Source organism: Prionailurus viverrinus, chromosome A1, assembly GCF_022837055.1.
Source record: "Prionailurus viverrinus isolate Anna chromosome A1, UM_Priviv_1.0, whole genome shotgun sequence".
Taxonomy (NCBI): domain Eukaryota; kingdom Metazoa; phylum Chordata; class Mammalia; order Carnivora; family Felidae; genus Prionailurus; species Prionailurus viverrinus.
The window spans coordinates 100589169-100832927 of NC_062561.1; the positions used below are offsets into that span (position 1 = coordinate 100589169).

At 37.1% G+C, this 243759-nt stretch overlaps 2 protein-coding genes and 1 long non-coding RNA gene across 5 annotated transcripts; 1 reads left to right on the forward strand and 2 right to left on the reverse strand.

Annotated features, from left to right (window-relative positions):
- Window positions 1–43332: 43332 nt before the first annotated feature.
- LOC125168180 (uncharacterized) lies at window positions 43333–115050 on the reverse strand. The gene is made up of 3 exons (XR_007153038.1): window positions 114896–115050; window positions 114249–114372; window positions 43333–43427 (listed from the first exon to the last, which is right to left on the reverse strand). It is a non-coding gene; the product is annotated as an uncharacterized LOC125168180 (long non-coding RNA).
- Window positions 115051–115200: 150 nt separating this feature from the next.
- Window positions 115201–182822, forward strand: SRFBP1 (serum response factor binding protein 1). 2 transcript variants are annotated; one of them, XM_047863901.1, is made up of 8 exons: window positions 115201–115329; window positions 125617–125705; window positions 126741–126813; window positions 164259–164330; window positions 174777–174858; window positions 175974–176679; window positions 178383–178411; window positions 182262–182822. In XM_047863901.1, the coding sequence occupies exons 1-8, from the start codon at window positions 115294–115296 to the stop codon at window positions 182444–182446; spliced, it is 1272 nt and encodes a 423-aa protein (XP_047719857.1). In that variant the 5' UTR covers window positions 115201–115293; the 3' UTR covers window positions 182447–182822. The 2 variants fall into 2 exon arrangements, with proteins under 2 accessions (XP_047719857.1, XP_047719865.1); XM_047863909.1 differs by lacking the exon at window positions 115201–115329 and adding an exon at window positions 118602–118619.
- A 24871-nt stretch (window positions 182823–207693) lies between these two features.
- LOX (lysyl oxidase) lies at window positions 207694–221212 on the reverse strand. Of its 2 annotated transcripts, XM_047863922.1 has the most exons (7): window positions 220452–221212; window positions 219977–220085; window positions 218223–218360; window positions 216337–216493; window positions 213399–213494; window positions 212369–212484; window positions 207694–208304 (listed from the first exon to the last, which is right to left on the reverse strand). In XM_047863922.1, exons 1-7 carry the CDS (start codon window positions 221074–221076, stop codon window positions 208298–208300), a joined length of 1248 nt encoding a protein of 415 aa, XP_047719878.1. In that variant the 5' UTR covers window positions 221077–221212; the 3' UTR covers window positions 207694–208297. The 2 variants fall into 2 exon arrangements, with proteins under 2 accessions (XP_047719878.1, XP_047719887.1); XM_047863931.1 differs by lacking the exon at window positions 207694–208304 and having other exon boundaries at window positions 212365–212484.
- Window positions 221213–243759: the final 22547 nt, after the last annotated feature.

Below are 243759 nucleotides of genomic sequence, written 5' to 3' on the forward strand. Positions count from 1 at the left end.
AAGATCTTTAGGACACAGTGAAAGAAAACTCTCAGAGGGAATACATACCAATACAGATCTAGTTCAGGAAATAAGGAAAAGCTCAAATAAACAATCTTATCTTATACCTAAAGGAACTAGGGGGGGAAAAGAAGCCCAAGGTGAGTGGAAGAAATAAAATAATAATGATCAGAACAAAAATAAATGTCATGGATATTAAAACAATTGAAAAAGTCAATGAAACCAAGAGCTGGCTTTTTGAAAAGATAAACAAAATTGACAAATCCTTAGCCAGACTCATTAAGAAAAAAGATAAAGGACCCAAATAAATAAAATCAGAAATGAAATAGGAAAATCAACAACTGACATCACAAAAATACAAAGGATTATAAGAGAATACTATGAAAAATAATATGCCAACAAATTGGACAATCTAGAAGAAATGGATAAATTCCCCGAAGCACACAATATTGCAAAACTGAACCAGGAAGATATGGAAAATCTGAACAGACTTATTAAAAGTAACGAAGCTGAATCTGTTAATTAAAAAAAACTACCAAAAATAAAAGTCAAGGGCCAGATGGATTCAAGAGTGATTCTACCAGACATTTAAAGAAGAGTTAATACCTATTTCTTCAAACTATTCCAAAAAATTGAAGAGGAAGGAAAGCTTCTAAATGCATTCTAGGATATTTTACCAAACACTACCTGATACCAACAACAGACAAAGACACCACAAAACAAACAAACAAACAAACAACAAACTACAAGCCAACATCCCTGATGAACATAGATGGAAAAGTCTTCAATAAAATATTAGCAAATCAGATACAACAGTACATTAAAAATATCATTCACCACAATAAGGTGGAATTTATTCCCAAGATGCAAGGATGGTTCAATATTTGCAAATCCATCAGCATCATACACCACATCAACAAAACAAAAGATAAAAATCATATATCATCTCAATAGATGCAGAAAAAGCATTTAACAAAATTCAGCATCAGTCATTTTAAAAACTCTCAACAAAGTGTGGTTAGAGGGAATATACCTCAACATAATAAAGATCACATATGACAAACCCACAGCTAACAGCATACTCAATGGTGAGAAACTGACAGCCTTCCCTCTAAGATCAGGAACAAGATAAGGATGTCCATTCTACTGGAAGCCCTAGCCACAGCAATCAGACAAGAAGAAATAAGAGGCATTCATATCATTAAAGAAGAAGTTAAACTGACAGTATGTGCAGATGGCATGATACTATACAGAGAAAATCCTAAAGACTCCACCAAAAAACTACTAGATACAGGGGAGAGTCTGGATGACTCAGTTGGTTAAGTGTCCAACTCTTGATTTTGGCTCAGGTCATGATCTTACCCTGCATTGGGCTCTGCACTGCTGGCATGGGGCCTGCTTGGGTTTCTCTCTCTCCTTCTCTCTCTGTCTCTCCCCGACTTGTGCTTTCTCTCTCTCTCAAAACAAATAAATAAACAGTTTTAAAAAGCTCCTAGAAATAATCAGTGGATTCAGTAAAGTAATAGGATACCAAATTATTACCCAGAATTTGTAGCATTCCTATACACCAATAATGAAGTAGCACAAAGAGAAATGTTAAAAACATCACCATTTATGATTGCATCAAAAAGAATAAAATACCTATGAATAAAGTTAACCAAAAAGGTGAAAGACCTGTACTGCAAAAACTATAAAAAACTGATGAAACAAATTGAAGATGACACAAACAAATGTAAAGATATTCCATTCTCCTAGATTGAGAGAAGCAGTATTGTTAAAATGTCCATACTGCCCAAAGCAATCTAAAGATTCAACCAACATACCAACAGCATTGTTCACAAAAGTAGAACAAATAATACTAAAATTTTTATGGAACCACAGAAGACCCAGATAGCTAAAGCAATCCTGAAAAAAAAGAACAAAGCTGGAGGTATCTTGAATCCCAGGTTTCAAGATATACAGCAAAGCTGTAGTAATCAAAACAGTTTGGTATTGGCACTGACACAGGACATATAGATCAAAAGAACAGATGAGAGACTCCAAAAACAAACCCACATTTGTATGGCCAATTAATCTATGACAAAAGAGGCAAGAATATACAATGGAAAAAAGGCAGTCTCTGTAATAAATGGTGCTGGGGAAACTGGACAGCTACACATAAAAAAAAATGGAGCACTTTCTTATACCATACACAAAAATAACCTCAAAATAGAATAAAGACCTAAATATGAAACCTGAAATAATAAAAATACTAGAAGAGAGCATAGGCAGTAATTGTCTCTGACATGAGCCATAGCAACATTTTTCTGGATATGTTTAATTTTTAATTAATTAAAATGAATTAATTCATATTTAATTAATTAATTAATATTCAATTATTTTGGGTGTTCAGTTACACATATATATGTATGCATACATATATGTATGTGAAATACATATATACATATAAAATACATATATATATGTAACTCAACACCCCAAAAAATTAACAGATTACAAAATGGGCAGAACACCTGAATAGACATTTTACCAAAGAAGGCCTATAGACGGCCAGCAGACACATGAAAAGATGTTCCACATCACTAATCATCAAGGAAACGTAAATCAAAACCACAATGAGATATCACCTTATGACAGTTAGAACGGCTAAAATCAAAATGACAAGAAATAACAAGTGTCACTGAGGAAGTGAAGAAAAAAGAACTCTCATGCACTGTTGCCGGGAATGCAAACTGGTGCAGCCACTGTGGAAAACAGTATGAAGATTCCTGAAAAATTAAAAATAGAAATAGCATATGATCCAATAATTGCACTATTGGGTATTTAGCCAAAGAAAATGAAAATACTAGTTCAAAAATATATATGCAATTCTATGTTTACTGTGACATTATTTACAATAGTGAAGATATAGAAGCAACCTAAATATCCATCAATAGATGAATAGATAAGGAAAATGTGGTATACATGTAAATAAATATATATATATACACATATATATATACACAAATGTATGTATATACATATAAATGTATATATGTATGTATGAATATTAATGAATATTATGCAGCCATAAGAAAGGATAAGATTGTACTGCTTGAGACAATCTGGATGGACCTAGAGGATATTATGCTAAGTGATATAAATTAGATCAAGAAAGACAAATACCATATGATTCCACTCATAAGTGGAATCTAAAGGCAAAACAAAAATAAATGAATAAACAAATTAAAAGAGGAATCAGACCTATAAATACAGAGAACAAACTGATGTTTTCCAGAGGGGAAGGGGTGGGAGGATGGGCAAAATGGGTGAAGTGGAGAGGTAGATAAATGCTTCCAGTTATGGTATGAGTAAGTCAGGAGAACAAAAGACACAGCATAAGAAATACAGTCAGTGATACTGTAATAGCGATGTGATGGGACAGGAGGTAGCTACATCAGTGGTGAAAGTAGCATAATGTATAAACCTGTCAAATCACTAAGTTTTACACCTGAAACTATTGTAACACTGTGTGTCTACTATATTCAAAATCATATATTTTGGATATATATATGTATCAATATTTAATCGATATTTCTTTTCAGATGTTTAACAGACATTTCATATTGACCATGTTCAAAAGCATATGCCTGATTTCACCACGCTCCACGACCTGTTCAACCCATTCTTTTGGGGTTTTTTTGGTTTTTGGTTTTTGGTTTTTTTCATAATAAATGGAAGGTCCAGTCTACCAATTTCTAAACCCAGTCATTCCTGACTACACTCTTACACTCATACCTTACACCAGAACCTTCAGCAAATCTTTTCTGGTCTTCCTTCAAAATAGATCCTTACTACTTGTAACAACTTTCATCATTGCCACCTTGGCATAAGCTTCCATCTTCTTTCCTGCATTACTACACTTTTATTTTTAATTTTTTTTTAATTTCTATTTATTTTTGAGACAGAGAGAGAGCATGAACAGGGGAAGGTCAGAGAGAGAGGGAGACACAGAATCCGTAGCAGGCTCCAGGCTCCGGGCTGTCAGTACAGAGCCGGATACAGGGCTCGAATTCATGGACCATAAGATCATGACCTAAGCCGAAGTCGGACGCTTAACCAACTGAGCCACCCAGGCGCCCCTGCATTACTATACTTTACTCTTGACTGGTCTACCTGCTTCCCCCCTTGGGCACACAGAATCATTTTCTCCACAAAGCAGGCAAGTATTTCTTTGTAAGTGTAAGTCAGATCTTGTTACTTCTCAGCTCAAGACCCTTCAGTGGCCTCTGCTCTCATCTGGAGTCAAAATCAGGGTCCCTACCATGTCCCACAATACAATTTGAGCCTCTGATAACATCTCTAGGTATATTATATATACATTAGTAGATAGATAGATACAGAGATAGAGATAGATATATGAGACATGTGTGAATGTGTGTTTAAGAGTGTAAGAAATGGTAAGATTATAAAATTTTACATAGATATAAATATATAAATAATGACATCAAAGAACTCTCTCTTTCTCTCTCTCTCCATAACAGATATCTCTATGCACATTATCAGAGAGTAGAAATAAAGATACACACACACACACACACACACACACACACACACACACAGAGGACATTTTTCCTCACTATATTCCAGTCACGTTGCCTCTTTGTACACTTTGCCCCTAGATATGAATATGGTTCACACACTCATTTCCTTCAGATTTCTGTTCAAGGGGCATTTTACAAAGACCTTCCTGATTATTCGATCTAAATTAGTCACAACATTTCCCATCATTTTCACTCCTCTGATCTGATTTGTTTTCCTCTGTGGCACTTACCACCACCTGACACATTGTTTATTTGCTTGGGTCACTAGGATGTGAGCTCTGTGGGGCAGGGACTTTGTCTTGTTGACTTCTGTCTCCACACTCTAGAGCAGTTCTTATCTTTCAGTCGCTTCTCTGTGAGCTTGAATGAGTGCGTGAAGATATCCAGAAGCCAGTTGGAAGTGCTGATCTGTAGCTTTCAAAAAATTAGTACCAGAAAAGTAAACTGGGAAGTTGTCCTTATGAACATGGTGAACGACAAATGTGAAAAGGCTGAAGCGACAAAGAAGAGAGGAGAGAAAAGAGAGATACAGGAGAGGGGTCCAAATATAGCAATGTGGGAAATTGGAGGAGCTCTATAATTAGGGGAGATTATATAAGGAACCCTTGATAGGCTACAGAAAAGGAACATAAAAATAGCAAGACAGAAAAAAAACCACTTATCTAGGAAGCCATGAGATAAGAGAGTTTCCATCAAATACTGCAGAGCCTAATGAGGTTATGGGTTGAAAGGCCATCAGAGTGGGCAATCAGTAAGTGAGTGGTTATTTTGGAAAAATGGCTTTAGCAGAGGTGGAGATAGAAACCAGGTTCAAGGGAAACGAGGTGGAGAATACAGAAGGCTCTTTTGAAAACTTTTTCTTTTTTAAGTAATGGAAGGTACAAGAGGGTAGAGGGTGCCCATGAGTGTGTTAAAATGAGGAAAGGAGCTAGAAACAAAGGAAAGACTTGAGAAGCAAGTGATAGAATGAGGTTCCAGGAGAGAACAGGGAACAAGAAGAAGAGCCTAAGTATATACAGCCTGGTAGGATATGTCCTCCCAAACCAGAATCAGACAGGAGGGAAGAAATGACATAGACTTTGAAGAAAGAAGAGGGCAAAGCGAGGAAGTTTATATTGGCTGAGCTCAAACTAGTTAAATAAAGTAGCAAATGATGTCATCAACTGAGACATAGCTGCCTCTATGTCAAAATATTTTAATTAACCTTATTTCTCAGATATGATTGCAAAAATAATAAATATGTTACTTTACAGATGGGATATAATCTTTACTCTTTGTCTAATATTTAAAACAAGACTGGAGCTTTCCCAAATCAAAAAGCAAGTTCCTGGAATTGAGCCAAGTGGGGGTCAGATTTCTAAACAAAAATGTAGTATACAGAAAGATATGGCTCCAAACCCCTAAATGTCTTGATGGATTGTATTACTCCTGAACACAAACACCCAGTGATGCCAAGATCCCAGGTCCTCAGACCTGCAGGAAAAGACAACATATATCCCCTAACAGTAGCAGCTCTTGAAAATGATCATCTTTCATGTCCAACTGTTAATCAGATTTTGTATGGTTCATTCGAAAGGGTAAAGCTTCCTTAGAGAAGACTTAGCCTCCATGCCAAGATATCTCAGGACAGAGGGTCTGTGTGTGTGTGTGTGTACGTGTGTGCATGTGCATGTACATCTTTTACTGAAATTTTGACCCAAAGTTCCTGAAGACAAGAAAGTTCGCTTGACTTTTTAAAACTGTGAACTTCACCTTCAAACTTTCCACTCTCGGATAAAAGGCAACAAAGAAAGCATTCAGCACCTCTAAGGTAAGAGAGGAAGGTAAGATGCATGTGTAGTGGAGAGAAGGGAGAACACAGATTCCTGCATGAGACACTCTACTTCCTCCAAGAGGGCACCAAGACGTACATTCAAGAATCAGATGACTAGAAAACATGCATGATTGCTAAGCAGAACTGACAACAGCGGTGTCTCTGCTTACTGTCAAATAGCACTCACTTTATTAAATCAGAAAGGCGCACAGGCTGTTGCTCTTATGTCGTTACCTTTTCTAAGCTTTATATTTCTATTATGTGAGATTAAGACTCTTGATAGATATAATTGTTTTTAAGTGAATAAGTGAACAAATATGGTATGTGCACGCACATGCACAAAGTCACACACACACACACACACACACTTGCTGAGTGTCAGACGGAATTCCAATGCCCACCAAGGACTGAGGCTGGCTGGCAGTCCAGGAGAACGGATCGTAGACATGCATTCAGGTTTGGGCTCCTTCCAAGTAACCTGGCCAATTTCCCAGTACAGATGGTGGCCAAACAATCTCCTGAGATAGATAGAGCTAATGCTTTTGGAAATACTTTAGTTTCTCTCAACCCCCCCTGAGTACCATATTATCGTAGGCTGAATTAGCACAAAGAATTTCTAGGACCATAAAAGGACTGTTAGACTACTAAAATCCTATTACATGACCTACACATGGAGCCTAAGAGCCTGCACTTGAGAATTCAGAATATCTGGGTGAGAATAGCTGCTTCACCACACAGCAGCTGCATGATTTGGGGTTAGAAGTTAAACTCTCAGGGTCAGAATTTCCTTTGCAGTAATGACAGCCTGCCTCAAAGGTTATTGGGGGATTAAATAAGACAATGCATATAAAGTTCAGCACATTGTCTGGGATACAGCAAATGCTCAATAAATATTAGTTGCTTAGAACTGGTGTTTTAAAGGGGAAAAAATTATTTGTATTTGTGAACATGTTTGCTTACACATGCAGAGACTATTTCTGGAAGGGTAATGTCAATTGCACTCAATCAAAAGAAACTGGAAGCTGGGATAGGGGCTCTAGTAAGATCTTTCCATATATCTTGAAATTTTAACCACTTGAAAATACCACCTTTGTAAAAAACCTAAAATTTAAATATAGTGAATAAATAGGAGCTGTTATTAATTTTCCTCACTTCTAAGCACTGCACATATGCTACATTTCTCTATAATGTGTTCTCTCATTAAATTAAGAAATAATCCAAATACAAGTTGGAGGAGGACTAATACTTCTCTTTTATCTAGCCTCAGGCATTTCCCAAAATCATTTGTTTGTTTTGCTCTCTCCTTAGCCATTGATCAAATATTCAGGCAGCTCTGGCATCACATTGTCCCAATATGCATGAATTTCAGTCACTATGGTTAGTTAAATAACAACAGTCCCCCAGCAACATGGTTCAAATTTCTGTTACCATGGTATATTTACTCTGAATAAACTGCATCAAGAACACACTTCACTTCTAACTCCTTCGCCCACAAATCACTATATAAAGAGCAGATGCCCATCAAGATCAGTTACCAATAGTGTCACTTCTTTCCAAGTCCATTGGCAATCGGTCACTGTGCATCTGTTTTCCAATTTACATTCAGATGGTAAAGCTTAAAGTTGTGTTGCCTCCCCACCAGTCTCTCAGTGACAAACCCAGGTAACATGTGATAACATTGGATAATCCAAAGAGAGAAGGGGGCAGAGATGAAAGTGTAACAAGAACATAAAAACACAATATTGCTAGAAGCGAAATTGGATGTTCTTAAATTTATGGATCTCCATGGGTGGTTATGATGAAATGAATGAAGATATGGCAGAGAAGTGGCACCAGGAAAAAAAAAAAAGACTTCCATTAAAAGAACTCTTGGAGATATTTCACAACATGGAAAGTGCAAAACATGAAATTTTGGAAATGAATCCAAATTTTGAGAGAAGAATTGCAATTTATCAAGACGTTAAAAAAAAAAGATGGTGGCTCCATATGCTAAGTTATATTAGAAGAAAAGGCAAACATTAATAAAACCACATGTGATATTTTCTTCAAAGAAATAAAACACTTTACTTCTCAGCATTTCTAATGTTTTAAATTACAGTGTACTAAATACTGGTCTTAGTATTTTTTTAATTTCCCTTTATATTTACAACCAACAGTAAGACAGTGTTTATTGTTTTGACAACACAATGTTAAAGGTCACACAATAATCATAATTTTCCCACTGATTATTAAGACCACTTTGCATGGCCTTGGGGTCAGTTTTATAGCCTTGTCCAACCACGCAAAACAAGAATTATCTGTATATTCAATAAAATAGAAAACTGATTTCTCTGTTAAGAATATCATTCTAGGGGCGCCTGTGTGGCTCAGTCACCTAAAGCTCAGGTCATGATCTCATAGTTCATGATTTCAAGTCCCACATTGGGCTCTGTGCTGACAGCTTGGAGCCTGGAGCCTGCTTCAGATTCTATGTCTCCCTCTCTCTCTGTGCCTCCCCTGCTCACATTCTGCCTCTGTCACTCAAAAATAAATAAAAACATTTTAAAAATTAAAGACTATTATTCTAAATGCTTTTTTTCTATTTGTCAGGCATTTCGTCAATCCAATTAAACATCTCTCAATGATTCCATGTAGTAATATAGGAATCAATTTATTGTGCAGGCAAGGAAACTAGAATTAGAGTCAATGTTCCTGTTTAAAATTCAATAACAAGTAATATTATCATCTTGGCATACAATTTACAAAATATCTTTACAAACATTAACTGATTTATTTCTCACAACAACTCTACACTCTAGGTGCTTTTTCCATCTCACTTACGAAGAAACTGAGACTTGTAAGTCACACTGTTAGCCTGTGGTTAGGCCGGACTCAGATTCTGAAGTTTCAATTTCAGGTTATTGGCCTTTCCACTCTATCATTTTGCCTTCTTCCTAGGAAAGGATGCAAAACCCCCATCTGAAGTGTTAAATAGAACATGCTTCTTTTCTACCAGAAAATGTGCACTTAATGCTTAATTTTCAAGAATTAATGATTTATTAATCTAACTATAGTCATTTATAGAATGTAATGATGTCACATCCTTAATTATTAGATGCATTTTCAGTCATGTTAATTGGCAGTGAAAATGTCACAAATGTCAGTAGTATCTGAGCTCAATTTCTTGGTTGTTAAGATTCCTCCGTCATTATTGATACACACACAAACACACACGCATGCATACACACTCTCTCTTGGGTTCATATAGTCATATGGGAAAGATAATTTTCCTTAAATTGAACAGGATCCACACAAAATAACTGAAGCTCCTTTATTTTATTCTTTACTGACATGAGTTCAGGAGAGTCTCCCCAGTGTTGAAACAGGAAAATGTTTGATAGACTTGTTTCAAACGTTTTCTTTTTAGACAAATACAAAATATGTTTGAGGAATAACTTAACAGTTTTAAGATGAACCATGTTATTTCTGTGTACTCTGTGTTTTGAAATGCCTACACACTCTATATTAGTAATCTTGAAAGGACAAAAGATGTGTCTTTGATAGCCAGGGGGTATTTATGAAGAAGATAACAAAAGCAAGATGGAAATACATGGGAACTATAAGTGGGTAATTTCAAGGTCACAAACTTGAAGGAGTTTTAATGACATCAAGCTTCTAGTTGGTAGCATGCTACTTCCACCCATTATAATTCTCACACGGGGCACATCCAGAGGAGGAAGTCAGGAACAAGTGAAATGCTTTGTGAAGGAACTAAGAGGAGGAAACTCATGGGTGAAAATCTGTGAACCATAATGATTTAGCAAGTAAGAAAGAGAGAGCAGCTCATCATGTAACACAGGGAAAGTAGTCAAGCATACATGAAGAAATGATCATTAAAATGAAAACTTGAGTGAAGAGCTAGTGGGAATACAAAGAAGAATAAGGACTACCAGGAAAAGAAAAGGGAATTTTTTTTCACCAAGTGTTTGCGATCTGTCATGTTTAACAATTCCTTTTATCTCGGCCTCCGTGTCTAAACCATCACCCAGGTCCTAAGTATTTCTTGACTGTGTTCACCCTCTGCCTCCCACCAGTGGCACCCAAGTGTAGGCTACCATGATGGCTCACCCAGACCACTGTTACCATCTTCCAAGCTGTCTTCCTACCCTGACCCAGTCTTCTCTCGATAAGACAGTGATTTCCATAAAACAAAATCACATGATGCTATGCATGATCAGACTCTTCTACGGTATTGCAATGTTCTTGGGAGTAAAGACAAAACTATTTAATTTGGCATGAATGCCCCTGTATGGTCTCTTTCATGGCACCTCTATAACATCACGTCTCATCTCTTTTCCCTCTCCATGCTCACTGCATGGGCATTATTTTAGTTTCTAGATTCACACTTCTGCCACAGAATCTTGGCCACCCTGCTCTGATTGCATGGAAATCACTTCCTTCCCTTGCGCATCTACTCACCTCCTCCTTATTCTTCAATTCTGCAACTGCCACCCACACAGGGAAGAGTTCTGTTTGCCCCACCAGAACCACTCTCTGCTCTTCTTGTCTTTCTCCATTCAAACAGACAAGGACCCATCAATGGGCTAGTCTGACATGCGGTCCCATCAAGGCTTCTGTTTACCAACTGACTACTTTCAATGTCACCATCGTTTGCTGCATCCCTCCTCAGAAACCAGGACTCCTGTGAGGAAAGCAGCTCCCTCCACTCAGTCCCTCTGTCCTCAAGTTCTAACAACCCCTCTAACTCTTGCTGCATTAGACCTGAGGTGGCAATGGCCAACCCTAGCGCCATTCCCCCACCACACCTTTGTAAATTAGTTGCTTTATTATAGTCTCTTCAAATTATCCTACTTGATTGTGCGCTGTACTGCCTGCCAGGACTCCATGATCTTGTCCTTGCTTCTTTCTCCAGCATGATCTCCTGATACTCTTGACTTCATCCCAAAACATGTGCCTTACAGTCTCCACCACAACATTTTGGACTATAATTACAGCAACCTGAATGTACCCTGATTGCACTCAGATCTTCTTCTTTATTACTCACCTGCCCCAATATCAACCCCACCATGCAGAAACTTTCTGTTCCGGGAAGCCCTGGAATGATCAACCTGCAACCTTCTGGTTTGTCCCTGGAGTTCCCACAGCACTCTGTCTATACCATAACCTTTGTCATCCTGTGACTGTTCCTTGTTTCAACTGTCTCTCCTGCAAGGCTCTGAATCACTGTTTACTTTCCAGTCCCCAGGGCCTCATAACCTACCCAGCATATGATAGCTATTCAGTAAGTGAGTCAGATTACAAAGCTGTATGTATTGTCCAGCTAAAGTGGTTCAGAGCCTTACGATAATACAGTACAGTATATTATCAACATGTTTGTCTGTTTACTTGAGACAAAGGTTTTCTCCAAATACAGCACCTTAGTAAGAATGTCGCTACCGGGGCGCCTGGGTGGCGCAGTCGGTTAAGCGTCCGACTTCAGCCAGGTCACGATCTCACGGTTCGCGAGTTCGAGCCCCGCGTCGGGCTCTGGGCTGATGGCTCAGAGCCTGGAGCCTGTTTCCGATCCTGTGTCTCCCTCTCTCTCTGCCCCTTCCCCGTTCATGCTCTTTCTCTCTCTGTCCCAAAAATAAATAAACGTTGAAAAAAAAAAAAAAAATTTTAAGAATGTCGCTACCACAGCCAAAATACTGCAATAGGTGTGTACAGAATGATGTAACTTCCTTCATCAGCCATTTGCTCCTTCTAAAAATAAAATATTTAAGCTTGCTTCTCAATTCGCCTTTTACTGAGCTTTTATCCTTTCAATGTTGTCAAAGAAAATACGGTGCATTGAAAAGTTAGGATGACCCAGAAAATTGGGTCAAGAAAGGTTTTAGAAGGTTCTTCCAGGTAAAACATCATGAATTTTTCATAGCATTGCGACTACTACAGCACTTGCAATATTGATGCACATTTACCACTTGTTTAAATGCTTTTATTAAAATTATTTTTCTCTTTTCTTGTATGCTACCTCTTCCTCTCTCCTCCCCCATTTCAACCATGTTATTCGTCATCCAGTTCTTTAGAGGATGTTATGGTGTGCCAACTAGATTTCCTTACCTCTTCAAGACTAAAGCAGTGGGAATGTTGACAGTTGATGGCTCACAGCTGAATCCTCCCCTCTGAGGATTAAGCCTCAGTTAATGAGAACTACAGCCACAGGATCACACGTCCTTACTGGGGGCAGTCCATACCCAATGACTAGTCAGAAAAGAGGGCAGAAAGGGAGAATACAGACAGAGAAGGTAGGGCAAATAGACCCCTGACTCCAGTTTGCAATGACCATGATGGAACATCCCAGCTCCAGAGATCCCTGGGATCCTCTGAGATGTTGCTGTGATTGTATCACGGTCCACCACCCCACCTTCCCTCCCTCCAGCCTAACTGGCTTTCCTTCATTTCACTTCCATGGAGGATCAGAGAAGCACTTCTACATAGACTTCCTGCATGCCAATCTCTATCTCAGAGTGTGCTCTCCAGGGAACCTGACTATAAGAACCTTCAAGAAGGATCCCATATAAATAAACTAACATGAGGGGCACCTGGGTGGCTCAGTCGGTTAAGTGGCTGACTTCGGCTCAGGTCATGATCTCGCAGTCCATGAGTTCGAGCCCCGTGTCGGGCTCTGTGCTGACAGCTCAGAGCCTGGAGCCTGTTTCAGATTCTGTGTCACCCTCTCCCTGACCATCCTCCGTTCATGCTTTGTCTCTCTCTGTCTCAAAAATAAACGTTAAAATAAATAAATAAATAAATAACCTAACATGAATGCTTCCATGCTTTCTTCCATGTCTAATTAATCATGTACAAACATGTATTCACACACACACACACACACACACATACACATATATATATATATATACACACACACATTTGTATTGTAAATATATAATATTTTTTAATTAAAAATGTAAATTGAGGCATAGTGGATATACAGTATTATAGTAGTTTCAGGTGTACCACATAATGATTTGACATTTATATACATTACAAAATATTCACCGTGATAAGTGTAGTTAATGTCATCACACAAAGTTATTACTATATTATTGACTACATTCCCTATCTGCAAATGATAAAGCTAATCAGAAGTTAATATTCAAAATACAGAAAGAACTCATACAACTCAACACCAAAACACACAAAGAACCTGAAAAATGGACAGAGGACCTAAAAAGACACCTTTCCAAAGAAGACATCCAGATGCCAACAGTCACATGAAAAGATGCTCAACATTACTCATCATCAGAGAAATGCAAATCAAAACTACAATAAAATATCACCTTACACCTGTCAGAATGTCTAGTTTCTGTTATTTTTTTTTAATGGGATCTTATTATAAATCCCTTAATTTTCTCATTCATCAATATATAGTATAAATTCCTCTAGCCAATTTGTATAGCTTTGTAGCAATAGTTCATTCTTTTAGGAGATGAATAATATTTCACCATATATATCACCAATATAGACATATTATAATGTATTCAATCATACATTTTTTGATAGGCCTCTACCTTGTTACAGAATTATTTTGTTTTTATTTTTGGCTTCCAGGAACAAGGCTAAAGTAAAGATTATTGTATACTGTATATAACCTTACAGACTGGCACTTTCATTTCCATAGAATAGGTTTTAAAAAATTTTTTTAACGTTTATTTATTTTTGAGACAGAGAGAGACAGAGCATGAACAGGGGAGGGGCAAAGAGAGAGAGAGACACAGAATCGGAAGCAGGCTCCAGGCTCTGAGCCTTCAGCCCAGAGCCCGATGCGGGGCTCAAACTCACGGACCATGAGATCGTGACCTGAGCTGAAGTTGGACGCCCAACCAACTGAGCCACCCAGGCGCCCCAAGAATAGGTTTTAAAGACAGCACTAGGTTCAAGAGTGCATATATATATTTTTTTCTTATTTAAAATTATTTAATGTTTATTTTTGAGAGAGAGAGTGTGTGTGTGTGAGCAGGGGAGGGGCAGAGAGAAAGGGAGACACAGAATCTGAAGTAGGCTCCTGGCTCTGAGCTGTCAGCACAGAGCCCCGTACAGGGCTGGAACTCACAAACCATGAGATCATGACCTGAGCCAAAGTCAAACGCTTAACCAACTGAATCACCCAGGCGCCCTTATGTTTTTTCTTATACTGTCAGATTTATTTCCGAAATTTCTATAAAATGCACGTGTACCATTCATGGAGAGAATATCTTATGAAGTAATTCCAATATATATCATTGTGATACATTTCTTTCTTGCCCTCTGACATAGCCAAGTTATTTTATATGAACTTTCTTTTTCAGGATGAAAATATAGAATGGTCCCAAAACACTCTTTTTAACAACTCATGGCTGTGTAAATGTAAAGATAACACAAAAATGGAAAACATCTTTTCAAAGCAAAAGTTCCATTTTCGGGACACCTGGGTAGCTAAGTTAGTTAAGCATCAGCCTTCAGCTCAGGTCATGATCTCGTGGTCCGTGAGTTCAAGCCCCAAGTCGGGCTCTGTGCTGACAGCTCAGGGCCTGGAGCCTGCTTCAAATTCTGTGTCTCCCTCTCCCTCTGCCCCTCCCCGGCTCATGCTCTGTTTCAAAAATAAAATAAAAACATTAAAAAAAATCCACTTTCAACTGCAGGAAAAATCTAGCTTTCTTTCAAGCTAGGGTAAAAAATGGAGTTTTAGTGTACTTAGTTTTATCTGAAACAATTTCTTCTTTTATTCAGACTCTCTTAAAAGCAATAGAATGCATCCAACCTCTTTTCCCGCAGGATTTGACATTAGAAAGTCTCTTACATGTGTTCAGAAGTCTGTGATAACCAGTAAGAATTATTAGGACCAGAGATTTCTCAGGATCCTTGGAATAAATCTTGGTTTTTGAAAGCATATAAATTCGATTCAAAAATCTAAAACTTACCATATTCAAATTTGAAAAAGTCAGTTTCAAGATAAACTGATGTTACCACCTCTGATTTCAAAAACAAACCTTTATGGAAATAAAATATAAGATAAAAAATCTTGAATTCTTATGTGTATTTCTCATGACATACATTGTACACCACACAAAGTTCAACTATTGTGCTACTTGAAAACTTGTTGTGATTTGCAAGGAAAACAGTTTTCCTCTCTGTTTTGGCTAAATTAGAAGTTAATGAACTAGGTATTCCAGTGTGGCATTAATGTAAATAAATACAAATCTACAACAAAGAGAGTTAATCAAATTGAGTTTCACAATACATTTTCCCAAGTACATTTTGCACAAGAGTACAGACTAAGGAGTAATTATTTTTATGCATGGGCACTTGGCATTTTCAACTTGAGAAACATTTTTGCCAAGTGAAGTCAATTCTATTTATAAGCAAAACCCATTGGTTGCTAATGTTAGGACACCATCTTGTGGCTAAGACATCTAGTTTGAAAACCTTTTTTTTTTAAATTACTTACATAGCAAAAGATAAAATTTGTTTTAAGTATAACAGAAACTAATCAATAGCTTCACTTTTATTTTCTTATCAAGTAGACATAAGGTTAAGTTTAAGAAAAGAATACTGAATAATTTTTATCAAAAGAACCTTTTTCTCACTGTACATATATCAGCTACAAATCAAATGCTATGTTCAAAAATTCCTATCTGTTTTAAAAGTACTTTAATGAAATTTTTCTAAAAAGAAATTAATTAAATCTTACTAGTAAAGGTAACCTTTCATTTAACATGATAGTATAGTGCCAAACACTTTAAATAAGATGTAGATTGACTGGCTATCTATTTTTCCTGTGTTTCACTTGGACAATATTCATAAAAATATCTGAAGGATATGAGAACTTCAAATATCAAAAAGTATTAGTATTTAAAAAGTATTTAAAAAGTATTAATATCTCCAGTAGCCTGCCTACATAGCTAAAATTAAAAAAAAAGGCCTTAACACTTATAGGAACACTGCTATAATTAGACATTTTATTTTATTATTTTTAATACTTATTTATTTAATAATATAACACTTAAAATAAATAAATAAAATAATTTCAGGCTTATTTATTTTAAAGCATGAGCAGTGGAGGGGCTGAGAGAGGGGGAAAGAAGATCCCAAGCAGGCTCTATGCTGACAGCAGCGAGCCCAATACGGGGCTTGAACTCATGAACCACAAGATTATGATCTGAAAGGAAGTTGGACGCTCAACTGACTGAGCCACTCAGGTGCCCCTGCAATTAGACATTTTAAAACACAAGTACATTAGCAGAGCATGGTACAAGAGGCTGAATGGGTGGTGTCTAATTCTACCTCTGTGACCAATCAGCCACCCATCGTGGACAAATCAATTCACTTATTATGTACTAATTATCATGGCTGTCAAAAGAAATAATAGCAGCTTATCCAGAGAATTTTTGCAAACATAAAAAAATGGTATGCATAAAATTTCTGGGTTGACTGTAATACAGGAAATTAAGGAGAAATGGATATTATCTTTTTCCAGATCCTGGTTCCAATCCATGACCTCTGAAACGACTGTGATTTCTTTAGCAGTTTTGATAGATCATCCCTATACCCTTCCAAAACATTTTTTTCTTCTTTTTTTTTTTCTTTTAGTAAGCTATTTTAAGTCAGATTCTGTCACTTGTAATAAACCAGTTTGGTTAACACACCAATGACTTTGGGAAAGCAATCACCCCCACTTAATGGAGGAGGGATTAAAAATGCAGGGGTTGATCACAGGTATAGGTTTGAATTCTGACTTCTTCACTTGCCAGTTGTGTTACTTTTGGTGAGTTATTGAGCTTTCTCTGCCTTGATTTTCTCATTTTCCTTGCAGAATTATGTAGAGTGCTAAATTAAAGTTTGTAAGGCATTTATCACAGTGAATGGCTATGTTGAATGAAATGTGGCAAAAAATGGTAATTATCATAATTATTATAAGTTGATATTATTTTATTTGATGTCCTCTCAAACTTGAAAATAACCCATTGTGTGAAATATTCATCAGTCATAATACTTGTAAAGAAATAATGCTGTTCTGGGGTGCCTGGGTATCTCAGCCGGTTAAACATACAACTTAAGCTCAGGTCATGATCTTGTGGTTTGTGGGTTTGAGCTCCTGATCGGGCTCTGTGCTGACAGCTCAGATCTTGGAGCCTGAGAGGTATTCTGTGTCTCTCTCCCTCTCTGCTCCATCCCTGCTCATGCTCTGTCTCTCTCCATCTCACAAAATTAAATAAATATTTTTAAAAAATTCTTCATTGATGCCCACAAAACATCCGGTCAGGGGATGCCTTAAATGATATTTTGATAGAGACAGAATTGATTTCCTCTAAATGGCCGAAGCTTTAAAACAACTGGTAATTTCCCACAAAACACAGAAAACAATACACGCAACTCTTTGAAAGATTTTGATCTTCACAAATCATTAGTCTAAAATGAAAATAATTTATGAAAATATTTGACTTATAGAATTGACTTAACTTCCCTATAATAAATTTGAGGCTGCTTTAGTTAACGTGATGAGTCAAGATTCAGCAGACTATTCAAATAGCCTCATCACGAAATGATCAGGTATCTTGGAAAAATATAAGATAGCCCTTAGTCTCTTTTATCATTTGACTCATTCAAAAGTAAAAAATGCCAATTGGGAGGTAATGGCGAACTAGGAGGATCCTAAGCTCACCTTGTCCCATGGATACACATAAGTAACAGCCGTATCGATGTAACTAACTCAGAAAAAAAACCAAAAGGCTGGAAGAACAGAATTTCCACAGTTAATCATAGAAAGAAGACCACATCAAAAATGGCAGGATGGGCAGGGACCCAGTAGAGGACAAAACTAATCTGTGAGACTAACCACACATGGGAGGGACACCACAAGCATGGAGAAGGAAGAGGAATAGACTCCATACCAGGCACCGCAGACATAAGGGACATGCACTGATAAGATGAGTCCTCATAACATTTGGATTTGGAAATTACAGGGGCATAATTTCATGAGTTTTTACAATCAAAGGGGCTTAACACCAGGAACTTTAAAAATCAGTGGCTTCAGCTCTAGGAGAGCTCGCAGAAGATAGCAAACTGAGTCCTCACCCTTAAAGGACAAACATAACAAATAACCCAACTGAAACACAGCAAAGAGGAGCAGTTTGAAAAACTTATACATGAAGAAGACTTATTAATCTCAGAATATGCCCTAGAGGGACAAGGATCTTTAGAAGACTTCTCCAAGAACAAAAGTGCTGGGGGAAGATGGCAATGTAGGAGTACACTGGGCTCACCACGTCCTGCGGACCACTTAGATTCCACACACACCTGCCTAAATAACCCAGAAAACTACCAGAAGACTAGCAGAATGGATTCTCTGGAGCCAAGCGTGGACAAGAGGCCCACAGAAGAGGGTAGGAAGGGCAGAGAGGCGGTGCGTGCTACACGGACTGGCGGGAGGGAGCCGGGGCAGAGGGGCAGCCCACCGGCAAAGCAGAGCCCCCAAGTCCGGCTTGCAAAAGCGGAGGGGCTGGACGGACTGTGTTCTGACAGCAAGCGGGACTTAACATCTGGAAGGTTATAAGTTAACAGCTTTGCTCGGAGAGCGGGAGGGCTGGATGACAACGGGAGGGAGAGTTGTTGAGCCCCAGATGACGCAGCACGGCTTGGTGGGGAACAAAGGCGCTCGCCAGCACCATCTCCCTCGCCCATCTGCCAGCCAAAATCCCAAAGGGAACCAGTTCCTGTCAGGGAACTTGCTTGCACCCGCAAACACCCAGTGCTGTGCTTCTGCAGATCCATCCCTCCGGTGGGTCTAACTCCATCCTGCTGCGGCAGGGCCCCTCCCAAAGCTGATCTCCGAAGGAAAAGTGAGCTGAGCCTGCCCCTCCCGCCCCTGTGCACCTTGCGGATCCACCCCAGCTAATACACCAGATCCCCAGCACCACAAGCCTGACAGTGTGCAAGTAGCCCAGACGGGCCACGCCACCCCAAGTGAATCCCGCCCCTAGGAGAGGGGAAGAGAAGGCAAACACCAGTCTGACTGTGGCCCCAGCAGTGGGATGGGGGCAGATTTCAGGTCTGACTGCAGCTTCACCCACCAACGCAAGTCATTCAAGACAGCACAGGGGAAGTGCCCTGCAGTTCCGCACCACTCCAGGGACTATCCAAAATGGCAAAACAGAAGAAGTCCCCTCAAAAAAACCCTCCAGGAAATAACGACAGCTAACAAACTGATCAAAAATGATTTAAACAATATAACAGAAAGTGAATTTAGAATAATAGTCATAAAATTAATCGCTGGGATTGAAAACAGTATAAAGGACAGCAGAGAATCTATTGCTATAGAGATCAAGGGACTGACTAAGGAATACCCAGGAGGAGCTACAAAATGCTATTAATGAGCTGCAAAATAAAATGGAGATGACCATTGATTGGTCGGATTGAAGAGGCAGAGGAAAGAATAGGTGAACTAGAAGATAACATTATGGAAAAAGAAGAAGCTGAGAAAAAGAGAGATAAAAAAATCCAGGAGTATGAGGGGAAAATTAGAGAACTAAGTGATGCACTAAAGAGAAATAACTACGCATAATTGGTATTCCAGAAGAGGAAGAGAGAGGGAAAGTCCTAAAGGTGTACTTGAGGAAATAATAGCGGAGAACTTCCCTGATCTGGAGAAGGAAAAAGGCATTGAAATCCAAGAGGCACAGAGAACTCCCTTCAGACATAACTTGAATCGATCTTTGGCACGAGATCAGAGTGGCTAAAATGAACAAATCAGGAGACTATAGATGCTGGAGAGGATGTGGAGAAACGGGAACCCTCTTGCACTGTTGGTGGGAATGCAAACTGGTGCAGCCGCTCTGGAAAACAGTGTGGAGCTTCTTCAAAAAAATTAAAAATAGATGTACCCTATGACCCAGCAATAGCACTGCTAGGAATTTACCCAAGGGATACAGGAGTACTGATGCATAGGGGCACTTGTACCCCAATGCTTATAGCAGTACTCTCAACAATAGCCAAATGATGGAAAGAGCCTAAATGTCCATCAACTGATGAATGGATAAAGAAATTGTAGTTTATATACACAATGGAGTAGTACGTGGCAATGAGAAAGAATGAAATATGGCCCTTTGTAGCAACGTGGATGGAACTGGAGAGTGTTATGCTAAGTGAAATAAGCCATACAGAGAAAGACAGATACCATATGTTTTCACTCTTATGTGGAATCTGAGAAACTTAACAGAAGACCATGAAAGAGGGAAAGGAAAAAAAAAGGTTAGAGAGGGAGGGAGCCAAAACATAAGAGACCCTGAAAAACTGAGAACAAACTGAGGGTTGATGGGGGAGTGGGAGGGAGGGAAGGGTGGGTGATAGGTATTGAGGAAGGCACCTGTTGGAATGAGCACTGGATGTTGTATGAAAACCAATTTGACAATAAATTTCATATTTAAAAATAAAAAATAATAATAAAAAATAAAAAAATATTTAAAAAAAGAACCGGAGTTAAAGAACTCAATAAATGAAATAAAAAATGTACCCAAAAGAATAAACAGACTAGAGGAATAAAAAGAACAGATCAGTTACCTGAAGGACAGGGGTACTGGAAAGCAACCAATCTGAACAGAAAAAGAATTTTAAAAATTAGAATAGGTTAAGGGAACTCAGCAACATCATCAAGCATAAAAACATTTGTATTATAGGAATCCAAGAAGGAGAAGAAAGAGAAAAAGGACAGAGAATTTATCTGAAGAAATGACAGCTGAAAACTTCCCTAATTAGGAAAACAAACCAACAAACATCCAGTCTTGCAATCACGACTACTCTACCCAGCAAGGTTATCATTCAGAATAGGAGATAGGAAAGATAAAGAATTTTCCAGACAACCAAAAGTTAAAGGAATTCATTACCATTAGAGCAGCCTTACAAGAAACATTAAAGGGAATTCTCTGAATGGAAACAAAAGCCTATAATCAGAAGTAAGAAAATTAGAAAAGAAAAAAAAATTCACAGATACATACAAACATAATAAATGTGTTGATTAATCGTGTATAAAACCAGTACAGAGATTAAAGCACAAAAGCAGTAAAATCAATTTTATCTATAAAAATCAGTCAAGGGATTCACAAAATAAAAGGATGTAAGGTATGACATCATATACATAAAATATGGTGGGAGAGGAAGTAAAAATTTAGTGCTTTTAGAATGGGTTCAGACTTAAGCGATCATCATCCTGAAGTAGGCTGCTATATGCATAGGATGTTACATATAAACGTCAAGGTAACCGTAAATCAAAAACTTGTAATATATATGCAAAAAATAAAGATACAGGAACATGCTGATTAAAAGTGAAGGAATGGAAAACATTTATTATGCAAATGAAAGCAAAAAGAAAGCTAGGTACCAATACTTACATTGGACGAAACAGACTTTGAACAAACACTGTAACAAGACACAAAGGATACTACAAAATCATAAAAGTGACAATTCAACAATAAGTTATAATAATTGTAAATATGCACCGAACGTGAAAGCATCCAAATACATAAAACAAGTATTAATAGACATTACCAAGGAAGAAATTGATAGCAAAACAATAATGGTAGGGAACATTAACATCCCACTAGATCAATGGATATTTCATCCACACATAAAATCAATAAAGAAATAGTGGGTTTGAATGACACATTGGACCAGATAGACCTAACAGACATACTCAGAACATTCCATCCCAAAACAACAGAATATATATTATTTTCAAGTGCACATGGAACATTCTCCAGAATAGACCACATGTTAGGCCACAAAACATGTCCAACAAATCCAAAAAGGTTGCAATCATATCGTGCATCTTTTCTGACCACAATGGTATGGAAACTAAAAATCAAACACAAGAAAAAAGTCTGGAAAGAATGCAAAGACAAGGAGGTGAAATAACATGCCACTAAATAATAAATGGGCCAACCAAGAAATCAAAGAATAAATAATAAAATACATGAGACAAATGAAAATGAAAACACATGATCCAAAATATTTGGATGCAGCAAAAACTGTTCTAAGAGGGAAGATTATAGGGGCACCTGGATGGCTCAGGCAGTTAAGCATCCGACTTCAGCTCAGATCATGATCTCATGGTTTGTGAGTTCAAGCACCACATTGGGCTCTGAGCTCACAGCTCACAGCTCACAGCTCAGAGCCTAGAGCCTGCTTTGGATTCTGTGTCTCCTTCTCTCTCTGCCCCTCCCCTGCTTGTTCTCTCTCTCTCTCTCTCTCTCTCTCTCTCTCTCTCTCTCTCTCTCAAAAATAAACTATAAAAAAAGATGGAAGATTATAGTAATACAGGCCTACTTTAAGAAGCAGGAAAGGGGCACCTTGTTGGCTCAATTGGTTGAATGTCTGACTTTGTGAGTTTGAGCCCTTTATCCAGTGGGCTCACTGCTGTTTGAGCACAGAACCCACTTGGGATTCTCTGTCCCCTTCAATCTCTGCCCCTCCCATGCTCTCACTCTCTCTCTCAAAAATAAATACAACATTTTTAAAAAGCAGGAAAAATCTCAAACAGCTTAAACTTATGCCAAAAGGAACTAGAAAAAGAATAAACAAAGCCCAAAACCAGTAGAAGGAAGAAAATAATAAAGATTAAAATAGAAACAAATTAAATAGAAACAAACAAACAATGAAAAAAAAAGCCCAATAGATATCAATAAAACCAAGGGCAGCTTTCTTGAGTAGACCAACAAAATTGATAAACTTTTAGCCAGATTCATAAAAGTTAAAAAAAAAAGTACTCAAACAAAATCGGAAATGAAAGAGATGGGGCGCCTGGGTGGCTCAGTGAGTTAAGCATCTAACTCTTGATTTTGGCTCAGATAATGATCTCACGGTTCACGAGACTGAGTCCCACATTGGGCTCTGTACTGACAGTATAGAGACTCCTTGGGATTCTCTCTCTCTCTGCCCCTCCTCTACTCCAGCATGCATGCTCTCTCTCAAAATAAATAAATAAACTTAAAAAAAAAGAAATAAAAGAGGAGAAATAATAATCACCACCACAGAAATACAAAAGGTTATAAGAGAATATTATAAAAATTATATGTCAACAAATTGGACAACCTAGGAAAAATGGATAAATTCCTAGAAATACATAACCTTGCAAAAATGAATCAGGAAGAAATATAAAATTGAAATAGACTAATGAAATTGAGTGTTTAATCAAAAAATTGCCAACAGACAGAAGTCCTAGACCAGATGGCTTCACAGTTGAATTCTACCAAACATTTAAAGAAGTTAATAAATATTGTTTTCACACTGCTCCAAAAAATAGAAGAGGAAGGAAAACTTCCAAATTTATTCTATGACAACAGAATGACCCTGATATCAAAACCAGATACAAAAAAAGGAGAACTATAGACCAATATTTCTGAGGAACACAGATACAAAAATCCTGAACAAAATATTAACAAACTAAATCCAACAATATATTTTTAAAAAAATCATTCACCATGATCAAGTGGGATTTATTCCAGGGATGCAAAGGTGATTCAATATTTGCAAATCAATCAACGTGATACATCACATCAATAAGATAAATGATAAAAATCACACGACCATTTCAATAGATACAGGAAAAGCTTTTTACAAAATACCATATCCATTCATGATTAAAAAAAAAACACTTCAACAAAGTAGGTTTAGAGAGAACATACTTCAACATAATAAAAGCCTTATATGAAAAACCCACAGCTAATATCAGATTGAATGGTGAAAAACTGAGAACTGTTCCTCTAAGATCAGGAAGACAAGGATGTCCACTCTCACTACTTTTATTCAACATAGTACTGGAAGTCCTAATCACAGCAATCAGACAAAAAAAAGAAATAAAAAGCAGTTGGTAAGGAAGAAGCAAAACTTTCACTACTTGCAGATCATATAATATATATATATATATATATATATATATATATATATATATACATATATATATATATAACCCTAAAGACTCCACCCAAAAACTATTAAAATTGGCAAATTAATTCAGTAAAGTTACAGGATACAAAATTAATATACAGAAATCTATTGCATTTTTATACACTAAGAATGAAGTAGCGGAAAGAGCAATTAAAAAAAAAAGTCCCATTTACAATTGTAACAAAAAGAATAAAAAACCTAGGAATAAATTTAATCAATAGGGTGAAAGATCTATGCTCTGAAAACTATAAAACACTGATGAAAGAAACTGAAGATGACACAAACAAATGGAGAGATATTCTATGCCCATGGATTGGGAGAACAGATATTGTTAAAATGTCTATACTACCCAAAGCAATCCATAGATTTAATGCAATCCCTATCAAAATACCAACTGCATTTTTCACAGAAGTAGAACTAATAATTTTAAAATTTGTATGGAAACACATAAGACCCCAAATAGCCAAAGTAATTATGAGAAAGAAGAACAAAGCTGGAGGTATCACAATCCCAGATTTCAAGATATACAACAAAGCTGTAGTCATCAAAACAGCATGATACTGACAAGAGCACTAAAAGAAACACATAGATCAATATAACAGAATAGAGACCTTGGGGCGCCTGGGTGGCTCAGTCGGTTAAACATCCGACTTCAGCTCAGGTCACGATCTCACGGTCCGTGAGTTCGAGCCCCGCATCAGGCTCTGGGATGATGGCTCAGAGCCTGGAGCCTGCTTCCCATTCTGTGTCTCCCTCTCTCTCTGCCCCGCCCCCGTTCATGCTCTGTCTCTGTCTCAAAAATAAATAAAACGTTAAAAAAAAAGTTAAAAAAAAACAGGATAGAGACCCCAGAAATAAACAATTATATAGTCAATTAATCTTCAACAAAGCAGGAAATAATATCCAATGAGAAAAAGACAGTCACAAACGGTGTTGGGAAAACTGGACACCAACATCCAAAAACAAAAACAAACCAAAAAAAAAAAAAAAACACCCGAAAATATAAAAACCGGACCACTTTTTTACACCATACACAAAAATAAATTCAAAATGGATTAAATACCTAAATATGAGATCTGAAACCATAAAGTTCCTAGAAGAAAACACAGGCAATAATCTCTTTGACATCAGCAGTACTAACATTTTTCTAGGTATGTCCCTTTTGGGAAGTTAAACAAAAGTAAAATTAAACCATTGGGATGGCATCAAAATAAAAGGCTTCTGAACAGTGAAGGAAACCATCAGCAAAAGAAAAAGACCACCTACTGAATGGAAAAGATACTTGCAAGTGATACATCTGGTAAGTGGTTCATATCCAAAATATATGAAGAACTTGTACAACTCAACACCAAACCCATAAATAATCCAATTAAGAAATGAGTAAAGCACATGAATTAGATATTTTTCCAAAGAAGACATACAAATGGCCAGCATACACTTGAAAGATGCTCGACATCACTCATCATCAGGATAACACAAATCAACCACAATGAGATGTCACCATATGTCTTTCAGAATGGCTAAAAACATAACAACAAATGTTGGTGAGAATTTGGATAAAAAGGCACCACCGTTCACTGTTGGTGGGAACGCAACATGGTGCAGCCACTGTGAAAAACAGTATAGAGGTTTCTCAAGAAACTAAAAATCGAATTACCATATGATCCAGTAATTCCACCACTGGTTATTTAACCAAAGAAAATGAAAATATTAATTCAAAAAGATGTATACACCCCTGTGTTTATAGTAACAGTATCTCTAATAGCCAAGATATGGAAGCAACCCAAGTGTCCCTCCATAGATGAATGGGTAAAGAAGTGGTATATGTATACAATGGAATACTATTTTCAGCCTTAAAAAATAATGAGCTCTTGCCATTTGCAAAAACATGAATGGAGCTAGAGAGTATAATGCTAAGAAAAGAGTCAGAGAAAGACAAAGACCTTATTATTTCACTCAGATGTGAAACTTAAGAAACAAAACAAATAACCCCAGGGAAAAAAGAGAGATGGGGCACCTGAGTGGCTCAGTTGGTTAAGCATACAACTCTTGGTTTTGGCTCAGGTCATGGTCTCATGGCCAGTGAGACTGACCCCAGTGTTGGGCTCTATGCTGACAGCACACGGAGCTGCTTGGGATTCTCTCTCTCCTTTCCTCTCTGCCCCTCCCCCACTTGCTCTCTTCTCTCGCTCTCTCTTTCAAAATAAATAAAATAAACTTTAAAAAAGAGAGATAGAGAGAACCCAAGAACCAGACCCTTAACTATAGAGAACAAACTGATGGTTACCAGAGGGGAGGTGGGTGGGGGGAAATGGTTAAACAGATGATGGGGATTAAGGAGTACATTTGTCATGATGAGCATCTGGTGTTGCATGCAAGTATTGAATCACTACAATGCACACCTGAAACTAATATAACACTGTATGCTAATTAACTGTAATTAAAATAGAAATTAAAAATAAATAAAAAATAAAACAAAGGAACAAAAAAAAGGGAAAACAAAAATAAACTTTTAAATATAGAGAACGAACTTGTTGCTATAGGGGAGGTGGGCAGGGACATGGGTGAAACAGATAAAGGAGATTAAGAGTACACTCATCTTCATGAGCACTGAGTATTGTATAGAATTGTTGAATCAATATGTTTATATCTGAAATTAATATAACACTGTATGTTAATTATACTTGAATAAAAAGAATTCCAACTGGCTGTGTGGGAAATTTGATAGTACATTATTTTCAGCCACCCATGTGACTATAGATAGACTGAGGTCAAAACCCAGTTAACTAAAACAAAAGCTCTGTGGACAAAAAAGTTCTCAGAAAATATGTCAACATACTCCCCCATCACCGTTTTTTTCTTTTCTAATTCAGTTCCTGAATTCTCTAAGGGTCAGCTCAATTTTCAACACTTTCCTGAATTCTTCCTTATCCATCAAAATTAGTAATGATTATACTAGGCTATCTTATACTTGATTTTATTAAACATCTATATGTTGAGGGCAAATCAAGACACTCCAAGGTAACTAAAACCCTCAAATTTATTCAAATTAATAGCCTTTAAATATGAATTTAGGATTTACCTTGGAGGGAGGAATCCTGATTTTTTTTAATGTTCATAAATGTAAAAAACTCTTCTTTCATTTTCAGAGTAGAGGATTTATTACATGTATAATATATGAGCTCATTTGGATTATATTTCATTCTACATTTTTCTCATCAATCACAACGGACTCACATTCCTCACAATCAAAAAAATTGAAAGTAATGTACAGAAATACAGTGCCAACTTCTTTTACAAAATATGTGGGGTTTTTTTTCTGTCTTTAGTGTTAGCAAAACATTTCCAAACTGTTTATGGTTTTTGCTAGAGTTTTCCTATGCAGTATCTTGAATGAGAAATCTTTGGGAAGCATATTAAAGAGTTAAACTTTTTTTGTATTCTTTTTTTGTATCCTTGCATTTATCATTCATTTTATAGAACTTCAGCTTCCATGACTGCTGATATCAGGTGACTGTCAACTGATTGGCGCAGAGTTGGTAGCATGGCCTGCAGTTGCCCTCTGAACCTTGAATATCACTTGTTCAGATGGGTAATGTTTAAGGGCAGTGTTTATTTTGAAGTGTTTAGTTGTAGAGGCTGAATGTGTCATGAGGAAGGGTTGCATAAGGAGTCATATGGGGAACTCCAAAGTTAGTTTGGCTGCCAGGACATTTAGCCCCTCACTCTCTTTTAAAAACGTGAATTCCTGCTGTGCCTTATGAATTGATCCAACTAACGACTTTGAAGCTCTCAAAATAACAAGTGGGTGAGGTGAGTGGTAACTGATTCAAAATCATCCTTATGTGACACCTACCCTCAGGTCCTAATATAATCCTCTAGGAGCAGTTAATTGAAAAATCCATGATATATGTTATTATGTAACCATCCCTACTGTTTAAAACTCATTATCTGAGCATATTAACAGAATATTCAGCTATAATAGGCATTTGGTATGGATCTGTAGGTTTCATAAGGACTTTTCATGAATCTATAATGCTTCTTCCCTATCTTAGATTTCTTCCTTTCTGTAATAACACATCTCCATTCTCTGCCTCATGGCAAGAGTCATGTTTTTCAGTAAGCCGTATGTTGAGGTACTTCCTAATATATATCTTTCAACAATTTCAAATATTATCTTTTTGTTTCTTGGTTACATTAGTATTTTTCAAAAACTAAACTTTTATATACTCACACTATGCACTTAGTAACTTTATTAAAACCAATAGTGCATTCTATTCTGAGCTGATTCATTGGCAGCAAAGATTTGACAGAAATATACCGCATAGTACAGTATCACTTTCACCTGAATCCAGATTGACCCAGTGCATTTATATTAAGAGTTATTCACTGAAAGCAATGGAGCTGAGCCCAAATTAACAATGCTCCCTTGCTTTCTAAGAAGTCCCATCATAAAACTTCTTTGAAATCGGGGGCCTCTTTTATCTCCTACCTCCCTATAATGGTATGCACACTGTCTTTTAACCCAAGAAACTTGAATACCTTTTCTTGTTCTCATGGAGTATTTCTGAAATATATTGCACAGTAGAGGTCCGGTCAAAAAACAGGTGATTGTTGCAAATAATAGTTAACATAAAAGAAAGAAATTGAAAATGCCTTTTGTTGCTATTATGATTTTTTTGGTAAGGCTCTTACAAATCTGACAGGTCTACCGTCTCACTTGTGTGTCACAGTCCAATGGCTGAGATGATATTGTAGGACTAACATTATGGGGGGAAATGTAATAACTTAGAGTTGTTATGGTTGTGTGGGTTATACCGAGCTGCTCACCACTTGATGCTCATACTCCCTTGTGGCAGGGAGCACACATTACTGGTTGAAAGGAGATATATGATTGGAGAATGATCAGAGAAATAAGTTCTCTACAAAAAATACCCAGTTTACATAATGTGAAAATCAATCACTTAGACCTAATTAGCATCATATTTGAATGAAATTAAGTGACAGAGTTGCCTATATTTATTAAGTACTCTCATATGTATAGCAAGAAGCTCTTAACAACAGGCAAAAATATAGCCAAACAATATACTGAAGAGTCAGAGAATCATTTGACTATTTTAACTGAAAATGTCTTTAAATATCATCTTGTCCTAATATGTTAACCGGTCTTTTGTTCATGTGAAATCAAAGAATAAATAAATTCATGGCTGATCAAGGTGAGAAGAGTGAACACTGTTTTAGGGCAGTTCTCTCTTTTTTTTTATGGTTTTTTTTTTGTTTTTTGTTTTTTGTTTTTTGTTTTTTTTTGAGAGAGAGAGAGAGCAGGGTAGGGGCAGAGAGAGAAAGAGACACAGAATCAAAGGCAGGTTCCACACTCTGACCTGTCAGCACAGAGCCTGACGTGGAGCTCGAACTCATGAACCATGAGATCACGACCTGAGCCAAAATCAGATGCTAACTGACTGAGCCACCCACGAGCCCCAGGGCAGTTCTCTTTTTTAACAATGACTTCTTCATTGAAAGTGTCACATATCATTGCTTAAAAGAGATTTTTTTTTAAATACGTATTGAATTTTAAAGTCAATAATAAGAAATATCAAATCTTATTAATTCATGGTTACAAAAAATATTGCATTATAATGGCCACAGATGTAACTTGTATTAAAATTACTTTCTTCATTTTTCAGGCTTCAATAAGCATTACCAAAATTAATTGTAATTAATTTTAACCCAATCTAAATGTAGAGGCTTAGGAAATCTTAGTATTGTGTTTGAGATATTAAGACTTTTTTTTTTTCGTTTTTTTTTTTTTTTTAATTTTTTTTTTTCAACGTTTATTTATTTTTGGGACAGAGAGAGACAGAGCATGAACGGGGGAGGGGCAGCGAGAGAGGGAGTCACAGAATCGGAAACAGGCTCCAGGCTCCGAGCCATCAGCCCAGAGCCCGACGCGGGGCTCGAACTCACGGACCGCGAGATCGTGACCTGGCTGAAGTCGGACGCTTAACCGACTGCGCCACCCAGGCGCCCCGAGATATTAAGACTTTTAAAACCTGATTGCAGTTTTCTATATATAGATAAATATATTATATCTTGTTATTCCTCTCAAGTCTAACAGAAACAAAATATGGTCCCTTGGCTAGAGACTTTTGGATTCTGATGATGGTTAGGCAACCAACCTGAGTCTGACCAAACTTTAAATAAGCAATCCTGCAAGAAGAGACTTCATAAAATAGAAAGTAATGTGAGAGATTCCAATATTACTATAAATTAGGAGCAGTTGGTCCCAATGTATAATGGACCTAAACAGCATTGGCCAGCAAAGAGGAAATGATAACTTCGACCAGAGACAAACAGAGAGCCCATCACAGTTGGCAGTCTTGGTTTTGCCTGTCCAGTATTCCTTCCAACTTCTTTGGTATGCAATACTACCATCTTGTTTGGAGGTTTATTTTCTTTCCACTGAGTGTGGTCTTGGTACGATGTCAGTTAAGGGGACTTGACTTAATCTGGCCAAAGGGGAGAAGAAGGCACAGACCAATCTAGACCAACTCCACACACACAATAACTCTCAAGAATTTCACTCTGTTAAGTAACTGAGCTCAGAGTTGCAAGGGTAAAAAAAGATATGGAGCTGATTCTTTCCAACTGTGAGCAAACAATCCACTAGGCAGTTCCACTGCCTCTAGCCTCAAAATTGCTTTTTCTATGACTTGATTCTATAGCTTTTAGTCTGTGTGTGACATACAGCTGTATTCTTCCAATAAATATATCTGTATCATTCTTACAATTAGCTCAAACAAGTTTCTATTACTTTTATCCGACTAGTCTAAGTGTTTCACTGAGGAGCTGGCTGAGTCCAGTACTGGCCTCCAAGTAGAGGGAAGGGCTGCTGATAGCCAATGCCAGTGTTCCAAGAACCATATCAAAGTGATGAAGCCAAGTCAATCTTGGTTCTGTCAAGTCTCAACTTCTTCAAAGAAGTTCACTCCAGGAAAAAATGCACATTGGGAAGAGAACAAGTAGGAGGACCCACACTTTTATATGAGATGTATTGCCCTTACAGAAATATCAATCTCTTCAAAATAGTAGGCCAGGCAGAAACAAAGATGCTGCAAACAGGCCTCCTAGCCAGAGGACAAGACTGGCAGAATATTAGTGATGCTATGGGCTGAAGTTTAACACAAGGGATCAAAGAAGAGGCTAGAGATGGTGTCTAGATTAGGTGGGCCCTCCTAATCATCAGGGGTCTTGTTGGCATAGCTACCCTAGATCTAGATTAACAGGACTGATTCCAAACTCTGTTTACTGGGACCAAAGTAGTCAACAAAGCCTTTTGCTCTAGTCAGAAATGGCCCAAGGGCAAAGCTGTACCAGCTCTTCTATCTGGGATGACAAGGCAGGGCTGGGTTAGAAGAGGATAAAGATGGTTTGCTAGGAGTGGAGAAAGTCCATGATAAGTTGTGCTTTGAGCTGGAAAACAAAACGTTTAAATATGTAATCTAACACACTTCTTGCTGTTTCCCAAAATACTACCCCCGGGCATTTGAACTCTTCTCTTTTCTTGGGATGTCCTTTCTTTCATTCTTACATGGTAAGATTTTATTTTTTATTTTTTTGTATAATATATCCAGCTCAAATGCTATCCTATCTTCCAGGGAGAATTCTTGGCTCTAGAAATAAGCTTATGGTATTTTTACATAATTCTAATTTGAATTATTTATTCCTCCTACAGGAAGGCATGGACGATTTCTAATTAATACATGGATTTGTGCACTGTACCCTGCACATCACAGGCATACAGAACATAGTTGTTGAATGAATGAATGCCAAGTTCATGAAAGATGTAACTCCCTCTCTGGCTGAAATTATTTATATCTCTCTTTAATGTTTTAAGTATTCATGAGAAATGTTTCAGCTAGAAATTAAACTCCATTAGCATTGGAGGCACTGTGTGCCCTCCTTTACACACAAAATTAACTTTATTACTTATGGAGAAGAAATCTCTCCAAAATAAGGAGAAAGTGATAGGAATAAAGTGGAATAAAAATAAAGAGGAATAGAGGGAAAACAAAGTGTATGTTTCACAACCCAGCTGTGGAGTGTATTTCCATTTTTCTTGGGTCTTCCTGGGATATAGGTGGAATATAACAACAAGGCACTTTAGTTTGTATTTGGAAAATATGCATAAGAATATCAGTTGCAATGAGAAAGAAAATGTGCTTAAATACTCCAGAACCAGCTATGGGGGAGGGGGAATCTAGATTCTCTGTGGTTGATGATCATTCTCTGCTTCCTTCAGATAGCTCTTTATTCCAGATCAAAGGCTTGAAAAGTATCATTTCTTCTTTAATACCCGAAATCCCAGCTTTCGGTTTCCAGCGTCATCAGCATTATCTTCTTAGGAAATAATTCTTCCTCAAGGATGAAGAATAATGAGTACCTTGTAATATACATACCTGAAAGTATTCCATTTAGAATTCCTTGTTTCCAAAATACAAAATAAAGAATGCTTTTAAAAGGAGTGATTGAAGCATCATTTAACTTTTTTCTTTCCTCTCCATACAGAACCAGATTTACTCAATGTAAGTGAATTGAAAAATGCAATTTTAAAATAACCATGACAGCCTATTTGCTGCTAATATGTATATGAATTCAAGAAACAATAAATAATCAAGAGATCATTTGTTTCATAAAATTTCAGATAAATTTGTTTTTAGCAATTTAGAGTTCTGAAAAATATATCAGTGTATAAAGCACATTCGTGCATCTCCCAAAAGAGTGGCCTTTTGAAAGAAATCAAACCTTGTTTCCTTTTATAGGGATAATCAGGAAGATGTCCAAACAATTGTTTTCAGTGAGCTTATGAACTTTTAGAAGGTTAAAGTCTCTATTCCTAGTTCTTTGGGGATTCTTCCTATGTCTTTCACAAGCCTGATACAAGCTTCACTCATCACATGTGTTGGCAGTTTACAAGACTACTGTGCCTGCCAGAAACTAAGCCTACATTTTCACTCATCTTGAAGAGTTTGGCATTAAAAAAAAGCCACTTACTTTTTCTATCAAATGATACTGCTCATTTATAAAAGTGAGAGGTCTGATTCCAAAATCATAGCAATTTGAAGGATTTCTCTTTTCAAATATCAGGACCTCAAAGCATAAATGCTACAAATTAGAACTTATACAGTGACAGATAAAACTTCCTGCAAAACTGTCTTTTTAAAATTAAAACCATGATAATTATGTAACACTAAGCACAAAGGAATGTTCATTTCCAAAATGCACAAAGGAAAGCACAAAGGAATGTTCATGTCTCTAAATGTAACCTGAATCATCTAAAATTCTTGAAGAAAGGAATGATCCTAATTAGCAGAGGGTCATCCTAATGATACAGTGAATTTTTTCTCTAATTTACTTCTTGGATTTTTATTGTGTCCCTTTAGAAATGCAATACCACCACAAATCTTCAAATGCCCCAAATTCCATGGAGATACATGATACAATCAAAATCCTGCTTCCCCATAAATGGAGAACAACAAGGTTCCCAGTGCACTGCAAATATCTTCAAACTCTCTCCTCAGAAAGCCCCCTCTCTCTCTCTTCCAAAGCTTTTTTCTTTTTAGCCTTCAAAACCAGTGTTGATTCATTAGAGTCTATATTAAAACTGAGAGTCTATATTAAAACTGAGAGTCTCTGGCCTGGCTATCTATAGCAGTGTAGATGTCTACGCCATTGTTAGATGAGGGGAGAAGGTCCAACCATCTCTCTCCATGGTATGTAGATTGAAAAAAAGTGCCTTCCTTCCAGAAAGCTAGGAAATGCTTTCCAATCCTTAATTACTTTTCCACATCCCCTTATTCTGGAGACCAGTGCAGAATATAATCTCCAGCCGTCCTGGAGCTGGATGAATCAATTATTCTAGGGATCTTCCCATTCTGGGAATGGAGAGAAATGGATTCAGCAGAAGGGTCTGGCTCTTCCACTTCAGACAGTGATACCATGACCAGTTATAATCAATTTCATGGTTTTACTTTACTGACCATCACTCCAGAACACCCTTCAAGGGAAGGGAATAAAAGGAAAAAAAGGCAGGCAGTCATGGCTAGAAGGGGAGGGTTTTCCATCTCCTCTGCTTTATAAGGCAGGAGAGTCTCAAGGATTCTTTGAGCAGAGGGATCCAGCAGAGGAGTAAGGTAACAACAATAATGTGAAAGGGAGCGTGCCAGCTAAAGAGAGCCTGTTCCACAGCCTGCGAGGTCATTCCACCTGCTGTAAAATCACAGGGATTGCATACTGTTTGTACAATGTGACACAGTAAGTTGTCAAAATCACCTGAAAAGGTACTTAATTCCACCCCTAATTCTTACGTCCCTTCAGTTTTGATCAAAATTGAAATGAGCTCATTTGAATAAGCGTGCTTTCCATATGGTGGTTTATACAAAGCACAAGTATGTTTATAAACTTTTAAATTTTGTCAAAAGGAAAAATATAAAATAACTCAAGTCTCTGTGATTTTGTGAGCTAGTTATAAAAATAGAAGTTGAGGGGCGCCTGGGTGGCGCAGTCGGTTGGGCGTCCGACTTCAGCCAGGTCACGATCTCGCGGTCCGTGAGTTCGAGCCCCGCGTCAGGCTCTGGGCTGATGGCTCGGAGCCTGGAGCCTGTTTCCGATTCTGTGTCTCCCTCTCTCTCTGCCCCTCCCCCGTTCATGCTCTGTCTCTCTCTGTCCCAAAAATAAATAAACGTTGAAAAAAAAAAATTAAAAAATAAAAAAAAAATAGAAGTTGATTTTTATGTCTTATGTACTTGACACAAATTAAAATGATACAGCAGGAGTCCAGCATCTAAGCCTAGAGTTTTCCCCATCTTTCTCACCAATGTCCTCCTCCCACTGGCCCACTGCCCCTCTCTTCACTCACCCTCTGATACCCCAAATCCACTGTTTCTCAAGCTTTAGAAATGTAGTTATCTCCTTCAATGGAAAAAATAATCTTTGAGGATTTCTGGTGTTGACAAATTCTTCTTTATTATTATGTTTGTTAAATATGTATAAACACAAAACTAAGTATAAACTCCTTATGCTTAGAGCTTATGTTTGGAACATTAAGTCTACAACCAAAACAAATTTACCAATGTATACAAACAAAATTTAAAAATCAATAAAATTCAATTAACATTAATTAAGTGAGATAGATGATGCTATTATGTTGCAACTAAACGTAAATACGATATTTAACTGCCTCTGCACACATCTGTCATCTTTGTTCTGAATGCTTACAGTATTTTCTGATATCTTATCATTCAAGTGTTCTAAGACTTTTCTATTAAAACTATTGTAAAGCCTTAAATTGTCATGTGATGCCATTTGGCCTTTACCTGGTATGAAATGCATCATTTATGTATTAAGTTTCGCCTCTACTCTTTCCATAGTATCGACATTTTAAGTGCCACTTTGCTTAAACTCATTCTTAGACACGAATGCAATTGGCTCTCCATGGGGGCAATTTTGTCCTCTAGGGGATATATGGCAACATCTGGAGGCATTTTGGGTGGTCAGCTGGGAAGAGGGAGTACTGGCATCTAGGAGGTAGAATGCAAGGATTCTTCTAAACATCCTAAAAGCACAGGTCATGTAAGAACCATCTAATCCAAATGTCAGTAACATGGGGGTTGAGAAACTCAGGTAAAGCAAGTGTCAGCTGTTAAAATCCTTTCTCAGGACTTGGTTATAAGTGGTCCTGTGGATAATCCAAAATATGCTTATGTCAATTAATTTTATATTTTTATTTAAAATTTAAAAATCAGGGGGTCCTGGGTGACTTAGTCAGTTGAGTGTAGCACGCTTGATTTCAGCTCAGGTCATGATCCCAGGGTCGTGGGATCAAGCCCCATGTTGGGCTCCATGCTGCTTAATATTCTCTCTCTAAAATAAAATTTAAAAAAATAAAAAAATAAAATTTAAAAAAATTTTTAAAGACTATTCCTTCCGAAAAATTTCTGAACTCTCCATCTGTTTGATGAAAACTAAAACTGCAATAACTTACAGCTTCCATTCTGAAGAAGTTAATTTTCTTATATTATAAAATTCCCACCAAGCTTTTGGATTTCTGAATCTTGATCTATTTATTTTATAGCCTGAATATTTATACACATGTAGAATTACTCTTGAATGTCAGTAAATTACATCACCAGAAGAACATTTGCTGGCCCATAATTGACCACAATACCATACAAAAGACACATACAATTTACTTCAGAATCAATACTATATTATAACCAAAGATCTGGATATACATTCCTACAAAGGGATGATGGGTATGAGAAAGTTGGCTAAGTATAATTATAGATCAGTCTAAAAATGAGATAGCATTTTAGAATTCTAATACCATCTTCAGTCTATCAAAAAAGTATTTATTGGATACCTGTTATGTGGAATGGTCTTTCTACAGTTTCATCTTAGGTCAAGTACAATGTATGTTTTCCCTTCGCACCAATATCCAAGTTTAATGGGTTCCAGCCAGTATGCCTGGAAAATAAATTCTTGCCAGGGATAAAGAAACCAGAATGCTTTTGAAGCCAAATTTTTGTTTGTTGTAACAGTAAGTTTCAACATAGTGCGCCTTTCAGTTCCTTTTCAATCTCTTCTAGGCAGTTGCTGCAGATCGTGGAACATGTTCAGCATGTGCAAGGGCATATCCACCCTTCTCTAAGAGGCAGTATTAAGACATCAGCCTAGGAACTTCCTCTGACTCTGTATTGTCCTGACAACTGTGACTCCTGGACGTTATCTATCCTCCCATTTCCTCATTTGCACAAAACAGGTAATAAAATGTTTTCGTTAGTATTTTGACGACTAAATGAGGTAATATGGAGACAGCTGAAAACAATACCTGACACTTGATAAACTCTCAGTAAATGTTAGCTGTAATTATTTATTTGAATTATAATAAGAGACAAAAAGTTTATGAAAATAGCAGAAGATTGCTAAAGACTCATTTTTTATTTTAGTTTTTAAAAAAAATTTTGTTTATTTATTTTTGAGATAGCACATGTGCACGAGCAGGGAAGCGGCAGAGAGAGACAGAGAAAATCCCAAGCAGGCTCCGCGCCATCAGCGCAGAGCCCAACATGAAGATTGATCCCAAGACCATGAGATCATGACCTGAGCAAAATCAAGAGCTGGAAACTCAACCTGAGCCACCCAGGTACCCCTTAACACCTCTGGATGTTTGAAATGAGAAGCATTATTCTGCCTGAAGTAAACCATTCTCTTAATTCCTTCCAGGCATTCGTTCCACTAAAAATGTGTCCATTTACTATTTGTGAGTCCAATTATTATTTTTTCATCAATTCAAACAAATAAACATTTACTGAGCACCTCCTATGTTCCAGGGCAGATGGAGTCCAGTGTGGAGTTTCAAAGATGAATAAGGCAGAGGTTCTTCACTCCAGAAGTTAATGAGCTAAAGTAAAACTGATACTGGCACAGAACCAAATATCACAAAAAAAATTGCTTCAGCCTGCTACCTGCTTCACAGGCTTGTTTAAAAATGTGTTAGTGATCAGCCCAAACTCAATGATAATGCAGAAAAAACAAAGAGCAAAAGAACTGTATCTGCCTTCCTTTTGTTTGTCAAGAATTCTCTTTATGAAGACAGATGTTGATTACAGATGTGAGGAAATCATTCCAAGCTTCTATGTGCACTGATAGAAAACTCAAACACTTATGTACACACACACAGACTCACACACACAACACATAACGAACAGACTTTTCCTTTTAATATCATATGAGGTTCAATAAAATACTAAGCAAAGCTTCACTTCAGTATGTACTCCACTGAAATAGGTGATGGATACATCAGCCCCAAGAGAGATAAAACAGAAAAGAGAACTGAAATTACAAGGACTGCATTACACTCTTGCCGTTTGCTTGATTCCCCACAGAGTTGTGGATGAGGCTTGATCTGTAAGCACTCTGTATATTTTTGGTCTTACCTAGCTTCTGTAAAGTTCCTAGGCTTTGCCTGTTAAGAATCTCAAAAGCAATAGCATTGTGAAAAAGCGAAAATAATAAAGCAGAGTTCTGTGTGGAAGATGAGGAGCTTAAGAGTTAACTAAAAAAACAACAACAAAATCCACACGTAATGATCCTATTGTAATATTCCCTGGGAGAGTATTTCTACCTGCAGCTTTCAAATCACTGTCCTTGTTTCTGCCATATTTATAACAATAACAGTAAAAAAGTCATGTGACTTTTGGGAAAAAAGAAAACAATTTAGGATCATGTCACAGATTAATAATGACAGATCATCCACATTTCAGCATCATTTGGTTCAATAATAGGAAATCAGCTCTAACATCTTGTATCCGTCAAGAACTGTGAAAGCTCAGATTTCTACCGTACTTGCAAGCTTCCAAGTTAGTGTCATAGGCATAGTTTCACAACACTATACTCCTAATCCAGAAAGAAAAGCACACTTCGTTAGTCGAGCCCTAGCTGTAGCCAGAGCATCATCACTTTTGCTGCAGGTCTCTGAGCCTCAATTGCCATGGGCCACCGCAAAACAGGCCAAGGAACACCTGTACGCAGGGGGCGGTACTCACAGGAAAGGAACTCGAGCTTAGCAAGCCCAAATCTTTTCTAATGGGCAGTCAGCCTGCTTGAATTTTGCCCCAGAGGCAGACATGATCTTCATCACAGTGGAGATGAAACCATCTGCCCTTTGCTCTCTAGTGAGAAATTTCCCTTCCTTTCTTCCTAGAGGGTTTGCTATAAAAACACCCTTAAAAAGATAGTCTAAGATGAGGCAGGCAGTGCCTTAGTTTGTAAAACATGTAGCAATGCCAAAGACCCACAGAGAATTACTGAAATACAATAATATAAAACATCAAAACCCCAAAAGAGCTAATGACTATAGTTTGTGTTTTTGGGGTCAATGTAACTACTGAACCATGCTGATTCCCAGTGTCTCATTAATTTAAATCCAGAAAAGGGTTGACAGATACTTCCTTTTTTTTCCAGATCTTGACTTAGAGCATCAGGGATTTCATATCCACTACATTGGATTTGTTGTTGGGAGTAAGGACTTAAATTCATTTCATATTCCTTCCCACCCCAATGATAACACTAGAATGGAAATAGCTTTGGCCAAAAAGCATATATATATAAAGCCATTTGGGTATAGAATTTTTGTGTGTGGGTGAGAGAGAGAGAAAGAATGAAAGCTCTGGAATACCAAAAACTATCAGAACTCATTTCTCCTCCCCAACTCAGAAGGCTACCTTACTTTCCACACAATCCACACAGCAATAATTATTGTATTTCTATCATGCTAAACTCCACTACAGAATACGTGCTGAATGTCATGCAATACAGAGCTAATCAAGGCAAGATTTCAAAGATTCCTTTTTAGAAAAATTAAATGGACTTCCAATCCATAATTAACTATCGCCCCTACTAGACAACCGGGACTTCATTTTAACTTTGTATTTCAAATCCCTCACAAAGATGTTGAAAATGTAAACACTCAAGGAAGTGCTATTAAATAAGATGAAATTTAAAAGATGCCCTGTCAGTATTCACATGACTACATCGAAATAAGTTCAAGGGACTCAATATATTAACAAAAACGTTTTTTCACCTGGACTAACAGTTGCACTATTGAGACAGATCTCACACGTAGCTGTTTTGACCCTACTAAATGAAGCAGAGGAGGTTAATACTGTGTAGAAGTGGCAGTGATCCAAAAATTGGAAATCCATCTCCAGCCATCCAAAAGCTACCATAGCAGGTGGTTAGGGAGAATATAGCAAGTATACACACACCTTAACACAAGTTAGAAGAAGAGAACTACAATAAAGAATACATGTGTATATAAAATATCAACTTCATTCTAAATCAGGCTAAATTCACAAATACTTACTTCATAAACTTTGTTAAAAATTAAGGGTTGAATTTCCACTCCCTAGTGGCTAACTGAATGCAAAACCTTACTTATTTCCCCTCCTAAAATTTTCAAGATAACAGAAAAACATAGCAGTCAGGTCATGTAACAAGGAACTGGAGCCACAGTAGTCAGAGTATAATTTCAATCTACTGTTATTCTTTTTCAAGGCTGCCATTTGAAAGGTTCTAGCTACTTGACTATCAGAAACACGACAGTATTCCGACAAAATTAAAAATCTCTCTGCTCTTCAGCCCAGATCTGAGAATATTTTTTTACAGTAAGTTGGAAATTTCAGGGTATCAAAAGATACAGAAGATACAAGCCCAAAGAATTTATACTATACCTTTATTTCCTTTCCAAGGCAATGCCAAGGGATATTCCAAATCGATTCTTGCTCTTTCCATCCTTCTCCCAAGGTTGTGAGTTGTCAATCAGCATTATCTAGGACCATCAATTCACTTAGCTCAGGGGGGGTTCATAAGGACAACAGAGAGGTGTACCAACCTCCTAGGCAGGCTCTGTGGTCAAGTTTGGTGACTGTCTTAAAAATAGAAAGTTATTTCCAAATGTTTTTGTTACCTCTCTGGCAAAGACTGTACGATCTGGGTGACAATTCAATTATAACCTTCTTAAATCATTTCAGGTAGGTTCACAGGTCTCACCTTATTTAGAGCACTGAGAGGAAATATCATTTCTGATCTATGGTAGAAATTAAATTGGAATCTGCCATCATTTCTACACAAAGGAACGCTCCTCAGAGAAATTTTGAAAACATTACACACTACACCCCCTTGTTACAGTACGCAGAATAATTCTACCCATGGAAAGATACACACCAGGCTTTAACTAGGAAAAATAGTTTGGCAAACTCATTTGTCTCCCATGAGAAAGATGAATTGACATGTCATCTTGGTAAAGAGCCCAGAGCTTTTTCCAAAGGTCTCCTACAGAGCTGCAGAGCGTTATGAACGTGACACAGGACACTGGTCCACAGAATACAGTAAAGGAGAAAGAGTTCTCCGTCCCTATTCCAGCTGGCCAGTCCAGGCCCTAATACTTCATGACTGTACCATCTCAATAGCCTCCAAACTAGTCTGATATCCTTCAAATTGTTCTTCACATGCTAATAGCCTCCCACACGGCTGGCAACATTTTATTTCTAAAAATGTAGTTCTAAGAACATTATTCATCAACTCAGAATTTTCTCAACTTCTCACCACCCTTAGGATGAGTGTAAACTCCTTAGAATGATTCCTTTATGCTCTGATATGAAGGTCTAATTCGCCCCTCTAGTTCCATTCTCCTTCATTTCCCCTCCGCCCAAGCCCATCAAGCTGAACTACTCACCTTTCTTCATTCCTTCAAGTCTCCACTCCTTTTCCAATATTCCTCTCTATTTGGAAATCATGTGCTACAGATAATTTATCAAGATACGTGACTCTGTGCTGCACAATGAGACTGGAATGCGAGTACAAGTAAATCAGGTATTTGTATGTCGCCAGGCCTGGGTATTGACAAAGCAGGACTATGAAAAGTTTACAAGAGTGAGGGCACATGATATGGTCTCTAGAATAGTCTGGGTTGAATAGAGAGACAGGTGAGATCTACAAATGGCTGCAGGACTAGGAGTAAGGCAGTGAAACAACTGATGGTCAAGGGAAGGGAGCTAACAGTTTCCGTTGTAGAAATAAAAGAACAAAGACATGAAATCTCTGAAGTTGAGCAGCTCTGCATGATGACAAATTGCAAATGTTGAGTGGCAAGTACAGACAATAAACAGAACTCCAGGATTTTTGAATTGGGAAGGTCAAGGGCTATGAGGCTAGGGTTTCGAAAAGCTTATACAGATGAAATCAGCCAAGTGAAGGCAGAAGATGAAGGAAAAAGGAAAATCTTGTTTTCACTGCCACAATCCTTCTCCAGATGGGTTGTCCTCTGAAGGAGGGGAGGAAGATGTCACTGAAAAGGCATATAAACCATCATACAACTAGATGGCATGGGCCTCAGCTCACTGAACAACCTAAAATCAAACCAAAATACATCTCATTTAACTCCTTGAAATAAAATAGAACTTAAGATAATGAACATTTAAAAACAATTCCTAAAAAAAGTACTTAAAGAGTTTATTTGTATTTTTATAATTCATTGAAAAAAGGAAGATAGATTTTTTTCTAAGCAAACAAACACTCAAAAGGCACATGTCCTGGACCAAATACACACAGTAGAGAGAACTGAAGTTTAATTATAACCACGTAAAACCTCCCAGAGTAAAAATATTGTAATCCACATTAAGATAACTAAACATTTCACTTCCTGACAAGATTTAAAGTGTAGTAATAAAAATGGCTTGCTAGATTCCAGAAGAGAAAAGAGAATCCTGCCCCTGATGTTCAACCAGTTTTTCCCCAGGAACTTTGTTACCAGAAGAGGCACTGCTGACACGGAGCACTACTTCCTGCTTTGGCTGTACCAACCCACAGAGATGTGAATAGATTTTTTTTTTAAGTTTATTTATTTTTGAGAGAGTGAGAGAGCAGGAGAGGGGCAGAGAGAGAGGGAGAGAGAGAACCCCAGGCAGGCTCTGCACCATCAGCTTGGAGCCCGACTCAGGGCTCAAACCCATGAACTGTGAGATCATGACCTAAGGCAAAATCAAGAGTTGGACACTGAACTGACTGAGCCACCCAGGCGCTCTGACATGAATAAATTTTTATTACACATATAATAGATACCCTGAAAATAGTTTAGGTTGTCTATCAAAGAAAAGAAATTTGCCATAAACCATCTGTTACAAGAAAGAAGAATGTTATTTCAGTAGACACCTTAAAAGTGGATGTACCTTTCAAATCAACATTCAAGTGTGCACGTGGTAACCATATTTTATTCCTATGGTTGTTTGTCTTTATCTTAAAAAGAGAATAATATTGATTGAGAAATCAGAAAGCATAACAAATATATTTTAAAAATCTAAATTTAGCTATATATAGTCAAACTCAGAGACGGTTATTAAATAATCAACCAACCTTTACAAGGTACTCCCCATTAACTGAATCACTGTAAAGTGTTGGAGATATTCATGAACACTGGAAAATAACATATCTTTCAAGTTGAACATTCTCAAAATCTGAAAGAGAAAGGAAAAAAGGCCATTACAAAATGTACTGGTGATGTCAGAAAATGGAAAATAAAACAATAACATCAATTTGATGACTTAACATTTTCAAAACCAGGTTTTATGTAATATGGTGATGTTCTAAGTGACCACCTAATGTTAGAAAATGTGCTGTTCCTGGGGCACTTGGGTGGCTCACTCAACTAAGCGTTGGACTCTGGGTGTTAGCCCAGGTTGGTCTCATGATTCATGAGATCAAGCCCCACGTCGGGCTCTACGCTGGCAGCGCAGAGCCTGCTTGGGATTCTCTTTGTCTCCGTCTCTGTCCCACCCCTGCTCATGCTGTCTCTGTCTCTCCCAAAATAAATAAATAAACATAAAAAAGAAAGAAAGAAAGAAAATGTGCTGTTCCCGCTTACCATTATGTAGTCACTAATAAGTTAAAAAAACTATGGTATTCTCATATCATTTCTCCATCAATAAATTGCTGTTTAGGGTGCTATATAATTAGAAAGATATTTTAAATCTGGAAAATAAAGAAGTATCAACTTGGTGTTTTTATTCCTATTCACTCACATACTTTTTATTTGTAGCCTAAGAAATACTATGATTATCCACAGATGATTAAGGTCCCCTTTGTGCCTTCTGGCGCTGTGAGACATATCTCACTGATGCTTCACAATAACTGGTAGAGAAATACATGAGACATGACCTGAAAAGAAATCATGGCAAAAAGCAATGCCTCCACCACTCATAAGCAGTGAAATTGAGGGCAAGTGTCTTAACCTCTCTGAGCCGCTATTACCTCCTTTCTAATGCCTACCTCCTAAAGCTGTAAGCAATCAGTGAGATAGTTTGTCAAAACTTGAGTGCAGTGTCTGACTTTGAGAAAGTGCTCAATAAGTCACAGTTTGTATTACCATTATTATATAAAACCAGTAAGTAAGACAGGATAGGCAGAAAAGGAGATAAAATATAACGCATCAAAACTGAGTGTCAGCAATAGAAGTGAGAAGCATTGCAGGAGCCCATAGTAGGGAGACAAGACAGGAACAAGGCAGTTTCCCAGAGATGCTTTCCTTGAGATCTTGCTGCTTGGTTTGGATTCAAAGACCGAGCTCACAAAAGAGACAAGAGACAAAGAGTACAGCAGGCATGACAGAGGGCCTGTGGCACACGCAAATGTTAGGAACTACCTCGGTGTAGCCAGAAGGATGCTGTTGGGGAAGATAAGGGGACCTTCAATTGAAGTTTAATGCAGGAATAATATTGGAGAAGATATAAATACCAAAGCAAGGAGTTTAGATACACTCGGCAAATAAGAACTGAACAAAGTTTTCTAAAGCCTGAATTTTTATAGGGATGTATTTATGTACACTGATAAGTTAATTGAAGTACATTGTCAAAAAGTACCTCCTGAGCTTTCTCAGATTGGGCCTTTATTTAAAAAGTCAAAAATATAAAATTAAGCTTATCTTTCCTGGCCCCTGAAACAGCAGTTAATGTGATCCACAAAACCTAGTACTCAAAACATGGTTTTTACATTTTAAATGAATATTGTTATTGATGGTAATGGAAAATAAGGATGTGTGCATAAAATTTCATCTTATAACCCCAAGCATTACGTTGTCCAATAGTTTAACCTTTCCCTACTGTAGCAGCCGTCAAGGAGGAGCAAAATGAATGATTAGAATTCATCTCCTCTCTCTTCTACCATTGGACATGCTAATGAGCATAAGAATTAGCAAAAAGCAGGAATGATGGGCCAGAGGTGAAAGCAGTAAATGACAAAAAAGCAAGTCACAAAAATGAAGAATCACTCCCTAAGTAATATAAAGTTGATTATGCGGTATTATGGATAATTACCCTTCAAAAGCACTTTAACAATGAAAATCATTTACAAACAGCTATCACTTGCATACTCCTAAAGGGCTCACATCCTAATTGCCCCTAACTGCACTTGTTATTGCTAAACTAATGCATGTACAACGTGGGGCTGGGGTCTTTCTTTCATGTCAAGGATAACACCGGGGTACATGAAAGCCCATCCAGTGTTCAATACTGCGAGGCACTAAGGAGTTAAGTGGATAATCATACAGGCACAGGAGCCAGATTGCCTGGGTCAAAGCCTGACTCCACCTCTAAGGAGCTTTTTGATCTCAGGCAAGTGTTCTTAACTACTCTGTGCCTGAGTTTCTCAGCTTTGAAATATGTGTTATAACAGTGCTGTCTAATAAAGCATACGTAAGTCCATACATACAAAACACTTGCAAGAGTATCAAGAACATGATAAAAGTCAACAGAAGTTAACTAATAATTAGCTGTGTAAACAAAATGATAAAGAATTTCCAGAACGGAAGGAATTACGTCTACATATGACAAGTGGTGGGAGTCAAGGAAGGCTTCAAAAGGAAGATACTAGTTAGACCTGAAGTCTTGGTATGAAGGAAAATGGAGAAAGGACAATTTAGAAAGAGAACAAACAAGACTGAGGAACATGGAGGCACCTGGTGGACTCCAATGGTGGGAAGAAGACCTGTCTTCTAGAAGTGGTGGGAAGTGAAGCCAAAATCTTGGACATTAGGATACACACTGGTAAGGAGGTTCTAAAGCTTGTTAAGGTTAGGAAAGACTTGGCTAGACATAAGATTTAGAAGGAACTTAGCAGTGTGGTAGGGTCCCCCAGCCTAAGGAGAGAGAATAAAAGGGAGAGAAAACTTCAAGGTAACCTGGCTATGTGCCAATGTGACAACATCCCTCATGACCTGTAAACTGAGACTACTTAATCAGACTACATGCTTGTGTGTGTTACCATATATGGAAGACAAAGAAATAGAAAATGTATAAAAAACTATGCCACATGACATTCAGGGCTCAGTTCTTCAGGTACTAACCCAACTGAGCGATGCTGGCATGAATAAAGTTGCTTCCTGGAAATTAAAAGACCTCAGTGTCATGACTCTGGGTGAGAATCCTGCTACAGCAGCAGTAGAAAGGCTTCTTGAGCTAACGGTGAGATAACCCAGATTCACTGAAGGATAGTATACTGTAAGGCTATCACTGCAGATTATTTAAATCCTAAATCCATCAGCCACTGCACATATACATATATGTATATATGTATGTATGTATGTGTGTGTGTGTATATAATATATAATCTTTAACAAAACTTTGTGTAACTACTTGCCATCATATGGTGCATATACTCGAGATCAACAAATTTAAATGATCTGCTCAAACAAACACAGCTAGTAAGAGGAAGAACTGAGTCTTCAAACATCCATGTCTATTGGGTGCCAGGGCCCTCGTTCTTTCCACAACATCTAGCTCCCTTCCCAATCTGTTCAATGGCATTAATCTAACACAGCCAACAGTAAGGACCTATACATGGCTATAAGCAATGTAGACGAACAGTGGATGGTTGCTTCCCAATGTCTTGACCATGAGCTATGAAAGGGGAAGGTAGCAAATGTAATTCTCAATTCCCTAGCATGAGTAATCAGCCTCTGAGTGAAAGAAAGATATTTTATGAGAAAGGTGACAGACTTAGTTTAAATATGTGGTGAATTTGAAGTGCCTTTGAGACATCCCCTTGGAAAGATTCAGTTGGCAGGTAGAAAGAGAGCTTGAAGCTTCCCAGCAAGGCTAGGCTGCAGACAGACTTAGGAGATATCAAGGATTGGGCGATAGATGGTAATAAGAAAAAGAGAGATTTGTACAGTGGAAACATGTAAAGAAATAAGAAAATGAGAAAGAAGATCTTTTGTTTGTGATACTGGCTTAAATCATTAGTCCTTGAGAAACCAATAATTTTAAGCCCTGTAATAGTTACTCCACTCTGCCAAACTATTGAAGTGTGACAACACTTATTAATGACACACATTTTTCAGCTCTTGTCAAATGCATTAATGCAGTCAAATGCATTAAAAGCATGCAAAGCATTGTTTAACTTTACCAAGCACCCCCTTACAGAAGTCATTAACCATCAAAATCTCTCTACAAGAAAAAGGCAAGAATTGCAATAACAGCTATAGATTAAAATTTGTGACTCCAACTAGGAGCTCAGCAAAATTATTGATAAAGCTGAACACAGACTCAGCTCTTCTGATTTACACTCCAGAGTATTAGTCAGTGGAGTGACTGCATCTGTCGTTATAATGTGCATCTGTCCCTCCTTGGGACTGAATTGAAACTAAATCAGTTCACACTGTTGTCTTAATAGCTCTAAAATTATAATTGCTATTTAATCACTACTAAATTGGGCTTGGCCTTGATTTCTTGGCAAGTTTTATTTCATTAGTAATATATTGAGTTTCTTTCTCTATTTTTTCCTATCTTCTTGCCAAACATCTCTTTCTAAAATGATAATATGCAAAGCCTCATTTTTTAAATAAAATTATAACCACAGTGTAAGGCAAATACGATTACAGATAAGTATCCTTTTCCATTAATAAAAAAGAATGCTACCATTAAGCATCATAAAAATATGACAAGTCCAGAAAATCTCTTTCTCAAGCACAAATTTCCTTTTACATGGCAGATCAACTTCACTAATACACAATACGTAAACTATGAAACTGAAATACGTCTCACATTTGTGTTTAAATTAGATCAAATTTCATCCCTAAAAACACATTATGTTGATACCAGCTTCCTTGGTAATTACATTCTTGAATCCAGTTCAGAGAAAGTGTCTCCAATAGTCTAATAAAGAAAAATAAAAATTGTGACTTGATTGTGCTTTTTTGATACCTACTTAGGAATAGTTAGAATGATGCATGCATGAAATTAAGAGGTATTTTAATAGCATTAAAGCATAAAGAATTAAACTGTATGCTTGACTGAATCACTGTAACTTCTTGCCCTTGGTTTTCTCAACTATAAAATGAAACAGCTAATGTTAAATTATTTTGAAGTCTTTTCTAGTTCTAATATTTTAAGATGAAGTGACAGTACCAAGGGCTAAGTGTAAGAGAACCTCTAGACCAAATTTCCCATGGCACTCAAGACCCCTCCCAAATGAGCAGAGCAACAAAGTAAACACAGGGGATTATTATATAAGGGCAGCCTGATGCCAACTCACAACCCTCCCACCCAACAAGATGGCTGGTCCCAACCTTCTCTGATAGAGACATTTTAGAGCTAAATGGCTCATACTCTTGATTCTTTTAGTTTCAATAACTATTACATGTATTCATTGACAAGTCTGGAACCAGAACAAGTATTTGTCAACCAAGGGACATCGTTAAAGCATACCTTCATAATTAGGAAAGGTAAAGAACATTTTGTTTTCTTTCCTATAATCCAAGATAACCTAAAATAAATGTCATAATATTCCTTCCACTACGCATATTTTGGATTTCATCACACCAAAACTAGACCCACGGCTGTAGTTTAAAAGTTTTAGTATGTTTCCCATGAGGATGCAGGAGTTCTGCTATTAAGACTTTCCTTTCAAGGTCACTGACACATGCAACTGAAGCATTTGGGAGGTAATTCTATGTTTGATTTAAGAGACAGAAGTTGAACTAAAATAAGCATATTGAGAAGCACTAGATGCTAAATTATTCGCTCAGGTTCTGTAACTAGAAAACTGGAATTAGCTTGTGCCTTGGGCACTAGTACATTAAAGTTTTAATATAAAAAGTTCTGCTTATGACTTTGCCCTGATGACTTCCTGTCACTTGTATGCCGAAAAAAAAGCCATATGGAAAAGCACATCAGGGCATGGGCAATAAGTAATTAACTGCTCCTCACTTAAAATCTTTTATCATACAAGGCAGAAACTGTCTCCTAATGACATTAACTTACTTAAAATGAATAATACATGGCAAAAAATGGGTCCCTGAAGTTCAGAAAGGGGATTTGACTCTTTTAGTGCATTGTACAGACAAGGCAAGGGCAATTCTCATTAAAGTGTTGAGCATATACTCATAGACCAATGAGGCACAGAATAATTACACATACCTCCCAAAAGACAAAGAACATTAATAATGTTACCTCATACACACCTCAAGGATCAAGACTGAAGGAAGTGATTACAGCATAAAGCGATTGTTTCTAAATGTTCCTGCAAGGGATCTGATTAAATTTTCATGATATTCTAAGAGATTCTTCCTTTCATATATCTTGAAAAGATGCAGAGTATATAATGAGTTTAGAGGAGAAATAATTTTTATTCTTTTCTAGGTTAAATTATTCATTGATTTATTAAATATCTAATATATTTATTTCATCCTTAAATATCTCATCTATTTATTTAAATAACATCAAGATCATTCTTTTCATGGGCAACTAGTAAACAAAACCAAACTTAATAATTTCAATGATAGGCTAAACTGTTTTCTTTGAGCAAATTTTAAACATCTTGGACAAGGTTTCAAGGATGTCCACAATGACAGTGTTTTATAATGCCACTGTAATGTTTTAGTATATCTAAGCAGTTTACAACGTAACTCTATTTTTTACTGAGGTCTTGAAAAATTACTCAGTAGTTAAAACAGAACATATATGAAAAGCAGCCATTTATCACAAATTCATAAACATTTTAACAGGAAAAATATGATTTCTGCTTTTAGATACTCTTTTAGTATAAAAATAAATGCACATGAAAAAATAAAAGGAAACTGTCTACAAGAATGTTTTTAATAAAATTAAAATTTCTTTTTTTAATTTTTTTTCAACGTTTATTTATTTTTGGGGGGACAGAGAGAGACAGAGCATGAACGGAGGAGGGGCAGAGAGAGAGGGAGACACAGAATCAGAAACAGGCTCCAGGCTCTGAGCCACCAGCCCAGAGCCTGACGCGGGGCTCGAACTCACGGACCGTGAGATCGTGACCTGGCTGAAGTCGGACGCTTTAACCGACTGCGCCACCCAGGCGCCCCAATAAAATTCAAATTTTTAATGAAAACATTTCTTAGGTATTCTTTGTCATTTACTCAATTTTTCACAGTGGATCATCTGATTTTGCCATGATAACAGTAATACATTTTTAGTCAATAATCTCAATGAGATAGCTAAAACTTCAAAATATAACTTTATTACTTTTTTTTATGAAATCAAAAGTGAATAAGACATAAATTTCTCACACAACCTCTGGAAGGCAAAGACCTTCCACAGTTTTACACAGCAATTATACCGGTAAGGATATTTAACATCCATTTGTAATAGGAATGGACATATTTTTGAAGAGATAAGATTTTTATTTTTATTAAAAAATACATTTTTAAATAGGAGGGAAGGACTCTAATTTAAGTAAATACATAGATAGATATAAGCATATGTGTTTGTGTCTGTGCATGTTGTGGGTTTTTTTTTTTTTTAATTTTTTTTCAACGTTTATTTATTTTTGGGACAGAGAGAGACAGAGCATGAACGGGGGAGGGGCAGAGAGAGAGGGAGACACAGAATCAGAAACAGGCTCCAGGCTCTGAGCCATCAGCCCAGAGCCCGACGCAGGGCTCGAACTCACGGACCGCGAGATCGTGACCTGGCTGAAGTCGGACGCTTAACCGACTGCGCCACCCAGGCACCCCGGCATGTTGTGGGTTTTAAAGCTAGTTCTGAAAGCTTTTTCCATGAATGGTTGAATTAAATTATTTTTTATTAAATTACTTTCAGGGTTTTTTCCCCAACTGAGAGACCAAAAGAAAGGATTACTAGGCCAAATGCAGAAAAATTGCTTTAGAGAATACTGTAAACTGCAGGTCAAGGCATACACAGTCATCTAACCATACTTCCTGCTAACTTAACCTCATGTAAAAACTAAGCTCAATCCAGGAGTAAAGACTTGCTCTCAGCTTCATGCTATGCAATGCTTCAAGGACAGTTAAAGCCAGGTGGTTTATGGACTATACAAATTAATGATATACACAGATAGAATGTTTTGTCCTGAAGAATGGAATCCTAGTACATTCCATCTTCAGATATGTGGTGATAGAGAAGGGAAGAGCAGCTTATTAATATCACATAGCACCCAGGTTAATAGCTATTGGTTCCTCCTCATCAAAAACTACCATCAGAAATTCTAATACCTACTTATGGAACTGTTTCTTAATATCAAAAACAAAACAGAAAGAATGGTTGTGCTCTCCTATTATCGGGTATATTACTGTTTGAGTTTAAAATATTGAAACATGGTAAACAACTCACTGAACACCAGTAAGTAAAAGGAAGCCCTGGTTAGTTATTAAAAAGAGATATGCCAAATGTTTATGTGTGATCATATTCCCCCATTCCAAATTGGCAATGTTTTAGTAGCGACTGGGAAATGATAAATGATAATTGTTTCCTTTTGAGCATCTGGACATATATCACATCCAGGTTTGGTTCATTATGGCTGAGTTTAGCACACATAGCTCATGCATTTTCTCATTTATCTGAAAAAAGGTACAGAATGAGGCTTCAGTCATCTGAATCAACAGCTTTGGGGTTAGATAAGTAATTTCAATTTGAAATTAGATCAATGAAATTCCTGAAAAGGTCTCACTCTTATAATCTTAGTTGTACAGATACCTGTACCAGTGCTGAAATACTGATCTATTTCTAGAGACAGCTAGCCTTCAGCTAAGATATTCTCTCTCTGTACAAAAAGCATATCAGCTATATATTTACTCAGCTTTGAACTCTAGGTGAAGTCATTTTACTGAATTATCACCAGGGAGTTAACCCAAAAAAGTATAGTTTTCTGGGTTTTACCCTGAGAGATTCAGATTCAGCAGATGTGGGACTGGATCCAAGAATTTGCTTTTAGTAAGTCTTCAAGTTGCTGGCAGCTTGGAAAGCATGCTCTGAGAAACATTTACATAAAAGACTGGAAGCAAATCTTTATGACTCTTAACAGTATCAATCTATTTATATTGTTCAAACAATTGCTCAGATTAAGAGTCACTGGAGTATATTAAAATTATGAAAAACTTGTGTGGAAAGCAAAATCTATCCGATGTTTACTCTCACATGGATTCAGAGTCTTCGTGCCTTCTTTTTCCTCTTTCTTCTTACATGCTCAGACACAAACACACACATACACACAATTTTTTAGATTGATCGGATGACTGATTGATTGTTCCATTTAAAATTTTAAAAACCATAAATCACAACTTTCAAAATTTGAAGTGTAAAAGGAGCACCTGGCTCTGGAAGTATTGGAACGTCTGACTTCCTTCAACTAAGGTGTGACCTAGAAAATGTAAACTGTGAAAATATGCTTTGGAAACTAGGAGAGAGTATTCATCAAATATGAAAACTTCAGAGGGCCATTATTAGTTAATGAGAGGATAAAATAAAGAATTTTATGTAAAAAATGACTAAGAGAAATGAATAAATTCATAGAAACAAAATTTACAAAGATTGGCTTAAGAAAATAGAAAAACTGAATAGTCCTATTGTAGATAATTGAACACTTTTTCACAAAGAAAGCTTCAAGCACAAAAGACATTGTCAATTAATGCTAAGAGACATTTAAGAAGAAATGAGGCCTATCTCATATAATCACTTTCAGAACAGAATAAGAGAACACTTAGGTTTATAATAGCATAACTTTGATGGCAATCACTGAAAGTCACATCAAGAAAATAAATTTATAGGCAAATCTTGCCCAAGAACATAGGTACAAACATCTTAAATAGTGTATTAGCAAAATGAACACAGCAGGATATAAAATGTGAAAAAAAAAAAAAAAAACCCTGACATTGCATTTATTTCGGGAATAAAATCATTTGCACTTAACACTTAAAAATCAATTTATCAATTTATTTCATAACATTAACATTCTAAAGAGAAAAAAATACATAATTATCCCAATTTAATACCCATGTGTATCAAAAATAAATAAAATTAAGAGAAGAAGGACAATTAATATACTAATCAGAATCTTTTTAGAAAATCTATGTTGCACTGAAAGGGGAAATATTGAAAGCTTTCCCATGTGAAATTGGGAATAAGTGTGATTATACCTCTTTCTAGCTTGTAGTTAAGATCTTGACAGTGCAACAATATAAGAAAAATAAATGATTAGAAAAGGAGTAAATAGTTATTTGCAGATAGAGCCAATAGATGATTGTGCACACAGAAAATTTAAAAGAATTCACAGAACTATTATAATTAATATGTAAATTTATCATGGATGTGGATTAAGTCAATGTTCAAAAATCAATTGCATTTCTGAATAACAATAAACAATGAAAAATTTTAAAAATTAAACGTTACTTTTACTACAGCATCAAAAATAACAAATACTTGGGAAGAAATCTAACAAAAGATTGAGGGGAATAAGCTTAGAAATTCCCTGACCCTGCACTGATGGGTTAAAAAGGCATAAAGAATTACAAAGCCATAGCATGTTCACACCCAAGTTTGGGTAAACAAGATTAGGTAAATAGATGTAGAGAGGGTGGGGCCGAGGCCCCAATACAAAGGTACATGAAGTAAATAAGATTAGGTATTCAGGGCAGATACTCCCCCCTCTCAATTTAGTACTATAGCAGAAAGCTGCTTTTGCAGGAAGGAAGGACCAAATTAGGTAAACAGGAAAACAGGGCTATAAACTGCTGCAAGGTGAAGTTGCCCAGAATGGAGCTAATTAACAAAAGAAAGGTGCCTTGTAGACCCTGAGGTTACACACTCTGTCTTATCCCCTAGGCTGGCTAAGTTAAACAGACATGGCGCCCTCATGTCTGCCGTTAACATCTGTCCCGCGCCAGGATTTTGGTTTCTATTGACCCAAACCCCTAACATGGTATATCTTCAAAACTCCCTTTCCCTCAGCCCATGAGTTCATGTTACAGATTCATTGTCTCTTTGTGAATGCCCATCATATTTGTAAGCCTTCTGATCTTAATAAATATGGAGCAGGAAGGACCCTTATTCGGGGCTCTTATCTTCTCCGGAACATTAGCCGTCTCTCGCATTTTAATCCTGTGTCCCGATTTCTTGCTAGACAAGAAAGAACTTTAGACCCAGAATCTATGACAAAAGATGTGCCAGATCTCTATAAAATATTATGGAGAATAATTAAAGAAAATCTAAATAGGGGTGCTTGGGTGGCTCTGTGGGTTAAGTGTCTGACTTGGGCTCAGGTCATGATCTCACCGCTTATGAGTTTGAGCCCCACTTTGGGCTCTGTACTGATAGCTCGGAGCCTGAAGCCTGCTTCAGATTCTGTGTCTCCCTCTCTCTCAGTCCCTGCCCCACTCATGCTCTGACTCTCTCTCTTTCTCTCAAAGATAAACATTAAAAAACAAAAAAACCTTTTAAGAGAGAGAGAAAGAGAAAGAAAGAAAGAAAGAAAGAAAGAAAGAAAGAAAGAAAGAAAGAAGAAAGAAAACCTAAATAAATGGAGGAATATAACATATTAGTGGATTCAGACTTAATATCCTGAAGATTTTTATTTGCTACAAATTGAGGTACAGTTTAAATTCTGTCCCGTTAAAACTCCCAATAATTTTTTTTGTGTGTGGAAACTGAAGAGTTTATTTTGAATTATATATTAATATGCAAAGAACCACAAGTAGCTTTCCAGGATTTCTCAACCAGATTTCCATGAGAGGATTAAACCCTAATGACCTAAAACTTCCATTTCATGATTTAACTTCTCTTCTATGCTTCAAGAATGGTGCCATAATTGAAAGAATTGAGAAAAATTATCATTCTGGTTTTTTTTACATTTTCAGTTCAGATGAAGAACATTAGTTGAGAAAGACTAGCAGAAAATTTTGAAGAAACAGAACACAGAATGCTATCACTAGATAATAAGATTAGTTCTGAAACTGCAGTAATTAAGTCAGTTGGGTATTGCAACAAGAGATAAACAGACTAATAGAAGAAAATTTTCAGGAACAAGTCTAGATATTTATGTCCCTTAATGTATAACAAAGACGCCAGTGCAGAGCAGTAGAAAAGGATGAGCTTTCAATAAATGCTGCTGTGTTAACTGAATGTCTACCTATGTCTGTGCATCTATGTCTATAAACAGACAGACAGATGAGGCAGAGAGAGACATGGATGGTTAGCAGGAAGGAGAAGATAGATAATTTTACCCCTACTTTTTCTATTAACCAAAATCAATTCTACGTGGCATATAGATCTAAATTTAGAAGATACAATAACACTTCCAGTAAGTAACATTAAGAAAAAAACCTTCATTAACTTAGGATAGACACAGAGTTTTAAACAGAACTCAGAACTAGCATGAATAAAAATTTTAATAAATTAAGCTATATTAAAATTAGGAACCCATGTTCATCAAATACCATAAAAAGTATGAAAATACAAGCCAGTGAGAAGATATTTACAACACCTATAACTGCAGAAGGATCCTGTAACATATGCAAAGATGTGTACTCATCCTCTTCAAGAAAGGACTCATTCAGTTATTAAGAGTGTGGTTAGCTGAGAGCCTCCAGCTATTAACACCTTTAGAGTCTCCAACTTTTGAGCCAAGGCCCCCCTATTTTCAGGATGACAGTGACCAAGGAAGTAACAGCCCAGGCTATGTTCTTCATGGTGAGGCCCCTAGCTACTGCCATGCCTTTACAATAACCTTTCTGCATTTTTAACTCTTTATCAGTGTCTGCTTCCCTCAAACACAAACTGACAGATTCATGTACAAACTACACACACACACACACACACACACACACACACACACACACACAAACTTCTAATAATCAACAGGAAAAGGACAAGTCATTTTTAATGGGCAAAGACATGAATAGGTACTTCACAAAATATAATATCCAAAAAAAGATGTTCAACCTCATTACTCCTCAGCAAATGGAAATTAAAACCACACTGATTTACCATTACATACCCACCAGAATGGCTAAAGTTTCAAAGACTGAAAGAACCAAGGGTCAGTGACCGTCACTTTGGAAAATTCTCTGGCAATATAAGCTAAAACAGAAAATACACACATCCTATGACTTAGCAACTTCACTCTTAGGTATATACCTGAAAGATGTGTGTGTGTGTGTGCATGTGTACATAACAAAAGACCTAGGTTGTGCATATGAAAATGCTCTTCATAAAAACAAAAAGATTTAAATGAATAAATAATTTGTACTACATTTATCCAACAGAACACCTTACAGCAATGAAAAAAAAGTACTACTACATGCAACAACATAAATGAATACCACAATGTTAAACAAAAGAAGCCACACTTGGGGCATGTGGGTGGCTCAGTTGGTTAAGTGTCCAACTTCAGCTCAAGTCATGATCTCATAGTTTGTCAATTCAAGCCCCATAGTTTGTCAATTCAAACTCTGCACGGATAGCTCAGAGTCTGGAGCATATTTAGGATCCTCTGTTCCTCTCTCTGCCCCTCCCCTGCTTGTGTGTGTGTGCTCTCTTTCTCTCTCTCAAAAATAAACATTTTTTTTTAAAAAGAAATATTCAACAACAAAAAAAGAAGTTACACTTAAAATAATCATGTTATGCCATTTCATTTATATAAATGAAATCAGGAAAAACTAATCAATGTGATATAAGTCAAGGTAGTGGCTACCTTTAAGAGATATGGGAATGAGGACAAGATCTTTTGGGGTGTTAATTTTCTTTTGCCTGATCTGAGGGGTAGTTAAATGGATATGTTCACTTTATAAATACCCTTTGAACTATATGTTCATGATTTGTATACTTTACTGAATATATTATATACCTAAAATTTAAAAAATATTTTTAAAAGATTAGAATGTTTTTGAAACTATTTAAAAAATTTTTGAGGTTCATTTAGACTTGACTCTAATTAATTCAGCCCCTTCTTGTATTAACATTGCAGCCTATATGAATGAACATTATTACTTCATACTATTATGACTATGAGGTAGTTACATTCATAAGTATGAACCATGAAAATCAGTTTAATAGCTTTGCAGTCATATCACACATTGTGGATGTTTACAATATAGCTGCATAAGGAAGTATTCGAGAAACCCCATAATGATGGGGTTATGTCAAAGGGACAACAGGAACCAAGTGGAAAAGCCCCCAGTGGCCAAAGTTAAAGCAATCTGAAAATGAAATAAACAAAGTAGTATTATATTGCAATCAAATGCATAAAACAAATATCCTGGATTCATACTGATAAAAATATATTATTTTAAAAAATAAGAACAGAATAAATATCCCATACATAAAAATTCTAAATAATTTGTGTAGATACTCTGCTCCCAAGAAGATGGAATATAATTCTCCACTCCTTCATTGTGTGTACATAATGATTTGCTTCCAAAAAATACAGTATGAGAAGGGGTGGAAGGATGGGAGAGTAACTTCACAGTGAAGATACCTGAGAAACACTACCTCAGTCAGATGAACAAGGTTACCATCAACAGTGATAAATCATGTAAATAGTATGTGCCCTAAATACAGTTTGATGAGAACTGCACTTTACCTTTGTGGTTTTCCAATCAAAAATCAATAAACCCAGTTTAATGAGATCAAAGAAATCCCAATCAGGAAACTTCAGTAAAATATCTGACCAATACTCCTCAAAACTGTCAACATCATCAAAACCAAGAAAAGTCTAAGAAACTGTCAAATTCACAAGGAGCTTAAGGATATATGACAGTGTAATGTTTTACCCTGAATCACCAGAAAGGCATTAAAAAAGATTAAGAAAATCTGAATAAAGTAGGGACTTTAATTAATAATAATGTATCAGGGCACCTGGGTGGCTCAGTCTTTGAGTGTGTCTGACTCTTGATTTTGGCTGGGATCATGATCTCATGGTTCCAGAGATCAAGCCTCACGTTGGGATTCTCGCTCTCCCTCTCTCTCTGCCCCTCCCCTGCTCGCTTGCATGCTCTTTCTCTCTATCTCAAAATAAATAAACTTAAAAAAATAATTTATCAATATTGGATAATTGATTGTGACAAATGTTCCATACTAATGTAAGATGCTAATAACAGGGGAATTGGGTGTTGGGACTATGGAAACTCTGTACTCTCTTTGCAATTTTTCTGTATATCGAAGACTAGTCTAAGATACAAGTTTATGTGAAAAGAATGAATGTGTTTAGAAAACTAGTTTGACATGTGAAATTATTTCTAAAGGAAAAAATGGCAACTTACACATATTAGTAAAAATTTTTTCTCGTATCTTTATTGGTTTGGACTAATTCTCAGTGCTTCCAAATAGTGTCTATTCCTTCATGGTCATCATCCTCAGTACTCATCCATGGAGACATTTAATTTTCTTTTATGGGATTTTGATTAGCATGAGTAGTATAAGGAATCAAAAAGATCTGGAATTCAGTGCCACCTTTGACACCAGCAATAAATGTGACTCAATAACCTCCTTATGTCCTCATATTTCTCATCTGTAAAACTGTGATCTAAACTACATTTTGTTAAATGCTAATATTTCTACGTATTAAAATACTCTGTACATACTAGTCTTTAGTAATGACTAATGAAAGCACATCTTATCTACAAAATCTTCTATAGTTTATAGTAGGCATAACAAGCTATTAATAATCCCTGATGGTGGAAAAACAAGAAAAATAAATGAAATAGAAAATATAAAATGAGTCTACTGCCTAATAGATTTTGTTGAGCCTCTCAGGAATTCAATTATTGCCAAATTTTCTAAAGATTCTATAAACAGGGGCTCAGTCAGGTAAGTGTTCAACTCTTGGTTTCACCCAGGTCATGATCTCACAGTTCCGTGGGTTTGAGCCCCACATCAGGCTATGTGCTGGCAGTGTGGATCCTGCTTGGGATTCTCTCTCTCTCCCTCTCTCTCTGTCCCTCCTTCACTCACACTGTCTCTGTGTCTCTCAAAATAAATAAACTTTAAAAAATTAAAATTAAAAAATAAAGATTCTGTAAACAACTTGAAAATCCAGGAGTAATTTCCTTATTTATACCATTTATTGATGCACTATGTATTCTAATATAGTATCATACATAGCAAAGCTGCGGAGATTTGAATGAAGTTTGCAAAGATTGCCTCAATCCTGTTCCATAGCTTTTTAAACCAGAGATTTCATAAATACTGAAAAATATTTTTGATGAGACTCTTGTCTTCATTAATACTATGCTATACATCTTAACGTAAGCAAATTAGCATAAATAAAAATAAATGAAGTATTTTTCCTTTCAAGTAGGTAGGAATAACCTGACATTATAAATAATAAACCTGAAATAAAGGGTAGACACATGTATTTTTGAAGTTGGCAGTCATATCTCAGTAGGCCACTGGAAATGTTTCAACTCCTTAGAGATTAAGGAAGAAACTGTTTGTCAGATATAAATGAAAATATTGAACATTATATGTGCAAGATACCTCAACATTCTCTTACCACTGCAGTTCTCCTGCCAAGAATCCTAGAAGATATATACACTTCGCTCCCATTAGCATCAATAAAACTCCCAGGCTATGGAGCAAATACCTTATTAATGTCAGAGTTGGGGTACCTGGGTGGCTCAGTTGGGTAAGCATCCTACTCTTGATTTTGGCTCAGGGAATGATCTCATGGTTCTTGAGATCGAGCCCTGAGTCGGGCTCCGGGCTGTTACCATGGAGCTTGCTTGGGATTTTCTCTCTCCCTCTCTCTCTGCCCCTTCCCTGCTCATGCTTTCTTTCTCAAAGTAAAAATAAATAAATAAACCTTAAAAAAGAAGAAGAAGAAATGACAGACTGGTTGAAGATAAAAAAAACCCAAGTAAAATAAATTTTGAAAATCAGTAAGCCTAACAACATAAACAGCTGAATGTTCCAGGTTGGGAGAAAGTGGTGTTGAATTATGGAATCTTTCTGAAAAGGTCTCTGAGTTACCATGTCATCACTCAAGAAAGATATAATCAGAGATGTGATATTTAAGAAGCCATGATTTTCCAAAGAGTCAAGGACAGCTTGACATTCTAGACCAAGGAAAAATATGTGCACATATAAGGTATACTCTAGAAAATCCATGCAGTCCCAGATTGATAGATCAAGGCTGGGATAGTGGTCTTTGAATTTCTTGTAAGTAGTGGGTATAGTATGGGTGGAAGGTTATTCATGTGGTTAACCTTGGCTTCCAGGCTTGCTAGCAAAAGAATGAACATAAGAAAAGAGCTGTTAAAATGTGAGAAAATGAACAACTCAATACTGAATCTGAGAGTAAACACACCAAGTTGAGGTTTGGTGGAAGTTAAGGAAATAAAAGAATACTACCTTTAACAAAAGGGAAGTTTTCCTTTCTGTCATTTAAAAGATATCTAGAAATAAATAGTACAAGTCTGATTCCACCGAATCAGGGAGTCAGTCGCCTTTTATCTTGTCGTTCAGTTATTTTCAGCTCATACTTTAATTCTCATTGTACAAAATGGCAGCTGGAGCTCCAGATATCACGTTTGTTGTCAGGCCAACTAGAAGGAGGAAACAGGGTAATCCCTTCCCTCAACTCACTTCAAGGACACTTTTACTCAAAATGTTGCTTACATATTATTAACCAGAAAAGACTTAGTCACTTTGATAAGATCAGCTGTAAAAGAAGCTGGAAAGTACAGTATTTGTTTCCAGATAGTTATGCTTACCACTATTTGTGGGTTCTATCCTTAAGGTGGAAAGAGAAAGAACATCAGCGATAGGTAACTAGCCTCACTGCCATGGTTCTTCCAGCATTTAACATTTCAGAGGTTAGAGACATTCTGGATGATAATAATGTCCAAGAGTATTATTTTGTCCAAGTGGAGAGAATATAAAAGATACTGATACTGAGGAACTTGGAAATACTTGAGGTGCAGAAGTTGGATACATTATGCACATGCACACGAATCACTCAGAACAATAGAATATTCAAAGAATAAATACTGAACCAGATCCAAAACCTTCACTGGATTTTGGGGAAAAGTGGGACTCTATGAACAATTATATAATCAGAGTGTGTGATTTTTCATAGGAAGAGTATTTTTGTAACAAGATGGGAGAATCATGATATAGAGTTCCTAGACTTCTAACCACATCCCTCCAAGCCAGGAGATGCAGAAGATAAGGATGCATGAGAAGCTTTGAGCAACAATTAGAGTGAGTCCCACAGATTTCGGGCTCAACCACAACTTTGTCATTCACTAGTTTTGTGATTACTGGCAAGGTATAAAAGCACCTTGTTTCCTCATTTATGAACTGGGAATGATTCCTACCTCAAAAGAATATGGTAAAGATTAAACAATATGATATTAAAACAGTGCTGAACTCCTAGTAGATTCTCAAAAAAATTTAGCCACATGTTCTCCACCATCCAAGAGTCCACAATATTTCTGAAGCAGTAGTTTTTGTTTTTTAGGTTACAGTCTTTTCTACAAAAATTTAGGACAGAATATAAGAACACCATGGACTGAAAATGCATAAATAACCTTTAATTATGAAGGTTCGTATTAGACTTAATTTATGATAAATGCGGACCCTCTGTTAGGTCATAAATTCAGCCACTTATTTCTCTCAGTACCCTCTATTAGACATTAGGAGAGAGAGGGTGCTGTGAGTCTCAATGCCATGTAGGGAGAATAAGCAAATATCCTCCCAGGGTGCCACTTTGCTAAAAGCCTGCCATATGTCCATGACGCACTGAAGCATTAACAGCACATTTCATTTTATATCCCCACTTGACAAGCACAACTTAAAGCGAGGAAGAGCTTGCACTACATGTGCTTGTCTAATTCCCATTACTGCTAATTATGTGCACACAGCGGGAAGACCATATCTCTTCAGACTAAGGTTTACTTTTCAGGAGAGAGATTATGAAAAGTCAGTAAACTTTCAAAGTCGTGAATGATTTATTACATTTATTGGCACTTTATATGCCTGTGGATATTTTATTCGATGACCTTAATTGTTATTTACTGGTGATCACATATTCTTTAAAAAATAATATTTTCTTTATTTTCATTTTTATTTTTTTATAACGTTATTTTTAATCTGTTGCCTGGTAAGACCTAGTGAAATCTGTCTTCATCAAGAACCCTGGCCATGCCATTTTCTGATTGCAAAGTAGAAAAATTATCTCAGGACTAAGAGATGCTGGTGAAAGGAATGAAATACATAAAAATAAAAACCTTTATCTTTTTATTTGAGTATTACTAGAGTATGCCATTTTTAAATGAGTTAAGGAAATTTTATACCAGTTTTCCACGTGATTTCCTATTTTAATCTTTCTAATTATACAAGGAAGTATTTATGAAATACTTTGATAATAGCACAATATATGATGTTATAGGACACACTACTAACATTCTTCTCTGTGCAGTTGCCCGCAGGATAATTACAATGCAAAGAAAACTTTAAATCTCACAACTTTTCAGCCTTTTACCCTGGCTTATGTATTTTTAAAGTGTTTATAAACCATCAGAGAGAAAGTATAATTTGATAAACTGAAACACTGGCAAAGCTACAAAGCCTTACCGTCACTACAATAAACCAAATTCGGCATATTCTTTTTTTTTTTTTTAATTTTTTTTTTCAACGTTTATTTATTTTGGGGACAGAGAGAGACAGAGCATGAACGGGGGAGGGGCAGAGAGAGAGGGAGACACAGAATCGGAAACAGGCTCCAGGCTCTGTGCCATCAGCCCAGAGCCTGACGCGGGGCTCGAACTCACGGACTGCAAGATCGTGACCTGGCTGAAGTCGGACGCTTAACCGACTGCGCCACCCAGGCGCCCCCAGCATTCGGCATATTCTTTCATCAAGATCTGCCTACATTTTAGAGAAATCTATTTTATTATGAAACATCTAATAGTCAAATAAAATCCATTCCTACATAATAATGCAGAGAGCAAAATAAGCCAAAATCCAATGCTTGGACATATATGAAGTTTAAACTTAACTTCTTCATCCCTAGTTGAGGGAACACATCACTTTATTTTTATCCAAGTCCTGATTCAACTCCAGATCTCTGAAAATTGCTTAATGTTAATATGCTTTTTGGCAAATGATCTTTCAGCAGATTTTGTTTGTGGAACTTCTTAAGATTTCATATCATATTTTGAGCCTCTCCTTTTAAAATTATATCTTCAGGAGTGTTTGAAGCATTTTTACAGAAGGCAAACTCTATGTCTGTCAAGTGTTGCCTTTAAAGTAAATTTTCATAAAGGTGTATCTTCAATCAAGTGAAGCATGATCATTACACTGAGCTCACAGAGAAGGTAAATAAGTGTCAAAGAAGGAAGAGGAGAGATACAGGCTCAACTTCATGCACGGTAAGGACTAGATGACTTTTCTTTGTATTCTTGCCCTATCCTCTTCAAATTATACATTATTTCATCTGCGTCATCTTAAAAATGGAAAGATAAAAAATGCATGATTTATATTATTCAGATGGTTTAAGTCTTTCCACTGCTGTCAACACACGACAGAATGGAAATCTCCATTTAAAAGCAGGTCTATTATGAATATAAAACTGACCCAAAATTTCAATTAATTATAGCAGCTGTATTTTTTCTTTGAAAGAGTCAAAAGATACACACTCCTTTTTCCTAATCTTAGAGGAAAAGTTTTGTGATTCACCACTGAGTATGATGTTACCTGCAGTTTTGTCATATATATATGGCCTTTGTTGTGCTGAGGTATAATCTCTGTAACCACACTTTGAAGAGAATTTTTATCACCAATGGATGTTGAATTTTGCCAAATGCTTTTTCTGCATCTGTTAAGATGAAATGATTTTTGTTGATGTGATGCATCACAATGATTGATTTGCAAATATTGAACCATCTTTGCATCCTACAATAAATCCCACTTGATGGTGGTGAATGATCCTTCTAATATATTGTTGAATGTGGTTTGCTAATATTTTGTTGAGAATTTTTGCATTTATGTTCATAGGAGATACTGGCCTGTGGTTTTCTTTTTTTGTGGTATCTTTCTGGTTTTGGTATCAGGGTAACACTGGTCTCATTGAATTTATTTGGAATCTCTCCCTCTTTTTCTATTTTTTGGAGTAGTTTGAGGAGATAGGCATTTACTCTTCTTCAAATGTTTGATAGAATTCACCTGAGTGTCCATCAATACACAAATGGATAAGGAAAATGAGGGGCATCATGGAGCTGTAAAAAGAAAGAGATCCTGGGGCGCCTGGGTGGCTCAGTTTGTTAAGCATCCAACTTCAGCTCAGGTCATGATCTCACAGTCAGTGAGTTCGAGCCCTGCGTCAGGCTTTGTGCTGACAGCTCAGAGCCTGGAGCTTGCTTGAGATTCTGTGTCTCCCTCTCTCTGACCCTCCCCCGTTCATGCTCTGTCTCTCTCTGTCTCAAAAATAAATAAACGTTAAAAAAAAAAATTAAAAAAAAAAAAACAAGAAAGAGATCCTGCCATTTGCAACAACATGGATGGACCTGAGTGGTATTATGCTAAGTGAAATAAGTCAACTGTGGAAGACAAATATCCTATGAATTCACTCATGTGTGGAATCTAAAAAAGAATGAATGAATAAACAAAAAGCAGAAAGAGACCTACAAACACAGAGAACAAACTGATGGTTGGGAGGGGAGAGAGTAGGGAGATGGGGAAAATGAATAAAGAGGAGTGGCAGATACTGTCTTCCAGTTATGGAACAAATAAATCACAGGAATAAAAGGCACAGCATAGGGAGTACAGTCAATGATAGTAGTACTGTATGGTGACAGATGGTAACTACACTTGCACTGCATAATGTATATACTTGTGAAATTACTATTTGTACACCTGAAATTAGTGTAAATTGTGATCAATTATACTAAAAAGAAGAAGAAGAAGAAGAAGAAGAAGAAGAAGAAGAAGAAGAAGAACCACCACCACCACCACCACCACCACCACCACCACCATCACCATCACCACCACTCTTCAGTACCCAAGAGAGCATCTCTGATTATTTGGCCTCATACATCTACCCCAAGTGAGTTCCAGAAGCTGCTTCAAGGTAAAACTATCGTCATTTATTCTTCCAGGAGACAAAGACATATGCTGGAAAGGAGAAAATATCCAACTGTCCTCCCCTTCAAACATTCTGCCCATCCCCAAATGATCAGAATCAAGTCTACTTTCTGGACCAGCTTTCTCCCATCCAGCAACTAAGAGGCGATTCACTAAGCAACTTCTATTAAAGATAAAATGTGAACTCAGACTGAGTGAAGATATTCACTCTGTCCATACTGTAGAGTGGGCAGAATAAGACTGCTAAGAATGAACAAATAAAAATCAATTGTGGACTAGCAAGACATTCTTTGTAAATTGTATACGTGCAAAATAAGTTGTTGTTTTTTTTTTTAAAGAATTGGAATTATTTCAACCTAGCTGGTTATTCTAGGCAGGAATAGGATTAGTTGATCTTTTCTTCTTTTTAAATTAATTAGATAAACACTGGGAAATTGATTGGGGTTACAAATCAAGCTTCTGGAAAGAGAATAAAGAAGCCACTGTAAATGTGCATGAAAATGTCTCATTAAAGGTATAGTCAAGTTACCTGGCTCCAGCTGGGCCCTTTGATTCACACTATTGAACCAGCTGCCAAGCATCTCCCTGGAGGGTAGCCATTAGAATGCTGGCTACATGGCAGAAATTACAATACAGCCTTCCTTGCATGTTTCTTCCCTACTTTTCAACAGTGGTAACGTATTATCAGTAGTGAGAAACAAGGGGTGGGGGGTGGGGTGGGAGGGAGAGAAGTTAAAAAATGAATATGATTTCTAGACTAAAAAAAATTCCTATTCCTTTCAAATAAGGGCAATAACAGAAAAAAACAATTTTTTTTCTGTATTTGTATGAAAGATTTGTCACATGAATTTACCCATCATTTCTGCCTATTAGATGTTACTATTTTCCTTAAAAATAAGCAGTTACTAGTTTAAGTTCACAAATCACATTAAGTTCATAAATCACATAAACTAGTGATCACATAAATCACTAGTTTAAGCTCATAAATCACTAGTTAAGTTCATAAAAAGAGTAAAAATTTACTCTTTTTTAGCATGTCCTCTAATTTTGACATTTGACATTGGCCATCCGGATGCAAAGTCATGATGTCACTTTTGCTACTTCATTCACCCTTCCATCTAACCCTATCCCTCCTTCCGTTTTACCACTGGAGTTGTTCTCGCTCAGACTGCTCTCAGTTCAGTAACAGCCTCTACCCAGCTTCTCTAATGCTGATTCCTTCCTGCACAAAGGCATAGTGCAAATTCCTGAGAGAGTCCTCTTCCTGTGGCCTGCTTTTGGTTATATCCCCTGCTCAAGTGGCTTAAATAATTCCTGAAAGCCTCCTTTAGGCCAAGTGCCTTGGTAAGTATTCAAGGAAGGCATTCAAGTCCACACTCTGATCTAACCCAACTTCTCCCATACTTTTCCCCACTGGTCTCCCTTCAAATAATCCTAGGATCCAACAATTAGATGGCTCTCTTGGATCTGCCCTGCAAACCCCTCCTTCTCTCGCCAAGTCCACCAAATCCACTGCCCAACAGGCGTCTTTCCCTATGGTTAGCCTCCTCGACAATGTTGGAAGCAAATCCCTTGCCAGTTTCATAAGGCCTCCTTCAGATCTCAAATTCCATCTCCTCAAGAAAGGTTTTGTTGACAACACATAAGAGATTAGGACCTCAGTTTTATACACTTCTGACATCTGTTTCTCCATGTAATTCTTATAGCACGTATCATTAATTAAATATTTACATAATTACTCGAGTTATTCTGTTTCTGCTACAAGACAGTGAGTGACCTGAAAGCAAAGAGTGATACCTGTTTTTAATTCTGTACTCCCAGCACCGGGGGATGTAGTGATCATGCCCTCTTGCCACCTCTGTACAATTTTCTGTCCCTGTCCTAGAATTGCTCTCAGACTGTGTGTGCACTGCAGCAGTGTGTCATGATGATGTGTGTATGCATCTTATCTGGAGCCTTCAGGCTTTATTCACCCTTTGTCTCCCTGACAGCACCTTGCACAAATCTTTGCAGTGTTCAGTAAATGTTTAACGTAGTTGAGTCGAAAAATAATTAAATGAAGGCTTTGTTTTGGGGGGTTTAGCGGGAGGCTTTTTGTTTGTTTGTTTGTAAAACCTACAAGTAAAAATTGACCTTTGGAAAATTGGGATTATTGGCTCTGCCTTCCGATCGTATAAAGTCTTGTCTAAAGGAGAATAAATAAAGTTTATACTTTCTGCCATTAAAGAGGTCTTAAACCTTGACCCTTTAATCACTTTAAATAGATTCATTTTTACGTTTACCATGTTTACACTACAAGAATTTATTTCACATCTGTATGATACAAATTCCTCTCAAAGTCTTTTAAACTTTTTCTCATGTATGCATATTCAACAACTGCGTACAGAAATATCAGTGTGCTAAAAGGCCAATTGTTTTAGCGACATGAAATATTTGCTATGTCCATGAGTCTCCCCATGTCAAAACCATTCAACCAGCTTTTCTTGAGAGTGAATGTGTCAGCAGCTCTAGCATTTCCACAGCAGCTCCAGAATTTCTATCAAGAAATTGAGCAATATAGTTATACCTATATAGTATCACTGGAGGACTTGTCTTTAAGGTGTAATTTCATAATAAATGTGCTACTTCTGTTAAAATTCTATGTCCACTTGGAGTGGCCTGGATGGAAGCTAATGTAGATTATGGGGAACATATTCCCACACTAACAACTGATGGCACCACTGGCCAGGTCAAATAAAACCTAGTATTACTATAGTTACAATTTTTCATGTTGCTTTAGAAACAAAAATTTTCCTTTCTCTTTTCAAACTTTCTCTTTCCTTTCTCTTTCCAAACTTAATTGAGGAATAACTGACAAATATCATAGCTACTTGAAGTAGACCTTGTGAGGGGTGCCTGGGTGGCTCAAAGGTTAAGCATCTGACTTTGGCTCAGGTCATGATCTCATCATTAGTGAGTTTGAGCCCCATGTCAGGCTCTGTGCTGACAGCTCAGAGCCTGGAGCCTGCTTCGGATTCTGTGTCTCCTTCTCTGACCCTCCCCTGCTCACACTCTGTCGGTCTCTCTCTTTCTAAAAAATAAACATTAAAAAAAATTTAAAGTGGACAATGTGATGATTTGATGTACATATACATTGCAGAATGATTACCAAGATCAAGATAATGAACACATCCATCACCTCACATATCTTTTTTTATTTTTGTGTGGTAAGAATGTTTAAGATCTACTCTCAGCAACTTTTAAGTATACAATACTGTGTTTTAAACTAGTTACCATGCTATACATTAGATCTTCAGAACTTATTATCCTTATAACTGGAACTTTGTACTCTTTAATCTACATCTTCCCATTTAGCTCCCTGGCAACCACCATTCTATTCTCGGTTTTTCTAAGAAATCAGCAGGAGGTTTTGGGGGCGGGGGGGTTTGTTTCTTTGTTTGTTTGTTTTTAGATTACACACACAATCTACTATTTATCTTTCTCTGTCTAGCTTATTTTACTTAGCAGAATGCCTTCCAAGTTCTTTCTTCTTTTTATGGCATACTAATATTCCTGTGTGTGTGTGTGTGTGTGTGTGTGTGTGTGTGTACTTATAGTCTTTATCCGTTCATTTAGGCTGTATCAATATCTTGACTATTGTGAATCATGCTGCAATAAATATGGGTGTGCAGATATTTCTTCAAGATAAATGACTTCATTTTCTCCAGATGTAACCATTTTTCATTCTTCCACAGTCAACAATCTTGCAAAGGGGGTAGTATATTTACTGAGGAAACAGGTGCTCTATTACTTTGAGTAAAAAATGCTAATTTATGCAAAGTTCAAATTTAAAATAATTTTTATTAGCAATAGTTGTTCAAGTCCCCTCAGCATATGAAACAGGATTTACTGCAGACAACGACTTTCTCTTACAAATGAATCAGTCTACTTATTTATTTGGAGAAGTGCTTTCCCAATCTGCATCAAGAAATATCATAGAGTAAGTCATCCTGTAAAATATATGGCTTCTCTCATTCCTACCCACCTAATAAAAGCCTGTGTAAGAGAAAAAGGAAACTTAACCAAAGCTGTTTGCATCTGCTAACAAAAGCTGAACCAAAATGAGGGAGAGAGAAGCAGGCAGAGATGGAGTCCGTGTCCCGCCCATGCTGATTATATTTCTGCTCCTGCCATCCTTCATTACAATCAGACTGCCCAGAGCAGTGTTTTCCAATTAGGGCATGTGAGTTTCAATGAAGATACTTTTTTAAAGTTTATTTATTTTGAGAGAGAGAGCATGCAAATGGGGGAGGGACAGAGAGAGAGAATCCCAAGCAGGCTCTGCAATGTCAGTGGAGAGTTGATGCAGGGCTTGAACTAATGAACTGGAGGATCATGACCTGAGCCAAAGTCAGATGCCTAACTGACTGATCCACCTAGGCGGCCCTGAAGATACTTTTTTTTTTAAATTTCATGTGTTTATTTTACTAACAATCTAAGATTTTATACATAAGCACATTCTGGATATCTGTCAGTACTTGAGTGTAGCTTCATCATTTCAGTACCCATGTATCTGTCTTTCCTACCATACCGAAACCCAACAGTTCACCAATTTGCTGAAGCTAATGACAAAAAGCACAGATGTGAGGTAAATATAAAAATAGTATTTTCACTCTGCACGAATGTTCGATGGATATCAATAAACACTCTCGAAACAATGGTTATATAACTGTTTCCATGAAAACAAGTGAAGGGACTTTTGAGTTTTCCCTGAGCAAGCAAAGGGAAGGTAAAAGATAGGCCAAACTTAAAAGAACCTGCCTTGTGGCAGCCGGTTTCATACTTATATTTTGAGCACTGATTCAGTTTTAGCAAACAACATCATCTGTCATAGTAAAACAATGTTTTTAAATAAAAATTTCTGTTCTCTTTTCATTTTGTTTGCATTGATTGAAAAGATTATTTTGGAGATTATGGGGGGAAAGGCTGGATGGAGATTATGAGGAACCACCCTCCACCACCAGCTACCAATTGACAGCACCACTAGGAAGGAAAACAAGAACACAGTATTACTGTACCATCAACATGTAATTTTTTATGTTGTTTTAAATCAAGACACAAAAATCAGTCATTATTTTTTTACTCTTCTCCATTCAACAACCTCATAAAAAGGAGTAGTATACCCAACAATAAGCCAAAAATCTTGAACCCTTAAAAATATTGAAAATAAAGAAGAAGAAAAATAATTTTAAACTACATTGAGGGATATGATCATTTTTGTTTTCATTTAAAAGGTGCCATGAACTTCTCAACTTTGAGAATCAAGGCTCTTACCTACCCAGCATCTTTTGTTCTAACTTTAGTAATAGCATCCCATTCATGCCTTGGAAGACCACTCCTCTGTTCCACATGGTTGAAGTAGAAGAATGAATCATGCTGCTGCTTTGTCCCTTATCCAACATATGGGCACATGACTCACATTTGTGAAATCAGATTCTCCCTCCCAGGATTGTGACTATGAGATGGAGATATATAAAGGTATCAAATGGATAGAACTGAGTTACTTCCAAGGAACATGACTATGAGCCCTTGTTATGGAGATCAATGGAACTCTAGTAGGTTTCTCTTCTTTTTTTTAATTTTTTTATTTTTTTCAACATTTATTTATTTTTTTTGGGACAGAGAGAGACAGAGCATGAACGGGGGAGGGGCAGAGAGAGAGGGAGACACAGAATCAGAAGCAGGCTCCAGGCTCTGAGCCATCAGCCCAGAGCCTGACGCGGGGCTCGAACTCACAGACCGCAAGATCGTGACCTGGCTGAAGTTGGACGCTTAACTGACTGCGCCACCCAGGCGCCCCTGTAGGTTTCTCTTCTTTCCTGGAAACCTGTTGTTGAACTTACTATCCTGTATCATGAGTAATACATTATCCTTCCTATAAATTCCTTTTCTTTTTTTAAATTTAACCAAATTCAGTTTCTACTGGTCACCTAGAATCCTAATTGATGCATTCATCTAAACAAAACTAATCCACATTCACACAAACATCAAAGAAAAAAACTAAAATAGCACTCAAGAGTTTAGAGAAGGATAGAGAAGAGAAAAGCAAGACTGTACATAGTATTTTCTTCCTTTTTCTGACTAGCTCCAAATTAACTTATTAATAAATTTTAAAGTTGGCATGCATTTGGCTCTATAATGTATCACACACAACTAAACATTTCTTGAAAGCAAGAACTAAATCTTATTCATGTGGTGCTTCTAACATCTTATAAAATACCTGGCATACATAGTAGAGTCAACAAATATGTTTGAATATATTTCCTATGTCAATACACAAAGAGGTTTTTTTTGAAGTTTATTTACTTTCAGAGAGATAGAGAGAAAGAGTGGAGGAGGGGCAGAGAGGGAGAGAGAGAGAGAGAGAGAGAGAGAGAGAAACCCAAGCAGGCTCCCCGCTGTCAGTGCAGAGCCAGATGCAGGGCTCGAACTCACAAACTATGAGATCATGACCTGAGCAAAAAACCAAGAGTCAGATGCTTAACCACCTGAGCCACCCAGGCACCCACAAAGAGTTTTTAAAATTCATAGAGTTTATAGTAAAGAGAGGGACAAGTCAATTTTGCAGTTATTTGGAGAATGACCTTTAGAAAGGTAATTATTAGTACTGCAAGCATCCTTCACTCTACAGTAAATTCCTTTAAGTCAGAAAATGTTTTTTATCTTTGTATCTCCAGAGTCCTAAAAGCATCTGGTATATAAGTATCACTCAGTAATGGTTTAGTAAATTAATTTATATTAAAATTAGAAATATCACTCAGGAGCATTCATGATATAAATTAATGTGACTTGAATTTGAAGACCCTTTTTATGTCCTACTCTAGTTCACACCTAAGTCTCTATCAAACTATCTGTATTACTTACCAAATTTCCTCCTTAAGGCTACCAAGTAGGCTACATAGCAGCACCGATTATTCCAAATTCTCTAATAATTCACTAGGTCTGTTGAGGTCTAAAGTGACAACCATGGAACAATGAATATTAATTTAATCGGTAGTACAGATTCTGTCAGGAATACTGCCATTATCAACAACTTGATTAATATATTGTAAATGCTTTTTGCTGAAGTACACTATATAGAAATCACTTTAATGCATGCAAAACCTCTGTGACCTAGCTTGTTCTTTCTCAGAGCTTCAAACACCAGTTAGCCTTACCTTTACTTATAGTCCACCCTTATTTTTGTTAGACACTCAGCAGAGTTAAGGCTTGGTCTTATGTAGGTTATATCTCACTTAAAAATGGATTTTGGTAAGAAGAGTCTAAAGGAAGTGGTCTCCAAATTTGAACAAAGATGTAATAAGCATACTGTACATCAGGGAAATCACTACACTCCTTGGAGCTGTGGGATTTGAAATCCACAATAGAAAATGAAATAAAAACTCCTTGCCTGAGATATTTAATTATCAAAACAAAGCAAAAGACAACGGTATGGTCAATGAATCTTCAACCAAGGAAGCAAGAATATGCAGTGGGAAAAAGTCTCCTCAACAAATAGTGTTGGGAAAACTGGACCACTTTATATACCATATACAAAAATAAACTTGAAATGGATTAAGGACATAAATGTAAGACCTAAACCATAAAAATCCTAGAAGAGAGCTCAGGCGGTAATTTCACAGACATTGGCCATAACAACATCTTACTGGATATGTCTCCTGAGGCAAGGGAAACAAAAGCAAAACTAAACTACTGGGACTAGTTCAAAATAAAAAGCTTGTGCATAGCAAAAAACAAACAAACAAACAAAAAAAAACAAAAGAAAACAGCCACCAAAATTAAAAGACAACCCAGTTAATGGGAAAAGATAGTGCAAGTGACATATCCAAGAAAGCATTCGTGTCCAAAATATGTAAAGAATTTACACAACTCAACATCAAAAAAAAAAAAAAAAAAATCAAATAATCCAATTAAAATGGGCAGAAGACATGAACAGACATTTCTCCAAAAAAGACATACAGATGGCCAAAAGACACATGAAAAGATGTTTAACATCACTCATCATCAGGGAAATGCAAATCAAAACCACAATGAGATATCACTTCACACCCATCAAAATGGCTAAAATTAAAAACTGAAGAAACAACAAGTGTTGGCAAGAATGTGGAGTAAAAGGAACCCTCTTGTACTGTTGGTGGGAATGCAAACTGGTACAGCTACTCTGGAAGACAGTATGGACGTTCCTCAAAAAATTAAAAATACAAGTACCATATGATCCAGTAATTGCAGAAATGGGTATTTACCAAAAGAATAAAAAAATACTAATTCAAAGTGATATATGCACTCCTATGTTTAATGCAGCATTATTTACAATAGCCAAATTATGGAAGTAGCCCAAGTGTCCATCAGTAGATGAACATATAAAGAAGATGTGATATATATGTGGTATATGTGTATGTGTTGTGTGTGTGTATATGCATGCACACATACAACACACAGAGACACAGGGTTATCATTTAGCCATAAAACAAGAATGAAATCTTGCCGTTTGCCACAACATGGGTGGATCTAGAGAGTATAATGCTAAGCAAAATAAGCCAGTCACAGAAAGACAAATACTATATGATTTCACTCATATGTGGAATTTAAGAAACATAACAAATGAACAAAGGGGAGAAAAGAGAGACAAAGCAAAAACAGACTCTTAACTACAGAGAACAAACAGATGGTTATCAAAGGGGAAGTGGGTGGGGGGATGGATGAAAGAGGTGAAAGGGATTAAGAGTACACTTACCTTGATGAGCACTGACTGATATATGGAACTCCTGAATTAGTGTATTGTACACCTGAAATTAATAGAACACTGTATGCTAACTATACTAGAATTAACATTTTTAAATAAATAAAAATTTTAAAACTTTGTTATAATCCTCTCTCTCTGTCATTAACTAGCTTTATGTCCTTGATCAAGTTATTTATTCCTTCCAAACTTCAGCTGCCATGTTTATCCATCTATCCACACCTATACTTTAAGAACTTTTTTTCCTTTGACCATATCATGCTCTCTCTTATCTTCATACTTTTGTACATGTTAGAAATGTTCTTTCCTCATGATCTCCTTATTTGCTGCAAATCAAGTTTACTTTGTGCAGCAGAAAGAAAGAAAGAAAGAAAGAAAGAAAGAAAGAAAGAAAGAAAGAAAAAGAAAGAAAGAAAAGGAAAGAAGGAAGAAAGGAAGGAAGGGAAGGGAAAGAAAAACAAAAGAATTCTTGCCTCCTGTTAACTGCCCAACTTTTTATTTATCAGCATATACTCAATCATTACCTCTTCCTAGAAGCATCCAAACTGCTCTAGTGTACCCTCTCTGTGCTCCTATAGCATCCTGGGCGTGTCTCTCCCATAACTCTCATCACACTATGTCATTACTGTTCTTGCTGATCTATCCATCTCTTCTCTTGGCCTAAGAGCTCTTTGTACAGGTTGTGTCTTATTCCTAATGCTACTCTTATTACTTAATATAGTCCTGTGCATATTAAGAGCTCAATAAGTGAACTAATGAATGGATGGACAGATGAATAAAAAAAGATTCTGTTCTAATACTGGTGTTTATGACAACCAAATGGCATATTTGGTAAATATTATTCTACAGATACAAAAACCTTTGGAATAATGCTTAATCTCATTAAAATACAAACTGTACATGAAGGAAAGAGATCTAGCTACATCCTTTCCTGCTAAAAGAGGACTACACGGTGGGATCTATTGTTTTTATGGTCCATAGATCAGCTTAATTGCAACGCAGGTATTTATATAAACACAATTATGCTATTTATAGTCAAGTCACTATAAATACTTTCTTTTAATGATTTCAGAAGTTAAAGGAGAAAATGAACATCATCACTGTCACAGCAGTTTTTCTAAGTGAGTTTTGAATAATAAATGAATAATGTATAAGAATGTAATATAAAAGCAGTTTAGGAAGTACATGTTTCTCATGATATAAATATATATTATTATATAGAAAATCTCCTAATTTTACTGATAAGATAGTATTTAATATTACATAAGAAAAAAAATGCCAGTGTTAATAATATCACTAAGCTCATTTCAAAACATATTTTAATACAATTTCGTTTCAAGTTTTCTTTACTATCAGTGTAGTGAAATCAAGTATATCTTATTTTAAGCCTAAAAAGAAATCATTAGGGAGATTTCAAATGTTTGTTAATGGCATAATTTTACTGTAACAAATAAGGCACACCATTCATATTTATGTTTGTTTTTCATTTATATTTTACAACTACAAATGCTTCATGGTCTAAGCCCAAACTGCACTGTTTCTAATAGCTCAAAAACACAAATATCTAGAAACCAAAGCATGTTGACAAGATGCTATTTTATTTTTGACAATTATTCTTAATTGTTGTAAATGGGGGAAAAAAGGAAAACTGCAATTTTGAGAATCTAAATTTCATCTTTTATATAGATGAAATTTAGATTCTCAAAATTGCAGTTTTTCTTTATGATGACCACTGTTCTAAAAGTTCAGTAGATTGTTTATAAATTCCCAAAAGAGTAATACCTAAGGAGAAAAAAAGGGAGAAGACGCACAGTCAAAAAGTTTATTTCTTACAATCATTCAGTTTCTCTGGAGGAGCTGAATAATAGTATAGATGCATCAAAAAACCTATAAAAAGTAGTTGATGCAAAAAAGTATTCAATCACAAATTTTTCCCTGACCTTGTATACTATCCATATTTGTGGTAATTCTCATTTCTTCATATTTGTTTCTTAAAATGTATCAGAAAAAATGAATTGATTTAGGGATTAAATACCGTTTTTCTCTAACATGTGGGACACTCAGGGCAACTATAAATTTTAGGAGAGGTAAAAAGGCAGCAAATCTGACTATACACATTATGTGAAAAGAAAAGGTCAAGAATGAACAGTAGGGGTGCAGTGAGCCATCATTAACTTAGAACACAATTTAACTGACCACTACAGAACAAAATACCATTGGGTTGTCATCTGAAAAAACTTGTAGCCCTCAACTTAAAAATAAACAGAATTCAACTGACCCCTATAGAACAAAATGCCACTGGGTTGTCATCTGAAAAACTTGTAACCCTCAATTTAAAAATAAAAAGCTCACTTTTACCTCTTCTAAATAATCAACAAAGAATGTTGGTAAGTTACACAAACTGCATTGTCACCATTTGGCTTTCACAGCGCTGGGGACCTCCAGCCCCCAACAAGGAAGAGTCCATTTCCCTGAAAACTGAATGGTTTAGACCCACCGCTAGTGAATTTTCAATATGGTAAAGATCATCTTAACTAGGAACCTCTCTTTAATTACTTATACAAATTTTACACTCTTAAATAATGTCATTGGTTTTGGTTTATATTCATTTTCACTATTTATTATTATATTATCATTTAAAGTAATAGGTTTTGTGGAGTGCTTACTCTGTCCCTAGCATTATGCCAAGAACTTTATGGAAATTATCACATTTCAGCTCCACGAGAATCGAATTCAAGAGGTACTCTTATGATCTTCATTTTATAGATGAGAAAACTGAGGCTTAGGAAGGGTTTCTTGGTCTGGTTACCAGAAGAATTTAAGCCCTTCCCAGATCTGATTCCTGAACTCATGCTTAGCCACAAATTTAGACTGCTTGAATAAAAAACATGATGATACCACTCAAAATCTAATTTTAATGATTATTGTTGATAAAATATTAATTTTAAGTTAGACAATAAACAGGAAAATGAAATTCCTAAAATGCAGAAAGATGATTGCTTTATTGAGCAAAACTGTTAAATCTTGACCCTTTCAGAGTATTACCATCAGCAATTTACACCAGATTCATAAACATCCTGTACCAAAGATCAGAGCAAATTTTTCTATTCAATCTCAGCTTATTCTATAGTAATAGATGCTTTATGGAAGATGGCGGCGTAGGATGATGCTGGGCTTGCCTTGTCCTGCTAATCGCTTAGATTCCACCCACATCGGCCTAAACAACCCAGAAAACGGCCAGAAGACTAGTAGAATGGACTCTCTGGAGCCAAGCGTAGACAAGAGGCCAACGGAAGAGGGTAGGAAGGGCCAAGAGGCGGTGCATGATACTCCCTGGGCAGTGGAGGGACAGCTCACCCAGCAAGGCAGAGCCCCCAAGCTCTGGCTTGCAAAAGTGGAGGGACCAGACTCCATGAGTTCTAACAGCCAGTGAGACTTACCATCTGGAACATTAAAAGTCAACAGCTCTGCACTCGGGAGAGTGGGAAGGGTGAGAGGACACCAGGAGGGAGAGTTGTTGAGCCCCAGAAGACAGAGCTCAGCTCAGCAGGGGAACAAAGGTGCTGGCAAGCGCCATCTCCCTCTCCCATCCCCCAGCCGAAATTCCAAAGGGAACCAGTTCCTGTCACTGAACTTGCTGGCACCGCGCAAAGGCCCAACACTGTGCTTCTGTGGATCCATCCCTCTGACAGGCCTGCCTCCCTCCCTCCCTCCCAGTGCTGCAGAGCCCCTCCCACAAGGGACCACTGATAGTGAAGCAAGCTAAGCCTGCCCTTCCCACCCCTGTGCACCTTGTGGATCCATCAGCTAATACGCCAGATCTCATCAAAGCAGCACCACAAGCCTGGCAGTGCGCAAGTAGCCCAGACAAGGGCCACACCACTCCACAGTGAGTCCTCCCCCTGGGAGAGGGGAAGATAATGTACACACCAGTCTGACTGTGGCCCCAGTGGTGGGCTGCGGGCAGATATCAGGTCTGACTGCGGCCCCGCCCACCAACACAAGTTACTCCCGACAGCACAGGGGAAGTGCCCACAATTTGGAGCCATCACAAGGACTACCCAAAATGACAAAACAGAAGAATTCTCTTCAAAAGAAACTCTAGGAAGCAGCAACAGATAACGAATTGATGAAAAACAACTTAAGCAATATAATGCAAAAAGAATTTAAAATAATAGTCATAAAATTAATAGCTGGGCTAGAAAAAAGCATAGAGGACAGCAAAGAATCTATTGCTACAGAGATCAAGGGACTAAGAAATAGTTATGAGGAGCTAAAAAATGCTATAAATTAGGTGCAAAATAAAATGGAGGCAACCACAGCTCGGATTGAAGAGGCAGAGAAGAGAATAGGTGAATTAGAAGATAAAATTATGGAAAAAGAGGAAGCTGAGAAAAAGAGAGATAAAAATATCCAGGAGTATAAAGGGAGAATTAGAGAACTAAGTGATGCATTCAAATGAAACAATATCCGTATCATAGGAATTCCAGAAGAAAAAGAGAGAGAGAAAGGGGCTGAAGGTGTACTTGAACAAATCATAGCTAAGAACTTCCTGGATCTGGGGAAGGAAAAAGGCATTGAAATCCAAGAGGCACAGAGAACTCCCTTCAGACGTAACTTGAGTCCATCTTCTGCATAACATATCATAGTGAAACTAGCAAAATACAAGGATAAAGAGAGAATTCTGAAAGCAGCTAGGGATAAACGGGCCTTAACATACACAGGTAGACACATAAGGGTAGGAGCAGACCTATCTACTGAAACTTGGCGGGCCAGAAAGGAATGGCAGGAAATCTTCAAAGTGATGAACAGAAAAAATATGCAGCTGAGAATCCTTTATCCATCAAGTCTGTCATTCAGAATAGAAGGGGAGATAAAGGTTTTCCCAAACAAACAAAAACTGAAGGAATTCATCACCACTAAACCAGCCCTACAAGACATCCTAAGGGAGATTTTGTGAGTGGAATATTGCAAGGACCACAAAGTACCAGAGACACCACTACAAGCATGAAACCTACAGACATCACAATGACTCTAAACCCACATCTTTCAACAATAACACTGAATATAAATGGACTAAATGCTCCAACCAAAAGACACAAGGTATCAGAATGGATAAAAAAACAAGACCCATCTATTTGCTGTCTACAAGAGACTCATTTTAGACCTGAGGATACGTTCAGATTGAAAGTGAGGGGATGGAAAACTATCTATCATGCTACTGGAAGTCAAAAGAAAGCTGGAGTAGCCACACTAATATCAGACAAACTAGACTTTAAATTAAAGGCTGTAACAAGAGAAGAAGAAGGGCATTATATAATAATCACAGGGTCTATGCATCAGGAAGAGCTAACAATTATAAATGTCTATGCACCAAATTTGATGCACCCAAATGTATAAAACAATTAATCACAAACATAAGTAACCTTATTGATAACAATGTGGTAATTGCAGGGGAATTTAATACTCTACTTACAACAATTAATAGATCATCTAGACAGAGAATCAGTAAAGAAACAATGGCCCTGAATGATACATTGGATCAGATGGACTTGACAGATATATTTAGAAGTCTGTATCCCAAAGCAACAGAATATACTTTCTTCTCGAGTGCACATGGAATATTCTCCAAGACAGATCACATACTGGGTCACAAAACAGCCCTTAATAAGTATAAAAGAATTGAGATCATATCATGCACACTTTCAGACCACAATGCTATGAAACTTGAGATCAACCACAGGAAAAACTCTGGAAAACCTCCAAAAGCATGGAGGTTAAAGAACACCCTACTAAAGAATGAATGGGTCAACCAGGAAATTAGAGAAGAAATTAAAAAATATATGGAAACAAATGAAAATGAAAATATAACAATCCAAAAGCTTGGGGATGCAGCGAAGGCATGTATTTTCCTGAGAGGAAAATACATTGTAATCCAGGTCTATCTCACGAAATAAGAAAAATCCCAAATACACAATCTAACAGCACACCTAAAGGAACTAGAAGCAGAATGGCAAAGACACCCAAAACCCAGCAGAAGAGAAATAATAAAGATCAGAGCAGAAATAAACAATATAGAATCTAAAAAAAATTGTAGAGCAGATCAATGAAACCAAGAGTTGGTTTTTTGAAAAAAGAAACAAAATTAATAAACTTTTAGCCAGGCTTCTCAAAAACAAAAGGGAGATGAACCAAATAGATAAAATCATGAATAAATTTGCAATTATTTCAATCAATCCCTCAGAAATACAAGCAATTATCAGAGAATACTATGAAAAATTATATGCAAAACAAACTAGACAACCTGGAAGAAATGGACAAATTCCTAAGCGCCCACCCACTTACCAAACTCAAACAGGAAGAAACAGAAAACTTGAAAAGACCCATAACCAGCAAAGAAATTGAATCAGTTATCAAAAATCTCCCAACAAATAAGAGTCCAGAACCAGATGGCTTCCCTGGGGAATTCTACCAGACATTTAAAGCAGAGGTAATACCTATCCTTCTCAAGCTGTTCCAAAAAATAGAAAGGGAAGGAAAACTTCCAGACTCATTCTATGAAGCCAGCATTACCTTGATTCCTAAACCAGACAGGACCCAGCAAAAAAAGAGAACTACAGGCCAATATCCCTGATGAATATGGATGCAAAAATTCTCAATAAGATACTAGCAAATCGAATTCAACAGCATATAAAAAGAATTATTCACCACAATCAAGTGGGATTCATTCCTGGGCTGCAGCCCTGGTTCAACATTCGCAAATCAATCAATGTGATACATCACATTAATAAAAGAAAAGAACCATATGATCCTGTCAATCGATGCAGATAAAGTATTTGACAGAATTCAGCCTTCTTTCTTAATAAAAAACCTCGGGAAACTCGGGATAGAAGGAACATACTTAAACATCATAAAAGCGATTTATGAAAAGCCCACAGCTAATATCATCCTCAATGGGGAAAAACTGAGAGCTTTCCCCCTGAGATCAGGAACACAACAGGTATGTCCACTCTCACTGCTCTTGTTTAAATAGTGTCGGATTCTAGGATCAGCAATCAGACAACAAAAGGAAATCAAAGGCATCAAAATTGGCACAGATGAAGTCAAGCTTTCACTTTTCGCAGATGACATGATATTATACGTGGAAAACCCAACAGACTCCACCAAAAGTCTACTAGAACTGATACATGAATTCAGCAAAGTCACAGGCTACAAAATTAACCTACAGAAGTTAGTTGCATTCTTATACACTAATAATGAAGCAACAGAAAGACAAATAAAGAAACTGATCCCATTCACAATTGCACCAACAAGCTTAAAATACCTAGGAATAAACCTAACCAAAGATGTAAAAGATCTGTATGCTGAAAACTATAGAAAACTTATGAAGGAAATTGAAGAAGATATAAAGAAATGGAAAAACATTCGGTGCTCATGTAATGGAAGAATAAATATTGATAAAATGTCAAAACTTCCCAAGCAATCTACACATTTAATGCAATCCCAATCAAAATTACACCAGCATTCTTCTCAAAGCTAGAACAAGCAATCCTAAAATTCATATGGAACTACAAAAGGCCCCGAATAGCCAATGTAATATTGAAGAAGAAGACCAAAGCAGGAGGCATCACAATCCCAGACTTTAGCCTCTACTACAAAGCTGTCAACATCAAGACAGCATGGTATTGGCACAAAAACAGACACATAGACCAATGGAATAGAATAGAGACTCCAGAATTGGACCCACAAAAGTATGGTCAACTCATCTTTGACAAAGCAGGAAAGAATATCCAATGGAAAAAGGACAGTCTCTTTAACAAATGGTGATGGGAGAACTGGACAGCAACATGCAGAAGAATGAAACTAGGCCACTTTCTCACACAATTCACAAAAATAAACTCAAATGGATGAAGGACCTGAATGTGAGACAGGAAACCATCAAAACCCTAGAGGAGAAAGCAGGAAAAAACCTCTCTGACCTCAGCCACAGCAATTTCTTACTTGACACATCTCCAAAGGCAAGGGAATTAAAAGCAAAAATGAACTATTGGGACCTCATGAAGATAAAAAGCTTCTGCACAGCAAAGGAAACAACCAACAAAACTAAAAGGCAACCAACGGAATGGGAAAAGATATTTGCAAATGACATATCGGACAAAGGGCTAGTATCCAAAATCTATAAAGAGCTCACCAAAATCCCCACCCGAAAAACAAATAACCCAGTGAAGAAATGGGCAGAAAACATGAATAGACACTTCTCTGAAGAAGACATCTGGATGGCCAACAGGCACATGAAAAGATGCTCAACGTCACTCCTCATCAGGGAAATACAAATTAAAACAACACTCAGATATCACCTCACGCCAGTCAGAGTGGCCAAAATGAACAAATCAGGAGACTATAGATGCTAAAGAGGATGTGGAGAAACGGGAACCCTCTTGCACTGTTGGTGGGAATGCAAATTGGTGCAGCTACTCTGGAAAACAGTGTGGAGGTTCCTCAAAAAATTAAAAGTAGACCTACCCTATGACCCAGCAATAGCACTGCTAGGAATTTACCCAAGGGATACAGGAGTACTGATGCATAGGGGCACTTGTACCCCAATGCTTATAGCAGCACTCTCAACAATAGTCAAATTATGGAAAGAGCCTAAATGTCCATCAACGGATGAATGGATAAAAAAATTGTGGTTTATATACACAATGGAGTAGTATGTGGCAATGAGAAAGAATGAAATATGGCCCTTTGTAGCAACATGGATGGAACTGGAGAGTGTTATGCTAAGTGAAATAAGCCATATTGAGAAAGACAGATACCATATGGTTTCACTCTTATGTGGATCCTGAGAAACTTAACAGAAACCCATGGGGGAGGGGAAGAAAAAAAAAAAGAGGTTAGAGTGGAAGAGAGCCAAAGCATAAGAGACTCTTAAAAACTGAGAACAAACTGAGGGTTGATGGGGGGTGGGAAGGAGGGGAGGGTGGGTGATGGGCATTGAGGAGGGCACCTTTTGGGATGAGCACTGGGTGTTGTATAGAAACCAATTTGACAATAAACTTCATATATTGAAAAAAAATAAAAAATAAAATTTACATATATATTTTGAAGTAAAAATAAATAAATAAATAAATAAGTAAAGATTTTAAAAAATAAAAATAAAAACTGTTTTTTGGCACTATATGCTAAGTATCTTGGATGTAAATTTTAAAAAGTAAATAAAAAAAGAAATAGATGCTTTGCTAAAACATGTATAATAATTATTAAACATTAAATGTCTAAATTATAGACACTAATTGATTATTAAGAGCAGAAAAGAGAATCTCATACCCCTCACGTCAAATCTCAGCAAAAACTTTAACTAGTTTCAAACATTAAACATTACATGGTTCAGCATAGTAATTTCTAAATGTCATGATGTCCAATACGTCCTAAATCTCTTAAATTGTACACAACATTTCCAATGGGCTTCCTTTGATTCTCTAATGTACTGACTTTTTTTAGACAGCTTTACATTGAAAGCATTTTCACTGATCCTCCTGAGGACTTTCAAAATCTATCAAGCTAGTTATTTAGAACCTATCTGATAATTCAACCTCAGTTATTTGTACAATATCTACACATACCCGTACACACAGAAATGGACATTTAAGAAACACCATGAAAATAAGGACTTCATGAAAACCCCAAGAGAATCTGCTATTTACTTATCAAAATCCTAGATGGCCATTTTTTTTTCCTTTTGAGAAGCTTTATCTCCGTTTTTTTTTTCCTGATTGTTTCTGCACACAAATAAATAGCAGATAAGATTGTGCATTCAGGATTTATTCAAAGAAAGTACTCATTTTTGTGGGACTGTTCTTCATTTATCCAGATCATAGTTTCTTAATTTATATTTTAATGTAAAACACCATTTTTTTAAAAAACAGAAACTTAAAGTAGTTCATCTTAGGGGTACCCAGGTGGCTCAAGTTGGTTGAACTTCGGAGTCTTGATCTCAGCTCAGGTCATGATCTTAACAGTTTGTGAGTTTAAGCCCCACTTTGGGCTCTGCGCTCACAGCATGGAGTCTGCTCGGGATTCTCACTCCCTTCTCTCCCTGATCCTCCCTTGCTTGGTTCTTTCTCTCTCTTTCTCTCTCAAAAATCAGTATCTTTTTAAAAATACAAAAAATAAAAAAATATGGTAGTTTAACTATATTTGTCTAAGACTTCCATACACTGAAACCCATGATTCCAAATGGTTGATCCTTTTACCAGATTTTATAGCCCCATAATTGCCAAACACCAGCAGACCTATATGGCACTACAGTTAGAAGTTAGAGATGTGACCAAAGGAACCTCATTCCCTCATAACATAAAAATGTATAATATAACACAGTTGCTCCCCAAATGTGGGGAACTTAACACTGAATACTTGATATGGTTCGGTTAGTACACATTTAAAAAAAATTTCTTTTACGTTTATTTGTTTTTGAGAGACAGAGAGACAGAGAACGAGCTGGGAAGGGACAGAGAGAAAGACACAGAATCCAAAGCAGGTTCCAGGCTCCAAGCTGAAAGCACAGAGCCTGATGTGGGGCTTGAACTCAGAAACTGCGAGATCATGACCTGAGCTGAAGTTGGATGCTTAACTGACTGAGCCATCCAGGCGCTCCCACATTTTTAATTCTGATGTAATGTACTTACTACATTTTAATATAAAAACATATTACTAATACATCAAAATTGTGATAGTATTGTAAGGACAAAGTAAAACAATACATAACTTTTGTTTTAGGTCATTTTAACAGACAATAAGGAGGTAAATAATAGGTGGGCATGGCATAAGGACAATGCAAAACTTACGAAAATTCTGTAAGAATGACTTAAGTTCGAAAAACAGTAATATAATTGAAAAATAGTTGAAGGTTGGCTATAGTCTCAAAAGAAGCATCAAAATCAGGACATCTTAAATTACCATAACTAATTCATAGTTGTTACTGAAGTTAAAAAAGAGAATAATTTGGTTCCATATTAGTGGGTAATATCTTCAGGCATATCTCAAAGCTAATGTTTTATTCAATGTGACATTACAAGCATTTACTTTTACAAACCAAGCCAAGAAATAAATGTGCTGCATTTTAAATAATGTATAATATTTATAGATTTTCTCCCACTCAGATATGTGCTTTACTCTGTAAAGGACAATAAATACCAAGGGCCTGAAAAGATTTGTAAGTGCTCCTTAAAAGCCTTTCTAGAAATTTATTTGAGCCACAAATATTAGGTACCATGTAAAATAAAGCAAAACTAAGAGTAAAGTAGATTCCATTCCTGACACTGCATTATAGTAAGAATGTGACAAAAAGCAGGTTCCATTTAACAGGTGCAAAGGAAAAGGAGAACAATGTTGTATTTGTAAAAGTCAGATTAGATAAAGTTTTAAATTTTGACCACTCTCTCAAATTGTGTGAAATGTGTTTTTTTATTTTGTAGGGGAAATTAAATACAATTAATGCTTTTTAAGTTTATCCATTTTGAGAAAGCGCATGCACGTGTGCGAGTTGGGGAGGGGGAGAGGGGGAGAAGGAGAGAAGGAGAGAGGGAGAGAGGGAGAGAGGGAGAGATGGAGAGACGGAGAGACGGAGAGAAAGAGAAAGAGAGGGAGAGAGAGAGAATCCCAAGCAGTGTTCGCGCTATCAGCTCAGTATCCAATGTGGGCTCGATCTTACAAACCATGAGATCATGACCTGAGCCAAAACCAAGAGTCAAATGCTTAACCAGCTGAGCCACCCAGGCACCCCTACAGTTAATTTTTAAAAATAAAATTCTTTAAATAATATATGATATATGGCCTTTATTTCTATTTGGGACATAAGCTTCCACTTTGCGCTCTTCTCTTTAGAAGATAATGCCAAACTATAAATACAAATTTAAAATAGACAGTGTTAGAGTATTCAAGATACAAGTGCTTCAATACTTTCTGAAAAAGTCAATAGCATGGTAATTCAGAAGCATAAAAGACATATGTGATTCCAAATGTAAAATTCATATAATGTACTCTATGTAAATGATATGTTAAAAAAAAGTCAGAAATATTATAGGATGATGTGCACTGAGAATTACAGCTCCTGATAATAGTCAGTGCTGACTGAAAATGATTTCATGGAGGTAATCCAAAAATAACAAATTATACTTTGAAAGGCTTTATCAGGGCAGCTAGGTGACTCCATCAGTTATGCGTCCCACTTCGGCTCAGGTCATGATCTCATGGTTTGTGAGTTTGAGCCCCACGTTGGGCTCTGTGCTGACAGCTCAGAGCCTGGAGCCTGCATCGTATTCTGTGTCTCCCTCTTTCTCTCTGCCCCTCCCCAACTTGTACTCTGTCTGTCTCTGTCTCTCAAAAATAAATAAATAAATAAATGTAAAAAAATTATTTAAAGGGTTTGTCAAAAAAATTATCACAGACAGTAGCCGGGGGGCGGGGGTGGGAATCAGGGAGCTGAGCCTCAGGAACTCTAGTCAGCTTGTAAGATTAATCAAATGTATGTCCATCGAGATTAATGTACACAGCTTCAGTACAGCAAAGGGATTGGCAAAGTCATTAAGGCTAACTGTAGAGATACACAACATGTACACACAGCAAGCACCATCACAAAACCCTCTCTGGTCTCCACTAGAGGAGGAGCAAGTGGAAGAGACTGTAGACAATAATTCTATTTGCCTTCAATTTTTAAAAGTAGGGTTTGAATCAAGTACTCATTCTTACCACTCTGATATTTTATTGATAAACATTTTTTCCTCCTTTTCACATGGTTCTTTCAATCTGCCTTTTCTTTCTTCTCTCCCTTCCTCCCTCCCTCCCTTCCTTCCTTCCTTCCTTCTTTCCTTCCTCACTCTCTCCCTCCCTCCCTTCTTTTCTTCCTTCCTTACTTCCCTCTTTCTCAGTTTCTTTTTTTGTTTCTTTCTGACTAAATCCAGTTGTTTGTAATATTATATTGTTCAGGACTATCGTGATCAATGGTCCTTACAGGGCCTCTCTGGTTTTGTATCTCTTGTTATATTGTTTGTATCATTTATTCCCTTCAATCATTCTCTTCTACCAAACATTCAGGTGTTAGCTTCATATAGATTTACCCAAGAAAGGTGATAGCGTCAAATGTGACCATAACTTAGAATTTAAAAGGATGGTGTTCAATTAATCTTTTGTTTTTTACTCCCTATTTACAATCTAAATTCACTCTCTGTCCTCTACATAGCATTCCAAAGTATATATATGGCACATTGGTGGTGTCCAATACCCCAACAGCAATTAATCTTCCTGGGAAATAGAAATTCTAACAATATAAGGTTGTTACTGCTGTGATTAAATTTGTTTAACACAACCTGCTGATTTCAAAATAATATATTTTTTTCTAACGTGTCTACTCCTTAATCCTATAACAAGTTAAAGTCCTTTCATTTCTGAAAATGAGAAAGATATACATAATGAATAAATAAAGCATATAGTTAATCTTTCACAACTAACCTTTAGCAGAAAAAGACTGTCAAATTATCTTCTTCCCACGCAATTTATCAGTCTTTTGTTTTCTGAAAAAGTGGAGAGATGTCCTTGAGCCAGAAAGCTTCATAGGACATATTTGATGAGTTCCTAAGGATACATATGAAGTGTCAAAGAAATATTGCTACCGGACATTTTAGTACCTTAATGAGATCCTTTAACCCTTCCTTCTACTCTCTAGCTTTCCCTTATGGACTCCGATTGCTTATTACCTTAACAACAGTAGAATATGTTACTAATGTGACTACAAAATCTCTAGACCAAAATTCAAGTTCTTTAGCTTGATGAGAAAGGCATCAAAAATTGCTTTTAACAAAAACTGTCAGTCTTTGCTACCATTTCTTTGTTCTAAGGACCTCTATATTTTAGGTTAATTGTACTACTACAACATCCCAACTAGAAACGTGAATTTAGAACTACAAGAAAAAAGAATATATATTTGGGAAATGATGAATTTAGATGACTTAACCTCACATAGCTGCTGTGGGGGGTAAATAAAGTACATATGGATAGCGCCTAGCATAATAGTGCTTAGTAAAAAGTACTAAATTCGTATTAATTTCTCCTCCCATCTCCTCTTTCTTGAAATCCCACTTTGGTCTCTTTCTTATTTTGGATTTCCTCAATGACCAAGTGTCCAAAATCTTAGCCAACTGACAAATCACCTTTTTAACAAAGTCTTCTCATGTCACTATTCTTAAAGAACTTTTACTTGAGTGTAATGACAATATCTCCTGTCAAAACTTCTAAAAAAGTGAGTGATGTAAACACAGTGGAAACTCAAAAATTATTTTTGAATGAACAATTTAAAACTGAAATGGTGAGTTCAGGTGTGAGTTCAGGGATAAAGATCCTTGATTCATTCATGAAGATCCAACATGTTCTGGGTATAATTCAAATAGACTGCGTAAAAATAAACCAAGGTTCTACTGTCAGGGGGGTGAGCACATACACAAAAGTACTTCCAACTACTTGCTGAGAGTTCTCAACTTCAACATTTCATGTTTAAGAGCAAAACAAGTATAGGGGACTGGTCATAAAAATGAAGAATACCTGGTCCCTATACTATGACTCTTTTTCTCCAAAACCTATTATTCCGCAGCTTGAAGCTATTTATTTAGGCTATATCATTGATACCTATTGTCATCTTACGCCACTGACCTGCCAGCCAGCTTTTGGAGCTGCATATTCACATAACTCTGGTGACCGTATGTCCCAGTTTGCCTAGGACACTCATCATTTATAATATGAGGAGCCCCACACTGTCACAGGCAAAATGCAATGTGGGACTCAACATTCCATTACATTCTCCTAGTAAAATATCCTTACAACAGGGTATTATTAATTTTTAATATTTATGTTTTGAATATTTATGTTTTAACTTAATATTTAATTGTGAGAGTAAGAGAAAGGTAATCTCATAAAATTGTTTTTAATTACAAATAAGACCTCTGCTTTTATCTTACCAATTAGACTACTCATAGTCTTATCGATAATGTTTAAAATTTGACTACCACCCACCATCCTAGTCCTCTTTCCTATAATAGTATAAACACCCCAGTGAGTTTGCCATGAAACCATCCAGGTAACTCCTTCTGTATCATATTTACCTATATACATGTCTAGCAGTAATAAAAAAAAGTATTATCTTTTAACTGAAGGGAGTGGTTACATAAATTGTATCACACTGTCGAACTAATACTTCAACTTGTTTTTTCCACGCAACTTTTTTTTAAATTATTTTTTTCTAACGTTTATTTATGCATTTTGAGAGAGAGAGAGAGAGAGAGAGAGAGAGAGCACGCAGAGGAGGGGCAGAGAGAGAGGGAGGGAGAGAATCCCAAGCAGGCTCCACGCTGTCTGCACAGAAACAAAGACAAGGCTCAATCCCACGAATTGTGAGACCATGACCTGAACCAAAATCAAGACTCTAACGCTTAACCTACTGAGCCACCCAGGCACGCGTCCACTGAACATTTTGTAAGTGGTTATTGTTGAGGTAAATAAATTGATTAATGAGATAAAGACATGTAGAAAATTATGTTTTTAATTTTTGCATTTGGCCTCATGTTTTTCCAGTTTGATGAACTCTCCAACACATACAATTCATGTGTCTACTCATTTTAATTTTTTCTTGGTTAATTTTGGTTTTCTATATGGCCCTAGAAAATTGTCACTGTCTCTAGATTTCCTAATTTTTTTTTCATAAAGTCTGTCATCACCTTTGTACCACTACCTGGTAGCACTGCAAGTAATAACAAGCTGAAGTTATGTGTGCTTTCTGCTTTCTTCATGATGGCATTTACCAAAGGTTCTTTTTATTATTAGTTTCAAAATAATATTAGTTTCACTGATAAAATCTTCTGAGATTTTTTTATGTTTTATTTTTAATATTTCTGCCTTCTTTTCTCTTAATTTCAGTACTGAACTCGATGGAGGTATATTTTATTTTTAGTCTTCTTAAAGTTCATTTCATTTACTTTCACTATTTCATTAGTTTTATCATGTATTTAAGTCCTAAATTTTTTGAGTGCTCTGCTTTAGCCACAACCACAAATTGGGATATGTGATACACACATATTTGTTCAGTTATGAACACCTTATAATAGCCATCTCCATTTCCCCTTGGACACAAACATCATTTAGAATTGTGTTTTTATCTTCTAGTCATGTACTTTCCTGATTATTGATATCTAATTGCACTGTATTGTGATCAGGAAATGTGATCTGCAGGAAAACAATTCTTCCTTTTTGTTAAGATTTCTTCCAAGGTTAAACATAAATTATTTGAAGACTATTTTTACATGTTTGAAAAAATACATATTCTATATTTTGAGAATAGGAAATTCATGCAATTCTATTAGATCAACCCTAGCATTTAAAGTTGTAATTTTCAACAATCTTAATTTATTTTAATCTTTTAAGCTATTTTTCCAAGTGATAAATATTAAAAGTTCCAGTATGGGGGCAGCTGGGTGGCTCAGTTAAGTGTATGACTCATGGGTTCAGCTCAGGTCATTATCTCACAGTTCTGAGTTTGAGCCCTATGTCAGGCTCTGCACTGACAGTGTGGAGCCTGCTTGAGATTCTCTCTCTCTCCCTCTCTCTCCCCTTCCCCTGCTCACTCATGCATGCATGTTCTCTCTCTCTCAAAAATAAACTTTATTAAAAAAATTAAATATTTTTAAAAAGTTCCCACTATGATTGTAGATTTTATATTTTTCAAATTGTGTAATAAATTCCAAGCAAATTTTTGTTCTTCATGATGAACTGTTCTTATGATGGGGAAACAGTCCTCTATGTTCCTCTGCTTATTTAGTGTTGTAATGAACATGTGTATAAATGTCTCTTACTGGATTTACCTGGATTTAAAGGGTTTTAAATTAATTTGAACTCCTATTTTTTTAATAAGTATATTTAACATATTCACATTCATTGTGGTTACTGCTATGTTTGTATTTTTTACTGTATCATTTTATATTTTAATTTTTACTGCACTTTTTGTTTTTTCTTCTTTTGTGCCTTTTGTTGGGGGGGGGGTCTTATGTCTTTTTGTTCTTTTTTCCCCTATTGGTTTTACATTATACACTCTGTTTTCTTCTAGTCATTAGGAAATTGCCATCACTTGCACTTATTTTTAATAGCATCTAGAGTTCATCAATATTCTCCACTTTAACAGAACATTAATATGCTATATCGTATTCCTTCTCTCTACTTGCTTCTGTTGCTCAATGTCCCATGTTGATATGGTTTGGAATTTTCTTTTCATATTGTTTTTAAGCATTTTAAAGATTCTATACTTAGAGTTAGCAAAGCTTCCTAATTTATTTTCTCCCTGCTGATTTTTGAATTTCACTAATAGCTCATTCATTTTTATTTTACTGGAACAATCCTTTAGTAATTATTTCTAAGGATGCTTTATTTTTGAAATCAAGCTATTTTGGTTTTGTCATAATAATTTGGAATTTATTGGAACCTATAGGAATATTTTGGAACTTACAGTAATCTATAGGAATAATTTACAAGTTTAATCATTTACTTTTAGTTATATACTTACCAATATAAGTACAACTTTATAAAATATATTTGGTCCCATACTTTTATAGAAAGTTGCCTTTGACTACCACTGCCACTCACTATGAATAATTAGGAAATTTTAATACTGCTAATTTTTCTCTCCTCATTTTCTTCTCTATCACCTAACTTGGACTAGTTATATAACTAACTTCTACTTCAAGTGTTTATCTTCAAAGTTTCTGAAATAATACTCTGTACTTATTACTTTACCTATTAGTTCAGACATGACCTAAAACTAAGTCAGTATTCTCACATCACCAAAATCCATTCTGACTTTTAAAAGTCTAATTCTAATTGCATTTGTTCCATACTTTTCATTAAAGAACTACAGAATGCTCATTGGTAAAGCTTCAGATGTCAAAGCCTCTATTGTCTGTGGCAAGTATGGGGCATTCAATTGAAATTTACTTACAGACAAGAAGTCTGTAAGTGTATATACTACTTAAATCCTGAACTGTTTTTTTTCAAAGTTTTTCGGGGTCAATTACCTTTTAAAAAACTCTGCCTTCTCAGATATAGTGCGTATTACCAATCTAATGGCATTTAATTGTATGACATATCAATTTCACAGTTTTCATAGCATAGGATTCTAGGACAAGGGGGAGAAAAAGCCTAGGATGTGCTAGAATAACTATGTTGCAGAAGTGTCTAAAATTAAGATCACCACTGGGGGACCTGGGTGGCTTTGTTGGTTAAGCATCCGACGTCAACTCAGGTCAAGATCTCACGGTTCACGAGTTTGAACCCACCAGTTTGAGTCTCCTGTGGGGCTCTGTGCTGACAGCTCAGAGCTTGACTTACTTCAGAATCTGTGTCTTCCTCTCTCTCTGCCCCTCCCACCCTTGTGCTGTCTCTCTGTCTCTCAAAAAACAAAAACAAAAACAAAAACAAAAACAAAACAAAAACCAAAGACCACCCAACTTGTATCTGTCAGTTTTGTACAGGAAACAAATTATTCTGAACCCAAAATAAATTTTCAAAAAGAAATGTAAATTGGAAATCACAGTAAGAATAATAATACTGAAAAAAATAGACATTGAAAAAATAACAGTTATGGGAAGGGTTGGATTTTAAGATAGCAAAAGGTGGGGAAGATTTCAGAAGTAGTATGAAAGGGTTAACAGGGTTAACAACTGTCGCATATAGGGAGGAGGGGGAATAAAGGAATTAAAATCATTCCAAGTATCCATTGCAACTACTAAAATTGTTCATTATCTTTACTATTTGTCAGTTTACAAGACTAATGCATGCTGGTTATAAAATATTTAAGTGTAATAGAACTTTGTAACATAGAAAGAAGTCTTCCATGATCTAAGCCCAAAGAAAACAAATTAGATTTTTTAAAAGCATACACACACTTTATCAATGTTTTTTTTTTATAATTTGTTTTGTGTTTCTGTCTGTTTTTAGGCATTTACAACATTTAATAGTTTGGGATTCCTTTTGACAAAACAAGGGCATAGATGGGACACAATATGTTTAATTGGCCCCTTATTAGGCAACAATTTCTTGTTTCCAATTTTTCACAATTTGCAAATGAGAGTATGATGAAGATTCTCAAATGATATGAGTGTTCTGTAAATGTATGTGTACATTTAAGTGTACCATAGTCCTCAAAATAAGATTGCCAAATCAGAGGGTATAAAAAGTTTGCATTTTAATGCATATCACTAAATTTCTCTAAAAATTACTAGAACACTAGAATATTAAACTATTAAAAGCAGTGGCCTTTCTCCCACATTGTCCTCAACACTGGATAAGAAATTAAATATATTCATTTTAAGAGTTGTTACAACATTCTATTAAAAACACTCTTTCCTATCCCCTCAGGACAGTACAAAGAATAGAATTGTACTAAAAATACCAGTATTGACAGGAGACAGGTGCATGGCTGGCTCAGTTGGTGGAGCATGGGACTCCTGATCTTGGAGTAGTGAGTTCGAGCCCCACGTTCAATGTAGATATTATATTTAAATACAATCGTTTTTTAAATTTTTTAAATGTTTATTTTTTGAGGGAGAGAGAAAGTGAGACAGACAGAACATGAGTAGGGGAGGGGCAGAGAGAAAGGGAGACCCGCAATCTGAAGCAGGCTCCAGGCTCTGAGCTGTCATGATAGCGCAGAACCTGCTGCAGGGCTCGAACCCAGGGACCACAAGACCGTGACCTAAGCCGAAGTCAGACGCTTAACCGACGGAGACACCCAGGTGCCCCTAAAAATAAATGTTTTTGAAAAAACAATACTGACAGGAGACAGACACAAATGCAAATGAGAATCCTAAAATCCAAACTAAGGAAATGGTAAAGGGTCATAATGAAAACAGTAAACCACATGGTTTTTAAAATAATCTTTTAACATGCATCAATTCTTTGCAGTTTTTCTCCAAAATAAAGAACTTTGCCTGTGAAATACTGATCAACCAGAAAATAATTATTTCCAACTCAAGCGTAACTGTTACAGAGGATGTAGTAACAAATTTATCTGATGTCAATGACAATAAAAGTTAAGGGCATCTTCTGAGTTTAGACTACCTTTTTAACTACCTTTTTAAATTTGTTCAAAGTCAGAACCAACTGTGTGCTCTACATTAATCCATCATTTTAAGCTTTGCTATTTCCTCTAACAATATAATCATGTATGGTATTACCACTGGAATAAGAACTCTTCTGATGTTGCATTTTCTTTTATTTTAATAGGAAGGAGTAATTAAAGAGAAATAAAAATAGACTCAACTTACACAACTAAATTGAAAACACCACTTATCTGAGTCCTTCAAACACTCATTTAATCAATATGTGTTTTTAATGGTAACAGTTACATGCTTACTAAGAGAGCTTAATTAAGAAGTACAATGATGAAATTAGAAAGGTACTAAGGAAGCCATCTGGACATTTAGTCTTTCAACCTATAGACTATCTGTATTCCTTTTATGTTTTAAAATGCATCTAGGAATAATTTGGTGAGCCAATATAGCAATACCAGATGTACTCTGCAAACTGATTATGAAGCAGATGGTTTTATGATCACACTTGTGTTTTAAAAGGTGTTATTCTATTATGTAAGGTTTGCATTCACAATGAATGCTTCTTGTTTAGCATTGTGGATGGTGTCATTCTGTCAGAGTATCTCACACATTTCTCTTCCTCTGCATCTGTTCAGTAAGTAGGCTGACTGATTCTCATACCAGGAGGGATAAATTATCCAATTACATTGCTGGGAGGACAGTATATTACACAGTCCTAATTTCCTTATTAACATCATGACATCAATATAACTTCTACTAGAGGCAACCATGGAAAAATCAACACAGATGTCTAAAAGCCAAGTCAGGTTGTGTCCAGTTTATTAAATGCCTGATCCATGTAACCAAACAAGATTTGACATGAATATTTTATTCTTAGCGGTCTCTTTCTGCTATATACCATATAGTTTTGCTTAAACAAGCTTGTAGATAAAGCATACTCTGTAAGTAATTCTATTTTGAGAGACTATCATCATAATTAATCTAGGCATACTAACCTAATAATAAAAAGTATTAGCCTTTACTTAGCCATAATAGAAAATAAATATGGCTACGAGTATAAGCATGCCTTTCTGGCACCAAATTTCAGTTTTGTCGTTTCTTTAGGACATAGTGAAATGTAAGAAAAACATGCTAAGGAAAAGCCTGACTTGTCTATAAACTCAGTCTGCGTCCTGACATCCTTGCCTGATTTTAATTCTGGACTTGAGAGATCCAGTGGAATTTATTCTATTATCTTCATTACTGGATTAGTGTTACTATAGAAGAAACCTTCATTCATTCAACTAGCATTTATTTACCACCTACAAAACACTCCTGAGCTAGCCACTACAGATACAAATATCAGTGGATCATGTGTATGCCCTCAAGGAGATCAGAGTCCAGTGGCAAAGTAGAATGCAGATTATTCATGAGTGTCAGAGAGAATTACTATTATTGTAACAAATATTAAACTGTAGTTAATGGTGTTCATTATGAGATATTAAACAAGAAGTATACTGATGTCTATAATTTACTTTAAAATACCCTTAAGGGGCACCTGGGTGGCTCAGGCGGTTAAGCGTCTGACTTTGCTTCAGGTCATGATCTCACAGTTCATGAGTTTGAGCCCCGTGTTGGGCTCTGTGCTGACAGCTCAGAGCCTGGAGCCTGCTTTGGATTCTGTGTCTCCCTCTCTCTCTGCCTCTCCTCCACTCATACTGTTTCTGTCTCTGTCCCTCTCTCTCAAAAATAAACATTTAAAAAAATTAAAATACACCTAAAAGAAGAATGAAATACACCTAAAATACCTTCTAAAAGAAGATGAATTAAGAATGGATAGAGGGATGGAAAGCAAAACACATAGGTATGTTCTGTAACAAATATAGTAACATATTAATGATATGATCTAGGTAGTGATTATGCAGGTATTTACTGTAAAATTATTTCAACGTTTTTGTATGTTTGAACTTTCCATAACAAAATGCTGGAAAGGAAAAGAAAGCAGGATGCTTACAAGTGAAATTATGGAGGAAGGAGTGCAGTTGCTAGTTATGGCTAGTTTAGAGTAAAAACATGAGAGAGGTTGGCTGTTTTAGGGTGAAAATAGGGTAAATAAATGAAAATCAAGGAATTGAGAAACCAGGGCATGGAACTGGAAAATTCATTTACTTAAATCTTTGTAGATACTGAAATCATCAAAATTTTGTATTTGTTGTACTACAGAAAGGTATAGTTAACCACTGTTTAAACCTTCAAGGAATGGGAAATTGGCCAATAATGAGTGACACAGTCTGATGGGAAGCTTCAGTGCTAGATGCTTTTAGGAGGGAGAGAGGGTCAATGTTCTAGATACAAGAGAAAGGAACAATAAGGGAATTCATTCCAATTTCAGGCTCAGGGGCACAAGGGCCAGAGGAGAAAAATTAGCCACTACTTGAGAAAGTTACATGAAAAATAGTGTAGGGTACAACCAAGTCCTGGCTAGAGGACAAAGGTAAAGGAAATGTTTAATAAAGAGTTTGGGGGCACCTGGGTGGCTCAGTCAGTTGAGCGTCTGACTTCGGCTCAGGTCATGATCTCGCAGCTTGTGAGTTTGAGCCCTGCATCGGGCTCTGTGCTGAGAGCTCAGACCCTGGAGCCTGCTTCAGATTCTGTGTCTCCCTCTCTCTCTGCCCCAACCCACTCGCATTCTGTCTCTATCTCTCTCAAAAATAAAGAGACAATAAAAAAAATTAAAAAAATGAATTTGAAGGGGCGCCTGGGTGGCTCAGTCGGTTGAGCATCCAACTTCGGCTCAGGTCATGATCTCATGGTTCATGAGCTCGAGCCCTGTGTCGGGCTCTATGCTGACAGCTCAGAGCCTGGAGCCTGCTTTGGATTCCATGTATCCCCCTCTCTCTCTGTCCCTCCCCTGCTCCCACTCTGTCTCGTCCTCTCAAAAACAGACATTAAAAAATTAAAAAAAAAAAAGAGTTTGAAGTATATTTTGATAAGGACAAATCACAAGTTCCAGAGGGTATGCTAGCAGAATTTAGAAAATGAAATTGGGAATAGGGGTAAAAAATAAAGTCAAATGAGCCATGAGTCCAAATAAGGATGAGTCCAGATCTTCTGGTGGGGGACAAAATACACAGGAATCAAAAGTGTGATGGGTCTCAGAGACCAACTGGGTGATGAAGTTCTGAAAGATGGAAGAGGAATAAGAGTCGGGGATATCTTGCCAAAAGCATGCAGAAAGAGTAGATATTTATCAGGTAAACAGGCAGGGAAGGGATTTCCAAGCAGTGGGAATAGACTGAGCAAATGCTCAGAGGATCTTAACAGTAGAATGTTTCAGGGATTACAGGTAGTTGAACACTTGTGGTGTATAAAGTGCAAAGGTGAGAGTTCTAATGGTTGAAGCAATACACAGAAGCAGGGTGTTATATGCCATGTGGGGTTTAAAACTTATCCTGTAAGAGGTGTGGAACCACTGAAGAATGTATAACCTTGTAACAAAGATTACCTTGGACACAGTATGGCCTGAATTGGATGATATCACTCTAGAAACAAAAAGTCCAGCTAAGAGGATTGTTCCTAGAGCAGGTGATAAATGATTAATGCCTCAGCTATAAATGTGGCAGTAGGGATGGAGAAGCATGGAGAGACATGAGATGTCTTTAGGAAAAACGACCAAGCTTCAGGGGGGAAAAAAAAGCTACAGCAATTTATGCAAAAAGCAAGATAATGGGAAAAATTCATAACAGACTCAGGTATCGGGGATGATCATGGAGCCAGTAATACACAGCAAGTAATGGATATTGGGGGGATTTAAAGGAAGCGAGAAGGTTTTGATTAGAGAAAGTATAATAAATTGCTTTTGTAACATGAGCTTGAATGCAAATGTGAATGTGTATGGTAACATTTGGGTTACAGAATCAGAAAGTGAACAAGGATTGGTAAATAGCTTTTAGCAGTTTTCAACACTGAACTAAAATACTGAATTGATCATTTGCTGCCTGTCCACTGCTAGCCCAAACATTACAATCAAAGAACACAAATCAGTATGAAAGAAGCATGAAAAACAAGGGAGACTTATAGGATTAATTATTATGAGAGATTTTCACTTGAAAAATATAACATTCAATAAGTTAAAATAAGGAAATAGGTAAAAAAAGTGTAGTTCTGATCTGAACATTTTTGATTTAGTAATGCTTTTTTATAAGTCTTTATTAATTTGAGAGATACAGAGACAGCGTGAGGAGCAGAGGGGCGGAGAGACAGGGAGAGAGAGAATACCAAGTAGTCTCCATACCACCAGATGTACAGTCTGATATGGGACTCAAGCTCATGAACTGTGAAATCATGACCTGAGCTGAAACCAAAAGTCAGTCACTTAAGTGACTAAGCCACCCCGGCGCTCCAGTTAGTAATACTTTCAAGAGCCATAACATTTTAATTATGAGCCTATTACTATTACATCTTGATATATTATGGAGGCAACAAAATGGGAAGCATGGTCTTCACTTAGAATGGTTGCAGAGTTGAATCAAAGAAAGCTTAATGTTATTCCAGTACCTTTGCTTGTATCAACCTAGAAATTCACACATTTCCTTTATCCCACAAGCACTGATGACCTAATTTTTTGGCTGTCACACCAGAATGGTGCTATTCTGAAAACCTCAGTGCAAAGCCAATGAAAAATGGACTTAAACTCTAGTAAATACATTAAATATGTATGACCATTGGAAAATCTGTCTCTTCAATTAAAAGTTTAGCATCATTTCATACATGCATTTAAAAAATTTTTTGGCAACAAGTTCCAATATTCTGAGGGCATAAAATATCTTTGATAGTAGATCCAAGTAGAAATCAGTTTTTATTAAGAATATACAACCATACATTGTAATTAATTCCTATATTTAAAAATATGATGAAGATTTCTTGTGTTAAAAATGATAACATGAAAATTTAAAGTCCACTTCCTGAAAAGTGAAAAAAAAATTGTCACATTTACCTGAAACAGAAAGGCCATGTCTTTGCTGTGGAAACTGCCTTGCAAAAATCTTCATAAGGTGAAATTCATATCTAAAACCATAGTTTTACACTTCTTTTTTGACATAAAATTATTAAACATGGGTGATTCATCATTCTTCCAAATTCATGAGTCCATTTTTCCCATTTCCATTTAAATAACAGTATTCTAGACTAGATAGATAATCTAGTACACTGTCAAAATTATAACCAAAACTGACATTTCTTAAACTACTCTGTCATTACTTGGATTTGACATACTAGAAGGAATAAGAAACATTTGGAGTTCTCCAATGAAATATAACTTCTTTTCAGACTTTTTCATGATTTCTGATTACATACTTTTGTTCTACCTATTCAACCTTGCTGATCTGTCTCCACTGACATGGCACACTATTTACACTACTGCTCTTTTGGCCGCTCTTACATTCGCAACCTGAGGGTGGGGGAGGTTTCTTTCATTTCTTTATTAGTATTTCTTACATTGATGATTGCACATATGCTAAGATATAATTCTGCTTAGCTACAACCAATATAATAAAATTCAGGCAACTGGAAGAATTGTAGTGTTTAGAGTCTGGTTGTAGCCCTGCAGTGGTACTGCTGAATCTCTACTTTGAAAATAGAGAAGGTAGTTTTTAACATGGCAGGCTGATGATGCTGACAAGCAGTTGCTATCCTTCCATCTAACATTTCTGACAAGAGGTATTGTTCATGTTTAATTTAACCACTATTAGAATTAACGGCCTTTTTAAAAAAAATTTTTTTAATGTTTATTTATTTTTGAGAGAGACAGAGACAGAATGCGAGTGGGTTAGGGGCAGAGAGAGAGGGAGACACAGAATCAGAAGCAGGCTCCAAGCTGTCAGCACAGAGCTTGACGAAGGGCTTGAACTCACAAGGTGTGAGATCATGACCTGAGCCGAAGTCGGATGCTCAACTGACTGAGCCACCCAGGTGCACCTAGAATTAACGGTCTTTTTATCATCCAAATAGCAAAACTGGAACAACTCCATTTAAAACTGGGTTCTATTCTAATAAAGATATATACAGAATTTAAATCAGCATATAATCAAATATATATAATCAACCACATCCCCAAAATCTGAAACAAATTAGGTCACCCCAGAATAAATTAAACACTGAGCACTTCAGTATTTTAAGAATTTCTTCCTTTCACATCTTTCTGTTCAAGTCTTGTGTAAATGGCTCAATGAAAATAACCTTTGGATTCTCCAACTCTTTTAAAGCAATTATCTTAGGCCCTTTGACTTTACAATTGATCTTGATTTCTCTGAATCCTACAGCCTATTGTCTCTAACGTTCTTTCCTTTGCCTCCAGTTTTCAGCCCAGCAATTACTTCCAGAATTTAGTAAAAGAACTTGGTTTTCCTGTTTTGTTTTGAACTTTTCAGTGTCTTAAAATACAGTTGGTTCTCCCTCTCTGAGTCTTTCTATACTAGTTCACTCTGGGCAATTAATATGTCTGATCAAACTGCAGCCTAACTGCAGCCTCTCCTAGCAACCTGACTGGTCTGTGAATCTCCACCTCAAGATAACTCGCAGCCCTCTGCGAAAAAACCCTATTTTTTCCTTAGGATTTTCGTTCCTGTTACTTTTTCTGCTAGGAAAGATAGGAAGGAAGGAAGGAAGGAAGGAAGGCAGGCAGGCAGGAAGGAAAAACCATCAAGGAGCAGTAACATTTCAATTTGTCTGACTGTACCTAGGAAAAGAGAAAGAAAGTTGCTGAGCAGCTTACATGTACCTTCTTATATCACATGACCTACCCTTACTTATTCCCTGACCACCTGGTCAACAGAGCAGGATTAAGAACCCAGATAGCTAGATTTTTTTCCCCCAAGGTTGGTGCTTACTTTCTAAAAGGGTATTAAAACAAACAAAAAACAGAAAACTCCTTAGTCAACTTTTTTATTATGCTAGCAAACCAATTCATTTTTAAAACTGATAAAGGCTATCAAGTATTTATCCCACCTCTTCTACACGATCATATCCTAAGATAACAAAATAGTTGAGAAGGAAAAGTTTCTCTTTATAGAAGCAGGATACCGCCTAAATAAATACCAAATAATGCACTTAAATTATCACCATTTTTGAACCATTAAGAAATTAATAGAGCTAGATAATGATCAAAATAGGTACTAATTTCACAGAGGAGTCAAATACCCATGTCTTCGAATGGAAGTACACAATCTTACTGATGAAGTGTTTTTATTTTCAAGAGTTAGAGTCCCATTCAGCCTCCAGATCTAAGTACCAAATCATAAGAAACATCAGGGTTAGAGGACAAATTAAATACCATGACACCATGGTATCTAGGAATTATTTTAGTTCTTAAAATAAGACAATAAAATAATTTTAAAATGCAAATACTCATAAAATACATCCTGTTGTGCAGAAGAAGTATAATTAATACTGACATTGAGAACACTAAAAAAAAAAAAAAAAGGCAGGGAGGACATTCATCTCTCAACCTTGAGAGAATAATAGGGTCTGGGATTACACTCTGTTGTAAACAACTTGAAAACTGAATATATGGAATTTCATATGTAACTTATATATAACTTTCATATATTAGGTAACAGGCAGCACAGGGCTGTAATCCCTGAAAGAAAGCAAACAAATGAATATAGATCTATTTATGGTGTTTTTCTAACCTGATCTTTAATAGTTTGAAACAACACTTTGCTTAATCAAAACCTAGGATACCCTCCAGCTGTAGAACACAAAAATATAAGCATTTTTATAGGACAGATATATACTAAACAACAAGAAAAATGACTGGGAAGGAAAGTAATACATGAGTAGATAAGTGAACAGAATTTTTAAAAATATGATTATCAGGGCACCTGGGTGGCTCAGTCGGTAAGCTTCTGACTCTTGATTTCAGCTCAGGTCATGATCTCACAGGTTTGTGGGATGAAGCCCCACATTGGGCTCTGTGCTGGCAGCTCAGAGCCTGCTTGGGATTTTCTCTCTCCCTCTCTCTGCCCCTCCCCCGCTTGTGTGCATGCACATGCACTCTCTCCCTTTCAAAATAAATAAGCATTTACCATTATCATTACATCAGACAAAATCAGGTTCACCTTATTGTTATATAAAACCCAAATTTACAGGGGCTCAAACACCTAAGTTTTGTTTTTTATTTCTTTCACTCAAGGAAAAGTCCAGATTTGGTATAACCATTCAATGAAGTAGTTAGGGACCTATATTCCTTCCAAATTTTGAACTCACCATTATGTATGTGGCCTTCATCTGTATATTTTTAAATAATGCTGGAGCCCTGCCATTATGTCAACATTCCAGCCAGTGGTAAGGAGGAAGAACAGGAGGTACATTCACTTCAACATAAAGTGTACCTACAACTTACATTTATATCCTTTTGGTCAGAGATATTGGTAAAGGAGGCTAAAACAGAGTCTGTATTCTGGATGGCTAAGTATATTTTTAGCTGTCCTACCTTAAAATCCATTAATGATTGCTTTGCAGTATCAGATGAGGAAAACAGGTAATGGAAGGAACTCTCAATCTCTGCCACAATTATAGAATTACCAATCTAGAGACTGGGAACTGGAAAGCTAACTAGACTGAAACTGGAAAGCTCAGCAATCAATATTTCCAAGCATGAAAAAAAAGTAAGACCAACTAAAGATAAGGTACGGGGGAATGCAATAGTGAATAAAGAGGTTAGTGGCCCAGGAGTTAAGTCTATGCATGCTGAACCCCTCAAAGACCTACTTTGATCTTTCACTGGATAAGATTTATGCTTTTAAATAGAAGAAGTGACAAGTAGGAAACACCTTAAATTACCCTTGATATATAATTCCTTTAGATTAATTAGAACAAAATGAGGGTGTTCCACTTCATGCAAGATGTGTGGGATGGACTTCAAAAGCATTTGGTGTACAGGGACACCTTTTATCTGACGGAATTAAGATAGTCTACATAGAGCATCCACCCACTACCCTAGTTCTACAGGTAAGGATCCTGAGATTCAGGAAAATGAAATGACTAACCCAGGGCCAGAGAGCTAATAAGTTTTAATACTAGTACAACTGACCCTTGAACAACATGGTTTACAATGAGAGGGTATACTTACACACAGATTTTATTCAATAAATACAGCACAGTGCTATAAAAGTAATTTTTTCCCCAATGATTTTCTGAAAATTTTCTCTCATTTACTTTATTCTAGAAATACAGTATATAATACACATAATGTACAAATATGTGTTAACCAACTATTATTAGTAAGCCATCCGGTCAACAGGCTATTAGTAGGTAAGTTTCTGGGGATCAATTTCATAAGTGGATTTTGAATGTGTAGGGGTTGGTGTCCCTACACCTACCATGTTATCAAGGGTCAACTGTACTAGATATAGAAACATTTTTATTTCCATTACATGGATCTTAAATCTAGCTAAATATTGTCTTGGCAAAATCTAGTTATTCATCAAATTTTAGCTTGCTCAACCTTGAAAAGATCTCACTCAGTACATCAATTTAGAATTCTTATATTCAGGATCTATGCAACATTGAGTCAAAAAGCCAGTTTAACCTACAGTCATTCTGTATTACCTAAATTCTACATTTTTTTAAGGATTTTATGTGTATGTGTTTTGTTTTTTTTTTTTTTTTGAGAGAGAGAGCATGTGAGCAAGGGAGAAGGGCAGAGGAAGAGAGAGCGAGAGAGCGAGAGAGCGAGAGAGCGAGAAAGAGAGAGAGAGAGAGAGAGAGAGAGAGAATCTTAAGCAAGTTCCATGCCCAGCACTGAGCCTAATGCAGGGCTCAATCACACAACCCTGGGATCATGGCCTAAACCAAAATCAAGAAGTCAGACGCTCATCTGACTCAGCCACCCAGGCACCCCGAGGATTCATTTAATCCATTGCTCAATCTGCCATTTTGCTCACACTGATGCAACTTTTTATTCATCTTTTACTATTAATAATAGTCTTGGGTATTCAGAAAGTCTGACTCTTTTCTGTTTAAAATGTTCTGAATACAACCAGGTACTCAGTCTCAGCCTGCACTGCTACATAACTCTGGGGGACAAAAATCACACAACAGTCTTAGTAATAGCCTGGGTATTTTGCTAGATGCTAGAGAGTAAAATAGGTAGCCAAACTACCCCTGGCACCTGCTGACACTAAGCTTAGAGTTTAGTAAGGAGACAGATACTAAACAAGCACACTATTGGCCATATAATTTTGAAAGTTATTTAAAGAAGATAACAGGTCCAGTGAAAGCACACAATAAAGACTTTCAACAAAAGTTTACTGAATAAATTTTGGGACATAGATCATACAGCGCGACTGTTAGGACTGGTATGAAGTGAGATGGTAAAGTTAAGATGTATCACATTGTCAAGGACCTTAAATGGAAGCTAGGTGCTTATACTATGCATAACAAAATGTATAAACAAAATGAGCCATTAAAGGTTATAAAGTAGAGGAACTACATAATCTTATTTTTTAAAATGTTTTTAACATTTATTCATTTTTTGATAGAGAGACCGAGCGTGAGTGGGGGAGGGGCAGAGAGAGAGGGAGACACAGAATCCAAAGCAGACTCCAGGCTCTGAACTGACAGCACACAGCCCGACGCGGGGCTTGAACTCACGGACTGTGAGATCGTGACCTGAGCTGAAGCTGGACGCTCAACTGACTGAGCCACCCAGGCGCCCCTACATAATCTTATTTTTGTTTTGGAAAGAACACTGATAATAGCGAGTGACATGCTTATGCTTGGCTGTAAAACTAAAATCAGGAAGCAGGTTTGCTGGCAATTACAAGAGTTCAGGTGAGAAGTAAAGAGGGCCTCAATGTTAACAGTGACACAACGGGAGCAGGAATGAATTGGAAAGACATCTCACAGATACTTCTGAGAGATGGGTGGCTAATAATCTACTAAAATATCAGGGATAAGAACATAAGAGATTATAGTTAACCAAATGTTTCTTGTTTAGATGACTGAGACTGTGCCAGTAAATAAGACAGAACAAAGAAGTACGGTAAAAAAAAAAAAAAAAAAAATCAGAGGAGGAAAAAAGCAGCTCCTGATAAGGTGACCTGCTCTGAAACTCACAGGTTGGATTAAGTGTTACTACACATCCATCTCATATTTACAGCGAAGCTATGATCTGCTCGTGGATGCTAACAATCTCACCAAACATGAACATCAAACAAAGCAAAGCTGAGACCATAACTAAGACAAAAAGATAATCATCATGAAACCTACAAAATACCAAATATTCCCCTCCCTCAGCCAAAATGAGTGACTACTACTTATTTACCAAATGCAGTTTTATCCTCACTCCCTTCCAATACATAAAATTTATTGAGATACCTAATCATAGATTTTCCCTCTGCTTTCTGAAAATACCCAATATACAGCTATTCCTTGCTTCCTTAGATCTTCTCCAAAATTACTCAGACTAAATCCAAATCCTGTAAGTTCTAACATCCCCTCAGTGAGACATCCTACACTTCACTATGTTGTACATTCTTCCACATTGCAACAAGTAATAGTCCCAACTTTTCAAACCATAAGTGTGCTTCACTGGCCTTTGACTTGAATCACTGACATAGCAATGAGCCTAATACTGAATATACAATCTTGAAGAAATTCTGGGTGTATGAGACAGTTGGGTATTGAGTTTTAGAGTTCAGATAAAAAGAAGGATCAGATATATATGCATATTGGGGACTTACAACTTTTATGACAATATTTCCCAAAGTAGTATACAAAGTTTCAGTAGATTCAATAACTACAACACGATATGACTTATGCTCCAATGAGACTGGAAAGAACTAATTTAAACATGATTGAGAGGGTTCTTTACATTAGAATTATCATAGGATTTACTTTACATTATGAATGTTACTTTATATTATGAATCATACAAATTCTAAATGTATTTCATTAGAGAACCATTTTCCTAGCCAGATCTATCAATGTGAAGTTTTATGCCAAATGTAATTTGGGAAATGTTTCAAAAGAAAGTTGAAATATTCAGGGTAGATGAGCTCCCTCAATGAGTAAAAATACACCAAAAAGGAAAAAAAAAAAAAACAAGAATATAATCTGTTGTAAAACACAGGCATCGTTAACAGTCAATTTATATAAACTTTAATAAATTATATTAGAAACAAAGGCAAAAGAGACCCAAAAATAAAAATGGATAACATTCCTAATCTTTTTACTACATCATACTATCACCTATATTCCTGAGCTTACGACTGATTGATCTTCATGGTGGATTCCATAAAATAGTGTGTTACTGCAAATCTCTTCTGATCTCCACCCCACTCAGGGACATCTCCTTAGCAGCTTAAAAGAGGTAACACTGGGGGAGCACTTACACTTCGAATAAGAGCAAATACCACAAATCAGGGCTCGCTTAACTGTTTTATTGATTGACCCTAACCTTATGACAACGAAGGAGAAAATTTTAACAACACAGATTAAGTTTAAAAGTTTGCTTTGTCTACGTCATTCACTGTGGATAGTGCAATGTTCTTCCTGTAATCAAAAACCATAGCCAATTCAGTGAGAAGTGCTCTTCTCATTTATGAACAAATGAAGTTTCAGCATATATCTTCACTACTTTCACTTTCATCTACTCACTAATGTAAATAAAAATACCAATCAATATTCATGTCAGAATTATGCTCATTCCTCAACTGAAACCATACTTTTTAACTACATTAATATACTACAAACCTGAAAATTTATTACTAGATATTGGTCTGTCAGAGTATTCAATGATAATATTATTATTTTTATTTTCAAGCTTGAACTTCTCTGCATATTTATCAAAAACTTTATACAAAATTGATCTTCATATATTCGTGTTTAATAGATAATATAGCCATATTTGTCCATTTCTCTTCATTTATAGCTCGAGAACACTTTCAGTTAATTTTAATGTTGATGTTTCTTTCACAAGAAGCGACGTGTACCTATATGCTACTAGTCTAAGTCTTAAACCTTAGAAAATATTTGGCAGTGAATCATTATAATCTCATTCACAATAAATTCCAGAAACTGTAATATTATCCGTGTCTCTGTTTCTTCAGGATGTATGCTAAATGGTTCCAGTTAAAAATATTTCCACTAAAATATTTTCACATTAAAATTCATCATAAACTTCTGGTTTATCATAATACTGGTTACAACTACACATTTTTTTCTTCTGCAAAAATCAGAGAAACTGGCTGAAGGATAACGAAACTTATTTAATCCACTGTTTCAAAGCAAGCGTCCATTTTTAGTGAAAACCCTTGAGGCATTCACCTATTGCTATTCTGCTCTGCTAATGGCAATGTAATACCAGCATCTTCTGTTGTTTCTTCTCCCGTTCTTCTCTGAAATTTGATTCTTTTTTCTATGTGAATGTCCGTTCTCTTACCTTTTTTCACTTGTTGGTGTTGCATGGTTCATATCACTTTCCACATTTCCTGTATGCCTCTTTTCAAGAAATGATTTTAAAGCTTGGCATTTCATGGTACAACATTCAAGGATGATTCCAGCTTTCTGCAAATTTTTAATCTGATACACCTCATCTAAAACTTCACATCAGAAAAAAAATAGAGAACTACAAAATTCACAGCTATTATTCTATCATTTACTCCAAACAGCTATTAAATGTGGGAATATATAGTATCACAGAGACTGCAAATCAGCTGTGTTGAAAAGTGTGCTCAGCTGATTCCAGACAATCACAAACTTACTACCGAATAGGTATCTGAGACTATGTGTATCAGAGGCCAATTACATACCTGGCAGTTCTCCAACTTACTTTCATATAAGATACGTTTATTAAAGTTAATAAAAGTGTGGTAATTTTCAGGCTTACATCTACATTTTTTTAAACTTAATAGTAAAACTGTGGTAATTATTTAGAACAGACAAAATATTTGTTCAGTGAGGAGAGTTTTATCACTTTTTTTTTTTTTTTTTTAGCATTTCTAGTGCATGGTGATAATAGAAGCAGGTTGACTTTAGTCAGGATTGTAAATAATTTTAAATTTTCTCCAGAAAAATTCTTGCCCCTTCCCTCATTTCTTGCATCCAGAGCTGACCTCTCCCATACCCTGGCCCTTGCTTGGAACTTCCCTGCACTCTAAACTAGTTGTTACAGACATGAACACAGGCAGATCTCAAGTCCAGCACTATCACCAGTGGGGCTGGGTAATTCTCTTGAATCAGTAGTATTCACATGACCAAGGTAAGGTATGAAAAAGTCTAGCATGAAGCAACCTCTACATAGTCCATCTATTTGGCAAGGCTTCTAGCTTAGACAATGATAAATGTGAGAAGACAAAAGAGGAAGGGGGTCACTGGCTCAGCCAACACATTCAGGTGAGTCAATCCCGGCAACAGAAAGGGGTGATATCTCATACTGTGAACAATCAAAAGTATAGTGAGCACCTGAGAGGTCACTGGTAACAGTGACAAACACAGTTTCAGTGGAGTGGTAACAGGGAATCAAACAGCAGGGCTTTGAGGAACAGCTGAAAAGTGAAGAAGCAGAGATAGCACTTTAGAGAATCTTGAGTAGGAGTTGGGGAAAATAACAGAGCTTCTTTCTCTAACCCTAATCCTCACGAGAAACAAAACTGGTATTCCTTCAAAGAGAGGCTAAATGACCAGCTAAAGGCAACTCCCCAGCCTATACACTTTATCACTCTCTCGGCCTCAATGGACAAGTGACCGAAATATCTGCTACAAATAAAAAATGTTTTCTCTGAACAGGCTTTTACACCATTCACTTTATTCTGTCCCAAATTTCCATCTCATTGTTTAAATATAACTACAGCAAAATATCCTTTAAATATTACTCAGTCACTTACAAATGTATAAATCCTCAGGTATTTCGAGACCTGCTTCTCCCAGTCTATTAAGATTCATAAAGTATGATTTTTGCCTTAAAAGATTTTGCTTCACTTTTTACAAATTTCAGTAATTTTAAGAGAACTATCATTTTAAGGGGTGTGTTGGGGAAATACACTTAAGAAATTTAAAAGGTTTTAATTTCTATGCCTAACAATGTTTTTAAAAACTTTAAGAAAGTGTGACAAATCCTTTGTATTACTTCATGAAATACAATGTCTTTTGCCACCTTGCTTTTATATGACTAATTTCCTTTGCTGAGAATTCTCTCCCTATTCTATAGCTGCCTATTTAAGGGCCACGCTTCTTTCAAAATAGAGCTCAAAACCTATCTCCTCTAGGAAGTCTTCTAATCAAATTTTCTCTCACTTCCCTGTAATAGTCTTTATATGGCACTCAATATAGTTGGTCTTGGCCTTGGAATTATTAAAGTCATTATTCCATAAGTCCATGGTAAACATGGAGAGCACAACGACTTAATCATTTATCTCCTAATGAAACCAGTACACCGGTTTGCACAATAGATGCTCCACAATGTAGATTAAAATGAACCACAGCCATAAATTTAAAGTGAATATACAGGGCTTTAATAATGTTTTCTCAACTTAAATCATTACAGGCTTTGTTGCATAATCTTGAGCTTATCTTGGGTTAACTGGAAACTAATTAAAAAAAACAAATCATATATAGGAAGGGATTTATAGTTTATAAAGTGTATTCAGTCTTTAATTACTGAACAATCAATAAATAATTAGATGAATGGGAAAGAATGGCATGGTAGTCATAAATTATAAATGTAGTTTATACATTCATATCATGGAGTTGTTACAAAACTGCCACCAATGATTTTATGTCAAGAGACTTGGATTGCCCTCTTATTACCTCTCTGACCTCAGGAATATTTGTTATTCATAAGACACGACTCCCTCTTGCGTACTATGCCTATCTTACAAAGTTTCTGTCAAGATGAAATGAGATAATGGAAAATAATAGCAGTTTAAATTATTGAGAGGTAAATATTCATTAAGAAACTACACTGTCTTTTTGCTTAATCATCACAACAATCCTATGAGGCTGATTATCATTCTCATTTTTATAAGGGAAACTTGTCACAGAGAGCTTACATAACTTGCTCAAGGGCATACAGTTATTAAAAAATGGAATTAAACTTTGTTGTCAGATAGTCTGACTCCAGAGCTAAACCTCTTAGCCAAAATACTAAATTGCTAACTCAGTGTCAGCTCATTCCCTGAGATTTTGTAAAATTTGATTATGTAACATTAACCAATTTTTTTTCAAATTTTAGTATCTAAAATTCCTAAAATACAAACTTTTCTTTAGATTTCCCACAGATATAATAACAAATCTATTCAAAACACTCAATAAAAATTAAAATAAAATCTAGGCAAAAAGCAATCTGTTAGAGGATTAATTTAGTAAACACATTGGCCTAGGAACTTGCGAATTACCTGCCTTCTATATACTAACCAATTACGCTCTTCAGTGTGTGTGTGTGTGTGTGTGTGTGTGTGTGTGTATTTATATATACATACACATAAAGTTGAATCTTAAAAAAACCCATTAGCAGTTCACCTAGAGGGTTGGTTGTTGTTGGCAATTCACTTCAAATCAAAAATTAAAAACTGAGCAGTTAATCTTAGTCATTAAATACAAAATCTGATGGATTCAACTGTTTTCTTTCTAATTTAAAAAATGTTGTCATAAGCCATTTACTTAGATTGCTTTCTATACATTTCCAAAGTTTTTAAAGGTTTTACTTATTTATTTTAAGAGACAGAAAGCATGAGCGAGGGGCAGAGAGATAGGAGGGAGCAAGAATCCCAAGCAGGCCGCACACTGCCAACATAGAGCCCAAAACCTGAGCCAAAGTCTGATACATTTAACTGACTGAGCCACCCAGGTGCCCCTACCTTTCCAAATTTCAATTGTAGTGTCAAATTTGGAGAACAACACTGCCATCCAGGGATAGAGAACTCAAAGTGCAGAGCCATAAAACCAAAAACTTAATGCAGTAGTTAACAGTTGGCACTGAAACACCTAGCTATACTACAATCTGCTGTGAGTGAATTACTAACTGTTCAAATGTAATTTGAGTACAAAATCATCAGATTATAAAGATTATAAATTACACCACATTTTTAAAAAGTGAAAGGATTCCCCAAAACTTCTCTTTTACCCACTCATTCAAGTAAGAGAAAGGTGGAGCATTACAATCACCTTGTTAGTACCAGCCCATAACTTTCTTTTTTTAAAGCACTTCACTAAGGTAACATTAATCTACAAAAAACTGTACACAATTAACACACTCAATAACTTTGGAGGTAAGCACAATATATACCATGAAGCCATAACCACACTCTATTCCATTAGCATATTCATCATCTCCAAAAGTTTATCCTGCCCTCTTTAATGCTTTTTTTTTTTTGAGGATAAAACATTCAGCATAAGAACTATCCTCATAGCAATTCTTAAGTATATGATATTGTTAACTATAGGCATTATGCTTCATAGATATCTCTAGGACTTATTCATCTTATATAATGAAATTCTGTACCCTTTGACTAATACCTGTCCGTCCACATTTCCCTCACTCCAACCCCTTGCAAACGCCATTCCAGTCCTTTCTTCTTTGAATATGACTGCTTTCAATTCATAATGTACATATTTAATGTTGTATTTGTCCCTCTGTGTCTGGCTTATTTCACTTAGCAAATGTCCTAATATCAATTGTTACCCAATATCTAACGATAGAAACAGAGATCAATGGGCACGTTAGATAAGGAAAAGATTGCCTTAAATTTTTTTTTAAAAGTCTTTAGAGAAAGCATGAGTCAGGGACAGGAGCAGAGAGAGAGAGAGAGAGAGAGAGAGAGAGAGAGAGAGAGAATCTCAAGCAGGCTACTGCTCAGAGCAGAGCCAGATGCAGGGCTCGATCCCACTATCCTGAGATCATGACCTGAGCCAAAATCAAGCATCAGATGCCTAACTGACTGAGTCACCCAGGTGCCTGGAAGAGATTACTTTTTAGGTAATTTTCTTTTCTCAAAGAAAGTGGCCTCAATTGTGTCCTCTACCCCTACTCCAACCTATACATTGAAGCTAAAATCTCCAAAATGTTGGTATTTAAAGACAAAGTCTTTAGGGAGGTAACTAAGATGAAATGAAGTCATAAAGGTAGAGCCTGAATCCAAAAGAATTGGTATTCTTAAAAGAAAAGCAAGAAATACCACAAAAGTCTCTCTCCAGGTGTGTCCATTCGAATGGCCACATGAGGACAAAACAAGAAGCGGCCACTGCAAGCCAAGAAGAGAACTTCAACCAGAAACAAACATGATGCCACCTTGATCTTGGACTTGTACCCTCCTAACTCTAAGAAAATAATTTCTGTTGTTTGAGCCACCCCATATGTGTTATTTTGTTATGGCAACGCACATAGACAAAAGTAGTGTGATTTGACAAACTCTTGAGAAACCTAAAAATGGAAAACTTGATTCCCATTGAACATGTTGTTGGATCCTTACTTCCACTAATTGGAACACTGTAATAAAGAGGTAAGAGGTCTCACAGTAGTTGCTTTTAATGATAATAGAATTGTTCTTTCATGTATCTGTCAGCATTTAACTGACCCAGGTCAACACTTCAGGAATAAAAGGAAGAGGTGTTTTCATGTGTTGCTTTCCAGAGAAACTTGTACCCTGATTAATACAAATACATTGTTATTACTAGAGGAAATGCATGTAGCTTAAAAGAGCAGGTTAGTAGAATCATCTTTGCAAAGAATCAAGATAATTTTTGAGATTGTACCATCAAAAGGGGGAAATGGTTTGACTTGTTAGCGATGTATCAGGGACAATGGAAAACTACTAGTAGTTTAAAATGAGCATCTAAGGTTGCTAAAAGCTTATAATGTATGAGAATATTTTTTACAGAAGAAATTTCAAGTCAGACTATTGTAAGTAATATAAAAAATGAGGTGCTGATGAAAAAAATCAACTTCTGTTGGGAGTTACGGAAAGGATTCTTTAAAAGGACAGATGGAACTTAATCCAGTCTTGAAAAGTAGCCATTGAGAAAGCAGATCTGGCATGTGGAAAGGCAAAGGAGAGAGCCTGGGCCAAGAAAAGGTAGAAAACAAACCTTGAACCTGAGAAGATTGAAGTGTTGGACAAGAGGAGTCATCCAGAGAAAACACTACAGGGCCTTTAAGAACTACAGACAAACTTCATATTAAGAATACATTTTCTGAATTATTATGGAATCATAAAAACACCTTGTCCCAAGTTAAAATACATATTTTCCATAAAGCTCTACACTTATCTTTAAGATGCCCTTTCCTATGTACTTATGTATGGAGTGCCTACTACCTACCTAGGTTGAAGAAGCCATTACATTCCAGGAGTTCAGCTTTAATAAAGAGAAACAGATGACTAAGGAGACAATTACAATTTAGTGTATGGCTTATTAATGGCAAAACTACCTTTGTGCAACATTATTCAAAGAGGAAGTCAACCATCAATGATTTGTGCCCAAATCACACAATAAACTAAAAAAAGAAAAAAAAAAAACAAACAACCACAATACAAGTCTGAGTTAATGTAATTTGAATACAGAATCATCAGTTAAGAGCACGGACTCTGGACACACCTGTCTTTTTTGGACAGAGGCGTCTAAGGAGGCCTAGCTTAAATGTTCTTTCATCAGTCTTGAAATTGTCAATTTTATCTGTGAATTTGAGTTTTGTAAGTGAAGTCCAGTGTGACAATGAAACATATCTCAAGGGTTTAGTCCTGGGTCATTTTTGGTCTTGCCTCCCACATATTCCAGTTGGATTCTGTGGCTTCCCACTTTCCTGCCTCTGCTCAGCAACTGCTGCCATCTTGTTACAAAACATGCATCCCACCCTGAGTCCTGGGGTACAGGTCCCAGGCACCTGTAAAGGTCTGCATTAGATTCACCAATATGCCTGTGCTTGACAGAACACTACATTACATACCAAATAAAAACAAAGGACAGGTCAAGAAACACCACGCAAGATATGAAAAAAAAAGAAAAACACCTTTTTCCTACTTTTTCAATGAGGGGTCTTACATTTTCATTTTGCACTGGGCTCCGCAGATTTATGTAACCATTCCCTCAGTGCTGTGGCAGTGGTTGGCCCCAGCTAGGAAACTATGGGTAAGACACTTGGCTCCTCCGAAGTCAGTTTCCACATCTGTAAAATAAGAATAGTTCCTATCTCATCGCATGTCTGTATTTTGGAGATAATTCATGTAAAGCTTTTGCCCCAGCCTCTGACCCATTTTAATGATCAATACTACCAGGTGTTAAGTATTAATTCAAAGATTATCTAATTCAGATTTACTCCTTAACGTCTCTTCAACCTGCAGGCAAATACTTCAGTCATTCCCTTAGGCAGTTGCAAACGTGCTTTTAAAGTTTTCCTCAAATGTTCAATTATTTGTTTCCTTTTCTAAAGGGAAAAATCTATTTAAATCTACTTAAACAGCTATTACTATTATATTAGTATTAAATCTATTTAAACGTTCGTTACCTAAATTCAAACCTTATTACACTATGCAGAAAAAATAGGTCCACGCTTCAGCTATAGTATGAGCCTGGGGGGCGGGGGGGGGGTGCGTTGGGGAGAGCTGCATCTAATTAGGGCTCCTTGTGAGAAGCGCAAGAATGTTCACAAACCCCGGTTAAAAATTCGGTGCAAAAATTGGTCACTCAACTGTTCCTTTCATAAAACGTCTTTTCACTCCCCACTGGGACACAAAAACAAGGTATTTAACAGCCGAGCCAAGTCTACCAACAAATATAATAAAATAAATAAGCATCTTAAAAAACTTCCAAATTTGCCAACAGTTCGAGCCTCCTCTGAACCACCTGCGCAGGCTCGGTTTCCATAGGAACGTGCAGTTCCGGCGCGTAGCCCTTCACTCCGGAAGTCGTTCTCACTCACTTCCGTTCTGTCCCTGAAAGAGTCAATCTCCCTTCTCCTCAAGCGTCGTCGCGGAAGGTTGGTCGGTGAGTTTTGGGCCACAGAGCGTGCCGTAGAGGGGCGTGGCGACGCAACAGCGATTTGATTCGCAGAGTTCACGTGCTGGTCGCAGCGCTTCTTGAACCCACCATGGCTCAACAGGGGAGTCTAAACCTCAATAACGAGGTAGGCGCCGAGGTCTGCGAACTTGTGGGACTGCCCTTTAGTACCCTCCCTCCCCCCACGAACGGGTCTTTGGGTCTTTCTGACAGGCGCGTGGTCTCCTGGGGGCGAGGGTAAGGAGTGCGGCTGAAGGAGCCGCTGGATGGGCCCAGGCAGGTTTACCGGAACTCGGAGCCTGGTCACAGTAACTTCCCTTCACGGTTCCGAGGTGGCTGAAGCAAGAGACCTGTCTCTTGCCCTTGCGCCCCATGAATTTTTATCTCTGAGACGTTGGGAGTATCATTTAATCTTTATGGTAACTGTCCGCGTTTGTAAAACGAAGCTCTTGATCCTACTTTCTTCGCAAGGATGTTGTGAGCAGTTAATTGGAATATGGGAAGTGTTTGCACGGTGCTGGACAGCTAATAAACTCTCATTAAGCGTTACCTGCCTTTTATCGGGTGCTGAAAGTGAAGGCGGGAGGTTAAGAACTCTAGTTTATACTAAGAGATTGCTGATCTACAGTGAGATCGTGTCGATTGTAAGGAGGTACACTCAATACCATGTTTCTTACTGCAACTACTGTCCCATTTCTCTCCTTTCATTTACAGCAAAATTTTGAAAAAGAGTTGTTTATACTTGCTGTCGCTAACTCCCCTTCTCTCGTTCTCTCTTAAATTCAGTCTGAAACCAGGTATTTGCTCTCATCACTGCTAACGTATCGTGTCTGTGTCACTAGGCTACCATTTCTAGCGCTATCCCCTTTCCAGTTTCTGGTTCTATGTAAGGAATCATAAGACATCTGAAGATTTAAAGTAAGCTGGAGAAGCAAGAATCAAATGAGGACCTCCCAGCTAATGCAAAGGAGGTTTTTTATCCTGTATTCAGTGGCTCTGTGTTTGCTATGAGCGTGATCTACTGTTCACCTTGCACAGTTGTGTGTAGACATACTTTCTATTTTCAGGCAACCTGTAGGTTGCAACTCAGATAGGAAAGGGTAAGCAGCACCCGCTTATGGTATAGAATAATGCCCAGAAAGACAAGTAGTGCAGAAAAGTTTCCAAAGAAGGCTAAATGAAGTGGTTATTCTTTGTCTTTAAGGATCTTAGACTGGCATTGCAGTCAGTGATTCACTGAAGGGAAAAAGGCATTCCAGGCAAAAGGACTGGTGTAAACCAAAATGAGATGGTAGTAGGGACCCCCTTGGGTAGTATAGGGCTAGGTAACTCTCCATTGATGAGAACGTGTGGATGAAGTAGGAAATTAAACTAAAATATATTACATACTGCCCTACTTCCAGGTTAATGAGTCTAGATTTTACTTGGCAGTGGAGTACAGATACATTGAAGGGGGAAATCCTGAAGATCTTAGCATATATTTGTAAACATACATTATAATTTAAAATAAATGGGAGGGAAAATTTACAAAAGGAAAAACAAGCATAGAGTTGTCCATATAAAAATGAGAAATATCCTGAAATTTAAGAAAGACAGCCAATTACAAAATATATATATATATAGCAAATATGACAGATAAATGGCTAATGTCATTACTGTTAAATAGTAGTTAGGAGAAACCGTCTCATAGAAAATTGGTAAAAGAAATGAAATAACTCCTCCAAGGAAGAAATGTATCAGAAAAAGAGTTCACTATCTTAATCCCATCTTAATTTTTCGTTACCATCCCATCCCAGTTCAAGTTACATCTCTGACCAGAACTGCTTACTAGCCTTCCAACTATTTTCCTTGATTCTTCTCTCCCTCTAGTCTGATCTCCATAGTGCAGCTAGAGTGAGTGCTCGCTTCAAAATAGAAATCTAATCCCATGACTCCCTTGCTTACAGCCTATTTGATGGCTTCATGTTGCTTTTGGTAAAAATCTGCCTAAACAAGACCAGTCCCCTCTCCCCCTTCTAGTACACCACTGCCTCCCACCCCACACCCCACTTCAGCCTCACTGGCCTTCCTCTACTAGGAAGCGTCGCACTCTTACTCCTCCTTTGCGCGTATTCTCCCTTGTACCCAAAACTCCTTTTCTTCTCATTAGTCCATTTCATATTTCTACTTCACTTGTTATTTTCTCAGGATAACTGAGTTTGACTTTATCCTTTTATCTCTTCTATGAGCGTTTGTAACTCCATTTACTTTTCAGCTCTTATAATAGTTGCTTAGAGTATGTGTGTGTGAATGTGAGAGAGGTTTCTTATTTCCTCCATTTATCTGGAAGCTTTTTGCTCACCATCATATCTTCACTACCCATTTGTTCAGTGAGTAACTCGAGCCATCATTTTTATGATTCTTAATAACTTAGATTAGCTCTCCCTAACTGAGATTTAGGAATTCAGGGATCCAATAACTGCCTGAAATTATGTGTAAATTGGTGTTTATATGTGTGTCTCTGGGCGGGGGGAGGGGGGAGTCCACAGGTTTCAACAGATTCTCTCTCTTTTTTTTAACTTTACTTATTTTGAGAGAGAGAATGTGCGAGCAGGGGAATGACAGAGAGGGGCAGAGAGAATCCCAAGCAGGCTCGATGCTGTCAGCCTGGAGCCTGACACAGAAATGAATCCCATGAACTGTGGGATCATAACCTAAGCCAAAACCAAGAGTCAGACGGTTAACTGACTGAGCCACGCACACATCCCAGATTCTCAAATGTTTATAAATCTCTGGTATTATTTTTGCGATATTGATACTCATTATCTGTGCAAAATTTTTAAGGCTTTTTCTTTTAATAAATTATGTGGCCATCTAATTTATAGCATGTTTAATTTTCCAAAATATCTTTTGTGAAAATAAAAAGCCTGCCTGCACAGGCACCTATTGTACTGACTTGCATTGTCTTCTACCCTTAATGTTTTCATTCTTTTCAAAAATTTTCCAAGGAAAAAAGCTGACATTTATAGACGACTTCCTGATTCTCAGTTCTTAAAATAATGTTTATTCTTTTTAAGTATGTAAAATCTTCCCTTTTTAATTTTACCTCTATTTTTCTTTTAAAAAATCACTTTATACTTCACTTTATGATTATTTATTAAATGTTTTATTTTGACCTGTACTTTATGTGGAGTTCAAAGTGAGACTATCTAACTGACTTCTTACAGCAGCTTCCCTGACTTTAAGCATAGTACCTAGTTTGTACAGTTAACAATGAGTAAATAGTGTTGGGCAGAGGACAGTATGGATAGCTCAACCTGAGGTACTTCATGTTCACATGAATGATGGAAATCTCCTAACTGTAGACTTTTTTTTTCTCCCTCTCCATTGAAGTGGAGAAAGGATGCACAATTGGAAACAACAATGCCCTAGCATGTAGTAAGTACACAATTTGCAAAACTAGTGCTGGATTTGCTCCAGTCATCTCTTTCTTTAGGCAGCAGTGACATGCACAATCAGAATTAGGAGGTGAAACAATCTCATTATGAACTTTAATTCCATAGGGGGGCCAAGGGCCTTTATGTGAAACAGACATTATTTTGTTTCTGATAGCACATTACCAAGAAGCTCATTAGAAAATTGCTTTCTACCTCCTCTTAGATCCTAAACATGAAACAGAATTGCCAGAGAACAAAGTGATTTGTCTCCATGTATTGTAAAAGATAAAAATGTCAAGAACCTTGTTTGTATGTGCTTTTGAAGTTGCAAAGCTTCTATTTCATAATTGAGTGTGTAGTCCTTTTTAATATTTTTTACTGAAATAGTAAATGAGGGTCTGTCTAAAAGAAGGAACTGTTTTCTGTTCTGTTGTTAAACTATTCTGAGAAGTTGTGCTAGGTGGCAGCATATGCTCAATGATTAAGTTATAATCACCAAGTATTCTAGAATTTTTAAATTGTTGCTCGTCAAAAATAAAAAAGTATAATTCAACAGTAAATTATCCAAGCGGCCAAATTAGAAGTCCTCTGTATAATTAATACCATAATAACTAATAATAAGTTATCATATCATAATTAATTGTATCAAATATGAAATTGTTCAGTCATATGGAAAATGACATAACAAATGTCCCTATAATCTCATTCTTGTGTTTAGCAAGTGTCAATGTTTTGCCATATTCTAATGCTTAATTCCACTCACCTTCTTCTCTGTTTCAGAAGTAATTATTATTCTTTCAGTGTTATTTTATTATCTATATGTTTAATTTAGTAGCATATTTACCAGCATGTATTATGTTACGTGTACCCACAGTGTTTACGTTGTATATTTTTATACTTTACGTGTGTTACTGTATTAATGCAGTGTCATACCACATGTATTATTCTAAAAATTACTTTTCATCACTTTTAGAGTTTACTCCTAATTATACTTGCATATGTCCTGCATTGATTTAGAATACCACATTGTGCTTTATTTATATGCATTATTTTATGTCTAATGTAGCATTTTATAGGAAGGCTGCTGTGAACGGTCCTGTGCATAGCCATTTCCTATTGTTGGAGATGTATCCTCTGGATAGATTTCCTAGAAATAGCATTTTTATCAGGTGTTGCCAGAGTTCCCTCCAGAAGGAGTACACCAGTTTGTAGTCCTCTATCAATAGCACGTGAGAGTGCCTATTTCCTAACAGCCTCATGGACGTGATGTGCCATGATTGTGTGTGTGTGTCGCGGTCTGATAGATGGGTAATGAAACACAGGTATGCTCAGATTTTTCTTAGCACTGCAAGCTCCCCTAGAGCAATACAAGGTCTAAGGAGCAATTGTTTTCTAATCACTCTGGGATTTTGTTATAGGCTAATTTAAATGCATGACAAAGTCAATGAATTACCAAAAGATGCTGGCTAGTAGTCTGGTTCTCAGGTAGCTAACAAGGGTCAATTCAGAGTAGTATTTACTTTTATCTTGGGACCGTAGTTGCTCTCAGCTTTATATATCAGAAACTTGGTATCCTTGTCATCCCAAAAGTATAGCTCACTCTTTCAAAAGCAAATTCACATTAACCATAGCTTATAAGAGTCTGTATAAGTGAGAAAGCTAGTTTATTAAATGTATCTAATGTAGGACAGTAATGCTTACATTGCAAAAGACTCTTTCACTGCTGACCTCCACTGGCTGCACACAGTTCATTGTTGGGCTCTGATACATGTGTCCCCATAATTCAGTTATTCCAGTACAAATTGGATTACTCGTCTCTGAACTGGGAAATCTTCTTTGGAATCTCCTTGAATTAGACACTGCTAGCTTTTGCTCTTTGTGGCTCCCTTTCCTGTGTTTATGTTGATTCTTCCCCATGTGCCCACATGTCTTTCCTCAAGCAGGTGTATTAGCTTTCCACTTAATTTAGTTATGATCTTATTTTTGTACTGTCTACCCAAGAGTTGACCCAAGTTACGTTAATGTGTTAAGATTTTACCAGGTAAACTGAGAGCATCCATATGCCTAAATTCTCATTGACACCTCACTTTGAGCATATGCATCAGATATATGTGTGTGTGTGTGTGTGTGTGTGTGTGTGTGTGTGTGTCCTTTTCTTCTGCTCTTACAAATTAAATACATTCTTTTGCTGCTTGGAAGCCCTCAGCTTGGATTTGGCAGTCTTGCTGGTCATGACCTACAGATTTGTCCTTCAGTTTCTTTCTTCAAGCTCTTTCCTTTTACTTTTTCTCCTTTTTATTTCTTCTTTGTCAACACATTTCATTTCCATTATTATGCCTCTGTTTTCTCCTTGCTGTCTTTACTTCTCTTTCCTTCCTTCCCTCCCTTCCCTCCCTTCCCTCCCTTCCCTCCCAGACAGTATCATACTTATTTCACATTTCTAACAGTGATAGTTCTGCTTGCTTTGGGTTGGGAAACCCAAGAACATTGCCCTTAAGTAGTGCATTGGCCTTCTGACAGTATTGAATGTTTTAGGACTATTTGTTGACTTGTGGGTTTTCTTCAACCAACTTCATAATTCCTAGGTGCAAATGAATTTTGCATTTGTAAAAAAGAGGCTCATGGTACCTGTTTGTCACTTTTGCAAAAATAAAGTTAAGTGCTTGAAGAAAGTGAAGTGCTTGAGGCAAGCAGTTGTGAGAAAAATAAAATTATAATTCCATTGTTACATAAAATGAATGTACTCAGTTTTCTAATATAGTAATGACATTTTTTTATAGCTTGCACAGAAATCCTGGAAAAGTCAATACGTTAGAGAAGCATTTTTTGGTTTTGACATGAAGCTGCATACGTAAAGCATTCCCTTTTCATTTAGAATTCCCTAATGCAGTAATGACAAACATAGTACTTCTTAAATTGGAGTTTTAAAATTGGAATCTAGCTTTCCCATGATCGGAACATAACTGAGGACCAACTCTGCTCACTGTAGTTTCTTAGTTACGTTTGGCTCACAGCAGATAGCAAAAGAGCATATAATCACTTCATGAAACTTCAGGGTGCAGCAATTAGAAACAGTTGTTAATATATTTTAATGCATAATTTGTCACTCACTATCGATTTATAAAGGACTTTCAAAAAAAATGTATCCTAAACTCCCACTTTGCTGTGTATGAAATGTAAGCTTTTCTCACTTAAACCTGGTCTAAATGGCTTTTTATTTGTACAAGTAAATTTTTTTTTCTCAATCTAACTTCAAAATAAATTCCAAAGAGGTTAGCATATCTAGTGGGAAAAAAACCTGATTACTCTGCACTTTGTTAATATATTATACATATGAAACAGTGAATGAACAAGTGAGTATTGTAGACTTTCTGGTCATTTATTTAACACATGTTTATTGAACATGTTTATTGAACTTACACTATACCATCACTATGTTAGGTGTTAAGACGTAATGTTGACTAAAACCAGACACTTGATCCTTATGGAATTTATAACCTACTGGGAAGAAGACACATTAGATTGTAATCGGATTACAAGTAAAATATTAAACTTAAAATAATGGTCATGATAAGTTCTAGTAGCACTCTTTAAGTGTTTATATAGGCGTATTTTGACCCACTTAAGAAAGCCAGAAAAGATTTTGCTGAGAAATGACAGTTGAGCCAAAATCAGAAGGATAAGAAAGAGTATGCCTACCAGAGGAAACAGCAAGTGTAAAGGCTTGGTAATAGGTGGGAGCATGGTGAGGACCAAGGAATAAAAGAAAGCCCATGTGCCATCCTAAGATAAATTGGAAACCACCGAAGAGAATAAAGTAAATGTCTGTCATCAGATTTCTGTGTTAAAAAAATGTATTCTAAGTTGTGGATAACTGATTGGAGAGAGGCAAGAATGGATGTAGAGAAACCAGTTAGCAGTAACTCAGCCAGGAGAGCTAGGAGGTCAAGATAGGGGAAAAAGCAGTACAGTTTGAGATATAATTAGGAGATAAAATTAACCCAACTTGGTAACAGATTCATTGTGAGGAATTTAGAAAAGAGAACTACTTATAATGAGCCCGGGGTTTATAATTGAACAAAAGGATTGTTCTTTTCCATGAAATATGAAACAACAAAAAGAATCCATTTGGGGGTGAAGAACATGAGTTTAAATGTAAGTTGTAGATGAGTTTAAGCATGCTTAAAAGGAACTGTCAAGTAGAGAGTTGAACACTTAGGTCTGGAGCTAAAAGAAATCTGAGCTGAAGGCAGAAATTATTGAGTTACCGTTGTTTAGTTAGCAAATTACAATAACGTAGGTAAGATCACTTAGGGCTAACAAGTATATTGTGAAAAGAAGAATTGGTTTAGGATTGTCCTTTGAACTTTATGACTGGTTTAAAGTGGATGAGCTTTCAAAGAAGACCAAGGTGGAGTGGCTAGAGATGATGGAGGAAACCCAGGAGAGTATTCTGTTATGGAAAGCAAGGGGAAAGTGTTCCAAGAAGGAGAAAGTGGTCAACAGTGTCAAATGCTTCTGAGACTTCAAGTGAAATGAAGCCTGAAACATTTCCGTTGGATTTGAGGGACTTTTAAAAATCATCGGTGTCTTTTGTGACAGCTCTTAGTGGAGTAATGGGGATGGAAATCCAACTGAAATTATGTGATATTCAGAAGTGGAGATAGGGAGTTTGAACCTGTCTGAAAGCTTGGCTCGGAGGCATTTGTAGAGAGAAGGTACTCCTAGTGATCTTCATAGTGAGGATGTTTTGTCTGTCTTGTCTCTAGTGAAAATGAGTCAAGCTTGAATAAAAATTAATAGAAACAAAACAATTAATGGAAACATCCATGTAAGAGATTGACAGAGTTAGAGTAAAGGGACAGTCTATAGTAAAGGTTCTAAGAAGGCAGAAAAGATGAGATCCAAAACACAACTAGAACATTACCATCAGATGCTGTGTAGGGGAATTTCTTACATTGTAACTTTATGAATAGAGGATAATTTACATTCATGGTGGTAGGTGGTAGAAAGATGATGGATCCCATCTGATGTTCGTCTTCTCTAGGAAATTGGAAAAGAGAGAGGAAGAGGAAGGTCTCTTCTTTTAGAGAGCAAAGGTTTAAAATAGTCATTGTGGAAGGAATTAGTCAAAAACGTAGGATACGAGTTAAGAGTATTGGGCCCATTTCAGTTTAGTTGTGATGAATTTAAAGTAGATAGAATGTATTTCCCAGCTATTGGGGCGCTGTGATAAAGAACTCAGGATATTGTTTTCATCCAGGATTAACAAGAGGGATTGCTAAAAGGAGGGATAGGGGAGTTTCAGGTATTCACAAGTGTTGATGATGCATATGACTTGAATAAAAGGAAAGTTTAAAAGAAGAAGACTAATCATATGAGAGAAAGTATAGGGGTCAGTGAACTGGTGGTTACAATGAAGTCAAAAATGGTTGTAGTGGTTAGACTTGAAAAAGGAAGTTAATAGACATTGTGGTCTTAGTGTGGAATATTTGAATTAATGGGTGCTGAAATAGAATAGTTTAGGTCATAAAGAGGAAATGAAGAAGTGAGGATATAATAATGGCTAGGTTGTAACATGGACATCTCCGTCACCTGGAATGGTGGAAAATGTTAGGGCGGAAATAAATTGTAAGTCGATTGCCAGTATTTTCAAGGAATAAGCAGGTGAGTTGTATTGAGGGTAAGAGAATAGCCAAATGCAAGAGCCTTGAAGAGACAGGATCATGTTGATATTGTTATTTCAGTAAGGAGAATTTGAGGGATTGTATGTGCCAGGCATTCTTTCAAGGCCCAGAAAGCATCATGTAAGTCCCACAAGGCCCCTGTCCTCTTGGGAGTGCCCAGAGCATTGAAAATGATGGCCACTTGGGGCGCCAGGGTGGCTCAGTCGGTTAAGCATCCGACTTCGGCCCAGGTCATGATCTCACCGTTCATGAGTTTGAGCCCCGCATCCTCTGTGCTGACAGCTCAGAGCCTGGAGCCTGCTTTGGATTCTGTGTCTCATTCTCTCTCTGCCCCTTCCCCACTTGTGCTCTGTTTCTCTCTCTCTTTCAAAAATAAATAAACGTTAAAATTAAAAAAAAAAAAAAAAAGATGGCCATGTGAATAAATAGAGACAGTTCACTGAAATAGATGCTGCCTACAAAGTTTACTAGGGATGCAAACGTCAGACGGGTTATCTCTATCTGAAGAAATCATTGGAAATTTTCTCAGGAAAGATTTTATCTGAACTGAATTTTATTTAGTTCTTAAAGTGGAGAAGGGAAGAAGGGCATTATAAGGAATGATATATGACTCCTAATAATGATAGACGAAATACAAACTCAGAATGATAGCATCGTGTTGTACTAAGTACTGTTATAACATGTAGTTCTTCATTATTAGAATATTTCCATTTCTTGGCTGATCTTTCTGTTGTTTCATTCTTAGAGTTCAACACTCCTCTCTAATAGGATGATTTAAAGCATCTGTCAGTGTGCGTGCGTGTGCGCATGCCCCTTGTGTTTTTCACATCTCTTTTAAAGTTATGCTTGAAATTTGTTACTGGAAACAAATGCAAGGGATGCTGCATAAATAAGGAAAATGTTACCACTTTCACACGTTTGTTTTTGGTAATATGAACACTCAGTAAATTAAATTCCTACCATTATAGGTGAAGCTCTGTTTTAAACCCAAGGGTACCAAGATGAATATGACGCTCTCCCATCTCAGGGAGCTCAAAACACAAGTGCAGTATTAAAATACTAATCACTGAGAATGCTGTGACTTTTTAAAAAATTGTAACTCATTTCTCTTAAGTCCTCAGACACATTTTTAGAATGTTGATTTATTGCTTCAGTGTTGATGGAACAAGTTGGATTTCATCTAACTGTAACTATGCTTAAAAATTCAGTTAGAGTGACTAGACTTAATCTCTAATATTAAGATTCAAAATAAAGTGTGTTTCTCCTTGAATGAAGAGAATACCTTTCTAATTTTGGTTTCATTCCTCAAAGGTTGTGAAGATGAGAAAAGACGTGAAGAGAATCCGAGTGCTGGTTATCCGAAAACTTGTCAGAAGCGTTGGCAGACTCAAGTCAAAAAAGTTAGTCATTTGAAGTCATGGTCCTATGACTAATGAAATGTCAGAAGTTGTTTTTATTCAGTATTTACAAAATCTGAGGGTGGGACCTGGAGGAATAATTAAGTATCTTACTCATGCAGCACTTTTTTTTATACGGAGAGGGGGTCTGAGTGGGATACAGTGTGCTATGTCAGCACATCCTCACGTGGTCTGGGCCACGTTTGTTTAAGATACATGATGAATTCTGCTGTTCTTGCAGAGCTCTCGTTTTGGAAGCCTTTGCAGAGTGAAAGTCCTTCAGAGTTACTTACGTGTTTTATGTTATTAGAAGTTATTTTAAGATGTTTGATGTCGTTTAATAAATCTGGTAATACCTTGAATCAGTAATAAAAATTTTATAGCACTTTATCCATTGAATTGCTACATAAGTTGAAATCTTTAGAACCTTGTGGAAGTCTTTATCAAAGCATTGTTTTCCATCAATTTTTTAATATTTTGAAACCTCATTGTCACTAATGTTAAAGTAAATGTGTTACTTGCAGTTTTTACTCATTAAGCATGAATAGTCTTCAGATATTTTGCTCCTGCTTAATTTCTTGTTCTTTCTATTATAAATAACCTTTTTCTCTGATATAATCAGGTATTTCTCTTTCTGTATTCCTTTAATTGCAGAGAATAAAATTTTGTTGAATAAAATTGTATCCAAACTTTAATGTTAGCTCATTAGCCTATGTTACGTTAAATGCAGTGTGCTGTTAATCATTTGATTAAAAAATATTATTTCGCCTTTCCTTTAAGGAGTTAAAAGGCATACTGTCTCTCAGTAGTAATAGTCATTAATATAATGCCAGATAATGCTTATAATTTGCCAAAAACTTGGGTTTGTTGATGGAATCGGGGTATGTGTTAGGCAGTGGATGTGCAGGCCAATGCAGGATAATAGTGCTTGTTATTTAAAGACTTTTTGTGCTCTTCTAGAAAAAATGAAGACTTATTATGATGTGAGTCTAAAATAAATGCTTTTCCTGGCTGTACATTTTCATGTAATTTTTTCAGGGGTACTGAAGATGCACTGTTAAAAAACCAGAGACGGGCACAACGACTGCTTGAAGAAATTCATGCAATGAAGGTCAGGCCTTGTGTGAGTGTGAATATACATGTGTGTTTCCATGTCTCCTCTCAGCCTGCTGTGTGTGTGTGTGTGTGTGTGTGTGTGTGTGTGTGTTGTTATTTGAATGTTATTGCTGTTTAAGACTTATTTTTATGGGTCTGTTTGCTGAAGAATGTAGCACATTTAGAAAATTGTATGTTTAAGCTTACATTTTTCCATGTTTTTTACTGAAGTTGTTAAAGCATTAGAATAATTTGCATCGAAACTCTGCCAAACTAAACTCATCTATGTTTAATAATGCCTCATGCCTAAGATTTTTATTTTTACCCAAACTACACACATCAAGTCCACGTTAAGTTCTAGACTTAAAGCGTTTATGCTGTTCGGTAATGCGGATGGTGATGTTGGTGGCTGACATCATGCTTTGCCTATTGCCAATTCAATAAATTTTTGTGTGGTGGTGTCAGCATTTTATTCAGCTCTGTAGTAACTTGAAATAAAATTAGTGTTGGACCAAAATGATCCGTATTTTTGTTTCTTTCAGCCAGACTCTTCACTAGCATAGTTTTTAGGTCTTCTCACTGCTCTTACTTTGTGGAAACTTTCATTTACCAAATGACATACTATTAAATGTCTGGGAGACTGTTTTATTGCAGAACTTAAAAACAACATTTGGTACCAGCAATTATCTTAATTGCAGGGTCATTTTGCATGTATGTTTGACTATTACGTTTTGGTATATCTTCCAAGTTTTGAGATAGATAAAAGAGCAAGAGATTTCTCTAACAGTATTCTAATTGAGTTAGGTCATCAAAGCTTCTCACCATTTTTTCCTTTTGAAGGGATTGTAAAGTGTTTTATAACAAAGTTATCACAGTTAATCTGACTAGAAATAAAGGTAGGACATGATTCTCCTTTAGTGTGAATTATGTTTTTTATGGGGTATTTGATTTATGTTCACAGGTTTACAAAAATCATGGAATTCATTTGATACATCTTTCCTTTCTCGTAGTTTTAATCCCCGTTTTATCAAGACATTTAGTCAAAATATTCTGTATGTGACTCCTAATTATTGTTTGTCTGACTATGGATTACACATCACGTAGGCCTTTCCATAGACCTTTTTTTTTTTTTTTTCTGTGAAATTCCTATGAGAAATAAAATCTTTGGAGATTTTTGTTTTGAGTGTAACACTGAGATAGGAAATTATGATTTATCCCTTTTTCTCTTTCACTTTCTCTTAACCAAGGTCCTTACTAAATTACATTCCTTACCTAAATTTTTCCCTGTAATTTCTTCCAAATAGTCATTTTTGCAGTCCTAGATTATTGAGATGCTTTGAACTACTGTATAACTGCTGATTTTATTTTACCCTGGAAAGGATGTTTTGTATACAGTAAGCCTATATGTGGTGTATGAAGTTTGAGATTAAAATATATTCATTAATTTTCCCTTCTGTAGGTCTCAATGATAAATGTAGTTTAGTTAATTAAAAAGAAAAGGCCTACTTGGTCTGCATGTGAAAGTTGTTTTCTGTTATTCTTAAACCTCATCAGCAATAGGAAATCAGGCCCAGTGATAATTCAAGTTTATAGGTTTACAAAATTGCTGTGTCATGACCTTGTGTGTTTGTTTGTTTTCCTAGATTATATAAGACCGCTATGGAATTGTTGGCTCATAGAAAGCTAAAAGTTATCACCTGTATGTTCTTTGTATTTGTAAAATTAATAGTGTATATATTCTTTGAATTCTTGGTTCTAGTGGTCTAGATTGGTTACTCTGACATCAACTTCTTTCATAATGCTGCTTAAAAACTGGATTACATTTAAATTTAAAAAACAGACTAAAAAGTGTACTAGAAAGACCGTATGCTTTCCTTACATTTGAAATGTTATTTCTCGCTCCGGATTCTTTTACACAATCAGTGTACTTTTCTAAAAGAAGCAAATCGTAGAGGACTTTGAAAATTGAAAGGTCATCTGTGATTTCTTAAGGAAATGTTCATCATCTACATGGGAGTATCAAAGAAATAGTTACAAAACAGAAAACTTACAGTCTCAATTAAATTTGGAGAAAAACCTCTACATAATTGTTTTCCCAGATGAATTTTTTCTTTAGCTCCTATACCACTACATTTTTATAGACTTGTTCATGACATATCGTCCTATACTTGCCTTCTATGATAATAGGGTATTTTGTTGCAAGCTGACTTCCTCAAGAAGAAAACCTGAGATATTTTTAGAAATGGGAGTTTGCGTTTTCTGGCCAAGGGAAAAAAAAAAAAAGGCCTGATCTTTATGTTACTTTAAAATCATAGGTTCTAATTTTATAGACTGTAATGTATGAATACCAGGTCTTTGCTGTCTTTGCTAATAGTATTCATACTTTTAAAACTTTGATGTAAGTACTGTCTTCTGAAACAGTTCCTTTTTCTTTGGAAGTTAAAGTAGCTTATTAACTTTTACAGATTCTTGTTAGCTAGCCAGAGATGGAGATAGTAAAATTAAGACCTAACCTGCAGCCAACCAAAATGCTCAAGGAATTCCTTCTTAAGTAATAAAGGTAATGACTGGCTTTTACTGAGCATTTAGTATGTGCCAGGTACGTATTGTGTATTTTATATTCATGATTTAATGAAGTTGACATGATTATTGTCTCAGTCTTACAATACAATACAATACAAATACAATATTGTCTCAGTCTTACAATACAAAACTGAGGCTTAGAGAAATTAAGCAGGTTGACCAAGGTCACACAGCTATTAGGGGATGGGCTTCATAACTATTTTGAAGTGAATGGAGGTAGCTACTTGATGGTGCTGCCTCAGTAAGATAAGAATTTCCTGAAATACATCTAGATTCTGCTCTCCCAGATGAGATAATATAATAAACATGGTAGCTGTCCTCTAGAGGATTAAGGCCCAAAGACATGCAACATGTTTTCCCTTTCCTTGATTCCTCCCAGCTAAATATGTTCAGTTACCTGTGTCTGCGTGTCTTTTCTTACTTGTTCCTCGCTGAGGCTGTTACTCTTCCCTGTGCCAAGTATTCCTGGACACTGAGAACTTGCACGTTCTAGGAGACCTTATCCGGCCTGCTGCCCTTACTTCTCTGTTTTAAAACTTCCTAATTTTGTTTCATCCCCTATTTTTTAATGTTCAGGGCTCTTACTCAAAGCAGCCTGTGAGCTGGCATCAGCTGTTAGGATCGCCTTGTCTCATGCTCCTTCATAGCCTGTTTCTAAGTGGTTGTCATTGTGGACCACCGATAGGAAAAATGGTGTAGATTATGATAATATTTATGTCATATCATTTGAATTTCACCGCAACTCTGTAAATTAGGCATATTCGTATTTCAAAAGACATGTTGAGAAGAGTTCTGGGCTACATACACCCACTCAATTGCAGGCTTATCATCATATATTTTCATGTGTTAAAATTTTGTGATATTTCTGGTTATATTTGCTTTTTAAAAATTGGTGGAGAAATCTCATATACTTAGGTTTTAAAGTTTTCTTCTGTGAACGCTTAAAAAGAAATTTTGCCATAGGATAAAAGATGCCTTATGTTTCCTGTAAGTATACTGTGTTAACTGTTTTTATCAAATCAATAGAACAGTTCACTTATTCTAACGTTTTAGTTTTTATTTAAATTCATCTTAGATCATAATTATTTTTGATGGTTTCATCTTTTACTTATAAGCCAGTACAAAGAATCAATCAGACACATATTAAAGATCTTACCAACCATCCAACTTTACTAATAGTTGCAAGGATATGTAGTCAGAAGGCACATATCTGGAACAAGGAGAGATATCTGGAACTCTGTGCGATTCCCCATGTCCGTCCTTTCTATGTCAGGCAGGCACTTTCTGGCCCAGAATAGATGAGGTCTTTAAATGAAGAGGTGTAGTTATTACCTCATAGCAGAGAGCATATAGATTTTGAAACTTGTCCCTTCTATTCCCCAGGGTTGTATAGTTTAAGTGATTTTCTCCAGTGGGCCATGCCTCATAAGTCTGTAGATTTTTGAGTTTGTTTACTGTAAACATCCTTAACAAAGGACATCCTACTAAGAGCATTCCTCATGTAAAGATTTTCCTCTTAACAAAAATCACTAATCTGTTTACCAGGAGGACCAGTTGACAGTATATAATTAGCAAGTACATCAAACTCCTTCACCTACTTTTCTTAGAGTTTCTTTCTGATAAAGTGAATGGATTCCAGGACAACTGCTTTAATTCTTCCCAGATTTGTAATAGTCTTTTGGCTTGCTTTGTTTGTGCTTCCCTCCACCTGTTTGGAGAATGTTTCAAACCTATAGAAAAATTGTGATTGTGCAGTATAATAAGAATAATGCTACATTGTGTCATATCCATGTTTATTGGTGTTGAGTTCTAATCATTTGGTTTGGATGTTGTCTCAATTTCTCCATTTTAAAGGCACCTTTTTCTGTTTGCAATTATTAAGTAAATTTGTGAAGTTACAAGTTTGAGACAATATGAATATCTTGTAATCTTTCACCCAGTGATAGATGTTCTGTGGCTGAATCAGTCAACGGTTTTTTATTGTTTCTGTTTCTCTGCTGAGATTTTTTTCTCTGATAAAATTGTAATTCACTGAGGAGAATTTTTACAAATATATGCAGGTATGTATCATTAAGGTTATTGATAATAGCCATTTTTGCCTCTGGAGAATGCAGGTGTTTCTGTTTTTTGGTTCTTCATATGAGGATTTTACCCTGGACATAATAGAGTTCAGATAGTAGAGATTCTGGGTTTGATTGGTTTTCTGCAAAGAGTGGTTGTATTAGCAGTTAATTTTTTTGGTTAGGCTTTATCCACAAACTTTGTTTCTTAGATAGCAGCTCCAGCCTCAGTTCAGGTCTTTTCTGCTTCAGTGACCTGCTTGAAACTGCCTCTTCCACATGTTCCTCTGCCACTGCTCTTGAACCCTAACCATGCAGACTACAGTTAGCCTTGGGCCGTACTCTGAAGAGTATACTTTGAAGAGAATGTATTTATTTGTAAAGCTTCCCATCTTTACGTTAGCTTAGTCAGCTTCCACTCCCTATCCGTATTTTTGCTTTCATTTACTCCCTATTACCTTTAGGCAGGGTTTTTTCTAGCATGTCCAAGCTTTATGGCTGTTGCTGGGGGAAGTGAGGAACAAGGGAGTTAACTGTATGATCTGTTAGTATCTTAGTCTCCTACCCAGAAATGAAGGTATCCAAAGCTGGAAGTCACTGTAACTAGCTAAGGAAAGAGACCTGAGCACTCCAAGACAATGTAGATTTACATCTTAGAGAGATGAGGAAGAATAAGTCAAAGAGACTGAGAAAGGATAGCCATGGGAGGAGAAAGAACCAAGAGAGTTTGGTATCTGGGAAACCAAAAGGCTCGTTCAAGAAGGAAGTGATCATCTAGGTATCTTTGTTAGCAGTGGTAGTGGTTGTGTTTTCAAAGTTAGCAGCATCATTTTCAGTGTGCAGACTCCATTATTTGATGATGATTATTGAGGAGTTTTTTAAGTTATAGTTCTTCTGCGGCCTAGCCTACTTTGCAGAACCATGCTGATCACAACAAAATGGGTTTTGTTCTTACTCCTGCGATCCTGAGTATGCCTTTCCTCCTCCCTGTCCCCATCCTGTTTTGTACCTATAAAAAGATGTCTGACGACTCTGAAGGCTGAATTTGTTTCAAAGCCCTGTTTTTCTTCAGTTCTGAAACCTAGAAGCTGCAGACATTGGTCCAAGCATGGAAGAGGTATAGTGTTTCTCTTTCTCATTTACTTCCCAGATTCTTTGAACATGTGTGCCTTATGATCTTTTATGGCTCCTGCGTCTACAACAATCCATACTGTGACTTGAAAGTAACTTTCATAAATCTGTACTTTTTATTAGGTTATTTTTCTGTAGTGCATTAAGGAAATCAAGTAATAAATGATTTCTTGAAACCTTTAGGTTAACTTTAAAGATCCCCAATAAAAACTCAGCATGGTATTCGTTCATAAAAGGGAGAGAAGTAACACTCTTCTCCAAAACAGTTTCACCATCCAGGCACCGATGAGAACAGTTCCACCTGCAGGACTGTTTAATTTTTCTCCTTTATTCCTACTTGTCCCATCATATTTTTGCTTCTTTTTCCCTTGTTTGCTTTTCTTTTTTACTGTAGCTCCTGGTAGTATCTGTTCTGATGGACACTTTATTGAATAGATAGCTCATAAAATAGGTGAATAGGGAGACTGAACAAAGTCAGATTCAGTGGCTCTTGCACTAAGGTAAATCTGAAAAGCACCTGTTGCTGGAGAGGACATCAGTCATGAACAAGCAGTCTTATCCTGCTGAGCTGAGTAGGTTTTTTCTTTCGATGCTTCTGTCTACTTTTTCGTTAGAACGTAGTAAGAGTTTTTCCACCCCTGTCCTTAGGCCAAAAGAAAAGAAAGTAAGGATAAATTGATAACTAAAAAATGGAGATCTAAGTTGTAAAGTTCAACTATAATTCATGTGATGAACTTGAACCTCTCTCTAGGCTTCCGTTTTGCAACCATCAAATGAAGAAGATCAAATGGATTAAGCTTTCAAAAAGTCATTTCTTGCTCCCACATTCTTTTCTTTTATATGAATTTGCTTACTTGCAACTTTTACTTTCCTGTCTCTTTCAGGCATGAGCAAGAGTGCCTTTATAGCTTCACACTGAGATAGTATTTAGATTTTGAAGTAGTGTAATAATTGGAATTTCTCTTTTAATTACAGAGCAGCTGTTGACATGTTTTGACATGTTGTCATGGTACTACTTACACCCCTTAGATACCTATTTTACTAAATCAGCAATTCCTTATTTTATATTTTTGGTAGAGTAAGGCCTTTCTAGACATTTACCCTTTTAACATCTAATTTTTTGTGATGGTAATAATTGTTTTAGATACAATCTTCCTTGTACTTTGGTATTTAAAAAGTGACATGTGGTGATTCTAATATTTATTATAGGGCTTTGTTTCTTCAGAAACTAACCCCAGACTGATAGTTTGTTCTCATTGGTCTTGAGGGGAAAGTTGTTTTTGTTTTTTGTTTTTTGTTTTTTTTCCACTTTCTATTCAGGACCCATCCCTCTTAATTTGCCATGTCCCTTTTGTCTCTTTTATTACTTATGCCTTTTTTCACCAATAGCTTCAAACTCTCCCTCTTTCTGTTTGTTCCTCAGCTAATAAACTTGTTTAGTCTGTGCCTGAACACCCATCATCCTCCTTTAACTGCCTCTCAGTATCTTCTTTTCCCCTTATTAGAATAACATCTTTGTTCCTACTAGTATAGCCACTGTGACCTTGACCTCCTCAGTTCACATTCCCCTGGTAGCCACTGAGTTTCGCTCCTCCCTGTTCCTCCCTTTCTTTGAGTAGCATTAACTCTTATCTGTATATTGGCGCTCCCCTTCAGTTCTTTCTTTTTTTTTTCCTAATTTTTTAAAATGTTTATTTTTACGAGAGAGAGAGAGAGAAAGAAAAGAAAGAGAGAGAGCGCGCACGCGCACAAGCAGGGGAACGGCAAAGAGAGAGGAAGACACAGAATCTGAAGCAGGCTCCAGGCTCTGAGCTGTTAGCACAGAGCCTGACAAGGGGCGGGAACCCATGAGCCATAAGACCATGTCCTGAGCAGAAGTCAGATGCTTAACGAACTGAGCCACCCAGATGCCCCTCCCCTTCAGTTCTTTCTTTAGCTTCTCACACGGCACCCTGTAACCCAGCTGCTTGCAAGTTGAACTATGATCACTATTCTGGACACTATAATCTCTCTTTAATGCAAATCTTTCATATAAGATATGCACGCTTATATTAGCTCCACTTAGGTATTTGTGCATGCACTTGAAATTCAACATTGTACATGACTCACAGAGCTAAGCTACAAAGGCCTTTTGTTAGGATTGTGGAGTTTCTTAAGAAGCCTAAGGGCAGGAATGCAGTTTCTTGCTGGGGACTATAGTCAGAATGTACAGAGCTCTTAGAAACTCAGCTGGTGGAGTGCCTGGGTGGCTCAGTCAGTTAAGCATCCGACTTCAGCTCAGGTCATGATCTTGTGGTTTGCGAATTGGAACCCTGCATCAGGCTTTGTGCTCACTGCTCAGAGCCTGGAGCCAGCTTTAGATTCTGTGTCACCCCTCTCTCTGCCCCTCCCATTGTCATGCTCTGTCTCTCAATAATGAATAAACATTAAAAAAAAAAAAAAAGAAACTCAGCTAGTTCTTACACATTTCCTTCTTGCCCCTTTTGCCTCCATTTTTTGCTCGTCTCTGCTTTTCCTCATTTTCCATCCCTTCACCCACTTGTCCCATTGTTCTCCCTCCCCTTCTCTCTGACTCTCCAGACAGCTTTCACTTGTACCATAGAGAAGAGATGGTGGATGACCAGATAGTCTAAAAGATGTCAGTATATGAATATTGACCCTAACGTTTTATGACTCACCATGACTCTCTTATTCAGGTATTCTCTTCTGTTCCTGATTTTGGTTTTGACACTGTTCATCTAGTTTCCTAAGCCAGAAATCTAGGAATCCTTTTGCATTCCCTTCTCCCTTAGTTACCTGCTGCTCCCAAATCTTGTCCTTTGTCAAATCTGTTGTCTCTTTTAAGTATGTAACCACTTTTAGCTTGGGCGCTTATTCTTTCTCACCTTGACTTCCTGCATCTGGTCTCACCTCCTTCAAATCACATTTTTCACTGTGATCAGTGACCTCTCTAAAATGCCGATGTGATCAGGAGTCTCCGGTGTGGCACACAAGGCCCTGTGTGATCTGAACTCTGGCTCTACTTCTCCTCTTCCTCTCACTTCCATGTACCCCATACTTCTTGTGCCAGCTCTGCCAAATCCCAGACGTATCAGTCTATTTCATGCCTCCTTGCTGTTGATCAGGTTTTTTATATATTCTCTGTCCTGAATAGACTTAATTCTCTTCTTTAACACCTAGTTCTTAGGTTCCTTGCTTTTGGAGACAGTCTCTCATACCACCACTCTGACCCCAGAATTATTCACCACCTCCTCCATACAGCCCCCTTACCTTGTATGTATTTCTTCTGTTGCATAGCAGTACATTCTCCTTTCATGCCATTCCTACTACTTAGACCTTAAGAAAATTAGTGGTTTAAGGCACCTAGCTGGCTCACTCAGTTAAGCATCTGACTCTTGATTTCTGCTCAGTTCATGATCTCACAGTTGGTGAGTTGGAGCCCCACGTCAGGCTCTGCACTGACAGCATGGAGCCTGCTTGGTATTCTCTCTCTCCCTCTCTCTGCTCCTCCCCCACTTGTGCATTCACACATTCTCTCTCTCAAAAATAAATAAACATTTAAAAAAATAACTATCAGTCCTTAAGGAAAAAAAGAAGAAAATTGGTGATTTTATTCAGTTCTCTCTGTTCCCACACCTACTAATGTGTGAGGTACATAGTGGATGTTGCCTAGCTAGCTGACTGAGTGAATTTTAAGCATATTTTTTTTTACTTTTATTGGCATTATTTAGAATGTCAGGGTTGCTCTCTGTCTTTGTAGACAAGTAGAACACTCACCCATTATTGAGAACAGTCTAAAATCGTAGAGTCGTTTTTAATGTTAAATATCAGCAACAGAAGATGAATAGGCTCTTCATTTTACAGTCACCTTAGCCATTGCCCTTGGACCATTTTCCATCTAATTTAATTTTTTTTAAGCCAAAATTTATATTGCTTCCAAGGCAGTGTAGGATGCCTTGTATACCCAACTTGTGGTATTTGAAATGATAAACAGGAAGTCATAGCGGTATTTTAAAAGATCAGTATATACCGCTTCCCTCACACTCATGGAACAGCGTTTAGAAACAGATCATGACATTGGAATTTCAGTTTGCTTCCTGGCATGTGGTTTCTGCAGCTTTAAGCCAGCTTTCTGAGTAAGTCATATTCCTGAAACCCTTAACAGTATTGCATTATTAAGCTGTGTTGATAGGAAGATAGTGTATCAAGTCTCTGGTGGCCTTAACAGATTTTATTTTTATCTTTTAAGTAAGAGTATTTGTGGGAAATAAAAGTGGTGCCCATCCTCACTTTGAACCTGCTTACTTCTGCTTGAAAACGGAGGATAAGTTAGAGGTTCTTGTTGGCAAAAGTGATGAATATGTGGTTATCATTTACTGAGTCACTCTACACACCTAATTTAAAAAAAACTGATTTTGGAATTGCTTCATTCGAGATCAGCCTAGTTCAAAGGCTCCTGAGTGGATAAACAGGATTTAGGGGTAGGAAGTAAAAAAGGAGTATCCCATGACCTTTTAAAAAATATTTCTTACTTTTGTATTGTTTTGATTTAATTTTTTAAGTTTTGTAATTCTGGAAATTTGAACTTACAACCTTGGCAGAACATTCTTACTAACTGTGAAAGTACCCAAAGCCCTTTTCAACTATTAATTTTAAAAATTTGGACAACCAATAGTACTATCATAATTCCAGTACGAAATAATGTGGTGTTTGAGAAAAGAGGCAAATATTACAACATACTTTGTTGGAAACACACAATGGAAGAGAACAGGCCCTAGAGAAAAGCAACAATAAGAAGAGTAAATAACGGGTCTTGCAAAATAGGATTTTCTTTTTTATTTAACTGAACGTCACCTGAAGTTTGGTTAAATGGAGACAAATCACATTCAAACGTTTACACTCCTAAACTTGAACACATCTCCAACTTTGCTAGATTTCTATCGCAGTGCAAACCTTGTATTCTTTTTGTTCTTTCCTACGTGTTAGAATAACTGGTATTAGGGTCTCGGCTCCTCAAAGAATTACTATTTTATGATCACAAGAGAAAATATTATTTTAGCTTTTTTTCTTGAATATGAAGAATTTTATTTTGTGTTCTCTACTTGCCACTAAATTATGTAAACTGTGTAGTCTTCTAAGAAATAACAGTAATTCTAAGGGGAGTGATTGTTTCAATTGAAAATGCTTCTTTAGAAATTACAATAAAAATATATAGTTTACTTACCCCCCTTTTTTATAAACACTGCCCAAACCCTTTATAGGGTGTTCCATTTTATATACCAGTGAGAAGGAGGAGAGGGAAATACTCACTTTTCTTTTTTTTTTTTTTTTTAATTTTTTTTTTCAACGTTTTTTATTTTATTTTTGGGACAGAGAGAGACAGAGCATGAACGGGGGAGGGGCAGAGAGAGAGGGAGACACAGAATCGGAAACAGGCTCCAGGCTCTGAGCCATCAGCCCAGAGCCCGACGCGGGGCTCGAACTCACGGACCGCGAGATCGTGACCTGGCTGAAGTCGGACGCTTAACCGACTGCGCCACCCAGGCGCCCCGGAAATATTCACTTTTCTAATTATTGATATCTGTTACAACTCTGTATTAAAATAGAACTTGTAGGTTTGGGTTTAGTTAACCAATAAAAATTATTCTTCTGTTCATCACAATGTAAGATAGCATCCCAGTTTATTAATGATCATTTACCTTAAGATCCATAAAATTTGTAAATTTTACAATAAATTCTGTATTACGTGCTCAGGTTAGTTAAATAAATTTTGATTGGGAACCTCCTACTGTGTATGTAGATGAATGGATTTCTTCTGTCAGGGGACCTACTGTTCTGTGGGAAACAAGCAATAAGCATAAGTGTCTGTTTAGGATACATACTCTTCCAGTATTGTAACCACAGAGTTGTAGAAGTCCAGAAAGGGATCCATTAATTTAATTACTTATAGGACTTAGGAAAGACCTTACTGAATGGGGGACACTGAGTTGCAGCTCTAAGAATAGATAGGATTCTGGTTTGGAAAAGACCATCTAGGTAAAGAGAGCACATTGAGTACAAAGCATACAGGCCTAAAAGTACATGGTGTGATTTGGGACGAGTATTCAGTTCTGTCTTTTATAGTATTTTGCCAGTTGAATTGCAGCTTTTTCTTTGTATGTCACCTTTTTTTGAGGATAAGGCCTTACCCAGTGCTAGTGCACTAATTGGCAAAAAGCAGACATTCAGCCAAAGACTTCTTGAGTGAATTAATGTCCTGGATGGAATATGGGGTGAATGGAGTCACAAACAGTTGAAGATAGTAATCACAATGGTAGATGAAGTTACTTTTTAAAGCTGTTTAGGAAACGTGGATGGCCAAAGGTTTTTAAGTAATCATATTTGTTTTCTGGCAAGACCAATCTGAAGGACCACAGAAGATTGACTTAGAGGGAAAAGACATTGAAGACTAGCTAACTAGACAGAAAGCAATGACTGACTTCATTTTTTCATGTACATTTACTTAACATGTCTTTACACAAGGTCTTATGCCATGTGATTCATTGTTCCTGCTCTGTAAAAATCTTAACCCTGTCAGAGAAAGGATCTGGGACACACAGTTCTAAAAACAGGCTGTAAGTTACAATGGGTTGTTTGAAATTTTTAAAAGAGCAAGAGATTGCTTTTAGCTAGAAGGTTTCCTGGGAAAGCTGACAGTTTAATACAAAATATTAATGTTACTTATTAAACAAATTGATTATTTCCTTAATATTCTTTAATTGAAGGATAGATAGCAGGATACAATGCAGCAACTTCATATCCCAGACTTACTTATTTCTAGCACAAGGAAGCTCACCTTGGGATGTAAGAGCACCGCTGCTCATAAGCAATGTATTAATAACGTTAGTTACTAGTTGTGGAGCGCCTACCCCGCTCCAGGAGGCACTTTGCTGCAGCCTACATGTAGTATCTCTCATCTTCACAGTATCTCTCCAAGGTTCCTCTTGAGCTCCTCCATTTTACTGATGTGGGAACCGGGGTTTAAGGGATAATTGCTCTGCTCAAAGTCACACACCCTTGATGAAACCAGAATTCAATCCAAATCTGTCAGAACTGGTAGTCCATGTGTTAACACTTTACTAACCTAACCCCCTAAAAGTATTAAGTATATAATTTTATCAAGAATAACTAGGTATGGTAGAGAAATGTGCTTGTGCATTATAGTTTGAATGATCAATGTTAATAGAAAAGGGAAAATAAAGATGAGATATCATCATTGACTCTTGGGGGAAAAAGTTTGGATCGATTCATAATTTGACCTAATTAGAGTAGTTGGGCCTTCCTAAGGATACAGAGTGCCTCAATATCTATAAAAGGTCTTGTGTGTGATTTTAACATTTAGAAATATTATCTGGAAGCTAAAGACCAAAATAATTCCCTTGAGACCGTGAATTAGTAATGATTCGGTTAAATGGGAAAAAAATTCCCATTTCTTGCCAAATTTGGTATTATAAAAACATTGAATGTAACTCGACTCCAGTATTAATTGGTATAGGCTTTTTAAACTGTTAACACATAATTAAGAAATGAATATGGATTTCATTATCATGTGCCCTTGAAAAAGATTACAGAAACTTGAGGAATCTAGGGAAAATACTGTGAAGGAATTTTATAATAAATAGTTTGACTTCATTGGGAGTTTGAAAGATTTTCCCTCATTCTTTTAAACACCACTCTTTTAATACATTCCTATATTCCTTCTAGCACATCTGTATATCTTAGTCATAACTCCGAAATTACAGGAAAATGCTGGCTCAATCACCTCATGTAATTTCCCTAACTAAGTCTTTTTGATGAATTCTCAAGGTGATTCACTGTTGGGGAGGGAAGAGGAGGGCGGAATGTGCTATAGACCTATGTAATTGTCCATTGAGTTTGAGGTTTTCTTTGTTTCTGGTTATGGTTGGGCAAGGAAAACTAGCAAACATATGTAGATGAAATATTTTCGGAGTAAAAAAGTGAATACAGTATGTTCATACCAAGCTGTAATTTTTTCCTCTTTTTCTTTGATGTACTGAGTAATAACACGTACTATCTATAAACCTCTCACTTTTATTGATTATTTTTGTTCTTAACACGTTATCCTGAGAAGACATAAAAATTAAGTGGTTCTAAGTATTTCATTTACTCCTTATAAATTGACCACGATATGTTCTTTTAAACAAAGGAAAAAGAGTAAACCTTTCTTCCCAGTGCCAGCCGTTTTGTTAGAAAAAAATCTCTACAACGAAAAAATCTGTCTCCTCGGACTTGTTAGAATGCAGAAGTGCTCTTGGTAGAATCTTCAGGTTGATGTAAATGCTGGACCTTATCTCTGACTATCGCTTTGGACATGTTAGAAGTGAGTAATTTTATGTGTTAGGAAGAGTTTAGATTTTTTTTCTTTTTGTCTTAAAAGATATATCCCATTTTGATTGCTTGGGTTAAACAAGCAATTTTGTCTTGTTTTCTAAAACGTATTTCTGCTGTGAGAGCTAGGAATAGGTAATGACAAGATGGTTGTGGAGTTTCATTTGGCTAAATTATTTGATACTTACTGTTAAGTAAATGCAAGTCTTAGAAATACTGAATTATATAAATTGTTTTAGCGCTTGCTCCCTGAGATTGTAGTTATTTTTATATCAGTAATTTTTTTTCCTATCTTGATGAAAATAATTTATAATAGAAAGATGTATGCAGTTTAATTTTGAGAATATGAAGATGTAATTTTAAACATGAAAGTCAACTTGGAACTGAAGTGAGACAGTACTATTTGTAGACATTTAGTAATTCTTTAACTGGCTGCCAGCAGAAAACCTGACACTAGTAAAATTTCCCAGTAGTAAGACTGATTTATTTTATTGTATCACTCTCCTGCTCAGGAGCCTAAATTAGCTTCCTCTGGACTCCCACACCAAGTCTAATTCCTCATAGGTATTAAAAGCTTTTTTGTCACCTGGCCTTTCTCATATTGAGCAGCTTTCTCTTTCATCTCTATTTCTGTCTGCATATAACAGTCACCATTATATTTCCCACATGTACTTGGTGCATTCCTGTTTTTATGACTCTCTAGCTCCGAAAAGGCAACAGTCATCACCACCTCACACACACTCTTAGAAAACTAGAGTGAATCATTGTCACAGCCTTCACCAACCTCACAAACAGTGGTTTGGTTGGGGGAGGCAGGGGATAAATGCATGAAGATTCATGCCTGGGGAAATAATATCATAATGGATGGGAAATATGTACAATTTGAGAACAGTCCCACAGCCATTTGTATCTTTCTATTGTTCCCACCATTGAGAAGTACAGTCCTAACCAGAAGTTGCCCTGCTTAACTTCATCTTCATGCACAAAAGTACTTAGCTAAGGAGTTTTTAACAGTGTGGTACATTGTATCTTCCTTTGTGTTATCAGTTCAGGTCATTTGCACGTTACTTTGAAAATTAAATTCTCTTTTTGGTTGGCTTTTATTAAAAAAAAATTTTTTTTTAACATTTATTCATTTTTGAGAGACAGAGAGAGACAGAGTGTGAGTCAAGGAGGAGCAGAGAGAGAGGGAGACACAGAACCCAAAGCAGGCCCCAGGCTCTGAGCTGTCAGCACAGAGCCCAACGTGGGGCTCAAACTCACGGACCGCGAGATCGTGCCCTGAGCCGAAGTCAGACACTCAACTAACTGAGCCACCCAGGCGCCCCTATTTTTTTTAATTGAAGTATAGTTGACATACAACATTCTGTTCGTTTCAGGTATACAACATAGAGATTCAACATTTGTACACATTATAAAATGATCACTGTGGTAAATCTAGTTATTTTTTTGTCATCACACAAACTTATTACAAGTTTATTGACTATATTTCCTATGTTATACTTTTCTTCCTTGTGACTTCCTTATTGTATAACAGAAAGTCATAGCTCTTAGTCTCCCTCGCCTATTTCACCCATCCTTCCACTACTCCCCTCCCCTGTGGCAACCAGCAGCTTATTCTCAGGATTGATGATTCTATTTCTGTTTTGCATGTTTATTTAGCAGGTTTTTTAGATTCCACATATAAGTGAAGTCATATGGTATTTGTCCTTCTTGGTCTGACTTATTTCACGTAGCATGATACCATGTAGGTCCATCCATGTTGTCTCATACACATCACGTCTCCTTTATCCATTTGTCCATCAGTAGATACCTAGGTTGCTTCCATATCTGGTTATTGTAAATGATACTGCAGTGAACTTAGGGTGCATGTGACTTTTCAAATTAGTGTTTTCATTTTCTGAGCAAAATTGCTAGAAGTGGAATTGCTGGATCATGTGGTAGTTCTATTTTTAATTTTTTTTTTTTTTTTTTTTGAGGATGCTGTTTTCCACAGTGGCTGCACCAGTTTCCATTTTCACCAAGAGTACATGAAGGTTTCCTTCTCTTCATATCCTCATCAACACTTGTTATTTTATTTATTTATGTATTTATTTATTTATTTATTTTTCTTGATAATAGCTAATCTGACAGGTATGGTGTAGTATCTCATTGTAGTTTGTCATTTCCCTGATGGTTAATGATTTTGAGCATCTTTTTAATGTACCTATTGGCCATCTATAGGTCTTCTTTGGAAAAAAACATCTATTCAGGTCCTCCACCTGCTTTTAAATTAGAGGATTGATTTTTTTTTTTAATATTGAGTTTTAGGAGTTCTTTATAGTTTGCATTTTAAACCCTTATCATATATGTCATTTGTGAGTGTCTTCTTCCATTTTGTAGGTTGCCTTTTTGTTTTGTTAATGATTTCCCTTGCTAAGCAAAAGCTTTTTGGTTTGCTGTAGTCCTTGTTTCTTTATCTTTGCTTTTGTTTTTCTGGCCTATAGGCTGATCCCAAAAAATATTGGTAAAACCATTGTCCAAGAGCTTACTGCCTATGTTTTATTCTAGGGTTTGAGGTCTTAACATTTAGGACTTGAATAGATTTTGAGTTTTTGTTTTGTTTTGTTTTGTTTATGGTGGAAGGAAATGGTCCATTTTCATTCTTTTGCATGTAGCTACCCAATTTTCCCAGCATTTATGGAAGAGACTGCCTCTTTCCCATTGTACATTCTTGTGTACTTTGTTATAGTTAATTGACCGTACAGCATGGGTTTATTTCTGGGCTCTCTATTCTTTTTCCATTGATTAAGTGTTTTTTGTGCCAGAACCATACTATTTTGATTACTATAGCTTTGTAGTATTGTTTGACATCTGGAAGTGTGATACCTCCTGCTTTTTGTTTTTACTCAAGATTGCTTTGGCTACTTGGGGTCTTTTGTGGTTCCATGCAAATTTTAGAAATATTTGTTTTAGTTCTCTGAAATATGCGATTGGTATTTGGATAAGGATTACATGGAATCAGTGAATTGCTTTGGGTAGTATAGACATTTTAACAGTATTAATTCTTCCAGTCATGAGCATGGTATAACTTTCCTTTCATTTGTGCCATCTTCCATTTTTTTCATCAGTGTCTTACAGTTTTCAGAGAAGGTCTTTCATCTCTTTGGTTGAATTTAATCTTAGATATTTTACTCTTTTGGTGTAATTGGGATTGTTTTGTTAGTTTTTCTTTCTGACAGCTTGTTATTAGTGTGTAGAAATGCAACAGACTTTTTATACGGGCCTACCTCATTTTATTGTGCTTCACTTTATTGCATTTCACAGATACTGCATCTTTTACTAATTGAAGGTTTGTGGTAACCCTGTGTTGAGCAAGCTTATTGGCACCATTTTCCAATAGCATTTTCTCACTTCACATCTCTGTGCCACATGTTGATAATTTTTGCAATATTTCAAACTTTTTCATTATTATATTTGTTATGGTGATCTGTGTTCAGTGAATATGACTTGCTGAAAGCTCAGATAATGGTTAGCATTTTTTAGCAACTTTTTTTTTAAATTAAGGAATGTACATTGTATTTTAGACATAATACTATTAGACACTTAATAGATCATTTGATTCCTTTTATTGTGATATTAAATGTGATAGCATTTTTTAGCAACATTTTTTTTAAATTAAGGAATGTACATTGTATTTTAGACATAATACTATTAGACACTTAATAGATCATTTGATTCCCTTTATTGTGATATTAATTCAGTTGTCTAGAACCAGACCCACAATATCTCCAAGGTATGCCCATATTGATTATTGTATTCTACAACTTTACTGATTTCATTCAGTAGCATTATTTATATCAGACAAAATAGATTTTAAAACAAAGACTGTAAGAAGAGAAAAAAGGGTATTACCAAATGATGAAGGGATTAACCCAACAAGAAGATAGAACACTTATAAATATTTATGCACCCAACATAGGAGCACCTAAATATATAAAGCAAATATTAACAGACACAAAGGGGGAATTCAACATTGACAATAATAAGATAATAGTAGGGGACTTTAATAACCCACTTACATCAATGAATAAATCATCCAGATGGAAAATTAATAAGGAAACATTGGCCTAGAATGACACATTAGACCAGATGGACTTAATAGATAAATCAGAACATTCCATCCAAAAACAGAGTTCACATTCTTCACAAGTGCACATTGAACATTCTTTAGTACAGATCGTATGTTAGGCCACAAAGCAAGTCTCAGTTAATTCAAGAAAAATCTTATCAAGCATCTTTTTCAACCACAGTAGTATGAAAGTAGAAATCAAATACAAGAAGAAAACTGGAGAAAACGCAAATGTATAGAGACTAAACAACATGCTACTAAACAAGTGGGTCAGCCAAGAAGCCAAAGAGGAAATCAAAATACACCTTCAGACAAATGAAAATAGAAACACAATGCTCCAAAATCTATAGGATGCAAGAAAAGCAGTTCTGAGAGGGAAGTTTATAGCAATACAGGCCTACCTCAAGAAACAGGAAAATCTCAAAACAAGCTAACCTTACACTTAAAGTACCTAGAGAAAGAACAAAGCCTAGAAGTTAGTCGAAGGAAGGAAATAATAAGGATCAGAGTGGAAGTAAACAAAATAGAGACTTAAAAAAAAAAAAACACACAGTAGAAAAGATTAAAGAAACTAAGAGGTGTTTCTTTGTTTTGTTTTGTTTTTTTAATGTTTGCTTATTTTTGAGTGAGAGGCAGAGTGCACATGGGGGAGGAGCAGAGAGAGGGAGGGATACAGAATCTGAAGCAGGCTCCAGGGTCAGAGCTGTCAGCACAGACCCTGACACCGGCCTCACACTCCTGAACCACAAGATCATGATATGAGCCAAAGTCTAATGCTTAACCAGCTGAGCCACCCAGGCACCCCAAGAAGTGTTTTCCTTCAAAAGATAAACAAAATGGGTAAGTCGTTACAAAGAGTCCTCAAAAAAAAGGGACAGCCCCCAATAAATAAAATCGAAAATCAAAGAGAAGAAGTTACAGCACATAGCACAGAAATACAAAGATCGTAAGACTGTTTTGAATAATTCCGTGCCAACAAATTAGATAACGTATAGGAAATGGATAGATTCCTAGAAACCTACAATCTTCCAACACTGAATCAGGAAGATACTTAATATCTGAACAGACCAGTTGGTAGTAATGAATCAGTTATCAAAAAACCCCCTACAAACAAAAGTCCTGGAACAGATGGCTTCACAATTCTAAACATTTAAAGAAGAGTTAATTCCTTTTTTCCTCAAACTATTCTAAACAATTGAAGAGAAAGGAACTTTTCCAAAGTCATTCTACAAGTCCAGCATTACCCTGATACCTAGACCAGACAAAGACACTACAAAAAAAAAACACACAAACTTAACAGGACAGTGTCCCTGATGAACAGAGATGCAAAAATCCTCAATTCAAAATATTAGGAAACTAAATTCAACAGTACAGTGAAAGGATCATACATCATGGTCAAGTGGGATTTATTCAGAGGACGAAAGGGTGGTTCAGTATCTGTAAACCATTCAGCATGATACACTACATAAGTAAAATGAAGAATAAAGATTATGGTTATCTCAAGAGATACAGAAAAAGCATTTGACAAATTCAGCATCCCCTTATGATAAAAACTCTCAGTGAAGAGGGTAAAGAGGAAACGTTCTTGAACATAATGAAGGCCATGTGTGACAAATCCACAGCCAACACACCCAGTGATGAAAGTTTGAAACCTTTTCCTGTAAAATCAGGAACACAACAAGGATGCCCACATTCACCACTTTTATTAAACAATACTGGAAGTCCTAGCCATGACAGACGAGAAAAAGAAAAGAAGGGCCTCCAAATGGGAAAGGAAAAAATAAAACTCTCATTGTTTATTGTTGTCTTATACTACACATGGAAAACGTTGAAGTCCCCAATCTTTGTTTTAAAGTCTGTTTTATCTCATACAAGTTTTGTTCCCCCAGCTTTCTTTTCATTTCTGTTTGTGTAGATTATCTTTTTCCATCCCTTCACTCAGAAGTGAGTCTCTCCTAGGCAGCTTATAGGTAGGTGTTATTTTTTTCTTTAACCATTTATTCATCCTCTGTCTTTTGATTGGAGCATTTAGTCTGTTTACATGTAAAATAATTATTGGTAGGAAAATAAATAAATAAAGTAATTATTAATAGGTATGTACTAACAATAATATTGTATTTGGTTGTCTTCACACAGTGCCTGATATTCTGCACAATAGAAAACTCAGTAATATGTTTAAATATTCATATGCATATCTGTTATAAATAGGTTTTTAAAGAGGCTATAGCAAAGAACATTAAATTTTCTTTTTTTTTTTTCAGTTTTTATTTATTTATTTTGAGAGACCACATGAGTGGGGAGGGCAGAGAGAGAGAGACAGAGAGACAGAGAGAATATTCCAGGCAGGCTCTACATAGCCAGCACAGAGCCCAGCATGGGGCTCAAACTCACTGTGAGATCATGACCTGAGCTGAAATCAAGAGTTGGAGGACTAACATACTGAGTCACCCAGGCACCCCAAACCATTAAATTTTTCTAATCAGAGTGAAGATAAGTCTTTATCAAAGTTGTTTGTGAATTTTCTAGTTTCCTGTTTTTTATCCTTTATCTAACGTTAATGCTTTAGACTTTGTTGTTAGTTAATTTTTCATTTCAGGTTTAAGAATTTGAATTTCAAAATAAATTTGGCAATGTGTTCATAACTTTTAAGATGTGGAAAAATATAATTTAAAAAAACAACAATTAAAGCCATTTATGTCATTTCCTGAAATGTTTAACAAGTTGGATTGATACGTTTTTGTACTCTCATCTGTGTGTTTCATCTTAAAACTGGAAATATTTCCTATATGACTGCTGTGGGGATTAAATAAAATATGCAACATCAGTCTTCCTATCATAGTACTCTTTTAATATTTTTTTAAGATTTTTAAAAAATTTTTTTTAATATATGAAATTTATTGTCAAATTGGTTTCCATCAACACCCAGTGCTCATCCCAAAAGATGCTGTCTTCAATACCCATCACCTACCCTCCCCTCCCTCCCACCCCCATCAACCCTCAGTTTGTTCTCAGTTTTTAAGAGTCTCTTATGCTTTGTAAGATTTTGAATCTGTAGTTTTTTACTCTATATAAATGACAACGAAATGTTTAAATTTTAAAAACTTGTTTTTTGTAGAGAGAGAAAGACAGCATGAGTTGGGGAGAGGGACAGAGGGACAGGTGGGAGAGAGATGTACAACACGGAGACCAATGTGGGGCTCAGTCTCATAATCCCGGGATCATGACTTGAGCCAAAATCAAGAGTCGGATGCTCAACCGCCTGAGCCTGAGCCACCCACGCGCCCTTAGAGAAAATATTTAAGATAGCTGTTGCCTTTAATAGCCTTTTGTAAAGTTATGCTAAAACTATTCAGTGACAGTGTTCTTGAACGGAGATCTCTTAGAAATCCACTATACTACACAGTCCATCATCATTGTCCACGTTGCGTCGTGACTTTAGACCAGAAGCTGAAATCATTCTTATTAATTTAGTTAGTACTGCAGGATTAGAAAAAAAAAAAAATTACCTAATATTATTTAGTCCTGTAATTTGCCAGAAAATTTTGCATACTTTTTTTTTTTTTTTTTTAATTTTTGGGACAGAGAGAGACAGAGCATGAACAGGGGAGGGGCAGAGAGAGAGGGAGACACAGAATCGGAAACAGGCTCCAGGCTCCGAGCCATCAGCCCAGAGCCCGACGCGGGGCTCGAATTCACGGACCGCGAGATCGTGACCTGGCTGAAGTCGGACGCTTAACCGACTGCGCCACCCAGGCGCCCCCATACTTTTATAATGTCCTATCTGGGCTATTCTTAAGACCAAGGCTCTTTATTTCAGGTCAACAGTAATACATTAGGTCTCTGCTTTTTTATGCCAGATGCTCTGCTACTGTATACAAATATAGGAATTAATATGTTTGCCCTTGAGAAGTGTATAAAGAGAGAGATGGACTATGAACAGAATTTCAGTACAATGTACAAAACACTCATAGATGTATCAGAGGAGGGCCATTTAATATAGCTTTGCAGATTCAAGGAAGGCTTTCTGTAGCATGAAGCTGAGCCTTTAAAAGGTGACTGACTGACTGTGACTTCACAAGTAATAAAATGTAGATTTAAATTTATATTGCTTTATTCTTAGTTTGAAAAGATTGTGAAGTACTTAGAGAACCAAGAAATACAGTTTTTAGATTATTTTTCTAGTTTTCTTACAAGAACTTCTGTGTTAAGTTCGATATTTATAGTCACATCTCAATGTGGGCAAGAGTAAAAATTAACTGGTGGGTTTTTTTTTTTTAATTTTTTTTAAATGTTTTATTTATTCTTGAGAGAGAGACAGAGTACGAGTGGGGGAGGGGCAGAAAGAGAGAGAGAGAGAGACAGAGTCTGAGGCAGGCCCCAGGCTCTGAGCTGTCAGCACAGAGTCCGACGCGGGACTCGAACTCACAAACTGTGAGATCGTGACCTGAGCCAAAGTCGGATGCTTAACCAACTGAGCCACCCAGGCACCCCATTTTTTTTTTTTATTTAGAAAAATAAGAAGTAGTAAACTTGAATGAAAGACATAGTTATTAAGTGTACTCTCTGCCATAGTTCCTGAATAGGGACAGTGCTGGCAGGACTGGATTGTGCTATATACCCAATAGTGAGATAACAAAGATCTTTCTTTAACAATTCATAATACCTAGCAAGCATGTATAGCTTAAGTAAGTATTTTTTTTAGCGTTTACCACATGCCATGTGATTTTCTAGGCTCCTGTGATACATCTGAGGGGGGGAAATTTAGACAGAGTTTCCTAATCTTTCATAACTTCTTTTTGGGAGAATTGGGGAAGGCAACGTATTTTTTTTCTTCCAAGTTTTAATTTAAATTCCAGTTAATACACAGTGTAATATTAGTTTCATGTTTAGAATTTAGTGATTCAACCCTTACATACAATACCCGGTGCACCTCACCACAAGTGCCCTCCTTAATCCTCATCGCCTGTTTCATCCATCCCCCCACCCACTTCTCCTGTCATAACCATCAGTTGTCTATAGTTAAGGGTATGTGTCTTAGTCCTTGTCTCTTTTTTTTTCCCCCTATGGTCACTTGCTTTGTTTCTTAAATTCCACATATGAGTGAAATCATATGGTATTTGTCTTTCTCTGACTTATTTCACATAGAATAATACTCTGTTCTCCATTCATGTTGTTGCAAATGGCAAGATTTCATTCTTTTTTATGGCCGACTAATATTCCATTGTGTATATATACTACAACTTTATCCATTCCTCAGTCGATGAACATTTGGACTCTTTCCATAATTTGGCTATTGTTGATGCTGCTGTAAACATCAGGGTGCATGTATCCCTTTGAGTCAGTGTTTTTGTATTCTTTGGATAAATACCTAGTAGTGCAATTACTGGATCAAAGGACAATAGGTATTTTTAACTTTTTGAGGAACCTCCATACTGTTTGCCACAGTGACTGCACCAGTTTGCATTCTCACAAGCATTGTAAGAGGGTTCTCCTGTCTCCACATCCTTGCCAATACATGTTGTTTCCTGTGTTGTTAATTTTAGCTATTCTGACAGGTGTGAGGTGATATTGTAGTTTTGATTTGTATTTCTCTGATGGTGAGTGATGTCGAGCATCTTTTCATGTGTCTGTTGGCCAAGGGAAGACAACATATTAAGTTAATTATATATCATGCTAGTAAATAATGTGCAATGGAAAAAACAGTAAAGTAGGAAGGATTAGGAGAGATGATGTGAAGTAGCAGTTTGATAAATGAGTCTGGGGTGCAGAAGAGATTTGGATTAGAGATAGTGACTTTGGGGAGTTGTTGACATTTATGTGATATTTCAAGTCAGGAGACTGGATGAAATCACTAAATACTAAATACTAGTGAATAGAAAATTACCAAGCACAGAATCTTGGTCCACTCTTAAGCCAGAGAGGAGAAGGGGAACTAGCAAAGGAGGCTAAGATAGAACAGCCTAGACTGTGGGTCCTCTAAGTCAAATGAAATTAAGGAGAAGGAGGAATTGACGTGTTAAAAGCTGATGATTGTCAACTAGGGGAAGAGCCAGATGGTACTGATACGCTGAGTAAGAGGAGTACTGAGATCTGTTCATGAGATTGAGCAACATGGAAGCCATTGGTGACTTTCACAAAAATATGCATAGGGGAATAATTGGGGGCAGAAGCCTACTTGCAATGGAATTAAGATAAAATAAAGAGCTTTTGGAGATAACTAGAGTTACAGTTATATGGTTCCCTAAAGGCTAGATTTCCCCAGGATTCTTCTGATAATCACCACCTGTCTCAGTTTAATTTTTAATACGGCATCATGTCACTCCCACATGTGTTCTGTTTTGAACAACAAATTATGCGGTCACTGGGTTTATGATCTCTTGCTGTCATTGTTTTATTTGACACCCAAGTTTGACCAGTAGTATCCCTTCTAAGCTGGCTACGTGACTTTTGAGAGAAAGATTCTCTTTTTGAGAGAATCTGATTAGTTCTTCCTTTTCTGGCATAACAAAATGTTGTAGGGATTATACATTTCATATTTCCAATCTGTAATCAGCCATTTCTCTAAGAAGCCCTGCTTCATTTCAGTGGCATTTAGAAACCAAGAGTTGAAACATGGATAGATTTTAACTGGAGACCAAGGGAGTGTAAAAGGTAGGTGACCGATGGCAGAAAGGCATTCCACAAATAAAAACTGAAAAAGCAGACAGTTACTAAAGATGCTGACACTAGAGGAGGTAAAATTTTTGTAGATGTTATGTAAAGCTGGATGGCCTATGAGACCCTTCATAGTGTATAATTGTATATACTATTACTGTATATATTATATATTGTTATATAATATAATAATTATATATACTATATACACTATGTAGTATATATAGTGTATACTATATATTTATACTGTATATATAAATATATATACTATAGTATAATTATATATACTATATAATATATAATAATACATATAGGAAAGATACATGGAAACCAGATAATGAAAGAGTTTGAATATAAGACTAAAGGTCTTTGTCTTTGTTCTGTATTCAGCATTTGACACAATGGGCCTTGGAAGTTGTTGGGCCTGGAGGCTGGAAACCCAGTTAGGCTGTTACAATACACATAATCCATAATGAAATCCTGAACCTATGGGTAGTCAGAAAGAGGGGACCAAATTCAACAGAATTACAGGAGAGAAAGCAAAAGGCGGGGAGGGTAGGAACATAACAGAAGCATGACGAAGAGGCCCACAGTGTCAGATTACTCTAAGCTGTCTCATCTGAGTAGCAGAGGCTGGAGATGCCATTAATTGCAGTCGGGAACACAGGAATAGGTGAAGGAGGAAGATGGAGATATTTTATTTGGAAAAAATCCTTTGGCAGTATGATGACAGAGTATACCTTATTGAAGTTCCATCTGGTAGAAATGTATTTAGGAAACAGTAGAACAATATTTAGGAACAGAGTTTTTTGTTGTCACTGAAGGGTAACCATAATGAGATTTCCATCTGGAAAAGCATGAAGATTTGGATGTCAGTAGCTCTCACGGGTTATTTCAGATTCTCTATTTCAGAGAAATGCGTTTCTTTCCTCATTTCCAAATAGACAAAAAAAAAAAAAATCTTTAAGAATTCAGACTTCTCTTGTCACCCTTTAATTCCTTGTGTCCAGTATTAGCCCCTCATAAGCTAAACATACTCCAATTTTAATCACATTTTGGAGAATACAAACATATTTTGTAGTTTATTAAGTTAAAAGCCCAACTTTAATGAGAGCCTCTTGGAATTAAAAATGTCAGCATGGTTACTGCGTCTAAGTTATTTTTGTCTTGACTCAGTCTCCCTCCCCACAGCCTGATACAGAACAGTTTGGATGCAAACATACTTTCTCCCTTGAATGAGAGACAACACTACACTGGTTATCTAGTTTTGAGTCAGTATACTCAGTACTCTGGAGAGAACAAAGACAAGGAGATAGCCAAATAATCAAAATTGGGATTACCTAATTCCAGTTACATTTGCTATTTTGAATATAAGCAAAGCAGTAGCATGCAGCATAGTATGGAATAAAGGAACTGGAATATTCTGGTGAATCTTATTATTAGTGGATGACTACTTTTAATGTAGGAAACTTGAGCAACTTTAGTTGAATGTGATTAGGAAAGAATGAAAACAATTTCTAATATATCACCACTGACAGGATATGGCAAAAAGCAAACTGTGGGGATTCCAGGCTTAGCCCTATTGTAATTCTTTGAATGGATCTCTTAAACTAACTTGGATTATCATTTCTTCTTAGGCTCATTTATTCACTAGCATTCATAATACTCAAGAGAAGCTGTTATGCTCAGTTACAGATTATTACTGTTCAAGGATATCAATTAAGATCAACAAAAGGAAAAGGCACATGAGGGGAAAGTCCAGAAGACACCAGGCATAAGCTTGCAGCCTGCATCCTCTCCCAGTGTAGTCACTTGGTCACACTCCCAGCAATGTTGTGTGACAACACTTGCAAAGAGTTGCCAACCAGGAAACCTCACTTGAGTCATGGTGCCCACATTGTTGGGAGCCAGTCACGTAGGCATGAATTAATCTGCATGACTGTCCTCCTCAACTGCTAAGACTTAAGCCTCCCAGAGCAAAGACATAGCCACCATCAATCACATTGTTAGCATAAACTATCTGATCACATTGGTTCTATGTGTACATATCCAAGCATTCTGAACTCATCCCAAAGAGCTAGTCAATGGCCAGTCCTGAGGATAAACCTTTCTCAGTTACATGAAGTTTGAGCATCCCAGGTCTGCTGAGTTAGCCCTTTCCCGCATGGGGGTAGAATTATTCATTAGCTTAAGTCTCTTATATTTCCAGTGTTCTAATGAATGGATTGCTAACTACTCTCATATAAATTGTATAGAATTTAATGCTTTATTTAATGTTTAAAATGGTTTGGATAATTCTATTTGAAATCTTAAATAAAAGGAATTATACTGATGCTAGAAAATAAAGCTGGATTGAATGTCTAACAGTAAAAGAAGGTGTGTCTTGCACAAGTCAACACAGAGCCCTGCTCCCCTGACGAGTGAACTCCCAAGTGGATAAACTCCCAAGATTTTCAAACTTCAGTAATTTTAAGGAAACCTAAGGAAAAGAAACTACTTAAGCCCAGTTTCAGAAGCTAAGTTTAGTTAGTATTTGATTAGTAAATTACTGATCATTTTTGTTTCTCTTATGTTGGTGATAAATTTAAAGACCTTTTTTTTTAAAATGAAAACCCTTTATAGGATTTCTGTACTGTTGAGTAAAATTGCTCAAGTTTTGCTTGTCTAATTTAGTGTGAGTCTTTCTTGCACTCATTTTAAAGTTGTTTAGTGCAGTATTCTGTATTTAGCACCTGCAATATAACTCTGGTATCTTCATTTTCCCATTATTTATCCCTGATCCGTGGTTTTCTAGTTGAGAATGGTTTCATTTGTGGTTTTTTGTCTTTCCTTTTGTCTTTTGTAATGTTTTTCCTTTTTTTTTTGTCACTTAATGTGTTAAGCCATACTTATTTGACTCAGAAATGTTCAAAACGTTTTCCTAAATTGAAATATATCTAGGTATTTTTTCCCTAAGTCTGTAGCATATGACTTTGATACAAAATCAGATTTCCATATGGAGTAATGGATTTTGTTCTTTTGAAATTGTAGAATATTTGAGATGATTATATTCAATCTAAAATAGAGAAAGACCTTTCTAAATTTTTTTCTCATCGTTTTTAATGTTTTTATTTATTTTTGAGAAGAGAGAGACAGAGCATGAGCGAGGAAGGGGAGAGAGAAAGAGGGAGACACAGAATCTGAAGCAGGCCTCACGCTCTGAGCTGTCAGCACAGAGCCCGATACGGAGCTCAAATTCACAAGCCGTGAGATCATGACCTGAGCTGAAGTTGGACGCTTAACCAACTGAGCTACCCAGGTGCCCGGACCTTTTTAAAATTTAAGAGAAATACTTTTCTCTGCAAAAAGGCTTTGGAATTTATTTTGCATGAAAGAAAGCTAAGTGTTCCTTTCTGGTTAGTCATTTTATGTAGAATTAATCCCATACACTAGAAATGTCGTAGTGCAAAATTATCATATAAGCCCTGAACTGGTGTGTTTTCTTTCAATTTCTAATGAATATTTTTTTCACCATGTTCATGTGTGGTGCGTGCAGGGACCTGATAACCTTTCAACACCAAGTACATATAAAATGTCCTTGGAATACATTACTTAGCTGCTATGTAAAATATCTGTTGCTGGGTGTAAAAATGGATCTTAGTTTTACAGTTGGTATGAAATCTTTTCTGAGAAAGAATATAAATCTTTTAGCTGGCTTATTAGCTAAGGTAGTTTCCCACCCATTCATAATATGATATGTAGGTTTCAATGAGTCCCTAAGTCATATTTTACCTTCTCCCATTCTCCCAGTTATTTGTTCTTACCTTTGCTTCATAAAGAAAACGCCCACACGTGCAACTGAAACTTTATTCGCAAATCCTGAATTGGCCATTTCTATTGATAAGAGATTTTACTGACCTCCTTTAGATTTTCTTTTTTCTCACTAACAAATAGGCATTTTAAATTTCTTTACTCTGGTCCAGTCCTTTCAACAAATGTCTTATACTGGAATCTAGGGGTAAAGATGTGTAAGACACCTTCTTAACCTGGAAGAACCTTACGCTCTGTGTTTTTCATTCCTTTTTTATATCAGGAAAATGGAAGGCAGAGGTTAATATAAGCATAACTTATTCGGTGACTGATTTGTATAATGCCTAAAACCATTTCGTTTGGACTAGATAGCTTACTACCTGGCCATGTTAAAGTTTGCTTCCTTCTTATGTTCTTGAAGCAGAACTATTCCCAACAAGCTGGTTAGAATGTACTTTCACTTCTGAATAGTTAGCCAAAAAGCTGGAATTGTTGCATCTCTTTATTGTTCAAGCCTCTAAATATCATTTGTACTTTCAGAGCTCTCTGCTTTTTTAACTAAATTAAGGCTTTTTGGAGTTTTATCCCCAAACCTTGCAATTTCACTTGTTTTTCAAACTCTTGTGCGGAGCCATTCATTTATAACAAAGAGAGTAGATGTATTGTCAGGTAAGACACACCACAGCTGAAAATCCTAAAAATTACCCATCATCCAAAGCATTCTTTGAAAATTGTCAATTACTTCAAATTTTAAATAAATAAATAAATAAATAAATAAATAAATGCCCTGTCTTCGCAATTAAAATCACTGATCTAGTGGACCTTAGTGGAATTTGCTATAGCAACTGGCTTTCATAATCCATTTGAAATGTAATTCATTCTTAAAATATGACTAAAATCATATGGCCAAATTATAACCTATTTAGTTTTTCATACAATCCAAGAAAAATGAAAATGTTGTTTAAGACTTCTCACTTTAAAAATGTATTAGAGGGGACTCTTGTATGGCTGGGTCATTTGGGCATCAGACTCTTAATTTCTGCTCAGGTCATGATCTCAGGATTCCTTGGTTCAAGCCCTGTATTGGGCTCTGCACTCCCAGCATGGTGCCTGCTTAGAATTCTTTGTCTCCCTCTCTCTGCCCCTCCCCTGCTTGCACTGTCTTTCCTTCTCTCTGTCTCAAAGTAAATGAACAGTTTTAATAAATAAATAAATATATATATATATATATATATATATTAGATATTCTGAGAATGTACATAAATCTAGAATTTAGAGCAATGAGAGACAGTTTGTGAGTTTTGAAAGTTTAACATGAACTTCCCAAGTAAACTCCACAACACACTCTGAGAAGGATGCAAAAAGGTTATGGGTTAAATTTCCTCTTACCATGCTGAAGGGAATACTAACATTTGAGGTGCTATCTATCCATTTGTGATAATACATCAAGAAGAGTCTTATTTAAAAGGCAGTGCCTGATTTCTTGTGAATAAACATATGGGAAGGGGGGATAACTTCATAATATAATATTTAATGGTGTTTTTGCATGGTCTAGAAAGACATTGGATTTATTAGTTTCTCCGTGCCTACTTACGATAGCACTAAACCGAAATTTTAGTTTGGGTACAGCATCCCTACCCATATAGGTTTGGTATTTAAACATGATTTAAAAGTTTTGTATGGACTATAACTTGGGAGGTAGCATTCCCTATGTTGTCATGTGGTTACATTTAAAACTAAGGCAATAACCAACTTGGCTCCAAGAGTGAGTATTGTCATAAGGAAAGGTTAAGCCATCCATATTGCATCTTAATTTACTTTGGTAATTTCATAAATTGGTATTAAGATACTTAATTTTGGGCATTATTTATGGTACATTGTGCTTGTCCAAATAATACAGTGTAATGAATTACTTTGTAATATGAAGATTGGTAGGAGATAGAAAGTCTGTTAGTTTCCTAGTGCTGCTGTACAAATTATCACAGATTTGATGGCTTAAAACAAGAAGGATATTTTATCCTAGAGTTCTAAAAGTCAGAAGTCTTAAAACAAGGATGTCAGCAGGGCTGTATGCCTTCTGGAGACCCTAAAGAATCATTTTGCTGCCGTCTTCAGCTTTTACAAGCCACTTGCCTTCCTGCCCTCATGGCCCCTTCCTCCATCTTCAAGGCATGTTTGGGAAGCCATTCAACCTAGTACAGAATGTGTAAATAATAGGTGCTTATGTTGTAAAACTAGGGGTTTATTATAACCCTAATTTGTGTTTGCGGGTTGTACTATCAAAGAGACAAATGTAAACAGTTGTCCTTCTTCATTCTGAGAATATGGCTCTGTACTTAATAGCCAATTTTCAAAGGTGTTATATTCCTAAAAATCTCCCTTAGTTTTGATTGCAGCATTTGTTAAGTTTATTGTCCACTGTGTGTCTGGGGCCTTTGATATTTTGCAAAACAATGGATAAGATAAAAAGCAGGTACTCTGGTTCTTGCTGTTTGAGTAATAAACTGTCCTTTGTTTCTGGCCCAGGAGTTTTGTGTCTACTGCTGTCATCCATCAGACTATGCCAGGCTAACCTGTTAACTTTCAAGGAGGGTAAATTCTCAGACCCTTCACAGATCTTGATAATGGCTGTTGTTTATAATTAGCCCAAAAAAATGCCCAGTCTTTTTTTAGTGGCAACATTTCTTTAAATATATTCAACATTGTTAAATTCAGATCAACTTCAGTCTGTACTTCTCTTTTAAGTGTATTGTGTTTATTTTGAACCTTCGTAACATTTTCCCTGTAGTAGTTCTGAAAGACCACAGAAGTTGCCAAAATTACCTACTGGGATTGCTCAGCACCTCACATTTATTAAAAAACACACTTTTTTTGTGTGTTGAAAAGTACATTAAACACAGCTTATAGAAATCATTACTGCTTCATTTAAAACTAGAAGGTTCTGGGGCGCCTGGGTGGCACAGTCGGTTAAGCGTCCGACTTTAGCCAGGTCACGATCTCGCGGTCCGTGAGTTTGAGCCCCGCGTCAGGCTCTGGGCTGATGGCTCAGAGCCTGGAGCCTGTTTCCGATTCTGTGTCTTCCTCTCTCTCTGCCCCTCCCCCATTCATGCTCTGTCTCTCTCTGTCCCAAAAATAAATAAACGTTGAAAAAAAAAATTTTTTTTAAATAAAAAAAAAAAATAAAACTAGAAGGTTCTTACACAGTAGAAGGTTCTGATGATGTTCAAATGGTCATATGACATTGGAAACCATGAAATACGGTTTACTTTTGTGTTAGTTTTCGCATGAATACTTTTAAATATGGTGAAGATCTTTTGGATTACATCATAGAAGCAATAAAATAAGTAGTGATCTAGTAGAAGCACTAATTAATTGGTCTTACCACAAACTGTAGGACCTTGGACAAATCACATGATTTAATTGGGTCTTCTTTTCCATTTGATAAAGAATTGAACACAGATAATTTGGGTTCCTTTTAGTTTAGCATTTGTTCATTTATTTTCATACCTTATTTTTATTTATATAGTTGTTTTAACAATAAAAACCACTTTAGGAGTGCCTGTGTGGCTCAGTTGGTTAAGCGTCTGACTTCGGCTCAGGTCACAGTCTCACGGTTCATCATTTCAAGGCTCGCTTCGAGTGAACTCGAGCCCCACTTCAGGTTCTGCGCTGACAGACTGGAACCTGCATGGGATTCTCTGTCTCTCTCCCTCTCTCTCTTTGCCCCTTGCTAATTACTCTTTCACTCATGCCCTCTCTCAAAACTAAATACATTTTTAAAAGATTCAGGAATCCTCATTTTATTAAAAAAAAAAAAAGAATAAAAACTACTTCCCATAAATTCAAAAATATAGTGTTTCCTTATTAATTTTCAGAAACCCTGAAATTTCTGTTTATATTTTCCCTTTCTCAAGAGTTTGAGGATTTTGTTGTTTTTTAAAAAATTCCTGGTAGGAGAGCTTTTTTGTTTATAGGTTGATTTTCTTTAATTCCTACTTTTTCATTGTGATCAGGGAGTATTGTTCATATTTTGCTTGATAATACTTACTTTACTTTGACTTAATATTTGATCAATCGTTTAATGTTCCATGTATGCTTGAGAAGGTATAATTTGTATTATAAGAGCATAATGGTCGTAACAAATCCATAAGACAGATAGATATACCTTATTAGGTTAAGACTTTCTAATGCCTTTTTCCTCTTATTTTGAGATCTGTTGAATGGAGAGTTGTGTGAAAGTCTTCTGTTAGTAACGTATTTCTATTTCTCCATATCCTGTAGTTTTCTGTTTGTCTTGTTTCATTTTTTCTTTTTTTTTTTTTAATTTTTTTTTTAACGTTTATTTATTTTTGAGACAGAGAGAGACAGAGCATGAACGGATGAGGGTCAGAGAGAGAGGGAGATACAGAATCGGAAACAGGCTCCAGGCTCTGAGCTGTCAGCACAGAGCCCGACGCGGGGCTCGAACTCATGGACCGCGAGATCACGACCTGAGCCAAAGTTAGGCACTTAACCGACTGAGCCACCCAGGCGCCCCAACATTTTTTGTCTTTATCTAAATTATTTTTTATCTGATAACTGATCTCAACTCTTGCTTTCTAATTGTTTCTATTTGCCTCATGTATCTTTGCAAATTCCTTTATTTTTAGCGTTTTTGAATAACATTTTTGTGTGTCTCATATAAATGGCATAGACTTAGGCTGTGCTTTTTGATCTAGTCTGGACATCTTTTCCTTCTAGTAGGTACATTAAACTAATTCACATTAAAATATACTCCTTGTGTTCTCAACTCTGTCATATAATATTGTACTTTCTAATTATTGGGTATTCTATGTTGTATTTATCTAGATGTCTCTTTTTGCAATGTTTAAGAAGTTTGTGGTATTTAGAAAGATACATATTTTTGTTCCATGGTTTATTTATCTTTGTATTTACATATTTTATATAATGCCCTTACTTTCCCATTTTCTTATGTAATATTTTACTTTCCAGTCCATTTTAAACCCTGTCCTTTGACTCCTGCATATTACCTAAACAGTAGTCAATGAGTGATCTTATTCTATTCTCCCTTTCTCTCCTATTTTTTCAACTGCATTTTCATTTTACTTAGATTATGTCAAGTTTACCTTCAATTCTTTATCCTGTGCCCCCATATTTGTTTTCATTATAGCTCGGCAAATAGATACTCATCATCAGTCCTTTTACCAAAGTTATCTCTTGTTGGCCAAAGCTTTTCCTCTTGAAGATTCCTCTGGAGAGGCAGATGTGTGCAACATTCTCTGAATTTTTGCAGTTTCAAAACTTTTTCCTGTAGACTTGATACTTGCAGAGCAGCTTGACTAGGTATAAAATCCTTGGCTTGAACCTGCTTACCTTGAAAATGCTTCTCTGAACTCACTTTGAATATTATTCTTGATAACAACCTTTATTTTCTTACTCTTAAACTAAATTGTTATTTTTGCCTCCAGTCTCTGAAGATTTTTTCTTTGTTTTTAATTTCTAATGGCTTTACAAAGATAGGTTGCATTATTGATCATTGCAACTCATTTTAGCTTTTCTGTTTTTTAAGTTTTCTATTGTTTGTTTTCCCAAACAAAATGTTTTCTGTTTTTAAGTTTTCTATTGTTTGTTTTCTATTGTTTGGTTTTTTTAAAATCACAATTTTAAGTATTGGTTTCTTTCATTGTTTTGTTTTTCATCTTCAGAGATATCAATTATAGATATGTGGGATCCTCCTTTGCTATTTTCTTTATCTCATTTTCATTTTCTTGGTAGTTTTCTTGACTTTCTTCAAAAATTATTTTTCTTTTTTTAATGTTTATTTATTTTTGAGACAGAGCATGAGAAGGAGCGGGGCACAGAGAGAGGGGGCAGAGGCTCCGAAGGGAGCTGTGCACAGACAGCAGAAAGCCCGATGAAGGCCTTGAACTTACGAACTGTGAGATCACAACTTGAGTTGAAATCGGGCACTCAACCAACTGAGCCTCCCAGGTTTTGGGTTTTGTTTTTGTTTTTAAGTTTATTTATTTATTTTGACAGAGAGAGAGAGCATGCAAGCAGGGAAAGCGCAGAGGGAGGGGGGAAGCAGGCACTATGCTATCAGCTCACAGCCAGCATCAGGCCCGAACTCATTGAAACTGTGAGATTATGACCTGAGCTGAAATCAAGGGTTGGATGACGCTCAACCAGCTGCACCACCTAACTGCCCCAGTTGATTTTCTTCAAGATGCTTTATTGAATTTTTCTTTGAATCTGTTCTCCATCTCTGAGATGTTTTATTTTTCTTTTCTTTCATTTTATTTCCTAAACTTTATCAGCTGTTCATATATTTCTTTGTTCTACCTGTTTCTGTTCTTAGTGTCTTAATTTCTAATTTTGCATATTTTTTGTATAAATCCAAATGCTTGTTTGAGACTCCTACTACAGTTTGGAGGGTGTTTACAGTTTTTGTTTGTTTCATAATTTTAGGAGAGAATCTATGAAATAAAGTGTTTTTATTTACATTTTCTGTTTTCTTCTTTCCTTAATTTTATATGAATTTAATTTTTTTTGAAATCCTAGCCATCTGGATCCACCATGTATCATTTTTTTTAATGAATGTTGATAAGGAGGAATTAGTTTACCTGTCTTTTCTTTTGTCTCCAAAGGGCCCTTAATTTCTCTCTTTCTTCCTTTACCTTCATCATTATATCTGAAAGGAGGAACAAAGCCCCTATTTATCTGATTCTATGCCTGCTTCTTGAGGCCCCTGCCTTCAGAACCACTTGATTTCAAGTCCTCCCTTGTAGCCATTGCTATGAATTACGAAGTCTCAGTCTTGTATCCATTTTGACTCTCTGTAGTAGTTTTTGTTTTCTAGTGGTGCTTTTTGTCTGTCATTCATGTATGTCCTTCACTCACGTTTTTTTTCTCCCAGAGTCTTCTTAATCTTGTATTCCCTGGCTTTTTGTGTGCACAAGATTGTGATGCAGTGAGTGCTCTGTTGAATTTGGTGTTAAGTTTCTCAACTTGATGTTTTGAAGTTTCCGTTATCCTGTATCTCCTAATAATGAAGAAGGCATGGTTCTTGTAGTCCTTGTTGAATTTATTCTTTAGGAGGGAGTATGTGGATGGTTTGAGATTTAGGCAACATTATTCCCTTCTGGAAGCATTATGTTCATATTTGCAATAAAATTTAACTGATTCACTCTTTAGAGTGACTTTTTCACTTACAGAGTAGAAAAAAGTACTTATAGCCAGCCATTGACAAAAGCAGGGCAAGTCTTAAGATTTGGATTTTTTTTTTTTTTTTTTTTAGCTGTACTGTAAATAATTTTACTGACTTTAAACTACCTCGGGGAAGCTAATCTTTCATATTAATTCATCAGTTCCTAAAGACGTATTATGTATATACACACACACACACACACACACTTAAGAGTCTTTTCTTTTTATGCTGTTTATATAGATTTTTTAAATATTTATATTAGTGTACAGTCATATTAGTGTATATACAATAAGAATGAATATTCTCAGAAACCGTGCTTTCTGATCTTTATGACATTGGATCATAATTATCAATATTTAATTTTTTTTCCATTCTCCTCTTCCCAAAAACATAGTTTTACACAGCTCTTTAATATAGAATATGTGGACATTTTTCAGGAGATACACAAGTCAGTACATACAAGGATATCATTCTGTTCCTATTTATTAAAAGATAAAAATCAGAAAATATGTCCAATAATAAAAGTTTGGTTAAACAAATAAGGACAGTGATGTAAGAGAATGGGGAAAAAAAAAAAAAGGATAAACATTGGCCCTGTCATTAGATGATAAAGCTAGCTCACAAAATGCTATGGTTCTATTTTTATTTAAAATATAATTTAAATCATTTTCGTGTAATAGTACCTACACAATTTTTACCATATCACACACGTCTACCTCACTGTCAGTCGATGTTGTTTTAAAACCAACTAGCTAATTTTTTATTTAGCTGTCTTCTCAACAATATTATGACAAAAATATATGCAAATGTTCACTGTATTTTTTCCTGCACAATAGAATAACTTGATAGCTGTTAAGAGAAACTTCATTTTTGTATGGTCTAAAGTCACCCTTTGTTACTTAGTGAAATGTATATCAAACTTAAATTCTCTTAAAGAAGCATCTACAAGAGTGTGTAATAGAATTGTAACCATGTAAATAAACAGTGCTAGTAATTTTACTTATTTTTTCTCTGCTTTTCTGTTTTTCAATTTTCTAAAATAAACTCTTTGCATAATATAAAAGTATTGTGTAGGTCAGATTTTTTAATAAATAATTAAAATTAAGTATTTCTCTATAAAGATTTACATTTTGATATAAAATGATATAATTGCCAATGTCCTGAAATGTCATTGAAATAAGTAATTTCTTTGAATCTTGAAATCTTAAATTAACATTTTGAATTATTTTAATCTTATTTCAGTTAAAGAGTTTTTATTATGGTAGAGATTTCTTGGCACATTGAATTTTCTGGCTTCCTTGGAATCTGAGTGTAATTATCTTAGGAGGATTAGCTCTTAAATTCCTTTTTCTGTGGTTTTTCAGAGTATGATAATTTCTTACTATGATAGGAGTTATTCTCATCTAAAAACTAAGAACTTATTTAATATCAAATTTCTTAAAAGCAAAACATGGGAAGGAATGTACCTCATAATAATTAGTAATGAATGATGCTTTAAAATTAGACTCATAACTAAAATTACTTTATTTTTTTTATAGGAATTGAAACCTGATATAGTAACTAAATCTGCTCTCGGTGATGATATCAACTTCGAAAAAATCTGCAAAAAGGTATATCTATAATTGGTTGACTTTCTTTTTCTTGTCACCCTTTTCCTTGAAAACTTACCAACCAGCCAGTTACTATAAATGTATGATGATTTTTCCCCACTTGAGCTCCAATATTGCCACTAAAAAAATATTTTATGGTAATTTATGAATACTGCTTTGCTTGTAACATCACACCTTCAAAGTCCTTAAAGGTATGTTGAACTTAAAATGTGGCATTTATGTGAGACAACAATTAGTCTCTTATTCTTACTAATGAGTACAAAGAGTATTTTTATTTTTTTCCAAGTAATTTTTGTTACTAATTTATTTAATCAACATATTTACTGCTCTTTGAAAGATTATTTTTACCCCTGTTTTTATAAATGAGGAAACGGAAGATCAGAAAGCATGGAGTGAGCTGAGTCAAGGAGACTACTGTTACGTGGCACAGTTAGGACTGCAAACCAGTTCTACACCGTACTATCCCCCCCCCCTTTTCTCTTTCCCTTCCTGTTTCCCCTTTTTCATTTCCACTCACTCTGTAGTGTCTACATATAAGAGTTCCAACCTGAAAACAGATTTTGGATTAATTGATGTTTTTGTGTGTTTTTCTATTTTCACTTTCATTGGCATTTGTTCTAACCCGTATTGCTTCTTGTTTCGTGCATTTGTGTTCATTTTGCTCTTTTTCTAGTTTCTTAATGTGGAAACTTCAGGCCCTGATTTTAGACCTTTCCTCTTCTGTAACAGAAGCACGTAGTGCTATAAAGTTACCTCTAAGCACTCTTTTACCTGCACCCTTAAATTTGGTATGTTGTATTCTCGTCTTCTTTGAGTCCAAAGAACTCAATTTTTCAAAGAACTTAATTTTCCTTTGAAACTTCATCTTTGACCTGTGGTTTAATTCTAAGTGTATTGTTTAGTTTCTGCGCAATTAGGGGATCTTCTAGGTATCTTTTCATTACTATTCCCTTTATGATCCATGAGCACATTTTCTCTGATTTTTATTTGTGTTATGGTTCAGAATGTGGCTTATCTTGGTGAATATTTGCTGTGCACTTGAAAACGATATGTTTTCTCTTGGGATCAGTGTCCTAAAAATGTCAGGTAGGTCACATTAGTTGTTGGTGTTGTTCAGGTGATTTCTTTCTTTACTGATTTTCTGCCTACTTGTTTTATTGAGTACCAAGAGACACGTGTTGGAATCTCCAACTATGAATGTCAGTTTGCCCACTTATTTCTCTACAATTGGTATGAGACATGTCAAATTTTAAAGCATTTTTTAAAAAACTGTTTATTTATTTTGAGAGGGAGAGAGTGCACACACAGATGGGGTAGGGACAGAGAGAGAGAGACAGAGAGAGAGGGAGAGGGAATCCCAAGCAGGCTCCATGCTCAGCACAGAGCACTACACAGGGCTTGATCCCATGACCATGAGATCATGACCTAAGCCAAAATCAAGAGCTGGACTGAGCCACCCAGGCATCCCTGAATTTTAAAGCATTTTAAGATGGTAAGAACATAAAAAAGTTTTGTTTGTTTGAAGGGAGGGAGAGTTTGTTGTTGTTGTCATTGTCCAACATTAACCAAAAAAAAAAAAAAAACCTCTTAAGTCTTGAATGTGGTTTTATAACAGCCTCTCTATTTTGTAGTAGCATAATTTTACAGTAATTTTTCATAAGATTTTATTCATGAAGAGAAGGAAAAAATATGATCCTATTATGGTTTTAAACTGTAGTTTGGTCTGTATCTCAGGCATAATGGTGACATACATGTTAAATAGAATAGTGGTAACTGTAAAAATCTCATAGAATGTATTTTTGTTTTGAGAGTTTAAAAAAATAATCTTTTAAGATTTTACTGAAATAAATTTTTCGAACTTTCTGGATGCTAAATTTAAATTCTAGAAGTATTTCATTAATGTTTCACTTACGGTGAGACTAAAAAGCAATGTAGTATCCTAATAATAATAAGTTTCCATTTAAACTCTTAACAGTAAAACTTGGCAGTATTTGAAAATACCCACGATAAAAAAATCCAATGTTTGTATTTTTTTTTTTTTAAATCTTCCTAGCCTGATTGTTTTCACTTTGGAAGGTTAATATTAGTACATGTGTCATGTACATTTTTTAGGAGTGCCTGGGTGGCTCAGTAAGTTAAGCGTCCGATTTTTTATTTCTGCTAGGTCATGATCTCATGGTTTGCTGGATCAAGCCCCATATCGGGCTCTGCACTGACAGCACAGTGCCTGCTTGAGATTCTCTCTCTCTCTCTCTCTCTCTCTCTCTCTCTCTCTCTCTCTGTCTCTCTCTCTCTCTGCCTACCCCTGCTCGTGCACGTGCGCGTTTTCTCAAAAAATAAACATTTTTTTTAAAGCACATCAGTTTTTTAGAGTATCTTCTACGTACAACCCTTTGTTCAGCCTTTCCATTGTGTGAAATGTCTTTTGTCCAAAAAATGGGGAAACAAATGTCTATGTTAGCTTATCATTGTTACTTTGTATAAGTAAAATCATTTGCATAGGACCATATTTGTAGTCATGAGATTTTTAAGAGCAGTTCAGATAAAAAGTTTAGGATCTCACTGTGAAGTGTCAAGTGAAACCTGGTTATATTTTTGCCCTGTTAGTACCTTCCTCCAAACAAAGGAAGGGAGGAAGGGAAGGTAGAGAGGAAGGGAGGAAAAATTGTTTTATTTCATCAAAGTTCTTGATGGAATCCTGCAGGGATTTAAAGCCAAGGGAGACTGCTGTGCTTAAGAAACAATTTCAGGGGCGCCTGGGTGGCGCGGTCGGTTAAGCGTCCGACTTCAGCCAGGTCACGATCTCGCGGTCCGTGAGTTCAAGCCCCGCGTCAGGCTCTGGGCTGATGGCTCAGAGCCTGGAGCCAGCTTCCGATTCTGTGTCTCCCTCTCTCTCTGCCCCTCCCCCGTTCATGCTCTGTCTCTCTCTGTCCCAAAAATAAATAAATGTTGAAAAAAAAAAAATTTAAAAAAAAGAAACAATTTCAGATTCCTCCCAAGCTATTTGATTTCACCTGTTCTGTTAGTATTTTATTTCATTTGTGATGTTCTTCCACTCGATTTGGTTCTTGTGTATGAAAATTTGCTAATTTTCTTTAAAATGAGGCAGATAGCAGTGTTGTGGAGGGAGGACTGATTGTGTCATAGAAAAGCTGCTCAGTGGAAGATAACCTCACAGAAATGAAGTCTGTTACATAGAGCTCTGCACATTTGAGGCTGTCTGATGAGCAGCAGAGCAGAGCAAACTAATGTGTGTAATATCTTACAACTTGCACAGTTCTTCCATATACAGTCTTATCTCAGTTAATCTTGCAACAGTGATCTCATGTGGAAAGCATTCAGGTGTGTATATGTGCACACACATGGGTTTGTGTGTGTGTGTGTGTGTGTGTGTGTGTGTGTGTAGTCGTAATAGTGAAATGCAGAAAAGGGGTGGAAAGGTTAAGTAGGCAGTTAATATGTATATGATGAAATTTTAAAGCTAGAGAGTTGAAGGATGATAATTCTGACATTTCCAGACAGCTGGTGCCAGAATTTCAGGAGCTTCTCAATTAAAAACATCTGTTGCTTGCAAAGCCATCACCCGGGCAGTGTGGAATATAGGAAGGGAATAGGAGACACAGAATATTTTCTAGAGGAATATGTCATCTTCTGGGGAGTAAAAGATAGTTATAGTAAACAACTACAGGATAAGGGGAAGCAAATTAATATCTGTTAACATCTACTAGTTGCCTGACTCATTAGATGCTTTTTATACATTAGCTTTCTCTGGGAAGATGATAATAATTCCATTTAACAAATGAGACACAGGGGCCCAGAAAGGTCAAAAATACACCTATAGTCAGTCATTAGAAGATGGCAGGTCCAAGGTCTAAACCCTGGTCCTGCCCAAAAAACAGAAGTTTAGAAGAAAATGCTGGAATGGGTCCCCTGTCGGTCAGACTACATTTTGGAAACATGGTGTCCTAGGTTTTATACAACCTGAACAAATCTAGAAAGGTCTCCCGTTGCCTTAAATGTGGACTCAGAGCCTTAGGTTGCCACAGTTCTTCTGAATCAGCTGAAAGGACTGGTTCATATTACCTCCCTAGATATTTTTAATAAATACAAACATTCATATATCTTTAGGTAAAACCTAGAATTGAAATTAAGTCTAATTAATGTCAGAAACATACCAGCATTCTACTTCTGCCACTGCATTAAGAGTCCCTTTGTTCTAGGCAGCATTTCACAGGAATGAACAGTGCATGTAAGAGAGCTTTTTCATTTTTAGACTGTTGTTTATATTCACATGTACATTCTCAAAATTCCTTTCAGAATTGAACACCAAATGCTTGTGTTCATAATAAATACCCAGATGCCAAAATAAAATTTTTCCATAAAAAGATGAGGTGTTTTCCCTTTTTTTATGTAATTTATTTGAAATGGAAGAAACTGGAGGTGTGTGAAAACCACAGTTTCCTGAGAATTTTCCATGGCAAATGTTGTGTCAGTGTTAAATAAGGAAAGCTGTGGTTCCTTCACACATCCTCTAATATTGTGAAGGCTTTTTTCATGCAGGTGTAAAATCTGTTCATAGAGAATACTTAGCATTTTAAGCTTCACAATAAATAAGTTCATTTAAATTTAAGGTATATGACTGAATTTCTTCTATAAACCACCATAACATTTTTCATCTCTCCAAGGAGGTTTATCACATTCACTTATTTTGTACATTATTGTCTTAACCTTTGAAATTAGGGCAAGATTGTGAGCCTCGGAAGAGGATGTTTGTGTCCTTAATGTGTAAGTCCGTGCTTTCACATATTGAGGCATGTTTATATAAACGTAAGTAACAGTAAATATAAAGAGGGAAAACGTAAGTGAGGCAGAAAGGTGACCAGTAACAAAATAAGGAGAGGTAAAGGATTTGAAGGGTCTCATGGCAGCTTCTGCCCTGCTTGTTCTTGTGAGCTCTTACACCTCGCCCAGTGTCCTCAGCAGAATGGAGACCTGGCGGCTTGCAGCGGAGACCCAGGGCACTGCCAGCGCCACGAATCTGCACCCACTCAGTTCACAAGCCTCTTTGTTCATAATTATGTTTGATTCCTTTCCAGAAAGCTTGGAGGGGGCTTGCAGGGGAGTCACAGAATGAGAGAAAAGTCATCTCACATACTTTAGAAGAAAACTGGTAGAGAATACTAGACTGAGTTCAGAAACTGGACTGTGAGTTTAGCTTCTTCCCAACTTGCTGGGTAATCTTGAAATCAAGTCAGGACTGTTTAGTCTAATTATTGGGTAAAATCATTGGTCTGTATTCCCTTTACCTCTTGTTAAAATTTGAATTCAAAAAATGCATTGAATGAATTCAAATTGCTGTATTAAGAATAAACTTCAAAAGAAGTTTAAAATGTTAAATTTGGCATTGTTTCCTTAGGAGAAATAAAGTTTATTTAAATGGTTGTTTTCGCTTATAAAATGTGATATTTTTAACTAAGACTTTTTTAAAATCAAATATTTTAAGAAATACATGTGTCACATTTTTTATTGGTCTAACTGAAATCCTTAGTATTGATAAAGCATGTACGTATGTATATGCCATTAACAGTTTTTCGGTTTGCCCTTTTTCCCAGTTAGAATTCTACTCCCCAAATCATAAGCTACTCAGATTTGCAAATCAGTAACAGACCATCAAGAACAGATCTAAATTAATTAAAAACAACTGGCCACTAAATGTAAGGAAGTTTGAAGGACTAGATGTACCTTAAGAAGTTCTGTACAATGCATTCTTTTTACAAAGATTGCTGGTCGGCAAAGGGAAGAAGCTTAAATTTCTAGGAGTTTCTGCATTCTGGCTACTGTTGATTTGCCATTAGTTTCATGGCTTTAGACAGGGCACTATCTCTGGCTCTGCTTTTGTTTTGTTTTGTTTTGTTTGTGTTTGTTTGTTGTGTTTTTTCATTTCTCTAATAAACTCTTCCAGATCAAACATTCTGGTAATGCATTTTCAACCCCCTCCAAAGTCCTTTTTGTGTCAGATCTAAAAATGACGGGGCTGATCCTCTCAGTGTTCAATTTCATTTTGCCAGAAAAATGAAATGTTTTGTGCACCTTCACATACTCACCAAGATTTTCATGAAATTTCTACACTGTATTATCTCTTGATGTTTAAGTATTCTTAAATAGCTTTGACATTTTTTCAGATTTCAGTATAACAGGAGTACTTTGTTCTCTAAGATATTTGGTGGTGGTGTTAAGTAGCTGACCTTATCAAAATTGCCAGTTTATAAAAATTTGAAGTAATAAGGACATGTTGAAATGTATATTTGCAGATATCATAGTGCACCAAGTAGGTTTGTCACATTAACTACAAGACAGTGTTATTGTTAAATAGATTTCCAGCTAAATGAATGAGAATTTGAGAAACTATTTCTTTTCTTTTTGCCTACAGATGCTGATATAGTAACTTTAAATATTTTGGTAATTTTTTTTTATTTTTTGTTTCTAGTTTTATTGAGATATAATTGACATGTAGCAAACATTGTGTAAGTTTAAGTTCTACAACTTGATGGTTTGATACACATATATATTGTGAAAGATCACCATAATAAGGTTAATTAATTAGCACATCTGTCACCTTATATAATTAAAATTTTTTTGTGTGGTGAAAACATTTAAGATTTACTCTTTCAGAAACTTGCAAGTATATAATAGAGTATAGTTATGTATAATCACTTGGTGAGTATTAGATCTCTAGATGTTATTCATCTTTTTACTGGAGGTTTGTACCCTTTGACTGAAGTCTCCCCCTCCACCACTTTTCCTGCACCACTAACACCAGTCTCTGGCAACCAACAATCTGGTTTTGTCTCTGTGAGTTTGGGTATTTTTAAATTCCAAGTCCTACTATGCAGTATTTGTCTTTCTCTGTCTGATTTATTTCACTCATTGTAATGCCTACCAGGTTCATCCACATTGTTGCAAATGGAAGAACTTTCTTCTTTCTCATGGCTAAATAATATTCCGTTGTGTATATATATGTGTATATATATATGTGTATACTTACATATATGTGTATATATATGTGTATACTTACATATATATGTATATAGACACATTTTCTTTATTCACTCCATTTATCAGTGGACTTCTGGTTGTTCCCATGTCTTGTCTATCATGAATAATACTTCAGTGAACACAGCATCTCTCTGAGATAACTGAACTTCATTTGCTTCTATTTTTAATTTGTTTAGGAGCCTCCTGTTTTCCCTAATGTCTGTACTAGTTTCATTCTCACCAGCAGTGTGCCAGGGTTCCCTTTTCTCCTCATGCTCACCAACACTTGTTAGCTCTTGTTTTTTTGATACTAGCCATTCTGACAGGTATGAGATGATCTCTCATCAGGGTTTTGGGTGATTTGCATTTCCCCAGAGATTAGTAATGTTGAGCTTCCTCTCATGTACCTGTTGGCCATTTCTTACTTGGAAAAGTATCTGTTCAAGTCCTCTGCCCATTTTTTAATCAGATTTTATTTTTATTTGGTTTTATTTATTTGCTGTTGAGTTGTATAAGTTCCTTCCATATTTTGGATTTTAGCTCCTCATCTGAGATATGGTTTGCAAATATTTTCTCCCATTCTGTAGATTGCCTTTTCACTTGGTTGACTGTTTCTTATGTTTCGCAGCAAGTTTGTAGTTTGATCTTACCCCACTAGTTTATTTTTGCTTTTGGTGCTTGTGTCGTTGGTATCACATCCAAAAAAAGTTATTGCCACAACCACTGTCATGGAATTTTTTTCCCTACGTGTTCTTCTAGGAGTTTTACAGTTTCACTTCTCACATTTCAGTCTTCTTAGTCCAGTTTAAGTTAATTTTTGTGAGTGGTAAGATAGGGGTCTCGTTTCATTCTTTGGCATATGAATATCCAGTTTTTCTAATACCATTTATTTAAAAGACTGTCTTTTCTCCTGTCATGTATTCTTGACTCCCTCATCAAATAGCAGTTTACTGTACATGCAAATGTTTATTTCTGGGTTCTCCTTTCTATTCCATTAGCCTATGGGTCTGTTTTTATTTTAATACCATACTATTTTATTACTAAAAGTTGGTACTATAGTCTGAGATTAGGAAGCATAATGCCTCCAGCTTTGTTCTTCTTTCTCAAGATTGCTCTGGCTATTCAGGGTGTTTTGTGGTTTCATACAAATTGTAGGATTTTTTTTTTATTTCTATGAAAAATGCCATTGGCATTTTTATAGGGATTGCATTGAATTTATAGGTAGTTTTGGAACTGCAGATATTTTAACAATACTAATTTTTCCAATCTATAATTACAGATACCTTTACAATTATTTGCAACCTCTTTGATTTGTTATTAAAGTCTTATCGAGTTTTAAGTGTAAAGATCTTTCACTTCCTTTGTTGTATTTATTCCTAAGTATTTTATCATTTTTTATGATACTGTAAATAGGATTGTTTTCTTTATTTTCCTTTTAGCAATTTCATAGAAATGCAACTGATTCTTGTACATTGCCTGGATAAGTCCTTCAAACACGGTAGACTTCAAACTGCCATCATCTTGCACTTACTAATGTACTCATAAGTTTGTATTACTAAGGGAAAAAAAGCTTTATATTGGTCCATTAACAATGAAGAGTAAATTTAAAATAAAGACATTTAAGACTGACAACTCTACGTGACACACTAGTGAAATGTATTCACTTGTTTTATGAGATGTTTATCGAATCCAGCCTGTTACCAGTTACCGATCCAAGCACTATGTCTGTAGCAATGAGGAAAACAAAGCCCCTGCCTCACAGATAGGAAAATACCTGCACTGACATGCAGTGCTAAGTGATGTGAAGTAAATAAAGAATTATGGCAAGTGTTGTGTTAGTTCAGATAACATTTGAGCAGATACATGAATAATAGGAGATGATCAGCCATGTATATATTTGGGAGTATACCATTCCAGGTAGAGAAGAGCTTATAGTGGAATAGCCTAAGCATCAGAAGGCAGTAAAGCTTGAAGAAGAAGAGATAAGGACATACCATGATATGGTTACCTTTTAAAAACTCCCTGTGATGCTATATGGAAAATCAGGTGTAGGGGAGCAGGTGACCAGGTTTGAGGATATTTCGTTGGTGCTGCAGGTGAGAGGTGTTGGTGAATTGGTCAAAAGTCTTAACAGCAGAAGTGGTGAGACATGACTGGCCCTGAATCTATTTTGCATTTGGAACTATAGGATTTGCTAAAGGAATAATTGTGAGCTCTGAAGGAAGGAGAAATGTGATAGAAGAATTCTTAAAGTTTTAGTTCTGAACAACCAGCAAAATTGAAATTACATATAATAAGATAGGAAAGACTGAAGAAGTAGGTTTGGGAAGGATATCAAAGAATTCTCTTTTAATATGTCAAGCAGGAGGTTCATACAGGAGCCTCAATCTCAAGTGAGAGTAGCAGTTAGAAATTTGGAAGTTGTCAGCCTACAGATGATTTTCAAAGAAATTATCCCAAATCATTGGTTTTTCTAAATTCATAAATATATTAACTATTATATATAATCAGCTTCCATTCAGGCATCATCAAGTTTATGAAGTGTTGCCTATCTATCAGCCAAGCACTGGTAGAACATTCTGAGAGTACAGTAGAGATATTGAGACATTCAAAATACAGATATTTAACATCAGATAATTTCTATATCTCTGTTAACTGGAATTTCAAACATTACAATATTTTGAATCACCCAGCTTAGTACTAATATGTTATTTGGTTCTTTCATATTTATTTAGTCTATTTTTAACTAGATTTTTTAAGCTCTTTGAAAGCAGGAGCTCCCCTCCCCCCCCCCCCCCCCCCCCCCCCCCCCATCACACAGGATGCCTACCACAGTTCTGGAAATATACTAAGACCACAAAGAATATTTGTTAATGGATGACATGATAATTTTTTTAAGTTTATTTGTTTTGAGAAAGAGAGTATGAGTGGAGGAGGGGCAGAGAGAGAGAGAATCCCAAACAGGCTCTGCACTGGCAACACAGAGCCTAACCCTGGGCTCGATCTCACAGACCATGAGATCATGACCTGAGCCAAAAGCAAGAAAGCAAGAGTCTGCTGCTTAACCAGCTGAGCCACCGAGGTGTTCTTGATTAGATGATTTAATTGTTCAGGGCAGTATTATTTTTGTCACCATGAGCTTTATTTTTTCTTCATCATGGATTATACAAGTGATTTATCTAATGAGAATACTGACAAATTCCTGTTACCTAGCTCTTCGTTTTAAAAAAATTACGATACTTTTGGGATGAGCACTGGGTGATGTATGGAAACCAATTTGACAATAAATTTCATATATTGAAAAAAATAAAAAAATAAAAAAAATTAAAAAATTACAATAGATTTTCTTTTACTCACTTCCTAATAGTACTATCTGGCTTTTATTCCCATGTTTATTATTTCAATTTGCAGCCTGATTCTACTGCAACTGAAAGAGCAATTGCTAGGCTAGCAGTGCATCCTCTTCTGAAGAAAAAAATAGATGTGCTAAAAGGTATGAATTAAATGACTTTTAAGCCATGTACCTAAATGCACTTGGGTATGTGATTCTGAATAAATGGCTATTGATTTATTTATTCTATGTTTTTTTTTTCATTTTGAGGACCTTTTATAACTATCTCCTTCAAATATTTTTAAATGTGGTAAGGTGCCTGATATGGAAGTTATCTGATGTCTAATGAAAAATTAAATCTGTATTTTTTCCTAAATTCTAATATATAAATATATATGTATTTATATATATAACATATATTCATGGTAAATTTTAATACAACTGGTTTGCTAAATATTAATGTAATTCATAATATTACTTTTGATGTGGCCACGTACTCACATAATTTTCATTATTATAAAATGCGTTGAAAGAATTAAATGTTGTCACAGATTAGAAGATATTTATTTTTATGTCTGAAAGCACGATTTATAATGTGCCACAACCATATCAACACAATTTTGCTAAAGAAATTGAAGTGGCCATTTTATTTTTCTTATTTGTATTCACTGAAGTTTCCACTATTTTTCATAATTCCACAACCATATCAACACAATTTTGCTAAAGAAATTGAAGTGGCCATTTTATTTTTCTTATTTGTATTCACTGAAGTTTCCACTATTTTTCATAATTCCAAGGCCTGAAAGGATGGTTAATTTTAGAGTTTTAAATTTTTTTTTTTCAACGTTTTTTATTTATTTTTGGGACAGAGAGAGACAGAGCATGAACGGGGGAGGGGCAGAGAGAGGGAGACACAGAATCGGAAACAGGCTCCAGGCTCCGAGCCATCAGCCCAGAGCCCAACGCGGGGCTCGAACTCACGGACCGCGAGATCATGACCGGGCTGAAGTCGGACGCTTAACCGACTGCGCCACCCAGGCGCCCCTAGAGTTTTAAATTGAATACCTCTGAGCATTTCTCAGTTTGGTTTTTAAAGTCACTAGAATTCTTCTGTGGGTTCAGATCTATCATATATATTTGCATATATATATTTGCATATATAATTGCAGTTGTCCTCTTAAGTATATCCAAATAGTTGAAGAAATACTGTACTGAAACAGTTATGTTTTATTATCTGTTTTAATGCTGAAACAAGTCATGTGCTATTTCTTTTGCAGCTGCTGTCAAAGCTTTTAAAGATGCAAGACAAAATGTTGAAATTAACTCATCAAAGAATGCTTCAGTAGAAAATCATTCCAAGGACACTTTGTGTTCAAATGATGATGCCAGTAAGTTACAGCATGAAGGAACTATTGTCAGTGAGCAAAAAGAGAAAGAAGCCAAAATATTGGCAAAGAAACCAAGAAATTCAAAAGAAAAAATAACCAAGATGGAACATGGACCCAATGCTGTAGACATTCCAGATTCTCCATCAAAGCCTTCTGAAGGGGATTCTGTAGTTCCGTCTGAACCGCGGAAGACACCTGCTGACCCAAAAATGAAAACAATAAGTAAAACTAAAAAAAGTAAAGGGTCCAATAGCTCCCTTGGTGATAACAGTGATGGAGAAGAATTACAGGAAGAAGAAAAGGAGTATTTTGATGATAGCACAGAAGAAAGGTTTTACAAACAGTCTTCAATGTCTGAGGATAGTGACAGTGGTGATGACTTCTTCATTGGGAAAGTCAGACGGACACGAAAGAAGGAAAGTAGTTGCCATTCTTCAGTTAAGGAACAAAACCCCCCCAAAAAAGTGTTACCTGAAGAAGATCTACTTGAAACCCATCAGAATATAAGAAAAGACAAAAACCCGCCAAGTACAGAATCAAGGAAGTTTGAGTCAGTGTTTTTCCATTCTTTATCTGGATCTAAAATCTCCAGAAGGTAAGAGTATTTTTTCTATCGTAAAATAATTATTAGTTCTTAATTTTCTTTAAGATGAGAAATATCTGCACATCCTAACTACGACAGAATCTCTCCCATACATACATGTAGTTTATACAACACATCCTTTGTTTAGACTTGGCCCTTTTGAATGTTATATTCGGATCATATTTACAAATACACATATGGGAGGGTACCTGGGTGACTCAGTTGGCTGAGCATCTGACTCAATTTCAACTCAGGTCATGATCTCACGCATGGTTCTGGGTTCAAGCCCCACATTGGGCTCTGCGCTAACTGTTGGAGCCTGCTTGAGATTCTCTGTCTCTTTGCCTCTCTCTGCCCTGCTTGTCCTCTCTCTCTCAAAATAAATAAATAAGCTTTAAGAAAAAAGGGGACATCTTAAAATAAAAATTTTTTAAAATACCTAAATGGCAGTGCCACATTTATCCTGTAGCCAGGTAATTTGTCCAACTAATTTAAGTTTATCCCTTAGATGACCAAAGTCTTCAAACTTTGAATTTGCTTTTGATGAAAACCTTTTGAAAATATCTCACATATCTTACTCTTTAAATAGAACTTTCTGAAAAGAACAGTGGGCTTTGGGGCGCCTGGGTGGCTCAGTCAGTTAAGCATCCGACTTCAGCTCAGGTCATGATCTCACAGTTTGTGGGTCGAGCCCCGTGTCGGGCTCTGGGCTGACAGCTCAGAGCCTGGAGGCTGTTTCCGATTCTGTGTCTCCCTCTCTCTCTGCCCCTCCCCTGTTCATGCTCTGTCTCTGTCTCAAAAATAAATAAACATTAAAAAAAAAAAACTAAAAAAAAAAAAAAAAGAACAGTGGGCTATGTTTTTGACAACCCAGAGCCATCATTATTTTAAACATCAGTCCTTTTCTTATGAAATGCTTGCTCTCACTGAGCTTCTCCGGACTCCTGTGTATTTGGTAATGTTGCTGCCTCTGTCCCTGCTATTCACCACCAGTTTCCACAGCTCTCCTGTGATAAGTCAGTAAGTTTAATTTCATTTGTAATTCTAATCTGGTAGGAGATAGCTTCACACGGTTAGATTATTTCTTCTGTAACAGCTATTTTCTTCAGAAAATTGTTTTTGTAAAGTCAAGGATAATTTTTAATAGAACAGAAACTTGTGATGTTAACATTTTCCAGGGAAGTAAGTGTAGAAAGACACACAACCATATTTGGAACCTTACAATTAATTAAAATCATTTTTATGTGTCCCAAACCTGCCTCACAAGGCTCCATTTCTTTTCTCACTTGAGAATAACATACCATTATCCCTTCCATCTCTCACAAAATGTAAATCTTAATTTTTGTTACATGTGACTCTTTCCTGCTTTATGAAGACTTTAGAAATTTTTTGTCTGGATGGTCTTCAAGAGTGGAGACAGTACATATGTAACCAAGATAGGATATTTTATGACCAGAAGTCCCTGTAAGGAAGTGGGGTGAGAAGGAAATTCACACGTTTCTGTTATAATATTGGTTGTAAATGCTGATTGTAAAATCAAACTTTGATACAGCTAAAACTTGGGGGGGCAGTTATCATTTTTTTAACGATTGTTGGGGGGATGAGGGAGTGCGATAGTCCTTTGAGTTTTATCCCTAGTTTATTTTATTTTATCTTTGTAAAGTTATTTATCTTTTTAAAGTCCTAATGTTCTTTTCTTCTTTTGGAAATTACAGAGAACAGGCTCCAAAAAGCAAAACCCCAGGTATGTATTACTGGCTTCCTGCCCTTTCTATATAGTTAACTGATGCTTTTCCAGAATGGAAGGATAAAAACCCCGGGTTGCTTAATAGTCTGAATGAATTATGTACCCACAGAAAGGGGAACAGAACATTTTCTAATTATCAGTGTGATTTTTAAATTGTAATTGGTTTTTTTGTTGTTGTTGTTATTACCTATCTGTGCCAGGAGGAAAGGTGTAAATAAAACTTACCAGGACATATTGGCTCTATTTGATTTCTCTTGAACTGAGTTATCATATACGTTATGTCTTAGCACCATACTATTAAATATTCAGTAACAAGTATGTTACTTTCTGGGTTAAGAGTAAAAGTATTTTCACATTAATTCATAACAAGTCAAATTAAATATATTTGGGTAGTCTCACTTCTATACATAATCCCCGACTCTCACTGGCTTAAAATAATGAAAATCTGTTTTTCACTCACATCACAGTCCACTGTGAATTGACAGTTTCATAGAGTAATTCAAGGATCAGGCTCCTTTCATCTTGTGGCTCCTTTATCCTGCAGTTTCCGTTTGGCCAGCAGAAGGGAAGAAGTACATGGAGAATTGTGCAGGAGGTTTTCATGGGCCAGGCCAGAAAGTGGCAGGAATCAGTTACACTCATAATTCATTAGCCAGAATTCAATTATATGGTGCCATTTAGCCACAGGGGAGCTAAGAAACGTTGTCTAATTGTGTGGTTAGGAGGAAAAGAGAAAGTGGAATTTCTTAAACACGTAACTGTCTGCCACTGACCATCCTTCCCTCACCAGATGTGAGAGATTCCATTTCACTGCCCCTCCCCCAAACAGAGCACACTTCTCTCCTTCCCAGGGAATCCACCTCAGAGTCCCAGCCCAGCATCATCCATCCCCTGGATGAGGCGGTACTTTCCATCTGTTTTCCTGGATGGGACTGCCCCAAGTTTGGTGGCCTGGCCACTTAAACACAGACTGCCCGTCCCCAGCTCATAACCAAATATTTAGTGGCAGATCAGGGACAAGGTAACCACAATATAAACTTCCAGTCAGTTAAGAGAGAATTGGGAGGCACATAACATGTCTACCACTACTGAGCAAAAATTGTAAAGGAGCTGGAGGAACTTCCTTGTCCATTGTTCTTCCTGGCTTCTGACTGTCTTCTTGGGAGGTTTTTGTTCTATGGCCACACCTGAAGCAGACATTTGGTATAATTTCCTTGGGGGCTGCACCAAGTGACTGGTAAAAACATATGGTCCTGGAGACCGTTCAGAGTCTTTAACATTCAAGAGAGTTTTTTCAGCCCAGACTTAGGGTTTCTGTCACAACACAGGTCCCTCCAAAACTTAGTGGATTTCTGACTTCTTCATTTCCCGTTAGTCCATCCATGAGCTAGTCACCACACCACCAATTTTTTCCTAGAGCAAGTTGTCAAACTTGCTTTCTTTATGTTTGAGGGTATTTTTTTCCCCACCCCAAGCATCATTCCATGTGTCTGCTGTGTTGAGACTCTCAGGTTTGGTTGAGAAGGCCATACTCTACTCTTAACTTTGCTCTGGGGCTGAATCTCCAGAGGCCTTTACTGCTTAAAATCTTAGTCTCCCGTCTTACTTTCAAAGTCCAAAGGCTTTTCTTAACCTTAAGTTAGTTCCCAGATATCTGGATTCTCTGTTGCTTTCAGTTTCTGTCTGTGAGCTGGCCAGTTCTTTCCTGGACGCTGCTCTTTTTTGTAGTCTGTTGCCAAAGAGCCATCAGTACACTAATTCTTTTATTCTTTCCCACCACCTACCCTGGTGTTGGGAACTCCATAGGCATACAGGCTGCCTCCCAGGTTCTCACTTGGCAACAGTGAGAATGGCCACAGTTCTGCCCATTTCATTGGCATGGGAGATGTGCCCACTTTTCAGCCTCGGGTATCCATTTCCTTACCACCTACCACTGAATGGCCAAGCCACTGCCAACTGTACATGTTGTTGTGATGGCTGCATCCTCCTTCCGAGTGGCACTTTGCTCTTATTCGTAGTAGACTGCCTGCTGTAGCAAGCAGCCACCAAATCGTGGTGATTGAATTCTCATTCGTCACAGCCTATGTGCTCTTTGCAGCCTCCTTCCATCTCGTGCCTCTGGGATTTCTCTGTGCTCTCTGGGAGCAGAGAGAGAGAGAGAGAGAGATTAAAAGATCGAATGTGAGGTTTTTCTGATCAGACCTTTTGTTCACATGTCTTTGGCTATAACTCAGCTTCATGGCCTCATCTAGCTGTGGTCAGGATGGGGAATGTATCCTGGCTGTGCACCCAGGAGGAAAAGAAAAGTAGGTCTGGCAGACACTTGGCATCTGCCTCATTCACCTTATATTCAGACACAGAGTAACTGTAAACTGCAGGCACCCCCCCACATTTTCCCCGTGAGGAGACCCAAGTGGAAGGGCTTTTGTTTTTTCGCTTAGCTTATATATTTATAGAATTTAATTTATAATGTGTTTACACCTACAAATATACTTTACCTAATTATCTAAAATATATATTAGTTTAGAAGACTGCCTTATTTAAATCTCATTTTTTATGAAGCAGTTTCTTTTAACATTTAAACTCTGTTCTTCATCACTAGAGCCACTCTGAGTATTATATCAGATTTCTAGACCACATGTGATTTGTGTAGCATGCAGGACGTTTTGAATTCTGTGTACAATAAATGTTTTGGAAATGTTGTCCCAAACTGTGTGCGTTTGTTTGTGTAATGTTACGACATTTACTTTTTAAGGAGATCTTTAGAACGCTTTTGACAGTGAATGATGTCTAAGTTGCAGTAGAGAAATTACACTTCCCACGTACTACTTAAAATCTCTGTTACATTTTTGTCTCCCTTTCCCCCACCCTCATTCTATAAACATGCATTAATTCATGTCTTTTCTGGCTGATGTGTTTCTCACAAACGCTACTTTCTTGTTCAAAATGTAGTTTTGGGGCGCCTGGGTGGCTCAGTCGGTTAAGCGGCCGACTTCGGCTCAGGTCACGATATCGCGGTCCGTGAGTTCGAGCCCCGCGTCGGGCTCTGGGCTGATGGCTCAGAGCCTGGAGTGTGCTTCCAATTCTGTGTCTCCCTCTCTCTCTGCCCCTCCTCCATTCATGCTCTGTCTCTCTCTGTCTCAAAAATAAATAAAACGTTAAAAAAAAAATTAAAAAAAAAAATAACGTAGTTTTAAGTATCTTATAGTTTAAGAGGATGTAAGGACTAGAAGCAACTTGCCACCCTTGTATCTGGTGGATAATTTTATGATTGAAAAAGAGCTTTGTCTTAAATTGGAGTGAATTTAGTAATTTATCTCATAATAATTTTATGTTCAATAACAAGGCAGTGGAATCAATCAGTAGCCCTTTAAAAATTCATCTCTCCTCCCATCACCATGGTCAGATCGAGTATTTTAGTAAATATATGTGAATTTTCTGGCTACATCATACACAGATATCCTAAACTAATGATGTTCCTTTGAAAATATAAGATGCTCTTTTCTTTTTTTCTTTTTCTTTTTTTTTCTTGGCCTTCCATGTTGTCTGCATTGTTTCCTTTCTTAAACTGTTTCCTCAATGCAAATAAGACAGCACAACATACATGAGGAGATACACAATAAACATCTGTTTAAAATATTAGAAGGCATGTGTCCCGAAATTGCCTATTCATATGTATATTACAATTTCAAACTATTCCTGTTAGACTTAGATTTTAAATTGTGATATATTCCATTGAAGTAAAATTAAATTCCTTCTTTAAACGCTGATGTGAGAAAATGAAATGTCTTTCTCTTGTATGGTCTTTAGGCATTTAGTTTTCACTATTTTTGCTTTCTCCTCCCAGGTTTTCAGCAAAATGAACTTCAGCTCAAGAATCCGTTTAATAAGAGTGCACAGAGAGGACTTGAAAATACAAAACAGCAGTCACAGCTGCCTCTTCATCCTTCATGGGAAGCAAGCAGGAGGCGGAAAGAACAGCAGTCTAAAATTGCTGTGTTTCAGGGGAAAAAAATTACATTTGATGATTGATTAGGACTTCTTTCTGTGAACCAGCCTGTTATTAAAGTTATGTTTACATAAGCCGTGCACAAATCAAGTACATACTTAAATTGTTTCTTAATAATATACCCGCACTCTTCCCTCTGTGCAAGAATTCTGAGATCACAACTCTCTCGGTCTTGGCCATGTGCACTTATCATGAAGTGAATATGACAAGTGTAGCTCTTGTTTCTTGCCTTGAAAATGAATGTTTAGGAGATATATTTTACAGTGGAAAATATGAGGAAATTATAGTTATTTAAAATAGATCATCGTTCCTAAGAGTTATTCTTAGCAAAACTAAGTTAACTTTTATTATGGGTATGAAGACAATAAATTATAAAAATAAATGTTAATTTTTACTATACTTTTAATGATTTGTGATCTCTTTGACTTTTAAAATAAGATCCCAGTTTTTGATTTCTGAATTTTATCTCTAGTTTTTAGGAAACATACATGTTTAAGTGTAGCAACACGACCAAAAAATTGGTTATATATGTCACTGCATAGAAATACTTGTTTATATCAAGAATGTATAACATGTAGTTACTTTAATGTGCTTTTATAGAAACATTTTTTTTTTGTGGAATCATGGATGGGAATTTATTTATAAGGACAAATCCTGAAGGAGGTATGATTGAAGGAGCATTTCCAGAGAACTGAATGAGGTTATGAGATGCCTCACAGGGGAAGGGCCTATTCTCGCTATACAGTACTGTTATTTCAAAGGAAGACAGGATTTTGAAACTCCTTTCAAATGTTTCACTTTGGCTTCTCTGGAAGAAATTAAAGGTTCTTGGTTAACTAACTAAAGATAAGGAAATTCCATGTTGCTGTTAATGGCAGGAAAAGGCCTCTGGTTAGCAGAAATTCATAAGCTCTGGAGAGTCATTTCTGTCATTTTCAAGAGCTTAAGAATTTAGATAACTAAAGCAATGGAATTCAAGAGAGTATACAGAAAGAAAATTGTTTTTTGCTGTTGAATGCAAAATTTACTTTCCCTGCTTTAAAAATTTTATTTTGACATGTCAGTTATATAAAATTAAAATTAATTTCCATTGAAATTTTAATTATGAAAAATTATTACAGGAAAGAAAAATGTGTCCATGCCTACCCAGGTTTAGCCAAATTGTGACTTGGAGAGTACTGTCCTCCAGACCACCAAGTCTGTCCTAGACTTCTTATCCTACTGCAAGGAATTAGGGCCCAGCTACAGGGTTAGAGGGAAGAGCCCACACAAGACACGAGACCACTGTCACTTCTCATACTTCTGACACCTCTGCAGGTTTGGAGGTGGGGGTTGTGGGGGAAGAGTTCCCCAAACACCCTCAGGTTCAAAAATTTGCTTCAAAACTCCCAGAACTAACTGAAACCTACACACGCACACACACACACACACACACACACACACACACACACACACACACACTGAAACCTATTCAGAGTTACTGTTCATTACAGGGAAAGGGTACAAATTAGAACCTCTCAAAGGAAGAGATGCATAGGACCATTTCTGTGAGGGTTCTAACTAACACAAAGCTTCTGTTGTCCTCAGGACACTTTACCATCCTGGCATCAATGTGCTTAGAGTTTGGCCAGTGTTAGAAGCTCACTCAAGTTTTGATGTCCAGAATTTTTGTGGTGGCTGCAATATGTAAGCATGATCAGTTGATTGCCCAAATGATTGTAGCTAGCTGCTGCCCTAAACAAAGAGACTTCTATCAGGTATTCCTCAGATTACCTCCAAGAAGCCAGTGGCAAAGGCAATTCTCTCTTTGGGCAAAGCCAAATTCTTTACTGCACAATATTCTTCACCCAGGTTCTCCAAACAGTAACATTACCACATTTGCTTTATCCGTGGCTCTCCTCCCCCTCCTCCTCCTCCTCCTCCTCTTCCTCCTCTTCTCCCCCCCTCTCTTTGCCATTGTTTTTGTTATAATATTTCATTTGTCTTCTTATCATGTTCAGGTTTTTCTCTACTTCCTTGAACACATGGGACGTTAATAGCTGTTTTAATGATCTTGTCTGCAGTGGCTCTCAGTTTTGGGGAGTTTTACCCTTAGGGAACATTCCGCAACATCTGCAGATATTTTGTGTTACATCGAGTGAATATAGGCCGGGGATGCTAGTGAACATTCTACTTTGTATACAGCAAGAAATTATCCATCCCAAAATGTCAGCAGTGCCAAGATTGAAAAACCTTGGCCTAGGGTTCATTTGGCTCCACTCCAGAGGCATTCCCATTCTGAGCATCCTGCCTGATGCTTTGTCTTTTATTTAGCAAGTCCTTTTGTTATATCTGGTGAGATGAGAACACAAACTACACCTGGCCCTTTGTAGGTTGTTTCACAAACTCCTTTCTGGTGAATTTTTTCCTGGCCTTGGCAGATTCCTCATACATTGCACAGATCAGTCTTAAGCCATAGCCTTGACAGGGTCCTGCAAAGATCTCCAGAGCACTTGTTTTCTGTTCATCTCCTTCCTCTCTAGTATTTTGCTTCAAATTCTAGTCACAGTAGTCTATGTAAACTCCAAACTCTGTCTCTTCAGTAAGGCCACTGAGCTATTCTAGGGTTCCTTCCCTCAGCAGTGTAGTTTGAAACTCCATGCAATGAGCTAAAGCGCTCAACTGGTTTGTTTTCTTTCTCTGAGTTATTACTATATTGTACTGCCTTTTGTCCATTGTCTGAAAACCTAAGTTTTATATATTTTTTCCAGTCTTCTAGTCATTTAATGTAGAATGGCCAGTCTGATTCCTATTACTATATAATCGTCAGCATTAGAAATCCATTGTTTAGTTTGATGCTCAAATTGTCCTTAATTTGGCCAGTCGGAGCCTACTCAGGCTGTCTTGTGTCCTTTTGCTATCTAACAGTGAGAAATATGGTTCTCCTTATCCACAGTATATTTACTTATTTTCTCAACCCTAGAATACACAGAAGTTAGTTTCAAAATTGCTAACTGATGCCTCTGCAAAATACAAGTCTACTAGCCAAAATTCAGTATAGTTTTAGAGTTCTTTTTTCTTTAGCTCAAGGACAAATGGTCTCAAAACGAAGTTTGAAAGTTACCCGAAATGATGTCAGCAAAAATGGTGGAGTAAAGACATACCAAAATTCTCTCCCTAAAAAGCAGTGAGAAAACTATATTGTCAGAATCAACCTGTTCTGAACTATGGAGTTAGCCACAGGTTAACTGCAATCCAGGGAGTATTTTTCAGGAAAGGATGCATCTTGATAGGAACAGTGATCTTTGTGACATTTTAACTTGCCCTATTTTCAACTTCTCACTCCTCAGATCCTTGATAGTTTTGAGAACCAACAGCTCACAATCATAGTGAAAACCAGCACCCTGGCAGCCACTAGAGGAAGAAGAACAGGGTTGGACCTGCTTCAAAGATACATTCACTGAGAACTGTCATTATTTGACCAGTGTGGTTATCCACTGGAAGATCCCACTTGCAAGTCTGTCTTGACCAAGAACTTGCTCAGTGTGAAAAGCCTTTTCTCCTGATGCCACTTTTCAAAAACTATCAGAGGTAATTGTTTAACATCACATCTGCCTAGGGCAGTGAATAACAGTTGAGGCAAATGCGTTTATCAAAAAGCTTAAAAGGAAATCTGGAGAATTCAGTATCCTTAGGGACTTTGATAAGTTTTGACATTTCTTGGAATTAAGCAAGTCATGTGCATGCATAGGGCTGTGTCTGTGTTCAGGAAAGAGCTGAGAAGGTGCTAAGCTCTTGACTTCTAGCTGACCTTGAGGTTCTACTCAAGCAGGAAATGAAGGCTCAGGTGGAATTGTCCACTTCCTGGCTAAGTGCTGAAGGTGTGCCCCCGTACACACACACAGAGCCTCTCAGCAAAATTGGAGAAGTGTTGATTCCAGACATTGAAGGAAATCTCTGTCCAGTTATTAGTGTACCACTAAACTAATGAAGCAGAAACTTCAGTGGCCATACACAACAAAGAATCCAGACTTGACAGTTTCACAAAAGTACACTAAATGGCAACAAAAAACAGGAACAACAAGCCCTAGGGAGAGAGGAATGTCTGATTTTTAGATTTGCACCATTATAGTACTTAAAATGACCAGTTTTCTAAAATACTAGAAGACCTGCAGAAACAAAGTATGTCCCATACACAGAGAAATAAAAGCAAACAAACTGCCCCCCAAGAAGCCCAGACTTCAGAATTATTCAACAAAGACGTTAAATAAACCATTTTGAGAAGATGTACAAAGAACCGAAGGAAACAATGTTTAAAAAACTAAAATAAAATCTGAGAACACAGTCTCACCGTATAGAGAATATCAACAATGAGATAGAAATTATAAGAGAAAAAAAAATTAGGAATTGAAAAGTACAGTAAATGATACAGATAATTCAACATAAGTGGCCAATAGCAGATTGGAGCAGGCAGAAGAAATATTTGGTGAAGCTAAAGATTGGTCAATTTTTTCCTATTAAAAAAAAAAAAAACGACAATGAACAGATATTCAAAGATGTGTGAAATACCATCAAGTGTACCAACATAAGCATAATGAGAGTCTCATGTGAACTGCCTTTTCACTAATAGCTGTAGACCTTAAAAGAATTGAAAAATGTTCAAACAAAAAGTAAAACATGAATGTTCATAAAACATTATTCATAATAGCCAGAAAGAAACAACCCAAAAACCATCAACAGATGACTGGATAACAATAGTAGTGTGTGTATATATATATATATGTATGTGTGTATATATATATATATATATATATATATATATATATATATACACACACACATATATACACCATGGAATACTACTCAGCCATAGAAAGGAATGAAGTATTGATATATACCTCGACTTGAATGAACTTTGAAAACATTGGGTTAAGAAAGAAGCCAAACAAAAACATGGTTCCACTTACATGAAATATCCAAAATAGGTAAATCCATAGGGACCAAAGTTAATTAGTGATTACAAAGGGCTAGGGGAGGGAGGAGTAGTGACTGAATGACCGCTAATGGATATGGAGGCATTCTTTTTTGGATTGGTGAATGTGTTCTGCAACTGGATGGTGGTGTCGGTTGCACAATTTTATGAATATACAAAAATCCACTGAATTATGTGCTTTAAGAGAATGAATATACGGTATGTGAATTATATTTAATCTTTAGAATAATAACAGTAAAAAGTGACCTGGGTTAGTGCATTTTCCATGCCTTCCTTCCATGTAGTAAGTACATCATTTGAAATGAACTTTAGTTCACATGTTTCTGATGTATTTTCCTTAAAGGATTTTTCTTCCATCCTTGGTAATTTTACTTTATTTTTTCTTCATGTGTGTGAAACATGAACATTGTTCCATAAGTCAGAGGTGCACAAAATGGTATACTCTGAGAGGTGGTGGCAACTCCTCTTTCCAATTGTTTCTTTTCTTTTTACCCAATTCCCACCCATCCCCTCTAGATAATCCATCTCATTAGTCCCTGGTGTATCCTTTCTGTGTTTCTCTTTGCACAGATGAATAAATGTATGTATTTATTTCTCCTTTTTTAATGCAGAAGTTAACACTCCTAGATGATTTTATAAACTACCTTTTTCATTTAAAAATATATCCTGAAGGATAGCTGGGTAGCTCAGTTCATTGAGCCTCCAACTCTTGATTTAGGCTCAGGTCATGATCCCAAGGTCGTGGGACTGAGCCCCACGTTGGGCTTGCGCTGAGCACGGAGACTGCTTAAGATTCTCTCTCCCCCTCTGCCCCTCTCCCCTACTCACACTCTTTTTTCTAAAATAAAAATAAATAAAATAATTAAAATGTATCCTGGAAATCACTGCAAATTTGTCCATAAAGATTTTCCTTATTTAAAACAAAGAACAACAACAAAAAGAAACTTTCTAGTACCCCATTAGGTAGATGTCAATTTATTCAACCACTCATCTATGTTTGGGTGTACAAGTTATTTTCCCTGTCTTGCAGTTACAAAAAATATTGCAAAGAAAATACAAACAACGGTATATGTTTTCATATTATTCGAGTTCTCTCTTTGGGATTTATTCCTAGAGTGGAAATGTTATGTCAGAAGGTAAGTGCATATGTAGTTTTGTTTAAAAATTGCCAATTTTCCAAATGAAGGTTGTGCTTCAGTACAAGTAGAGGCCTGTTTCTTCACAACTTCTCCATTGTGGTTTTACTATGTATTTTCTTATGGGTATAGTTGGATACTTTTTTCAAAATTGTTAAATACTTTCTACATCAGGTTTTGTGAATTTTTTTCATGTCTTGCCCTTTTTTCTACTAGTGAGTTTTGTTTTTGACTTTTCCCCATAATTTTTAAGATTTATTTAGATATTACATACACTAGCCCTTTATCTCTTAACGGGTATTGCAAGTATTTTTTCCCAGTTTGTTAACTCTTCTGATTTTGTGTTATTTACTTTGCTATCATTTTTTTTTTTTTTTGGTCACTTACTGTATGTAGTCAGATATTTCAGTTTCTCCTTTTATTTCATTTTTGCATATGCTCTTGAAATCATAGAAAATCTTTCCCTATTGTTTGCTTCCTACTTGATCTGACGTCAGTGTTGCTATCCCTGCTTTTTTAGTGTTCCCATTTTCCTGGAATACTTTGTCCATCCCTTTATTTTTAGCCTTTCTGAATCATTCTGTTTTAGGTGTGTTTCTTCAGTACAGTATATAGTTAGGTCTTCATGAGCTAAGCTCAAAATCTTAACACTTAATAGGCAAACTCAACCCATGCACATTTGTTGATAAGGCAAATACATTTGCTTTCAATTCTGTCATCTTCTACTGTAATTATCAAACTTATTATTTTACTTTCTCTTCAAACTGTACTTTCTATTAAAAAATTAGTTTTGTGTTTAGCAAGATTAATATTTCTGTTCTAGTGGTTACACCTTTCTTAATGCCCATCGTCCCATTTTTTTATTCACTGTGTTGCCCATGTTCTATTTCACTGTCTAAATTACCTTTAATGAGCTTATTCTAACTTCCCTCATCTCATCTCCATTCACCTCCCATTTCTGGTTGCATTATTTTTACTTAATTGGAACCTACAATGCATGATATAGAGCATTATCGTGTAACATTATTCTGCTTCTGAGATTAGTTTTAATCTTAGATTTTCAAAGAAGTGCTAGAGTTTTCCAAGTCATTTTTTGTTTGGATGGGCTTTATTCTCTAGTAGATTCCTCAAGAAAGGACTCATGGAAAGAATTCTTCGAGTTCTTGATGTTCGAAATTTTTTGTGGTTTTCATATGTTAAAGGATTATGGGTGGATCCAATGATTCTGCAGCTTCTTTGTGGCAGCAAAACTCTTCTTGCATCTTTGGTGAGTCTTGTTTGGAAGACTTTTTTTGCCCCACCCCGATGTAGGATATCTATCTCGTAGTCTGGGCACACGTTAGCTTCCTTACTCTTACCAGAGATACGGGTTTTTTTCTTTCTTTTTCATTTACCGTTCCCCAACCCACGGTGAGTTTTTACCTGTGCCCTCTTGACAGTATCTGATGACCTTACAGTGACCTATAGTGACAAGCTTTTTTCAGTAGGGAGCAAGAGTCCTTGTGGGCATTTGTGTCCTGCTGCAGTACCCTCTCCTTTCAGGCTTGTACCATCAATGAAAACTTTTCCTCCACTCTGTTCCCCATCTGAATCCTGAGTGCCCAGTGTAGGCCCATGGAATCCCCATATTCTGCAAATGTATTAACATACGTAAATAGAGGTCTTTTTTCCTCTAGTACTTTTTATAGGTTTATGTTATATTTAGCCTTTAGTTTGTCTGGAACTTACCCCTACGTATTCTGATAGATTGGTATGCTCCTTAATCAAATCAATTAGTACGCAACCAACCTATATTTCTCAGCATCACTTGAAGTTAGGTTGAGGTCCTGTGACTTAAGAATTGCTTAGCGGAATGCGTGTGGAAATTTTGTAAACCACTTCCAGGTCCAGCCCATAAACTCCTCTTCTGTCCTCCAGTCTTCTTGTGTCCACCCGCTGGATGTCAATTCCCAGCGAGACACTAGAAGACACCATTTTTAAAATGAAGGAATAGCCATCAGCCTAGGAACCTAAATAGCTATGAGAATTCTAGTCCTCTACTTATTCCTCCACTTAGGCCAATTGGATTTAAGTTATATAACAAACACCTATCGTGTTCAATCAGCGAAAATTAGAGATTTCAATAGAGATTTTGATAGAACAAGTATCATTACTCTCAGAAATGGGTGGTGGAAGGAGGATGCTACTGTAAAAATAAATCCAAAGTACTATACATGGCATTGCCCCCACAGACAAGACGAAAACTAATATCCATTATTAGAAAATGAGGTTTGTGTAATGCAATGACAAAACAGTTTTTAGAAAGGTCATTTACAATTACTTGGAATTTGAACCTGAGCCCTTGACCCCATAGCTCTAGGGAAAGGCTAGAAAATGTAATGTTGACTTTTATGACCTGCATTTATCAATGTGATAGAAAACAAGAGATGGGATGTGACAGTAGCCTGTTAGCTTGCAACGACAGAAAAACAAAAAGTAATAGGATGAAAAAGCCATTGCTTCTAGTCCCAAAGGACAAGAGATTATGCACAAAAATCCATTAAGACTTCTGGCTACAGCACAGATCTGAGTAACAGTGGCATTTCCTCCTAAGGATGATAGCTTTAAGACGGGGCAGAGGAGGGGGAAAGTAAGTCAACCTTGAGAATTATATTTAGGAAAGAGCTTTGAAAGTGCTATGGGCTTATGCAGCTGAATAGATCCCCTTTCTCTCAAAAACAATAACCTACTTATTTGTAATGCAAAAAAAAAAAATTGCAAGCCTGGACTTGACCAGCTTTCAGGTGTTCTGTCATTAAAAGTATTTTAGGGCTCCTACACTTGCTCAGGGAAGATATGGGTTATAAAACTTTAAAGGCCTCCAAGGAGAGTCAGTCCCCATCATGTATCTCAAATGTGCTAATAGACAAAAAACCTGCTAAAGAGTAGATTCAGAGCTATGAAGAATGTTGAACAAGTAGCTCCTCCCAGGTAGCCAAGTTGAAATCAAGGATATGTTCTTAATGCTGGAATAGGGGGAACTAAAAATTCCTGCCAGAAGTTTTTTGTAACTACTGTAGACCAGTGCCTTCTGTGTGTCTCTGCTATACCTTATACCAGATGCAGTTTTTATTACAAATTTATCCTTGTTTCATCATAGTATGTTGGGCCAGGTGGCAGTAAAGACATTTCTGTAGCTGTGTTGTTGGTGCAAGTATCACTGAAGATCAAGGAGCCATATCCAGAGCTGATGGAAAGAACCATGCCATCATTCAGAGATCTTGCACTTGAAGCTGTTTGCAGTAACTGGATAGAACTTTGGGTTGTCTCCCTTGAAAAAAGAAAAAGAAAGAAATGTGTTCCAGTTGTGGTAGAGGATACTTGGTAACCAGAAAGATGTACTGTGTCAAACCTAAGTGCTCACTTCATCTACTTCTTTTCCTTAGGTACCTGGCTAACTTCCATTTGCCAGCCTCCTTGAAGTGAGGCAAATGTTGGCCAATGGAATGTGGGTAAAAATTATTACATGATGTTCACCTCCCCACAAAATGTTCCAGGCACTCTTCCACATTTCTTCCCTTGTTTTCCAGCAGGGTGCTGACATCCTGGGCACCCTTGCAGGATCGCTTTTGAAGATGAAGTTTCCATCAGCCAGGATCTTTGCATGACTGCATGGAAGAGATAACCTGAACTTCATCCAGCCACCTATTGAACTTCACATGAGCAAGAAGTGAGTGAGTATTTGGTTAAGTCATTGAGATGTAGGATGTTTATCTGTTACTCAGCTAGGGTTATTTTGATACATGTATAATAAGTGGTGGTGATCTAACTATTCTGTTTTTCTAATATGAATATGAATTCTATTTTTGAGTAGTTGGGCCACCCTTTCACTACTCATTTGAAATGTCACCTTATAATTACAGAACTTCTCCTAGCTCCTAGCTCTCTTTTATCTATCTCTCTGATCCAGTATTACACCCTAAATTATTATAGCTGAATGGATAAAGAATTTGTGGTATATATATACCGGAATATTACTCACCCATAAAAAGGAATGAAATCTTGCCATTTGCAATGACGTGGATGGAGCTAGAGAGTATTATGCTAAGCAAAATAAGTTAGGGAAAGACAAATAGCATATGATTTCAGTCATAGGTGGAATTTAAGAAACAAGACAAATGATCATAGGGGGAAAAAGAGAGACACAAACCAAGAAACAGATTCTTAACTAGAGGGAACAAACTGAAGGTTACCAAGGGGGCGGTGGGTGGGGGGATGGGTGAAATAGGCAATGGGGATTAAGGAGTGCACTTGTGATGAGCGCCTGGTGTTACCGTAGGTAAGTGTTGAATCACTGAATTCTGCACCTGAAACTAATAATTACACTGCATGTTAACTAACTGCAATTTAAATAGAAACTTAAAAAAAAATCAAAATCAAAAAAAAGCATTGCTACAATAAATATTTTAAAAATTATTATAGCTTTATATTTTCCCTAGATACTCACTACCCTGGTTTAATCATTGATCTTTTTTTCTTAAAATTTTCTTAGCTCTTCTTAGGCCTTTTCTTTACAAACAGATTTTAAAAGTAGCTAGTAAATTTTATTTTCAAAAATTATGTTGGAATATTAATTTTGATTACTCTGAGAAATTGTGACTTGGGAAGTACACAGGTTCTCTTTATTCTCTAGTTGCATAAAATGATAGGTCTGTTTCCATGAATGGGCCTAAATTCTAGACTTGTAGAAGAAATGATACATACAGGAACATGTTCAGTAGCCTAAGTATGACGTCATCATGCAGAAATTAAGTAGCCTTAAGTCAGACACTGGAATGTTGTTTGTACTTTGAACATGTGTTTCTCTTCAAGGGAAAACTTGTTTTGAAAGAAAGTCATTCTCCATGTTGTTTTCAGGATTAAATTAAAAGGATGTTTTTTACTAAAGACAGCCAAAACTTAGAGGGTGAGTGAAGGAAGGAAGGTTATTTGTGTTTATTTTTAAACTAAGCATGGTATAAAAATTCAGTGTTTAGCTTAACTCCCCCTATCATGGACCAAAGTTCATAGCCCTCACATATACCAACAACAACCAACTTATTTGTGTCTTAAATAGATGTGGACTAGTTCTGAATTTTGTATTTTCATTGTTGGCACCAGTTGTGAAGAAGGAGAGGTTTTTCAGGCCCTATCAAATTTTCAGGATTTTGTAAGTGCTATAATTGCACAATTAATGCATAAGATTTACTTTATTTGGTGCTTGCATTTGTTTTCTCCACTTTGAGATTGGTCCCTCCCTCAGTATTTCAGGTCTCTGTTCAGATGTCATTCTGTCAGGGAGAGCTTCTCTGACCTGCCTTTGAAAACATCAACTGGTTATTCCATCCTCCTCACTTGATTTTTCTTCTTTGACTTCCACCACGTTAAAGCTATGCTTATATAGCTGTCAGCCTCCCCACCTTTGTGAGTGCAAAGACTTTGTTTTCTTCTCTGTCATGTTCCAGACTTGACCAGTGCTTCGTATATAGTAGGTGCTCAGTTAGAGATTTGCCTTTTGAATACATATGCTATAAATACATAAATAAATACTAGTTTGAATAAATAATCATGGCTATATACAAGTTTTCTCAGTTTATTAATGACTCCTGTAATTGACTAGCTGCAGCTCCCCGTTAGGAATCTATCAGAGGAACCTGAATAAGAGATAGGATGGCTTGGACTTGGGCAGTAACAATGGGGAATGAAAATGGGAGAGAAGGTAATGTCTGATTATAGAGGAGAAGGTATGAATTAATCTATGAAAAGTATGAGAATAACTGAAGTCAGAAACCAGTATGAATTCTGGGAAGCCTTAGGAGCCCGTTTGACGTCCATTGTCATTAATTTGAAGTCAGAGAAATTAGCACGGCCATTTGAATCTTCATTTCTCTGACCTGTTTTTTGGCCATAATTATTTGCGCCTGGTAGTATTTTTGTTTCTGACTTGTAGGAGCTCTCCATATGTTCGGGAAATAAGCCCTTTGTCTATCGTGATTTGCAAAAAAACAAAAATAAAAAAACAAAATTCATCTTATCGTTTGTCTCTTGACTTTGATTTTTTCCCAAACAGTATATGATTTTACTCATGTTTTAAATTTTATTAATGTTATAAATGGTTTATTCATGTTGTAAATTCTTTAACCCTCTAACTGGTTATGGTGGGTGTATGGGAAGACTGAATTTCTGTATATCATTAGTTTCCTCAGCCACCTTATCAAACTCTCACCGTTTATCATAGTTATCCCATCATTTCGCTTCCATTTTTCCAGGCTCAGAATTATATCATTTTGAGATGGTGATCATTTACTTGCTCTTAGTTTTTGTAACACTCTTTCTCTTGCCTAACTGGAATGTCCGGTACTTCCAGGACAACATAAAATAATAGCCCTGAGGGTGGACCTCCTCTCTGTTCCCGACATTAATGGGAATACTTCCAGTGCTGTCTACTTAGATGCAGGTAGATATGTCTTAAGGTGTTAAGAACCATTCCTCTTACTTAGGTGTATTTTTGTAAATCAAGAATAGATGTTGAATTTTATCAAACACCCTTCAAGCCATTTATGAAAATGTTCTATGTGATTTTAGTGGATAGAATAAGTCTGAAAAAAATATTTCAGCCTGGTGCATTTTAACAACTTTCCCTATGTTTTCTATGTTAATTTTTTTAGATTTTCACCTGAGCTCAATTTATATGTACATTTTTTTAAGTAACCATTTTATTCATGACATATTTTATTTACAGAGCTAAACAGTGTAATCTCTGATTTTTAAAATGACCTCTGCACATTTGGGGTAATTCACCATCAGCCTTTAAAAATAGAATGGCCAGTTATTTTACCAATAAATTGGCTTTCTTTAGAAATAGCAGAAGAATTGCACTTCGGCACATGCAAGCTATGGCAAACCATAGGCAAGTCCAGAGATCAAAGGAAAGGAATGTTACTTTATAGAGAAAAGGAGAAAATTGGGAGGCGCTACTTTGTACACAAGTCCATTGGAGGGAAGTGAGAATTCAGGAGGGTGATGGCTTCTCATTGACTCAGTTGCAGTACTTTCTTATTGTCTGAACCTGTTGCTGGTTGAGGAGAAATCCTTCCTCTCTCCTGCTGGAGCAGTACTGGAGGCTTCTTCCTGTGGGGAACCCAAGGGGGTGAGAGCTCCCCCTTCTGTCCTCCGATGGCACCTTAAATGAGGTTTCTTCTTTGACTCAGTTTCACAATTCTTTTGTCTTATTTTGCATATCTGCTTTATACTTTCTAGATTAATGGTGTACATAAGTAAGATACATAGTTTTCTCTTTGTGCTCTTTTCACCATATCCCACAGACTCTGATACATCACGATTTCTCTGCTACTGGTTTTCTCTCTCCTGTTTTTCAGTTGCTTTTCAAATGTGTGTGTTTTTGTTTTGTTTGTTTTGTTTTGTTTTGTTTTGTTTTGTTTTGTTTTCCCCATTTTCCTTCTCTGCTATTTTGGAATTTCTTTTGGTAACTACTCTTTAACTTTTAAAGTGAATCTTTTCTTAAAATCTAAATTAATTTCATTAAGCCTACCAGAACGACACATGGGCCTCATAAATTTAGTCCACTTTTTTTTATCTTGCATGTATTTGTGTCAAATATTTTAGCTCTGCCTTTTTATTTTTAGCTAGAATTAGACAATATCAATATTGCTTTATTCAGTGTTTATGTAGATCTCCTCACATTCTTACCATTTTCTTTGTTCATCATTTTTCTTCGTTTCCAATGTTATTTCTAGTATTATTAACTACTTTCTTAAGTACATATTTTTCAGCCTTGTACAAGTGAGGATCTATCACTAGTAAGCTTTCTAACTTTTTGTCTGTCAAAATAATGTCTTTATTTTAACCTCTTTCTCAACGATAGTCTAGTAGAGGAACTAATCTTGGCTAGTTATCTTCTTCCGCTACTATGAAAATACATCATTTGTTTTCTGATGTAGTTTCTATTGAGAAGATGGCTGTCAATCACATTGTCATCCCTTTTAGGCAATTTTGTGTGTCAGTGATTCTTTGATAATATGAAATATTTGTATCTTTTAATAGAGGCTATCTTTATAATCGTAATTTTATATGCTCTACTCAGTACTCTGTTGCTTTAGAGCAGGTGTCAACAAACGTTTTTGGCCGCTTTGGAGCTTATCTCTGACAGCTTCCTGACTTTGCTGTTGTAGCACAAAAGCAGCCATACATAATATGTAAACAAATGGCTGTATTTCATTAAATTTTATCTGCCAAAACAGGTGGTGGTATGCCTGAGTTAGCCACTGGTTCTTATATTTCGACCCCTGCTTTTGACAGTCTATTCTGAATAATGATTACATTAATACATTTCTTCTTCCTTTCAGCATCCTTTCCTCCACTGCTGGATATGAGTTTAGGGTTTGTTTATCTTTATGTTAATAAATCTCAGAATAGACAGATGGATGTATTTCTCAGTTTTAAATTACATATTTTAACCCACACTATGAAAATGTGAAGAAGTAGCAAACGCATCTTTTCTTTCCCATCGCTTCTCAGCCTTAGTTAATTGTGCCATTTTAACCATAAGGTTTAGACCATTTACATTCTGTTCTGTCACCCTATCTTTGTCGGTCAGGTGACTTGTTGAAGGTCACATAGCAAGTAAGTGGTTGAAGCCAGGATACTAGGTGAACTTGGATAGCCTGTGTTGTTAACTACATCATGCTGCCATGTTTTTTCTGAAGCTTCGCTAATCTTGATACCTAACAAAAATTATGGGGGGTTGAGAGGAGCCAAATCATCTATAAATGTGGATGTGAAAATGTCAAACCTGCAAACCAAGTTCTCTATATTTTTTAAAGTTGTTCAACATTATCATGGTTAATTCAATTCAAATGTTATTGAATTTAATTAAAAACATCACTCCAGTAAGACCAATAAAAAAATATTTTTTCATCCCGGTAAAAAACTGGAGGACTCACTATAATCTATCCCATTTCTAAGCAAAGCAGTTAAAAATTTAGGAATAGAGGATAACTCATCAACATGAAAACAGGTATCTTAGACTGATAGGCAATATTGTATTTAATGAAGAAATATTAAAAGTTAGAAACATAACAAGGATGGCTATTATTATATTGTTACTACATTTCTATTTAACATTGTACTGAAAGCTGAAGCCAGTACAGTTTGGAATAAAAGAAATATGATAGGTGCAGCTAACTTGAAAGGAAGAAATAGAATTAATATTGGTTTTTACTACTGCCTCATGTATAGTACTTTATTCAGTTCCAATGTGACTGTGGTTACACTAAGAGTTTGGTATGGTTTGTTGTTTTAATGCCCTCATCTTCATACGAAGGATCCACGTTCCCTTATTCCTTTTCTTCAGGAGAACCCACGGCTGTCCAGGATTACTGAGTGACAGGTTATTCGTAGGGGAAAAATCAGAAAATCTTTCATTTTGTCCCTGAACCTCTGAAACTTTTTGTTCTTCTTCCTTCTGACTATTTCCTTCTCCGTGTTGACTTCCACTCTACCCTCCCTCTGACTCTTTTCTCCCCTTCCAGTTTTATCTGTTCTCTTGGGGACAGAGAAAACAGCCCCCCAAGTGTGCCTGAAAGAACTCATCTGGCATTTTAGGGCTAAGGTTTGTTTTGAATCTTGGCTGCTGAGTGAATATGAATTGGGAGTAGAGAAATGACCCATTAAGTGTAAATGAGAGAGAAAAAAGGATAAGAAATACTCTGAACAGAACAAAATAAACACTAAGACGTAGTTCTGCCCCATTTGCAAATAGGAGTCTCTACATAGCACGTAGGGTTCTTCGACAAGCACTCAGTGAGTGTTAGCTATTCTTGCAAAACTCATCTGGCTGCCAATAATCACTTCTAACCATTATCAATATTTTAGTTACTTTTCTTATAATTAAAATTTTTTGGAGAAAGTATATTTCAATCCATCTAGCTTAGGACCAAGAACTCACTACCATTTGGTAAAGGACACCATGATTATCAAGGCCATGTGGGGGAGGTATTATTACCCCAGAAGGAATTAAGGTGCTCATTTCTTTTAAAAGCAAGAACACACACACACACACACACACACACACAAGCAGAAACACAAGGTGTTAACCATGAAAGAGTAACTTCCAGTGCAAGTCTAATAAGAGAGCATGCATATACGTGAATCTATAAAGAAGGTGTTTACCTTAAGCAGTAGAGAAGTAAAACTCCTGCGTGTTCAGAGCACAAGTACTTTACTCTTGCAGAGAGAAGACGTGTAAGGGGAATGGACATTTGTCTAGCTTGGCTAGAAGGGAAATGCACATAAATGGTAGGGTATACAACCGATGAAGTGGGGAATTGGGGCCAGGTAAAGGTAAGTCTTGAATGTTGTTAGGGTTCTTGAGATTTAGTTAACAGGAAATTGAGAAACCAAATTAAAAACTGAAAAGTCTGAGGAAGAAGAAAGCTATGGACTTGTGTAGAGATTTAAAGCATGTAATATATCCACCTTGCCAAGTGTCCTTAGCTTTCTTGCATTTCCAGTAACTGACCTCTTTGAAAATGTTCTAGGTCAAAGTTTTCCCATGATATTTCAGATCAACAGATCATTTGTGTAAGGTTAAAATTACACTTGACAATAATGGGGGGAAAATACACACGCACGATAAAAACAGCTCCAAAAACAACGTTTTGGCTTTCCTTGTGAAAGAGCACAGCACCTTAAATGTCTTTCATAAGGTTCCAAAATTATCTCAAATTACAAAAAGGAGGGGGGAAAAAAAGGTCAGTTATCAAGTTTCATGTTAAATGTTATTTAATTTAATAAAGTACATTAATGAAAGGAACAAGTAGTTCATTTCAAATGAGAGACCATACATGCCATTATGGAATTCTCTCAGCTCTTCAGAAAAAGTCACTTGATAATAGATCAAGTGATAATATGGTCATTTGATAATAGATCTAGCAGTGATCATTAATGGCTGCTAAAATGAGTGCGTGAAAACATGGAGGGGAATTTTACAGTGGATGCATCAGACAACACTGAATCCCCAGATCATTCTTACCATCACAAAAAGAGAGACAGCCGGGGACATCCTGGGCTTCCTCATGGGATGCAGTTGTGTGGGGCACACTACCACCTGTCAAGTCTTCTTGCTCCCCCAGATCAAACCCAGCCCCTATCTGGTCACTCCTCCAGAATTTTTATAGGATATACAAAGAACAAAGGAGTGGATTAAATGACACCACCAGGATACAGTCGACAAAATCTAGAATGTAGAAAATTCTGAGAGAATAGGTATCCTATAAAAATTCCTATTTTTTTCATACATATTAATAGCAAGACAAAGGAAAAATGATAAAAAAAGATGTTTAAAAAGAGAGAGAGACTAAAAACAGATTATAATCAAATTCAATGTGTGGTCCTTCTTTGATCCTGATTTAAATAAACCAACTCAAAAAAAAAAAAAAGAAACAAGTCATGAGACAGTGTTTGAAGTTTGAATACTAACTCGATTTTTCATGATATTAGAGAACTGTGAGAAATGGGTATTTTTTATTAATGGCAACGAACTTAAATGATTTCCATTAAAACAGGATGGACATACTGATTTTGAGTAAAGGTCCAAAATATTCTGATAGGGTAAAGTCCAAGTCTTGGATTTTTTTTTTCCTTGCATTTTCAAATGAGACCAGTGTCTGAGGTTAAAGTACTCACACTGGCCTCTTGTTGATCACTGAGAAAGAATCCCTGAGGACCCCCTGTAGCTAAATTGTGAAATCCTGTGCATGAGGAGAGAGGAAAAGGAGAATATGTCATTTTTTTCCACAGAATATTCTCCTGAGAAAATTGGGGAGGTGGGGGTAGGGAATAAAGCTATGTGTGCCTCACGCCTGATAAGCCTTCTCAAACTCTGAAACAATAACAGGATAACTCCCTGTGGACTAAAAAGCATCCCTGGTCAGCCTGGACCTTGGACACAATCTTGGCTTGGTAGGGAATTTTCCAGAGAGCAGGTTGCCTAAATTAGGGAAGAAGCCACACCATGTGTGTGTTTTTGTTCCCATCCCTCTGACCTCATCTCCTTAGATCTCTGATCTGCAAAGCAAATGTAGCTGAACCACCGATGCTCTTGGAATCAGGTTCAGAAACCTCTGGGATGAGTTGTCACACCTTTGCACCACCCCCACCTCTCCAGCATCAACCACACGTCAGTTTTTCTATATCCTGGATTAAAAAGAATGAATGGGGTGAATATTGAGAGATAGATGAGCATAGCTGACTGCTAGTTACTGTCACCCAAGGCTCTCAATACCACTGCAGTTATTCCAGAACACTGGTATGTTGTCGCGCTTTTTTCTGAGTTTTCCATCTGACTTTTTTCCACCACTGAACTGTACCCATGCTACAGGGACTGTAAATGTGTTAAAAGCACAATGTAACTAATGGAAATAAAGAGTGCAATGCCCTCTCCCCAAGGTACTGCTTCCAGAGACAGCCTCTCACTGATGCTCAATGATTAACAAGAAAATAGAAGGATGGGAGAGGGGTCATTGGAAATGGGTAGCACCTGGGGGAGCAAAACCTAAAAAGAATGGCTTTTCCTCTTGTTCTTTTCCTGTTTTATCTTTGACTCCACCCTCCTTTTTGCAACTCCACTGTGTTTGGATAGGAAGGAACTAAAGTCTTCTCACTTGTAAGGATAAGCCTCCCTCCTGAAATGTCCTGCTAAAACTTCATGAAACACAGAAGGTGGGGTGAAAGTGAACAGGTTGTTTAGACCTGCCAGTAGGGGAGGAAGGGCAGTGTTGAAAGGGAGAGCAGGACAGCACTGTTTCCTTCTGGAGGAAAAATCAGCCCTTAGATACTGATAATATGGGATTGTCTTCACAGAAATCAGTTGAATGACTAGCTGGAAGAAAAGGTCATGAGTTGGACCATATAGATGTTGATTTTATTAATATTTTTGTTAGAAATAAATAGGGTGGCTTGCTGGCTCCCAGTAAACTTCTCATTGACAGTACCCATAATAATTCACCCCTGCCTCTGGAGCAATCATTTTCTTTTCCCTCACTTTCCTTTCACACCCACGCATAAAGCCAAAATGCAGTCATGTGCTTGGATGGGAGCAGCCGGTCTCTTGCCTGACGATTCATCCTTGACTTTGGTGATTGAATAAGAAAGAGCACTTGACTCAACCTAGACCTGTCATAATATTCACATGACTGAGTCTGAGCTTAGGAAATACCTTCCCTAGATTTTCAAACTTGAGCTACAGTTTATTGATATTTTCTTTCTGATCAGCGAGCCAGGTAGTTGTGCACCCAGATTTGTATCTGTAGGCAAGAAGGTTTCCATCCTCATGAAGAAACTAAAACCGAGAGCCTGAAGTTGACATATAAATAAACAGAGAACAGGCAGTAAGAATGTGGCCTTGATGGTGTTTGATTTCCTGATAACAGCTGCTCCTTCAGCAAACCCTAACTTTGCTTTTCCTCTTTTTGGTTACATGAGCCTATGAATTCCTTTTTGGACTAAGCAAGTTGGAGATCTGTTTCTGTTACCAGAAACCAAAGGGCACTAAAACAAAAATGAAGTGATCACAACTACCAGATTGTTCATTTATCCATGAATGTTACCTCCAGCAGCACCCTAGCTATAGATTCTCATAAAACGTTTTTTTTTTTTCCTAATACCATCCCTCTAAAAAGATAATGTCATTGTAATAACTAAAAATGGTTGACTTGGATGTTTGCTGTGGTATAATTCACTAGTTTGCAAATAACTCGTTGGTAACATTGGCTCCAGATATCTACATTCGTTCAATAAAGATAAGTGCAATGAAGATCCAATATTATTTGAACCGATTGCAAAAAGGAGTTGTTTCTGACCCGTCTCTACCATTATATTTGTCCTTAGTCCTTGGTACATACAGCTGTCATGACCGCTGGGTTGACTTGGTCTGTAAAGGTACTGAAAACTAGCAGTGTTCTAACAGTCCATTTTCTTGGTCATTGTATTGATGGTTCATTCACCTTTTGGTTTGTGAGTTTTCTCTGTCTCTCTCTCTCTCCACATTTGGTGCCTGTTACCCATAGTTAAGCAGCGAATTATTGGCAGCAAATTATAAATATGCATATATCCTTCCAAGTCATTCATTCCCAATCCTGTTTTTCCCTGTCTTTGTTGAGAAATACTAAGATTTACTTGAAATTTACTTAAATGATGCTATCACCTATGAAATTATTTCAACTATACAAAATGAATGAACCATGAAGAAAATGATTAATTCGCCCTGAATGCTACAAACAACTGATATCTGGGAGAGGAGAGATTTTAATGAGGAGTATCTAAAGCATTCACATTATTGGACAGATAGGAAAGATGTATGTTTCCTTCTAAAATAGAACATGGTTTAGAGACTGAAATAATGATCTCAACTGAAAGGATCCTATTTAACCATTAGGTTTTTAGAAAGCAAGGCAAGCAATGAATTTGTGGGTTTTAAGTGTTTCTGTGTCCCACAGTCCAAATACTATCACTATCATATATTTGTTTTTTGTTTTTGTTTTTGTTTTTTATTATTATATGAAATTTTATTATTTTCATTATATTATTATTTTATTTAATTATAATATTTATATATTATATTAATATAATATATAATAATATAATATATAATGTTATATATTATATTAAATTATAATATATTATATTATATATTATTATATATTATATTATATATATTATATATAATTATATATTATATATATATTTATATATATAATATTTATATATATTTATATATTATATATATTATATTTATATATTTTTTTATATATATTTCTATATATATTATATATTATTTATTTAATTATAATATATAATTATTTTATTATTATATGAAATTTATTGTAAATTCGTTTCCATACAACACCCCGTGCTCATCCCAAAAGATGCCCTCTTCAATTTGTTTTAATTAATTAATAAATTATCTCATTTTTATGAACTGGTAATTACTTAGTATGTCATATGCCAGAGTTGTCCAAGATAAATGGCTTAACAGAATAACAAGTGCTATTTAAAAAAAAAACCAAAAAACAAAACTTTTGTGGCAAAACAAATGTGAGAAATACTGGATAACACAGACAAATTGATTTCTTTACTGCAGGATCTCTGAGACTCTTTAATATGCTAATATGTATTAGGAATCTCCACCATAGAGATAACATCTCCCATATCTATTTTTCTATGTGATTCTTTCTGAGTAGCAGTATCTTGCAAAATTAGAATTCTTCTATACATGCTTTAATTGGTTATTCCACCTCTCTGTTAATCCTCTACTAATACCTGTGGCAAGGATTAGAAATATTAATAAATGAGTGTCATAAGACAGGCACCTTTTCTAACACAAGGAAAGGTCCACTCTCCCCTGTCTTTGTTTCATGAGCTTTTGGTTGAATGAAGAGTACTCAAAACACTGACCACTGACGAGATAAGAGAAATCATATTTTTATTAATAATGAAAGTGTGTTCAGATACTTTGCCTTGAGCAAGCAAGGGAAGCATGAAATTTGTGGTGTCACTGAGAACAGACTACTCAGGTCTGCAACCTGCTGGCCACAAGCCTACATCCATTTTACCTGCAAGAGCTCATTAAAGGTGAATTGTGAGTTGATTTTGCAAATTGTCCCCCCAAAGCACTTGTCCACACTTTGGTGCCTGTTTGTCCTTCCAGGTTATCAGCTCCCAGGCCAATCTGATATACCTTTAGATAAGACATCTGTGATAGCAATGATTCTCTTTATATAAATAACTTGTAGCTTGAGTTGGATAAGTCCCCTAGCAGTATATATATGCTCATGTATATTTCTTATAAATCAGAGTGTGGTTGTTCTCATAATGCCTGCTGTGCATCCTTAGAGAGGTTAGGATCAATTCATGTGCAAGTTTCTTTTTAAAACATCAGCTACATTTTTATCCATCAGAAACAAGTTTCAAGCCATGTGAGCTCGTTAAACAATTTGTTAATACAAAAGGCAACTAAGCAAAACCACCAGCCATAGTCATGATTTTAAGATTTTAACCTAAAATGAAAATCATATCATTTATTTGTATTTAACAACAAATGACCACTATAGACACTTGAAATCATTTATTCAAGGCATTTTTACATAATCTTGCAATCATAGTATAGGCATATAATAAAAGAATGTGAGAATGTAAAGAAGAATATAAAGCCAGTGTCTGGGCATTTAAAATAAAAGCTCTTTAAAAAAGTTACAGATGTTTTACAAATAGGATTCCTGAAAAATTTGGAAGAAACTAAAACTTCATCAAAAACATTACAATACCAAATCACATGTCATTTAGTTCATAGCAAGCATTTATATATTAAATGTTTCTATCTTGTGAGCTAAGACTTAATACATTTTACATTCAAGTTGAAATATTTCAGCACCATTCTGGTTTGAAGGATAAATGAAATGCTTTAAGTGTTCAAAAGTGGCCCAGGCCTTTGGGTAGTTGGGAATGAGATAGAGCTGTTGATTGAATATGCTGATTGTGAATATGAATTCTGAACATAAAAAATCCAGAAAAGGGGCATTTTTACTTATCATTTACTATATAGTTAATATCAAAACAAGGTATTTTTAAATTGTATTTTCACACAGTTTGCTAAAGATGAATTCTCAGTGCCATGATCATTTTAGTGGACTGCATTTCCTTCAGAATCTGAATATTACGAATGTTTATAAGTGTGATTATCCGATGAGATTTCAGAGAGAAAAAAATTGTTCATTATTACAAACAAAACGTAGTGAATAATTAGATGATAGAAATTGTGGATAAAATTACTATGTAAAAATATAAAGATTTCCTGGAAACAGGCAATGGATTCTTGTGGATACTTGTGGATTCGTATGTTATAGTACTGTTGGGAGACTGAATCCTAGCCTCAAAGGTCAAGACATCTTTAATGCAGACTGCAGTCTAAATAATTATGAGGCTACTAACATGGCATATGGAAGGAGTCAATAAATTATTTTCTTATTTAGTCCTTTTTTTCAGAGTCTTTATTAGTTTAAAAGCCAATCTCTTTCCAGCACTCCACATTCTTGGGATTATTTCTATCTTCTTTTTAAAAAATATTTTATTTGGAGTTTGGTAAGGCTGGATTATGTTTTTTGTTTAAATTTTATTAATGAATAACTTTGACCAGCTAATCACTATATGTGAATTTTTGTGGTTATTCAGAGACGAGATCCCTTGAGGTTCAAAAATATTGAGTGTTAAACCAATACTTGTGAGTTATTCGGGAGTGTTTAAGGGTAATGGGAGGAAGGAATATTTACATAAGGAATAAGCAAGAAAGTTTAGCCTCCTAATTGAAACTTTTTTTTCTCAAAATCAACCAAATAGTAGGCTTTATATTTAAGAGGCAGACATTTCAAGGATTGAAAACATAGTTTTAATTATTAGTAACACATACATGCATATAGCTATTTATTTTAACTTATTTTTTAAAAATAAAATATGGTCATGAAAAACAATAGTGCTAAAAAAAGAAAAATTTCAGACATGTACTTATAGTTGTTAAAAATGAAATAAAGTGGACCTAAAGGGAGATAATGACATTTTTAATACTTCTTGAGGTTAGGGGACAGTTGTTGTTTTTTAATATCCCAAGGCCTAGCATGTAAGCACCTGGCATGTAATTAGGCCCTTGAATGATGATGGATGGACAGATGGAAAGCTCCATGAATGATAGTAAATGTCTTCTCATATGTGTTCAAAGGTCATGCTATAATTTTTACAAGGATAAGAATCTCAATGGCCTTGATCTGTAGATGCCAGTCTGGCTCAGTATTAATACTGACAGTAGTTTTGTTGTGTTTTTTTTTTAAGCAAGTATATTAAAATATCTCTATTAGAAAAGATAATAATTTGAAAGGATCTCTCTACAGTCTTAAAACTAAAAAACGCAACATAAGGCAAAGAGGTACATCAAAGAAGCTATTCCGTAGCTCACATACTAGCTCAGTAAAAGTTCTGGGTCTCTATCAAGCTGCATTCTCTGTTGGTAAGCGTGTGCCCTGGTAGAGGAGGATCACATCGGCACCTGGACGATGGTCCATCTCTAGCCCCTCTTGCCACGCTAGGCACTAGTGAGTAGGGAACGATTCTTAGTAGTTGGTGTTGACTTTACGAGTCTATGACGTATGATATACGTGACATAACAGTGAGGGATGCCACCTCACTTTTAAATTCTACCAAACATGTCCTGGCACTGGAAATCCCTTGCTTGAGATTTGAATACTGGTTCACGTAGGAAGACTTCTGCCTGAGCACCACTAACTTAAAAGTGTCATTTGATTTCTCTCTGCACCTTTTGGATCTAGGGGGGAAAAAAAGGAATCTTCCAAATTTTGTTGTGGCACATGGTTTCACAGTTTGAAAATAAAATCACAGCTGTCTCATGGTGCAGCACAGCCCTTCGTTGTATAGAAAGTATTCTCTTTCCCTTATTCACCAACCCCTCAAGTATGTAGTGTTACATGCGTTGCTAATTTGGTTTACACTTCAGACACACAGGAAAAAAAAAATGTATGATTGATTCCTGGATGACCTGATAATGTTCCTATATCCAGATATGATGTTTTCTATTCTGGATAATTAAAAAAAATTTTTTTTAGCATTCTTCATTTTAAAGCATTCTTCATTTTCTACATTAAAAAAATGTAGAAAAGTTGAAAATCCTAAGATGTTTTTCATCAATTTTTTTTAAAGTATTTGAGAGACAGTTGTGGTTTTGGGGACTTGTTTGTATGATTTTTATGTCAACAAGGAAAATATTTTTAGCTAATAGGTCCATATATTTAAATGCATACATAGTATCTCTGAATGTATCACATCTATCATCAGAATGACTTCCCATTCACACAGTCATCCTCCGTATACCAGTCCCCAGAATGGTGATTCTAAGAATGCCACTTAAAAGGTCTCTGCCCATAGGAAAAATAAAGAATTGAGGCAGGAACAGTGAATGTCAGACAGGAGTTGGGCAGCTCAGTTACTTAATTTGTTCCAAAACAAAGCTGATTTAAGTCAGAATGAAATGGTACACTTAAACAGAAAGACAGGAGTTTACTAATTTTAAAATGTAAACATAAATTTTATATAGGGATGTAACTATCTGAATACATATGTTGCCATTTCTCTGCTATATAATAATATTTCTTGACACCAATGGTAATATGTTTGGTCCTTCCTCAGCACCAGATGTGTCCATATCTATTCGCACAGTAGGAACCTCCTTTCTAAACAGATCTATGCTAAGACATATACAAGCCAGTTATTGCTATGGTTTACTGAAGTTTCAGCACTTAAGAAAATTCTCAGTTCATAGTAATTTTGGCTCATTCACTGAAATGTTATTTTCCCTTTTACACTGTAATTTCTGAAGGAGCCTAAGAAATTTGGATTTCCTTGAAAGGGCCACGTGTACATCTACAGAATGGAAACACTGTGTTCATTCGCAAGGTAATACAAATAATAATATTAAAAATGTCCCAAATAATGCCAATTTAAATGTCCAAAATCCAGTTATGTGCTTGGGTGTAAAAGAGTCCAAAAAAAAATTCTGTTGTTTTCTGTTCTGTCTTTGAAAATATATAAGTCCTACTGAAGTTAATCTATTTTTTCCCACTTGAGAACACCAGGCACTGATTTATCCATTGGGAGTTTTGGCTTGCTTTCTAATACCTAGATTAAGAAAACAAAATAAGACAAGTTATTAACTTGATAATATTATGAATGAGTACAGTAGACACGTTTAAAGTTGACCCTTTAAAAAAAAAATCTGTAGCAATTTCTCTCCACCTAAGCAACAGTCACCTTATGAAGTTACCCATGAATACACTCTTTTAATACTGATTTGAAGGAGGTGACTTTGTTAGTAGCTTTGTTAATAGACAGTGTATGTCTGGTATCTACAGACTTGATGTGTAAAGGTAAAAGAAACAGCCTCTAAAAGAACGGAGAGTAAAGCAGGCCTTATGGGACCAGAAGCCCTGCCCAGATGAGTTCACTCCAGAGAGCAAGTACAGTATGTCCACCTAGACGCAGGGTCTTGGCCTCTGCACTGTCCCACGTTACTCCTCTCTCAGCACAGTTTTGGATGTAGAATGATGCATTCATAGGCAGATACAGGGTCAAAGCCAATCGATGAAATACAGTATTTATACTATGATCACAGATCCCCACATAAAGAAAATAAGCAGTCTTAAGTCACAGACCGTCAATTTCCAGATACTAAGTTTTGTGAGTGGAGAACTTAATCACAGTATCATGAAACTGAACTGGGCCACAGTCACTGGGTCCATACATTTTGTTTACAGTGAGGACAATGAGGGAGAGAGGCTATATCAAAGGCATACCCTGTCTTACTGGGTAGTTTTTACACACCAATGGAATACTCTCCAGTGTTTGATTAGCATGAAAAACAATCAGTGAACTGAGAGATGATATGTCTTTAAAGAGTTAAAAACGGTAGGGATTCCTGGGTGGTGGCTCAGTCAGTTAAGTGTCTGACTCTTGATTTTCATTCAGGTCATGATCTCATGGTTCATGAGATTGAGCCTACATCAGACTCTGTGCTTGGGATTCTCTCTGCCCCTCCCTGCTTGTGAATGTGCATGCATGCATGAACTCTCTCTCCCAGTCTCACTCACTCTCTCTCTCTCTCAAAATAAATAAACATTTTTAAAAAATTATTTTTTTGAAAGTTAAAGAAGTACTATAACATTACCAAGGGAATCAGGTGCAGTGCCACTTACAAGCCACCAGACTGACCCCATGGCTTTAGGCAAGTTATACTCCTCCTTGATCAAGGAACTTCAAAGACTCCCCATGGCCTTCAGAATGAAGTTCAAACTTTCTGGCTTCCTCTTCAGTGATCCCTTTGATCTGGTCCCAATTTAGCATCCTTTTAGCCCAGTTCTTAACCCCATGAAACACATGCCTTAGCCACACAAGAAGACTTGGTTTTCCAAATCTGTCCTACAGTTTCTTCCTGCCATGGGGGGGACCAGTGATATTAACTCCTCTTGACATGCCCTTCCCCAACTGTCCCCTGCAGCTCAGTCCTCGTCAACCTTCAAGGCCTAGTTCAAATTCTTTCCTAAAGCCAGTCCTGAATCTCAGCTAGAGAAGATGGCTCCTTCCTCTGAATGCTTATCCCTAGCAAGGGAGACCAGAAGCAAAAGTCCTAACAAAGGAGGCAGGCATCATTCATCTGAAGGCAAGGCTTCCTCTCTCGAGTCACGGTCTCTGCACATCTCCCATTATTATCCACCCCTCGAGAAGTACCATCTTGTTATCCGATTACATATCACTGTAGATCATTTCACCTTCTCATATTTCCATCTATCTGATCAATACTACTTATTAAAATTTTACCTCAACCAGTCTTGCAATTTAGTTACAGTCAATGACAACTGGTTTAAAAAAAGAAAGAAAGAAAGAAAGAAAGAAAGAAAGAAAGAAAAGAAAGAAAGAAAGAAAGAAAGAAAGAAAGAAAGAAAGAAAGAAAGACAGATAAAACAACTCTGTGCTGGAGCAATATAAAGGTTTTTTATTTGTTTCAAACACCTGGCGATAACCAATTCAATAGATTCTACTGATGAAAATCAAGACACACTCTGTGCTACAACAGTCACATCTCCAGACCCATTCTTAGCACAAGGTCAGCCTTTGTACCTGCAAAGTCACCTGGCTTGTAGCAGAGATCCTTCTGTTTCCCTGCATTTTATTTTACCCCTTGTGGAATTTTCAGAGTGTAGCTCTCCTACAGTTCTATGTGTCTTTCTCTGAGCCTCTCAATTCCACATCCTAAATTCCCTGAAAGAGTGGGTCATTTCTCTACTATCCAAGCATTGAATGAGAGGCTACTTGGTGGCAGGTTTGTACCTGGGTACATACAGTGATGGACAAGAGACTGCGTCCCAGCCATGACGGGACAGATAGGAGACAGACATTACACAGCAGATTCATATGTAAAGTAATTGAGAATTCCTGTCATACAATTCCAAGGGCACACAGTAAAGGGTTAGAAACCGTATTTATCTTTGCATTAGTCTTTAATAGCTGGTTTAGGACCTCAGTGAATCCACAGTGCAAAAGCAAGAATGCCAACAAATAGAGAATGAGTGAATAAGGAATCATAAAAATTGAGAGAAATTAATTAATCTATGCATTTTACACTATTTTAGTTTAGCTTAAATTACACTGATGTGGGGGCACCTGGGTGGCTCAGTCGGTTAAGCATCCGACTTTGGCTCAGGTCATGATCACACGGTTCATGAGTGAGTTCAAGCACTGCATTGGGCTCTGTGCTGACATCTCAGACCTGGAGCCTGCTTCAGATTCTGTGTCTCCCTCTCTCTCTGCCCCTACCCCGGTGCTCTGTCTCTCTCTCAAAAATAAGCATTTTTTTTTCTTTTAATTACACTGATGTGCTAAGGATTTTCAGTTATCCTTTGATGAACTCCATACAATATGGGCCATATGCCCAGCCAGGTTTTCTGCACCGTGGGCATGTTCCCAAGAATACATTTGATTATCTTTTCTCGGTGCCGTCCTTGTGCCGTCCTAGGCTGCATGTAACTGTAAAGCCGTGGTGCCGTTTGTAAAGCACAGGCTCGGCTCCCTTACAGAATAAGGAAAGGGCTCCGTCTCAGGTGAATACAGCCTGAGCCACAACACACGGCCCACAGCATGGAACGTGGGCTGCTCTGAACCCCACACCTCCTCTGGCCAGGAGCCCAGGTGTGGGGGAAAGCCTGCACAACTGGGTTTGGGTAGGTCTGCGAAATCCCACAAACCACAGATTTACGTGGGGCCAACCAACCACTGTCCTGGGCTGTGTATCAAGGAGAAAGGGGTATTAAGTGTGAGTTTCCAGTGCAGCTCTGTGACACGTTTCCACAGTGGCCCAGTGGCACTGGTGCCTCTCCCAGCTGGACACTTTCAGTATCATTCCAACGGTGTTTGTATTACTGGGAATGTAGCACTCCCAGGTCGCACAGGTGATGATTCGGGTCCTTAAGCCAGTACCGCCAGAGCAGGCAGGGCTTAAGGGATCATGTAGGGCAGAGACCAGCAGGCCAAACTCCCTAACCTTCCTTCAGTTACTTTCATCACAGCACCACCCCTGTTAATATTTATGTGCTGGGAGTCCCTCTGAGCTTGCATTCAAAGAAGAGTTTTGGGGCTAGGAAAAGTATGCAGGAACTTCCACACACGCCTCCCTTCCTAGGATATTTCTCTAGTACTTGTGGTTTTAGAACTCAAATTTGTAAAATCTTGGTTTTGTACAGAACAGGCGGTCTGACCTCTTCGGTGGAGTACTTTAAGGCAGTGATTTCCAAAATGTACTTTAAAGAACTCTAGGAATTTCTTCAGGGCTGCTTCATGGACTCTGGTGAAGATTGAGGAAATCCAACTGTTTGGGATCCCCCAAGGTCACCCACACTGCGTATGGCCTGTTTTACATATTCATCCGCCCCAGGGGCTTTGCGGGTAAACAGTCTGTTCTGTGTGTATATCCTGTCCTGCAAACTCAGCTTTAGGATGATAAAAACCAGAGGACATCTGCCCTCCCCCTTCTCCACCATCATTAAAGGAAGATCAACCCTAATCACGGGATAGCACAGACTGCTTTCCAGGCAAGCTGCGGTAGTAGTAGAAAGAGACACATGTATAATGCCTGTCACTGAGCTAAAACGCTTTGAGAACAGAATCAACTAAGCTAGGCAGTTAGGACTCACGGTGAAATTGTGCAGCCCGAGGCATACGCATGGTGTCCCGTGTAGCGGATTTCACAGCGCACGACATTGTTAGAATAGTCTGATTCCGGCACCAGGTAGCTGGGGTTCACGCTGACCTAGGCAATGTAAATATCATCTGTGTTTCAGATTTCATCAGCAGTGTTTGCTGGTTAATAGCTTCCTATTTCCACAAGGCTACAACAAGGAAATGCATCAACTTCATCAAGCAGGGCGGGGGGTTAAAAAGTGAGGCAAGTGGTAAAACTCTGGAGAAGTTACAGAAGGCGGCCATATATTTTTCACTGAAGTTCTTAAAATAACTTTTTCATATACGTATGTTGGTTTAGAAATATTTCCGTATGCCTAGGTGGCTCAGTTGGTTAAGGGTCAGACTTTGGGGCTCAGGGTTCCAGCCCCATGTTGGGTTCTGTGCTGACAGCTCAGAGGCTGGAGCCTGCTTTGGATTCTGTCTCCCACTCCCCTGCTCACTCGCTTTCGCTCCCTCTCTCTCTCTCTCGCTCTCTCGCTCTCTCGCTCTCTTGCTCTCTCTCAAAAGTAAACATTTAAAAAAAGAAATATTTTGGGGTGCCTGGGTGGCTCAGTTGATTAATCATCCAACTCTTGATTTCCACTTAGGTCATGGTCTCACAGTTTGTGAGTTTGAGTCCCACATCAGGCTCTGTGCTGATAGTGTGGAGCCTGCTTGGGACCCTCTCACTCTCTCTCTCTCTCTCTCTCTCTCTCTCTCTCCCTCCCTCTCTCCCTCTCTCCCTCTCTCCCTCTCCCCCTCCCTCCCTCCCCCTCTCTCCCTCTGTCTCCCTCTGTCTCTCTCTGCCCCTACCAGACTGTCTGTCTCTCTCTGTCTCTCTCTCAAATAAACTTCAAAAAAAACACTTTTTAAAGAAATATTCCTATGAGATATATAATTGCTTGCAGGGTTGTGATTATTTAACATCGGATTCAGAAGGGGAGGTCCATTGAGTTGCAATCAAAATAAATTGCAGGTTTCTATTTTCAAAGGTCTCTCTACCTTTAGAATGTAGTTTCCAGGCTTTACATCTGTAATATCAATCCATTGGCAGTCTATGTCTGCGTTATAGGTATCATAGCAGCCAGGACTCAACCCCTAGAAGAAAGAAAATTTAAAGATTATTTAAAAAGATGGTATAAGGTTAGAACATGTTAAAGGATGTGTTTAGTAGTTGCAAATTAAATTTTAAGTGAGTACTTACAAGAGTTTGACATAAAGCTATACTTCTATCACATTTCCTTTGAGAAGTATATATTACCCAGCCTTATAGAACCTCCAGCTAAAAAAACACAGGACTAATATAAGTAGTAGTACATCTAGCTTCTTGCACGTGTCATCAGTTACCAGTGATAAATACACTCTAAGTGACAGGACAGGCCTCCACCAAAATTCTAGAATATCACCAGTTCAGCGATAAAGGCCATGTAATAATCCCCTTAACTCACACATCCTCAGCTCAACTAGCCTTTCCAGTCTCTCTTGGAATTACCCTCCTTCACTCTGAGTGCCCGGATTTTATAGTGTTTGTGGTCTCATGCTCTACATTATAATTGTACTGTATAACAATATATCTCACTAGAGATTAGAAGCTCCTTTAGGGTGGTGTCTATGTTGCATTTTTGAGTAGCTAACATTTATGAAGTATGTATCATGTGCCAGGACCAATCTAAAACATGTTACGTCTATAAATTCAATGTTCACAACTACAGGAGGACAGGAGCTGTTATTATCCCCATTTTACAGATGAGGAATATGAGGCACTGTAAGGTCAGTTAAGTCACTCAAGGATATATAGCTGGTAAGTGGCTGAGATGGTTTTGAGTTTAGGCATTCAGGAGTCCAGGATCCCTATTCTTAACCAGCACATTATTCATTCTCTCTCTCTCTCTGTGTCTCTCTCTCTCCCTCCCTCTCTCTCACATTGTCACTGAAATATTTTATTAAATTAAAAGGATGAATGTATGCCTCAATGAATGAATACCACATCACTCGAGTTGCTAAGATATTCACTTCAATGAGGAAATGAGTGCCTTCTACAGGCCTGGAGGAGGAGAATTCCAATAAGATACAGTCCTTGCTCTCCAGAATGTTACAGTCTAGGGAAATCTGTTCAAATTGGAGTCCATAGGTATATTCTTGATGCAATTAGCCCCTTCTTGAGAAGATTTAACTGTTGTATTTTCATCCGAATGCTAAAGTAAATTTTAAAGCATATGTTGGAATCATTTTAACTCACTGTTGCCACTGAATTTCAGCACCCAGAATTCTTTGGTGCTTAAGATCACCTTGTTACCAAAAGAGCTTTAAGAGCTCTGAAACTGGTACATCAGCTGGCAGAATTTAAGTGATTAACTTTGATTATTTGAACTAGCACACCAAGAACAGGAATTTTTAAGGCCATTAAAAAAACAAACAGGCATTTCACATATTCAAAGTCAAACTGTAAACACAAATGAAATGTAGAACCTTAGCCAACATTGTCTAAATTCGCTGTTTGGTTTTAGCAAAAGAGAACCATTGGTTACATTAAATTAATGAAGTTAATTTAAATGTTTCTAGTTTCATGTGTGTTGAACATGTAAATTTATTATCTAAGAACTTACGAGTTAGACAAAAGTATAGATATAAGGAAGTTATATCTATTTTTATGTTTGGGTACATTTAAACTACACTAAAATACAACTAGTCTAAGTTATCATTGGGGCTTTGTCAGAATTTTTTTTTCCCCTTTAAATAAGGTCTCTGTTGAAGAAACATCAGTCTAGTGAAAAACACGAATACAAAAATCACTTGTAATACAAGATCTGGTGAACAGTGTTTAAACAGGACATACAACATGGAAAGTAACTGATAAGAAAGCTACCATAAATAATGAAATGGGGTCACCCCAAGGAGTTGGAAGACTAGAAGTCTTATAAATACCTACAGACCTAAATTCAGATATTTCGACAGAGAGCTTTCCAGAGCGCCTCTTTTCCTACATGGAGGGAATAAACTCCAGGTGCCGTGCACAGGCAGGCGGCTACTGTGGGGCCGGAGATTGCCGAATGAAAAGGGAACCTCTCTGCCCACATATGTGTAATGTGTGGGTAGGTTACATCTTTTATTTGAACAATAAGTGCTGCCTCCAGGGCATGTAGAATTGAACCTTTTGCCCCCTCCAATTGCTATGGTGTTTTAAGCTCAGAGAAAGAAGCAGTGGTGACATTTAGGTCACCAAAAAGCTTCCTGCCACAGCCCTAGAATTTACTCCCCAAGATACCAGCTGCTCATCCCTTTGTGCCCTGCCTGATGTACATTCACTACTCCTTGCCAACATTCCGGCTAGAGTAAAATTATAATGTCCTTTTACAAATGAGGGCCTCTTATGGAAATACTGGCCTGGCTTTTAACTGACACACATTTTCCCGTTATAAGGCATACACACTGCTGAGGTCAGCACTATTTTTAAAAATCCATCCAAGGGACATCTGACATCAATTATACTGTAGGTTTAAATATATATGCGTGGAGAAAGAAACTGTGTCCTTCTATTCTTATTTTCATGCTTAAAAGAGACTGATTTTGAGGAGCTTTTCAAGAAACAGGTTTCTCTTTGTTGGCGAGCCCCAATCACCATTCTGTCGCTAACTTAATAGGTGGAGGGAGGAATGGTTTTGAAGGGGAGAACACAGAGGTGTCTTTTCCACAGTTACTTACCAAGCCAGTTACAGAATACAGAATGAGTGCAGATACTGGAAACCATGTGGATTTTTTCAGAGGCTAAACCACTACTTTTCATCGGGGAGCATAGCGATTATGCACATTGACCTTCTGTGATGAGGAAATGCTTTAAGAATAATTCGGATCACCAAGCCACCAGTTTCCTTTTCCCAATTATTTTCCATCCTGACCAGATGACCCCCTGTGGGTTCCCGATTTCAGGCAGCCAACCTACCTGTGTGTGGGCAGTACATGCAAATCGCCTGTGGTAGCCATAGTCACAGGAGGTGTCCTCAAGACAGAAACTCGCTTTGTGGCCTTCAGCCACCCTCCTCTGGGTACTGGCATCGAGTAGGTCATAGTGGCTGAATTCATCCATGCTGTGGTAATGTCTGATGTCCCACACAACACAGAGACAGAACATACAGAGAAAGCCATGAGGATTTTAGATGAATTCCCCACTGCCTCCCACACTTGTTTTCGCATTAAAATTGAGATCAAGTTTGGGGTGCCTGGGTGGCTTAGTGGGTTGAGCATCCGACTCTGATCTCACATTTTGTGAGCCCCATGTCAGGATCTGCACTGACAGTGCAGAGCCTGCTTGGGATTCTCTCTCTCTCTCTCTCTCTCTCTCTCTCTCTCTCTCTCTCTCACAGTAAATAAACTTAAAAAAAGAAACTTAGAGAAATTGAAATAAAGTTTACCTCTTTTTTTTAATGTTTATTTTTGAGAGAGAGAGACAGAGTGCGAGCGGGTGGAGGGGGGGGGGGGGGCAGAGAGAGACAGAGACAGAATCTGGAGCAGGCTCCAGGCTCTGAGCTGTCAGCACAGAGCCTGACGTGGGGCTCGAACCCACGAACCATGAGATCATGACCTGAGCTGAAGTCCAACTCTTAACTGACTGAGCCACCCAGGCACCCCAAGATCAGGTTTATCTTAAAGCCAGATTCATGCTAGCTTTCCCTCCCCACCCCAGGGACAGCGATCTAACTTTGCTTTTAGGAAAAACAGACTTATTTTGAGCATTTTGCTTTCCTATTATACCCTGTTTCATCTTTGAATATTTAATAGAAATAGACATTAAACTATCTGTGTTTAAGTAGACCTTGCCATATGCTCTCTAGTATATTTCTTTTGGCTGCCAGTACTCATGTTTCATTCCAAATAAAAGAAGAGCACTCTTGGGAGGTTTCTGTGAGTTTTTAAAAAAGTGAGTTCTCACGTATTTAAAACCTTTACTCAAATACAAAGGAGAAATAATGGTGTGTTTTCCCCACCACTGTTATTTAACTAGTGTAAACTTTTATTTATAAATAAAATAATTCTACTTGATCAGAAAATTGGGTGTTCATATCTGTTTTTCTCATCTTGTTAAAGGAAAGGTGCTGAGCTGTTTATCTTCTCACAGAAGGAAAGAACGAGAAAAAAAAAAACGTTCAAATTGCAGAAGGTTTAAGGGCATCCTTCAGGATTTCCTGTCATTAAATACCTGGGCAAGTTACCAAGGCGAATTATAAAATTGCCTAATGTAAGGATCTTTAAATTCAGGACAGAACAGGCATTTACCCTGGGTTTGATACAGGCCTTGTAAAACAGAGGTCAGTCCTTGTCACCTCATGGAGTATATCATCTCTTTCTTTGCAATTGGCATATAAATCCTTCTACTAACAACTTGCGGTCTTTCTGAAATGTTATCTCACTGTAGATGATCTTGGCTGTTGTTAACAAGTTTTTTGTTGTTGTTGTTATTGTTGTTTTTAGAAATCTTACCTGTAGTATGTTGGAATAAAATTCTCATGAAGCCCACTGTTGTATCCTATAGCAGTTTTAATCAGCTGGGCTTAGAGTTTCCATTTTAAAAGATAAAAGGATCTTGTAGCTAATGTATTTTCTTAAATACAGATTCCCTTGATGATGTCACATTACACAGAGAAAATTCTAAATGTAAAATACCCAACAGCAGTGTTCTCCCTCTTCTATAAAAACTAAACCTTGGCATTTTTCACCTCCAGGACCACCTGAAAAAGGAAAAAACAACTCACAAGTACCCAGGAGGCCCGTCCACTTACTGGTGACAGGAGGCCCGCCCACTTACTGGTGACAGGAGGCCCATCCACTTACTGGTGACAGCTGTGCCACTCCCAGGAGTATCTTGGTCGGCTTGGTAAGAAATCTGACGTCCCTTGGTTTTTCACTCTTTGGGGGAATCGCAGCAACACCCTGTGATCATAATCTCTGACATCTGCCCGGTATGCTGAGCTGTGATTTTCAAAAAGGAAGCACTTTAATTTCCACAGGATATTAACTCAAGACAAAGTACAAGCAAAACCTTTCCAGTTTATAATGGCGACTGCCTCCCACCCCCCACTAGACTATCAGTTGCAAAAGCCCAGCGCATTTTGCTTATTTTGTTTACTGCTGAATCCCCGGGTCCCAGAATGGTGCCTGGCAAGTGGCCCAATCTCAGTTGTGAATGTTTGTGGAATGAGTAAATGCATGACAACTAGGGACATCTGCAGTTAAAAAGTGAAAAAAAAAAGTAACAAAATCAGCATTAAATGTGTATGCACGATCAGTAAATTCTGTATTTGTAATCAGTTCTTGTTGAACCACATGAATGAGTAGAAATGATTGCAAATTAAAAAAAAAAAAAAGAAAGGAAAAAAAAAAAGAAAAAAGTATGCCCTTATTAAGAACTTTGAATTTTGGGGTACCTGGGTGGCTAAGTAGGTTAAGCATCCGACTTTTGGTTTCTGCTCAGCTCATGATCTCATGGTTCTTAAGTTCAAGCCCCACATCGGGCTCTATGCTGACCCCACCGAGCCTGCTTGGGATTTTCTCTCTCCCTCTCTCTCTACCCCTCCCCTGCTTGTTCTCTTTCTCAAAATAAATAAATAAACTTAAAAAAAAATTTTTTTAAAGAACTTTAAATTTAACATTGTTTCTTCTTAAAGTGAGGAAATAATTCTAAAAGCATACACCCAGATTAGATAAATAATTTTGTAACTTTGCTATCTGCAAAACAATGGCATGACTGTAATAATATCATAGGGAGAGCAGCGGAGTAAGTGATGCGAGACTCAGGAATGAAAATGGTAACTTTGGCTTTCTTCTCTTCCTTCCGCCTGACAGTTACAGAGGGTCAAAGTGGGAGAAAGATCCAGCTGAACAGATCAACATTACTTTGCTCCTTCTAATATATGTTGTGTGGATATATATTCAAATACTACTGAATGTTTTCACTTTGCACTTGAACAGTTTTTTTATGAGACCTATCAAAACATCGTTTGCTCCCTCTGCTGGTTTCCCAGCGGCAAAGTCAGAGGATTCCATTCCCCAAATTGCTATGATTTTATTTTAGGACGGATTCAAAAACAAAGCTCTTGCTCAGGCTTATTCTGGCTGAAGTAATACCAAAACAACGAAGCTAAACTGTGGCCTTAAACAAAAGAAGAAAACCGAAGCTTTGCTCTGAGGGCTGCCACACTGGCAAGTTAGCCCTCGGTTTTTTAAGGGGATATTAACAAGCTCTTCCATTACAATATTTTTTTCCACGTTATTGTACAGTTCTTTAGCTCCAAAGTATAAGGATCTTGGAAAAAGATCATGAGATCCCAACTCTCCACCTTAAGGGTTTGCTCCACCTCCCTGATTTGTGGCAGAGTTTGAAAGACAGAAGTACCCACAGACATCTTCAAAATGTTAAACACTCTCCATCCAGGTCAGCATGCCCAGCAGACCACATTCCACATTCCACTTGCCCCATTGCCCAACTCTTGTCTTCATGGAACAAGAGCTGTGGGAACCAGGCACTCGAGCAGCGCCTGAACCAAGACGGGTGCATGTAGCCAGGCCAAGGAGATCCTTGTCGGTACCTGGCCAAGCAGTTTTCCTCCGCGGCGCATCTCAGGTTGTACATGGACATCTTCTGCACGTACGTGGAAGCCTGGATGTAGTATGGGTCTGGCACCAGGTCCGGGAGACCTAAACGTCACCAGGCGATTGGGGGGGGGGGGAGGGTGGCAGGGGGAGAGGTAGCATTGAGACAACCCAGCCCCCCACCCCCACCCCCCGGCTTTGGGTCCCTCCATGTCCCTTACCCTTCACCCTTCACCCAACCGGGCTGCGGGTAGCAGGAGAACGGGACGCCCTGGGCTGCAAAGCAAAGTGGAAAGAAAGCAGGAGGGGCCGGGAGTGCGGTTTGCACCAGATTCCAGGGCTGCCTCTGCAGGCGCAGGGGGAGGGATCGGATCTGCGGGACTCAGGCCTGCCGCGCCCAGGCAGCCACGTCGGGGAGCCAGAATTGGGGAAGGGGTGCCCGGCTGCTTCGGGCGACTTGGGGGTGCTTACCGTACTGGAAGTAGCCGGTACCGTATCCGGGCCGGTACCTGCTCCCAGGTCGGGGCCTTTCGTACGTGTCGTAGTAGTTGTAATACGGGTTGTCGTCGGTGTACTTGTAGGGGTTGTAGGGGTCGTCGCCCACCATGCCGTCTACGCGGCTAGGCGGCCGCAGGTTACTGAGCGCCGGGCGCTCTCCTGGCTCCGTCCCATTGCCGTCGCGCGAGTCCCCAGCGTCGCGGGCCCCGGACGGCGAGTAGCCGGCTTGGAACCAGTGGCGAGCGGCGGGTCGGGGTCGGCCGGTGGCCCCCGACGAGCCCGGGGTCCGCTCCCGTGCTGCCGCCGTGCGGTTGCGAAGCAGCAGGATGGGCGTGCGCGGCTGCGGGACGGCGCCGTTGGCAGCGCCCGGGGCGGTGGCGCCCGGGTCCCTTCGGCGCTGCGGCTGGTACTGCGAGCCCAGGCTCAGCAGGCTGAACACCTGCCCGTTGTTCTCCCATTGGATCCGCTGGCGCCAGGCGGCCGGGGCCGCCGGCGGCTGGCGAGGGGGCTGTTGCTGGCCGGCGGCCGGCTGGGCGCAGCGCAGGAGCGCGCAGAGCTGCAGCGGCCCGAGCACGAGCGCGGTCCAGGCGAAGCGCATCGCTCCCTTTGCCCGATTGTCCCCACTCCGGGAGGACGTAGCTCGGAGACCAGAAAAACGGGGCCCAAACGTGAGAGAGAGGGACAACTCTCCAACCGGGGAGGCGGGCGCAGCGCGGGTAACTCAGTCCCCAGCAAGCGACGCCAAGGGTGGGCTGCAGACCCTCGTCCGGTACAGGCGGCTGCCGGGACGTGGCACCCGCCCGGCTCCTCTTTCCCAGTCCTTCTTTCTGGAAGGCGACGGGGAGCGGCGCGGCGGCCCCGGCGAGCGGGCAGCGTCTGGAGTGAAGGAAGGAGGAGAGATTTTAAACTTTCTGGCACGTTTGCAAAGTTACACAAGCAGTTCTGGCCCGGCAGCCCCTCCGCTATTTGTTCACGTAATGCGATTGGAAACGTGCGAGGCGGACAGCTCCTCGCCTCTGCCCCTCCCTCCCCGTCCTGTCCTCCTCCCCCCAGACACGTTGCACAGGCAGCGTTAAGGGGAAAGAACAAAACGGAACACACATCCTGAGACACACTCGGCTTAATCTGGGGCGAACATGCAGGAATTTCAAAAGACTCAGACAGGCGAAGGCAGCCAGGCCGTGGGGCGACGCCAAAATATGCACGAAGAAAAATGCTATTAGGTCACCAGCCCTGGAGAGGCGGGAAGTCGGGAGGTGGGGAGGGTGCTGGGGGCGAGAGAGTCGGGGAAGAGGGGGCGGGGAGGGACGATTGTGACTAACGTTTATCCATAAGGAGTTAACCAGACAAATTTCCCAATGCATACTCACTCGCTTTTATGGGAAGCGCCCTCGGCAAATAAACCCTGAGATATCAGATTTTGTTTTTCTGTGTGTAGGTAATATGAGAAATGGGTTACAAATTTGTTTCCTACAGTGAATATTTTAATAACCAAAAGTGAAATTTTGCAGGGAACCAAGCCATCTAACGCTGAAGGGATGAATAAACCTGTCTCTTTTTCAAAATGCCGGCCTGATTTGTACTGTGAGTGGGAGTGAAGAACCATCCTTCTTCTGGACAGTGTCTCCCAGGATATTTCAGCAAAGCGAGCTATAGCACTCACAAGGCAGCTTCAAAGAAGCATTTTATCTGACTTTTCTCCTTGTACGACTATTTAGGAGGATTGACTTTGGAATTTATAATTAAATTACTGTTTGTTAAATGCTGAAAAGTCCCATAAAACACCCTATGGTGTTTGTTTGATCTTCCAGTGTAAACAAAGGGGGTGCTGAAGAAACAGGCTTGGGGTTCAGATTCTGGTAAGGACAAGGGAGTAGGAGTGGCCAGGCAAGAATGGGTGGAAGATGGGTTGGAGGTAAGTAATGCCCACTGGAAAGAGATGTTTCATGGAGCAGTTATTCACATAGGAGGAAGGGTTTAGGTAGTGTTGGAAGCATTCAATGAAAAAAAAAAAAAAAAAGAATCTTTAACCAGCCTGATTGAAAGCTGTGACTCAACACCAGGCTTTAATAACCTTTTTATTGGTCTCATCATTGAGATGTTGTCTACATATACTTCATTATTCATCTGTCACTGTTGGTCTCTGTCTCTCTGTATTTAACCACCACATTTAAAAAAAATTTTTAATGTTTATTTATTTTTGAGAGAGAGAGACAGAGCATGAGTCGGGGGGTGGGGGCGGGGAGCAGAGAGAGAGAAAGAGAGAGAGAATGAGAATCTGAAGCAGGCTCCAGGCTCTGAGCTGTCAGCACAGAGCCGGATGCAGGGCTGGAACTCACAAGCCAAGAGATCATGACCTGAGCTGAAGTCAAACACTCAACCGACTGAGCCACCCAGGTGCCCCTAATCACCACATTTTGATGATGTGGTGGACAGCTGCTGATTTGAATGCCTACCATCCTTCCTTCCTTCATTTATTTGTTTATTTATTTGTTTATTTATTTATTTCCTGGTAAGAGCAACTGTATTTTCCTTTGGTAAAACTCTCCTACTCAACTGCATGGTGGGACTTACTGAGAATTCATGAGAGTTTTGCCACTTCGAGCAATGGCAGTGAGATCCGAGCTTGGCTCATCAAACCATCTCCCTACAATTGGATTATGAGCAGGGGGACACAAGGGTCAAAAATGTTGGAATTCACCCTTCCCACTACTGGAGAAAGTTTCTATGACTTCTTGCTACACAGACTGCCCTTGAGCTGTTTCAGGCCAGTACCTTCCAAGAACTGATTCTTCAGCTTTTCCTTACATTTTTCCAGTGTGTGTGTGTGTGTGTGTGTGTGTGTGTGTGTGTGGCTGTTATGACATGGTCAGAGTCAATTGCTGTTATCTGCCACTTAAGAACCATGACTGACACTGAAGGGGGTTGTGATTGGTTCTCTCAGATAATCAGATATTATGACTCTGCACCAAACATGATGGGTTTAGTTCTTTTTGAGTCAGGCTAGATTTGCTCTGCCCATGACTGCACAGCATCCTTGGTTGCAAAAGAGTTTCAGAAGAACGCTTCCCAGTGGATTGGCAAGTCTATTGCTTATATGATAAAGGCAAAAATGCAAGTAGAAATCCCACTGATGGCAGGTGAACAGTGCCGCATCTCTTTCTGAAAGTCAGAGACATTTTGTAGACTTTCTGCAGTGCTTAAACTATTCAATTTCTCCAACCCCCCTAAGAGAAGATGGATTAAAAAGAAGAAACAGGTGTATATAATTTGGATGGACAGGCCGAATGATGGGGGAAGCAGGAAGGGAGAGAGTATAATTTGTAATTATCTCTCATCTGCCCGTGAACAGCTTATTCCTCAGGAAAGAGTCTCCTAACTGCCAGTGGTTGACCACACATCGCTGAGGCAAGATCTTTTCTGTGAGATGTGACCGTCGGATTGGCAGACCAGAGCAGCCCTTAATGGGAGGGTAGACAGTTTATGCTGGATGTTGAGTAAAATACTCTTGTTTCCCATCCTGGTGCTCAAATAAGAAAAGCTGTGTATCTTCGGACAGCTGATTTACTTTCTCTGGCTGTTAGTTATCTGTAGGACTCGAGGGTTAACCCAAATTCTCTCTGAAGTGTTTTTCCTAGCTTTAAAACTGCTGATTTTTGTGTGTCTAAGTAATTCCAGCAACTTTCAATTCATTCACTATAATGTTGCATTATGATTATTAATATTTCATTAAATTACTCCTTTAGTTGGACTTGAAAACATTGGATGTATTTTATGGGTGAGTTAGAGTCTGCAGACTAACTTCCCTTTTTATAGATTTCCCTTCACTGAAATTCAGTATACATTTTTGTTTTACAAATATTTCTTGGACACACTTATGCTCTGAAGTGTAATATATCATAATGCTGATTTACACTCATGAATACTCAATGAATGTCAACTGATGCACTCATTTGGAGAATTTATAGCTGAATAAGGGTTATCATTTGTTTCAAATTTGCTCTAACATACTTAAAAATTCTTATCAGTACAAGTATAAATAACTAGAACAGTAGTGGTATGCAATCTTTATTTTTGGTATTCAATATTTATTTTTATTTTCTTTAAAATACACACATAGTACATTAGGGGAGAAGACACATTACCCTTTGTCACCCATCCTAATGAGATGTTTACTTAGTTTTCTCTCTCTTCCACTTTCTCTAAGCTCTCTGTGACTTAAGACTCAGCCAGGTGAAAACAAACATATGGCTACCACATGGGGGACAATGTAAAGTGTGTGCAAGCCCTATAGGAGACAATCTAGCCACACATTGTGCTCTCTGTTCAATGACAAAACTATTTATTATTCACAAAATGGGAGAAACCACACTTCCTTCTATACACTGAAATAATAACAATAATGACAATCACAACAACAATAACAACAACAACAACAACAATGGTAGCTACATCAAAATACCTTTAGCATTTTAGTTTTGCTAAGAGCCATATCTGATTCCACTTTGACCTTGGTACTTTCTTTTCGTAGACAGTTCTGCATATGGCATATACCATATGCAGAAGAATGTTGAAATGATACTAATCCTCTTTTTCTATTCTAGGCTATCAAAGTCAAGAATTTATTTTTTTTAAGATTTCATTTTTAAGTAATCTCTACAAACAACATGGGGCTCAAACTTACAACCCTTCAATCAAGAATCGCTTGCTCTGCAATCAAAAGTCGCTTGCTCTACTGAATGAGCCAGCCAGGTACCCGATCAATATCAAGAATTTAAACAGAAATATTGTTTGGCCCATTGACCAAGAAGTGGAATTTGCCCTAAAGCTATGTACACCATGTTTGTTAACTGTATTTATAGTTCTGGGATAATTCATATAAATGGAAAGTAGAATTATGCAAGAAGCCCAAACCATATAACAGTGCTGTTGAATGACCAAGGCCAGAACACTAATGCTATAGTCAAAGAACTCAGGCTGAGCATTAATTCTTTTGTTTGGGGCTCAGGAAGCTCATATCAAACTTGTTCTTTGGTAAAGACGAATGCGCTTATGTGCTTTGGGGCCACATCCCTGGGAAGCACCACAGGGAATCAAATAAAGAAGGTAGGAATTTGGAGGTGCGTAGGGGAAAACGAGGAAAGAGGGAAGTATGCCGTCAACACAAGGTGGGTCTTGAGAGGTGAATAAGAGGCACATTTTTAACAAGTAGTTCAGAAAGGGTAACAAGAGTGAAATCAAGAGCTAGAAATCATTTGACTTGGAGTAAAATGGAAGAGAGTGAGTTCGCCTTAAAATTCACAGTGTGCTTGTGTTCTCTCCTCATTCTTGTCTTATGCCACATTACCACCTCCAGGTACTCACCCAAATATAAAAAGTAGACAGTTGGTACACACTTGTCTGTGTGTCAAGGCGGAACTGAAAAAAAAATCTGTAAACAGACTGAGTAGAAGAATTCCAGAAATTATGAATTTTAAATATATCTTGTTTGGTTACCCATCCCCTTGGGCCACCTAGGGAATGGAAATGTGGAACTTAACCCTAGGGAATGGAAAAGTATTTCATTCTAGTGTTTTTCTGCATATTCATATGTGATTAAGTAAATAATGGTAGTCTTTAGAACAAAATGGAAAAACGAGAAGAGATGAACTTATGATAGGAGAATGGTTCTTTGAAATTCACTGAACCAGAGTTCACAATAGTTTGGTTATATTGACCACAAAAATGAGGGGTCAGCCAGTTGGCAAAACTGCCCACGAGTGAAGTCCAAGTGATTTGACTGGGCCTGATGGACTGTCCAATGGCAAAGAAGCAACTGTTCGTCTCACCATGCAGTGTACTAGGCTCATTTCTGTTTCTAACGGAGAGCCCACCGATCTCCTCAGTCCACGTCCTGGTCTATTAGCTGCCCCTCAGCTCTTCCCGCATTCTACCATCCTAGAACCCTGGAAGTTATTGAATTTCATATAACCTGGGTGTGATCCTCTGAGAGGGTGGGTTAGAAGTTGGGAGGATGTTTATGCTTAACTCGGGCATCTCTTTCTTTGCCCATCACATGCAATGATTGCAGCCGACCATGAGTCATCTCTCTGTTTTAACTTAACCCTAGGGCCCGGAAGAACAAGACAACAAATTACTAACAACCTAATCCAAATTGTATGGAGGGTTTTTTTTTCCTCCCCTGCAAAGAAATAGATCTCAGAACATTTGAGAGTGTTATGCATGTTTGGAGTAGAGGCAGAGTGGAAGGAAGATTTGGCGAGGCTATGAAGGAAAAAACCTGTTTCCTGATTGTACTTGACATCAGTTTTGAGAATCATAGTTCTTTCTCTTTTTGTTATTATTAGAATACTACTCATTTAAACCATCTACTTCCTCTTGATGATATAGCACCTTAAGCACAGAATCAAAGCTTTATATGTAATGGTTCTTAAAGCAGTGGGAGTCTCTTAAAGCACACCCAGTTAGTTACAGTTAGGACATTGTTGTAAACATGGGGTTTTTTGCCTTCTACCTGTTTTATTTTTGTACCTTTCTGCTGTTTCATGGATCATAGTAATTTCTTCCAGAAGGTAGCTGATAAAAAGAGAAAAACTGAAATTCATAAAGTCTTTGGGAGTAGTGTCTCCTACAGGTCATCTAATGGCCCTGGATAGTTTTTCCACTCCTCTGGACAGTTTGACCACTCAAAGACCACTCTTTGAGGAGTGGTGAAACTGTCAGTTTATGGGACATGTGTATGGGAACCAGACAGGTTTTTCTACACTGAGCCATCTTCTTTTATACTCTATTGTCCCTGGTCTGTGTAAGTTTTTGCAAGTAATTAGTACAGGGGCCTGTAACAGTGGCATATTGAAAAATATTAAATGTAGATAGTAAATATCAAGTGAAAAATCTTAAATGAATATATACATCAAAACGATCCGCAGCTAAGGAATCGCCAGTGCTAGAATGATTGAGTTGACTACCCAGGGCCTTTCCACACTTGCTAAATTGTTCCCTAGCAGAGGAAGGAAATATTAAGGAAATATGCAATAATAAGAAAAATAAGCACCCTCTCTAAAAGGACAATACCTGTCTTCTCATTAATAAGACACATTTCTATTTCTTGTCATTAACTACGTTTTTGGCACAATGCATAATGCTTAAGGGCATTACCTCATTTTATCCTCACAACACCCCAGTGAAAGTAGTTGTTAATACTTTGATTTAATGGATAAAGGGCTGAATCTTAGATTAAGTAACGTGCTCCGTTAAAAACTGACAGAGCTGGACCTTGAACCCAGCTCTATCCTATGGTACACGTTATATGAAACTCTTGCCATGTGAGGTAGAAAGGAGGTAAGTACCAATTTTGGGGGATTTTCAGTGTGTTAATTATTGGAGAAATTAGGCTTATTAAAGGTTACATGATAAGGAGATTGTGGGCAGACCAACTAAATGAGTAGACGAGCAGTGACTACTTACCTAGTGCCTGTAGTTAAATGGCTTTGGAATAGGTGTGACATACAAGTCAACTGGAAGGTGGCACATAGTAGAAGGAAGCTGGGTGATGGAGACCGACAGTCCCTGGAGAAACTCTTACCTCTACTATTTACTAGTAAGTAGTTCTTGGACTAATTACTTTATTCTGAGACTTAAGTTACTCCACCAGAAATAAAGATAGTAAGTCCTACCTTGCAGGATTGTTGTGTGGATTAAATGTAAGTGTATGGCAGAGATTCTAGCTTATAGCAGGCACTAAGTACATAATGACCATTGTTACTACTTGGTACTTGGGTATTCAACTTGAAAAGTCAACAAAGACTATTTGTATATAGACAATCATGCTAAAAGGCTTTCTATATATATAGAAACAGAAACAGTCTTTACTTTCTAAAGTGCCCATTTTGTTACTTCGGGGCACGAACATTCCTTGAAAAAATAAATTTTATTGAGATATAATTTAAATAAATTAAAACGTATAATTTTTAAGTGTATACTTTGAAGAATTTTCACAAATGGTATGCCTTTGAAACTGCTACCACAGTCAATACACAGGTTATTTCCTTATTATTTCACAAAGTCCCCATGAGCCCACTCCACCCTTGCCCCAGGAAACCACAGTTCTGATTTATTTTTTCCACTTAGACTAGTTTTGTCTCCTCTGGAAGTTCATATGGTTGGGAATTATACAGGGGGTACCCTTTTGTGTCTGTTCCTTTGCTCAGCATGTCTGTTAATTCATACATATGTTGCTCAATCAGAGGTTCATTTGTTTTTCTTAGTGAGTAGTATTTCATGCTATGAACATACAATGATTTGTTTCCCAGATTGGTATTATCAATTAAGCTGATATGAGTATTCATCTACAAATAATTCTGTGGATGTATTTTTCATTCCTTTGTGATAAATACTTAAGGGCAGAATTGCTGCAGCTTTAGAGTAGGTACATGTTTAATTTTAATTTTTTTATGTTCCTTCTGAGGAGTAAGAGTGTTTTATATATTCTGGATACAGACTTATGTGAGACGTATGTATTACAAATATTTTCTCTGTCTGTGGCTTACCTATTCATTTTCTTAATTATGTCTTTTGAAGAACAGGAGTTTGTAATTTTGATAAAATCTGGTTTACCAGTTTGTTTCTTTTGTGGTTAGTGCTTTTTATATCCTGTCAAAGAAATCTTTTTCCAGCCCAAGTTCACAAGATTTTCTTCCATGTTTTCTTCTAAAAGCTTTATGAGTTAACTTTATCTGTAGGTCTGTGATCCATTTAGAAATATTTGGGGGATATAGTATGAGATAGGAGTTGAGGTTTATTTGTTTCCACATGGATATCCAGTTGATACAGCATTATTTTTTGAAAAGACTATTCTTTCTCCAAGAGGCCCCTTGACACCGATTTCAAAAATCAATTTGCCTTAAATGTGTAGATCTCTTTCTGGACTTCTTACTATTTTTCACTGATGTATTTACTTATTCTTATGCTAGTACCACACTGTCTTGATTATCATAGGTAGTAAGTCTTGCAATTAAGTAGTAAAAGTCATCCAATTTTATCATTTTTTTCTAAAAATATTCTGAGTGTTTTAGGTTCTTTGCATTTTCACTTGCACTTCAGAAACAGCCTGTCAATTTCCACCTAAAATACTGCTGAAATTTTGACTGAGGTTGCATTGAATCTATAGATCAGTCTGGGGACCATTTATATTTAAATAACATGAGTTTTCCAGGGCTGCCTGGGTGGCTTGTTTGGTTGAGCATCCAACTCTTGATTTCAGCTCAGGTCATGATCTCACAGTTTCATGAGTTCAAGTTTTTGCATCAGGCTCTTCACACTGATAGTGTGTGTGGAGCCTGTTTGGGATTCTCCCTCTCTTCCTCTCTCTCTGCCCCTCCCCCAATTATGCTCTCTGTGTCTCTCTCTCTCAAAATAAATAAATAAAATTTCCAATCCATGAACATGGTATATCACTCCACTTATTCAGGTCTTCTTAATTTCTTTCAGCACTGTTTTGTAATGTTCAGTATAGAAGCTATGTGTCTTTTGTTTGAAATGTATTCCTAAGTATTTTATGTGTGTTGAGGTTATTGTAACTGAAAATATTTAAATTTAATTTTCTTGTTGTTTGTTGCTAGTTTATAGTAATACAACTGATTTTATAAGTTGATTTTTTAACTTCTTAAAAACTTTTCTTCTTTAAGATTTAGGGAGCAGAGTAACAAGAGACTGCAGAAGAGGTGTGATGGATGTAAATAAGAGAAAGAAAATATCAGGAAATACCCAGAATGATTCTATATAGGCCATTTTAGGAAATAGGTAATGAAAAAAACAATTCCATATCAGTTAACTTTTGCTATATAACAAACCAACTCAAAACATTGTGCTTAAAAGAATGCACATACTGTTATTTCACAATCTTTGAGTTAGCTGAGTGTTTCTTCTGCTATTTTCACATGAAGTCACTCATATTCAGTTATATCTTTTTCTCAGAGATATATATGATACATACTTTATTCTGTCTGTGAATGAATCATTTTACTGGGGAAAATAATTTTGACCATAAAAAAAATCTATTGAAAAGAACATGAATAATTCATTTCACATAATCAGAATATTGAAAATGGCCAGACGTTTTCAAAAATATTCATTTGTTCTTTCATCTAAAATATTAATACTTCAAATAGTTATGGTAATTCATTAAAAGATAAAATATTAATACTTCAAATAGTTATGGTAATTCATTAAAAGATAAAATATTATAAGGTGTTATAGTTACTTTTTAAATAATTTTAACCCCACACATAGTAATTAAAGAGTTTCACAAGAGGAGGAAGGAGCAATATATATATATATATATATATATATATATATATGAAAGTTGTGCTTAATCCTGGAATAAGAAGGAAATAATTTTTAAATGAATGGTTAATAATACATTAATACATATGGATCTATTCCAAAACTTTTAATATATAATATGTCTAAACATTATTTTTCTGCCCCTTAGTTTTTCCTTTATTGTCATTTATCTTAATAACTACAGTCCCATCTGGCTAGTCCAGATACCAGGAAGTCATCCTGCAAGTTGCTCTGTCCTTTACCCTCAATATGCAACCTACCAAATTGTTCATTGGACCTGCTTTAATTTTTTAGGCATTTCTACTTCTCCCCATCTTCATTTCAAATGCCCCTGTCCACATCACCAATTGTCTCTCTCTTAGGCAATAACTTCCTAACCAATTTTCCCATATTCACCCATGCCCACCATTCACATATTCCATACAGCAGCCAGGATGATTTTATTACAAACACACTTCTGACCATATCATTCCTGTCATTACAATGGTTTAGGAGAATCTCACACCCCTTAAGATAAAGTGGAAACCCCATGCCTTATGTACCCTACTCTTGCCTACCTCTCGGGTTCAAGGGTACCACCACCCCCTTCTCCTCACAGTGCTATGTCCTTTACACCTGCTACTATTTGTTGCAATTTCCAGGCCAAACTGCCCTTTTTCCAACAGGACCTTTTTTACATAAACCACACTTCCCTCTTCTTTTTTGCTAACCAGCCTCATCAATTCCTTCAAGTCTCAATTCAGAATTTCTTTCTGGAGACTTTCCCTTAACCTCTAGACAATGTCAGTTCCTTATCTTTTGCACATATATAGTATACTGCCCTTCTTTGTAAAGCTGGCCTCACCTGTAATTACATGTTCAGTGTCTGTCTTCCCAACTGAACTATCATTTCCATAAGGATATAAATTTCATCAATATATTCATCCAAGCTGTTTATTTCCATCTGTAGGAATGATGACTTTATGTATTGTGTATGGACCAAGTACAATATCTGTTCTCAATACATGTTAGTAAGCATTAATCATAAGAATACTTTGTCTCAGCTTGGTATGGTTTCAACAAACATGTATTACACTCCCAGAATCAGTGTACCAAATGAAAAATCCCTTCAGTTGTCTCAGCATGGGAACTTGTGTTTTCTCACTTGGGAGAGAAATGGGCATAATTTAACCAGACTAGTAGAGCATCTGCTCCAGAGGTCTTAGGCTGAAGCAATTGGAAGCTTAATCTCACTAAAATGACAGGGTCTTGGCGGAGGTGAATGGGAAATCTTGCCCAATACTTGACCACACCAAGCTGACTTTAGTCAGGCTGTCACATTTACATGTACCAATACCTACATGTTTCTTAACTTAAAAAGGGTAAGGGTAACTTAATTGTAAACAAAGCAGTTCTATAATAAATAATTTTAGCTTTATCCTATTTAAATTTTCATTTATAAATTGAATAATTCATTCAACTGAACTGTTATTCACATCTTCTTAGGACTTTGGATATTTTGTGCAGTGCCCTTTATTGAGAATGGTTTAGGCAATGAGCTGAGTTTAGGCAGCTCAACAATAACTATATGATGAATTGTAAATGAGATGAGAAGAAACTTGAAGATGATCTAACAGTAAACTGCAAAGCTTATGTGGCAAAATACATGCATGAGCATTGAGATAGGGTTCCTAAAAATGCTGTGACTTGTCCTGGGAAATAACAAAGCCCTGCTAAGAGCAGTTCCAGCTGCATTCCAAATGGTGATATTTTCATATGTGAAGTGCTAAACGATCATTTAGTGATCTTTCAAGCAAACCACAGAGGAAATCCACAAATTACTACAGCAGAATTTGTGTTGACACTTATGTACACAATCAAATAGGCTTTTCTCTAAGTGTCTCCATTAAAGGCTTGCTTTCAAAATGGAAAAATATTGCCTAGAAGTAGCTATAGGAACAAAGAGTAAACAGAAACAGAAATTACTGCTTTTTTTTATCAATACATTTTTACTGTGCTATAACCTTGTACTAATAATCAGTTTTAGGGCACCTGAGTGGCTCAGTCAGTTAATCGTCTGATTTCAGCACAAGTCATGATCTCATGGTTCGTGGGTTCGAGCCCTGCACCAGGCTCTGTGCTGACAGCTCGGAGCCTGCAGCCTGTTTCAGATTCTGTGTCTCCATCTCTTTCTGCATCTCTCTCTCTCTCTCTCTCTCTCTCTCTCTCTCTTTCAAAAATAAACCTTAAAAAAACAATAATCAGTTTAAATAAGTGATTAGTGAGAATGAATTGACAGAATTTGCTCATTTCTGTATCGATAAATGGGTATTATTATTAAGTCATTTATTTCTGGAAGGAAATAATATACTTTGCTGATGATACTAAGGGACCACTAAATAAAATACTGCTACAATGTGCTGCATGATTCTGAATCACCTCTAACAAAAAGATTTTTCTGTCATGCTGATACTCTAAATTAATTTCTGAGAACAGAGATCTGTATTAAATATTCAATGTTTATTTCATATTGGCTAGAGATTGAGACTGTGTGATGTCTAAAGAGAAAACTATAAGAAAACTGTCTGTGTCTTAAGAATGTACCCCCTATTTTGACATTTTCCTTGGAGATTGACTAAAGTTTCTAATTGCTTAATTGCTATTAGGATGATTAACTATTGTTTATTGAATTGACATCCTGCTGAGTTGGCATGGAGCCCAAGTTCTATTTGAGTCACGTGTTAAGGACCACTTTTTAGAATTTTGAGGCTAGTATATAATAATTACTAGAACTACATACTTACCCCATGCCTGCCATACTATTAACAGAATGGTTATAAATGAGAAAATGGTCCCAAAAAAGTGCCAGTAGTTTTTAGAGTAATACTGAAAGCCAGTGAAATGTGGAGACGTACTGGGCAAAATGTCAATTTTGGGGACAGGATGCTCTCATGTAGAACTAGATTTATGTAGAGTTGTAGTGAGGGGATCTCTGAGCTTGGTTTTTAATCCATTCTAAACAGACTCTCGGTTGCTTGGTATTTGTCTCAACTTTTTGTAACAATTTTTCCTAAAAGAAAAGAAGACAATAGCAGACATGCTTTTATTATTTAAATGTTTCTACTCCCCTTCTGAAAATTTCCTGTCCTCAGAACATGGCTTCCACTGGGACACTTGAAGTCAAACAGCTTCTGGATTTACTGATGCAGGCTACTTACTACTAGGAATTTGAGAAATTCTTGGGAGGTGTCTCACCAGGAACCCAAGAAGTGGAATTTTAGGTGTGGCTAGCAAATGACTTAAAACTGCTTTAGTAGACCTCCTTGCAGACAGAAAAATGTTTTCTATAGGTCTTGTGGGCTTGAAGCCACACAATACTTTCCTTTCCATAGTGGACTTCCTCACTGCTCAGGAATGAGTGTATGGCAGGATGGAGTGTTGCTGGAGGTCATATGTCAAGCTCCTAACTGTGAGTGGGGAGAAACTGCTCTTGCGTTCCTACAGAAAACCACTGAAATGAGTCATCCTCTAGGGGGCAATAGAGTCTGATATAGGCTCATAATTGCCAGGATCAAGTTCCTGAGGGAAGGACTGATTAGGAAGAATTGTTAAACAGTCTTAGACTGGAGAATACATTAAGCAGGCTTCATGTTTACTATAGTCACTCAGAATCTCCTTGAATGTTTGTGGTTAGTGAAGTAGACCATGAGCTGAGTGTAGCTGCCCTACAAGAGCATTACACATGAAGGAGGCTAAACCCCAGATCTAGGGAGGACTTCAAGAGAAAGGGATGAGGCAAGGCTGACTCAGCCTCGTTAGGTGCGTTGTTTTACTTAAAGTGAGGTTTCTAACCATATCTTACTAGAGGAGTGCCAGGTTGGGAAGGTCCTCCTCATTTAACAGCAGTATAATTTTCCAGCTACCCAATTCCCTACAGTTGATAGTACCTAGAATAGGAGAAAAAGTGCTCTGGACCACTTCTGATTCCCCAAAACTTTGATGGCTCCTCATGGTCCCATACTGCCTCACTTCTGTTGGTGCAGGTTATCTAGTGGTCACATGCCCGTGTAATAGAAAGAATTCTGTGAAATCACCTTTATCCTCGTGTTACTGAAAATAAGGACACTGGGTGTACGTTAAAATCCAACTGCTGATGCATCTACTTTCCAGTTTTATAGGAGAAACTTAAATGGACACAGGCGTGCTACACTTTCCTCAGCACATGGTAGTAACCTGTCTGACCCAAGCAAAGAAGAAACCCAGGTTGGCGTGTGATGCCTGGTGGTGGTGAGTTGCACAAACACATATGGCATTCTCCTCTTGGTAGTGGGAATAAAGATCTAAGTGGGCCAAAGGTAACAGAGAAAATAGAAGAGTGTACCTGGCAAATATCCAGAGACTTCCTCATCACTTTGTTCTCTTCCAAAGAGAAAAAAGTCTTACTGGTTGCATCTCATTTTCTATGCAGAGTTTGAGTGATGGGATGATTCTTATGAGAAAAATAGTCAAAGCACAGGACAAGAGTAAATGTGACAGAGGGAAAGTCATGCAGCAGGGACGGTCTGTCTATGCAGCTCGAGCTGTTGGTTATAGACTGGGCGCAGGGTCCCTCTCCTCCAGAGGAGGAAGATGAGAGAGAGGATAGCAGTGGAAAGACCATGCTGAGGGGCTGAGATGAAATTTATAAAGAGATGAGGAGTAAGAAAACTATCCATTAAAAAGAATGTTAAGTCATGTGGCTTGTATTAACAACACACTATCTGTTTGTAGGCATTTTCCCCCACCAAGAGACTTACTGAAGATTCCAACTGCTTTTATTTACTATTTGAAAATAGGCCATTTGGGGACAGGGACTCAATTACATTTAGATTATAATTAAATAACATACTGATTTAGAATACTATTATCTATTTATTTGCCAAAATTACTTCTTCTAGCTCTCTCTTCACTTTATGTTTTGATAATAATACACTTTCCTAAGTAGCAATAGATCTGAGAAATATTTTAGAAATGTATTTTTAAATCAATAAAAAAATAAAGTTCCAGCCGGGTATTACCAGGCTGCCTGCCAAGTACAGTAATTGTTACTTGTGGAATTTTCTTAGAATGGCCAAGGCATTTGACTCAATAACTAAAACTCTGGAGCGAGTAGCTGGGTGGAGACATTCGTCTGTTGGAAAGTTGGTGGGTAGGTCAAGCCCATATGCTGGAAGAAGAGATTTATGGATTCACTCAGCACATCCAAGAAAAGGAGTATATGTTTTCTGAAAATTGAACATTGAATTTCACTCACCTATTGCTATTAGTTCCCCTTTTCTCTTAACCATTTCTTTCCCTTTTTTTCCTCTACTCCTCTTTTTGGTTGTTTTTCTCTATACTAGAACAATACACTGTTTATTAACTTATACTCTTTTAGATGTGTAAGTACAAAGACCACAGTTAGGTCAAGTTAAGAAGGGTAAGTCAATTATTTAAGAACACACATGGACCGGGACTAACCCCAGAGCTGTGAGGAACTCGAGAAATGCAGAGGAATGGAGGCAGTGACAAGGACCGTAGGCATCACTGCTAAACCACGTGATATGGGCTACACAGTTCTCAGTCACAGTGTCCAAGTCTGAGCTTTGACCTTTTTCTCTCTGAATTTCCTCGTTGCCCTTTCCAATTTGACAGCATGTGGACCAAACCTGGGGAAAGGCAGACTATAAAGGTAAGCACCTCAGCAGCAAATGGTATATACCCTGAGCTCCAAAGGTCATTTCAAAAAGTTCACTTGTGAATGGGCTCTTTTATCTCCAAAGTACTCGTTGGCATGTGCCCAAGTGTAGAGAACAATTAAAGAACAATTTTAAATTTTAAATGGTTTTTCACGATTGCACCTTTTTGAGGTTCTGAATGTGGTTAGAATACCTTTTGTTTCCTCCCCCTGGGTATTTCAATCTATTGAACATCTTTGTGAACAATTCATTTTTGCTTTTATTTTTAATTTTTTTAAAGTTTATTTCTTTATTTTGAGACAAAGAGAACATGCATGTGTCCACATGATCAGGGTAAGGGAAGAGATAGAGGGAGACAAAGAATGCCACGCAGGCTCCGCACTGTTAGCACAGAGCCTGATGTGGGGCTTGATCCCACAAACTGTATGATCATGACCTGAGCCCAAATCAAGAGTTGGATGTTCAGTGGATGGAGTCACCCAGGCACCCCTCATTTTTGCTTTTAAAAGTCAAACCATTAACATAAGCAACTAAGAAGTACAAAGTCTTTCTCTGACTAATCCATACTTAAAAAAATTCTAAACCATGTAATGTGGTTGTGGGTCTCTCATCAGAGAATTTGTACATATGTGGCACCACTTGCCCAGGGACCTGGGTCTTTATAGGGGCTTCAGGGCACCTCTGGGTTCTCATCCATTGTATTTTTCCCTTGCACATAATCTACTTTAATATCCATTATTTTGGAAAATTGTTATACGTAAACAGGATATTATCTGGTTTCTTTGTCAGTTAATGTAAATAAAAAGATCAATACATTTTCTAGGAAACAGGTAAAACAAAAAATGCTCAAGGAAATAGGAGTCCTCCCTTACATCCGTAGTATCTGAAATATTTCCTTACCTCCTCCATTGAGACATAGGAAGCCTACCCTCAAAACTACTTTAAATAAATGTAAACATTATTTAAAAGGGTGTTTGTAGAACCTTTCAGTTCATAAATCCCTAGAAGTTGATTTACTTTGCTTAGAATTCAGCCCTTGACCACATCAGGAAGAAAGCTCAAGAAGTAGTTTAGGCTCAACCCAATGGCAGTTAGCTGGGAAAAAACATGGTGCTTAAGCCGATGCTAGGCTCAGAATGTAGCTTATTAACATTTTGTAACTGCGAGGCATCCAAGAACTACATTTATTCCAAATCCAAGAAGAAACGAGGTCATCTGTTTCAGGCTTGTTAGAATTTTGCTTGGGGATTTTGTCAGGGGTGCGGTTCCCCCTCGTGAGCCTTCCTGAACCGCTGAGGTAGGAAAGCTAACATCTACACCTTTCAGAGCCCCCTGAAACTGGGGTGCGAGAATTTGTCTCTGCAGCCAGATGGGCTGCACAAAACCCGACACTGGGGCAAGGCAGGGTTTCTCCCTTTTCCGTTTCTGCTGAGTTTGCTGGCAAGAGTGATGATGTGGTCACGGGATCGATTCTGTAGCTTTATGGGTCTAGGGCTAGTAGAGAGCCCAGGAGGGGCAAGATGGCTCTGGAGCCGACAATACTTTCCAGATCCCTGGACTGCTGCTAAGGTACGTGTTCCCAGAGCAAAAGCTCCAGGGACGGCTTCCAGATTCCCAGCTTTTCTAAATGTGGTCTAGGTAACGGCGCCTTTGGCGAGCCAGTGTTACAGAATCATTCTGAAATTATTGCTGGAGGCCAGGCTAGCATCCAATTCTCCATCTCTTTCAAGGATTTTATAAAGACCGAACTCCCTGCTTTAAGTTACATCCTGCTTAAAATGGAGAGTTTTCTGTTATCTCTGACTGTATCCTGATTGACAACAGCAGTGGAGGCAATAGGTTAGATATCTAGCCAATTTGGGGCTCACGGAAATGAGGATTGACTTAACCATGAAATGATGGAATAATAATAATCCACAGCACCTGGAATAAAGCGCCTACAGAGAATACAGCTTTCATAACCGAGTGATAAGGGCCATGGCACAGTATGACATGAGGAATAGGGGTTAAACTGGCTACTGAAAAGTGCACTGGCGAGATTAAAGAAATGAGAAATTGAGGGCTTTAAATTTTCCACTCAGTATGGCTAGAGAGCCAGGGATTTTTTTAGCCTTAAACAAATTTTCTTTTTGTGGTTGTTGGTACAGAAATCAATCACAGAGTCTGACCCTACAGCCTGTCAAATTACTCCATAGGTTGAATTCAAAGACTTGCCAGATTTCTTATGTTAAAATGCATCGTTTGAGAGGTGGCTGGCTGGCTCAGTTGGTTAAGCATCCTACTTCAGCTCGGGTCATGATCTCACGGTTCGTGGGTTCAAGCCCTATGTCAGGCTCTGTGCTGACAGCCCAGAGCCTGGAGCCTGCTTCAGATTCTGTGTCTCCTTGCTCTCTGCCCCTCCCCTGCTTGTGTTCTCTCTCTGTCTCTCTTCCAAAAATAAATAAACATCAAAAAATTTTAAAAATACATTGTTTGGGAAGAGTAAGTCTCTAATATCCCAAACTAAAGCCCCTGACCTTCCCATGACAGCAGGTACAGCTCCTTATACCTAGTGTACTAGTCTTTCAGTGCTTTAAAAGCCTGTCATGACCTTTGCTGATGTAGTCACCCTTCCTGGGGATGCTAATTTGCCTCATGACCCATCCTATGTACACCACCATAAGTAGAATCTAATCTCAGATACCAGAGGGTGCCAGTGACAAAGCCACACCTTAGAAACAAATGCTTTGCACTTCCAAACCCTGAAAATCTTACTAAAGACGTAAAGAAATGTGCTGATGCTCACAAGATTTAGAGAACTCACCAGGAACCTCACTGCACAGAAGGATCTGGCCTGGTAGAAGAAAGAAATGGCTTATTGAAGACAGTGCTTCTGGTGCTAGATGGAGCTCAACTTCTTGTGAGTTGGGGTCTACATAGAAGAGGAAATGTCTTCCCACCAGTGCCCAATGTATGTGCGGTCTGGGCAGGAAGGGGGGTTACTATTCATGGTACGTTGAGGACAATCTTGCCAAATTGTTGCTTTCTGTCTCAGTATGACTGGGGCATGCAAAGCTCTGATTGGCCAGGTCTAATTGTCAGCCTCCAGTAGCAAACATGAAGTCCACTCAAAACACAGGGTTTGAGAATTGGGAAGATGGTAGTTCTCCAAAGGAATATGTGGATATGATTGCCAGAAGAAGGGAAAGCAACTGTTGTGTCATCCGGGAAGCTATTGCCCCATGTATACCACCTACCACCCTAGTGCCGGAAAACCTATCACAAGCCACTCATAACTAATATATTTAAGCTTTGTCCCTTTTAAAAATGGTGAGCACGTTCTAACTTGGGGTCTTATCATCATTGTACAGATCCAAGGTTCAGTTGTCTGTCTAGACTAGCAGACATGAGACTTTATAGAGAGGTGTCTGGCCACTTTAAAGGAAAAGAAGTAAATCACGCACATGCTATAAAATTCAAAGGAATATTCAAGGAATATTCAATATTCAGTATTCACTATATTCAATATTCAATATATTCAATATTCAAGGAATATATGATGAGAAACAAATTTCCCTTACACCCCAGCCTTTCAAGATACCGGTTTATCTGCCACTCTGGTGACCCGGGGCCTGGGCTCCATCCTCCTAGGGGGCATACCCCCACAGCTGGCTGTCTCTCTCGTTTCCATCCCAGGGGCAAACCCAAGGTGGAGGGCAGAGCTGGAGTGAGCACAGCAGAACAGAAGGTGGTGAATTCCCTTTCTTGGAGTAGCTTGTGTGAAGAAAACAGGTGGACAGCCTGGTGAGAGGGAATGCCAGATCCCATCCTTCCCCACGGCTAAGCCGCCCTCAGGCCAGCCCTGGCTGGGAGCCCACCACTTCCTCCATGTCCATAAAGAGCTCCGGAGACATGCAGGAAAAGCCTCTCTCCTGCATCTGCTTGGACACACCAGCTCTCTACCACAGAGAGGCCGCTTACAGACACTTCCTCCAGATACCTGGTAAGGGCTGGGCTCCGATTGCCATAACCCGCGGGAGAGGGAAGGAGCCGGGGCCGGGGGCGGGGGGCTAGTCTGACATGGCTTGAAGCCCCAGAATTCTATCTTTTGTCTTTTCATCTTCTGAATATTTTCCCCAAGGCTCAGCTGGTCTTGAACACTCCTGCCAAGGAGTGACTCGGGCAGCCAGTAACCACATGAAAAACCTTGCCTGTTGTTTTGACACTCGTGGCTCTTGGGAAGATGGTAACTGTTGGAAAGGATTGTATGCACTTCTGAGATTTTATGTACCTAATCTTTTAAAAATAGGCCCTGGGTTTGCTAAAGCGGATAATGTCACCTAGTTTGAACTTGATGAAAGCATAGAAAAGCAATTTAAACACTTGTATGGTTCTCCAAGCATAAGCGCATGGACAGATTTTTGAGAGGATCTGCTGAAACCTCCTGAAATTTGTATTTCATCACAGATAAATGTGCATTGTTGTTTCAAGAACTTGATTACTAGATCATCAGGGCTGTAACTAACAACAAGAGTTTTACCTGCGCTTAAAAGTGAAATAAATAAATAAATAAGTAGGCAAAAATGCCTTAATAGTAATAACAAGATCTCTCAGAAAATGGATATTGTGGTATTGTGTACTCAAACTAGTAATACAAGTATACTTTTTATCATAAGAATTCATAGTCCTTTCTGGATTTTTATGAGGTGCCCTATACAGGTAATTTGCTTTGCAATATCTTTCTGCCCTAAATTGAAAAAATTGGGAATTAGGAAAGCAGGTACTGATGCGATTAATAGAAAATAGCATCTATGGTTCAATTTCATAGAATAATTTATGCAGTTAAGGAGAAGTGAGGGGTACTGGAGACAGCAATGTCGAGAAGTCAGACACAGCTGGTGCCATTTCTGCCTCTGCTGCTAATTGCTGTGTACTTTGGGACAGTTACTTAACATCTTTGAGCCTTTCAGTCTTGTCTTCTATAAGACTACTTTGGAAGATAATCGAGGGGACAGTGACACATAGCAGCCACTCCTTAAGGGCATTGTTTATTATCATTAATAACAGGGAAGATAATTGTCAACCAAGAGCCAAATGTACTTTCTTTGAGTGTTAAATAATTAGGTTCCTAAACTGAAGTTGGTTCTAGTTGCTATAATGTAAATTAAGCCATCATGACTTTGGATTACAGAGATTTCTTTATATCCAGTAGGACACAAATAGTTGGGAATTTCTAGGTAATTTTATAATATGAAATCAGTGCTTGGTGTGTGGAAATATTACCCCCAGAGTTGGACACATTGTGGGTCCCTGAACAAGTCTTTCAGCTACACTCTGCCACAGTGTTATTATTTCTCAAATGCTGGAGATGGGGAGCTACTTTCAGGCTAAAATTAAAAGACATCATGGTTTTGTTTTGGAAAAATCGATTCATCAATATGTTTTTTTTCCATGGCTATAAAAAGTATTTGAAAACGAAACAAAATAAAGTAGTAAAAAATCTTGGTATGTATTTTTTCCTTGGATAATGAGGCTCTCATTCAAGTGCTCTTGGAAAACATTATTTTGTGCTCTGGTCAAGGTGGCCTACTTTTTTTGTGTGTTGAAGGGCTTTGCAATTAGAAGTTATTTGTATTTTCCCAGGGAGTGTCCACTTTGGGAAGAAAGAAAATTATATGCCTGAAGAATATGGTTGGCCAATTTATTGTTGTTTATGTCTGTGCTAGACCTAAAAGGAAATACATAGAATTCAAGTTTCTTTCTTTCTTTCTTTCTTTCTTTCTTTCTTTCTTTCTTTCTTTCTTTTTCTTCTTTTTTTTTTTTGGCATGGGAAAGGGTGGTACAAATATAGTGTCACATTTTGTTTTATGGTAGAATATGACTTCCCCTGTTTTAACGTGTTTAGAGGTGAATTCTTTGAACTCACAGTCTAAACCAAGCCACATATGTGTGTGTAAGAAATGGGAGGGAGAATGAATCAGAAGTGCTTCGGTACAGGAAGGTTTTAATAAGTATGTTCTCCCTCTTCTGAAAGATTGCTTAAATACATTTTAATTTGTCTAATGTGTTCATTTTGGGGGGAAATTGTCAATACAAATAAATTCTTCCCTCTGAAATTATTTTTTACTCATAGGGACTTCTTTCTGTGCCCTGTACAGGAAAATCAGTTATCTCGGCCACCTGGTATATTATATCGCACAGGACTGTCATCAAGAAGAAGGTGTGACTGCAATTATCCTGAGATCGAAAGGCGTTTGCAACGGACACATGAAATAAATTGATTTGTAAAGTACAGGTAGTAGAGTCCACGAGGAATCTGTTGTGGACAGGATTTTTTCATTCATTAGTGCTAGGTGCCCTCTCCTGGTCAGTGAGAGTAATGTTCAGGAGCTTATTTCTAGATTCTGCTTTGCTAGGCAGCATGCGGTGCCTCCGCACAGGTACTCCATGCGGGGCTTCCTATGTGAGGAAAGAAACCTGAAGGTAAGTGACCTCATTCCGTTCCACGTCCTCGCCCTTTTGATCATCAGACAGTGTTTGCTTAGCTGTGTGTGGTAGGGTAATATTTTCGTTTGTTACCTGCTAATCTCTTCTCTTTTTCTCATGACTTCACCATCAATCGGTGAGCATCCCGCATATGGCCTGTTTGTACGTGACAAGAGTGACAGGTGGAACAGGAAGCCAGCCTTGGACAGTAAACACCTTCCCCACTGTCGCTGATACCACCACCTTTGTATAATAAGCCTCAGGGGCCTCAAACCCCGGTGGGGGGGGGGGCAGTGAGGGGGGGGGCATTCCAATGCCATTGTGTGTTAATCTTCAGTATCTGTGAAATCAGCTGAATTTTACTCATTTTACCCTAGTTTTTGGCATGAAATCATGTGAGATCTATAACTGCAAAAGCCTATCTTCATAAGCCTGTTTAAAAACCATGATTGAATTACAGTCTCTCATATCTCAACAGGAAAACACAATTTTCGATCACAGAGCTTAGCATACATACCAGGGTGAATGCACATGTCCTGTAGTCTACACTCTAGTCTAGGATAGAATTGAACTTCCAATCTCTTCTGAAAGGATGAGGTAAGTGTATTCCCCCAGACAAAGAACAGGCTCACTTCCTGTTTGTTAAAACAAAGTAGTGGATTCTCCAAGTTCACTGTTCTTTGGCTGTGATGCAAATCCACTGTATGCATTGAATCCAGTGAGCATATTGGGTCATACTGGGGGGACGTGGGGACAAGGGAGCCAGTGTAAATATG

Coding starts and splice junctions, on each gene's coding strand:
- SRFBP1 (XM_047863901.1), top strand. CDS start 115,294: ATGGCTCAACAGGGGAGTCTAAACCTCAATAACGAG. Junction 164,331..174,776: donor TCGAAAAAATCTGCAAAAAG/GTATATCTATAA, acceptor TTCAATTTGCAG/CCTGATTCTACTGCAACTGA. Junction 174,859..175,973: donor AAAAATAGATGTGCTAAAAG/GTATGAATTAAA, acceptor TTTCTTTTGCAG/CTGCTGTCAAAGCTTTTAAA.
- LOX (XM_047863922.1), bottom strand. CDS start 221,076: ATGCGCTTCGCCTGGACCGCGCTCGTGCTCGGGCCGCTGCAGCTCTGC. Junction 220,086..220,451: donor TACCGGCTACTTCCAGTACG/GTAAGCACCCCC, acceptor GGTGACGTTTAG/GTCTCCCGGACCTGGTGCCA. Junction 212,485..213,398: donor CTGGAAACTACATTCTAAAG/GTAGAGAGACCT, acceptor TACATTGCCTAG/GTCAGCGTGAACCCCAGCTA.